We start from the raw sequence: 288358 nt of genomic DNA on the forward strand, positions 1-288358 counted from the left end.
TAGCCCCACACAGGCCCCTGATGCAATGTATGGGAAAAGGAGCAAGTATAGTAGGAACCAGTGGGGGAGACTGGCAAGGGGGAATATACACAGGATATGCCTACTGGCAAAGCAACCTGCAGTGTGCAGGCAGGTTCTCTACCAAAACTCTGCTACCCACTTCTTCCACAGGTTTCTTATTGCATTCTTATACTGAGTCACTTACTGGAGCTTTTAAACATACATACAAACAAACAAACAGACCAGGAACATCTCATTCTTGGAATTTACATTTCTGCATCATAAAAACTGATTTAAGACCAAAACAGCAAATAATGGGCCCTCTCAGAATTCATATTATGCTGTTCACAAAAATAAGGAGACTAAATATTTTCTCTGTTGGGAGTATGTGTGCTTTGAAGATTATGGTTTAATCCCTTCCCAATCCTCTTTGGAGCACTGTTGTAGATTTTGTTGTTATTTTTACACACAAGTTCTGATCATGAATCAGGATCATGCCTTATGGGAGAGAGAATAACTGCTATAAAAGAAGCAGCCAAGGATGTCATCTGACTGAGAAGCACTGGTACTTAATTAGGCTAAGCAAAGATAATATACACAGCTTTCCCAGCTCAGAAATTCCTTTTAATGTAAAAATAAGCCTATAATCATTTATGAACAGAGCGGGTCATCTGTGTGCTACCTGTTTTCCCCCTCTTCATGCAAACTTACCTTTTCATACCTAATATAGGCAAGATTGAATAGGATGGGGAGGGAGGAGGGGGAACAGGATGAACCCACAAACACAATAGCTTATGTAGACATACCCACAAGCAAATAACTAACTGTGACAAATGTCTGGCTTATACTAACAAAAGTCAGGAAATGGCTGGATAGCACTAAAGCTGTTTTTAATTTAGCCTAGCATGCCTATGTCTCAAGGCACATATGGTAGGAAAACAGTATCTTTCAGTATCATCTGGCTTGCCTGATAAGAGGCTAAGCTAGCAGCAAACCAGCTGGTGGTGCTTAGGAATTAATAGAAAGGGTTTTCAGCAAATTCCTACATACATAATTTTCTTTAATATGACCCAATGTTTATAAACATTTGAAATTTTAGAGCACTTCATAAATAAAGCATGCATAAGCTCACTGAACTGACCATAGTTCTCTTATTCTTTGGACAACCACCTTGAGGTGCACTCTAGATTTAAGAGCTTAGACATTACACCAGACACACAATCCGTATTTAGATTTCTGACCCAATTGATTTTCCTCAAGCACCTTCTGGGAACCTCGTATTTCCACTTTCATCCTCTACTTAAACGAAAAAGAAAAAAGGCATAGTGTTAGTAGGGCAACTCAGTTCTCTTGCAGATCATGACAGTGCTTTGGGCATGAAACCAGATGAATCCATGATATATTCAACTGAAGCAATGCTACCAAAACAAATCCCTGCAAAGAAAAAGAGAATACAGAAGAAAACAACACAATTGCTTGCCAATTTATAAAATGAATTTAAAAAACAACACAAAACCACCTGAATAAATAGAATTGTCTAGCAAATGTAGTATAGGACCACACTCAAGATTTGTACAGGATGTACCTCTAAATATACAATGTGTAAAGCAAGTTCTATAACACCTTGCACCTTCTATAACTGTGTATCTTCCTCCTTGCAGGCCTTCAAGCACTTTTCTGGAAATAGAAGTCTTGAAAGCCCATCCTGTTCACTCTTGTTGCTTGTGCAGGTTGGGTACTACCACAAAGCCAAATCATCTGAAATCAAACTGCAGCAAAAGCCATGTGTGTATGAAATGACTACCCTATGGGGTGTGGTGGTTTTAGCTGCAACAGTGCAGCCATTAGCCTCAGCTAGGATAGCCAGTGGCCACAGATGATGAAAACTAGCCTGCCCAGCATAGCAACTTCTGAAAGCCACTTGTGCCTGCCGCCTTCTTCTTCTTCTTCTTCTTCTTCTTCTTCTTCTTCTTCTTCTTCTTCTTCTTCTTCTTTATACAGCACCTTATACCCATAAGTCTTAGGGCAGTTCACAACATAAAGTACAAAATATGTAATAAAAAAATTGAAAGAATTAACAATACAAGCTAAAAAAGCCAAACATTCCCAACAAAAGCTCCTACACAATACCCCAGCCCTCAAATACAGATAAAAAACCAAATTAACATATAACGTTTAAAATCATTGTAAAACCACCTGACCCAAGTTAAAACCCCATCCCTTAGTGGGTGGGGCTAAAGAGGCAGCAAGGGACAGGTTTTTGTTTGCAATATTTTGAACTTGTTGGGGTGTGTGCATTCCATCTTTCAGATCATGGATGGGGAACTAATGACTCTCATCAACCTTGGCAACTAACCACGGTGACTGGGGTTGATGGGATTTGGAGTTGAGCATCTGGAAAGCCACAGATTGCCCACCCTTTTAGGTAGATAAAGTTTATTTTTATGTGCCATATTAAATACATTGTATCTTAAGCCTTTGAGATAGGGTGCAGTGAAACAACATAAAATTAATTCTGTAAAGAAATCGACTCCACTTTAACTGACACTACTAAGTTTATGTATACTATTTCCAGTGTTTTTCTTGGCTGTTATAATACAGGATCTGAGAATTGTTTCCATCAGGGAGCCCCTGCTTTAAAAAACAAGAGTTTGGGATTGTTGTCCTTTAGTGACCACTGTGGTTGGAAGTTCTCATATGTCTCACTGTGTGGGTCTTCCAAAAACATTCCAAGATGCACACAACCCCTCCATCAATGCGCATACAGAGCATGAGAACGACATTACTATTTCCCTTGGCATCCACTATTAAGAGGAGATTCATAGAGTTGGAAGGGACTTTAAGGGTCTTCTAGCCCAACCCTGTGCAATGCAGGAATCTCAACTAAAGCATCCATGTCAGATGGCCATCCAGCCTCTGCTTAAAGGCCTCCAAGGAAGGAGAGTTCACCCCGCTTCACTGTCAGAACAGCTCTTACTGTTAGTTAAGTGTTCTCATCAGTATCTAAAAGAATGAACTGGGTTGCAAGAGCTACAACTAAGCTAATGGGTAGGCCTCTCTTCCCACACCCAGCAGCTTGTAGATTGAAGATTGTATATATGTGCAAAGAGGAGAGATGCATGTTGTAAAGGAGCCAACCGGACAGGAGCCACTTACACTCGTGTAAGCGGCTCCTCTCCTCTCCCGCTTTGCTCCTTTAAAGCAAGCAGGCTCTCTGTCCCTCTCTCCTCCCCACTCAGCGGCTCTTCTCCCGCTTTGCTGTTTCAAAGCGAGCCACGGAGGAGGGAAGGAAGGGGAACCATTGATCCTCTGCTCACGACTGCAGCAGATCCCCCCGCCATCCAGAGGCGTTCACTCCATAACACGCACAGACATTTCCCCTTTCTAGGAGAAAAAAAAGTGAGTGTTATGGTGCAAAAAATACGGTACTTTGAATACTGCTAGGGAAGTTACTTTACTCTTCAAAGAATAGAAGGCAGAGATGTATGTGTTGAAAAATATTGGAATGTACTTTTAATGCCTAAGACAATCCAAAAGGAGTTTTCTGCATCTGCTGAGAGATGAGACTTTGGGGAGCTCTATGTTGTGGGGTCCGATTGCTGCTGCTGCTGCATGGCTGCTATTACGGTATTGCCATAATACCCATTCATCCTGTGCAATTTGACATTACAAGACTACAAATTACAAAAGCACCCATTCAGGGGCTTCTGCACTGTGCCATCTCAAAGAGCTGGGAAGCCACAGAGAAGAGACTTGCACTTTAAGCCTGCAGTATATTGTGAGACTGTGAAGAAAGAGCTTGAGGGGCAGGGCAAACAGTTTGGTGCATTGAAAGAACCTAAGATTAGCCAGCTGGATCAGGCCCATCTAGTCCAGCATCCTGTTTTCGTAGTGGCCAACCAAATGCCTGTGGGAAACCAGTAAACCGAAGTTGAACACAAGAGCATTCTCCCCTTCCATGGTTTCCGGCAACTGGTATCTGGAAGCATTTCTGCATCCAGCTGTGGAGGGAGAGCATAGCCATCATGGCTAGTAGCCATCAATAGCCCTCTCCTCCATGAATTTGTCTAATCCTCTTTTAAAGCCATCCAAGTTGGCAGCCATCACACCTCCTAGGGGAGCAAGTTCCGTAGTGTAACTATGCGCTATGTTAAGAAGTACTTTCTTCTAGCATTCAGCTTCGTATTTCATAGAATGTATGAAAACCTTTCTAATCTCCAAGGCAGCATACCCAATGGTTTATTCAGTGAGGAAGGTTGTTAGGGACAGGCAGCATGTATGATACAGGGTATCAGAAACCAGAACAGTGGGAAAGCAGTGGAACAAACACTTATTAGATCTGCCCATCTTTGCAGATCAATATTTTCCATGTGCAATTCTTCAGGTGTGCATATGAACCATAATTGCAAGTCTTAACAGTGCCATTGGGCACTGGGTTCTGCTTCCTGGGCAACACCCAACAGCTAGTTGAATGTATGCCACTTAGACTACCCATTTTTCCTTTCATGTATTCCATCCCTCTTATTGCTCTTTAACTTTCCCATGAGAGAATTGGTTACATCCAACAAGACAGCATAAAAAGATATCCATGTTGTTCAGAAATATAAAAATGGTGGCCTGTACATCCATCTTTCCAAGTGATCCTGCCCGCTCAGCAGTTCCACTAATCCACTTTCCTCTGTGCATTGACACCAAAATTCCAGTTTAGCCAAAAATTTATTCTATGTTATTTAATAAATTATAAGATAATTTAATAAAGTAGCCTAAACATCTTAAGTGAAAAAAGCAAAAACATTAGAACTCCCCACTGTCAAACATCTTTCTACTGTAAGGCAAGACACAAATCAACAGAATCCTAAGATGGACTTGTCTCTGACAAGATGCACAGACAATCTAATACAAAAGTTAAAAGCATTGCACATGAAGAATTCAGGGGGTGGAGTGAGCAGCCAACCCACTTAGTTGATTCCAAGACATTTCGTCTTCAGCAAAATTGCACGTTTCCCATCCCAGTGGAGGAAAGACGCTGGAAGGTCACATATAGCTCACTCACACAAGTGTTTCCAATCAAAAGCTCCTTCCCAAAATTATCAACAGTGCTGGCGTAAGCTTTTTTTTAAAATAAAAAACAACCACCATGGAAGTGAAAAATATGTCCAGAAGAAAAATAAAAACAATTGTTTTTATAAGAACGATGAAATCACATCCTTATATTTTAGTTTTGAAAGGAACGTGAGAATATTTTCTCAAGCTTGGCAAGACATGATCATTGCAACTCAAGAGGGCACGCCTGAGGATATTCTGGCTCAAAATAAATAGTAGCTTGCGCAGTTTACTCTCCCATAAAATGTAACCATTGCTACCATGTGCCACCATTACTAAAAATGACCCTACCACATTTAGACAGATGTTCGAGATTATGATCAGGATTTAAAACAACCATGAAACTATTTCAGCACAACTAAAGATGTTTCAGGCTATTTCTTGCTCAACCAGGAATTCACTCCCCCACCCCCCCCAACTGCATTTGAAAGTGAGATCGTTCAGCTTGGTATCAGATCACTTTTGGGATCTTTTCTGGAGAGGAGACAAAGGTTTTAGCTAGGCTAAAGGAGTCTTGGCCCTGCAAGCATCCATGGGATCAGAGCAGGTTTAAAGAGAGATGTGGAAGAATGACAATTTGCAATTGGTATGATTCCAACCATTTTAGATTTGAGGCAGCTCAGTACATTACTTCCTATGTTTTTATTTCCCTACAGATATCAAGCTGCATGGCATTTGAATGAGACAGGACAAAGACATTGAAAGTATTCATTTTATTAAGTTGCGTTTTTTTTAAAAAAATCTTTTCAAGAGCCATTGCATCTTCAAAAATAGCATATACATAGGTAAAGAAGTATCAGTACAAAATTCAGTACTACAAATATGTAAACAAGTTGACAGTCTGTTACAGATGGGAAAGTTAAAGCTTGCAGTCTTAAAGCTGCAATTAGTCAATATGTTGAAATTGCATTTGTAGGAGCTGGTAAGTAGAAGCAGTCCTTGAAAATAGTTTAATGTTTCTTTTGCAGAAAAACATACTTCATTCAACATTGATCTATCATCTTTCAACAAAATACCTTGTTTTTGACGTGGTAAAACCATTATATTTAATTTGCAGCAATTATTTTGCCATTCTTTGAATCCAAAAAGTTATTTGAATCCAAGAAGCTAAAAAATGGATTTTAAAAATGGGAGAAAGGAATTGCTTTTCATTCATTTCACTGAAGGACAACCTCACTGAGTGAGTGTCCAAGGAATGTGCCACTTGTAGTTTCCATGGGTGCACACGAAGCGGCCTTTAGTCTTTCGATATACTTGAACCAGGAAGATTCAGCCAACCAAGAGCTCCCTTTGTATCACACCCATACCATACAAGTACAATCACACCTGCACCATACACATGCAAGCACTACATGTAACTTTTGAGTATTCATGATACAAGTACACACCAAGAACATAACATACAAAGCAGCCCTTAAGCCTTACAAATTTTCAGGATGAGTCTGTTTGACAAAAGGCATGGATATATTAAAAAAAATAGCTGAAATAATGTATCATTTCGCAATCACTTCCTATACATTTCCTTTGAAATTATCTGGTTGGATCAGTTGAAGGAAGATACAAAACTATTTTGTCTGACCCAGTATGGTGTGTGCTTCTACATAACAAGCCACAAGTTATTTTAAAAGCAAAAGTGGAAGATACAAGGCTGGCTTATTTTAGAACTACGGTCCTCCAGCATGTAGGCTTCAAAAAAAAACCTAAGGCTGATTTAAATTTTGTTAACAGAGGGATTACACAACAGAAAGACTTTTGAAAGATAATGCTGGGAACACACCTCCAATTCAGATACTATACTCCTTTCTCCCTACACTCAGTGTAACCACGTTAGTAGCTACTCTGAGGGCCAAACTAGAGAAGATACCATTCAACAATTAGCAGCTACATAGGTGGCTTTTTAAAAAGAAATTGCAGCCACAGAGACATCAGTCTGAATTGGGAACTTTGTGTGGGAATAGCACCCCCCCCATTTTCAATTGGGGGGGTGCTCCATGCCAATCAGCCCCACCCCCAGCAGCTGTAATTTACCTTTTAAAAAATCAATCACGTATCTAATTTTGTGAACAGCATCTTAGCAAGTTGGGTACAAAAATGTAAAAGCAAACATTGTTTCTTATTAAAATCCTGTTTCCAAAGCTGAAGAGAAAACAGTTCTTTAGTTCCTTATTTGGAGCAAGCCATCAGTATTCAGAATAAATGGTAAATTCTTCTCTGGAGAAGAGACACTTCCACATGGCATGAATTAAAAATTGTGAAGCAGATACATATTTGGAACCACTTCCTTTGGAACCGCTTTACCAAGTTAAAACCCTAGTACCAACATATATAACAGCAGCAGTTTTTTTTCAAGTGTTCGGTTAAGTGTGCAGCACTCTAAGCTGTGAAGATCAGGCTTAAAATGTGAACCTCTTTTCATGATTTCTTAAATAACATTTAATGGCTGAGGGTCTGACATGGTTCTTGCATCCAGAAGCAATACTAAAACTCCTGGTTATTCTAATAGATTTGGAAGATTCACCTATCTAAAAAGGACAAGACATTCCTCAGGAATCTAGCCAAAAATAATAGTATTTTGTGAGCCAGCACTTAAGAATATCAGGATTTAGAACATTTCAAGTGCTACTCTTGAATGGCATAACGAACATCACAGAAAGTCTATCAAGCTAATGCAAACTCTACAGATTATGCTTGTTATACATAAGTAAGATATGTACATATATGTAAGCCCAACTATCCAGTTGCTCTGGATCGTATCCAACAAAGTATTTCAGTATCTGGCTGTGTAGCTCAACTTTCCATCCCTCTCCTTTCTTCTCCCATGAGAGCCCTAAATCTGTTCTGGGGTTTCACCAACCCTCTGCAGCAGATTTGGGGAAGACAGGCAGGGAAAGGGCAAATATGACACTGGAAATGAAAAATCGTGCAACTGCTTGGTTGCATACCACCCTTGTGTTCCTGAAATGGCCTTCAGTTCTCTGCAGTGCCCCAACATAAAACCTTCAATGTTTTACAAAAGAATAAAAAAAAACAAGAACAATAAAAAGCACACGCAAGATGATTCTTAAACACTAGAAACACAGGACTCTAAAATAATAGAACTAAATTTAGCGTGCGCAAGTTTTTCCTGTTTCTTGAGTTTGACATGTCTAGTACACGGTACACCATACGACTGCTGGTATCCAACAAAAAGGTTTGAAATCTTTTGGGTCTTCAACTAGTAGTTAAATTCCTTTATATACATTCCAAAAAGAAAAGGCACCTGGCCCTTTTTACTCAGCTGCGTGCTCTCACATGCAGCAGTGAACCCATAATAGAAAGTCTAAACGAAGATAAACTTGGTAAGAGTTGCATGCAGAAAGTGCTAAGTTCAATCCCTGATGGTCTCCAGGTGTTGCTTGGAGAAATGCCTGTCTGAAACACTGAGGAGGTGCTGCCAGTGTAGACTCTACTAAACTAGATAGACCAACGGTCTGACTGTGTTGCAGCTTTCTATGTTCCTTGGTCAACACTGCATTGAAAAAATCCAATTAGAACTGCAATACTACAGATCACAGCATGCAAGTGTCCAGATACAGATAACAAAGGGACTTGTGTAGCACATTTATTGTGGCATAAACTTCTGTGGACTACAGTGCACATCTACCTGTAACTCAGGGTAACGCTTCATGTATCTGTGAACTGTAGTTCATGGAATCTCATGCCTGTTGTTTTTGCTGCAAAAGACTAGCACAGGGGTTGCTCTAGAAAGATAATGTTCTGAGTGATCAACTCGGCTGTATGCACAGGCAACCCTCAAATTCCTGGTTACAGTAAAGCAATATACAGACCTCCAAACAATGAAGCAAATTATGTGAGCCTTCTGGGGTTGTTGTTATTTTAGTTGTATACTGCAAATTCATATAAAAATATATCTATGCAGCGTACAGAATTTCAACTAAAACCAACTTCAGACTGAATAAAGCAGTCTCCCCATGTCACATAGCAGTGAGGAAATTATCAAAAGCAGTTTGTCATGTTTTAAGAAAGTGAATTCCACTAGGTAGAAGAAACCCTTGAATGGCCGTAAGTTGTTCTTTGGATCCAAGCCATTAAGAAGATTAATTGTGAATGACTTTTTCTTTCACACTCAATACTCTTACATTGCATTTTAAGAATTTTTAAGGAATCTAGCACAATGATGCATTCAAGTATAAGCTTTCCAAGTATAAAAAGGAAATTCTGGAAGTGCTGAGATTTTCAGTATGTGTTGGCATTAACCAAGCACTTAATACTCATCCACAAAAGCCACAATTAAAAGTCTCTAAGAGTCAGCCGATAAATTATTTCGCTTATGAAGTACAAAAGCGTAATGTGCTAACCTAAACATATTAGCAATTAGTTTTAAGAAACTGAGATTAAACATAACTCCACTCTTTAAAGCAATATATTTTTACCACCATGACTGAATTATTGATACGGATAATCCCTAAACATAGTGGCCAGTTAAGTCAGGTATGCACGCAGAGCTCTGTGCATGCAAGGCTTTCCCCTTCCTCTTCAATGATCAAGAAAATGCTCTACACTGGCAATGGGAATCCACACGTATGCCAAGTGTTTCCCTTCAGAGAATGGGGAAGTCCTATGCAGGACAAGGCCCTATTGTGGGCCTGCAGGAAGCAACTAATATAGCAGTTTGACATGCTGAATTGTGAAGATCGTTTAGAAGTACACTTGTGGTCTTCTCTTCACTTTGTATTTTAATGAGCCATACCGCACCTGAAAGAAAAAAATGGCATGAAAGATTTAGATACACAGGGCAAAATCTGGTGCAACATTTGTAAAACTGGCTGTTTAGGAATAGAATCAAGCATAAGGACATGAATGAAAGTGTTAATCCAATTATGTGCAATAAAAACAGCTTCAGATCATTAGCAGCCTTTAAAAACTGCCAGTCCGTGCACAGGGGTAGCCAATATGGTGTCCTTCACATGTGGTTTGATTACAGCTCCCACCATCTCTGAACATGCAAGCTGATAGTAGGCCAAAACATCTGGATGGTTCTATGCTGGTTACCCCAAATGACCACTACAGAACACACAACAAGGTCAATGCAAACAGGACAGTCATCAAGAGCTGCTGCACCCCCTTCCCATTTTTAGTTCCCTTAGCATATGAATGATTTGACAAAATACTGAACAGAAAAACCTGGCAAAGCAGGACATGAAGAAGAAACAGATAAAAACAAATATATTTGAAGGCTGTAAAAGATTAATGCTGTATGAATGTCACTTAAACCACAATTCGAGAGATCCGGAGCCAACTGCTGGAACAGCAATCTCCCTCCCTCCTAGGGAAAACATGTTCCCCCTCCCAGCTTCAGCATAACTCAGAGGGATTTCAGCATCATTCCTTTAAGCAGGTGTTGAACCCAAATGTTCAGTCAGTTCCAACTTACCCTGACCTATGGTACAAGAGAAGGGGGAACGGAGTCCTGAGACGGAAAGGAGTAGAAAGAATGAGCAGGGGGCTCCCCATTGCTTAACCCAGCCTTCCTCAAGAAGAAGAAGAAGAAGAGTTTGGATTTGATATCCCGCCTTTCACTCCCTTTAAGGAGTCTCAAAGCGGCTAACATTCTCCTTTCCCTTCCTCCCCCACAACAAACACTCTGTGAGGTGAGCGGGGCTGAGAGACTTCAGAGAAGTGTGACTGGCCCAAGGCCACCCAGCAGCTGCATGTGGAGGAGCGGAGACACGAACCCGGTTCCCCAGATTACGTGACTACCGCTCTTAACCACTACACCATACTGGCTCTCAAGCTGGTGTCCTCCAGATTTTGTTGGGACTCCTATTCCCATGGGCATCATGCTGGGGAAGGCTGCTTAACTACTGTTAAAAGGCAACCAGTGCATCACTCAGAAAAAGTTCATAGCTGAAGACTGCCAGATGCACCCTTTGAATTATAACACTTTGAACATCCAACTATGGTAGCATGGTGAGCCAACAATTAATATTTAAAGGCCGTTTGTATTATGAAAAAGCTTTAATAAAACCTTATTTTGAAAAAAGAAAGGCTATGTTTCAAAATATTCCCCCAGAAAGGCATAAAACACCGGGGGGGGGGGGGTCTCTCTTCCAGGCAGCCTTAGAATCACCAAAAAAGTCAGCACAACAAAAAGATGTCAGTAACAACAGTGGAAAAAGCTGCATAAAACACACATTTCCCTTGATGTGGTTCTTGCTGCAGAGCAAGCTGGAAATATTCAGCTTATTAGGTGTTATGTCATGTGCCCATTGTCAGAGACATGGCCTGGAGCAGCTACCCCACTCTGCTGGGGGCAGAATGGTCTGGGAGGGTTTCTGGCTAACAGGGCTCTGAACTGCAGGACGCAAAGGGACGTCAACAAAATGGCTTCCAAGTGCCCTCACCAACATTGTGGAGCATGAAGGTTGTCTTGGTACTCTAGTGACCTTCATGTGATAAACAGGAAGATCAACTGCTCGAGCGCAGATAGCATAAATTCTTATCTGAATCTAACCAAACAGGAGTGAGAGTGCATTACTGCTGTCCATCAGGAGATCTGGAGTGAGGTGTTGCCAAGATGTAAATGACATACAGCTCTATTTCTTTGTACCATCTGGACACAGAACTTTATATTACTAAGTAGAAATGTACTTGCCTCCTTGCGGCCTTTGATAGTTTTTACCGATTTCATACTTTGTGTTCGCCGGAGACCTCTCTGAGTGAACGTCTCATCCTCTGAATACGTCCCTTCCCTCTCCTCATCTGTTTTATCATCTTCAGAATCTTTTTTTAATGGAATATTGTAACCTGATATTGCAAAGTTGAAAGTTTGTTAAATTATAAATCATTGGTATAAATTATCTTTAAATAAGGCGAAAACTGGGGACTAGAAAAAGCTGGGCTATTCTGATAAAATCTGCAGGAACAAGGCTTTCTCAATTTCCAGTAAAATAACATGGTTGTATTCATCCACTGCTTGCTTTATACAAAATTTAATGGGCAACGTCCAGTATCAGTTATCACCTGATCTAGCAAAAACAGAAACATCCCAGTTCTTTTAGTAATATACAAACCTAAAGTTTCATTGGTGGTGGAGCTTCTGCTTCTCTTTTTTGTATCAGGTAATGTTTGATAGTGTCTTTGTCCCACTGGTTCATCACCTTGTATAGCTGTTAAGTCGTGCATACTGAAACTCCGCAGCTTTTCAGTTATTGCCCCTTGACCCTGAAAAATTAAGGGGGGAGGGGGAAGAGAAATGTTTCAATAGGAAAAGGATCATTTCCCCCCAAAGTTTATTTGTAACAGTCAAAATACAAATTGTACTATTACAAGGCATCACATGCAGTGCTTCTATTTCCATCAAGCATATTGTGTTCTTTTGTGCAGCACCTTGCTTAAACATAAACTTAAAACTTGCATAATACAAAATTTACACTAGTAAACCAATTTATAAAATCACATTCTCTCTTTAAAAAGAATGTCAGATCTTGACTGTATGTTAAAAGTTATGTTCTGCACAAACGGAGGTTTCCCAGTTTTGTATTAGAGCTGAATTGTATTGTTACACTCCCAGCTGTAGATTAAGGGAGTGACAATGCAATTCTACATACATCTTCGACTGTATAATTCTCGTTGAAATCACTGGAGCTTATTCCTGATCGTGCTGTAACTATTGCAGTATAGCACATGTACAAGTGCCTCTACGGTAATGGAGCTGCAAAAAATACACCTGGAAAAGCTCTATCCCTTAAATAATTATAAGGGGCATGTAAAGTTCTGGGCAAGCTGACAGTTTTGAATGCAACAAATAAGATTTATTATCTAGCAATGCTTCCAAGTGTCAAGATGACACCTGTTGTTGTTTTTTTTAAAAAAGGATGGTGTGTGTGTGTGTGTGTGTGCGCGCGCGCGCACATGTGCAAGACAGGGCTGAAGCATGCAAGTGCATGTAGCACCTGCAATAGTTTCTATAGTCTGTGAACAAGCCTGTGCAAGCCTGAGGCTCTTGCATTTCTCTCTGCTTATTCCACTGGCATGGGTGTAAGAAGGTTTTTGGAAACTTCCACTTTAGATTAACTGCCACTTGTTGCGTTGCCCAAACCCAGCCATGGTTGGTTCGAAACAAAACAGCTTGTTTCAAATCGAGCCAGAGTTTTAGATTAATTATAGTTTAGGGTTCAGAGGAAATGCTAAACTGTGGTTAATCAGAACAAAAGTTTCTGATTTGCTCCTCACACAGCTGCACAAGAAGTGGTGGTGGTGGGAATGCACAAGTCTGGAGGCTCAGACAGCCTCATCCCTATAGTGATTAACAAGGTTTATCATGAGATCCATCCAAGTTGTAGAAGCCAAAGTGACAAAGTGTACTAGTAAGGCAATGCAGAAAACCAGCAGTTAAAATGTAAGTAGAAAGCTGGCAGAAGCACAGTATTCAGTGTTTTGCACTATGTACCACATGTATTTGCCCATATAGTCAGCACAGTGGTACCTCCGGTTGTGGACGGGATCCGTTCTGGAGCTCCGGTCGGATCCCGAGGTTTCCGCAACCAGAGGGACCGCTTTCGCGCATGCGGCAAAACCTGGAAAAATACTTATAGGTTTGCCACGTTCACATCCTGAAGGATATGCAACTGGAGGTGTGCTTATCCAGAGGTACCACTGTATTGGCTGTGCAAAGAGTCTCCTGTCATGTAACTACTTTGTAGATACAGAACACATGAAAGTACTTCATACACAACACTCAATTTATGGAATTGCTTGACATAATACGCAGTTATAGCTACTAGCTTAGATGACTTTAAAAGAGATTGAACAAAATCATGGAAAATTGGTCTATCAATGGATACTGGCTACCACAGCTAAACGGAGCCCCAGTGTTCAGAGGCATTATACTAAACATGAGGTGCTGGGATGTACAAGTTGCTGTTGCTTTCATGAATTGCTTGTGGACTTCCTGGAAGTATTTGGCTTGTTACTGTTAGAAACAGCATTCTCAACTAGTTAGTACTGTAGTAACATCCTTAGAGGTTGCATTTCCCTCCATCTTAAGTGTAAGTCGGACCATTTCAAATACCCAACCCAGATTACTCATTTTTGTGAAATTCTATTTAGCATCTGGGTCACAATTTCTGTATGAATGAGCCCCAATCTATTAAAAATTGTCTTATAATTATGTACTTACTCTGAGAATTTTTACAGCACTCCAGCTTTTATAGGCCTCCAGTTGTCAGGGAACAGCATCTTTGACCCAACTAGCTTCCTATCCTATATTGCCTTTAATTGTGTCCTCCTGTCATATAGGATCTTTAATGCAGCCAACCCAACTGTGCCTCATATATCCATTCCATCTGGTACAATCTCCTGGCCATAAAGCTCCAAATTTTATTAAAATATAATTACCGAGTTTACACTTAAGCATGCAAGCTCATACAAGTTACCTTTCCTTATTTATTTTAAGCATGCAGATGGTGAATTTCCTTGCTGTAAAACTTCCATGTGCTATATTAAGCAGTTCTGCCCATGTGAATTAATTCACTAACAGGACCAGCAATCCTTTCAAGCACATTTGGGAGAAATTTGGTTTAACAAAGGGCTGCAGTTATGGCTGACAAAGTAGCCTTATGCCATTCAATTTCTTGTTTTCAGCTGTCAACACATTAGTACTGTAGTAACATCCTTAGAGGTTGCATGATATATAATAACCTGTTTAAACATAGATCTGAAACATGGTATAAATGGTCAGAACTTCTCATACAAATCTTTGTCCTTGAGCAAAAAGCTACAAATTGTCAGTAACCAAAGGCTGTTATGAACCTCTGTAGATAAACCAGGAGGAATCATCTCAGAACAATAAATTATGTATTTGGAAATATAATGGTCTTCATTAAACAGCTAGTTCTCAGGATAAGAGTAAATAGACAAAGCATGGCCAAATATAAAATACTACGTATGAAAGCGAAGTGAGAAGCTACTTTGGCTGCATACCATCAGCAGTTTGCAGCATTTGATGTTGAGGAAATGAAACCTTGAGAATAGCAGGTACAGGAAAAATGGAAACCATAAACAAGCCAAACAGGACGAAAGCTGAACATTATGACCCTACATTATTGTTTTCTTTCAATAAATTGAGCTCCAACGTTCAGGAAAATCCTGCCTTGATCAAGACTGAAGAGAGGAAGGTTAGGTCTAATGTCTCAGCCTTAAGAAATCCTGGATGTGTGGTTTCTCTGCGTTTGTAAGAACACAGTGGTCACATCAAACAGGCTACTGCCAATTCAGAAAGAACTGATGAGGTAGACATAACACTAAGCCGTAGTTTAAAATAAAAAAGAGCCACAGCAAGTCATGCGCTCACATACTCCCTGGTACAGATGTGAGTGTGAGTGCACATATGCCAAAGACAGGCATGATTTGATCAACTGAGGCCTTAAGGAGTCAAGCAATTTCCCCTAAGAATGGCAAATTCTGCATACCCTTGCCAACTAGTAATTATTCCTCCTCAGAATCTCATCTAGTGTCAATTAAAGTAATAGCTATTTCCTGAATAAAATGGCCAGGTGCAGAATTTGAGTAGTTGTTTACCAAGAATATCTGACAACCAGTTCAAATGTTATCCTGCTGCCTAAACACAACACACAAGCTTTTCACTTGGCAGCACTCCATGAGGAGTGGCAACAATCTCAGTTATTCTTAGCACATCAAACCCAAAAGCATGGGCCACTGAACTGCTGTACAGACATTTCCACTCATATGCAAAGTTTTAGACTAGAAATGTGGTACCTGTAGCCTTCCAGATACTGCTGCACTACAACTCCCATCACTGGCTATGCTTGATCTAAGGATATGTCTAGTGTCCTGATGCCAGCTGAAGTTCATCAGGTATCTGCTACGAGTAAGGCCCTTGGGGCGGCAGTGTCAATTTTATAGAATACTCTCCTTAGGGTTTCAACAACTGATCCTTCTGGCATGAGGTTCATCTGGCTTTTTTTAGGAAGGATTTCAGCCTGACTGCTCTGACATATCCATGTCTTGCTGCAAGCTGGTTTTTCCTGCTCTACTGATTTGTTTTTGCTTCTCTTGTAGTATCTAATGTGGATCTGACTGTTTAAATGTTCACATTTCTTGTTCTGAGATTTCATTCACCTTGAGGAAAGTGAAACAGAAGGGCAGGGGCTTTGCTCTGAAGATACCTCTTTAAAGTTAGCCAGATCGGCAAGTTGACAAGCAGGGGCACTGTTAGCTTTAAGTACGGTATATTTTTAAGCATTTCCACTACCTTTTTCTTTCTGATCCACTGACTGCTGGTGAAACTTGTCTACAAAGCATTGCTACTAGTATTAGGAAGGTTACACTTCTACTAGTTGCAGTTATAATTTCCTAGAAATATGAAAGACAGGGAGAAAAGAGGAAGCTACCCTTCACTAATGCATGGCAATTTACTGCAGGCAATGTCCATCTTATTCAAACTATCGTGTCCCATTTATTCTAAGCACATCTTTGATTGGAGGTGTATAGATTCTCCTTTTATATTGCTATAGTTACAAATGTTGACTTCATTAGTGTCCATTAGCTACATGCCTGAATTACAGGAAGAGCTGAGAAGCTTATTACTTAAGACACGTCACAGAACATCAGGAGCACCTTTTGGGTCCAAGTGCAGCAGCCCAATTAAATTAATGTTTTCCAATACCACACAACTCTAAGCAAGAACAGTTATGGTTCAAGTTCATGTAGTGAATTAATATTTTATTCTAAAAAGGTAAAGAGAATTCAGTGGGGATTCATATTAATTTGCCAACTCATATGTACTGTAGCACTGCTTCATGCTTTAATTTCCATGAACAATTACCTCAACTTGATTGAAGGAAAACAGCAGAAAGAAGCCAGAAATCCTACGGAGTGTGATTACCAGCAAGAAAAGGCAACAAGAGAGAAAGAAAGGGTCATCTTCACTATTATTATTATTTAAATCATAATATAGCTAGTGTTTAAGAGAGGACATACTTTTAGAACATGCTGTTAGAAAAAAGTTATCCAACTTAATATGCAATGTATTTTTATAATGAACGGTTAAGTAATATTTACCTTTACAGCTGCTGTCACTGCGGCAGTAGCAGCTAAATTTAAGCCTTGTTTACCAAAGTTAACCATTGTTTCATAACCGCGTTCTTTGGCTTGCACAATATATTCATCAATCTCCTAAGGGGAAAAACAGGCAAACAGTGTGGACATTAATCTAATTTGACATAACATTCTCAGTGTTAAATACAAAGTACTAATGCAAGTTTCTCCTCCCCTCCCCACCCCACTTGCATTAATTTGTTTTATATTATGGAATAAATTATTTTAAAAACACAAAGAGAGGAATGTCTCACCCTTTCTCTTGAAGAAAGAAGAGGATGAAGAAACTTCCTATATATTAAACTTGCCCCTCTAGTATATGGAGAGAGCAACCAAATAACAAATGCAATCTTCAGCTCGTAGTACAATGGAAACCTGCAAAACAAATCAGAATTCAAAATTGGGTTCTGTTATTTTAGAAACAGGTACATTCCTTCTAGATCAGAAAGCTCTGGATGATATTGAATAATAACACGTTTTAAACAAAAGCTTTTTTTGGCTTTACTTTAATTATCTATAATTCTTAATCTAGTTTTACATATTATTGCTATTTTATAGTTCTACCTTTTTCAGAACTAGCATAGGATAATTCGGATAAAGGGTATGTGACACTATAAACTACAATATGTCAAAACACAACTATAATTGTAACATTATGCCCTGAACACAAACATATCTTACCAAGATATCATGAGGTCCGTTATTGTTTCAGTAACAGTATAAAGAGCAAACACAATCCAGTACATCATCCACCGCACCTGAAAAGGAAAGATGTGACAACCATTTTCATTTCCAATACATCAACGACAGGAACACAGGATACACATTTTGCAATGATTTAAACTATGCTTACTTGCTGCTTGTATTCATATGTTTTAGAAAGATGGGAACCATAGGTGGCAGACAGCAGCTGAAAGAGTCAGAACCTTTCTGATAAACAGCCCTTTTACTCTCGCTTAAATCAAAGCAGCTCTGATAGCCTGATTAACTTCTGCCGGAAAATGAACAAAACAACCTATTTGGAAGAAGAGGCTATTGTTTCACTACCATGAGTTAAATCATACAGCAAGGAGAAAATACCCTCCATTCCATCACTTTCCTTAAAATGGGGACTCGTGCTTGCAAACCACCCCACCCCTTTCTTCAAAAAAGAAAATCTAGCATTTTGTGCAGACAAAACAGAAAAGTAGCACCACTGAGAATCTTCTAAATATAATTCTCACCAGTTAAGCAAGCTGCAGAAAGTGATACATGTCCATTTAAGCTAGTATTGGCAGTAGCAGTAGACAGTACAGGATAGATGGACAGATAAATATCTCCACCAAAATAAAATTTTATATCAAATTAATTCGGCGTGAGTGCTGATAATTTTGTGTTAGTGTCAGATGGAACCCTACTCATTTTGTATCACAGGACTGTTGCTCACCCGAAAGCTATAATATAACCCATGGCAATCTATACAGTCCAACAGTTCCAGCCCTTAGCAAGCTACCAGATCACTGCAAAGATTACAGTGGTTTAGCTGGGTCCCATCGCCTGTGTTCAGTTTGAGACCTCCAGCATCCTAAGGTAAAAGTAAAGGTAAAGGTAAAGGGACCCCTGACCATTGGGTCCAGTCGTGATCGACTCTGGGGTTGCGGGGCTTTATTGGCCGAGGGAGCCGGCGTACAGCTTCTGGGTCATGTGGCCAGCATGACAAAGCTGCTTCTGACAAACCAGAGCAGCGCACGGAAACGCCGTTTACCTTCCCGCCGGAGCGGTACCTATTTATCTACTTGCACTTTGACGTGCTTTCGAACTGCTAGGTTGGCAGGAGCTGGGACCGAGCAACGGGAGCTCACCCCGTCACGGGGATTCGAACCACTGACCTGATCAGCAAGTCCTAGGCTCTGCGGTTTAACCCGCGGCGCCACCAGTGTCCCTTTCCAGCATCCTATACAGAGGCTAATCAGAGCTATCCCTCGCTCCAGTGGGCAGGCTTATACTTTATGAGCAAAATATCAACTTCTGCTGGCATGCTACACTCACTTAATGATACCGTGTTCCAATCCAGTTCTGAAGTTCATTATCTTGCTTTAATAAGACACAGAAACACACCAATCCAAATCACTGTTCCATCACTGACCCACTGACTCTATAGAGACTGGCAGTAGCTTTCCATAGTTTCAGGTGCAAGTCTTTCCTTTCTGCAAACAAAACATGCTCTCCTATAAAGCTGTAGCCCTTCTCCAAATAAGTCTGTGGCCTATGCATACAACCCCTTTGCATGAACTGTGATTGAACCACATTCTCTAACCAGTTTCCCATTTCACCCATTTACCGATTCTGGAACAAGGCAGACTCTTTAAAACAGTTTTGAACCACAGTTTCAAGATTTTGACTTGTTCTGAACTTGGTAGGCATGGTCTCCCTCTTCTAAAGAAAGGGGAAAGCGTGATTAGAGACTTCCTGATTTAAATCGCAGCTCATGAAAAGGGTGTGTGTATGGGTGTATCTTGTTCAAGTCTCAACCTAAGTGAATATATAGTCATCCAAACGTGATCAGTAAGTGGACCAGACAAAAGAATCTGAATGCAGAAGCACAGACTGGATGAAATGTCATGAAGAGTCTTCCTTAAAATGTGCTTTTAAAGAGAGCACAGATTCTCAAAGCATGCGATGGGCAAGAAAAGCGTCTGTAGTCACTATTTTTGCTCCTTGAAAAATGAACTGCAGTATTAAGTCCAAGGATTTATTCCCATAGGATATTTTAATCTGTCTCTTTTACATTTCCTACACACATTTATGTCATACTTGGTAATTTAGAGGGTTACCAGAAGGGATCTATTGCTAACTGCGCTATACAAACCACTACAAAAATAACCAGATGCCATTTCCCCGTTAAAACAAAGAAATATATAAGTACTGGGTTTCAATTTATAATAAAAGTTATGCTCTAGTTGTTTAAAAAGCAATTCTCAAAGTCAGGTTGTGAGAATATTCTACAAAGTTATCCTGCTTCCAAATGCATGAAGTACAATTTTTTGGAGCAAAACATTTTTCTCTAGCTTATTAGCCTGACACTTCTAATCCCAGTTCTCCACAAGACAGACCATATCAAAATGCCACCATACTAAAATACAAAAAATTGAAAGACACAGCACTACTGAATTGAAAAAAAGGAAAGAAACCAATTTTCAAAGCTAAACAAAAAAAAAGCTTTTGTAAAACTACAAGTTGTAATTTACATAGTAGATCATTTAATTACCATACTTTTCTGGGTATAAGACTAGGGTTTTTTTTACTAAAAAATAATGTTAAAAGGGGGGTTAGTCTTATACACGGAGGCAATCTCCCCCCATTTTCTTAATTTTAAGTCCCCAAAAATAGGGGGCGTCTTATACACAGTGGATACGGAATATCTTTAGCCGATTAACTAGTGTGTGTGGGGGGGGGTTAATCAGCAAGGACATGTTTTTATTTGTGATGTGTAAACTTACTTAATCACCCAGTTGAGCATTAAATGCATTTTATTAATCAACTAAAAGTTATTTAGATGGCTGACAGCCTTACGTAATCAATTTTAAAATTACACCATTGAACTCATAGATGTATTTTCCCTTGGGGCAAACTTCGCTCACTTTATTTTTTGAAATTCCTCAGGTTCAGACAGATTTCTTAGCATTTCAGACTGAACAGAGCACCAGTCATGTGATGATATCCTAAGCTTAATTCCCAAAGGAATTAGAGGGTATTTTAAGCACGAGTGAACAGAGTTAAATTAGTGTACATGCCAGCTGAAGTTACTACACTGATGGGCTGTCTTCATCTGAAAAAAAAAATGACCTTCATGTGAACTTCCATAGACTGAGCAGAATGCTTTAATGCAGAGGAAATGGGGAAGAATAGCAGAGGAAATAGGGGGAAATGCCTTAGCTCTAAAACTTAAGGGTAATTCACTGGCATGTTAATCATCCTAGTGCAGTGTTAGAAACTGAGGTATGAAAGCTAGGAGGTAAATGGCACCTTAAACCTAGGTTATGGGCACCGCAATCAAGTGTCTAGGTGCGCTTTTTTATAACAAGAATACAAAGCTGAAAATGAATGAACTGCAGCTAAAAACTTATGTTCATTTTTCACATGGTCTAGTACTCATCTGAAGACTGCAAAAAACAAAGCCATACTCCCCCTGCCCTCCCCTCTAATATTCTTATGAGGGTCCCTTCTCCAGTCTTCAGAGAGTGGCTGGAAGTAGGGAGGCAGAAAAGGGTCCTCCTTTCTTTCCAGCAGTAGCAGTTTTAATCTGAAATCTTAGGTGCAGTACTGCACCCAGAGCTCAGAAACTGCTTGCATTAATGAAATTCCCCATCGCAAAACGCGCCTAGTACAATGAGAGTTTTGAACACTGCCCTAGTGACTCCATGGAGCCATGTTTTGTGGGTTGCACAATTTTAAAAGAAAAATTATGTATTGGTAAAGTGTTCTTTGCAGGGCTAAAAAGAATGTTTCTGATCATTTGGGCAATGAAAAATAATTTAGTAATGCATACTAACATACTCCGCATAAAAAGACCATATCAACAAAGATTATCTCCTTAAAGGAATCAAATCCGATTTTTTAGAAATATTTAAACATGAAGATTTTTTTCTCAGGTATCAAGAATTTATATTCTGATGGAAGACATGCTTGATTATTAGCGCATGATTTCTGAATTTAAAAACTGAAATGTTGACATGCATGTGCTAGGGTGTGCTCTGAAGGCATGAGACCTCGATGAATGACCACCTAGGAACCACAGGTTCCATGACTGAAGAAAGGCGAGATGTACATTTAAGAAAATATATAAATATGAATGTTTATATTTAAATCATCAACATAGAGCAATGATAGATTAGATGTATTGCTGCAGGAGAGGATAATTTATGGCATTCCAGATGTTGCTGGGTTGTGACTCTTGCAAGAAAAGTAGCAATGCCAATTCTTTACCCAACTCAACTAAATTTACAAACTTAAAGTCTCATGAATTTCAGTCTCTGTACTCTGTACTTATATTATTCCATTTTATATATACTTAAGGGGGGGGGGGATTTAAGGGTAAAAAACTTTAAATGCCAGGTGTTGATAATTACATTTGAGAAGTTAACATTATTATGTTCACGTATTACCAATAATTATTTGAACTAAACTGCTAGTGGAAAGGAGATTTGTGGAAGAGAGTCTGTTTTAAACAAAGAGACATGCTTCCTTAGAGAACGCGTTTAATAATTCAGTATTTCAAGCAGTGCCTGCTTGGGGCAATTACCAACTCAACATCCTGGATGACAGGCTTGCTAATTCAGTCTCGAGGAACTAAAGTTCACCTGGCAAGTTAAAGCAATATTTCAGTTTCACATGCGGAAGGTTTAGCTGGCCCCATCTCATTAGCCATGCTCATACAATCATATACAGCAAGATGGGGAACCTCCGGATGTTGATGGCAACTAACTTCAATAAACTCCAATTAGCATGGCCAATGGCCAGAGGTGACTGGAGCTACAGTCAAACAACATCTGGATGGCTAAAGTTTCGCCATCCCCAATATACAGATACTAGTTCAAATAACGGCAATGTACAGTATTTACACAACGTTGAAACAGGGAACCATGGTGAAGTACTTCCAAATAAAATACCGGCTTATATTCCTGGCTTGTTTGGAAGCATTGTGCCGTAGTTTCCAGTTCAGACGTAACTGAAACTAATTTCTATACTGAATCCTGGGGTGTTTTTGCTACCCATGTAAAGGAAGACTATAGAAGCAGGAAAGGGGTTATATGTGGTTGAACTCCACTCATGCATAGCCACGATTATTAAGTGAGCAATGAAAACTTAGTAAGACATCCTAACAAGACCAAAGCATATGCTTGCCTTGTCTCCTAAATTCCTGCCTAATCTGTATATAGATTGTGTTGGTTGAAGTTCTACTAGTAATTAACAGTAATTAATTAATTAATTAGTTAGTAATTATCTTTGTTTTTTTAAAAATAGTTTGTGCTTGCCCTTTAAGAATTTGAACCACAGTAAAGCTGTAGGGAAAGTCTCAGGTGCAAAGCAGGGAAGCATTTTAATTAATTTTTCAAGCAAGAATATACAACTTGTACAAAATGTTGTTTTCAACTTTAAAAACCACTTGGTATAGGTCACAAGAATCAAAGACCTTTAATCTTCCTAGATTGGAGAAGATTTATCAGCTCTCTGCTATCTCGGATAAGGCTGTCAAAGTGTTTATTCCCTTGTAAGACAATATCCAAGGGATGGAAAGAGCACCTCCAGAATAGTTCCTGTGTAATCTCACCTTCAAGGACATACAATCTGCTCTAACTAAATTTGTCAAAGTTTAATGTTTTGTGAAGGCCGTGTGGAGAAAACTTGTTCTCAACATGATTCAACCAAGGTGATAACAATTCTGACTCCCTTGTTTTGAAGGAGAGCTTCAGGTCCCCATTTCTTAAACTGGAAGGGGCTTTGTTCCTGGAGAGGAATAGACAGCTGCATTGAAAAAGACATACAAACAAGCCCACCCCCCAAAAAACACAGAATCTAAAAAGAAAACACCACTAGAGGCAGAAGATCACAGATTCCAACTCATTTGACTACATAAAGACAGTCTCATAAAATTGGACATAATACAACTTAAGAAACTGCATATTTGCAGGCTTCCAATTTAAGTCAAGGCACACATTGCAAATAGTTACCTCACTGCCTTCCACTTCAAGTTTAACTGGTTGTAACAGAACAGATTCTAATCTTATTTTTTTCATAAGCAGGAGACATGAAAAAGTTTCTGCTTAAGTAGGTGAACAAAGATCTCTTTCAGTAAGTTCAACTAAGGCTGCAATCCTACACATTTTTCTCTAAGAGTAAGCCTGAATTCAGCGGTCCTTACTTTTCAACAGAAATGTAATGGATAGGTTTGCACTATAGAAGTTTGAGTCTTACTTCCACTGACTGTATAGTGCACCTATTCAAAAATCCAAATCTTGGCTTGGCTAGGCAGCGTCTTCCTCTCCCCGCAGATGGGAGAGTGAAAGCGGAGGACACACAACCCTCTAGGTCAGTGCACAATGTAATAATATGCAGCATGGCTCTCAGCCTTCTTAAGGTGGGTTGGCTTCACGGGAAAAGTATACCCTATACCACAATTAAGGTTGGCAGAGGGAAATGTGCATCAAATTAGGGAACAGCTGCAGCCAAATTTAAGAAGGGAGTCAGTGTTACATCAACACTGACGCACTCAGGTATGAATTAGGATCACAAGATGTTACAATAAATTATTATCTGCTGTTCACAAACTTGTGCAGTAGCAGTATATGAGACGGGATGGAACCACCCACTCAGCACCAGTGTTGCTGCTGATTACCTCAGTGGTGCTGGGATATGAAGGCAAAAAGATTGGGACCATGCAGTTGCCCTGGTGGGACTGCCATCATCAATCCAGCATTTCTGCTGGTGCAACTGTTCAGTCTTGGTCTCACAGCTGTCATGTCCCAGTCAGTGTTAGAAACTGAGGTATGAAAGCTAGGAGCTAAATGGAGCTTAAACCTAGGTTATGGGCACCGCAATCGAGTGTCTAGGCACACTTTTTTTACAACAAGAATGCAAAGCTAAAAATGAATGAACTGCAGCTAAAACCTTATGTTCATTTTTCACATGGTCTAGTCCTCATCTGAAGACTGCAATAAACAAAGCCCGGCCCTCTAATATTCTTTATGAGAGTCCCTTCTCCAGTCTTCAGAGTGTGGCTGGAAGTGGGGAGGCAGAAAAAGGTCCTCCTTTCCTTCCAGCAGTAGCAGCTTTAATCTGAAATCTTAGGTGCAGTACTGTGCTCTGAGCTTAGAAACGGCTCGCATTAATGAAATTCCCTGTGGCAAAACACGCCTAGAACAATGGGAGTTTTGATGCTGGTCCCAGCCCCATTCAAGTAAGCAGCAGCATCACCAAACATACTACTGAACTTGAGACCGTATGACTTTTGATGAAGCTGTGTTGTATCACACCACAAATGCAACTCAGTAATGCAAAAATAGCGCAATAAAACTTACGTATTCCTTCACGTTTTTTGTCTTCACAGCTTTGTATGAATAATATGCAGGATAGAGCATTCCAAAAACCAGCCTGTTGGGGAAAAAAAAAGTATTTAGGTTTGACAAGAAGGGCACAATAAATAAGCAATGAATCTGTAATATTGCATGAGAAAGAAAAAGAGATAAACTGGTTTTTCCAGTCACTTCAAAAGCAAACTTTGACAACACAAGATAACCTGATGAACAACGGCTTCAGTTAACAGGACTATCCCATCTGAAGTCTGTATGAAGTTTATTTCAGTGCTAACCTCTGAACCAATCTTAATAAAAGTTCCAACGTAATCCTGTCTCTGGTTTCTGTATATTGCATTGGATTGGTCTCTGTAATTCGTCCTTCTTAATTTCAATATGTAATGCTTCCCAAATATTATTTCTTTGGTCAAAAAATTAGTTGACTGGGGATTGTCTTTGATACATTTCTTTAAGGTTGGCTGCTTTGATTAAGAAGGAAGTATTTAAAATTCAGTCATATACACATTTCTTGTTCTGCATAGTGAGTTTATTTAAAAAAACCTGAAAATATTGGAAAACATGATTTAATCTATTAGACTTTTAATACAGAGTACCCCATTACACAATCTGCAGTAAGACTTGCATATTTGCCATTCCTACAGAAACACGCTTACATTTGGGTTTTCCCTAGTGGCTTTGGCATTGGGAGCTAAACCATTCAACTGGCTGTTGCCAGCAGTGCAAGTGATTTATATGACCTGCAGAGCTCTTAAGGTAGAATTTAATGGGTAGCACAACAAGAATATAAAAGTTTTACCTATTACACATAACACTTACAGATAGAAAACATAGAATAACTACTTTGAAGCTAGACAAAACACAAATCTTATTTGTTTAAGCCATGGCTTAGTTAAAAATCAGCTTCATTAACTACACCCCCAATCCGCTCCAAACTGGTGCCAAAGTTTTGCAATTGTTTTGCAACATTTTGCAGCACAAGCCCCACATTTTGCAGCACCCCCAAAACTAAGCAATTGATACTCAAACTAGGGGATCATAGGTATCACCCCCAAACCCAACATTCTCTGTTTTGCAGTGCAAACCCCATGTTTTGCAGCCCGCCCACCCCCCAAAGCACAGAAAGCAATATATCAAACTGAGGCTATTCCAAACTAATGCAAAAGTTATTGCAATAATTCTTTCCACAGCACCCTGAAAACTGTTTATGCTGGAAAATGATTGCAAAATTTTGGTACAGGTTTGGAGGGGACCCAAATTTCAGCATTTGTAGTTAAGGAAGCTTCATGAATGTGCTACAACTACAAATAATAGAAATGCATGAAGGTAAACAAATCTGTTCATCTATCACTTAACATATTTGGCAAAGGGAAAGATTTGGCTCAGGGAGCTTTCTTTTCTTTTCCTGCATGTCTTCACAAATATCACTAAAGGGCAGAGATTCTAGTACGTTACAGCTGTGTATGTACATACACACACACTTGCCGCAATTATTCACAGAGGTATCAGGTTTACTCTTTGCTAACTAGCGTATATAGCAAATGTAGCCCCATGAGAGAATATCATCTGTTTATCTGAAGACTTCGGTACTCCAAGCTAGTTGGATGAATGAAGTATTTCTGTAGGCATAAATACTCATATTTATATTAACTATTGTATGCACTGTAGCAAAGGCTCTGGGATTATTTTTGAAAAATACTAGGGGCAGCACTACTGTAAAATAACCTATATTACAGTTCGATTAACAAAACATTGTAGAAAGACAAAAAATGCTTGATTTTTATATTGAAGACACTACGCTGACTTTTAGCTGGCATTAAATAAAAAAACATTTTCAGTCAAACTGTTTCAGCTGATTCTAATTATATTACACACTGCTTTTTAATTAATAGACTTGTTTACAAATGTATGTAGAGTTCATGGTTGTTTCATTTCTCCAGCTTTATATAACATAGTGCTTTCTCTGGAATGGAGACAGAGATTTCTAAAAAGAATATACATTTATCAAATATAATAAATATTTATATTCAAATTGAAGTGTAAGGTTTTAAGTATCTAGTCATTCTACAGCATGCAGTCCTCTATATACTGAACATGTTAATGGGGGTGCATGAAAGCAGCTTGCAATGGAGATAACTCTGGCAGCAGACAAACCAATAACAAGGTAGGCACACAATCATGGCAAGAAACTCAACTGTAGATGTCAAAGGGTTATTATACCAGTATCACATTCATGTCTTTGTAAAGTTAGGTTAACTGAATTTATATACTGCTTTCCACAACAAAGGTCTCAAAGTGATTTAGAACCAAGGAAAAATGCAAGGTTGTATTAAATGTAGCAATAAGGAGATCATACTGTCAGTGTAAGTGTTTCTCGAGGAGAGTTTGGGAAGGGTGAAGGGTTGCTTGCGGGGAGGGAGAAAGACGTCCTATTGTGCTAGCATTAGGTTACTAGCATTATATTGTGCTAGCATTAGGTTACTTTTTTCAATGAATCCGGGGACACTTTTCAACTTCCTACTAAATAGATGGATTTTGTCAGGAGACTGATTTGTAAATCCGGGGACTGTCCCCGGGAAATGGGGGCGTCTGGTAACCTTATGCTAGCGGGCATAGTTGTGCTGGTTCAGCTAGTACAATGATTTGGTTGAATACAACCCACAGTAATAAAATCACAGCTTTAATATATTAGAAGCAGAATTAATAATACAATATCATATCATAGGTGTTGCCCCAAGACTTTGCCTGGTGCCAAACTAGAGAACAAGTCTGTTCTCTCGTTGCCATTCTCCAGACCTCCCTTAGAGGTGGCTCATAGAGAAGGGACTTAGATGATGACCTTGGTAACTGGGCGGGTTCATACAGGGAAAGGCGTCCCTTTACATATAGGGTCCCAAGCCTCATAAGGCTTTAAAAGTCAAAACCAGCACTTGAATTAGGCTCAGAAACAGAGAGTTATCCAGCACACTCAGGCCAGAATTTGTGCTATAGCTTCAAATTTGGAAAAAACAAAATGCCACATCCATCAGTCCAGACAGGAAGACGGTTGACCTGCAGGTTGGGTGACAGCCCATCAGAATTCCTAATATTTCCTGTCTGCCCAATGAACCAGCACTGAACCAGCACTAAGTCAAATAGGAAGCCTAGTGAAGAAAGATGACAGCAACTCTGAGCCAAACACTAATGTAACTAAGGGCATGTAGGGAAGACAAATGCCCATAAGGAAATGTGCCCTGTTATAATGTAATAGAAAAGAACATTCAGCATGCAATCTACTGTAGTCCATGTTGTGAGTCTCCAAAACAGGAGATCCATCTCCCTAGTAAGGTTATGTTAGCGTGTGCACTTCACCAGAATAGTCAGGCTTTAGGAGTCACTTTCTTTCAATGAGGAAGTGTTTTTCTAAACTCAAATAGCTAGATACTGTTTAATACTTGGTTGCCATGGCAGTCTGGCGAAACATGCTTTAAATCACCAGATGGCTGATCTTTATACAACGCAGGTACTGGCAGCACTCCAGTTCTTTCAAGTATTTCCTAAGGCATCCATGTCTGTAGAGAACAGGTCTACAGCAAATGTATGCAATAGTTCACCAGAGGTAGATTTCACATAATGAAATATATGCACTATCCATTTACATTCTTCCCAAACATGTTCTGACAACTGGCCCCACCCACACTAGACACTCAGGTAAGTTCAAGGATTCCATACACCTTACATCAATACAGCAGTTTTCCACATGAAGAGAATAAAATTCAACACAACAAGCTTTGCTTCTGGTAAAGCAGGACCAACTAGGACTTTTAAGATTAATACTGGGCTCCTTTAGAAGAAAATGCCATGTTCTTGATGCACTGGCTAGCATTCCCCCCCCCATATCACCTTTGTGATTATGGCAATTATAGGGGTGTATTCTCCCCACCCAACATGCATATCATGAGAGATGACTAATTCAGTAGGACTGGCAACACATTAAGATATGTTAACTACTCATCTTCTAATCAACAATTAAATATGCACTTTACCAAAGATCAAAATAGATGTCTTCCAAGATACTGAAAAGCATAAGTTAACATTCCAAGCAGGAAAATGGACTTTCATTCTTCAAAAGGATGAGAAACTTATGGCCCTCCAGATTTTTTGAATTCCAATCCCCATCAGCCCTAGGCAGCATGGCAAGGTGAGGGTTGGTGTGACTTTGAGTTCAACAACATTTGAGGGGCCACAAGTCCCCTACACCTGTTTTACAGGAACATTCCAGTTAAAAAATAATTTCAAAAATTAGACAAGAATAATCTTAGCTTGCAATCCTACCAAATAAAAATTACAATTGATTACTTTAATTTGCGGGGGCCAATTTATTAACACTAACACTAAATGCATAACCTACAGTGTCCACTGTTACATTGGAGGCAGTGATCAGACCTACTGACAGTGATCCTGGGATCTGAATCAGGAATCTCAGGAGCCAGGGCAGTGACCTAGCTTAGTGAACTACCTGGGATTGATTGAATGCAGGCCTCAGATGCTCTCCAAGCACAAAATGGAATGGTGTATAATGTCAGCCCTGGTCAAACACTCTGCCCTTCCCTAGTAAGAGCACATACTAGGCCTTGAATCAGATACAGCCTCTCAGCCCTGACCTGGCTCTGACATTTACTGCTGATTACTGGTTGAGATTTGTTTACCTGCATTAGTCATGTGCATTTCCTTCTTAGAAGCTAATTCAACAGAACAAAAGCACAGGGTCAATGCTTTAGGACTCAGCTGGGAATGATAAACAGAGAAGAGGATGCTACTTATTAACAAAGTGACCAAACCATCAGTGTGATTCAGCTATCCACATATAAACTTCAGTAGGACTAATGAACTACAGTGGTACCTCAGGATACATACACTTCAGGTTACAGACTCCGCTAACCCAGAAATAGTGCTTCAGGTTAAGAACTTTGCTTCAGATGAGAACAGAAATCATGCTCTGGCGGCGCGGCAGCAGCAGGAGGCCCCATTAACTAAAGTGGTGCTTCAGGTTAAGAACAGTTTCAGGTTAAGTACGGACCTCCGGAATGAATTAAGTACTAAACCTGAGGTACCACTGTATTAAAGCACAGAACTGATGAAATTTGATTTGGAACACTTTGCCCAGTTTCAGCAACTCATTTCTGAACATTTAGGATACTGCTATTTCTATTGTCATTTACATTGGAAATAGAATATAGCTTTCCCCAGGACCTAGAAACGGGACACTTAGGGCAAAGCCTATTAGTTTTCCAGGCTGAAACATTATTTGCTATTTTATTCTTTTTAAGTCTTCAGAGCTATTGTGGACTTCCAAAATGTTACCGATTACATCAGTTGGAGGAATTCATCATCATCATCAAGTGCTTGCCACATTGCTTCAATTGCACCACAACAGTTCATAATGGATAAATGATCCAATGTGGCAACACTGGCAAAACATCAACTTTTTACTGAGTCTATAAGCATTATAAGATACAGATGTTAAGACAAAAAGAATAGTGAGCAACTACCATAAGCAAAGTTGAAAATAGTTGTTTCCAGTCTTACTATTTCACAACATTCATCTCTATCCCACTACCTAGGGGGATAAGCAGAAGAATGAATAATGAGGTGACTGTGAATGGTTCAAGTACACCAAGCTATACTTCCCCAAAAAACCTGGGTCCATAAAAACTTTTTGCATAGTTTGGGTCATCCATAAAACTTAAAAGTTATTGCAAAAGTGGAACCACATATGTAAAGAACCGAACAAGTTATATCGTTCTCCCAAAGAAAATGTCTAGATCTGAAGTCAAGTTTTTCAGAAATAATTTTCACTGCTGGCTTTGGTACCAGCATCATCCTCCAAATCAGGAAATAACACTTCTGGTAGGTTGCATGAAGTTGCCAACTTCCTTTTAAGGATAAGGGTAGACTGTGAAGTAGCACTGAGCCTTCCTATTTTGACAGCTTCTCTAGGAGATGGACCTTAATTTACATATGCAGAGACCATCTCCAAATCATCTGGAAGAGAGGCAAGTTCTCAAAGAGTATGGAAATAGCCTCTGGTATAGAAAGGGCTAAGAACACAGTAAAAATCATAGGTAGCAACAGACTAGGAAAAATCTCTACAGCTAATTGTGAGAAAGGACACAGATCTCTCTCTTTAAAAAGCAGTGATCACATCAAAACCTTTATCAATCCATAATGCCACTTTGTTACAGCACAGCTTTGACTTGCGTTCAAACAAGATCACTGGATATTTTGCAGACCCCTATAGCAAAATAAAACACAAGGTTTTTTCTTGTGTCACAGCCTTTCCCCCAGCAGTTTAGAAAATACTATCTTGTGCATGTTTGCATTAAGGTTTTAAACAGCAACTCTTCTCCGAGTATTAGAAGAGCACATAAAAGACAGATTTGTGATTGTACATGCAATGTTCTCTGCCTGGCACTCTTGAACAATTGTCTGACAAGCAGCCAAAACTGTTATCTAAGGACACCACCAACAAAGTGCGATTGTGAACAACTTTCTAGCCAAAAAGATAAATATTGGGCTCCAAATATATAGAAAAACTATTGTTCCTGATTACTCTATGGCACTCTTTGCCACTCTAATAGTGATACTATCTCTTCCAATAATAGTTACACTTAAACATATTTAACTTATGTGCATTCAGCTTTATGTGCATAGCAAAATAAATAAAAAGAGGGCAGGGTTCTGGGGAAAATGACTTTGGCAATCCCATCTGCCATTAAACCCAGTGGGTTTTGACTATATGCAGTTTTGACTTTTGGCGCAATCTCCAGAAAGTAACCCCGTAACTGGGAAGGCACAGTTTTTCACCATTCCTTTGAGCCTTGTTTCAATTTACATAGTGAAGAATCAATTAATCATTACAACTCTTCCTCATGCTTAATGGAAGAGCATTCTATAGCTCAAGAAGCAGCAGTAGCATTTTTGTACAAATCTACTATCAAAGTGCTGTACTGTCGATCTCCATTTATCACATATATTAGATAAGGATGACTACCAATACTTGCTCTTCTTTTATAAATGTATGAAAGCAGGCATTGTCAGGACTATGTCCAAAGACTTCATAGCCCTTACAGCTTCAGAGCAAAAAAATAATAATCTTCCAAACATGGTTGACATGAGCCACAGCTCAGCAGCATGTTTAACAAAAAAAGAAAGCCTCCTTGAGATACAACACAGAATTCTAAGCAAGAGCCAAATGCCAACCACTTTCACTGGCTGGAACAGAATTAGCATCGCTCTGCACAGCAGAATCCTTCAGAAGCAATTCTGCAGATAACTGTGGGATGGATGTTACACTCATGTACAGTGATGCCCACTATCTATTCTATCAGAACAGAAGAAATGACAGGCATCTTACATCATAGGACAAGTATCCCATCAGCCCAGTGCTTCTACTTCTTTCTCTCAGTAGCAGTTTGCTAGCATGTCTTGTTGCCAAGAATTCTAGTCACAGCAACCCTTGAAATTCCTAGTCCACAGACATTGCCTATCTATAGCAAGTCATTCACCTACGAAGTCCTGGAATATTTTTCATGGTTCAGTGGCATGATTTGCCTTGGCAACAACAGATGGGTCTACTTTTAAAACATATATAAATACTGAAGACTGATTTTAAGGGACAACTTCCCTCTAAGGAATTACCTTCTTGGATTTCCTTTTTAAAAATCTAGCTGCTCTCTGAATGCTGCTTTTGTTTCATTTCTTAAGGCTACAGAATTCACATTATACAAACATGCTGGCAGTTCACATTAAACAGAGATGCAAAAAGATTTTTTTTAATGTTAGGGCTATTCTAAAACATTCATTCTTTAAACAGCATTTTAGAAAGCTGGATCCACATGAGTGCATTTTTGTACTGGAAATACCCTTTTGCTGCCAATGAAAACTTCTTTAAAACATTACACCATTTGAAATACAGAACTCATAGATGTGTATTTAATCCAACCCACCTGCAATTCTCTAAATGTCACCAACTCCACCACTTAAAATTAAAGAACATGCAAAGATCCTTCTGGTTATTAATTACACAGCCTCTCTGTTGCTAATTTTACTGGCTCCTCCTTTTACACCCCTTCATTACATACTTCTACCCACAAGCAGACTTCCAAAAAATCTACGCTGCCACATCCTCTGGTCAAGTTAAGAGTCAGCCAGTCTTCCTTCCAACTTTGAAGCTGCAAAGGTGGGTGGGGATTGCCTGGCTAGTTACACTATTCCTCATCATATCCCCAGTTTCCAAGTTGGGTAGAATCATAGAGTTGAAAGGGACCACCGAGGGTCATCTGGTCCAACCTGCTACTATGCAGGAATCCAAGCTGAAGCTTATTTGTCAACTATGTGGCCAAGGCACCTTAAGAACCTAGGCCATGAAAGTTAACTCTTTTTGGAGTATGTAGAGTGTACTCAGGGTTGACATTGTAGTACACTGAAGAATGAACACATAATGAATCACCTAGCTGGTGAGATCAACATGACTCCTAGAGTGGTGATCAAAACTATCTCATTCAGAAGCCTGCAGTAACACATATTGGATAAAGTTGCAGAAATGAGACAAGTCCACACACGCCTCTAAATATAAGCCAACAGGCACAACATGGGTGAAAATCCTGAGATTCTCCCAGACACTGCTAATATTTAGTTACTAAGATTTTTTTTTAAAGAAAGCTTTCTTCATTCTAAAAAATGCCTTTCATTGAAAGGCAAGGTTTTTGAATTTAAGGTTTCATAAACGTTAACTTTTACTGACTGAACACCTTACTCAAAACTTATATTTAGTAAATGGAAAGTCACGTACTATTTATTGTGTGTTACTGTACAGACCTGCTAAAGCCCTAGCTTTAGGGCTTGACTGCTACCTCCCAGCTGTAACCATTCACATTCAATAATATGCTCAAGGATAGACATATTTCCATGGGTTAATGTTCCCACTATTTGGCCATTGTCAGCCACAGAGCAAAAACAACAATTCTCTTTGACACTGCCACCCCAAGGACCCTCCTTCCTTCCTTCCTTCCTTTATTAACAACCATACCAGCAGCTACTGTTCTTTCCACTATCAAAACCCATTCAACTGGGCCAACTGTTGCCACAATAGATCAGATTTCTACTCTTCTAGTTTTTTTTTCTGAGGCTGTGAAAGCAGCAGAGAAACCTCCTGCAGAAAAACAGACACACTTTTGCTGTATCATCCTCAGAACTCTTGCTTCCATGGAAGCATCTTGGAAGAAGAAAACTGAAAGGTCCACAGTGTGTGCATGAACTAGCATGCAACTACCATTTAATTTCATGTGTAAGCTCTTTAAGAATTCTTGGGTGGATGCCACCTGGAAGCTGGTGATGTGTCGGTTTTTAATTCATTAGTAAGCCCTAGAACATTGTCTCTTCTCGCCAACATTAGCTTCACTTCCTCATTGGGTGGAATTCAACATCATGCTCATCTAATAATTCAATCTACCCCAAGATTTCAGCTTCCAGAGAGAATGACACCCCCCACCCCTGTGCTGTTCAGGGGGATCTCCTGACTCCTCCCCACAGTCAACTTGGGGAGGGGCACAGGGGAAGGAAAGGGGAAAGCCCTGTTGCTCAAGCAGACATCCTTGCACAGGACTTATGGTGAAACGACTGGTTTGGTGAACTCTGCCCATTTTGTTTACTTTTAGTGGAACGATGTTCTAATCTAATTAAATTAAGCATGCACTGTACATATATGGTATGCAACATTATTGGGTTTTTGCTTCTATTGTGCTAAAATTTAAGGAGTTACAGGAACCACACAGACTAATCAGCAAAAAGGAATGGTTGTTCACCTTGGGCAATGAATTGCTACTTCCATAATTAGTCACTACGGATGTGCAGTTGGGAGGATAATTTTTAATGTAGGCTTGCAAATTCGCTGTAACCTGCAAAGCTGTTGTACACATGCACCAACAGGAGACCAATATTAAAGTTGAAAGACTGATTTAAAAGAAAACGTTCACAAACTCTTGAATAATGCATACCTTCAAAGCTGCAACTGCTGCCACCTTCAGTCCATATATAATTTAGTGGATCTGATATAGTACTGCCTGCTCAGAAACGTTTCCATGAGATGACAGTTTCATGGTTGTCTGTGCAATTTCCACCTCATACCCATCATTACACAATTCCAAATATCTGAAACATGCCTATTGGTTGACTACATGCATTTAAGAAGATATATTTACCATTTAATTGCTTGCTCACATGGCAGACACTCTCAAAATGCCTGGTTTACATCACAATTTTATTCACTTCAAGTGTGGGCCTCATAAGGCCACATCACTTTGCCCTTTGAACTCAAAAAAAGAGTACTTAAAAGAAAAAGGGTTGCTTGGTGTTGTCGGGGCCAGAGTTCTCTGCAGCAAATCGTAGCATGTGTGTGCTAATTTATATGGCTGACATAAAACATTTGATTGTTTTTATACCACAATTTTAAAACAGTCCTCAGAATAATAGGCACTGTTTGTTTGTTTTTAAAATCACCCTGTATTTAGAAATAAATTATAAGGGTTGCCAAATTAGTATTTAAGCTACTACAAGATTGCCATTTGGGACTGGAACTACATTTACCAGATCACATTCTTATAGCCATGAGGACTACCAAAAATTCTTGTTAAACTAGGTTAAAATCACTACAGCATGCATTTAAAAGCCATTCTTTAATGATTTAAATGTTAAAATTAATGGATAATATATGGGATTTCTCAGGAAAATATACCTTATTTCAACACTTTGCCGAATGACCAAAAAATGCTAATCTTTCAATAGGAAAAGTACACTAACTTTTCAACTACAGCCCCCTCCCCCACGATGGCAAAGGTATTTCTGATAAAAACACAAAGTGGTGTATCCAAGGTCCAGCCAAACCCATCACTTAAAGTCTCTTTATAGGCAGTGGACATTCATCTATCTCCCAATTAGTTTCTAAATCATGAGGCAAACAGACAAGGATGAAGACCTGGCACTGTTGGATCATATTCATCAGTAGACCCATCAGTATTATACTAATAAAACCTTATTTTTTTTATAAAACAGGGGGAGATCTACAAAAATATAAGGAGCTTCTCATTTACAGAGTTTCACTGCACCATGTTTACAAATAAAACTTATGAGCCAGCAGTCACATAAAAGCTTGTTTAGAGTCACTGGCTAGGGCTCAGTCCCCAAACCGGTTTTCAATGACAGGGCGAAGCTCTAGACAACAAAGGTGGCTGTGGCCTCAAGCGCGCCTTTACTGTTTTTAGTGTGGTGTTTTAAATAGTTGTGACCAGCTCTGGATCCTAGAGAGAACAGGAATCATAATCAGATTTTTAAAAGGTGACCATTATATAATTTGAGTGCCACCCAATGACCACAATGATATACTGTACAGACATATCTAAAACTGAGGGGAAAGAGTCTCTAAAGCTAAACAGGCTGCGTGATCGCCCCCCCCCCCCAAATCTGAGAAATAAAAAACTGCCATGACTTTGCCTCGCTCCAGTGCATCTCCTCCTCTCCTTACACAACATGCCTTAGGGATAGGCTCAGTAGGTAGAGCACGATACTCTAAATCTCAGGGTCATGGGTTCGAGGTTCCTCCATTGCAGGGAGTTGGACTAGATGATCCTTGCCATCCTTTCTTACTCTACAACTCTGTGAATCTATGATCGCACGTAAGGTAAGGCGGCCTCTAAGCCAGGCATGGCCAAACTTGGCCCTCCATCTGTTTTGGGACTACAACTCCCATCATCCCTAGCTAACAGGACCAGTAGCCAGGGATGATAGGAACTGTAGTCCCAAAACAGCGACACGGAGAGCCAAGAGGGCGGCTCCCTGTGACTCGAACTCGCAAAATCCCCGCGTTTACCGCACCGAAGCCTGACGCTCTCAGGTAAGTTAGGGGCGCGCCTAAGAGCACGACGAGGCCCATAAGGATTGCTTTCCGTGCACCCTAAAACGGTCATGCGCTGGAAGGGGGAACCGGCGCTTTTGCGGAAAGGCCCACTTCGCTCCACCCCAAGTATCAAAGCAGCAGGAAGTCCCAGAGGGCACTTCTATCACCCCCGCTGTGTGCGCAAGCGCAGTAGCACCGCATTCTTCTCCTCCACCGGCCCCCACAAGCCTCAGCGGCGAGAGAGGCAGGAGCGAAGATGCCTCCCCTACCCCCCGCACAAGTCTGAGGGAAAAGTCCGTTGGTACCGGTCCCTCTTGAGGCCCCGCTTCCCTCACCCTCGCCACTTACACAACGACTCGGGAGATGATACACGACACCATGTTGCCGCCCCGGTTCCGTGGGCGCCGCTTGTACCTTTAACCGTCCGTCAGTCTGTCCGTCCCGCCAGCCGGAACCCTACCTCTCCTCCCCGCTCGCGACTTTCCGCCGAGCCGGGCACCGAATGGCCCCGGCCGCTTCGCCCGACAAACACAGCCTAAGCCCCGCCCTCCTCCCGCCTCGGGCATCACAATAGGCGCGGAGGCCGCGCCTCCCCATAAACGGATTGGCTCGCGCCGCCCAGCCTCATTCGCCCGCCGCCTGCCGTCGAGCTGGGCTGCAGCGCGCATGCGGCGCGCCTCTGGACGGCGAGGAGCGGATGGGTATGTAAGGAGCCGCAGCTATGCGCCGGCGCAGTCTTTTTCTCCCCCCCCCCCCCTTTGCTGGCTGTGTGGTGGCTTGTAATGTAGGCTGTGCTAAACCCCCTTCCCGTAGGGTCGCATGCGGAGTTATTTATTGCTTTTTGGAGAGGGGGGGGGAGCCGGTTAGTTTGCCGCAGCGTCTCGTGCACCTTAAAAAAAAGACTTCCCAAATGTTTATCTTGCCATTAAGCATCCGATGGATGTGCAGCAGCCTTTCAGGTGCCCCAACATAAGGCCCCGGATGGCTTCTGCTCGTGGTTCGTTGCTTTGCCCCGTTCGCGCCCCTTCTTCCTTGTCGCTGCTCTTGAAGCGGCCTCTGGGGATAATCTTTGCGCGATGGATCCGCGTCGCTAAGGCTGGAGAAAGCAGCGCCTTCGTTTCCGCACGAGGCTCCTTTCTCCTGGAGGTTGTTTTCTTCCCCCAGCCGCGTCAACGTTTCCACCCCACCAAACTGCGGGGAGGAGGCAGCCGATCTTCTTGGGTGCGGCTGGAGAGGTGAAATTGGAAAGCGAGGAAGTCTTGGGAAATGCCACTTTTGCACACATTAAGCTCTGCGCGGTGTTGGCCTTGTTTGCTCATCTTGCGCCCGAAGCCTTTTCCCCGCCGCAAAGGTGTCTCTGACGTCGCCCTCGTTAAACAATCGGAAAGCCTTGCTGATCTGCTGCAGATCGGCCAGAGATCTCCCAGTAGATCCTGATCCACCTTCTGCCCGCCCCTGGTAAATGAAAATGGTGACAGCATCCTGGAATGACTCGTAGTTTCCTTTCTACTGAACAGTTTCAAACGGTCAAATATAGGCAAGGATACATTTGTTTGACACTGGATTTGGGCATAATTTGCAATGGAAGTGTTAGGCATTAAACAGTAGAATGGGGCTGAAAGAGGGGGAAAGAGGAATCGTAAGCATTGGTACGCACAGAGGACAAGGAGCAGCACCAGATCTTTTTTTGATGTAGTTTTCTGAAATTAGTGAAGAAATATACTGAGACATAAAAATCCCACATGCTGGCAGTTCTTGCACTAGTGCTTTCTCCTCAAATATAACCTTGTGCTATGTTCCAAACTTGGCTTCCTTCCTCCTATTGTTCATTTTTGTAATCCTGCCAATAAATAATGTGTGTTGTAGTGTGGAAATAAATAACAACTACAGATCTGCCTGTCTGACAGGTAATGAAGATGAGTGTACTTCTTCTAAGCTTCTTCAGGACATGTGAAATCCTGCACTCTTTTTTGCAACTGTCCTTTTCTGATAAGATACCAGATAACCCAATTCCAAGTTTTGCCTGCTTTTTTTCTCTTCAAGGCCCATGCATAATGCCTTTATCTATCTTACTTTTAAGGAGGACTCTCTCATAAGGTTTCTGACTCTTAGATATCTTTTTTTACAATCCAGATTTGCAAAAATAGCAGGAAATGATGTAATGAAAGCTTGAAGCTGCAGCGTGCATGAACTGTGATTCATGGAGGTGAATTTTGCAAGCATGATTGCTATGGTGAATTGCCCACCCCTCCACCAATTTTAGCATAAGGGAGCAGAGGACCACTAGAACTCCCAGAGTGTGTGATTTGGCAGACTTTGTGCTGGAGTGTTGTGTCTAGAAGGTAAAAATGCATGAAAAGCAAACTTTTGAGGTTTCCACTGTTGACGTCAGTGTTTTTTCAAACAGTGGTCTGGTCTGCTGAGCAAAGGTGGCCGTGAGACAGAGAAGTCTGGGTGGGAGGAAGGAAATATGGTTTCCCTACTCTGAGGGCAAAGATGCAGAGGAGGAGGTGCTGAGGTAAATTAGGTTGTGAAATAAAAAGATAGTTGAATATTTACTATTAATAAGTAAATAAATAGACTGGGAATTGAATGGCAGGGGATAAAATAGTGTGTTATGGGAGGAATAAATGCATGTGAAAGGACCAGGGAAGTGTGTGTGTGTGTGTGTGAGAGAGAGAGAGAGAGAGCGCAGTTATGGGCAGGGGAGATAATGTGTAAGTTGAGTGTAGAAGGAGAATTGGGGAAGATACGGGCATGGCGATGTAAAGGGAAAAATATATTAAAAAATCATTTTCCAGCAAATACTTCCTCAAATTGGGAGGCTGAGTCAGTACCTCCACAGCTACAAGGAAAATATTGGCAAATAATTTAGCAATTTTTTATAAAAAAAATGTAATAAATATGTATAGGAAGTGATGCCAGCTGATTATACCAAACTGCCACCATTCTGTGACTGACTTAGTGAGCTGAGAGAGTCTGAGGCAGAGGGAAGTCCAGATCAGGCAAAAAAGCAGAGATGAATGAAGAAGCATGGGGGTCTCCCCCTCCTGCTGTGACAAACTCCTCTCCCCCTTGTCCCCTAGGACCAAGGAAGGCATGAAGTGGGAGGAGCAAAGGCAGGCGTGCAGTCACAGTCTCAGATTGCTTGGGGAAAACCCTGGAGAGGATGAGACTTGGATACCTGCGGGAAGGCGGGGACCTTTAGTCTCCACAGCTGCCTCATAGGAGCAAGACATTTGAAGAGAATTGCTGTGTTCATTAGGCATGGCACTCCTGTGCAGATCCTGTTTAAATAATTAACTTCACCTACTCGGTGTGATCCACTGCGAGCTTCCAGCAGATATATTGGGTAAATATTTCATTAAGACCATAATAAGTGTTCTGCTGGATCAGGCAAAAGGCCTATGTCTAAATCTCTTTCCAAGCCTTCCAGGATAGTTGCCATTGTTACATATTGTGGGAGTGAATGTGCCTTCTTTTGATCAACTAATCTCGATTGTATTTGCTTTGCTTCAGGCAGGGTGTATGTGAGTCCAGGCAGGATGTGTAGGAACAGTCAGAGAGATTTCTGGTTCTCTGTGCAATGCCTACAGAGGTTGCAATGTCACTAACAGTGCCATACTTGATTGTCTGCCTGAGGCAGCAAATTGCCTGCTGCTTGCCTTTGAGTTTGCCATCTTAAATTAATGTGAGAGGGTAGACGACAGGTGAGATAAGAAGTATTTGACTGCAAATGTTAAAGTCCCGACTGTAACAAGGTGGTGAGCTAAACCAGAGTCCATGGCACTCTAGAGATGCTTGCTTATTAGAAAGATACCTGTTATGTATTGGGTTTAAGCGCAAACAGGTCTTGACCCAAATGGATTGCACCGTGGGGTTGAGCCGTAGGGAATTCAGGGGTCCGTTATACAGGCCCAGGGTTCCATCGAAGACTGATGGAAACTCCTGGCAGATCGATTCGAAATCTGCCCCTGGGGAAATCAGATTAAGCCCTGAAATAGCTAAGCCTAACGGCCCGAATCATGCTAGGCCTAGAAGGCTAGTGAATGGGCCTTCAGTTTTGATGAGGTTCAAATTCTTGGTGTACTTCTTAAACTGGACCTTGAAGGTGCCCATCCCCTTTAGCTGGGTTCTTTTTCTCTGGAAGTCCCATAGCACTACGGGGGCCGGGCAGAGAGGAGGACCGCTGTTAGTGCAAAGCTCTTTCAGAGTCTATCTTGAGTTGTACCCTAAGCTTATTGGACCTGGGGAAGGAAGTTGAAGTACCTGGCTGGAGAGGTGGACTGTAAGTCCTCCTCTATGTAGGCCTCGTGGACATGTTGCTTGGGTCGTGCTCTGGAGGTCTTGGAGCGGCAGACTCGACCAATGTGCCCAGTCTTCTCACAGCGGCGACATGTGGCGTCCCAAAACCTGTGTGTCCGACGCTCGTGGTTTTCTCTGCAGCTGGCACAGGTCCCTTGAGGTGCATCAGATGATCGCTGGTTCGATGATGTGCTTGTAGCTTGGGAGCAGTGGTGTCGGTCGGATCAGTCCAAAGCTCAGTGGACATCCTCATTGTGGGAATCTACGGAAGAGGACCCCTCTCGCTGGATGCGGTGAGTTCTCCTTTCAGTACGGGGGCTGTGGGCTGCCTCGTGGTCATTATCCTTCTCAAAGGCCATGGCTGTATTCATTGCTTCCATCATCATGAAGTCATCTTTTGCCAGCAGTTTGCGGCGGAGATGGCTGTCTCGCACACCACTGATGAACCTTTCGAGAAGTCATTATACAATGTCAGCGAATTGGCAATACATGGCAATTGCCCAGAGTGCTGTGATGTATTCACTCGCTGACTCTTGCGCTTGTTGCTCTCTTTGTGCAAAGTCGTAGCGGCGGTGGTTCTTATTTGGCTGAGGCGTGAGGTGTCTTGTCATAGCCTGGGTCAGCTCATCGAAAGTGCATGCCTCTGTGTCCCTGGGTGCCATCAGACCTTCCAGTAGAGTGATGGCGGAATTTCCTAGCACCCTCAGTAGCACACCCACCTTGTCTGCCTCCCTAGTGAAGCCTTGTAGTCGGACCTAGCTCCTTATTCAGTGGAGCCACTGCAACCATTCTGCAGGATGGCTCATATCCGAGTCCGGTCGCAGCCGACTATGACTGGTGGCCATCCTTGGACCTGGAGCAGTCTCTTGTGCGATTGTGGGTGGTTACGAAGACATGGCAGGCGCGGTCTCGTTTCTGGGACTATTTGCTGAGTCCAGCGTGACAGTGAGGTCGCGCTTACTGCAAGGCGGCGGTGCTGCGGTGCAGTCTTGGGCCTCTGGCAGCCAGTGGGAGCTCATCAATCCCACCTTCGTTGCCAATGTTAAATGTTCGGAAAAAGTCAGAAGCCCAAGGCAGTATAAGTTCCTCGACTACGTTTGTTCAACATTTGTCAGTGACAACAGCTCACTCATAGGAAAACAAGAACTGAACTGATTGGACAACACAATAATAATGCTGAGCATGAACTGACTGTTGACAGTTGAAAGTGCATGCGCATACTTGCCATTAGAACGTTCGTCTACCAACGCTTCTACAATTGGTTAGAACGCGCTTTGTAACATAAGAAGTGTTAAACCCAATACATAACAATACCTTTGAGTGGCTATAACAGGGCATCAGATACAAGAAGCCAGGACAAGGCTTTGGGCCAGGAGAAGGTATCTGCAGCCATGGGAATGGGAGCTGAGAGGGTATGCTCATCAAAGAGGTAGGGAGGAAAGGAACAGCTTAAAATTGTTGGTTGTCAGAGCAGCTGAGAGGCTGTAAAAAGAGCCCTGCTGGATCAGGCCAAAGGCCTATCTAGTCCCTTGTTTTGTTCCCATGATGGCCAACCACATGCTTATGGGAAGCCCTCCGGCAAGACCTGTATACAATGGCTCTATTCATACTTGTGTTCCCCAGCAATTCTTCCTCAGTGGCATACAGTCTTCAATACACGAGCTAATATAGAGAGCCATCATGACTAGTAGCAAATGATAGTCTTAGTTGTTTTTTAAAGCTGCCCAGGTTGATGGCCATCATCGCTACATCAAGTACAGTGGACGCTTGGGTTGCGAACGTAATCCATGCGGGAGGCACGTTCGCAACCCGCATCTCTGTGTCTGCCCACATGCAGGTCGCGATTCGGGGCTCATGCACAAAGCGCGATTTAGCGGTTCTGCGCAAGCGCTGAAACCTGGAAGTAACCCATTCTGGTACTTCCAGGTTTTGGCGCATCAGTAACCCGAAAACGTGCAACCCGAAGTGTCTGCAACCTGAGGTTTGACTGTAGTAACTAATTCCACAGCTATGTGAAGAAGCACTTCCTTTTGCCAACCAAATATCCAACCCTTTGCCTTCACTGAATAGCCCTGGGTTCTAGTATTGGGAGAGAGGAAGAAAAACTTACCCCACCCACTTTCTCTCGATACCAGAAATAATTTTAAAGTGCTCTAACATGCCCTCCCTTATTCGCCTTTTTTCTAGGCTACAAAGCCCCAAACGTTTTAAGCTTTCCTCATTGGTGAGTTGCTCCATCCCCTTTATAAATTGGGTTGTCCTTATCTGCTGCACCTTTTCCAGCTCTGCCTTACTAGAGTTACAGAATAAAGGTTTCCAGGTGCCTGTGAGTGCTGGAGTTGCTGTGGGATTAATTCTGCTGTGAATCTTGCCTCGTCATGCTGCTGTGCCCCTGTAACCTAGGAAGCTGCCTTCTAGTCAGATCACTTGTCCATCTGGAATCAGCTCTCTGGGGATTCAGATCTCTCCCAGCCCTACTTGGAGATGCCAGGGATTGAACCTGGGATCATCTGGATTCAATCAACTCAACGCTACTTGCACGTTTAAAACCAGATTATTACAAAGACGATACATACAATACCCAGTACTCGCAGAAACCAATCCTCTAAAAGGGGTGGGGTTGCATTTTCTTCCGTTTAGGAAAAGAGGTGTGCAAAACGATTAAGCACTAGTCAAACAAGTTTTAAGTTGTTAAACTTATTTTGCAATGTAAGTACATTTACCAGTTCTATGGGTTACATACGCTGAAGCTTGCATGCAGTCAGTTTCTGCTAGAGAGCCATTCTTATACCAAAGAGCTGCCCTTTATTGGGGGGGGGGGGAAGGCCACAAGAAATAGCTTTTGCCTTCATTGCCATGGCAACAGAATCCTTAGTGGAAAGCTGCATTTACATTTAAAGAGACACTTATAAATGTAAACACAAATAGCAATTAGGTGTCAGTTTTGTTACTAAGAGTCTGTCATATCTCATCGAATTTGAGCTTCAGTATAAAGAGGTGCAGCAAAAGCTTGTTTATCAAACAGGAATGAAAACAGAAATGCAACTGCAATTATTATCAAGGAGAAAATCAAAGGCTACCTTTGGAATCTGAAAAATAGAAACTGAATTAATTACTTCTCCAGAATGAATTTGGCATTCGTTTCTTTAGGAATGAACTGTAACAGATTTTGACACCTATCTATTTTCAATCTGAAATTATTTTCCTATAAAATAGCAATTTTTAAGATTCCATTAGAAATGACAATATGTTAGTGTTTCTCAAGCTAGAGGGCAACTGTCCACACCCTGAAGGGAACATCAGCAGGGGCTGTGCAAACAGTTGTATATGCCTTACTGGTACTAGGCTTGTAAACAGTCAAGGCTTAGCATTTCTCAATCATCTCTGTGGCAGTCACACATTGTGTATTTAGCAGAAGTCTTCCTTTTAACACTTTTATACCTGGTTCCTGTGCCTGCAAGATGCTGTTCCTAATACTGAGCCTTTTTCCTGAGAGTAACTGTCCTTATTGCAAAGCTTTTCTGTTTTGAAATGTTGTTTGTTTCAAGTCTTTATATCTTTACCACACAATCTTTATATATGTACCCCACAGTGGTTTACAACACAGTTTAAAACAAAACAATAAAATGCACAGCAATCTAATGAAAGGTAATAGACAAATGGCATGATTTGCACGGGAAATCATTGTTAAACTAAGAGTGAAAGCAGCAAAATAAAAACTCCAGTTCCAGTGTTTTAAAATACAGCATCCTCCTAATACCATTTTAAAGTATACAGCGTTACAATTCCTGAAATTAGAATAAAAATGGCTTCACCCAGAACGTAAAACATATCAGTGGGTACCAGGTATTCCTCCGTTCGGAGGAAGACCCTCATCCTCCCATATCTGGGGTGGGGAGCCTGTGGTTGTTGCTGAACTACAACTCTCATCATTCCTGACCATTGTCCATGTTGCCAGAGGAAATGGGAGTTGGAGTCCAGCAATGTTTAGAGGGCCCCAGAGCTGTAGTTAATAAGTGACTTGACTGCAGAAAAAAACAGGCTGTAGAAATCCTCGGTGTTGAAAGACCTGGTGTTTCCGCCACCTCTCTAGTGCACTTTTCCTGCTTCTGTCTCATTTTCTCGTCCTTGGATCTGCCCATATGCTGCACTATTTGTTTTGTTTTGCTGCCTGCATGCCGCACAAAACAGACAGCCTACTTGAGAGGCGCTTAAAAACTGTGTGTGTTGGGACAGTGGAAGGAGCACAGGAATCACGTGTCATACATTTTGCTGCCTGCCAGCCACAATGAACAATCAGCAGGCAGCTGCTTGGCTTGAAAATCTGGAGTGAGGGGAGAAATGCGAGAATCTTCCCATTGTTGTGGTTTTTCTTCTGCTTACTGGCATGTGGAACAGGAAGCAGCTTGAGAGGAATCTGAGTTGAATATGGCAGTGGGATTGTTCCAGGGTTGAGTTGGGGGAGCCCAGGGCAGAGGCCAGTGGCATTGTCAGAATGATGGTGCGAATAAGGATCACCTTTTTCCTGGTTGTTCCCAAGTTGTTTTGGGGAAAGCATTTCAGTGGTATCATTATTATCAACTTTTCCTCTTCCTCTGCTCACAGCAGGGATTATTCATCGTCGTTTGAGGAGGGGGTCAGCGCAGTGCAAAGGCAGAAATAATATTATTCCCATGCTTCCCTAATTTTGAGAAGCTTGCAGATGTCATTCAGCTTCAAACATCAAACTTATCTGGGCCAGTATTGTTCAACGGCTACTCTAGTGAGTTCTTAAACGTGGGTGTTTTTTGTGCAATTGTATATTTTATTATTATTTGTGACTATGTATGTGTATGGCTGGCTGTAGTTACTAAACATTTCTGGATTCAGCTGATTTTTGTTTTCTAGCTTTAATCTGTAGCAGCATACCAAGACTTAACAATGTCTGGAAAAGAAAATGTCTTTTCAAACATTTTTTTAAAAAAACAAAAATAAATCTGAATAGATTTTTCATATTTGAACCATTCTAGGTTTTCGTCTCTTTTCTTTCTGCTCTTTTCTGAGGCAGCAGCCATTTTGTGTTAAGCCACACCCCGGCAGCACCAAAATTCCAAATCTGTCCCCAGATTTGAAAAGGTTTTCAACCACTGGTGTAGGCACTACTGACACTGGTCTGACTCAATAAAGGCAGCCTCCTGTGTTCCTATTCAGAGCTACGTTGCCTAGGAACATGGTTAGCACCTCATAATAAAAACTGGATTCAGCCCATGGCATCAGAAGAGTTAATGGGTTAGGAGAACCTGAAACAACTGGAAGCCAACATTAGCTGAAATGGTCTGTATGAATAATCTGCCATGGTATTTTCCTATTCAGATGCCCTCCACTTTTTAATCACTTCTTACGGGCTTTTCTCTTAACCAGACAGCTGAGAACACACCTATAGATTTATTTTATTTTGACTGACCAGCACCTAGTCTTGTCAAAACCCGCCTCCAGCATTTTGCAATAACAACTCTTCTCTCTGTGTGTTTTTTTATTTAATCATAACATTTTTGCTAAAAAGAACCTCAAAGCACGCACGGCCTAAAGCATTTGGAGTTGCAGTTTCAAACTGAAGATTTTTAATTAACCCCAGATTAAATTAGTTTGATGGCATCCCAGTGAAATGCAAGGTTTTCCCTTTTAGATGGAGCCTCACAAAATAGTGTGATCTTATTGTCTGGGGTGGGATGGAGTGGGGGAGATAATAAAATTTTTTTACAGGAAGCAACATAACGCATTACTACTCACCCCCATTAAAGTAGATGTTATTTGCATGGCTTAGAACCTGCCTAAATCTATATATCCTTATTTGTTTTATAAATTTGGTTTATAGAGAAAGTTTTTCTCTTTAGTAAGGTGGCGAGGGAGTCAAGTACCTTTTTCACTTAGAAGCAGAGCTAGAAGAAAAAGCTTCCCGAGTTCCTTTTTCTCAAGGAAACATGATCCAGAAAGGAAGGGGAGAGTTCAGCGTGGCTCAGTTTCAGGTCTGTAGCTATGGCAGCAGAGTCTTATGGCTATACTGGTTTATTGCTTCCATTTGGTGTTATTGGAGCCTGGAAAAAAAATGCAGCTCCTATGAATGGAGACTATAGAAAACGGAAACACTTCACTCCTTCCCTCTGTGTTGACAGCCTGTTAAGATTACTGCTTTGTTAGGAACTTTTTCTCGACTGAAAGCAGAGGTTTTATGACTTGGGGATGTTTTCAGCTCTCCATTTTCTCCCCTCCTCTTCCCCCAACCCCCGGCATAATACCAGGATCTCCTCGTGATGACCTGGCAAAGGCGGAAGGGGAAAGTTCCAGAAGAGGCAGATTTGGTGGCTGAAGAAAAGGAAATAAATAGTGCCAAAGCAGTTGTTAATGCAAGCAAAATTTCCCAAGCACGCACAGAAACTGCAGAAGTATCCATCAAGCTGGTCATGTTTTGCGTACGGAATGCCTCTGCCCGTGTTGCTTTCCAAGCGATGATGGATTGGCTAGCTTATTAGCTGTAGAGGACCAATCTGGTCCAACAGCTAGAAGGTTGGGCTCTAGTGGAGGAAATTCAGGCTACAATTCCCACTTATGAAGCGTGCTAGGTGGCCTTGGCAAACCAAAACCTTTCAGCCCACCCACTTTGCAAGGATGGTGTGAGGCAAAGTTCTATGCATAGTTAGGTGCCCGGTTCCATCAGGTTCGATGAGTTTAGGTGCACCAAACTGCATAGGATTGAGCGGTGCAATTTTGCTCTGAGCTCCTTTGAGGAAGGATGGAATGCAAATGTAAAAAGATAAAATAAAAGCAAGAGGGCTTGGCACTCAAATTATTTTTGTACATGCTGTATCTAGAAAAACATATCAAGCAACTCTTGACTCCTCCACCCCTGAATGATGGCTGTGTATCTCCTTACACAATGTTTGCTCAGATGCTTCAGTTTTGCTGTGAACGTAAGGACAGTCACATGGAAATAGATTATAATTAAATTGAGATTTAATTTCAGGTGAATGTACTGAGCACAGTGTTGGGTTGCAGCATTCGAAATTTGCCAGGCACGTTTTGCGCCTGGTTGTCTGCCACTTGAGACCAAGGGAAGATGCCTGGCTGCCAGGATAGCGGCTGACGTCTCCACCAACTGGAGGTTCATGCCTTACGATCCATAGATCTTGACTGTTTTCACACACTACCAAACACATCCTATAGAATTCTGTCCATTATATTTTATCTGCACAATCAGAATGAATTTCAGGAACCAATAAGTCACATTGAAAAATATTACTTTTGTGCCGTCTAGCCCCAAAATGGCAACTGGGCATTCCATTTTGGTGACTGTAACCCTGGTTTAAGGAGATATTTAGTGTCTAGCTTATATACCTGAGTATATTTCTAACATTGTAATATTCAGAAGTGAACTACATTGACATCAGGGAACCTTACTTTAGGTAAATTTCATGTGTGGAGCATGATACTAAGCATATTTGCTGTGTAAATTCTAGTTCACTGAAGAGAGCTTAATCCTAGGTGCCTTAATCCTGCAGGCTTTAGTGCAGTTGTGACCTCCAAGTTAGATTGGAAAATTAGAGGCAATGTTTGTTCCGTTGTACCTTTGAAACCACAAATTTGTTCTACATAGACTCCAGCCTTCCTTCTAAACCACTCTGCTTCTTACTCTATAGCTAAATCTTTTGAGCAGCATTGTACAAGTCATTTGACTTATGGACACTTAAGGAGGGGGTTACCTCAGTTTTGAAAGTATTGGTTTTCTAGGCACTTCGAAAGTAGAGTATTATACATACTAAAGTGAAGCATTCCTTATTCAGCTGATAGCATTCACCTATGCAGTGTCTGTTAATGTAGGGTTGCCATACGGTTGAGCTATTTTTTGAGCTATTTTAATGGACATGGGTTGCCACCCCAGTCATTTTTACCAATTTTTGGAAATTCCACCCGGACGCTGTTTCCGCCGGATGTATCCCGTATATGTATGGCAGCCTGAATTAATGAGCAGGGAGGGGCAGCAGTATTTTTCATACATAGAACACCCCATGCACCTTGTCCATGTTCTCGAATCTCAGCAGCTGAAATTGGACCAGGCTGTACCCTGAACCCATTAATTGATTGAACTGATGGATTTGTGGTATTCAAGTCATGGCAGATGCTAATAACTTTATCTCCAAAGAATGCTTAGCAAATGGGTCACAGCAGGCTACTGAGAGTTTTAAAACATTGTGATGTAAATCAGGCTGAAGGCCTCTAGTAGACAGCACTACATAAACAGGCTGTTGGCAGAGAGCTATTTCTTCACCAGTAGCAGCATAGTTGCTTGTTGAGACCTATTCTGATTCCTGTACCTACAGCTGAGCACAGCCAGAACTCTTTCCTGTGGTCCTCACTACTTCTCCAGAGCTTCAGGCCCAGATTCCTCAGGCTCCATCTATTTTGCATTATGCAGTAATAGGCTAGTGCACAAATGCATGTAAGTTATCACTGGATGTGTGACTAGCCTCCACTGAAAAGGATCATGGATGAGGTCCTGTCAAAAACCATCACTTAACATTATAATCACAAGATAAACATGCAGTATAATAATTCCATTTGATTTTATGACATAACTCCTATAAGGAGCAGTAGTATTTGAGATGCACAAAAATAAATAATGACAATCCATTAAATTTTGACATTAGACAGAGTATTGATGCCAGAACTTGACAGTCAGGCACCACAATATTTCACCTTGGAAATTAATGCACAGTGTTAAAGAAAGATTGAACAGTTTAACAACAGCAATGTAATTTTTTCCTCCTCTAGTAAAAACCTAATGCCCACTCACTATTTTCTCTACCGCAAGCTCGACTGCCATGAAGACTGATTCTTTCATTTGGAGCTATCTCTTCCTCCTTCTCACAGCAATCTTCATCAAGGGCAGTAGACCTCTCAAAAGTGAAGAATCTGGCTCCCTATAGCAAAGACTTGCCTGTCATTAATATAGGATCTAGCTGCAGGCCACCTTTGGGAAGTCACTGTTACCATAGGCTTAGCCACAACTCATCTGCAATCTAGAAATATTACTTCCCTTCCCACCTTGCAGGGTTGTAAACATCATTGAGGTCTTGGTCACTTTATCTGTATGTTGCTTTTCTGTATACATCCCATTCAAAGTGGTTCACAGCCAAGCATGACACTGACACAAGTGATTCACACGAAGGGCTCTGAACATTCTAAAGTCATGTACACATTTGATTGTTTAAGGGATGAGTAGTATTTTTAAATACTAAACCACTGAGCCTTCAGGAGAGGGCAGAGTATAATTATGAAGTAATTATGCTTCTTTACATGAACAATATCACACAACTAATCTGACCAGTCTATTCAACTCTAGACATACTCCATTCATGTAAATAGTAATACGGTAAAACCCTGTCCTCATGAATATTAACTCACTGGTAAAAATGTGAAGAGCAGTGAGTGATTGCATCTTTGGCGATAAAAGTTTATTACTGAGGTGTTTAATCTGATAGGTATTTTGAGCCTTCCAGAAATTAGGTCAAATTTGACATTGATCTAAATCTAAACCAAATGCATTTTCTTAATAGACTTGTTTTGTTCCACCTCATCTTGCTCCCCACCTCTGTAGCAGTACACCCTGCGTCTCCTTTGTGTTTTGCCCCTCAGTGGTTACCATTGATTGGTTTGAGGTAGGGGAAAGAAACATATGCAAGCAGAAAGCAAAGGGGGAGGGAGAAATGTTGCAAATAGATGTAAAAGATTATGGCCCTAATTCACCTAAAGTTAGCAGTTGCTAGTTGTTTTTTATTAGAGATTTTCTTGTTTTACAGAAGTATGTGTAATGTCTCTCGTATTTTTTCCCATGTAACATTTTTACAAATCAGTTTCATTTGTTGAGACATTGGGGGGGGAGATGGGGGGGTTAGATGGCAATGTTTCTATTTTGCTTAATGTATGTAGGGTTTGGTGTCAGCGTTAAAGTTAGCAATTGCTAAGACCATTTAAAGATATGGGACTCTGGTAGCCACAAATAACTTGTTTTGGTTTCAGTAAAACGTGTAGCGCAATCCTATGTATGTGTACTCCTAAATTTGTATAGGGTTATAGCCTGAATCATGACTGACTGTAGCTGGACTGGGGCATATAGTCAATGTAACATCAATACCATGAGCTATCCTGGTGTGTCTTCTCATTATCAGAATGAGATGGAGCTCCCTTTTGTGGGGTTCACTCAAGACACTCTGTTTTAGCTCACCACCAGCACATTAAAAGTATAAACAGTTTCCTTGCCCTTTTACATGACTTTATTGATGATGTGGGAATTCTAATCTGCTTTGGTGACTGAGAATATTTCAAGGACAAGGAGCAATCTTGTGTGCCACAGCTCAGGATGACTAATGTACAGCGTGCATATAGTTTAATGAAGGAAAGGGGCTGCTTTAGGATAACAAGTTATCTTCGATCCCTTCCAGCTCCTGTGATTCAGTGATTAATCTGCCTTAACCTGTTTGTTTGTTTGTTTGTTAACCTGACCAAGTTATGCCGTTGAAAAGTATTGAGTGATGTGACAGAAATGACCACACTGTGGTTTGATCAATTAATCAATTACAGGTCAAGAGTTATAAAACCATTTGGCACATAGAAGGCAAGAAGCATTTGAAAGTCTTGATCTCCTTATGGGCCAATAAAAAAGTCAGTTGCTTCACAAAGTGTAACAAATACTATGAGGATATAGGATCTCAACCATCTGTATTTGGAACATCCAGTTTTTAAAAAACCCTTAGGCTATCTGCTGCCTGGATGCTTCAGTACTGTAATTTCTTCCCGTTCCTTTCAGTGAGTTTTATAAGCTTGGCAGTGCTGCTGCTGATTGACAACAAATTGATGAGGTGGGAAGTGAGCCATAAGGGAACAAGGTGCTCTCCCATGGGCCGACTCATGTTGTGCAATGGTGTCTAGGGAAGTGGACCACTTGAAGGCATTCTTACAATCTGATGTTGCTCCTTTCTACTCATGTGGAGTAGTTGTTGTGTAGTTCTTGCAGTAAGTCAGAGGGACAGGCTTCTCACACTGTTAGAATATGAAACTTCCAGCTACCACCATGCCAGTTAATGGCAGCTGGGATACACTCCCTTTGCCCAGAGATAGTTTAAAGAATACTGTACGTTTACTTACGTTCTCCTTACTGAGGGATTCAGCCTAAAAGATAAGCATATAATGCTTGTAAGGCTTAATTAAGGTGGGCCCTAGATGTTGTCATTGTTTTATAATGGTTAGCACTTTGCTTTTTCACGAACTTAAGAAATAATAATTATGCTTTATCTATATAGAATTTTTATAGTATGCCAGTGTTGTTTTAATGTTAATTTAGAATTAAATGCTTGCTTCTACTTGGACTGAATCTAGAATTTGATTAGAATCATAGAATTGTAGAGTTGGAAGGAACCCTGAGGACGATTTAGTCCCAACCCCCTGCAATGCAGGAATATGCAGCTGTCCCACACAGGGATAGAACCTGCAACCTTGGCAATTATCAGCACCATGCTCTAACCAGCTGGAACTATTCAGGCTAGAAAAACAATTAAATGTCTAAATTATGAAATCTCCCTCATCCTTACAATAAACACATAAGGGAGTTTGTTATTGTCCCCATTTATATTATGGGCAACTGTGGCTTAGTGATTTGGCAAATGCCACCCAACTAGGTCCATGGCTGAAATGGAATTTGAATCTATGTATGACCTGGAAGTTGTAAGCAGGCTCCCTCAGCCAATAAAGCGAGATGAGCACCGCAACCCCAGAGTTGGTCACGACTGGACCTAATGGTCAGTGGTCCCTTTACGCAAAATATTAAATACCTTCTCCACAATTTCTCCCCACAATAAATTACTACCGTATTTTTCGCCCCATAGGACGCACTGGCCCATAAGGCGCACCTAGTTTTTTGGGGGGGAAATAAAGGGGGGAATTCATTTATTTTTCCCCAGGCGCGGGGCTGGGGTGGGGGAAGCCCGAACTTCCCCGGACCCCAGCCCCCAGAACAGGCAGCTCTCTTCAAGCCGTGGGAGCCTAGTGCCGGGCTCCCACCGCTTGCGGAGAGCTGTGCGAAGCTTGAAGCCTGGGTGTGTTGAGCTCAGTGCGCCCAGGCTTCGGCAGGCAGGCAACTCTCCACAAACCGACCCCTCTCACTCTCCAGGCTTCAGCGAAAGCCTGCATTCGCCCCATAGGATGCACACACATTTCCCCTTCATTTTTGGAGGGGGAAAAGTGTGTCCCATAGGGCGAAAAATACGGTAATTTTTAATACTTAGTTCACATCTTCTCTCAAGACTGCATTTCTGTTGTGGAGCTGTCACATTTTCTCTAACACTCAATTTGCAATACTTCGTATCAGGCAAAATCCAATGCTGTACCCATTGCTCTCATGGTTGTGACATAGGATTCAATTGCATGCCTCTTGGAAATTGTCTGCAGGACAGTAAGCTCACAGTTAACTTGTGTGCATTCAACTTTACGTGCTTGCCCAAAAAAAATTTTTTTAAGTAAAATAAATAAAAAGGGGGCAACATCCAGAAAAACCCCTGGCAATTCACCTCACCACCTTTGCACCTAATGTGTTTCGACTACTGTACACACAAATTTGGCTTTATGTGCAATCCCTGGAACGTAATCCCCCACCCATTAAATTGTGGGTTTACTGTATTAGCGACTAGTATACATTTCACCATCTGAAGCTTTGTGATTTTAAAAAAAGTCAACGGGAATTGGGTGTTGGTATGCAAAGGTAGAGAGTGCTCATAAGCTTGCCAGATCACACTCGGATTTGCTGTTTCTCTCAGTTGTGGCTTCTTCCTGTTCCGTCCTCAATCCCTTTGTCTGCCCCATTCTTCTCCCTGCTATGCACCACACCTGGAGTCCTGTTCACTACAGCAGGTGACAGGGGGTAGACAAAGGCACCTAGAAACAAATTGATGGGACTTGTAGCTGCTGCGATTTCTGCTTTAATCACTAGCTTTAAAGGGAGAGAGTAAATCTCCAGGATGCCACTGACAAACCTAACCTCCCTCTTTCATTAACCTTTTATAAAATAAAAAACGTTGAGCAGCAGCATGAAAACCTATCAAGCTACTTCCGCATTACAGAATAATATTGTACTCTATTGGCATTGAGTTGGGCTGGCTAGAGTATTGTGCTTACACACAAAGGATAAAATGCGGCACTCATTGTTTGCTTGTGTAGAAAGGCCGAGTCAAGCACTCTATCCACTAGCCCACAAAGACTGCTTAGCCAGAGCCGCATGTTAATCTGGTTTCCCTTTCTGACTGAACTGGAACTTAGAAGCATATGGTGTAATAGTACAATCTTCGCCCTGTGCTAATTGTGAAGCAGTTTGCTGACACACTGTGCTAGTAATGGCTGTGTCCCCTATCTATGCATGCCAAGCTCTAGCAGAAGGAGCTATGAAACGTCAGTGTACCTGGAACAGAAAATACAACCTGCCAGGGCAGGCTGAAATATTCATGCATTATAATTCCTTCCAAAACAATGTTAGCAAGCTCAATTCTTCATCGCCTTTTCCCTGGACTGATGCAGTCCTTCCTATTGCAGCAGAAGCAGCATCACTACAGCGCAGTAACCATGGCAAGACTATGTTCAGAGCAAAAACACTACGCTGGATAGGTAGAAATTTCCCTGGGTGGGTGTTTCATTCAGAGAGAGAGAGAAAGAGAGAGAGATTGGGTGACCTCAGCTGCTGTGAGTCATCCTGCAGAGATGAGAGGGAAAAGCAGTGAAGAAAAACAAAACAAAATCCAGACCAATCCCTGTATGGGTAATATAGGAACAGGCAGTGTCTGGAATAGAAACCAGGCGAGGGAAGGACAGAGAGTGGGAGAACGGAGGGTGTGGGGTGGGGTTCTGCTGTCTTTTTGGGAAGCCTAATTCGGATAAGGAGAGGGAAGCAGCCGAAAAAAGAGAAACAAAACACCTCGCTGGGAGTTGCAGATTCACAGCGTGCTGGCTGCAATCTCCCCAGCTCTGCTCGCTCTCCCGCCCGCTCCTGAAAACCCCAAAGTCGTCCCGTTCGCTTTTGATCTTTCCCCCCGCCCTTCCCCTCTCCACTGCGTGGAATTCCAGCTGCTCGCTTCCAGTGGCGCCAGAGGGGCTCAAGGCGCGCGGGGGTGGGTTGGTGGGGGGCGCGAGAGAAAACGGGAGCACCTCCTCGCTCGTATTGTCAGAAACGGCGGGTGCGGGAGGGGCCTCGTGGTCTGTGCGTGCCCCCACCCCCCTTCCCGCGCCAGCCAGCTGCCCAGCTTTGCTCTCTGAGGCGATCTATATCCCCTCGCTGCTCTCCTCCCTCTGGCGCGGCCCGGGTCCTTTGGCCGCCGCTGTTGCTGAGGCGGCGGGAGCCGAAGTTTTCCAGCCACGGAACGCCAGACAGTTGCCCGCTCTGTTCCTGGCTGGCTGCCTCCCTGCCGTGCCGCCTCCTCCTCCCCCCCCCTAGGGCACGGACGTCGCGCGCGACCGCGGGCGGACTCTTTCCCTTGCCGCGGTGTCTCCCCCGCGCCCTCCCCGCTCCTCCCTCTCCCGCCCGAGCCAACGCGTTTGTGTCTGGCGGAGGGAGACGGCGCGTTGTGCCGGTCTCCATGGCAGTGGGCTCGTGTGGGCGGAGTGGTCGGGGCCGCAGCGCGGCTCTGAGCGAACGGCTCCCCCGCCCCCTCCGCTCTGCCCTCCCTTCCGTGTGTTTGTGTCAGGCTGGTCGCGGCGGCGGCGGCTGAGCGGCTGCCCGGGGCGCCCGGCTCGGAGCGGCGGGCGAGAGGAGGCAGAGACCCCCCCCCGGTCCCCCGTCTCTCTCACACACGAAGCCCCGACGCGCGGACGCCCTCCCCCCGCCTCGGCTCCTCTAGGCATGGGCGACCCTTAGCGAGAGCGAGGGAGAGAGAAGGGGGGAGACGCGAGCGAGCGCGGCGGCTGGTGCGGTTGGCTGCTCGCTCTGCTCTTCGGCGGCGGCCGCCATGGCGGTGGCGGTGGAGTCGCGGCCGGAGCTGGTGGGGAAGCGGTTCTTGTGCGTCGGAGGAGACGAGCCGCCCGAGAACGGGCGTTGGAGAGCCGGCGTCATCCGCACCGTCTCGCACCGGGACTCGCGGAGCCCCGAGTTGTCGGTAAGAGGCTGCCATTCCCGTCTCCCTCCGTCCCTCCCTCAGGGGGGTCCCGGCCCAGCCCAGCCCCTCCCGCGAAGCGGACACCCCCCCCCCGACGCCGCCCCGTAGCCGAAAATTTGGGGAGCGGAAAGCAGCGAGGAGGACTCCCTGCCCTTTCCGAGGAGTGCAATGGCTTTCTCCCCTATAGAGAGCCCTTTTAAGGGCGAGAGCAGGGAGGGGGACGAAGTGTGGGGCTTCTCTTTTCTTCACACACACACACACACACACACACACGCATATATGGTGCCACATATATGGGGTGTGTATGTTGGGGCGAGTGAGAGGAGTGGAGGTAGTAACAGGACACTCCCCCCTCCCTGCTCGTGAAAGGGGGGGAGTCGACGAGGGAGTTTAAACATGACACATCCGCTCTCATTTCCCCTTTTCTAGGCCCCGAACAGAGAAGGGGCTTACAGTGGGTTAGCAGCAGCAGAAAATCTTTTCTCCCCCCACCTCTCTCTCTCTCTGCTTCCCACCCAGCCTCATCTTTAAGGAAGGGAAGCGCCAATTGCTCGTCCGTTCTCGGGGGTGGTGTGGGGTTTTTTTGCGCCCACTGTATGTGTGCGGGGTTTTGGGGGGGGTGAGGGGGGATGTCTGGTGTTGAACCAGGTTGATTCGGATCATTGAACGGGGGGCGGGGGATACCGTGATTACACAGCAGCCGCCGCCAACTGTTGGTGATTTGCAGATGGGAGTTCTTAGGAAAGAAGGGTTTGTCTTTCACACGCACAGGCAACACACACACACACACGTACATATATACTTTGCTGCCGCTGCTTCGCTTCGCAATATTAATGTGGAGTTGTGTATGTGCCCAGAATATGTGATGAGGAAAGCGGATAGAAGGCATTGGTTTTTGATTCACATTCTTGTGAGAAATGTAGCTCTTGGTTTGGCCCGTTCATTCCTTTAAATACCACCCTATAAAACAGGCGCTGGCTGTCCTCTGGCAAATCTGGTGGGTGGGTCTTTGTTTTTTAAATGCCATAGGTTGAGCAGTTGTAGTCAAACAGAAAACCTCCTCTTGTGGAATTTTTATAAACGTTTTAAGAAGCCATTGGTCTTTCGAACTAGTGTGTCTCCTGCCAGTGTTTTCCTAATGGGTGTAGGAATGTGAATGGAGGGAGGGAGGGAGCCAGGATATATTGTGGGGGAAGGGAAGGAAAAAGCAACCAGGATTTCCTTGCCCTGTGTAAGAAATACATACTACTCGAATTCCATTTACAGTTTTTCTAAAGATTTAACATTTATGTTCAATGCTATGTGATACATGTTACTACTACAGTTGTACAAGCTGCATTTTTTAAAAATGCTGCAGTGCTTATAAAAACTTGGTTTCTCTGTTTTCCCAGTGGTCTTTAAATTGGTTTCCCAATTACCTCCAAGTACCATTAATAACAAATTGTTCAAGGATTTTTCTTTAACAAATTAAATAGGAAAATAATGATACTTACTTTTAGACAGTAATATGTGCTTCACTGCTGACAATGTGCTGTTCTCGTTTTTGTGGGTCTGTTGTGTGACTGTTTTACAGAGGAAGGGTGCTTTTTAAAGATTGTAAATATGCCTTTTGGTGTTGCTTTAAAATCCTGAACTTTTTATTTTATACTTAATTGTAAATGTATGTAATGCATGCTTATAAAGAAGTAGCATATTTACTTTGATGTAAAATATTTGGAGAAATGACTTATACCCCTTCCTTTTTCTAGTCCACCACTTAGCAGTTAAAGTCTATGGAAAAACATAGAAAAAATAGAAAGGGGGGGGGGTCTTTGCTGAAAGAGCCGAATATAATTTCCCAAAAAATCCGTCCCTTTTTGGGTGTATATGCTTACAAACTTAATTCCTTCATAAATCCTGCAACCTTCTGCCCCCAGCAAATTGATGGGTGGAGCTTAGACTTGCTGCCAGGATATATCTGCTCACAGTTGTTTAAAATAAATAGAGGAGGTGTGTACTGGAAATTGTGAGCACAGCACCTTCAACGAATGAAAGAAAAACATTAAGAAGCAAATGGTTGGTAAAAATCATGCAATGCTGCTGTAGAAATGAAAAAGGGTGGCTTTGCTGTTGTTCATCACTTAAGTCTTGTTAAAATAGCTTGAGCATTCCCACGCTTAAGATGTGATGCGAAGTGCTCATCTTCTAAAGTATTGGGCAGGGTGGGGGGACTTGTAAGTCATAACAGTACAGGCATGGTTGGGGAGGCGTTGTAGCAGATACTGTTTACTAGGAGCCCATGAGTGTCACACACCTGATCTCATATTAGTTAAAACTGCAGTGGAGGTACTAGCTGGACAAATAATATTATTTTCCTAGCAACAAATACTGTAGTTTGTATATAGAAAATACAGTATCAATGTTGTAAAAGAGTGTTACCTTGAGTGTAGATATGCAGGTCCTTCGCAGCAAATTAATATCTGCATTACTTGAAAATTGGAATCATCCTATTCATGCTTACCAGTGAGTATACACCTGTTGTGCTGCTTGGGATGTATTTTCAAGAGAGCAAGTAGAGAACAAGCTGCCCCAATTGTTACTGTTCTCATAGCAGTGTGATAAGGTGCAAAGTAAAGAAAGACCCACAGTCCAAAGTTCTGCATCTTTTTAGAGGAAAGGTTAGATTTTATTGTACTAAGGTTTAGGAGTACAGATTACAATTGCAAATCTTCTATATAGGGTTAAGTTCTATTCTAATTACTGGAATGTAGAAGGAGTTCCTTGGCCATTGCTGGCTTCTCTAGTATTTGACTGCTGTTGTGGGTGGAGCATCTTTGTTAATCCTTCTAGGCTTCCATTCTTAGGTTGTTTCTATGAATAGTTCTAAAGTCTGTTGGTACTCAGAGTGAAATAGAAATCATTTATGTTTGGGGTAAGGGAGTGGTGGTTTAGTTCATCTATGCAGTATTCAGATAGCAATTTAGAAAACTGCCCAGTGTTGTAAATTTCACTGCACTAGACATAAGCTACCAGCAAATCAAAAGCATTTAAACCAGACTGTTTTCTAAAACTTTTTGTTGTAGACCACTCTTCTGGTCTGCTTTACAGGCCACAACATTTTTAATGTTACAGTCCTAAGAGGCCACTTGAAATATATTGTGGTGTACCATGTATTCAAAGTAGAGTAACTATGTTAGTTCCTCCACCTTCTTTTTGAGACTATATATGTATATACAGTGTGTGTGTGTGTGTGTGTGTGTGCATGTGCACTTCATTTTCGGGTGTTTGTCAATGGGACACTGAAGTGGTATAACAAGGAATATGGTCACACCAGCTGGCAGTGATTATTCTACTGTTGGCATACGCTGTCTGGAAAATGAGCATGTTGTCTTTGCGTTGCACACGGCATTCTCTGATCCAGAATTTGAAATCCTTCGTTAGCTCCAGTTGTATTTCTACTTGCATTATAAATGGTTCTGGAAACTTGATACAAGCATAGTATGCATGTATAATGCATAACTACCTAAATGCAGACGTACTCTGTGAATCTCAGGAGGGAATATTAAGCTTGTGCCAGAAATTCAGCTCAGAGAGCCTTTCAGACTAATTTAAGACTCCTCTGTGGTCCTCCCTATTCCTCTTGGAGTCTGGAAATTTGGGACTATGGAAAAAACCACAAGGATAAACCTTGAGTCTACCCTGGTGTAAAACCTAGCATATCATTTTGTAAAACAAACAAACCAGAAGTGGTCACCCAACCCAAATCCTGTCACCCAAGCCTTATACTATTCAGATATTTATTTCTCTTGTATTCAGAGCTAAGGTCCTCTGTATCTCTTTCTGCTCCATATCACAAGTAGGCAGGTGACTGCCTTTTAGCAAGCCTAGCCTAAAATGTCCTACATTGGGCATAGGTAATAAAATGGTTATAGAATTAGGACTGAGGACAGTGTGAAGACCCTATGGGGTTACCTGCTATAATTACTTCTGTGTTCAACATCTGTAATTAAGAAAGCTTTTTTCAAATAAAAGGTCATTTGTTAATGTTAGGCAGATGTTTGGTATTCCATTAGTAATATTAACTCAAGAAATCACATTTTTCTGCAGTCGAAAAGTGTTGCATAATATGCTGAACTAACAAGTCTACAGTTGAAACTCAAATCTCAGAAGTGTCAACAAATGAGATATTTCTGTTTATCTTCTCTGTTACTTATAAACAGACGTTTGAGCCAGTCTCCAGATAGCATGCTTTAGGGAAAGAGCATTTTGCTTAAAACATACACTAGAACTATCATTCCTTTCAAATAAAAACATAATGCTTTTAGTGATGAAATGTATAGTTTTGTGTTAGAAAAAAAATCAGTTCTTTATAAACACTCACAAATAGTTTGTGAAGGATTGGATATTAAGAAATTTTGAGTTTGAGGAACTACTTAATATACAGTGGTACCTCTGAATGAGGACGGGATCCGTTCCAGAGCCCCGTTCGCATTCTGAAGTGAACGCAACCTGCGTTCGCGGGTCACGATTTGCCGCTTCTGCGCATGTGCATGACGTCATTTTGAGTGCATGCGCGAGCAGTGAAACCCGGAAGTAACACGCTCCATTACTTCTCGGTTGCTGCAGAGCGCAACCCAAAAATGCTCAACCTAAAGCATATTCAACCCAAGGTATGACTGTACAGTAAATAAATGTGTAGAACATCCTTGTAAATTGGCTCCCGAAAGTTACAGTGGTACCTCTGGCTGTGAACGGGAGCCATTCCGGAGGCCCGTTCGCAACATGAAAAGCCCGAAACCTGAAGCACCGTATCTGCCACATATGCCAGCTGCCTGCAATCTGTCGCGTCCCTGGCAGCCCACTCGCTTGCCTGAGTGAAATTCTGTGACCAAAATTCTTATAGTGACCAAATGAGTGGTTAAGAACAAGGGTCCTATGTGAAGATTGTGCCAATTTTACTAGGTAAAGAGGTAAAGGACTCCTGGACGGTTAAGTCTAGTCAAAGGCGACTATGGGGTCGCAGTGCTCATCTCGCTTTCAGGACGAAGGTGCCGGTATTTGTCCACAGACAGCTTTCTGGATCATGTGGCCAGCATGACTAAACTGCTTCTGGCGCAACGGCACAGTGTGACGGAAACCAGAACGCACAGAAACACCGTTTAACTTCCTGCCACAGCAGTACCTATTTATCTACTTGTACTGCCGTGCTTTCGAACTGCTAGGTCGGCAGGAACTGGGACAGAGCAACAGGAGGTCACCCCGTTGTGCGGATTTGAACCACCAACTTTCTGATTGGCAAGCCCAAGAGGCTCAGTGGTTTAGACCACAGCACCTCTATGTATATCCACTTTGGGAGCCATCTTCCAGTTTCTTTTGAAAATGTGTATACTCAATAGAAGAGACAAATGTGCAGTTTTGTCTCCCATGATCTCTATCCAGATTTTTCCCCCAGTTTGAGTCTTCCTGTGCTTATGCTTACGCAGCCAAATTCACACCACCAGTGCACCAACAGATAGATGTGGGGTAACCTCAAGGTACAGGTACAGGTCTGGAGGAAAAAACGTAAGAGGGGCATCCACAAAACAGCCCAATAATAACTCAGTGGCACAGAATGTTTAAAGACTGGCAGAGGCGGGGAATCCCAAAACTGTCTGAAAACAGAAATCGAATGGAGTGTCCAGGATAACAGAGAAACAGATATAGGATAGAAATATAGCCCTCTAATTGGATAGGTCACTTTCTGATCAACGCTGAGAAGCTAAATGTCCCTGGAGAACTGCTCATTACAATCAATAACAAATTTAAAAATGGGCTCACACACGTTGTGTGTATCTGCTTGGGGGAGGGGATAATGAAGTGAATTGGGGTGATTCAGGGCAGTGTTAGAAACTCACATATATAAGCTGTTTTCCAAATGGCACCTTAAACCAGGCATAGGCAAACTCCGGCCCTCCAGAAGTTTGGGACTATGATTCCCATCATCGCTGATCACTGGTCCTGTTAGCTAGGGATGATGGGAATTGTGGTCCCAAACATCTGGAGGGCCGGAGTTTGCCTATGCCTGTCTTAAACCAAGGTTACGTTTGCCACATTGTAATGTCTAGTCGCTTTTTAAAAAACCCAGACATCATATTCAAATTAATCAGGAAACTGTTCTTTAACCAGGGAGAAGAAAGGCAAGAAATTGGCATTTTTTTTACAAGGCATTTCAAAGGATAGCAATTTTACTTTGAATTCAACCAAGGAAGGAATCTGTGGTAGCCAAAATCACAATAATTATTTAATTATGTTAAGACAAATGTGCTAAATATGTACCTGTGTTAAACATACACAGTAACTAATGGTTAAAAAAGGAATGTGGTCTTTTAAACTTAGTGCCACAGTGAACTTTAAAAGTGTGTGGGGGGGGTCTCCTTCACCTACAGACTTGTGCTATTTCTAAAATTATAAACACATCTAAGGCTAGACAGATCTGTAGGGGGATGACGACTGTCTTCAGTTCCCCGTAGTTCCCAAATACGCTCCTAGTTGCTACAGACCGCATCAGGATATTGCTGCATTTTTATTTTATTTTATATTTATTTAATTTCTTTTACTCCTTGCACTGTGGTGCTCCCAGGGTCAATCTTATTTTCACGCCGCAGAGCAAGCCAGCTGACTTGCACTTAGATGTCAGTTGCTGAGCCTGACAACAGGACATCTCAACTTGGTCACAAGTAGACCACCCCAAGTCGCAAAACGTGCCTGGCCCCCTGGGGATTTTGAACACTGATTTAAGGATACCACCCATTCATGTTGAAATGCGATGTCAGTACTCCCCAGGTTGGATCAGGGGCCCTCCAAAGCCATTTGTCTTTTACATTGTTGGGCTGAGGACTACAAATATACCAAGAAGGGATATAAAAATAGTAGTGCGTTTTTAAGGAAAGCAGGTGGTGGTTGGGTTGGCTGGCTTTCATCTAACAGATTCTAACTGCTTGAAAACCAGCCAGTTTGCTACCACCCTCCTTGACAGCTGAATGGATAATTCCAGCTTCTGCAGTACTATGAGCAAGTAATGGACAATGTAACAGTGTTGTCTACAAAAAGTGGTCATTTTTTAATGTAATTTACATAACAAAATATTAAGTTTTAGTTTAGCTGTGTTACAACTGCTTCTGGTAGCTAACCCCTGGAAGCCATTACAGTGGTACCTCGCAAGACGAATGCCTCAGAAGACGAAAAACTCGCAAGACGAAAGAGTTTTTCGTTTTCTGAGTTGCTTCGCAAGACGGGTTTCCCTATGGGCTTGCTTTGCAAGACGAAATGTCTTGCGCTTTTTTTTTAAAACTGCCAATGCATTCCTATGGGAAACCGTCAATACACATTGGTGCTTCGCAAGTCGAAAAAACTCGTAGAACGAAAAAACTCACAGAACGAATTAATTTCGTCTTGCGAGGCACCACTGTACAGTGGTACCTTGGTTTAAGAACAGTCCGGTTTAAGAAAGATTCGGTTTATAAGCTCTGCAAAACCGAAAATAGTGTCCCAGATTGAGAACTTGACCTCGATCTAAGAACAGAATCCGAACGGTGGAAGGGCACCGGCAGCGGGAAGCCTCATTAGGGAAAGCGTGCCTCGGTTTAAGAACGGTTTTGGTTTAAGAATGGACTTTCAGAATGGATTAAGTTTGTAAACCGAGGTACCACTGTATTAGTGTTAGCTAAGTGATTTACAAGATGCTCTCATAGTGTGTCACAGTCACACCCTAAATATGTGGAGCCTGTTCTTACATTTAGACTCCAGTTCAGATCAGACATGGTGGGTGGATAAAATTGATCCACCCAAACTGCAGGTAAACTTCCTTGTGAAGACTTGTTTAAAGATAAGGGCATCTTCCATCCGTTTATCATACTTCATTGGCAGAGATAGCAAACATGGTGCCTTCCAGATGTGGTTGGATTCCTGGATTCCAGCTTCCATCAGCTTCATGAGCCTGGCCAGATGTGAAGGATGAGGGGTGTTGTAGTCAAGGCAGATCTGGGGGAACCACATTTTCTAACTTGCTTTATGAATAATAACATTTTAGAATGCTATTGCGACACCCTAGGACTGATGTGTTTTGGTATGGTGTTTCTGAAGCAAAATACTTGTACATTGGTGTATAAGAGGGATTGAGATGGTGGTGGGTATACATAATCTGTTCTGATATTCCGATTCCATAAGTCACCTTGACAACTCTGTTAGCAAGGTGAATATTAAAATAATTTTAAAACTACACTGAAGGTTAAAGTATACTGGTGGAGGAGGATAAAATAAGTTGATGCAGCAAATGCCTGCTATTCTTGTAATATGCAAAGTAGTCACAATAAACAAAGGCCTGTTTCAAACAGATTCCTGTGGGAAGGCGGGATAGGATAGAGAAATCCATATTACTTAAGAGTAAGGAGGGCTAGGGAGAAAACTTCACAAAAGACTTTAAGAATGGTAAGGCTGTGCTACTTACTGGTAGGAAGTATATTGAGAGTTTAGAAAACTTTGGAAGCCAGCAAAGAACAGAAGTGTTAAGGAGGCAGTTTTTGCATTGACCTGCAAAGGTCAATGTGATTAAAAATATTTGTACCATCATGCTTTCTTTGTTGAGAAGTAAATATGCTCATGGCACTAGTCCATAGTCCTTTTGGTTTGAAGTGGTTTGTGGGCTCCTACAGATGACTTGTTTATTCTGCATTCATCCTGGTTTGCTTGTACAAAGCTTACTTACGCAATGGGTAGACTGTGCCCAGTCTTAAGCATTCATTCTGATCTGTTTACAGTGCAATGATATGACAATGACCATTCTTATTTGTTTGTGCAGTGTATCTAGGTCTTCCCACTAATCATTTGTTTATTCAACATTTTTCAATGCATTTCCCCATCACTTTCCAACCTCCAAAAAAATTGTTATTAGAAAAATATTGATTAGTTGTGCCAGAGTGACAGGGTACTATAATCCATTTTAAATGTGCAAAGCTAAAGTGCCAATACATGCTTGAATCCCTCCCATAAGATACTGACAATCTGGAGGCACCCTATATAGGATTGCTTTTCAGGGATGGGTAAGAATTGCATTTTTGCATGTTCTGCAAGATAGAAAGCATTGCCATATTGTCTGACAGCTGTTGACCAGATACCAGTCCAGCGTTTCTTTAAGACAAAAGATTTATGAGAGAAATATTTAATACTAGTAAATGAAGAATGCATTCTATCAGCATAGATCAACGTTCCCAACTGCCTGTGGGCAGAATTCCTTGCTTGCAGGAAGTTGGACTAGATGGCTCTTTGTGTCACTTCCAACTCTATGATACAAATACTTCTCACAGCTTGATCAAGCTGGCTTTCCCCTAGCATCATCTTTCCTGGAGGAAGATTCCAGGAGGCAGAGGGATGCAGGTGAAGATCACCTTGGCGCCTTCTGCAGCTTTAAACTTTCACTCCACACCCCACCATAGGGCCACTCTAAAAACCTGCAGGAAGAATGCTAATGACATTTTATATGTTGATATTGTTTGCAGTCTTTAAAAATCTTAAATTATAAGCCATCTTGGAAGGCTTTGTGTACTGAAAGGCAGGATATAAATAATAAATAAATCCAAGTTTGCCCTTGGAACTCATCATTCCACCATAGCTTGGTTTAGCTTTTCTTCTTTTTTCTTTTTTTGCTAGAACATCAGGGTTTTTTTTAATGAAATAAACATGCCCTAGGTTTTAACTGTTAAATTAAACCTGTTTAGTAGTTTCATATTGTGGGCTATGTGTATAACGCATTTCAGCTTTTGGTGTAGCCTGGATGTATTAATAACCATTTCAGGGTATACTTTTTGCTGTTCCTATTGAAAGCTTTATGAAATTTCCCTGTTCAGAATCTTCTAATAACCAGACTCTCTTGAGATACTTTGTGTGTGAAATTCTAGATCCATGGGTAATGCTGACATACCTTAAACATTTCAGGATGTCGTGCCTTCTATTTAAGGTAGAGATGTACAAACATCCTATTTTCAGCCTTTTCCAGTTCCAGATCTTAGTTATTTAACTAGTGTGTGAGTATCAAAACCTGCAAATTGAGCATTTAACATACTTGGGTCACCTGTTTTGAGGAGATGCTTGCAAACCTTTCCTCATCAGATTTCTCTGGTAATCTCATGTGCTTTGGACCAGGTGTGTAGCAAATTTAAATAACTTGTGAAGAAATAACAACATCAGTACTCCCATGAACAAGTCATTGAGGTTGACATATATATATAATGTTTCATAAAGTTATGCTTTTTGAGATTAACTGTTGGAACATACTGATAAGAGATCATTTGACCCTGACACTTGCAGTTATTTCTGTGGTGGTAAATGTAAGCCTATGGCAATAGCCCTCCAGATTTACCCTTCATATATTTTTCATCACAGAGCATTATTTGCATTTTACTATATACAATGTTGACTATAGTAGGAATGAGGGACTATAATGGAAAACATGAATAGAATTTTCAGTTGCAGTCCTCTGGATGGAATACCTTCCACTTATCTACTCTGAGCATTGTAGAAGATTCTACAATGAAGAACCACATTAGAGAAATCACTGTGCTAGAAAGTTTTGTAAAGTAGTTGATGAAATTATTGTTGTTGTCTTAATGAATTGTGGTTTGTTAAAACTATGTTTGTTATGTTTGGACTTTGCCATCTTGCTTTTATCATGGTTTGTTTGGTCAACCCACCCCAGGTGCTCACCAAGCTACAGAGGAGCCTCTGTTCAACAAATAAAGTGTTGAAAAAACAAGGAACATCTTGTGTGCTTGTCTATAAGACAATTCATGGTTAAAACAAACCATTACTTAGTTTGGGTGGCTAGCCTGTGTCTCTCAACTCCCATCAGCTGCAGCTTATGACTCTCCAGATGTTGATGTTCATCAACATCTGGAGAGTCATAAGTTAGCCACCCCTCATGTATGTTATGTGTGAACATTGGCATTATGTGGTAAGAGCAGGAAACCTTAATTCAAGTGGATACTGGTGTCAGTGTTAGAAACTCAGATATATAAGCTAATTGCCAAATGGCACCTTAAACCTAGGTTATGGTCACTACAACTGACTCTCTAGGCATCATATTTTATACAGTGAAATAATAAAACAACAGCAAAAACAGCTTCATTTCTATACAATTTTATACTTTAAAGAAAAAGATTGAAAGCAGTTTACAGCACATTAAAACCTCATTCTAGAATAAAACAAATTAGAGCTTCAAGGAAAATATTTCAGTTCTTTCTCTAAGTGACATTTTGCTTTCCCCATACTGTATTTATTTATCTACTTAATTTATATACCTTCCGCATAGCAGAAGTACTCTAGGAAGTCAGTGTGGTGTAGTGGTTAGAGTGTTGGACTAGGACCTGGGAGATCAGGGTTCAAATCCCCGCTCATTCATGAAGCTTACTGGACGACCTTGGGCTAGACACAGCCGCTGGACCGAGGAGCGGGGTGAACCGTGTACTCATTGGAGAAAAAGGTGGGCTCTAAATGCAGTGAGTAAGTTCTTGTGCTTACCTGCTTAAGAAAGCTGGAGGGGCCAGTCAGATGGAGATGTCAGTTGCCAACCTGGCACCCAGAGATCCCCGCATGGTTGCAATTGGACCAGTGCCAGTCACAAAACACACCTGGGGCTCAGGGAATTTGACAGATATACCCTATGACACACTCTTTTTAATTTAAGTGGGACTTGTGTGCAAACAGTACTTGATGGTTTGTGCCCTTCATCTGCTGCAGTTACTAATCACTTACCCTGGGATATGGCTCCCCCAATTCCTCCCCCTTTCAATTATCTTAATCAAATGAGTGGTGGTGCCTGGAGTGTGTCAATGATATATTAATATCACCCTGGAGAATTACACAAAGCAGATCCCTTGCCTGGAATTGCACAAGGGCAATGGTAGTGGAAGGAGTGTAGGCCCTACAGTGGATTCTAGCCTGTACTTTCCAAGTCTTTCTCAACTTGTATTCCAGCTGTTATATCTGCTGCTTCATTGCTCCATCTTCTTGGTGTACTACACTTGGTGTAGTCTGTGAGAGATCTGCCCAGGAATGATCGCTGGACCATTCCTATTCCAAAGATGCTCAACAGCCAGGTTTAGTCTTTGGTTTCAATCAATGTAATTGACTCCTTCCCTCTGTTCTTTTATTTGGCTGATTTGGTTTTTAAACATATTGCAGGCTACAGATATGTTGACGTGATAAGAAACGAATGCTTGCTGGTAGGTTAAATATGTGTCAGAGATTGACATTGCAGCAAACGAATACCTTCCATATTATATATAGTGCCTTTTAAAGTTTAGTTTTTCAGATATCCATTTTAAACTTTTGTGCAGTTTAAAATTATTAATTTTAAAATTATAGTGAAATAGAAAGTTGTGTTATTGTTTGTTCCTGTTTATGGACCAAACATAGTTTTTTATAGAACTTTAGGTTTATTAAGACTATCAGGTAGATGAGCTAACCACCAACGTGATTTTTTTGGCTTACTTTTGTTTCATTTCTTGTTTTAAAAGGTCTTGTCTGTGTGCATAAACTTATAGTACCGTATATACTTGAGTATAAGCCAACTTTTCCAGCAATTTTTTATGCTGAAAAAGCCCCCCATGGCTTATGCTTGAGTGAGGCGGGCGGTGGTGGAGGGACGAGCAGCCCAAAAGGAGCCCTTTCTTGCCACTGGTTCCACCACCGCCACCCCCCTCTCACAAGGGCAGGCACGGTAGTCACGGTTGGGAGAGGCGCTGCGCTGTGCGTCTCCCAAGCGCGGCTCCTATGCCTGCTCTTGCGAGCGGCAGAGGCGGCGGTTGAGGGAAATAAATGGCCACATTTAAGGTTTAGAGTAAATGCATGATGAGGGTTATTTGAATATGCATTATTGAAATATTAGTTATTTTAGGTAATAAATCATTGAATCAAAAACAAGAGGAAAATCTAAAAAAAATTTTTTTAAGTATTAAAAATTAATTGCTTCAGTGAGGTGTTAGGGCTTCCATGGATAACTCTCAGTTTGATCTGATGCCAACTCATTCCATGCAATTTTTGAGCAGGGGAAGAAATTACCATATAAAGAAAGGTCATGTTTTGAAACAACCCTCCTTCAGCCTCCTTTCTGCATAATCTTTTTTAAAAGTACCTCATATTGACAGGCTATTAACTTAGTAAAAATACGTCTCTTGTGCGTGTCATCTATATTTTTAGAAAAGCTAGCATTCAGGAATAAAAACTGCCTTGGGGTACTTAGTTGTATGTGCCTTGAGGAATTCAGTTTTGCATAGTGTTTTAGATTATCCTGAAAGATGGGAGGTAACTACCTGATTCAGTCAGGTTAAATTTCTGCAAGGTATTGTGAATTACAGTTTATCTTGCAGCATAATATGAGCAGGTGTTAAAAGTAGTTGCCTCCCAAGCAGTGATGGTAGGTTAACAAGACTTAAACACTGTGTTGTTTGAAGCACTGTTACATAAATATGAATGCCAGTGAGGCATTGAAACAGATTGTAGAGCAAAACTAAATAATGTCTGATGAGAAATCAAATAGTTTTTCTCCCAGCACTAAATTACATATCCACAATTTTTGTCCATTCTTTAAATATCTTTGTGACATTTTGCAGGGAAAACACAATGTTTTTGCATAGAAGAGGTCAGAGATGTAAGATGGAGTTTCTCTTTTCCAAATTGTTTTTCAAAACTTAATTTTACAGTGCTGGTCCTGAATAATGCAAGAATTCTTTTAATTATGCTTTAAGAATGGTGAAAGGAGCTGTTTCCAAGCTTTATGCCAATTCCAGGAGGATGAGTTTGTAGGAATGTTAAGCTCCTAAGTATAACTTTCTGTATTTGTTACAGATCTTACTGTGTGTATTTTGTAATGGGAGTTTTGATGATGGCCAGGGTTGATAGATGTTCTAATCCAAACATCAGTAGGACATCAGGTTGGGGAGGGCTGATTTAATACCTCACTGGATCCCTTTAGCTTCGAACTCCTCACAATCCTCAAGCAGTACTTTTTAAATGTCTGACATACTAGATCCTCATCTCTATTCCTGCCAGGATATATTTCTGCGCCCCAAGTCTTGGCTGTTTAACTACCAGTGTCCATTCCACAACTTTTTTCCTTGGCTTTTGATAAAGAAAAATAAAAGGGGTTCTGTGAAAATTCATGACCATCCCTGAGGATTCTCATAGGCTTAATTTCTGCAAAGTATTTTGCATTTACAGGGTCTTGTTGCTGTGTTGGCTGAGATGGAAAGGTGGTTCCAGCCCCTTTTTTTTGCAGGAGACCCTCTCATTCTCTCTACTCCCATTGAGCCAGTAGTGGAGAACTCTAGCCCGCAGGCCCAGTTAAGCTCCCTTAGCCGTCTCATTTGTGTTACAAAGCTGCCCTACTCTGCTGCCCTAACAAACTGTGTGGGCAGGTAAACAGAGACTTTGTCGGATTTGCCAGCAAAGCAAATAAAAAAAAAATTGTGCTATGCACAGTGCATTGTAAACCCTGGCATCAGCTGATGGTAGAGTCTTGCAAAGTGTGATAAAAAGTAGTTACCAAGACAGTACCTGATGATAAGGTGATCATCACTGCTTTTGTAGATGGTGCCTTTGCCCAAACATTTTGATTTCAAACCACACATGCAAAAGCAGGCCAGCATCCATTAATGTGATAGTGGATGGTTGACAGGTGGGCAGCCCTGCCAGCTTGTCAAACTTGGCACTCAAGGGGTGGGAAGATGGTACTCTCTGGCCTGCTGATCAGATTCAGTTCCCCACCTCACACATGAACAGATTATTTTAAAGGAATGGTGGTGAACAATTAATTCTATCTATGGGGGAAAGGAGCACCGGGGGAAACAATTTTAAGACCCAGGAAACATGCATGTGACAGTGCCATTAGCTGAATGCTAGCACTCTCTCACACAGCCCCTGCAGTTGTGAAGGAGTTTGTTGAACTGATGCCACAGGAGGCATCTTATGGTGTATCTTCCTGCCTCCCTCTCCTTGCTTCCTAGACCTGTGAATAATTCATTATTTTTGTGAGGAGTGTGGTATAGGTGATTCCAAAGGGGTTCTCCAGCTCTGGCTTAATTAAAAAGAAACTGGAAGTCTGTTCCTCTTATCTCTCTCTTCTGTGACATCCTTTCCCATCTTTTTCACTAAGTCAAGGCAATACAAGCCAGCCTAAAATAGAAGACAGTACCTTGGGAGCTTTCACAATAAAGTCACATAACCTTCCTGTGTACTCGTTTAGCATTTTATGGACATATGTTTGTTACATCACTTTGATTTAAGGGGGAATGAATGACTAAAGTTATACCTTGACCTAGAATGTAGAGCCAAAAGTTTAGAATAGTGTTTAATGCAGTAATGGAAAGAATTTTGTACAGCAGAACTGCACATGTCTTTATATGTATTCTTTCACTGGAATGTTTCTAGTATATAGAGACAGTAACTTTGAGCGGTTGGCTTTTTTAATAATTATAAAATTACTGTGAAAGTACAAGGGACAGCACAATGCCAGTAAGTGATGATGAAGAAGTATGTAGGATGTCGTTTTAAGTAGAAGCTAGAGTAATGTCTCAAGTCAAACCATTATTTCTGGGGAGAAGTTTTCATTGCATTTCATTGCATTTTTCATTAAATGTTTACAAAGAGATCTTTCCAAAGGCATCTCTTCACATAGATGATTCCAGCATTAATAAAGGAGGGCATTTTGTTTACACAGTAATCAGAGAGAGGCAGGCCTCTTCTGCTAACTTTTCCACTTCAGGAACGTGTAACCAATTTCTTAATCATCCTGTTATTATTGGCACACGTGCAGATTCCCAGTGTCTGGTTAAAACTATTTTTTGCAGCAACAAGCAAGTTTACTGCAAGCCTAGTGGTTTTGAGGAAGAAAGAACTGGATTTATTTTGTTAGTGTTCTTAATGGGGAGTGTTGGGAACAAATGAGATATAACCTGAAAAAAGGCATATGTGATTGTTTTGTCTCTGGAGTGCTTCTTCATCTTCATCTGCCCTTGGTTATGAAGAATACCTTAGAGCCTAAACTGTGAAACTGTATTGCAGTGAAATAGGCTACCTATAACTCCAGATTACATTGGGGACTTTTTAAGGGAGGAGTGCCATTTCAGCTGAAATTACTGCACATTCTGTGCAGGTACAGAAAAGAAAATCCATAATATTTAGAAGGTAGAGTATCCACTGCATACCAGCAGCATCAAATAAAGAGATTTATTTATGCAAAAAAACAAAAACCCACTAAGTAATATGTAGGTTATAAATCTTGAGGCATTTAAAACCAATTCTTAGCCTTTTGCTGCTTGAAAGTATTGTTGGAATCCAGATAACACCCTCAAGAATGCTTAATCTTAACTGCTTTCTTTTCTTTGTAGACACTCCTTGCTGCCTTTTTGGTATCAATTTGAGTGAGGTTTGCTGATGGTTTTACAGGTAACTGCTTTTAGAGTGCAAGGAAAAGGCAAGTGTGCCTGTAAATTCTGCAAGGCCCATTGAAAAAGTAGTATGCCAGTGAGTGAAACTTGAAATGTAGCTTATCCATAAAGAAAAACTTCTGCTAAGATAACATATATCAGCCTAGTTTGCATGCTATATTAAAACCGTAGTAAAAACAAACAATGGTGTAGTTTGAATGAGCATCATGCTTCTGCATGCTCCTGAAAACATCTTGCTCTGCTCTTTCTGTGGTCCTGCTGTGCTGCCTGAGTTAGGGTTGCGACTGCAAACCTGAGTTTGTGACCTGTTTCTCTCTAAACCATGAGTGGTAAGCCAAGAACAAAATTTGGAGGAAATAAACCATGACTACATGTTTTGATTTCTCAAGAAGCCAGGTTCTAGCTTGTTTCTTGGTGATGTGGCAGGAGTGGGAGAGGAGCAAAGCAAGAACAGTTCAGCAGTGTGTGCACTAGCACATTGTGTATTAACTGTGTTTTAAACAGTGATGTGTTTAATGTGATGTGTCAACCAGGCCAATATTTTACAGCTCTACACTGGTTTTTATTCTTTTTGTTTTTAATAGAGATGAGGGGGAGGAACTTAAAACATCTTACTTATGTTTAGAGGTACTCAGAAGTATTAGAACTGTAGCAGTGGAAATAACTCATAACATCCTGAAATAGCAATAACCAACTAAGAATAGAGGAAAAACTAATGTGATCCACTGTGGATCTTTACAATATCATGTAGATCTTTACAATATCCAGAGCTTTTGATTTTTCACTCTTAACACTATTTTAAAAATTCCATAGCTTTGTGGTTTCCAGTCTGTGGGCCACAGACTCTTGTGGAGCAACAGATTTCTCCCAAGGGGTCTGTTCAGATGGTCTTTGGGAATTTGCTTTCAACTTTATGTGGTGTGAAAGAGCTGCACACTTTGGTGCAGGATAAATAAGTAGAATTCTGCTAGGTACCTTTAAAAAAAATAAATCCTTTTTACCTGTGATAGACATATTTGTTCCTAATTAGTATTTAATGTATTCTTTTCTCCTTATATGTTTAAAGTGACCTCAGTATGTCATACAGAAGCTGCTTTCTGTGGGATTTAAGCTTGGGGAATAATTTTTTCCCAAACTTTTTTAAAGGAGAAAATGTTCACAGTTTTGCAATAACTGAAAGTTCTTTTAAATTGCTTTAGGAATAAGCCTACACGTTTTCAAGAAAATTACAACAAATTAGCATGTGGGGTCCACAAAATGTTTTGAGGTCAAAAAGGGTTTCTCATACTCATTAAGGTTGGAAGCCACCACCATAGCTTATATAAATTTGTGAAAATGAAAGCTGAGAATGCTTTACTGCAGATGCCTTGATGTAATTTAGTAGCGGAAAAATAAATAATTTTTAGTGTTTTGTATACTATTTTATGAATGCTAAAAGCATGCCACATACATTCCCATTAACACTTAAAATAATCATGCAAATCAGGCCTCCAGTTGTATTTGGGGTACCTTCATAGTTTAAGCATCTTTGCCCGTAACAGAATGATATTCTGAATAGTTTTTGATATTGTAAGGTTTAATCCTTATACTGTACTGTACAGATTTTAGCAGTTTGTTTCTATATGCAAGTTTTCACAGGATGTATCCTTGAGGTAATGTTTTCTATAGAAGTATCAGCTGGAATCCTATCGTTTGATTAAATGAAAGGCAGATGTCTCAAGAGGTTATCTGTATCACGTGAAGTTGACTGTTTTTGTTGTCTGTCTGAGGGTACAGCAGCATGCATAAACTTTTTTGTGTGATACCTACTTCAACATTCTGTTTATGTTTTAACTCTTTAATGATACAGTATTTCCACATATATTCAAATATGAGAATTTTTATTTCGATTGCTATTATAGTTGAAATATTTGCCTTCATTAATGATACTGTCGAAACACCAGTTTGTATAGCTCTCTTGCGTTAATAAGGCAGATTGAGGTTAAGAGTGTAGTTAGCTTCTTAATGTCTTCTGATGATGTTTGATCCAAACATCTGATGTCATCTGATGATGTTTGATCCAAGGAATTGACAGCTGATACTTATCTTCCTTGCATATTATACAGATGTGTTGGTATCATACCATGCTATAGATTCTTCCCCCCATCTAACTTCAGTAAAGAAGTAATTTAGTTTTTAAAGACTTGTTTGGAAGTACATGAAGCATCCTAACTATCCAACAGTGGGGATATCTTCTGTCAGAATGTTTTTCATTCTGCTACTGTAACTGTTTTACAATATATAGCCATGAACAGTGATTGCATAGGAAGTGTTTTAATATGACAATGATTGAGGCCACCTTCACATACAGTATTATGTATATTAGCAGGTGCACATTGCATATATTTCTAATGTTTCCATAACATACAGGAGACTTAAATTTTTAACAACATAGAAGTTATGTGCCTATACTATGAGGAGCCACAGTTGGTCTTGGTCCTCCACAATGTAGACCTGGAGTCAAAAAATAATCAGTATGACTCGCATATGATGAAAATGTCACATAGAGGAGGGAGAAAGGTTGTTTTCTGCTGCTCCAGAGAAGCGGACACGGAGCAATGGATCCAAACTACAAGAAAGAAGATTCCACCTAAACATTAGGAAGAACTTCCTGACAGTAAGAGCTGTTCGACAGTGGAATTTGCTGCCAAGGAGTGTGGTGGAGTCTCCTTCTTTGGAGGTCTTTAAGCAGAGGCTTGACAGCCATATGTCAGGAGTGCTCTGATGGTGTTTCCTGCTTGGCAGGGGGTTGGACTCGATGGCCCTTGTGGTCTCTTCCAACTCTATGATTCTATGATTCTATGAAAATCTTTGTGAAGCACATTCAATATGTAGGTAAATACCTAATTTCAATAGCACATTCCATAATCTTGATAGAAGACTCCTGTATTTTAGATGTGTATGGGGGAAGATGTTACACGAAAGTTGTTGGTTTATGCCTTTGGTTTTATGACTTCAAATTTGAAATTTCCTCCCACGTTTTGTAGTTTGTGTTTTAAGAGACTCATTAGTGTCATAAAAATCTGGTCATTTATCTAATTATGGCTAGTGTTTTTATAGGGCCACAGGGCCAGTTGTTTGTTTTTTATTGGATACCTCAAAGAATTTGTGCTCTTGTTATAACTGGGGTGGGACATGGTGGAGTGCTAATTAATAGGTGGGTGTTGGAGGGGGAAAGCTGTAAGATGGAGTCTTAATTTATTTTTAAGGGTGATGCTTTCTCAAAGTGAGGATAGAGTGGATTTAGGCTGACTGACAAGCATTTAAGTGGTTTGGGGGGTGTTGGGTTCCTCAACCTGTTTACAGTAGAGCTTTGTATATAAAGTGGCTTATTAAAGCAGAAATCTGAATGATAAGTCGTCTTCTGTAACCTTTTGTTTTGGAGCCAGCAGTTAGATCGCAGAGCACAATATCGGTTCAAGCTGTGACATACAATCAGGAAAATGAATGAAAGGGAGCTGGAACCACCAGGCTCTGAGATGAAAGACAATGCATAGTCCTATCTTTAGTCCTTTAAGATGGGAAAGATTGCCTTTTTAAATTTTCATTCTTATTGCATAATCCGGTCCCCAAGTTGATCTGGTGTGTAAAACACTTCAGAGGACTGGAGGAGAGGAGGACAACTCAGAATCTGATGCTTGCTGAGAAAACAGTCCATAAAATGTAACATAATACAGGTATCTGCAAATATGGTTAGATAAGCAACATATTCTGTTGGAGTTATTTCATATATAAAAACAATTTCAAATCCACTATCTATATAATTTTACTGCTAAATTTCTTTGAGATGTTTCTTAGGAAGCAATTCATAAATGAAATAAAAGAATAAATAAATATATTGGCGCAGAGTGAATGAATGAATGTTGCTTTAATGTCAACATGAGTTCACCCAACTAGTGTATCCCTGACTGTGGTACCTAGTGAGAGACTGGGGAGAATCGATGGGGCATGCAGAATTGAAAAACTTGGAGGTGAAGGCATCCTTTCCCAATGGACAGCCAGACACAGATAATTGCTTCATTTGGACACAATAAATCATTACCTAGCACCACAGGAATCAGCCTGAACAAAGCACAGGCTCCCATGTTTTTCCTTATGTGGAAGAGAACAGAAACATTAGCTTCCTGTTTGAAGCTAACTGGTTTACCATTATGACTGAATGGTGAACCGCAGCTAGCTTTATGTTGCTTTCAGGTGAAGCCATGATTGTAGGCTGAGTTTGAAGTTGATCCTGTTTTGTATTCAAATGAGAATGTTGTCTGTTGCAACTGCTATCCGTTATTCTGCATTCTCTCTGTATCTTTCCGTAGACAGCGATCCTCCAAACAGAGACAAGGATGTTCCCCAATACTGTGCCACACAGATCAAAAACAAGGCTAGCAGCAGTGACCAGTGGGAGTCCAGCTGTTTTTCATAAGTTGCCATCATTTCCACAGCTTGTACTGGGTATCTGCACCTTTTGGAAATTATTTGACAGATGGTGATGCAACAGGTGTATCTGTACTTGGCATAGAGACGTTATGTCTGATACTTTTCTGTCTCAGGTGGAGTTTAAAGGACCAAGTGTTCCACAAATAATAATAAAAATGGCAACCCCCATGTCTCTGTGATGCTATCAGAATTTGCTCCATAACTAATCTGGTGTGTCTATTCTGATATTGGCTGCCAGATAGTCCTCCCCATGTAACTCACCTCACCAGTCTTCATAATGGAGGGGGCAGTGAGTTCTCCCCCCTCCCCCCCACTACCTAGTTACTGCTGGTGTTAGAAACAAAGCAGTCGAGTGGGATATATGGGCAAGGCAATCCCACAAGTAAACTGTCCTAAAAGCTCTTTATATAACAACAATAACACATTGAACTTCGCTTGGTAACATGTTGGCAACCAGTGCAGATCTCTGAGTAGAGCAACCATGTCATGCTTCATCATTCTGCACTGATTTTTCCATGATGATTTCTTATATATTGTAAAGTAAGACTTGGTTTTATATAAATGAAAATATGAGTAATTAGAAATGTGTGCTTATATTAAAGAGAGTGTCTTCATTTTACAATTGAACCAATTTGACAATGATGCAATTTATACAACTGAAGCAGTGTCAGATATGAAGTACAATAAAAAAGAAGCTGAAATAATTCTAAAATTGCCAAGTATGAATATATCATAAGATTCGTACTTGGCAGTTTTAGAATTATTTCAGCTTCTTTTTTATTGTACTTCATATAAGTGGTGAGAGTTCATGTTAATATTTAATAATGTAGGTTGGTTGTTATGTAAAGAAATTGTCTTTCTTTTAGCTGAGTATAGTGCTAAGAGTTGTGTAGCTCCATTGATTGGTTCCATGCAGGCGAAACCTGACCTTTAGCAGATGTTTGAAAAACTGCCAGTACTCGGTGCGATCAGTAGGCTAGACAGTGTTTTTTTCCTCTCATGCTGGCAGAAAACCTACATTGTCTTAGTAACACAGCGTTGCAATTTTAGCAGTTTTTGTTTTGTTTTCTAAGTGTTTCTAATTCTTGAAAAGAGTTTCCAGACAGGTACTTCTAAAAGTTGTAAGATAGATATAACTGTTGCAATGTCTACAAGTTTGTGTGAACGTATTTTAAGTATTAAGCATCTAAAAACATTTTCAATTGCTATGCTAACATCTCTGTCATATGTACCTTCTTAGCACAAGTTGTGAAATAAGTACATTTTGCAGCAACAAAGAAGTGAACTTCTGTTGCTTGAATTTGTTATTGCCTTTGACAATTATGTAATTCTGGTGTCTCATACTTTTCTGGGGGCATGTGTGTATGAAATGCTTTTTTCCCTTACAAATCAAAACACAGCCCATCTGGAGCTATTGGCTAAGAACTGGATGTTGTATGACTCTCTGTGAAGGCAGATTTTCTAGCAGTATTTAAGAGGAAGATGCAGCTGCTTAGCTGTAGGAGTTTAAGGAAACAGAGCCTGTATTGTTCATTTTAAACTCTACTAGTTAGGCTTCAGGAAAATGTGAGTTATCTGATGAATACTTTGACAATACCACCAGCTCCAAGGCTGGATCTTTTCCTGCAGGTGCTAATATTCCTAAGAGCTTTATAAATGCTTTTGAGTGCACAGACTTTGGGGTTTTTGAAAAGATGGAATTACAATAATCTTGTTTCAGTCTGAGATGTACAGTGGGTGATATCCATGGTTAGTCATCCTCTGACTAGACCCATCAGAACCAATGGCCTTAAACAATTTACATGAGTCTACTCAGAGTATGACTAACATTGCAAATGGTCCAATATGTATAAAACCTTATACTGCTCTTTTCTCTCTCTTTTTTTTTTTTTACTATTGGAAACAAAGACCTCTTAAGTAAATCAGAATGAGGGGCAGATGGTAGGGAAAGTGTCTTGTAATTGTAGTGCTAATGTGAATTGTGGAACCTTTTCTTAAACTGACCGGCAAAGCCAGGATCTGCTCCTCATTACTGTTTCCTGACATTAAACTTCAAAGGAAAATCCATTTGGCCACTCTTCTTCTATCTGCATACACCTATCTGCATCTTGCTGCAACAAATCTGCCCTATATAGGGTTGCTGTGACACAATTCGTACGTTACCCTTAAATTTTAAGGTGCTCTAAGCATGGTTATATAAACCTTTATTTATAACCACAGGGGTAGCTTATCACTGAAGGAGCACAAAAACTTACTTCGCAGAAAAGGATGAGGAACATAATTCTTCAGAAATAAAGAACTTAATTTGAAACATATAGGAATTTCATTTTCCAGACATTGCTAAATTTTGTCGATTTTGTTGCCTTCAACTAGTGAGGTGTTGTAGATTAGAGCTAGAAAACAAATAAAGCATAATTCTGAATTGTTCCCAAACTTGGTTATTACTTAAATACTCTCACACAGGTACAAATTAGAATATGTATTTAAATAATTTTTATCCTGCTGTTCAGCCAAAAAAGGCTCCAAGCAGCCATACAGATCACTTAAAAAGACAGTTACTGCCCCCAGGATTATAACTTAAAAATACATGACATAAAAGGAAAATGAATTTGGAGGAAGAAGTAATCAAATTAATGTTGTTGTTATTTTTTAATGGAACACAGAATCAAAAACAAAAGCTCACCAGACAGAAGTCACCAGAATAGTGGTTGAAAAATACTGACCTAGGCTAGTATGGTGATGGACCCCTTCAGCAGCTCAGGACTTATAATTCTGATGATTTTGCTTAGGATCAGTCTAAAATCAAAGAAATAAAATATTATGGTCTTGCTGTTAAAGTATGTGTATCATTGCAATAATGTTTCTCCAACTACTTTATTTCCCCAGGTATATGTGGAATTTGATGACCTTGAATGGGAAAAACGAGAATGGGTTAAAGTTTATGAAGATTTTGCAGCCTTCTTGGTGGAGTACCAGCTGGTCTGGGCAAAGAGAAAGGATCCTAGCCAGACTCAGGGATCAAAGACCAAGCATATTCAGTGGCCTGCACTGGTAAGATATTGAAATTCCTTTTAACAGTGGTGCAAAGGATACAAACTGCTCTGGGCCCCACTTCTCTGCCTCCCTCAACCTATGGGTTCATATTGCCTTTACCAGCAGGGTTAGAGAAATGACATTAGCGTGCATATACAGTATTTCTCAGTTATTCCATTGAGGCCGATGGCTACCTTGTTATCATCATGGAGTCTCAATGTTTAGCCCTTGTGTTAGTTTAACAGAAAGCAATAGAAACATTTCAGAATATTGAAGTTCAGGGTTTAAAAAAATAATCAAAATATACGCCAATCAAGTTTTAGATAACAACATTGAGGCCTAGAAGTTCTTTGGCCGCTGCAAGTTCTGTTGTCGACTCCTTGCTAGCTAGCCAGAGGGAGGAGACCACTAGGGAGCAGCCCATACTCAGTACACAGAGGCTTGACTCTCTGGGCAAAGTCTGTTCCCTTCCCTGTTTTCTCTTTCCTGAAAGGAACACTTTTTAAAATCCATACTTTATCTGTTAGAGGGTGAGTGGATACTTAGAGGGTGAGGTGGAGGAATATTTTTGGGTTTTTTCTAGAAGTTTCTAGATATTGGAAGAGAGCTATATTAGCCAATTCCTGTCAGCCTCTTTTGGGGGCCTATTTTCTAGGTTGTTCTTCCTTAGGTGCTGGAAGGTTGGTTGAGGTTGGAAGGTTGGTTGGAGAGAGAATAAAAATAAGATTGAAAGGCCTGCATGGGAAAAGGCTTTGACTTTGCTTCCTTTGTTTGTGTGGATCTTCCTCATTAATTCCATAGTCACTTGTTTCCATTTGAAATCTCATGGCTGTGTTATTGTTACAGGAATATTGCAGTGTATAGTTCTAGTGTTTCTGAATGGAGGGTAGTTAAAATTAGTAGGTGATGCCTTAGTTATAATTTTGAGGCAATGAATTGAAAAACATTTGCGTATTCAGTAAGCTGTAAGCACCCCACCTCCAGATTTACATGCTTAATTCCTTTACCAAATACATAACTGTACAGTCTATGTTTGGCTTACGGCTTCTTGATTCAACATTTTATGATGTTAGGTATTCTCATGTTATTTATTTTGTGAGTTGTTGTGTAGGCTGTTATGATGTGCCTGAGTTGTTAACTCGGCACATATTTCTTGTTCTTGTTTTGTGCTTATAGAACATTGTACTAGTCTTGAAAGGGAGTCTCAACATTGTCTCTTGGGAGCAGGGTCTTCCTGTCCACCTCCTTGAGTTTCCACCCTGATTCCATTTTTGTTCCATACCATTTACAGAGCCCAACACAAATCTCAGGATTGCACTATTTCACACAGAGACCCCCTTGAACTACATCAGATTCTTTGTTTTTTAGATTTCAGATTTTTAGATCTTGACTTAGAAGCTATATGACTATACACTCCTTGTCTCTTTCCTTGTGCAGTTGGCTTCAGTGAAGCTTTTCTGTTTATTAAACCAGTCTCTTGTGGTGTCTAAACCAGTAGGATATGTTTTAAGGCTCCCAAAAAACAGGATATAAAACCAGGATCATCTTATGGCTTGTAGGGAGCTCTTACCAGTTTTGAAATGATGGGAAACAATGTTTTGGGAAACCAGGAAAGTTTTGCTTGATGCCATGCCCACAAGGGGAGGGTGGGTGCAGGCACACATTCATTTCTGTATGAGCTGGATCACCATAATATAATTTTAGCATGTTTCCGCCCAACTAGTGGGCCTACAGGTTCACCATTTTTAGTTAATGCAGAGGAATGACTTAATGTCTTGCAAATGTTTTACAGATTTCTTATTTTTGGTGGAATGCAGGAGCATTTCTATTTAAGCAATTTAATTTCTTCAGAAGAAAGATCACTTGTTACCTGCTTTACACACTGAAGTGGAATGGCAACTGAATTGTGCATTTGGAATCTCTAGTAAAGCTTAAAAGTCTTAAAGCTCTTAGAAGATCATTTCTGAGACTATAAGATCTTTATGGCTAGTACAACAAGCATAACCAATGCATATGGGATGACTGGCCAAGCTGCAGCCTTTTCAGGGCCTTTGGTTGATTTAATGTATTCCTGAATTTCTGTGCACTTTGTTTTGTGCTGCTTGGGACCTCCAGTTTGAGTTTTCTTGGGTATCATTGAACAGTTTGGGTAAGAAAGATAAGCAATATATCTGGGGTAGAATTAAGGTGTATATTAAGGGACAAAGAGTAGGAATTGCTGCTGTGAAGAGGCTTTCAGGGATGGGGGGTCAGTGAGGAAGTGGAAGAATGGTAGCCATGGTGAGGACAAGGGGACTGTGTCTTTCACACATTGAGATGTTTATTTGTGGTTTAGAAACTGTGTATTCCTAATACAGAATGTTAATTCTATCTTGCAATATTAAAATATTGTCTTCATAGCTGTAGATTGGAAGCATTCATATTCAGAATCAGAAAGGCAACAGGTGCCTGCAGGTTTGTGTTCTTAGTTTATTGCAGAAAATGTACTACCTGTTGGCAAGGCTAGCAGTTTAGCAGGCACATGTGATTTCTATAGCAAATGAAAAGACTGATTTTCATTTGAAGCTTGTAAGCTTCTGTACCGTTCTTGTGAAGAACTTTTAGTTGGTTGAATGACATTTTCAGGACACTGGTTTAATTTATACAGTATTGTGCTGCTAGCTGACATATGCGTACAGAAGGTTTGAGTCTATTGAAAACAATACAGTTCCATTTAAACATCATCTTATGATTGGACTATGTTTTCTCTGCTGCATCATTATGTTTACTAGAATGTATGTGTGCATGCACTGTTCTGCACTGTCTCCTCAAGTTTATTAACAAGGCAGATACTGTGTTCCCATTTTGCTGTCAGAGGAAGTATAAAATATTCCTATGACATTGTCAGAAGTGATGCAGTTGACCTATTTCCCCATTGTAAAGACAGGACGGATTTCACAAACTAAAATTTTTCTGTGAAATTCATTGCTACAAAGAAGTCTAAATGCTCACTGCCACATCGAAGAGTATTTATTGCAGTATCTGAAAGTTGCCTTGAAGCACATTGTCAAAAATATTCTTATGTTGTAAGTTATATTGAAAGCACACAATTTCCCAAACTGCGTGAAACACTGAAAACATTTTCACTTCTGTTGAACATAGTTACTGTATACAGAATGATTTGACCTTGGCATACAAGGCATAAGGCATGGGATCCCTTCTGGGTTTGTCTTCCATTTAGATTTTGACAGCTTATTGCAGTTGGCCTAGATGTAATGGTACAGAAGAAATGCTGTTTGTTTGAAATGGAAATGAGACTCAGCATGTGCTTGACTGAGCAGCCTGCGTGTTCTGTGGCATCTCTGTAGTGCCAGCAAAGACTAAAGGTCATATGAGGGTGCTGGGATGACTCACTGGCTTAATTTCCTCATCACATCTTAGTATATAAGATGGGGTATATAAATTGCCTTAGGGAAAATATAGTGAAAAGAAAAGAAAATGTTGCTGATTTTAGTTGATTAGTGCACTTGTGTTCATCCCTTTCAGACCCATGCTTAACCTCAGTCTACAACATGAGACCCACTTTTATTTTTTCACTACACAGGTTCATCTTTCACCTTGATTTTTAAGAGCTAGAATGACCATGTGTGAATCAGGCACAAGACCCTGTTACCATTAGAAGAAAAGTGGGAATTTGGGTCAGTGCAACTTGTAGAGGAGTGAGAACTAGCAGCTGCTGAATTTTCCTTCTCACTTCACAATTATTTAAACAGTAAATAAGCTCTGTCTTCTTTCTTTTTCTTTTCGCATTTAGAAGCTGTTTTTCTTTTTTGCTCTCATTACAAAAACCATTTCTAAAATTATTTTGTAAATTACTACAAAAATAATTGGGGGTGCCACTGCTGTGAACCCGCCTTAGTCTGGGGTGCAGTTTATTAATTGAAGACCAGTGGACTAGTAGAAGCTAAAAGTTAAACATTTGCAATTAATTTAGTGAGCAGGAATTATACCTGTTGTAATTCACCTTGATTTTGTGTGTGAACCCATGTTACATGTTGAAATTGTTGGGACTGATACATTGTTTGGAAGAAGTGATATATCATAAAGGCCTGGCTGGGTGCTCTTGAACAAATCAGATCTGGAACAAATTTTGAGGGTCCTGTTCCTGCAGTGTAGAGGAGAGGAAGATAAAGTTCTGTTGCATGAACAGAACTCCTTCTTTACAAGTTTGTGTGCTCTTTTTTTGTTCTTGGCAATGTGGAGTTGTCATAGGGGAGTCTTGAGAGCAAATTTGAAAATGTTGCTCCTGTTGTAGGAAAGTAAGATGCTCTGCCCTCAAAGTTATCACATCTGTAATTAGTACAATGTAAATTGTGATCTCGTGAATATCATAGTGCTAATGAATAGTACCTACAATATCAGTAGGTCCAGAATTGGCCTCCACAGTCACCTCTGGACACACTGTTAAGACCATAGTCACAGAAGACAATCTTACTCTGTTACGAGTGATCCCCAAAGAAGAAGATAATATCAGTAATGAAAAGCAACATGATTTCCTCTACTTCTAAAAAATTGCATATAGTTAATTCAGTGCTCTTTCTGGCAGGGAAAATACACTTTGCTAAATAACAGATTCAATGGGCAGTCTGCAGCTACAACAGAGAGCAAACTGTAGAACAACCACTCCAGAGTGGGGTTTCTCTCCTTTCCCTTGCTTTTATGCTAAGCAGTAGCAATAACAGCAGTGTCTCCAGCAGCTAGAATTACAGCCAACCCATGAGAGTAAAAGAATGGGTGAACTGTTACCTCTGGCTAGTGGTGCTGTGAGATCCCTCACCATAAATATGTCCAAAGCAGGAAGCCAGCTGGGTGTCCGAAAGCTCTTGGGGCTAAGGGGATGAGAGGTAGGAATAGCAGCACAGTCACACCCAGCTGGATGCCATCTGTTCTAGCCTTACTGGACTCAGCATCCAACGTACTGTGTGTCTACTCCTTCTTTCACTCTCCATACTACATTCTCACACTGCTGCCTTAAGCAAAAAGACCCATCTCTCCCCTGCCTTCCTTTGGAGAGGGTTGGTGTCTTCTTGCAAAATTAAATGTTTGGGGTGATCAAGCGGTTCCTAAATAAAAGAGGTGCATATTTTGAAGAGCAAAATGGATCTATAGTTAAGAAGTCAAGTTGCAATCACTTCCACAAAGCAATCAAAACAGAGTATGTGGGAAGGAGTGGGTAGCAGAACTGGTGAGACTGAGGTTAAAGAAAAGGATTAGCAGGGCTAAAGAGCACGGCCAGTCCAAGGCATAAAGTATAGAATCTGTGAGCTTAGCACATGGTAGTAGAGAACAGGGGGGAAAAACTGCAATAGAAAATAAAGAACCAGAAAAATTTCCAACCCACATTTCAACAAAACAGCAACTTCTTCCTCAAAGACTGGGGTCGGCAAGGTTTACCTTGCCTAGGCCACCTCACTCCAGCGGAGATCCTTCCACGGGCCGGATCGTGAGTGCGTGTGCCCGCAATTTCCAGCATCTGCAGACGCGATTTTCGGTGCCATGGAAGCGAGTCCCTGCGCTGCGCCGGTTTAGCGCAGTGTGCAGGGACTTGCCGAGCGGGTGGCTCGATTTGGGGGATTTTGTTTACTAAATGCAGGTCAAATATATGACATTAGGTCACTCTCTAGGGCATCAGAAAATTTTCCAATGCAAACTGATAATTTTCTGGTGAAAATAACTCTAATTTGCATAGGAATTTTCCCCCACCCCCAGAAAGCCCAAATGTCTATTTAGTAGAAACCAGCTCAGAAGCTTTCTAGTCTGCTGCAGTCAGCAGCCACGTGCCAGTAAACATTGCAGCAGGGTTTTTCTCCCCGTTAAAAGGGTTTGTCAGTGCATATCAATTGTTCAAGGATTATTGTGCTCCTATTACTGAATTAAGATTAGTGGTAGTATAGCATTTCCTTCACCACCACAACCTTGCTTCCCAACCCCCCCTCATATGGAAAGGCCTTTAATTTTATCAGTCTAGCCTGATAAGCTTTCTTAATCAAATCTTGTAAACAAAGTGACTGCTTTCACTTTGTAATCTCTTCACTGATATATTGCTAATTGTCTTAAACTAAACTAGACCATATTTTTCTTTGCCTTATATAAAACAAAAGATATATTCTAGTATAAATGTTGGAGACAGCACCAGTATGTGGTTTTAAATCTGTATTACGCAAATACAGTCATACCGCGGGGTTAAAGACGCTTCGGGTTAAATCTTTTCAGGTTGCGTCCCGCGGTGACCCGAAAGTACCGGAAAGGGTTACTTCCGGGTTTCGCCGCTTGCACATGCACAGACGCTCAAAATGATGTCATGCACAGAAGCGGCGAATCGCGACCCGCTCATGTTGCGAATGGGGCTCCGGAACGGATCCCGTTCGCAACCAGAGGTACCACTGTATTCCCTTTTACACAAGATTTGCCTGGTCCGAACAACACACTTAGCCAAACGTTGGGTTAGTATGAATAAGCAGGCTCCCTGAAAAGAGCTTATAGCTGCTTTGTTCCTCCTAATCCCCCCATCCCCCAGCTGCTGCACCACCAAGCTAAACCAAGGTTTGGTTTGGTTTAGCATTTCATCCCAACATGGACATTCACAAGAATAAAGTGGGTCCATATAGTCTCTCTCTCTCTTTCTCTTTCTCCCCCCGCTCCCCCGGCTTATAAGGCATCGTAGGCCAGGGTTCAGCACACAACAAAAACTGTACAATGAAGGTGCCACACATACTTCTGTAGGGAGGGCATTATACAACTTAAGCACTGCCACAGATAATGCCCTTCCCCCCAGCTTTTGCTTGGTGGGTGGTGCCAAAGCCTACTGATCTTTACTCCCAAGAAGGTCTCTAGGGCAGTCTTTCATATATTTGGGGTCTGTTTCAACAGCAGCATAATGATAATAATGATAATATAAGATTTCAACAAAGGTTTTATGTTTATAGCGCTCTCTCTCTCTGTGAACTTTTAAATAAGTAAAAGTAATGTTGAACTAGAATATGTCTTGGAAGGAAGTGTGCATTTTCAATTTTCCCTTTCTTCTGCTGTTCTCTGGGTCCGTTATGCTCTCAGCCTTCCAGAAGTGACTCACATTTTCAGTGCTGGCTGTCATCCAAGTTGCAGATAAAAGCCCTCCAGCTGGCTATCCATCTTGTTCTACACTTCAGCAAAGGAGTTGCAGTGAAGCGTTGCTGTTGGCAGTACAGAGCAGCTCCTCTAGCACAGTTATATATAAATATTTTTCACAATTTCTGTAGAGGTTAATGAACAAACGCTAGCACATGCAAGTAGCATTTCTTGATAAAAGTTCATAAGAGTTCTTTGAGACAGAAAGAAATCTATCTTAGTCTTTCTACAACCTTAGGAGCTATCAATGCTTATCAAACAAAAAATTCTTTTTTTATAATCTTGCTGTATAGTTTAAACACTCAAGGGAACTTTGACCACCATTCTGCATACTCAGATGCTGAATGTACATGTTTAGATCCTCACGACTACTAACATTTCTTTTATATGCTGAAGTCACAAATCATTAGGATCAGTTTTTCTTTCATAAAGGAAAACTGAGCTTGTGTTTGAGCCACATTGAATAACTTTTCTGTAAAGTAGGGCACGCTGTTAGCAGAAATACACTAGTACCGTGGCTGTAAGCCAAGACAGTAATTGAAGGTCATGGATTGTTTGCTAAGTGCAGTTCTGTGTGCTGTTTTGGTCCATAGGGGGACTGGCAATGCCAAGAAACAAAGAGAGCTCTGTTTGTTTGTTTTTTTTAAGGTTATGGTATGGATTGCTTGACAGTTAATGCCTGACTGTGAGATGAAGCAAATGGTGGCTTAATGAAATATTATAAATTCTATAACTTTAAATAAGGTTTGTCAAGTGTGAAAGTTTGTATACCTCAATACTTTGTAATGCTGGTTTCTGAAATAAATTGTGGTGTACGTTACGCAGTCACTCTCACTCTACATTTACATAGTTGCTCAGTTTTGCCTGCATTTTTTTACTTCAATCAATTTTCTTTTTTACAGCAAAACAGTTGCTGGTGAGGTATTAGAATGCAGCAGCCACAATTAAACTCTGTTCAAGTAGCAGACATTTACGAGTTTGAACTAGCCTTGCATTTATATTCATGCAGATACAGTATTTTCTTAGGTCTGGTTTACATAAGCATAGAATGAGATGACGAGATCCTGTTGTGGTAGAATATTCTGTATTAAGAAGGCTGAACGTAGGGGGCACCATGCTTTCTAGGTTTTGTTTCTTTAATCTTAGTTAAGCGAAAATTAGCACACCCCTTTTTTCAAGAACCCCTGTTAGCAGCAGTTTGCAACCTTTTAACCACTGTTAGGGCAGTAAGGAAATTTTGCACATTAGAAGTTAGCATCAAACAGCTGTTTGTCCCCATCCCTTAGTTGATAGTTAAGAAACAGGCAGTGTTACATCTGCACCAACCCTGTGTCATAGTTTTCTTGAAGAACATAGGTAAAATACTTAAACTATCCAAGTTCTGTTGCTTGTTTAGGTCATTCTAACACAATTTGTTGTGACGCCTTTAAATCACTGTAGTTTACACACCAAGTAGCTAGTGTTTGTAGTAAGGTAAAATGTTAAAAATCCTGTGGAGACTCAGAGGGTTCTTCATTTTCTTTCCTACTTTGGACATGCAGACTGTGATATGAATAGTCAATGGAATTTAGGGTTAACAGCAGCAAACTGCTGAAATGGTTTTGAGGTTGTAGGAAAGGGAGTAAGATGTCTAAGAATTCCCTGATGTGTAAAATTTAGATAGTTGATTCAGAGGAAAAATGACTCTAGCTTTGATCATGAAAACAAGTCCCTTGAGCTTTAAACAAGACCTATATTTTTAGTAGGACTACTAATGCAACAGATACTAATGTATTGCTTGTTGAATGCTATTAATACATGGATAACAAACTTTGCCTGTCAGTTTTGATTGCGTTTTAATACATGTTTGTCTTGTCATTATAGAGAAATGAAACATTTTGCACAGATATTTTGTGCACCAATGAATTGAAGCGTCAACATCAAGTTGTTGTTGCTGCTGTTGCCACTGCTTATTTATGGTTGTTTAAAATAACATCCCAGGTTAGAAGTGGAGGGAAAGAAATCAATAAAAATAATTTCTTGTGATAGTAATTTGTTTTAAACAGTTTTCAAGTTGTATTTTAAATTGTGGCACACCCGTGGTCCTTATGGTGAAATAATGTAAGTTAATTTGGAGATTTGTTCCATTATCGCTGGAGAAAATATCAATAGAACAAGTGGTTGGAATGTTTTGCATTTGCCCCACCATTGTAAGGTAGCCAAATGTGAGCTTAGGACATATGCTTTTTAACCACTGTGTCACATCAGCGCATGTTTTATGTGTTTTAAAGGCACATGAAATAATGTTTCTACCAAAATACAGTTAATGGAACCTTAAAACAAAGGATGAATGGAATAAGAATGATAAGTGACTGTGATGTGAGCAAGCTCAGCAGTGTTCACACTCTAAACATACTCCTTGTCTCTAAGCAGGTTTCTTTTGGCTTATATTGCCTTTCAGTTTACCGTAACAAAATTCAGTCTTCCCATCTCTGAAGTGTGTGGATGAATTGTGTGTAACAATTCCTTGTGTATGGTGCAGACAGGTGTATACTTGTGAACATGTATATTTCGTAACATTGGGAGTAGCCTGCTGACGTACTTGCACATTCAATAGAAAGATATATTTCAAAGCTGATCCATGCATTTGCTTACTGATGTTATCAGAATGGAAAAAAAACACCAGCCCTGTCATTCCCTTGATTACAAAATTCACACATTATTATACTTTGGTGCAGAATGATGGGTCCAAAAATGCAATAAGGACATCTGAAATGTCATCACTTCTTACAGGCTAAGACTGTTGAAAGTGTATTTTAAGCAAGAATCCTAGATACTGTTTTCAGCCCATTACTGCCTTGACTGCCATACTTCTTCCTTTTTTCTTTTGGTTTTGAACAAGAAATAATGTTTCAGTACAGATTTTGCTGGCTCCTTTATTCTGAGAAGAACATTCAGCCGCAGAAGGTTCTTGGAGGGATTAGTTTTGTACAGGTTCCATGTAGGGATTGCTAATGTGACTTCATTTAACATAGCTATACTTCAATGCAGCAATTCATCTCTGAGGTTGGGGACAGGGCAGTAGCTCAGTAGGACAGCATCTGCTTTGTGTGCAGAAGGTTGCAGGTTCAAACCCCAGCATCTCCAGGTAGGGCTGAGAGAGATCCTTTCCTGAAATCCTGGAGAGTTTATGCCAGTCACTGCAGACTGAGCTAGAGGAACCATTAGTCTGACTCCGTATAGGGCAACTTCCTATATTCCTGTGCCTTACTTTGTTCCACTGCAACTGGGGTGGGGAACCTTTTTGGCCAGGGAGGCCAAATCCTCACCTACTCCTACCCACACAGGCCAATTTTGATAGGTGGGCAGGACCACCCATCTGTCAATAATCTGACATTATGATGTCAGATGCTTGATGGATAGGTTGTCCCAACAACCAACTGATTTTCAGGCACTTGAGAACTACAGCACAAGGGGCTTTTACCAGCCCTGTGCTTGCCAATTGGGAAGCAAAGAACATAGGGCTGGAAAGCTGCTTCCTACACCGATCAGCTATATGAGTAAGTTTGCTACAGGGAAGTAAAATAATGCCGCTAATCCAGTTGAATCTCTCTACCTGTCCTGCACTTGATGACACAACATATCATCTGGTAGGGAGTAGGTTGGTGTGCTTTGGGGGGAAATGGCCTTGTGGGTCAAATTCAGTCCATGAGCTGGAGATTTCCCATTCTGAACTAAGAGTAAAATAGTCTTATTTTGACACAGGATTATCTAGGGTGTAGTGCATCACTCCCTAGCTACATTTTGTATGTGCTAGGTTTGAACATTTTTGCTTGATGTAAACTATTACGATTTCTTTTTAAAGCTGCTTGATTTTCATATTACTAATACTCCAGTGTGCCAAGTAGTCTCCTTAGAAAAAGGCAATTCTCCCTGGACCCTTTGTTTGAGGTTCTCTCTGGACTTTGCTTACTAGTTTCTGTGGCTTAAAAACATTTAGTCTATTGTTCTTCATTCTAGACTATCTTGACTTTAACATGATATGACTGCTTTCACCTTGGTGACATGCCATTTTTGTACCATCAATTTTTCATTATATCTTTGAGAAACAAGTCTTAAAATAACTTACTTATCTTTCCAGTTAGTTACTACCTCTTGATTTAACAAATTGACCTCCAAAATGTATGTGAGCGTAACTGCTAACTTTTCTTTAGCCTTATTGTTTCCTGGACAGATAACAGAAAAATCATCAGATCTTTCTCTTTGCATGTTTCCCTGGGTTGATAAATAAAGCAGCCTTCCCTAATGGTGCTTTTCGTATATTTTTGACTACATCTCCCATCTATCCAGCGTGGCCAGTGATCAGGGATGGTGGAAGTTGGAACCCAACAACATCTGAAGGGCATTAGCTTGGGAAAGGCTAAAATAATGCTTTGTCAGTATTTTTCTGCTCCCATTGTGAAGGCTTGTGGTAGACATATACCATTATATCCACTTGTATTTAGTTTGGTAAGCTCAACAGAAGTGCCCCACTAATATCTTCTGACTTGGAATTACTTGCATATACATTTGCTATGTACAGAGCAATGCTTCTTTCAGTTTTTACTTTCTTTCTTTCTTTCTTTCTTTCTTTTGAGTAGTCTGTATTTTCCCAGATGTGTTCTGTTTCTTACCATGTCTTATTCCATAATTCCATGTGCCAGAATAGCCATTGAACACTTTTTATTTCATATGGTATTTTAAATGTATGTATACCAATAGAAGTGTAATGTGCTGTGGTCTAATAATAGTCATGTGCAGCTGCATACTGCTCAAAATGTATGTCTGTATGACCCATAGTTATAAAAGGGAGACTTTTAATATAAAAGGGAGACTTTTAATGTATGACCCATAGTTATAAAAGGGAGACTTTTAATATTCCAGTATCCGTAAATGGATTTTTTGAAGGTTTAGTAGATAAAATGCTCACCATCACATGAGTCCCAAAATTTAGCAACATCCATATGCCCCTTAGATCACATGTATTTTAGAGCCATGAGGCATCACAGCATTTTACTTGCTTTGACAATCAGTTTGGCCAGCTACAGGGCTTACACTCTACCTTTTTATTTTAAAGACTTAGAGCATTGTACTTTTATTTAAGAATTCAGTTAAAAAAAATAAATCCCTCGCCCAGTGCAGCAATATTTTCCCTTTGTTTTAATGTATTTCAGAATGTGTTGAATTTAAAATTGGTTTTATAATTTAAGACGTGGCCCCAACACACAAACATACAGTGGAATAATTGACTTTGTCATCCTTGGCTCCCTGGTATCTGCTAGTTCCTCCAAAGCTACATTAATATAAACAAACCAATGCCAAGTTGTAGGTAGAACAGCTGCATAGGACTCCAGTCTCAATGTTTGTCAAAATTGCATCCTGCTTTTCCTCCAAGGAGCTCAAAGCACCAGTTGGCTGTTGTTGGCATCCGTCTGTCTCAAGAGACAATGGTGTGCACCTCTGGGAGTCAAACTGCTGCTGTAATGCAGCTTAAAATGGAGTTTGGTTGTCCCCAAATTACACTACTCTTTATAATGAGACAAAAAGAGTTGAGCAGATAACAACACAATTTAGAGACTTGCACTCTAGTAAAAGTTCAAAACTATGTTGCTAGATTATTTGGGCTATAGAACTTCCCCTGTGCGGGGAGGAATCCCTATATATGCACCATTTCTTGCTGGGCGTGCGATCCTACATGAACAAGTTTCACTAAAATCTGAGTAAACGTACGTTGAATAGTCTGTAAGTAATTCAGGAAAGTGGAAACCCGATACCTGCATTTTCTGTACAGGGATATTAAACTTGAGCTGCCAGTCTCTCCTTTAGTCTGGCTTTGTCTGTAGTTAAAATTATGACCCATGCTCCCTGGCCAGCCCAGCCAAATGAGTAATCAGTAATGTGACTCGTGCTGGAAGTGACTCCATCACCACCTGTGACGGGGGATTAGTTACAGTTCACAGAGCACCGCCTCTTCCCTTCTTTCAACATGTCGTAAGCAGAGGGATAGCTTCTCCTTTCCGTGTCTGCTCGGCTGTAAGGCAGTGTATGTGCAGGCGAAAAAGTATTGTTCCAGACATTTTCTCTCCTATGGACTGCTAGCTGACGGTTCCTTTGTATCTTTGAAGACTGCTTTGTTATGTAAGCGACCTTGGCAGAAATTATCATGACCCAGATCTGGGAACGCAGTAAGTGCTTCAGTTGCAGGATTTCTTAGTCGTTAACACACACATTGCTGATGACAAAGAGAGCTGTAATCTGCTCAGCCAAGCCTAGGTTCTTGGGGTGGGGGAGGTGGGGAGAGACTCTAATTTGTGTAATTGTAAGGTTAGATTTTGTTCCCTGTACGTATATTTGTGTTGAATTCTATATTGCGACGAGCACTAGAAATCGCTTACTTACTGGCTGGCATGTCTTGTGAAAATTTTAAATATTAATGAAAGGTACTTTGAAGTAAAATAAGGTTAGCGTTGTAGCTCTCCATATATTATGAATGATTTCTAAATCTTGACTTATATTAATAAAAGCTACTTAAAAGTTCTGTCAACAGTGTATGCCTTTGGATATTTAAAGAAGAATATAGCAAAAATGTGTCAAACCTCATTCCCTGCTTCCTCATTTTTTAAAAACTTGTAATTATTTTGTTTCCAGTGGTTTCAACATTTGATAGGATACAAATCTAGGATCTAAACCTTGTTTGCTAGCTTTCTCAAGTGCCTAAATTATTCTTTATTTGAATTCTAGCAAGTTTGAATAAGAAATGTATAAAAAAATCTGTAGTAAATATCTATTTGAATTACAAAACATCACAAAATAATTAAGAACAGTTCTAAGATTATTTCTGAAAGGACAGTTAGACGACGCAGAATGATACAATGCCTCCTGCTATTAAGTAAATATATTTCCTGCTGCAGACAGGAAATCGAAATGGTATTTTGTGTGTGTGTGTGTGTGTGTGTGTGTGTGGAGTTGGGAGTGGAGAGATTGAGCAGCTGAATTCTGTTAGGAACTCTTGCTTTTTTAAAGTCTTTCAGAGAAGGATCGGCTGGTCTGTTTTTTCTCATATGAATGGAATTTAGTTCTGCATGGAGACCCAAACAAGACTGTTGTTCTGAGTGTTAGTATAAAAAGGAGGTTGTAATAGTAATATAGATATCTTCATCCTACTAGCAGAAATTTCCTTTCTCTCGCTTCCCCTTTATTATTACTTTTGCAAAGATAGTTGGTTCTAAATTGTCCCTTGTTTTTAACATGGCATTTTGCAGTAGGGCTAAAAATAGTCTGTAGCCCAATCTGGTTCACAGTATCTTTGACAACAGCTTCCTAAGCCAATGAAAGTAACTTGTAGAATGATAGATGTGTGTTTTTATTAATATCATTTTATTGATTTAAAGAATCCAGAGACAGAAGAAGCAAAAATATAAATTTATTGTAGACCTGTATAGGTCATTATTTACTTGGGTTCACAGAGGTCTGGTTTTTTTTAATGCAGCATGCATCATAGGTGAAAAATGAGCATATGGGGTGCCACTTAAAACATGTGGCCTATTCCGATCCTGAATTGGAAAAGGAGGTACTGTATAGCTACTACATAAAATCCATGCTAACAGTATGCCATAAGCTTTACATATAAAGTGATACTTGTGTTTTGATTTATTTCTGTTTTTATAGTTAAGCCAGTTCATAAACGACCATGGTTTCCCCACATATACATTGAATGTATGAAAATGCACCCTAAAAACTAGGGCAATGAGGAGCAAGTTTGGGCATGATTGTTTTGGTAATTACACCTAAACATCCCATAAATTTAATTTCTACTTTAGCCAGCACTACTAGTTGCTTAACATTACTCTCAGAACCCTTTGACCTTTGCAAGGAAAGGAGGGTGAGGGAGGTCACGTTTTCTAAAGAATGTGTTTTTCACATTAGTAAATGACTTAAATCTCATGGGAAAGGCAAACCACCTGATTAGCTTGAGTAATATTCTCATATTATTAAAATGAACTGTCTGAGTTTCCTGTCAGTTTTATACCTTGTACACCTCCCATTTCTAAAAAATGCTACCTACAGATTTAATGGTTAAATATTATTAGATACTTGTTGCAGCTCACCTGGAATGTTTTAGAAGATAGAAGCAAATAATGAGGCTTTAAACATTTTTAAAATAATGAATTTTAAAACCATTGATGCTTACACATAGATAAATAAGCATCCCCTTCCTTAATTGGCTGAGCATTTTGATGTTACGGAATAACTGACTCTGGGGGAGGTCAGAATAGAATACAGGTAATACACATCTTCTGCTTACTTTATTTATACGATCGCAGCTTTGCACGGTTGGGAAGGAAAATAAATAAATAAATGGAGAGAGGAAGAAACCCACTCTCCATTTATTTACCCTACCCATGCACAGCTGTGATTGTGGGCCTTCATGGCTCTGGGTAGGCACCAGGAGGCAGCATGTCAAGAGTCCTCACATCACGTTTCCAAAACCAGGTAAGTAGCCTTGCACCTTGGGGGGGGGGATTCCGGGGGGCTGAATCTCTGTGTTTTTGGACCCCTGGGACCAAACTCGCTTAAGATAAGAGTTACCTGTATTGAAAAACAGTGCAGCTTTGTGAGGATCATGAAATATCAGTTTTTAGTGAGGGATATCTTACACAAGTTCTATAGACAGGAGTAACTGATGTTGGTGAAAAGGGAATGGAGGAACCTTGGAGGCTATGAGACAGTAGGACATGGAATCAATAGGAAAGGGAGACCAGAGTGGATGAGCAGATGGTACTTTAGGTGGCTTGAATTTTGCCTACTAATTTAGTTACTAGCAGATCTTTAGGGGGTTTTTTAATTGGCACACAAAGTTTCCATTAATAAGAAGCTTTAAGAAGATTGCCAAGTTATTCCAGGCAGTCGTATATATATGAATTAAACAACTACACCATATAAGGCAAATACCTTTGAAATGAAGTCAGCCTTGGGAGGCAGAGTTTGGTACTTAAGTACGATAAAATAGTAGTAGTTCAGATTTTATCAAGTGCAGCACACTAACCAAAATATTATTTATTGATCTGTATGTTGATATTGTTTCCAGTGACAATTAGCTTTAACTACCCACAAACCTAAAAGTTGTCAATTTCCCCATTTATCCAAGGAAAATTATGAAGTTTTGAAGTACGTAATTGAAAGGCCTTCAAAACCTTTTTTGTTTTTAACACAGCAAATGTGCTAGAATTAAAGAAAACAATGATTAATTTCCTCTTATCTTTTTCGCCTTTCATATCTGGACACCAGCTCAATTGAGCAATTAAAGAAAAAGTTGGAAGCAAACTGCTATTTAATACTGCTTGGAAGGGGTGTCCTTGTAATAGTGTTGCCTCAAGGACTACTGGTTGGAAATGTTTGTTTTTTCCTGCTTTTTTTTAATCAGGCTGAGCCATTCTACCTTTTATAGGGCCATCTACTGAGAACAGAATGCCTTCCCAAGAGCAGTGTAAGGAGTTTATTTGGCCCGCAGCCTGCAGATTTTGTGTCCTTGTGGGGGTTTCCATGGTAACATTTCAAAATTGTTACTGTTGTTTATCTTTGCATCCATTCTGTGTCTGGAAGCTGGATGTGAATTATTGTGGTGTATGAGGTGGGGAAAACAGCTGAGCACAAGGAACATTTTTAACTACTAGACTCATTTCTGACTATTAAGTTAGCAAACAGGAGTTCTGCTCTACCGTCTTAAATTGATTTTGTTTGTTTGTTTAAACAAATGTTTTAAACTGCTTGTGGAATTCTAAAATAGGTATACCTAGCCAGCTAAAGAATTGATACAAATGCCTATGACCCTCCTTTAATGTAAAAAAATATATATCTTAGTTCACATCTGCCAGGATTATGCTAACGCTATTCAGATTAGCAACTATGAAATTACTGTTCTATGGGAAAACACATTCATGTTGATAAAATGTATATGTAACATGATGGCATGTACATAAAGCCTTCCAAGATATGTTACTTGCGTCTTCTGTGATGCATGTGCACATTTTTATTTATAGATTCAGGTAGGTAGCCATTTTGGTCTGACGTGGTCAAAATATATAAAAAAATCAAAAAAGCTGAAGAAGTGTTCATGCACACGAAAGCTTATACCAAGAAAAAACTTAGTTGGTCTCTAAGGTGCTGCTGGCAATTTTTAATATATTTTAATATATTTTATTTTATTTTATAAATTTTTATATTGTCCTTCATCTGGACATCACAGGGCAATTCACAGCATCAAAATACAAAATGAAAACACAAAACACATAATAAAACAAAAGCAAATGCACAAAAGGCTAAGTTAATTGGGAGCTCCTCCTAGCTGCTTGAAAAGTATTTTTCCAACTCCTTGGCCCGCAAGAAATACTTGTACTTTTCAGGATATGTGGAGCCTGGTGTTATCTTACTGTATGCTCATTTTATCTTCTCATCAGTCAAACCAATTTCTGCTTGGGGCCATTTGTTGTCATGTAGTGATACGAAGCCTAGTTGTGACATAGTATTGTACTCCATGAGTGGTGTATATGGCTAAAGGATGCCAGAGTTCATGGAAAGCTATTGTTCATATACATAGTCAGGGCAAGTGATTCTACATAAGCTTACTCTGGTGGCCAGTGGCGTAAGAAGCCTAGAAAATAAACTGATGGAACAAAAAGGTTCCCTGAGTCTATCTTAGTTTGTCTCTTAACTAATGACAGATCTTCCATCTCTCTTCTGTGCCTCAAAATCAAGAAGTGTTTTCTTTCTGGAACAGAAATGCTGTTACATTAGCAAAGAAATGATAAATGATAACTGAAATGGGCAGCATTGAAGGCCATAGTATAAACCTAATACATGCTAGTTGTATATTCTAGTTGAATGTAATAAACATACCAGTAATTTGCCTGTCATTATCTTGAACACGATCTCTGATCCCCATGTTCTAGTCCATTTGTAAGTTCTACTTCCTTTGTTGCAACCCTATTGTGTAGTTGAACACCACATCTAAATATTACTGGGTATCTTTCACAGGTTTTTTAAAAAAACAACAGTTGGGAGCTGATGGGCTGTTCGTGTTCACTGCCATATCTAGCCTGTACTATTTGAAACCAAGGGAGGAAACCTAGGCAGCAATGGCATTTTTCATTCTCCCCCTCAGGCAGGAAAAACACAACAGAAAACAAGAAAGACCTTCTTTTGTTCCTTCTGTTTGCTTACCATCTTGTATCTGCGTCTGTATCTCCCTGTCGCTTGGTGAAATGGTACAGCTTGTAAAACTGAGCTCCAGGGCACCAGTCCAAACCACCAAGCTTTATATTCCACTCAGCAAAGGTGGCTTTACCTCTATAACCAAACTCTCTTCATCACCATGCTCCTTCCTAGGAAACCCCCTTGAGAGACACTGTTCATGTTTTCTATAGAAACCTGGCCTGTGCACACGTCCCCCCAACAGTGAGCCAAATCAAAATAAGGATGGAACCATTGAGATTCTGAGTGAATTGCAGAGGTCTGATGTGGTGCCCGTGCTCTACATTTCTCATCATCGTAGCTAAGGAAACTCCTTATATTGGGTTCTTTTATCATTTCACAAACTTTGGCCCAAAAGATTCCACAATGGTCAGTCTTGTTTCCTGTTTTGTAATTTAGAAGTTGCCACCTTCCTGCTCAGACTGCCCTAAAGTTGTTATTCAGTCTGTCCCATCTGTTGTGGGCAGATGAAGGAATTTTATGGTGGGTTAAGCCTATTTTTGTCACCTCTACAGCCTCTTGTGCATGTGTTCTCTTTTTATAGGCTTCTTTTTGCTGCTTGTATGTGCTGAAAACACAGAAACTATCAAATCTAGCAATTTGTTGATGACACAGTGCACTGTGGCAGAGTGGGCATGGTGATAGACTGCCAGAAGCACATATTGGGGAGAGGAAAAGAGATTATATGTTGGAAAATGCACAGATATGGGGAACAGAAGCTTGTCTTCCACCGTTTTCTATTAGCAATTTCATTCTGTGATGCTAGTCTGCCCTGTTTTTGGAATGAGATTGAAAATCTTCCCCAAAAAATAATGCATTAAGGATATTACTGTTTAAAAGGGGGGCATGTAATTATTGATCTAAATAATTATTCAGATACTATTATATATCCAAGTAGCTGATAAGTTTATTTTTATAGTTATTGAACAAAATTTAAAAATAGAATGCTTTGATCTTTAGAAAGCATAATGTTTAAATGCTTCTATTTTGTCCACAGACGTTCAAACCATTGGTTGGGAAAAGTTTGTACAATTCTATCACTGCAGTTGAATTTCTTGTGGACAAACAGCTGGATTTTGTAGCGGAAGATAGTGCCTTTCAGCCCTATCAGGTAAGGAAAACAGTTGTTACTAAAACTAACTTATCTGGCTAAATTGAATTGCATATAGTTGTTCTTCTGATTTGATGTTGAGCAGCTATCTGTGATACTTCTGCTCTCTGAATGGTCTTCTCTTAGGACCTGGTGGCACATCTGGGAAAGATTTTAATGATATACTGGGGAAAAAACAGCAGTTTAGTATTAGGAATAGTTCATTATCCTAAAGCTATTCTCTGGTCGCAGTCTTAGCTTTATGACAGGGATGTCCAAGAGGTCAATTGCAATCTACTGTCTATGGCTGGGTCCCTTTCCTTAGTGTTGGTAAAATAGAATCTGGCCCTGCCCCCTCGCCCCCACCCTCCATTGTTGCACAATCTGCAGAATGGAATACAGAGTTTACTCAGTGAGGCTGTTTGTTTCCCCAGTAATCCATTGATGAGTGGCTTTTCCCCTCTGTCCCTAGAGCTTAGGTTGAATTCTCAAAAATCGGGGCTTTCCTCCTCCCTAAAAAAAAAGCTCAATAACTTTGACCTGAAGGGGGTAGATCACTGCCAGATTTTAATTCTGTGAGTAGATCGCAGTCTCTTGGGAGTTGGCCACCCCTGCTTTATAAAATACATTTGACATTATTCTTGGTCATTCGTTGATAAAAATTAAACTTATTTCTCTGTGTGTTAATCACCATGGTGTCAGTTGATTGAGGCTGCAGTCTCAAAACTATTTTGGAATTGTCCCATTTTAGGACAGCAGGATGGTTGATTTGTGATTCTTTTGCTTCTGCAGTAATAGTATATTTTTCACTAATTGGTTGGAATATGTGTCTACTTGAAAGCAAAAGCAAGATTTTTGGCAACAGGTTTCTTAGGATTTTAATTTTAAGAGGAATTGTGACATGAACCTGCTTCAAGAAAGCCTATTGCTTTAAGATTTCAATATATTTGGCTATCATAACTAGAAGCCATGTATGGGAAAGTGCTTTTCAGCTCTTCTTAAATAAGGTTGCACTCTCCTGAAAGAGCAGACAGTTTGAAAATTTTATTGGACTCTGTGCTAACCAAAAGGGAGGCTCAGATGATGGCAGTCTCCAGGAGTGTGTTTTACCAGCATCAGCTGGTGTGCCAACTGTGGCTCTATCTGGTGAGCTTTGTGCTAACCACAGTATTTCCAGACTTGACTACTGTAACACACTCTTTCTGAGGCTGCCTTTTGATTGCTTTTCAGCTAGTTAAAAATTCAGCTACTCAAGACTTGAAGGGAGCAAGGCAGGCAAATTCCGACTAAGCATCCGGAATAACTTTCTGACCATTTCTGACCTTTCTGTTTGGCAGTGGAACAGAGACTCCCACGAGGGATGGTGGACTCTCCCTTCTTGGAAGTTTTTAAGCAGAGGTTGGGTGGTCATCTTCCATTGCCATGGGGGGGGGTTGGACTAGATGACCCTCAGGATACTTTCCAACTCTGCAGTTCTGTGATTCTATGGTTATTAGTGTGTTTCTGAGTCTAATTTAAAGTGCTGGTTCTAATTTTTAAAGCCTTGAATAGTTTGTCTCAGGATTATTTGAAGGACCACCTACACCAATATTAACCTGCCTTTATATTAAGATCAATGTGGGAGGCCCTCCTCATTTGCCCGCCACCACTATCAGTGAAATTAGTAAACATGAAGGGCAGGGACATTTCTGTGGTTGGCCCCACTACTCTGAAATCTGTGGCCAAAAGATGTCCAGAAAGCTGCAACACACTGGTCCTTCAGGATGGCTTTAAATACCTGTTTGTTTCAAGTGATATATGCTTGCACAACTTTTTTGTTAGTTATGGTTCTGCTTTTAGCTGATGGCTTTGCTGAAATTGTGTCTTATATTCTGGATTGCATGTGTTACTGTTAGCATTCCTAGCTTGTTGGTGTGGGTGTTTAGTAGAATGTAACTGGTGCTCTTGTTGAATCCTTGGCAGGTTTGTGGAATATGCAAAAAGCCCATAACATTGACATGATCGCCCTCTCCCACTTTATATAGTGCCTGTTTGGCTTCTTGGTATACCAAGAGAACTTCAGGAAAGTGTGTCACTGTTAATTCTGCTTGATCTCTCGAGTGGCTTTTACCATCAACCATGGTATCTTTTTGGAATGGCTGTATGAGCTGGTTGGGGGGGGGGGGTTGGCCCTGTTCTGATCCAATTTGGGTGGTCGTTTTCAGAGAATGGCACTTGGGGAGTATTGTATGGAACCTTCAGTGTGGGATTCTTCAGGGTTCAATTTTATCCCCTATTCTGTTTAATATCAGCATGAAACAGGAGCGGGGGGGTCATACAGAATTTCGGAGCAAGTTGTCAGCAATATGCTGATGACATACAGTACTTTTTCTCCTTTATATCTGCAGATGTGGCAGTACTGAAATGATGCCTTGCCACAGTAATAGACTGGGTTTTTTATATCTGTATTTTGCATTCTCATTTTGTATTTATATTCTGTGAGCCACCCTGTCTGTGATTTTCAGATGAGGGACAGTACAGTGGTACCTCGGGTTACATACGCTTCAGGTTACATACTCCGCTAACCCAGAAATAGTATCTCGGGTTAAGAACTTTGCTTCAGGATGAGAACAGAAATCGCGCAGCGGTGGCACAGCAGCAGCAGGAGGCCCCATTAGCTAAAGTGGTGCTTCAGGTTAAGAACAGTTTCAGGTTAAGAACGGACCTCCAGAACGAATTAAGTACGTAACCAGAGGTACCACTGTATACAGATTTAATAAACAGTCATTTGAGGCTCAAGTGGTCTCAGTGGTGCAGAGTCCCTTCCATGAGCTTTAGTTGGTGGCCCAGCTGCGCCCTATCTGGAGAGGGACAGCCTAAACCAATGGTGTCCAAACTTTTTTCAAGGAGGGCCAGATTTGATGACGTGCAGGGCCGTGAGGACCAAAGTTGTTAACCTTTTTTAGGGTTGAAGTTGTGGAGTTTTTTTTAGGATTCTACCCCAGGAAATAAACTGCCACAGGGGCCAGATTAAACAGACCAGCGGATTAAGCAGGCCCCTGAAACGGGCTTTGGACATGCCTGACCTAAACTCTGCTATCTACGCTCTGGTAACCTCTAAGCTAGATTACTGCAACATGTTATATGCAGGGCTGCCTTTGAAGATGGTTCAGAAACTACAGCTGCTGATGAATATGATTGCCAGATTGCTGACCAGTATGAGACATGAAAAAGCAGAACATATAAAATTCTGGCATAACCGTGCTGGCTACCAGTTAGCTTCTGGGCTCAACTGAAAGTGCTAGTTTTGACCTACAAAGCCTTGTGCATTTTTGTATTCCTCTACCTCAAGGACCACCTCTCTCTATTTGAACAAACCTGGACCCTGTGTTCATAATTTGGGGTCCTTCTCAGTGGTGACTCCCTGCGTATGTCATGCGCTCCCCAGGCTTTGCCTGACTCCCATCACTAGCTATTTTTAGGTGCCAGGCAAAAACACTTATTTTCAGCGAGGCTTTTGGCTTTTAATGGAGCATTTAGACATTGTGTGGCCTCTTTTAGTGGGTAAGGTATGTTAGTCTGCTTTTTCATGGCCTTGTTGGCATCCATTTGTCTTTAGGGACAATGCAGTGTGCCTTCAGGGGTGAAGTCAAACCGCTGCATTAGTAGCACCAAAGTGACCTCTCTGGGGCGCAAGCCTGAGCAGTGTGTATGGAGGTTCTGCATTGCCAAATTAAACAAAAAACCACTCTCAACCTCACTGATGAGCAATACATCTGGCACCAACCTGGTTGCAGGAGTTGCCAGAAGGAGGTGTACAAGGCGCCAACCAACCATCTTAGGGACTCCGCTTCAGATTTGTGTAGGGTTTACTGCTTAGCCCTTTCTTTTCCTGAAGATATTTTTAGCTTTATATTGATTTTAATTTTGAATTATACTGTAAGTCACTTTGAGATTGTATTTGCTTTTTTAAAAGCAACTAACAAGTCCAATTAAATAATAAAATATTGTAGTGTATTTTTATTCTATTATTGTTGAAGCTGTAATTTAAGTCGTTACGATGTAAGCTGCCATAAGAGAATTTTACTCAGAAAGGGGACCTATAAATATTTTTAAATAAATAAAAATAAATCATGTGAAGCATCTCATGACACATATTAAACAATCCTCTTTTAAATCCACGTGATTGTCTCACTGGGAAAGATTAACCATCTTTCCCCTTGTCAGGGTGATTCCTGGCTTTAATCAACTTTCTTGGTGTTTACTTGCCTACATACAGTATATACCAAGCCCCAGGCAGCCCTCCATTCTGCTGGTTTACTTCATCTGTTGTCACTTATCACCCTCCTAAAACATGGATTGTTTTCCCTGCATTCTTTGTTATTCTCCTACTATCCTTAGACTCCCTGGGCGCAAACTGTGTGACCCTGGGTTACCACAAAAATGCTTTTGCTATGTTAAATTGCTCAACATAGATTTAGGTAGACCATTAAACTGTTGCATCTTCTTTCCCTGGAAACACTCCTGTTCTTTTCTTCTCTCTCTCTCTCTCTCTCTCTCTCTCTCTCTCTCCCCCCCCCCCTTTCTAGTCTTCTTTAATAAAACTTAAGCAATTTGACACTTGGGTTTGATTGGATTCCTATATCATCCAGGAACTAGAATCTCTCTATGCAGCCTTAACTGTTTGGTTTATAGTCCAGGTTTTAAGACAATGGGAGACAAGGAGAGGGAGGCAGGTTGATGCTGGCAGCTTGGTTGGTGGTCACTGTATTCCAAGTTACATTGTAAGTGATAGCTGTTGTAATGAGACCAAAAACATGCTCCTGGCCATCTGCTCTGCAGGCTCAGTGCCAATCCCTTAATATCACAGGAATCTTAAAGCAAAAACCCAAACTTATGCCAATGTTTGTTGGGAACGGTAGGAGTTGCTTGCCCTAGGCTCCTTTGGAAAGAGGGGAAGGATGTGAATTGAATTGTTGCTGTTGTTGTATAATTTGAATTAATGTCATTATCAGGTGGTTTGATATAGCATGGGCATAGCCAGGGGTGGGGGTGGGGAGCTGCCTCTCTAAATCAAGTAAATTAATAATAATACCTAACTAACTGATGATTTGCATTGTAGATAACTTGATTCTACCCTCCCAAACATAAAGCCTGCCCCCCCAAAATAAATCATGCCTATGCCCATGGTTTAATAATAATGAATAATAATAATAATAATAATAATAATAATAATAATAATAAGGGATATAAATTAAATTATTATTATTATTAAATTGATAATAAGCTGCCCAAAACAGTTCTATAAAAGTTCTTGGAACTGCGAGTTGCAGGTTATTTGAAGATGATACATAGTTTCTGTGAGTGTTGTATCATTTCTATTCAAAAATATTTCTTTCAAATTTTGTATTGGACACTTCTTTACTTAAATAGTAGTTTTTACAAACTTCATATAGTTGGTATTTTAATCTAGGTTTTTAATTTTAGAGAACACATTTCTTCAACGCCTTATGACCCATTCACGTACAGCTTAATGGAGCATGTGGCTGGACAGCCAGGTTACAACTTCGTATACAATTCTAGATTTTTTTCATTATGCTACTTTAAACCCTCATTTAAAAAAAAAAGACTTTGTGGGGAGAAAATGTCTGGAATTGCTTAGGAAACTTCACAAACACTTTGCCACATGCAGCAACCTCCATATGGCTGTGTTGCATATTTAAATTGGGCTTGAAACTTCACATGAGGCATGTGTAATTTATCACCACCTGGATGTTTGTCTTTCTAGAAGAAAATAACTTTATTACAACTTGATTTGTTGAAAAACGTAAGCAAATGTCTCTGGAAAGTCAGAAGTGGATATATGAGAGAATTTGTTGCATTTTATGCAACAGTATGTAAGCATTTTGCTTGGCAGTCATTTTAGCCTGTGTTTGGTTATATCTATATTATGGATAGTTATCGAGGAAGCTCCTAACAAGAAAACCTTTAGAGTTTAGTTTGAGGAAGTAAATCAGCAGTGTGGTGGTGTATGAGCTATTTCTTGCCATACACATTGCAGGCTTTGTAGGCAGTGGCTGTGTTTGGATGAGATGAGATGGGATAAATAGGTTTCCTTTATGCCAATGAGTGATGGTCATGTGCACATGAGAGTCAGTACCATTGAACTCGAGGACTTTCTTCTGAGTAACAAGAGGAAGGAAAGATTGTGGTACGAATGAGAACACAACCTTGAGAGGGAAAGGGAGTAGGAAAGCAGTAAAGCAATGGGAACAGAGTAAAGAGATTTGATTTTCACTGTCCTCTGTTTTTCTTCAGTTATTTTGATACGTATGCTGCTTCTATGAACTTGCTGTTTTTGGCTTTCTGTTTTGTATTTTGCCGTGTGTTCAATATTTCATTGTAAGCTGCCCCAATAATGTGCTTGATAGGAAGAGTATAAATAATATTAAGTGAGGCAGTCAGGAATTAAAACAAAACAACAACCCACAGAAGCAATAGTAGGATGGCCGCTTCTAGATAGCAGCTGAGGGAGAAGAGACAAAGGCCACTAGACTCTCAGCAGAGCTGTTGGCCTGCTTCCCATTTTCTGCTGCAGCCATACTATTGCTTCCTTGCATTCTGATATTCACATTGACCTGCCCCTAACTGTGAACTTACTGGACTATTTTTATTTTGTGTAGTGTATTCCTCAGGAATCTCTTCCAGCAGGAATGTGAGAAAAAGAAAAATTGGGCTTAAATTGGATTTTGTGTAAGGGTTATTTTTTGGATTCATGTCCCCCCCCCCCTTTCACATCTGCTACAATCTTTGCTGATGTATTCTGTGAAGCTGATCTGCTTTCCTTAACATTTACTGAGGTAATACAGAAAAGAAAAAAAGCCTATTGAAAGCAATTTCAAAAATTCTTCCTTTTGGTCAGAGAGGGGAGTGTTCTGCTGGTGAAACTACTGTTTTAAGTAGGTTTGCACTACACAAACTAGAGAAACCTGTGTGTGCATGCTGGTAGCAATGTCACCACCCAGATTCATTGCCCCTGTGACCTGCATATATTCTGTTTCTGGAGGTCATGAGGCAAAGAGAGCTATGCAGGACACTCAAATTCCTACATATCATATTCACCTCTCCCCTAGCACTGTCCACATGTTTTCAGGCTGCTTTTCAGGCTACTGTCAGGTCTAGAAATTTAATGTTTTATACAAATACTATATCCTGAGTTTTTGTTTTACATTTGGAGTTTAAGGTAGTGTTCATGACAGGATTTTAAATGAAAAAACCTCAAGTCATATTTATTGTATGCTTTTTAATGGAATTCTGTTCTTTACCTTTGGGCTAACTAAGGGGAACATAGCATTATGTACATTCATTGGCATACCTACCGTTTGTTATGCAACATTTGAATGGCTGCAGTCACTACAGACTTTGACAGTTAAAGATTTTATTGTTATCGAACCTATCTCTTCTGTTTAACTGTGCTGATTTTGCTAGGAATTGTTTTTCTAACTGTACATAAACTGTTTTACTTGCTTTTAATTGTATGATAATATCGCTGTAACTCTTCCTGGGACCTTACAGTGAAGAGGCAGCAAGAGATCTTGTATAAATAAGCAAATAGGCTTGTTGGCCGGAGCTTCCCTACCACTGATATACATGAAAAGAGGGCGGGAAAACTATGCAAACTGAGGAGCAGAGGATTAATTTCTTTCCCCACAATAGCCATCACCTAACCATCACCTTGTCTTCTGGAGTTTAGTTTTCCTCCCTTTTCTCTTGTTTCTTCATTTCTTCATACATCGCCAGAACAGATATATCACTCTAAATTGCTTGATATGTAACTTTAGAGACACAGGATCATAGAATTGTAGAGTTGGAAGGGACCCCAAGGGTCATCCAATCCAACCCCCTGCAATGCAGGAATCTCAGCTAAAGTGTATCCAAGACAGATGGTCATCTGACTTCTGCTTAAAAACTTCCAATGAAGGAGAGTTCATCATGTGAGCTTCACACATGTCTTCTTCTTTGGCGATCACTCATAGCTGAGTACCCAGGGACGTGGGTGGCGCTGTGGGTAAAACCTCAGCGCCTAGGACTTGCCGATCGTCAGGTCGGCGGTTCGAATCCCCGCGGCGGGGTGCGCTCCCATCGTTCGGTCCCAGCGCCTGCCAACCTTAGCAGTTTGAAAGCACCCCCGGGTGCAAGTAGATAAATAGGGACCGCTTACTAGCGGGAAGGTAAACGGCGTTTCCGTGTGCTGCTCTGGTTCGTCAGATGCAGCTTGTCACACTGGCCACGTGACCCGGAAGTGTCTTCAGACAGCGCTGGCCCCCAGCCTCTTAAGTGAGATGGGCACACAACCCCAGAGTCGGACACAACTGGCCCGTACGGGCAGGGGTACCTTTACCTTTACATAGCTGAGTAAGATTGTCTTCCATAAACATGGTTTTAACAATGAGTCCATAAGTGACTGTGGAGGCCAATTCTGGATCCACACGTCCTTCCACAGTGGGGACATTGGTTTTCAGGTGGGAGTTGATAGTGGTGTGGATTTGCCAAGCATGTCTTCCTTCTAGCACGTTTCTCCCTTGCGTCCTGAGTTTGAGTGTCTTCAAAGCCCATGACACCTTTGGTAAAGGCTGTTCTCCAACTAGAGTGCTCGCAGGCCAGTGTTTCCCAGTTGTCAGTGTTTATACTACATTTTTTAAAGATTTGCCTTGAGACAGTCTTTAAACCTCTTTTGTTGACCACCAGCATTTCCATTTTTAAGTTTGGAATAGTTGCTTTAGAAGACGATAATCAGGCATCCGCACACAACATGACCAGTCCAACGAAGTTGATGTTTAAGAATCATTGCTTCAACACTGGTGAGCTTTGCTTCTTCCAGTACACTGGTGTTAGTTCGCCTCTCTTCCCAAGTGATGTGTACAATTTTTCGGAGACACTTGATGAAATCTTTTGAGGAGTTGGAGATGTTGTTTATAAGTGGTCCATGTTTCACAAGCATATAGTAAGGTTGGTAGTACAATAGCTTTGTAAACAAGCATTTTGGTTTCCCTGCGAATGTCCGGGTCCTCACACACTCAGCACTTCAATCGGGAGAAAGCCGCACCTGCAGAGCTCATGTAGGAGGGGAATAAAAGCTGGTCAATATGTCCTGCATCACAAACAGTATATTTGGGAGGGAGTTTCTTTCACTGTAAAGAACCTATTTCAGTAAACAATATAAAATACAGTACAAAAACCTCCAGTAAAATAACCAGGGATATACACAGTTGGTTATTTCTTCTGTTACCATGTAAACGCATTTCTGTGACACAGATACTATTTCTAGTGCTTAAATTACCATATTGGCCTGAATATAAGCCTCACTTTCCCCCCAAATTCCGACCTTTGAAAAGTTAAAGTGTGGCTTATATTTGTGACCTTACGGTATGCAGCCAGGAGCGGGGACAAACAGTGGCAGCTCAAGAGTGCTCCCCACCCGCACCCAGTATGCAGCCAGGAGCAGTGAGGAATATTCAAGTATTTTTTCTCCCCCCCCCCCTCCAATTCTAAAGGTGTGGCTTACATTAGGGTGCGGCTTATATTTGGGAAGTAGGCAAGCATAGTTGCTTTCTATTTTGTATGGTTTTAAACACTGTTGATTAATCTCTGAGAATTTTTCAACAGCACTAACTGTAGAACTGTGACCTCTCCACCATTGTTTTATGAATGTTTGCTAAATCTCTCCCCCCCCCCCCCAGCTAAACCATTATGGGACACATAATAGTGCTGTTAGCGCCTGGAGACGCATAAAAAAGTATTGAGGTGACTTAATTTCCCATGAAACAAAACCATGCCTTGGATCCATTGGATTACTATAATAAATTATGTGTAGGTCTGCCAGTGGTCAGATTAAGTGGGACCTGCTGGTTGATCATCTTTTACTGTTGAGAAATTTCCACTGGCTTTCCATTTCTTTCTGAATGGAATTCAAAGTGCTCATTTGTCCTGTAAAGCCCTAAACAACTTGGCACTGAAATATTTGAAGAACTGCCTTCTCTCAAATGAAGATATACTGAGAGATCCTCAGCTGAGGCCTTACTTTGAGTATTCCCACTTTCAAGGACCAATAGGTAATTATTGAAGGCGGATTATCTTCTGTAGCAGTACTCCAATTATGGAGCACCGTTCCTAACCATGTTTGCCTTGTGCCTATTCCACTGTCCTTTAGGCACCAGATGAAAACGGTTTTGTGACTTAAATTTTGCTTTGTGCTATGCTTGTAGTGTGATGTCTTTGTATTTAATCTGGCACAGAGGCCATTAGTGGTGCATTTTTGTATTTATAATGTTATATTTGGAATTCTGTCCTTGATAGTATGTCTTTGACAAGCTTTCCTTATGTTTGTTATTAATTTGTAAACTAGAGAAGAAAGAGCACAGGCGTATCCAAAGCTGACCACCTTCCAAGTTCAATTTATTTCAGTGAGTGAGAATGAAATAATGCTTAACTCCGTGTTGAAATGAAATAGGACTTAAAAGTGCTTAACATGGTTCATCCCTGTGAGAGAGAGACAGTGTGTGTACATATAGTCAGTAGCTAAATCTTAGTAATGAAAGTTCAAGATGTGAAAGTTGTAGATTAATTAAAAAAGTCAAAGTAGAATTTATTTTAGCCTAATGTGTGGAAATATGGTATACAGTAATTTTCAGGTAACTTTAATACTTCTGATGACAGACAGGAAGGGATTTAAAAATGAACAAACAATAAACATCAGGATGCAAATTCAGATCATTTAAATTATGGTGACTTTACTAGCCAACAATATAGTATTTGTTTTGATGATTATAAGCTACTGTTGTGTAGAAATTTGCCCCTTGATATATAAATACTTTTATAAATCAAGGGGCAAACTTCTGTACCTTGTAAACATCAAAACAGTAGCTTTACATCACCGTCTACAAGGTGGTAAGAGGTGGTATATAAATAACCACCTATTACAAGGTTATGTACAAGAAAAATACAACTGGATAATCCACAAAGCACTGTTAATTAATTCCTGGCATTGTGAAATGTGATAGTTCCTCTGACCAGTAAATATTCACAATCATATATTTCCTAATTAGAATTCTTTCAAATGGTAATAAAATGGCTGAGATTCTCCCCAGCCCCAGGTGTGCAGCTGCTAGTACCACTGAGAATGGATTTGCTATATAGCAGCAGCACATAATCTGTTTTATCTAGGTCAGGGAGAATATTAACATTTTGTTTCTATGAAATCACAAAAATAGACCACGAAAATGTTTGGAGATGAAAATAGTAATCAGCAAAGCTGAGATCTGACTTGTGCCTTCTGTCCCCCCGCCCCCAAGGTACAGAAAAGAGTAGTCTCTTTTCCAGTAAGTCCCTGGCTATGTAACAGAATGGCAGACTATGTGATTGATGCAAGATGTGTGTGTTTAAACAAGGGGGGGGGAAATCAAGTTTGTTTGAAGACCGGGCCTCAATTATGTTTCTACGTTGCCTGTTAAATCAGTTAGTCATGCTTACCAGCATTATGCAGGACGTGTCATAGTTGATTCTGGAGTTGCTAAAGCAGCTGAACATTTGACTCCTAACTGCTTTGAATGTTTTCAGATATACTTTGATCAAAGTAATGAAAAGTGTTAAAGTAGAATTTGGATGATGAAATTGAAACTTAAAATATTGAAGCTAATACATCTTAGTTTAAGGTAATGAGGTCAATGTGGGGAGAGACAAGTGCTTGGAGGAAGGGGAGTGAGCCATGCAAACATTTTGGCCAAACATCTGTGGCATCAGGAGTATCTCAAGATACATCCATGCCTTCTGTTGAGATTTATAAACATTGTGTGTTTTATGTGGCAAATAAGTTTGACTCCAGAATTGAATTATACACTTTCTCATAATCAAAGAGCTGGCGATAGTCAAGGACTGCATTTAGCAGTTCAAGTACTAGAAAGTGAAAGGTAGTTGACAGTGTGGAAAGAGGAGGAAGTGTGTCTTAATGGTCAGTGCAAGTATACTGGAATGAAAATGTCTGGAAGCAAGACTTCTTTGAAGAGGATTGGTTTAGGCAGGGGTTGGGAACCTCAGGTCCAGGGGTCAAATGCAGCACTCTGGGTCAAACTTGGGACTTTTCCTACTCCACATCCCTTTCCCTAGACCACACCCCTCACTAGTGCTGTTCCATGTCCTCCTGAAGTGCATTTGTCTGACTGGAATGTGTCCTTGGACTGGGATGATTTGACTTTCTTGTTTGGATGTGAGATGGAGAGATGTGTTTATATGCATATACCTCTGGTTTTTGCAAGGGTGAAATATAGCCTTCTGTACAAAGGTAAGAGTTGCATCCATTACACTTCTCATTTTTGCATCTGGCCCTGCCCACTACTGTCTGGCTGAAAAAGGTTCCCTTCTCCTGGTTTAAGGACTTGGGGTTTATGCAAAACAGTGGAGATTGCTTGGTAATAGCGACTGAGTAGAGTAGTCTGTAGTCTTTCTACAGAATGTCTGGGGGTTTGTTTGCAGCCCTAGGCACATTTCTCCCAGAACAGTTTACAGATCAAGTTGCACATATTCTTAAGTCACCTTAAAAACTTAAAACACCACAGTAGGCTCCGTATATTTTTCAGTATGGAACTATATGATGATTCAGCAGTTCTGGGCAGAAGGTGGTTGTGTAATTTGTGGCTAGCATGCAAGACTGAGTTAGCAACCTTTGTTCTACGGAAGCTTCCCCCTGATATCAGCAACCTTTAATAAGTTTAAAGGTCTTCGCCTTCATCCCACACATGCAGAAGTTCTCTGCATGCTGGCTTCCCTGGAACTAATAAAAGAAAAGAAGAAAGGGGTCCCCAAAAGTATCAGAATAACAGAAGAGGTCACAGGAACTCTTAACAAACAATGAAATTGGAAGGGACCCGGAAACGTAATAAAAGACGTCACTGAAAGGGTGGAACAGGGTGTTTCAAGTCCACACAATTTTACGCAAGTCTGCAATGACCCGGAACGTAACCCCTGTGCAAATTGGGGGTTGCACGTGAGCGAGCGAGCGCACATACACACAGGAGTTATAGCCGCTGCTGTGTGACAATCATAACAATTTCCCAAAACACCTCTACTTGTTAGACATGATTTCATGGTCAGCATCCCATGTCTTACTTTGCCAGAACAGAAATGGAGAAATTTTGTCTGTTCACAAATCACGTTTTATACCAATTTCATTCTTTGTTTAGAGTTCCTGTGACCTTTTTTGTTCTCTGGAAACAAGCCACTCAGTCTATACTATTAGAAACCCATATGCTTAGCTTAGCAGTTTGCATTTGTGAACATCCTGGATGGAGATACTAGTTTAAAAAAAAAGAAAAGAGTGAGTTTGTTTGTTTTGCATGGCTAAAATGTAGCCTATTGCTCAAGAGTCAACTCCATTATACTGCACCCACTTTTATCTCTGATCCCCACTCATTGCTGCCATTTTGCTCCTGAAGGTTTCACTGGTAATTCAGCATAAAGACAGTGGTGTCCAAACCTTTTTCAAAGAGGGCCAGATTTGATGAAGTGAAGGGCCGTGAGGGCCGACCAAAGGATTGAAGTTGTTGAGCTTTTTTTAGGGTTGAAGTTGTTGAGGTTTAGGATTTTACCCCAGGAAATAAACTGCCGCAGGGGCAGGATTAAACTGACCAGCAGGCTGCATTAGGCCCCAAAATGGACTTTGGACTGTGGCCATTGACCTGAAAAAGATTCCCCACTCCTGGTTTAAGTTGTGTATATTTGTGTGACATTATTGATCCAGATTCCTCTGGAATTGCTTCTTTGACTTGCTCCTCATGTGCATGGCTTACCTTCCATTAGGCTGTAAATCAGGAACTGATCTATTAATTCTAGTCTTTTGTTTGCAGAGTAGGGCTGCTTTCCATCCTTTCTTTCTTCCAAGAAAAGGACTGAGGCAGAGCTATTAACCTCATTGTTGCTTGAAAAGGACTAAGGGAACAAAAAGAAAAATATCAACACTTCCTTTTCTAAACAGTTTTCATTTCAGTAGATTTAAAGCAAGTGTTGAGAATTGCAGTAGATTATTTGAGCCCAATGTAAGATGATGATGATGAGGTAACCTGTAAGTTTTTTAAAAGAATGACATATAGAAAATAGTGCTTCTTTCTGAGAGATCTTTGCAGGACTTCACCATTGACTAAAATATCAAATGTCTCAAATAGTGCCACAAAACTGTATTTGATTTAAAATGTGTAATATATTGCAATTAAAATTATATCTTAGTTAGTGAATTTAGGTTGTTGAAAACAGTTTTTTATATTTATCTTCGCTGCTGCTGTATATTGAAAACACTTGTCTTGAAAGCGATGGTACATTTTAAGGAATCTCATCTGTAGTAGTCTTGATTCCATTTCTTGTTTTAAATTGTCCCTCTCTAAGTATCTAGTGGGAGCTATGGTTAATTAGACCACAGATGGCAAGGACATGTGCTGCTGACCTCCATGAGAGCTGCAAAATCTTCTTATCTTTATTTTTGAAAAAGAATGCAGCTAAAATTAATGCTTAAAATGTATACCCTGTATGCATTGAAACCAATAGTATGGCTACATCTAAGCAGGTACAGAGAAGATAGCAGTTTATGGAGTGTATAAAGAATTATATTGATAGCCTCTCTCTCTCTCGGTTTTGTTTGAATCCCAAATCCTGATTCTGTTTTATGTTAGTGAGTTTGCTAACATTTTAGCTGTATGCACAGTGCACAAAATTAACAATTCAAAATTCTGTTATAGAATAAATTCTGTCAATTGGTCTTTCATTTGTTTGTTGTATGTATATAAATACATCTCGGATTGAGATTATCAGTGAACTTGGAATGTACAAGGGAATAGGATGGAAACAAGAGGCTCTGTGAAGGTAAAAGGAAATGCTGTGAGAGTATGAGGTTTTATGACCATTGGCCAATATGTTTAAAAGAGGGCTATTTAGTTTTGCAAGCTAATGAAGCTTTATTTAGCTCCAAACTTCTATTGCAGCCTGCACTGGCTGTTCAACTGCGCTCATGTGAACAAGAGATTCTCAGGATATTTGCTTATTTGTTGCATTTGTATCCTATCTTTTGCTTCAAGGAGATGGTGTATGTGGTTCTCTTGTGTTGTGGGGATCCACAACAACCCTGGGAGGTAGGATAGACTGAGAGGCAGTGACTGACCCAAGGCCTCCCAGTGAGCATCATGACTGAGTGCAGATTTGAACCCTGGTCTCTCAGGCCCCAGTCTGATACTCTTATCACTATGCCACACTGGCTCACAACAGGATATTGAATTCTGGGCCAGAAACTAAATTCCATGTTTATGTACTGATATTGCAGACAACATGGCACAGTCTCTGTTGAATTGCTTCAAGCTGAGTTAAGAATTTATCAAATAATAATACTGTTGCTCTTAGTGGACTTCAGCTAATATACATGGGTTTCAATATACGATTCCTATGTTGTTATTCTGCAGAATTGCAGGAAGCAAGTTTTTTTTAAAAAGGACTATATACCGTGGGTAAAAATGTATTTAGCCACCATGTAAGGTGGTGAGTAACACCTATGGTAGTAGGAGTAGTGCTGTTGGGACTGGCCTTCTGGCAAGCCCTCTGATCCCTCACACTTTTCCTCACTCTCACTATTTTGGTACTTTTGCTGGTAGTTGCATGAAACACCTCTAGGCCATAGATAATGTTGGTACTGATTATGGTTAGCTGCATATTTACTACCTTCCACTAGAATGCCATCAGAACCTGTAACGTTGGCTGCGTCTGCATCCTTCTCTCTTTCAATACATCAGACTATTGGAATTTATTCACCTCAAGTACTAGGAGTCTTAATTGATGCAGTATTTTTCCTATTGGGAAGAGATAAGGCACTTGTAAAAAGAATACAAAATTCATTGGAGCCAAAGTAGGAGCCTAACCTTCCAGAGGGCTATGTAGAACTAACTGAGAAGCAATTTGTTTCGCATTCTCAAATTTGTGGAGCTCAGGAAACATAATGGTCTCATCTTTAATACTTGCCTTTTAGTAGGGTTCAGGTTTTAATTTGCCATCAAAGAAGATGTCATATGCCCATAGTGATCACCAATAAGTTTGCATCTTTATAATGAGTCTCACAGTCCTGGACAATATCTTTATGTTCCAAACTCTCATGTTCTGTACTGGCATAGCAGCTTCTCAGAGAGTAGAGACATTATATTCAAACTTTTTTTTTACAGTAATTGCAACAGTTGTAGTTTACAACTTGTGTTAAATTTATTACATGTGCCAATGGAAGGTTGGCTGACATCTAAAGACTTGTTGAGGTTCGTGCTTTGTGCTAGAGGAATTTATGACTACTTTATAAACAAATGACACCCCCCCCCCCAAGCCATAGCATAAGTGACTTTTGTCATTCTCCTTGGTTTCAAAAGCAATTTTTCGTGTGACCCGAGGAAATTCTGTTTAGGAAACACAACTCCCAAAGACCCATTGGACTAATAGAAACCAATTCACAGTTCTTTGGATTATGGTTGATGTAATTGGTAACCTATAGTTATAAACATAGCCTGGGACCCTCATTGTAGGACTACCTTTCCTACATGGATTCATTCACAAACTGAGGTCTAATTACAATAAGCACTAGATAAGATTGAAATACTGTTCTTAATGGATCACTTGATCCAATGATAGGTGTACAGCTTGTACCATGTGGGGTTGTAGTCTACCTAAAGATGGAGGCTCATCGCTTTGGGGTGCTCCTTGATGCCATTTATGGTGATTTACAAATTCATTTTACTAGTTTTGGCTGGTGTACAAGTCATGCTCTTTGCTCGAACATAAGGACCTCCCTGTAGCCATTTATGTTTTACTATCTTCCAGAGTGGATCACTGTAATGCATCCTACTTGGAGCTAGTTGGAAAGCAGTTGGGGTGGTGGATTAGTGACATAGAATATTATTTCACCAAAGCCAAAGACCTGGTTAAAGAGAATCATTTTTGCCTGGCGCCTAAATATATGTAATGAAGGCACCAAGTGAGAATGTTACATGCGACCCCAATTTCTGATCAGTGTAATCTTCCAGGGGTTCCTGGTGTACAGGGTCTATGTTTCCTATTGGACAATGAGCCACAGCTGAGACTGTGTTGTCTTTATGATATGTGGTTTATTTACACATATACAACCTGAGTCTAGGTGGAGAGAGTTCAGCACAATCACATTTCTAGAGGATCTCTTCTCTCATAGGCACAGCATCATTTGAGTCCCAAAGACATAAATCAGCCATTTTCTCTTTTACAGCCTGTCTCAGTTAACCCACATGGTGTTCTCTGTTCCCCTTCTTGCTATTTGCTGCTAACAAACTCCAAGGAATTTTCCTCCCACCCGTATCCAGCAAACTGAAATCCTAACCTAAACCCTTTTGTGTCTACACACTAACATGCAGCTGAAGGAGGGGCCCCACCCCTTATCACCTGGAAGATATTAACTATTTTGTTAATAACCCATTATCTTTCTTTTGTTCTACATGATGGCTCTTCTGCCAGGTGATTTCCTGATCAGAAAAATCTTGTTAAGCCAGGAGTTTAGGGGATCCTTGCCGACCCCCTCCAACTTAAAACACTACCCCTCTCAGGAAAGCACACATCTGATCCCAGATGTACAATAACAGAAAGAAGGGGGGACAACCCCCCAAAAAATGTTGATAAATGTATAGTTTCTGATAATTTGAAATGGTGAACTTATATACATATGTTCCGTAAAGCAATCATCTTCCTGCATCCTCCCAGATGTGCTTAGGGACTAGAGAAATTCTTATTGAATCATGTATTTAAGTGCTTACTTTGTCACTTACGGCTTCTTTCCACTTCCCTCATTTAAATGTCACCTTCAACAGTCACATAAACAGCCTAAAAAGCCCATTTGGTGAAATTAATAGTGCAGGTTTAAGCTTAAATTGTGTATGCATCACAGCTATCTCTTCAGTTTTTTGGTCACTTTCGTCTCTGTTTGATCCTTGACGTCACACAGCAATTTTGCTTTCTCGCTGCAAAGAGATTCTGCATGTTTCTTTCCATAGGAAAGCCATGGATATTTTGACTAGTCTTAACTAAGTAACTTGTCTGTTTTTGTGCATGTGTTAAAACATTTTTTAAAATGGAATATTGTTTTGTAATGTACGGTGAGTATATTTTCAAGTCTTGCATCCAGGTGGCTCATAGAATCTTAGAGCACCCAAATCTAATTGTCAGCTTAGTGCAGTAGGCTGTTTGCCTCTTCTAATCCTCAGTGAAGGCAGATGAGATATTATGGATCATCTGGATAAAAGCATTACAAAGCCCATAAATCCCTGGCACTACCTCCTTCCATAAGTTTTGTTGATGTCTGCCAGGAGGGTGAGCTTTCCACATTTTCAAAGCAGAGGATAGCCCCATAGGGAGAGGCTTATTTATTTATTAATTAAATGTATATTGTTTTATTCTCTCAGTATATAATTTTTTTAACCTTTTTTTTTTTTTTTTTGCATGCTCATTATATATTACTCCTTGATGTAGAAAATACTTCAGTAGCCTGTCACCAAAAGGCATGAGATAATCCTACTTGCTTTTTTATGATTGGCTCAAACAGACATACCATCCAAAGCAGTTTTGAGCTCCAGAGCTGAATAAAGAGCAGTAGGGAACAGTAGCCGGCAGACACATTGTTGTTTGAAGCTGAATAACTTCAGTCAAGTAAGCAGACTTGCTTTCCATCTGAGGGCCAAACAAGATGTGATGGGGCAACTGTCTTCATAGCTTCCCCACTCATATAAAACAAGAGGCAGGTCCCTAATCTTTACATGAAAACCCTCCCTGCCTTATTTTGTTACACTCCATTGCTTTAGGCTATTTTTCCTCCCAGGCTGGCTTATTTCCATTATTGAAGTAGAGCACAGAAAGGTAATGTGTTCTTCCCTCCCCTGCATGCTTTTGTTCCTTCAAATAATACACACATACCACTTTATGAGCAGCCAGCACAGCCAGGTTGTGTTAATGTATCTATAGTGGCCTTCTATGTTTAGTTTGGGCCTTATTTCACTAACTTGAAAATTAGTAAGTATTGTAGGATTGGATTTCTTTTCCTCTGATGTTTAAAAATGCCTTTAAAAGATGATGTGTTTTCAAGAAAAACAGGACTGAGTTAACAGACCTGACAAGTGTTTGACCACACAGGCAGCGATCATTTTAGGTGCGTCTGATATGTGTGCAACCACACACTCGTGCATTGCACCAAACCTGGAAGTGACACAAAAACGTCACAATAGGGGGTGGGGCAGGATGTTTGCAGGCTTTTTCAATGTATGATTTCACAGAAGCATGCAATGACCTAGAATGCAACCCCCTTGCCAACTGGGCATTGTCTGTACGGTGCTTGAATTTTGAGAGAGTGCTGTGGGCACCAGTCAGAAAATGGCTGCCATGGGGGAGCATGAATTGTACTTGACAAGATTGTCCCGTGTGTCTTCCACTGAAAAATGCCAGTGACAAGAGAAACTAGCAACCACTCCTTAGATCCCCAGTTCATGGGATCCAGAATTCTATTGCCTCTGGGGACAGGACAGGCAACGACTCCTTCTTTGAGAAACCTGAACCCCATTGACCCCAGTTCCATGCAGTAAGCCAACACAGCTCTTGGCCTGCCCTATGGCAACCAGTCCCAGCAGGCACCACTGCAGCCCCAAGTGCAAGGTCGGCCAGCCACCCAGCCTTAGGCTCATCTGCAAATGAGAACCATGAATGCACTGGGAACTAATAAAATGAATCTGACTCCTGAAGGAATAACAGACCAGCAACCTAGCACGATCCCAGAAATTGCTCTTCCAACTTCACTTGGGACAGCAAACTCCTTAATGAATGATGACACAAATTCGATGTCCACAGCTTTACCACCTTCAAGTACCAGGGTGAGGAAAGCCTGGCACGAGCATGTCATTCAGGATCTGTGCAATCATTTAGTGCACAAACTTGTGCAAGCCATCTTCCCAACTCCTGATGCAGTTGCACCGTAAGATCTCCGGATGGAGAATCTGGTGGCTTACGCTAGGAAAGTAGATTTGGGGGGGGGGGGGAGGTGGCCAACACAAAATTAAAGAGAGTGCTGTCATTGCTTCTTCCCTCCTACTTCTGCCATAGACAACCTTAGGCTTATTGGGAGGCAGCTATGTCCTACTGCTCCTGACTGTAGAGATCACACAGGATATATCTGTGTATATATCACATAAAAAGGTAAAGGACCCCTGACAGTTAAGTCCAGTCGCAAACAACTCTGGGGTTTCGGCGCTCATCTCACTTTACTGGCCGAGAGAGCCGACGTTTGTTTGCAGACAGTTTTTCCAGGTCATGTGGCCAGCATGACTAAGCCACTTCTGGCGAAACCAGAGCAGCGCATAGAAATGCCGTTTACCTTCCTGCTGGAGTGGTATCTATTTATCTACTTGCACTTTGAAGTGCTTTCAAACTGCTAGGTTGGCAGGAGCTGGGACCGAACAACGGGAGCTCACCCCCATCGCAGGGATTCAAACTGCCTACCTTCTGATCAGCAAGCCTTAGGCTCAGTGGTTTAGACCACAGCGCTACCCACGTCCCATATATCACATATGCACACACTATTGAGCGTTCCAGCAGTACTATGAAGAATATATAAGGTGGCTACACCACACTCACACTCTTGCATACATACACACAGTCACTGCTCACAGACCACAGACATACATGCACCTTTCTAACATTCATACATACACTACACCTATCCATCTCTCCCTCGCCACTCAAACCGCACATAACATGCAGACTAGATAGTTTATACCCCCCCTCTCTCTCTCTCACACACACACACACACACACACACACATGTGCATCTATCCCTCTCTTGCCTAAGTGCACCATCTTCCTCTCTCATACACTTGGGAGTCCACAGGATTATTTTCTGGTGGGGTGGGAGTTTTTTCCATGTGGTGGGCGCCAAAGTAAAACACTGAAATGGTGGAGCTGTATAATTTATCACAAAAAAAAAAAAAAAATTGAGAAGAACTGTTTCTGTATGTTCTGCCTCATATCTCGGGTTCAATAAATGCTAGAAACTTCTTTTTAAATTAAAACTGGAGATCAGGGAATTGCAGTTCATTTTGGGGCACCCAAGAAGGCCTTCACAGGCAACCCTGAGAAATGCAGTAATAGGTCCACCATTGTACTTCATGCTGTTGAAATACAATAGTTGGGGGGGGGGGATTCCTTCAGTAGAGAGTCCTCTTGTATGGAAATAAGCAGATGTCTTTTATATTCTTTTCTTGCATTTCGTGAATATATTTCAGCCTTTGTCTAATCATAGTCATTGACCACTCAGTATAGATTTTTACTTGTCTTTGAAATTCACAGATAAGAAAAGCATTATTTAACAGTGTTTTAAAATAATTAATCTTACTGTGATAATTTTTCAGAATCCACCCACACTGTATAAATTGTGTAACAAAAGAAGTGTATACAAATGCACTTGTTCAGATTCAGCAATGTCATCTCTTTGTTTCATTTTGTTGTATTAATGGAGGAGTGTCTGAATTTGGGGTTTTAGAGCATCCAAACTCCAGTTGGTGTGTAAATCAAAATGTATTTAAAGTTCAATATGCTAGTTTATAAGGCAGCATTAGTTTTATTAGTCACACAAAAGATGAAGGTATCTATGTTGACCCATACGATTTTGATTATCCATATTAGTACAATGCCTTTTATTAAGCCAACCAAAATATAGCAAAAGGGTGTGCAAGCTTTTGCGCGCTCCTAAAATTCTTGACCAGGCTAGAAAGTTAACAGAGCACTTGGCAGAAGTGAGATGACAACAATTATGACATTGAACCCATGGAATCTTCATCTGATCAGTCTTCAAGGTGGAATGGGAACTGGGTAGCCTATGTGCAAATGAAGCTCTTATATGGAGCTTTTCCTGCTGGGAATAAGAGGCATAGCAATGGTTGATTCACAATTTCTGAAAAACTTTCCATCCTTATGTGTGGAAGCCTATGTGTTTCATCTAAGGTTGGAGAGATTTTCAGAGATGGTAAATCAGCCATTGTTCTGCTTCTTGTTCCCAACAGACCTTGGTGCAACTCAATAGCTGCATAGATTCATTTGTATTTTTTTCTGTCTTCTCCGTTATTATGTTTCAAGACTGCCACCAGATGCAGACCCCATGGCTTCAACACCAACCACAAGCTGCCCTCTCTCCCCCATATTGCCCTGTTCACCATGTAGCTTGATGAAGCATTTTGGAAAACTTAAAAGCTTGCACTATTTTGTTACATTTTGGTTGGCCTAATAAAGAGATTGTCCAAGTACAGAATTTGACGGTAGCTTTATTGAGGTATTGTAGTCTTAACTTGCAGATTTTTTTGATCCAAGAATTTAAGTGGACTGATTTGGTGCTATTGAAAACATGCATGGAATAGAGAAGTATTTAAAGCCATTTATTTATTTGGCAACATATTGGATCTGGGTCCATAATGGAGGGGGGGATCGAGCATTTGGGACAACTTCTGTCACTTGTCTGCAGTTGTGTTCTTCAAATTGTTGGATTGAAGGAAATAAACTTCATAAAATACTAAATGTGTATAACATAGGGTTCTTCTTAATTTCTGCTTTAGGACGACGTAGACAGTTTAAACCCAGTTCTCAGGGACAACCCACAGCTTCAGGAGGAAGTAAAAATCTGGGTAAAGGAACAAAAGGTGCAAGAGATTTTTATGCAAGGTAATTTTGAGAAATATTTTTTTCTTCTAATTAGGTCCCATGAAAATTAATACTGAAACATGATTGGAGGAAAAATTATACTGTAAGTAGAAATGTGGATTTGTTTTCAAAATTTATTAAATGAAAGTATATTCATATTTCAGAAACTGTTGTTTAGTATATGGTAAATAGCTCAGTAGTTCAGTAATGCCATTAGCCATGATTTACTTGGTTTCTTGTGCTGAGGGGGGATGCTTTTAAAAATCAGGTGTAATCGCATGTATTATGAATTATTGTCGCTTGAACCATTTGTGAGTAGTGAATTTAAAAAACAGTTTGTGGTTAAGTCCTTGGAGCTGACATGAAAAAGGGACATGACTGACATCTTCTGAGTCTGTGACCCAAGTTTATGTATTAAATGTAAATACGTGTAATATTGTGCTACATTAATGGTACATTTTCCAGGCAAAGAAAGGGTGTCAGCAAGTAATATTCTGCAGGGACTGGAAATGCTTTTTCAGTGGATTTGATTCCCACAGTAAGAGTATAAGGAGTCCTGCTGGATCTGATCCAACGTCTGTCTAGCCCATCTTGTTTCTCACAATTCCAGATGCTTCTCGGAAGCCCACCAGCAAGACATGAAGGCAGTATCGTTTTAGCTGCAATTCACAATGCTCCCATACTTCTACTGGATCTGTAGTAATATTTTTTCATGCATAGATAAGAACATTCATAGGGCTAGGTAAAAGTAAAGGGACCCCTGACCATTAGGTCCAGTTGTGGCCGACTCTGGGGTTGCGGTGCTCATCTCGCTTTATTGGCCGAGGAAGCCGACGTACAGCTTCCGGGTCATGTGGCCAGCATGACTAAGCCGCTTCTGGCGAAACAGAGCAGCGCACGGAAATGCCGTTTACCTTCCTGCCGGAGCGGTACCTATTTATCTACTTGCACTTCGACATGCTTTCGAACTGCTAGGTTGGCAGGAGCAGGGACCGAGCAACGGGCGCTCACCCCATTGCGGGGATTCGAACCGCTTACCTTCTGATCGGCAAGTCCTAGGCTCTGTGGTTTAACCCACAGCGCCACCTGCGTCCCTTAGTTATTGTTTAGTTATTGACAATTTTGGTGCCACCTGAGGTGTAATGTCAGTATGATCTTTTTCACAGAACTTTTTCCACACTACACTACAGTTCAGTGCTAAAGCAACAAACAGGGAGCATAGGAACAAAACTTTAATGCAGAAATGTCTAAAATCTTAAAATAAGCAGACTAAAAATTTCCTTCTTAGACTATTTATGCATTATGACTTGTAGGTAATAGCCATGGTATTTCCCAACCAGTTTTCAGTATAACCAATATCCAATTTTAGGATATTTTGTTCACAAAGCCCCCCCCCTTTTTTTTAAAAAAAATTTGTAGTATTTTAAAATAGGAAGTTGTTTGTTGGTTACTATGTGCTCTGGTCCATGGGGTCACGAAGAGTCGGACACGACTGAACGACTAAACAACAACAACAAATGTGATTTAAATGCATGTTTCATCTGCTGGGTTTTATAAATTAATGCTTGTTATTGCACAGTAGCCTTGGGAAGGAGAAAAGGCAGCTGAATGATTTTGATATTTTTTTTTAACTACTGCAGAGGCTACAGAGTTCTGTGGTCACATTTGGGGAGCTGTTGGCAGCTGTGAAACCCAAAACTTCAAGAACTACATTGTTTCTACTCCAGAAGCATCTGGGCATGCAAACAGCTGCTGTGGAGGTTCTGTTCAAGAAGTTAGGCTTGCTTGATCATAAAAATGCCTCTGTATCCAAAGAGAAGTATGCAGTAGACTTAAAGGCATAATGGAAGTTCGGTTTTTGGGGGTGGGGTGGGTTACAATGTAAGATAACATCTGTGCTGCATGCGCTTTTAAAACCAAGCCATGGATTGGAAAATTATTGCAATAATCCTCAAAAACTATTTTTATTTTTATTTTTGAAGGACCATATTCCTTAAACGGCTATAGAGTGAGAGTATACAGACAGGACTCTGCCACCCAGTGGTTCACTGGTATAATAACTCATCATGATCTATTTACTCGCACTATGATTGTTATGAATGATCAGGTAACTATTTCTTCCGTGTTTGTCTTAAACATAAATAGGTTTGTCATGGCTTTGGAACTGTTGGCCTAAAATTGAATTGCATATATACATTGTTTTAAAATATTACTTAACACAATCATTTAAAACTCAAATCTGCTTATTCAGTTATTACCTGAACAGTAAGATAAATAAAATGTGGATGAAGGGAATCATGTCTGTAAGGATTCATTGTTGTTGTTTTTAAAAAGTGCTGTCAGGTGATAAAGTGGCTATAAATGCCTACATGGAACAAAGGAAACCAGAATGCATATTGCAGTAGTCTTTAATATTTTCAGGGCATAAATACAGAAATAAAATGGAGCTGGGGGGGGGGATGAAGGTCTATTTTCCTTAATTGAGCTCCCCAAGATAATGAAATGGTGGGATAGAAGTAACGGCCAATATAACCTTTTGTCCTATTTTCAGTTAGTGTTGGTTTATAGTTATCATTAATCACTCATACTACTTTCCCTCTGAAGCTGAAAAAAAATCTTCATCCTGTATGCTTTATTTTTGTTTGACCAGTTAAAAAAAATTTGAAGGATTTTCAGTTTGGGACCAAAGCTGGAACGTTGGCATTGTTCTTATAAAACATGTTAACATGTATCCCCCCCCCCCCTCAGTATGAAAGGATGCCACTTCTTCATTCCTTTTGAAGTTGTTTCAAGTTAGGACATAAATTTTGTATTTGCAGCTGGCATTCATATGGAATATATAAATAAGAATTGATTCCCTTTTTTTGTTTTTCAAAATTAACCAGGTTTTAGAACCACAAAATGTGGATCCCTCTATGGTTCAGATGACCTTTCTAGATGATGTTGTTCACTCTTTGTTGAAAGGTGAAAATATTGGCATTACATCACGACGCAGGTCTCGTTCCAACCAGAACAGCAACACAGCCCACGTAGATATATTTTTATTTTAAATTACATTGCCATTTACTTTGTTAACTATCTTGTATTAATGAATTATAAATGTATTGCTCTTTTTATTTAGGGCCACTATACCCGGGCACAGGCAAATAGTCCCAGGCCAGCAATGAATTCCCAGAGTGCAGCACCTAAGCAAAATTCACATCACCAGCAGCGGAATGCTCGACCACATAAAAGGAAAGGCTCTGATAGCAGTGTGCCTGATGAAGAAAAGACAAAAGAGGAAAAATACGACTATATCAGTCAAGGAGGTATGAACATTTTTCAAAGGGTTGGAACAATGCTTCTTCAACATAGTACTAAATAAAGGATTGATTATTTATTTATTTATTTCTACAGAAAATTCCAAAAATAAGAGCAAACACTTTATTTCCAAAAGAAGAAAACCAGAAGATGATGAAAAGAAACTCGGTATGAAGAGGCAGCGGATAGACAACACTTCAGACTATTCTGAGAGCAGTGACTCAGAAAATTCAAACAAAAGACTGACAGATTCTTCGTCGGAGCAGAATTCAGAGAACGAATTGAAAAGCAAGAACACTTCAAAGATAAATGGGAAAGAAGGAAAATCCCAGAGCAGTGATGGTATAGAGGAACAAACACTAATAGACAGCCAGTCACCCTGGCATGAGATACAGGAAGATAAAAAACATCAAGAAACAGATAGGCCAGAGTCAGCTGACTTGGAGCTGCAAGAAATTTCACTCCATCAAGCCGAGCAGCCAACAGTTTATGATAGGAATGCAAATGATGTATGCATTCAAGAGTGCAGTATAGAAAAGCAACAACCCAGGGAGCTCTTACCGAATGAGCAGTTTGTGCCCAGTTGCCCTACACCAAAAGGTTGTATTGATATAAATATTGAAAACAGTTCAACTATTGAGGCCCAGGAAAACATATCAAATACTTTTGGTTTGCAAACTCGTCAGAAAATGGAGCCTCCGGGTAGTGATACAAAACATCTGTTTACAAATTCAAGCTTTCTGGAAGTGAGAAAGCTGGAAACTGATGAAAACTGGATTAATAATGCCAACAAAATGGATTTGATACAACCAAAAGTTGTGAAAAGTACATCAGCAAATGAACATCATAATTCTGAAAAAGTTCCGTATGGCTCTGTTTCATCTTTAACTGTCATTTCCATAGCAGAAGAGGGCAGAGTACGTAAACAAAGTCCAGTCTCTGATGTAGTGAAGTCAAAAGCTGCCCCACTGATTGAAACCCCTAAAATCAAGTCAAATTCTTCACCTGAAGTTAAATATAAACACGCCCAATCTCCCGACACTGTGAAGTCTAAGGTTAATTACCAGAACAGCCATGTTACTGGAGTAACAAGGTCAGCAATTAAAACTGAACATGATTTGCCTAGGTCTAGCTTTCATCCAGTTCCAGCTAGAGTTAGTTCAATAGAAGCTACTAAAAGTCCTCTTATCATTGACAAGAATGAACATTTCACAGTTTACAGAGATCCCGCTCTTATTGGACAAGAAACGGGAACTAACCATATATCACCCTATTTACATCAACATAACTATCCTCCTCATTCCACTTCCCATAGAACTTGTTTAAATCCAAACACTCATCACCCCGCATTAACTGGTGCATCCCATTTGTTAGCTGGGTCCTCAAACCAAACTCCTTTGTCTGCTATTAATACACATCCTCTTAGTAGTACATCTCACCATTCTGTTCATCACCCGCATCTACTTCCTGCAGTGTTACCTGGAGTGCCTACAGCCTCTCTGTTGGGAGGCCATCCACGACTAGAGACTGCTCATGCTAGCAGCTTAAGCCATTTGGCATTAGCACACCAGCAACAGCAACAGATGCTACAGCACCAGTCACCACATCTTCTTGGGCAAGCTCACCCTTCTGCTACGTATAATCACCTGGGACTTTATCCAATTATTTGGCAGTATCCCAACGGAACTCATGCATACTCAGGACTTGGAATACCTTCATCTAAATGGGTCCATTCTGAAGCTTCTGTTAATACCGAGGCTCCTCTGAGAAGGGTAAGTCATGCTCAATCCCCAGTTTATTATACATTGGGATAATATCATATGATAACTTGATGTGGTGTGTAATCTGTTCATAGTGCTTTATAATTGCCTTAACAAATTTAAATAATTGCTGCTTTGTAATCAGGCTTTGATTCAAGAGGGGAGGGGGAAATGAAACATGTCATAGTATTGTATCATGTATATTATTAGAGTTGGGTGACTGAGTGCAACACTTATATTTGTGCTTAAATTCTGCTTTCTGGTGAGAGGTTGGGAGGCACTTTAGGGTTGTTTTAAAAAAGAGAAATCTGGATTTATAGGGTTTTCTCTTTCTTAAAAAAAAGAGTCATTGTAGAAGCTTACAGAATGTGGGGATACTTAAAACTGAAATTCAAAGACTCAAATGTCCTTAGCTTTGTAGAAAGATTTCTTTCACCCATTACTGTAGTATCTTAGCGGCAGAATGTAAGATGCTATAATAGGATGGAGGCCCGATACAGATGCAGTAATAGCAGTCTCCTAGCCATGATTAGGAGATTGGAAGCATGCCACAGGCTCATGTATTCTTTCTCCTTCTCTCCCTTTCTGTTGTTAACTAAGGTGCAACAGTACATTTGCAGCAGTGGTAACTAATTGATAGCTTTTAAACCGGGGCCAGTGGTTGGTTTTCAAACCTTTCTTAGTACCAGTGCAGACTTAATACTGCACCATACTAATTCTAACCAGAGAAAGGGGGCTGGGAAAGAACATGGCAAGCTTCCAGGCTCCTAATCATGATATCATTAGCATTGCATCTGCACGAGTCTGGTTTCACCTCAGATCGTATAAATCTTTCGCCTTTTCTAGCTAGTTAACTAACCCATTATTGAATCTATTGCTATTGAAGATGTTTCATACTGTATTTTGTAGTAAGTGTGGCATGGAAGATGGTATAACTTTGGCTGGGAATTGTGTTCCAAAAATGGGCCACAGGTGATATTTCAGTTTACTTTTAGAAGATGCTGACCACAGATTTTTCTCCTACTCATTTGGTATGCTTTTCTTTTTAGTTAAATTTAACATTTTACCTTGCTTCAGAATAAACTGCATATTTTTTCATCTATTTTGAATCCTTATTCAAAAATAGGATAGCCGCAATCATTTAATTGTGTCACTTATACCTTAAACAATGCTAGCGCAGAAAAACAGTTTGGCACCCTAGGGTTTTGATAAAATGGAGTTATGCTTATGTTTAGGTTCCAGTAGTAACTATAAAGTCTGGTTTTGTTGCTGTTAACAGAATACTCCTAGTCCTTGGTTACACCAGCCCACCCCTGTGACCTCAGCTGACGGTCTTGGGTTAATGAGCCACATACCTGTAAGACCATCCAGTGCAGAACCACATCGGCCACTTAAATTGACGACACACTCTAGTCCTCCATTGTCAAAAAGTATAGCGGATCATCATAAAGAGTAAGTTTGCTTTGTTTAAATTTCTAAACACAAGAGGTAAGATAATGCCAATGAAAGAGTGAGGATGGTTTACTTGTTTGCTTTTTGTATTTAGATTTAAGTCTCTGGAAACTTTGCATCACATATCACACTCAAAGGATGACCAACAGGAATGTGAAAAGTATATTAAGGATGAATATATTATTACTATCACCTTCACATTTGCATGGCATATTTCTTGTTTAGCGTATTAATGCGTTGATGTGAAACAGAATTATTTCAGTTCTGCTTTCTGTGTCTTTGTACAGAGAATTGGAAAGGAAAGGAATTTTTGAACCTTTACGTTCAGTTGCAGCTACTCCAGCAAAGTCAGATGTGGAGCATAACAGATCACAGACCGCAAAAGAGGGCCATTTGCAAAGACACTTTGTAGACCCACTGCAAAGGTCACTTCAAGAGACAGGCGAGAGGCTAAGCAAGTATAAAGAAGAGCACAGGAGGATACTTCAAGAAAGTATTGAGGTTGCTCCTTTTACTGCTAAAATCAAGGCACTTGAGGGTGAAAGGGAATCATATTCCAGAATATTGCCATTATCATCCTCTAGCCCCAAAAGCCATGGAGTGAAACATGAGAAAGATTCAGAACTCTACAAAATGAAGCATTCTGTACCTCAGAACTTGCCACAAAGCAACTATTTTACCACTTTGTCTAACAGCGTGGTCAACGAACCACCACGAACATACTCCTCCAAAGAGGTTTCAGGTATGTGTGCCGATAAACAGAGCAGTTGTCCTTCAACAGCTTCTGCTCAGTCACTCACTTCTTTCACTGCATCTCTTTCAAAACCACCACCTTTGATTAAGCACCCACCAGAGTCTGAAAGCTCAATAGGCAAGATAACAGAGCAGTTTTCACAGCAAGCGACCTCTAATTCAGCAAATTCTTTCAGAAATGACTCCAGAAGTCCTACTCAGTTGTCTGTTTCATCCTCAAGTACACTCCGAACAATGCCCGCTTTGCACAGGGCACCGGTGTTTCACCCTCCAGTCCATCACAGTTTGGAGAGGAAGGAAGGAAGTTACAATAGCCTTTCTCCTCCAACCTTAACTCCAGTGCAGCCAGTTAATGCTGGTAGCAAAATCCACGAATTACAGAAGCCACCAACTTTAGTACCTGAGCCGAAGGAAGCACAAAATGTTTACAAAAGTGCTTTGGAGCAAAAATTTACAGATATGTGGAAAAATAATAATATTCCAAATAATGACAAAATGGAATGGCACATAGAGAGGAAATTGCCTTCTGCCACAGCTTCTGTCATTGTACGTCCACCTTCACGTACAAAGTATGATACAGTATCTGTTGTGCAGACAGCTCCGAAAGAGCGAGTTGTTGAAAGATCGCTGATGGGGATAAACCAAACCGATTGTCCCAAACCAGCGGAAGCCAGAGAGACTGGAAGAATAGTTATGCCGACCGTGAACTCAGACACAATTCATGCCCAGTATGAAAAGAACTTGCCAGCTGCCTCCCAGGGCAGTGTTCCCAGTTCTGTCACGCCGACTACGACGACACTATGCAGCACCAAAACGGATGTAACAGCATCTGTGGCTACTACTGGCGTTCCAATCATGGGCAGTTCAGAAGTGACTTACTGTTTGTCCAATGCAGCTTTAGCTTGCACGTCAGTAGAGAGTACTGCCTCCACAGCCATAAACCAGGAAGTGGCACACATACAAGAATGTGGCCTGAGCACCGCAGCTCCAGTTACATTAGCCTGCAGCAAAACGGAAAGTGTTCTTCAGGCCAGCTCTGGATTCTCTGGGCCATCTGATTTTATTCACTTGAAAAAGCACAAGGCAGCATTGGCTGCTGCTCAGTTTAAAAGTAGCAGTGCCAGTGATACAGAGTTGACTGCTGCGAAAAATCCAATATATCCAGCCTCCGTTTCCCTAGACAGTACTGTCATCTCTGGTACAATAAACAAAGCAAATACTGTAGGCAATGGGCAAGTATCCCAGACGAGTCAAGGGAACTACCACACGAAGCTGAAAAAAGCTTGGCTCACAAGACATTCGGAAGAAGATAAAAATACTAATAAAAAAGAGAATTCGGGGAACAGTGTCTCAGAAATCATTAAGCCATGTACTGTTAACTTAATAGCTTCTACGTCAAATGATTTGCAAAATAATATAGATTGTAAAATGCTGGGGGAAAAGCTTGCGAAAGAAGAGAAACAGACAAGGCGAAAAACGAAAAGGACGTATGAATCTGGCTCTGAAAGTGGAGATTCTGATGAAAGTGAGAGCAAATCAGAGCAAAGGACTAAGCGGCAGCCTAAGCCAACTTACAAAAAGAAACAGAATGATTTGCAAAAGAAAAAAGGCGATGCAGAGGAAGAAATAAAGCCAAATGGTGTTCTTAGCAGAAGTGCCAAAGAAAAAAGCAAATTGAAGTTACAGAGCAGCAGCAGCAATTGTAAGTATATAGTTAGCATACAAATTGGAATGTAAGAACATTAGTTGTTGTTTTTATTGCAGTCAGGATTGTGTGTCTTTTATACTTTAAAAAAAACACCACCCAATACCAGGATAAGCTTGAATTTTGAAACCTATCTAAATTATGCATCTGTATATGTGTATTGTACAGTTCTGCTGTCCGCTATGCTTTCTTCAGACATTCATTCTGAACGTGTGGCGAGGCTGTGGGAATGCTTTAGTGTAGCTCCGTCCCTTCAGTATAACCCCACAACACTCCCAAACCGACACATGATGGACTGAGTCTGTAATGGTCACCGTCATGGTGTAGAGGGGTTTCCAGCACAGAGACAGAAACTCTCACCAGTTAGGGATCTTATCCCTGTATTCTACATGTGTTAAAAGACTCAGGCCATTGATCAGAACTGACTGATTTTGGCTGTACTGTAACACTGTTGTCAGTTTTACTATTTACAATGATACTATTTAGAATTACTATTCACAAGTAATTTTAGGACTGCAACAAAACAGTGCTGAAATTGTATAAATGCTATAAAAGGGACACTTCAGTTTACCTAATATTCCTAAGTGTTACAACTTAGAGGTTTATACAAATTGTTATTGTAAGCAGCTGTGTATTACCCCATTTTTGAACTGTTATTTTAAAATGTTATTTTTTACTGATCAGTACTTACTACTCAATTCCAATCCCTGAAGCTACTTTCTGACTCATGCCTGTTTACTTCTTCCAAAGCATACATCTCTCTCTCTCTCTCTCTCTCTCTCTCTCTCTCTCTCCCTATGCTTTTCCTGTCTCCCTGTTGCTACCAGCTGCTTCCCCTTCTAAAGATTCTTCATTTCCTGTTGCTGTGAAGAACTATTCCTTTTATGTATTTCTTTTCCACTCTGTGCACATGCACTTCAGTTGAATTGGTTATCATTTTCACACTCAATAATAATTTAGGATTGAGCATGTGATATGGACCACACTGTTTCTGTCTAGATTCTAAAATTAGTTTTTGCAATGCACAGTTCCTTTAGGAGTTAGCAGATGAACAGATGTGTCCTTCCTCTTTATGTCTCCGGGCTGGTTCAACAAAATAATCCTTAGCCATATATTCTGCATTTTCTTATTTCCCTCACATAATTGTACGGGGAAACTATACTACATGAACCAGTAGAAAACAAGCTATGTGCGCACTGCAGGAATTTATGATCACAGTAGCTCCATAAAGTACTACCTCAGCAACAGAAATCACTGCAGAGCGTAACTAGGTTGCATAGCACTTTCTACTCCCAAAGGCAGGCAACGATGCGTCAGACTAAAATAATGTGAAGAAAAATCAGTGGCACAAAGAACCATGTGACCTATAGCAATGTTAATGTAGCCGTTTGTGTTAGTGTTAAGGCAGTGTTTGGGAGCGTCTGGCCTGTGGGTCCTAAATTGGCTCACGAGGCTGTTTTCCCAAACCGTGTCAGCCTGCCCCACACCCAATGTCATATGAGGCAAAAAGTGACAACCACAAAGAAACAGTTGTGAATCTAAAGTGTGTTCTTCAGTGTTCCTTGGCAAGTGGCGCTCCTTGATCAGTGCTGACAGCAAGCCCTTAGAAGTAGTTCGCTTGCCGGTGCAGTTTGAATTCAAACCATGCCTGCAAATGAATATTTTTCCTCTACAAACTGGCTTTGTAGATAGCTTTGCTATCTGCTAGACTTGGATCAAATGTTCAAACAAGTCACCCTTTGAATGAACAAACCATGGCTTAGCATTAGTGCAAGTCAGACCTTAGACACTTGAAAAATGTAAAGTGTCACAAGATTCAAGAAAATGTGCTTGCTGCCAGGCTGCAGTTTTTTAAAATTTCCTATCATGATTGGCTGATAGTCTTTTGTGAGTACTGTTTTAAAGACTGAAATCATAGCCAGGATATAAGGGACATGAGACCACCACCTTGTTTGAAGCATAGCTGGTTCTGAGTCTAGTTAGTGCCTGAATAGATGTGCCACCTTGGGTTCTATGGTATAAAAAAGGAGGGATGTAAGTGTTTGAAAACAAACTAAATGTTTCATTTGTATTGTACATTACTGTCCATATACAATACATAGGAAATACTTTTGCACTGAGGCCAATAAATGTATTAAATGTTTGCAATCCCATTTTTCTGAATTTTTGGAAAGGAGATGTGTAAAAGATTTTACTTTGTTCTTTCGAAAATACTTTCCTTTTTTTATACTACTGGTCTTAACAAGAAAAATAAATAGGTAACCATAGTAGTTCACAGAAGCAGAGTCACAGATAAGATGTGTTTGAAATTATACTGCCTTAGTGGTTGTACTGACAAAATGAATGGGTTATCATCCATTCGCCTGTAAAATATGGGGCAAATTGATAATAAAATTGGTAATTGATAAAAAACAAAAATAGCTTGAATAAAAAAGTGTGAATTCTCCCATCCGCCCCCACCTATTTTCAAACACTTTTGTATATTTTAACATACATGGATTCATCCTTTTTATTGCAATATAAACACTTTTACTCAATTATTTTTTTAATGTATTTTAAATTTTGTATCACGTATATATTCTTTTATAATTGCAAGTTGCTTTGAAACATTTTTGTAGTAAGTGATTAATAAAGGCAATAAATAATAATACTAACTCCCACTACAGCTTCTGTTAAACTCTAAATATTAAGTCCTGATTACATTGTCTTTCCTTTTACTAAAGAAGTTGTCATTTTTGCAGCTGGCATACCTCGTTCAGTATTAAAAGACTGGCGTAAAGTAAAGAAGTTGAAACAGACGGGAGAATCCTTTTTGCAGGATGACTCTTGTTATGAAATCGGGCCCAATTTGCAAAAATGCAGAGAATGTAGACTTGTAAGAAGCAAGAAAGGAGAAGAATCAGCTCACTCACCAGTGTTTTGTAGATTCTACTACTTTCGTCGGTAAGTGAAAAACTTTTTTTCTTTTTGAGAAACCAAGTTTTATTTCTACACTCCTGTTGTAGCAATGCCATTACGCTTTGAAGAGGTGCAGTTTGAAACACGCTGGTGTAGTGATGCATACAAGCTAGAAATGCTTTTGAAATTGTGGGTAGTCACTTTTTTACCTCGCTCTTCAGTTAAAAAGCTCCCAGAGTGCCTTATGTAGGATCAGTTGCAAACAATGCAGTACCTACCAGCAGGTTTGCAACAAGTCGTGGGGAGGCAGCAATCTCAGGCACCAGTTCTTAAAGTTTTGATGTTCTTGTCATGGCCTACTTGAGTGGAAGCAGCTCAGGGAGAGGAGAAAGAAATGGATCTGATCTATCAACCAAGCTGATGAAGTGGACCCTGCTTCCTTTTTCTTACTTTGCTAAAGCCTGGTACTTATAGAACTCTTACATTATCAGAACACTGCCTCTGACACTATTGCACATTTCTGGGTCTAGATGTTGTTGGACTCCAACACCCATCAGCCCTGGCCAGGATAATCCATCCTTAGGGCTGATGGGAGTCCACAACATCTGGAATGCACCACTGGTGTAAATGGGCGGAATGGACTCCCTGATGAGGTTGTGGACTTTCCTTCCTTGGAGATCGGATGGCCATCTGTCATGGATGCTGTAGCTGAGATTCCTGCATTGCAGGAAGTTGGACTAGATGAACCTTGGAGTCTCTTCCAACTCTGTGATTCTACGAAATATTTTTCTTTGTGTAAACTCAATTGGAGCTTCTCTTGCAGCAGGTTTTGGTGGAGGTGATTTAACAAAATATTGAATCCTTTATTTTAAATCCAAGGTCTTTGGCTTAACAGGTTTGTGATTTTGAACTATAGGCCACTTCTCAGATCTTTGAATCTAATAATAATATATTCATGCATATTATGCAGCATGCTCTGTTCTTGGTGCAGGGTGGCCAAAGGCAAAAATGGGTGGAGCAGCTGAGGTGACTCTGCCTTTGTGTAGTAGGCTTCATTCCTGCCACACAAAAGTCATATGTATGGGACTGGTATGTATAAGGAGAAAGTGAGAGACTGTGGGAAATGCAGCTTTTCAACAGGAGAGAACCTGAAAAGGAACCTTTACATGGAGCTCCACAGAGGAAAAAGCAGGGCCTTTGTGACATCAGCAACCATTGAGCCAATCACCAGAACAGATGTACATGCCTACTAGTAACTGAAGGACAGAGGCAAAGAGATGACTAAGGATTGGAGTAACAGTTTCTGATGTCATAAAGGCAATACTTTTTTCCTGTTCACAACAAGAAGGATGAGCTAGGACTGAATAAGACTGAAGGGAAGAGAGGAAGGAGACAGTAGCCTGAGGTAAGAATGAATGTAAGGATGTAGCCAGCGACTATGTTCCCAAGTCATAAAGGGGGGGGGGAAACAAAATGGGGTGTGACCTGCAAATTAATCCCTGTGGTTTTGTGGTATTATTTTTGTTGCTGATATTGTATTTATGTCATTACATTCTATGCCAAACACATATTCAACTAATAGAAATGTTGAAAAGCTTTCTAGTAGTCACGTTATGTTGATAATGAGTAGATTGAATAGTGAAAAAATACCATTATGTAACAAACTTCTCATGTTTGGGTGCAGATTAATAATTAAATTCTATGAAATTATTGTTTTATATGTGGCATCAATGTATATAAGGTATATAAAGCAGAAACAGGTAATCTATATTTCAACTGTAGATTCTCCAATGATACACTGATACCACCATCTCCCTCTTAGCTTTCCAGCAGTACCTTGTCTGTCTCTGCCAACAAAATGGTTCAGGGAGAGAACCAAGACAGATATATACATTCTCATGCTGCCTTTCAGAAACATTGGACATTAGCCAACCATAACATGTTTGACACACAGTTAACATCGAAATACAGTTTAAATTGATCATGATTTTGATACTTATGTAATTTGTGTTTTTTTGTTTTGTAGGCTTTCTTTTAGTAAGAATGGAGTGGTTAGGATCGATGGCTTTTCTTCTCCTGATCAGTATGATGATGAAGCAATGAGTTTATGGACACATGATAATTATGATGATGATGAAATTGACCTAGAAACTTGCAAATACATCTTAGACCACATAGGTGACAAATTTTGTCAGTTAGTGACATCTGAGAAAACAGCCATGTCCTGGGTCAAAAAGGATGGTAAGTATCCAACTTTTTCTGAATAACTCTGTTCAAAAGTTAGTTGCTGCTTTTTAATGTGGCTCATCCATCGTGTTCTTCCTTGGGATTTTCCCTATTGCATCAAAATGTTATTTTATTGTACTGTTGAAGTGGTACAGGGGGATACAAAAATGTATTGGAATAAATGTCCAAGACATGAACAAGGTGGGCTACCCCAAACTTACTGTGGTTGGGAGGAAGGGTGGGATATAAATTTAGTAAATAAAATTAGCATGGGTTCCATTCCCAAAGCAACAACAGTCTTGCTAGCTTGATTTGTTCCATAACTTTTCTTTTCTTTTGCAAAAAAAAGGATTTAATATGATGTTTTGTAATTATGGGTTGTCTCAACTGTATCTTTACTGGCTCTTTGGAAATGAATGCACTTTTATTAAAAAGTGCAAAACTATACAAAAGAATCAAAGTGTGGGGCGGCAAATGCACTTTGCAAATCAGTCTTCCCTGAGCTAGTATCCTCCACAGGGTTTGTACTATGAGCCCCATCAGCCCCAGGAAGCCCCATGGTCAGTGGTCCTGGATGATGAGAGTTGCAGTCTGGAGGGCACCAAGTTGGGGAAGGACACCCTAAATCAAACAGGTTTTCAGCTGAAATTTCATTTATGTGCTATAATTTTGCAGTTGTTTGCCTTTAAATTTCAGTACTTGGTCTTCTGTTTACTCTGTATTCCAGCCAAAATAGCTTGGAAGAGAGCAGTCAGAGGAGTCCGTGAAATGTGTGATGCATGTGAAGCCACTCTGTTTAACATTCACTGGGTCTGCCAAAAATGTGGATTTGTGGTCTGCTTAGATTGCTATAAGGCTAAGGAAAGGAAGAGTTCTAGAGGTCAGTGCACTTTTTGTAAGAACTAAAGATAATAGTTAAACATTTTAGAACTGCTTGTTTGAAGTTTTAGGTTAGTTTCTATTTAATCACAAAAACTGGATACAAAGTAAAATCACCACAAGTGTATTCAGCTTTGTGCAAAACCACTGCTCTTATGACTGTAGGTTGTATGTTTGGAAGGCTGATCTAAAATTACTGTGTTTAATTGAAGTTAATAAAAAAAACGTAATTGATTCTATGATGTAAACCAGGAGTAGGCAACCTAAGGCCCAGGGGGCGGATGTGGCCCAATCGCCTTCGCAATCTGGCCCGTGGATGGTCCGGGAATCAGCGTGTTTTTACATGAGTAGAATGTGCCCTTTTATTTAAAATGTATCTCTGGGTTATTTGTGGGGCCTGCCTGTTGTTTTTACATGAGTAGAATGTGTGCTTTTATTTAAAATGCATCTCTAGGTTATTTGTGGGGCATGGGAATTCGTTCATTTCCCTCCCCACAAAAAAATATAGTCTGGCCCACCACAAGGTCCGAGGGACGGTAGACCGGCCCATGGCTGAAAAAGGTTGCTGACCCCTGATGTAAACTGTTAATGCCTTCACAGATAAAGAATTGTACGCCTGGATGAAATGTGTGAAAGGGCAGCCTCATGATCACAAACATTTAATGCCAACCCAGATCATTCCTGGAACAGGTAAGATCATAATGAAGGTCAAAGCTTTTGTATCAATGAATATTGGTACTGCATTTCAGGGTTCATAGCTAGTGCTGCAGACTCAGAGGTATTGCGTCTCTTTTCCTAAGATGGAAGGTATTTCACAATGTTCTTGAGCCTCAGAAGGAAATGTGCTTTCTGCACATTGTCAAGCCTTCATCTGAAAAGGCACTCTTTTGTAAACCAGGCCGTAGCTGAGATCAGAATTTTAAGTATAAAATTATAACTTATTTTGTTCCTGGTCATAGTTTATAAACTTTTATAGATCAGTGAAGGCTGAGGTCTGATTGGAATGATGGTTACATCAGTGTTCCACATAGCAGAAGTGTAAAGTATGGATTTGTTCAAAAGCTTTTTGCAGGATTTTAGGAAAGAGATCAAGACCTTTTACTTCATCAGAGTTCATGGGACAGACCAGGAGTAGCCAACCTGGTGCCCTCCAGATGTTGCTGGACTTCCCCTCCCGACAGCCCAAGCTAGCTTGGTCAGTTTTCAGAGAGAATGGAAGTTTTAGCCCAACAACATCTACATATACACTGGCTAACTTGGTATAGAACGAGCACCTAGGGTCCTCCTGGTTTTAATGAGTTTAACTGGAAATGCTTTTTTGTTTCTTTGATTAGCTAGTGATGGTTCTTGGTGCATTTTAAATACATTTTGATTTTATTGTGTGTTTAATTGGATTATTCATGTAAACCATCACGTACCTGCAGCAAGTGGCCATTGCTGTATAAAATGTGCTGCTGCCCTTTGTCTAGGGTGGGAAAGCAACACAGAAAAAACATGAAGTGGCAGGCCAGCATTGCTTTTAAAGGTTGCAGTGTGCAGGAAATGCTGTTTTAATGATGGTCGTGCTTTATGAGCTTTGTTTATTCATGCGTCAAGCCCTTCTCTGCCTTTCCCCATTAAGTATCCCTCTTGTTTGTGTCCCTCAAATTCGGCAGCTTACCCTATGTAATAAAAATGGTACTTAACCATGTTAACAAGATTTTTTTATTTAAAAAAATGACATCTTTTAAAAAATCATGTTGAAGATAGCTAGTGTCAGAATTTTGCTGTTTATTTTGGGGTAAAATTCTGAAATGTGTTGGCAAAGGTGGAACTGGTTCTAAGGGTTTGGTCTCTATTCTCTTTGGTGTGCGGATGCAGATGAAGTTTGAGGTGGTCAGCTTCAAAACTGTATAATTCATTGTTTTCTTAATATTTTATAGTATTAATGGAACTTCTTGAAGCAATGCATAATCTTAGAGAGAAACATGAGATTAGAGCCCATTGCCAGTGTGCCAGCAAACAGAATTTACAACTTGGCAAGTTCCCTTCAATGAATGGTGTATCTCAGGTAAGGCCACAGCTTAGTGATCAAATATAATTTTGTTAATATTTGTTATGACACTTTTAAGATGCACAGTTGCATATGCTATTGACTTTCAGTGCTGCTTAACTGTGCATCACTAAAGCATAGTTTACATATGCTGCATTAGGGTCTTAAAGTAATTACTGTTTTATCATATGCAAAGTGCTTAATTGAATTGTTGTGTCCTACAGATTTTGCAGAACGTCCTTAATCACAGTAATAAAATTTCTCTGTGCATACCTGAGTTGCAACAGCAGAAGGCATCTCAGAAATCTGAGACAAACGGTAATACAAGCCCAGGAAGTGACGTGAGCACAGACAGCAAGTTAACTCCTCCTGAATCCCAGTCACCACTGCACTGGTTGGCAGATCTAGCAGAACAAAAGGCCAGGGAAGAAAAGAAAGGTAAATAATGGGATATGTTGATTAGAAAGCAGATTGCGGGTGAGATCCAATATAACATTAGCACAGGAAGTTTGAGAATCTTAATTTTGTTCAAGAAATAGCACACAAGCTTAACTGTCACCAATAACAACAACAACTGGTTGTGTTAGGCAGTTGCACAACAGCTTTGAGAACAGCAACAGCAACAACAACTTATTTGTACCCCGCCCATCTGACTGGGTTGCCCCAGCCACTCTGGGTGGCTTCCAACATATAAAAACATAAAACATTAAACCTTGAAAAACGTCCCTATACTGGGCTGCCTTCAGGTGTCTTCTAAAGGTTATATAGTTACTCATCTCCTTGACATCTGATGGGAGGGTGTTCCACAGGGTGGGCACCACTACCTAGAAGGCCCTCTGATAAGAATAGGACTCCCATTGGATTCAGCTGTTGTGCTGCACAAGATTTCTCCTAGTACAGGAGTGGAGAACCAGTCACCCTCCAGATATCACTGGACTGCCATTTCCGCCAGACGCAGCAAGTGTGGCTAATGATCAGGAACAATGGGAGCAATAGCCCAACAACATCTGGGGGCAACAGGTTCTCGACTTCTATGCTAGTGGGATGGGTGGCTGTTGTGCAAGCAGGCTGCCACAGAATAGGCCTCCTTTACACGTTAGATTTCTGAAATGACAGGTGTTTTGCAAGATTACCCAGTTTATCGTTAATTATCATTACAGGGACCTACATTATCATTACGTTTTTTTGTTGTGTAAACTTTCCATGTTAAGAAAAATGTATGTTGCATGGGCAGGAATGAAGAGGATAGGAAGGAACAAATGGTCCTTCTAGAATAAAAAGAAAGCTAATTCAGACTTCCAATAATCTCGTGGAAGCAGGCAGTACTGGAGGGCTTTGCCTTGATTTCTGTAGACTGAATGACACATTACTCCAGAGGAGCTGTGAATGAGTCTGCAGCAAAAAGACCAACCAATATGGTTCGGCTGCTTGTTCATACATTCATGTTTACAACTTTTATATTGACAGTGTGGTTACAATATAAATACAGCAGAAGTAGAGTAACGCTTGGATATACTGCAAAAAGAGGAACTGGGGAGGGTGAGGAGTGAAGGAGTGAAGCTTTAGTGTTTCATTAAGACAAAGTATTTGTTTACTATGTAGCTCTGCAAATGCCTGAACAGGCTTTCAACTTCAGCCGCCTTATTTGGTCCCTCTCTCCTTTTACAGATTGTTTCTTAAAACCGCACAGAGGTTTTGTTTACTATCAAGCAATATATACATTTTGTTTAAATATTAGCAGTAGTAATACAATGCGACTTCTAATGAACAGCAGAGCTAGGTGGTGTTTTCTCAGGAGTCCTGGGAGAGGGTAGTGAATATCCCCTGTGCAATATTATCACAAAAAGCCTAGCCACATCATATGCCTCTTTTCTTCAGCCCTCGTTCAATGCCCTCCTTGTTCTGTTCTGTGAGCAAGAAATGCCATCTGTAACCAGAAAATGTTAAATACAGAAGGATGCCTAGGGGCATAGAAGAGGCTGTGGTGAATATGAATTCTTCCAGCACATTTATATATTTGAGCCACAATCCAGCACACAGGCACATTTATATTCACTGAAGTCAGTGGTTGGAAGAGTGTTGGATTATGGTCATGAACTTCAGTATCATTCAATATAACTATAAATTACTTTAGCATTTTGAGATTGGACGCAACAGCTAGCCAGAAAATAAAAGTAATTTATTTCTTTCATGAATTTTCAGACTCACCAGACTACTATTAGTGTTATTTTTTCACAAAAATGAGAAATTGGGGGCGGGGGGGGCGGGTTATATTTCTTACTGGATTCCCAAAACACTAGGGTCAGATTCATATGAAAACCTTGTTACCCCACAATGTGAATGGCCCCCAGACTTGCATACTTCTCCTCCTGCTCTTTCATACCTGTAAGGAGGAGACTAGAAATCTTTGCTTCCACTTTGAAACTATCTTTGGTTCCTTATGATATATGAACTCAAGGAACTACTAAGCTATGGTTAGGAAGAACAGACCAGGATCATATTGTGGTCTCATTCCAGCTTTTTCTCAAATTGTAGTTCTCAAATTGTTCTTCTGACACCTCCAGGGGACTTTGATTAGTTTTAAACAAAAGTGGGTGTATCTGGCCATCTGTTCTGACATGGAAAAGAGAAGGGGAGGAGAAAATTCCTAAGACCAAGGCTTGTCACAACTAATTCACATTGCAGAAAACTCTGGGTTCCCATTGTGTCTGAACTGGTCTTGTAAATGATTGATCTATGTCATCATTCACAGTTTGCTATTTTTTTATAATATAAAAAGCAATGGAAATTACATATTTTCCAGTCTTGTGTGTTGGCACCTTCTGGAGGCATCAAACTAAACAATTTTTTGTATATGATAGGAAAACCATATGCCGATGGCATGTGTTTCCAGCCTTTCTTTTAGTTACCATATTTGTCATTTATGACAGGACACTCAACAGTCACAAATGCCATTTACATAGTAAAATAGGGTCTAATTTGGAAGATTTAATTCATCCCCATGTGTTCAGGGAAATATTACTATTATTTATTAAATTTGTCCTCCACCCTATACCCACAAGCCTCAGGGCAGTTCACAGGATAAAGTCACAACATAAAAACATGAAATACACAATCAAAATAAAAACAAAAACAACCCAATAAACCCCCCCCCCCCAAAAAAAATAAGGCAATAAGCGCTACAAGTAGATCATGTTGTATCATGGCACAATTATGTACGATTAATCCTTTTTATTTTAGAAAACAAAGACTGCCCTCTTGGAAAGCATACAAAGGAAGAGCAGGACCAAGACAGTTCAGAATCTCTGAACTACAAGATGCCAACTCCTTTGTCTCAAAATAGCGAGCAGGGCTCAACGTTACGAGACTTGCTCACCACTACTGCTGGAAAACTGCGTCTCGGCTCTACAGATGCTGGCATTGCTTTTGCACCAGTTTATTCTACAGGAACTGCAGTGAGTTTGTTACCAAATGCCTTGCTCCAAATGTTCTTGAGTGAGAAGGGCTTAAATATAGCTTAGAGAGCAATGTCTAAATGGAACTGCTATCACTGTATGATATTCGTCATAGAATGAAATTGTATACCTAAGGGCCTGGGCATGTCCAGTGCTATTATTTGGAATTCTCATTAACTGCTCTTGAATTTTTTCTCACTGCAGAACAAGGGGGCTGTTTTTCATGAGTCCAAAGGTTCCTTGGGCATGTGGAGTTAGTTATGCAATTCTCTGGATCTCAGTCTGCGATGGTTTCCCTTAAAAAGTTTAGTTATGAACTAACTTAGTTAAAGTTCAAACTTATTAACAACATTTTAAGGCTCTGTCTATGCATGTAAATATTACACGAGCAATTCACTAAAGAGTTCAGCTCCTGCAATCTCATCGTCTTTTATTGTTTGTGTAAAAATCAGAGGGGTTTGTATCAGTTTGTTATCAGAATATCATTTTTTAATGAATGAGACTATAATATCATATATTATTGTAGTTTTCAGTTTGATTGCACTATTGGTTATTATTACTGTAGCACCTCTTCTATGGTCTGATAATGAAAGGTTTCCTCCTGACAAGTTCAATATTGCTTAAGTCCTCATTTTATTTTTCCAATAGAGTAGCAAAGGTGGAAGGACGATGCCAAACATTCTTGAGGACATAATTGCTTCAGTTGTAGAAAACAAGATTCCACCAAATAGAACACCAAAGATAAATGTAAAATCTGAAGTGAAGGATGAGCCAAAGGATGAGAGAAAAATTATTACAGATGATTGCAGCACATTGTTCAGTGATGTTCCACATTCATGGCTCTGTGATAAACACATTTTGTGGCTCAGTGATCATAAAAACAGCAACAACTGGAAACTTTTCAAGGATTGTTGGAAGCAAGGAAAGGTATGTTTAAAATGCCCTTCAGCACCTAGAAAGGGGCTTATGAGACAGCATGCTTGCACCTTAATTTTAGATCTGTTGTTGGATTTCATAGATTCATAGAATTGTAGAGTTGGAAGGGACCATGAGGGTTGTCGAGTTTAAATGAAGAGAATCCATTTGTCAGTGGATGCAGCCAAATGTGGCCTAAGGATTACCACTTCCTAACGCTTCAGCCAGAGTCCCTCACTAACTGCCACTTGCCTCATTATATATGGTTTGTAATACAGATGCCTCATTTTGCCTTGAAGACTATTCCAGACTAACTGGGGGAAAGTAAGATAAGGATTATGCAATATCACCAACATGGCACCTCATGTAAATTTTGCAATACTTCCTTGTCATGAAATAGTCTTCAGAACAGTATTTTAGCTATAACGGAAGGGGGAAGAACTATAACCCACAACAGTAGCAGGGATGTACTATCAGAGAGAGTTCTTGGTCTCTGCTGACAAAAGTGACCAGTCACATAGCTCAATGTATTATCATTTTAATGCCAGTCTTGAAGTTAAAACTTAATGCATTAACAAAATTTTAAGTGTGGGTTAAGGCCAAGAACAGTAAATACTGAGAATTATGGACCAGTTAAAGTGTTCCCTATTAATGTTTGTTGTGCAATATCACCTCAGTATATATGTGTAAAGTGTAGGGATATCGCGGAGTCTGCCTGCACGCGTGACCCTGGGGTGCAGGGCACAACCCCCCCCCCCCCGACAGGCCACAGCTGTCTGAGCATCATTTCCTCTGTCTGACCTTTTGCAGTCTCAGCAGTCTGCGGTGTCCTGTCTATAACCTTTGTCCCTGAGACTTTTTGTCTCCGTCATACACTGTGCAAGGGGAAAATGACGCGGTGGAAACAGGTGCCAAAATAACTTTGTACCACCCCACAATCTCGGGACCCGAAGATGTGTAAAGGTCACAGCCCCAAATGTATCTGCTTGGGTTTGCATATTTGTCTCAATAAAAGGAGGCTCCACAGGGCTAGCCAGCAGCTTGCATGCAGCTCACCTGTGCGCAGCTCACTGATGATCAACCCCCAGTCTTGTGCCTTCACTTCAGTAAAGATCAACCTAACAACTCCTTTTGCACTCTCAGTTAGGAAGAAAACTAACAGGGTCTTAGTTGTAGTCTAATTGTGTTGAGGTTCGTCAGTGGGCAACATCTGGTGATGTTTTTCCACTTGTGCAACAGAAACCCACTTACAAAACAAGACTTGTGTTTTCTCTTTTCTCCCCTACAGCCCCCGTCAAAAACCCCTGCTCTGGAGCATTCAGCAATTCTCCAGAGCAGATTTAGGGGGCTGCAGTGGGGAGGAGATGAAGAACCCCCATTGCATGAGCTGATTCACACTCACGCAATGTTGCATCTCACTATATATTTCCATTGCTGGCAAATTAATTGCTTCTAAGTATGAAGTCTCATTATGCAGTAAGTAGCAGGTAAATTGTTTTATCGGTTATTGTTTTGAGAGTAAATCTGAACTTAAGAATTCTTCATAGAGGATATTACTAATGTTTGGACTAATTTTCATCTCTTGGTGGTATAAACAGCAGTCTTGCAAATCAGCATTTAAGAAAACGAGTTGAGAAATAGTAGAAAGAACTTGAAATGTGAGACAAATGAAAAGAGTAGAAACTCTGAAAATCATGCTATGTTAAAGACACTTCACAGGCCTAAATGAAGGTGTCCCAATATTTATTGATGAACAGTTAATATTCTAAACTTCTGTGCAGTGAAGAAAAGATGTCCTTTCAAGACTGATGGAAATATGCATGAATCCATTTTTTAAGTGCTCTTGCTTATTTCCACTTTTCTGTTTTCCTTTTCAGCCCGTATTAGTGTCTGGAATGCAGAAGAAACTGAATGCTAGCTTATGGAAGGCAGATTTTATTAGTTCAGATTTTGGTGATCTCAAAGCTGATCTCTTGAATTGCAAAGACAGCATTACTTCCAGCGGCAGTGTCAAGGAATTTTGGGATGGCTTTGAAGAAGTTTCAAGTATGTTGTGCTTTGTATAGGACTATAACAGACCCAAATAAAATACCTATCTATAATCTGGAAAAAGAGGATATCAGAGAATTGTGGGGGTCCTTCCTTTTTCATTATTTGCCAGAGAATATTTAGTTTGGGACAGGATGCTGTTAATTGCCCAAGAGTTGATTGTGTGCTTAATTCTTTCCATTAAGTTCAGTTGAGAAGTATTTAGACTTGACAGGACCCTCCCTTTACAAAATATACTAATGCAAAATAAGCCTTAGTAATATTTCATAATTATATGTTCTGCTTATTTTATTTTAAAAAGAAAAACCTCAATGTGAACCTGTAGGCCGCTTCCTTGATAAAAAAAAAAATCAGATCAGAGACACCAATTACTTCCAGTGACAGGCATGAGCATGAATTGGAAAATATCTGTATTGCTATATAATAGTGTGCATTTTGCTTTAATGTTTGTTTGTTTTTGAAAACCCATTTTTGACATTTGACAGTATAGTATGTACATTCAATTATCTTCCATTCTGTATTTCAATCTCTAAAATGCCTAAATGTTTACAGTGTGTGTGTGTTTTATACATTCAAAATTTGAGTATACAGCCAAACAGAATTGCAATGTAGTATTAACTAGTAGAGCAGTTTTAATATCGGATATCAAAGCCAAAAAATTGGAATTTCAAGATTCCCCCCCCCCCCCCGATGTTGGTAAATGCCTTATCAACCCTGTTACTCCATGATCAAAAAGATGGGATATCTTCTAAGTTATTTTTAAAACAATTATTTAAAAAATCCTCTTTTCCCCCATCTGGTAGCACACTCACTGATCTCTTCACTGTTTGCAGAACGGCAAAAAATTAAAAATGGAGAAACAGTTATACTTAAGTTGAAAGACTTTCCTTCAGGAGACGATTTCAAGACCATGATGCCTGCAAGGTATTTAGTATTATTTAGCTCATCAATTGATGGGTTGGGCTTTTTGTTTACTGAAAAATTATTTATGTTTATTTTACTCTTTTTTTCCAGATATGAAGACTTATTAAAATGTTTGCCACTGCCTGAATATTGCAACCCAGAAGGAAAACTGAATTTAGCTTCATACTTGCCAGGTTTTTTTGTGCGCCCAGATCTAGGGCCCAGATTATGCAGTGCATATGGTAAGTAACTTACAATACTGCTTGTGTCAGGTCAGGGGATTGTGTCTCCTCATTATTAAACACCTTCTCGCCTTTGAGTGGTTGGAAGAGCCAGAGACACAAAAGTGGGGATGAGCATGAAGAAGGGATAAAGAGGTTGGGGGAATCTCAAAGAAGGAGCAACAGGTGGAAAGGTTAAGAAAGGCGAGTTTATAGGAAATGGAAGAATCAATAAATTTGAGAGGGTCAAAGCATGTGATAATGTGGTCATGGTAATATAAAGATGTTTGATAAAAGGGAGTTACAGATGTCAGTTAACTTGGCCACTTAACAGAATTCCCTGATGAATGAGGAGGGAGTATGCATGTACATATTCAGTGTACATTGAGATGAGAGAAAACACATTACTGCTCCTGATGTAAGTGAAATAATTGGGTGGTATTCAGATAAGTTTTACTCAGAGTAGGTTCATTGAAATTAATGGGCCTAACTTAGGCGTTTTCATTCATTTCCGTGGGTCTCATCTGAGTAAAACTTAGTTGAATAACACTCTCATGGCTATCTGATATAAGTGTGGGTTTATATCAGACTGCTAACTCCTTATACATTATACATTATCTTATACATTATAAAAGCAGCATTTGTTTAAGAAAACAATTTCGCAGGAAAACATTTTACAAGTCTATGATAATTTGTGAAGGCCTTAAAATGCCCTTCAGCATATTCTATATATTCTGTTTGAAAAAGGTGTAGCTGCTGCTAAAGATCATGATATAGGAACTACAAATCTTCATATTGAGGTATCTGACGTGGTGAACGTCCTTGTCAGCGTTGGCATAGCAAAAGGGAATGGCGTTCCTTCAAAATCAGGTAGAGTAAAAATAATACAATCTTTATTAAACAGAAAAATATGAGTTGGCACAACTTACTTAATAGCTGATCTACACCCTGTAAATGAAACCTAAATCAATCCACTTGATACTTTAACAATCCTTTGGTGCTCATTCGGATTAAAGGACACTCTCTCCCCACCCCACACCCCCCATTTTGCAAAGTATTATTGGATGTAATGACTTATATTCTAGGAAGTGCTCATGGAAGGGGTTTGGCAAAGAATAACCTTTCTGCCCCCCTCTTCTCACTTCACTTCCCAAGACCCTCAGGATTAGGGAACCCTTCTGAATAGGTTGAACTGTGGCACTGGGGGAGGGTGAATTGCTCCAAACTGGATTCTGGTATTTTCCATGGAGACACAGAAAGCCTTTGTGTAGCAAAGGTGTTTCTAAGCTTTCCCCTGGTACTCCTATTGTTTTAGATTTGCTCCATTATACTTTTTACTCAGTGAATGTGGATTTGCTCCACCCTGCCCCTTTTTGTTAAGGAGGGAGAGATTTATGGTAAAGTGTTGAATCTAAAGCAAGAATTTCTCCAGCTCTGGAAAGTAATTGCATTTCTGAATTCTCAGTGGTATTAAAGAAGTTTGAAGAGGAAGATTTGGATGATCTTCTAAGAAAAAGACTGAAGGATTCAAGTGAACTGCCTGGTGCTTTGTGGCACATTTATGCCAGCAAGGATGCTGACAAGATAAGGGAGTTTCTACAGAAGGTTAGATTTACAATGAATGTATATTGGTATTATTGTGTGTAAGATTTGTGATGGGCAAATGCTTGTGTCCTGGGTACCAGCCACTCTGTTCCATCATCCTTCCCCAGGTTTTCCTTCCTTTCCCCTAACAGTCAGCCAGAATTCCTTGCCCACTGAGCATGCTCAGTACTCATTGAATTGTTGATGGGATCCTTCATTTTTGGGGTGGGGAGTGTTGGATACACTTGTGCTCACTTGCAGGAAGTGACTATCCAAACAATGAGATGGTTTTCTTCCCTTCAGTTGCATCTGTGTTTCTCTGCTTTAAGACAGCCTCCCCCAACCTGGTGCCCTCAATGTTTTGGACTACAACTCCCATCAACCCAAGCCAGCATGGCTAATGTAAGGTATGGTTGGAGTTGGAATCCAAAATATCTGAAGAGCTCCACGTTGCGATAGGCTGCCTTAAGATTTTTCTTGGAAGCTTTGTTCTAGTTCCTCTACCAGGTGTAATCTGGTGGAGAACCGCTTGAGACAGAGCTTCTTTGTCCAAGAAGCAGCAAAGCTATGGAACGTGGTTTATTCAGTTATTTTTCTAGCTCTGTTTCGGAGGTTTTTGGTTTTTACTTTTCCTTTTCATATTTTTTTATGTCTTTAAGTAAAGTTATTTTAGATTACAAGCCAGTTGTAGGAGCCTCGACCAAAAGTCAGGATATAAATATTTTAAATAAGATCTCTGAGATACGGTCCAAGCAGTCTGTACGAGACATGGGGGGGAGGGAGCCGTTTTTCCCCCATTTCCCCCTGAGGTCTTCAAAGTTTCATAGGAGAGTTCTGAAACTGAAACTGTATTTATGTTAGAAATAAGATGTTAGAATGAAAGGATTTTGTGAACATAGATATTACTTAAAACCACACAGCATTCACTTTTGCTTATAACATATTACAGATGGCAAAAGAACAAGGTTTAGATGTTTTGCCAGAACATGATCCGATACGTGACCAGAGTTGGTATGTAAACAGAAAACTCCGTCAAAGACTTTTTGAAGAATATGGAGTAAAAACCTGCACTCTAATCCAGTTCCTTGGTGATGCCATTGTTTTACCAGCAGGAGCACTTCACCAGGTAAAAACATCAATTTATTCTTACTAGAGTCACTAAATACCTCAGACAAGCTGTTGTAATATTTGGTGTCCAAGAGTGGAGCAACCCAAGAGGATGTATGAAGGCGGTAATGGGGTGTGTGCGCACCCCCTCCTCATATGTATGTGAGAGAGAGAAATTGTGGGGTGGTCAGAGGGCTGACCCTACAGCGAATGCAATGCTCATGCTGATAAAAATTACACACACACACACACAATTTTCCTATCTAATCAGCTGGAAAATTTGCATGCAACTCTACGGGTATTTGAATGCATAGTAGGGTTTTTCGGTGATTTGGAAAACTGTGATCAATGCACACTGGCTTTAAAAAAAAACTTTTTCTCGTTTGCCCAAGAACAATTCAGAATGTTGTTGTTTTTTGTTTCTGTTTCTTGCTCAGGTACAGAATTTTCATAGCTGTATTCAAGTAACTGAAGACTTTGTGTCTCCAGAGCACCTTATACAGTCATTTCACTTAACACAAGAATTGAGGCTCTCGAAGGAAGAAATCAATTATGATGATAAGCTGCAGGTAACAAATGAGTGCTTGTCATAACTCCATTTCTGATGAAACATCAGTCCTTTCTCATGTTAACTTTGAATGTGTGCATTGAATATGAGACAGTAGTATCACTTTCATTTGTGATAGTTTCACATTGGCTTTTCTGAGCATTTCCATGTGTGTTATTTAGTTATTTAGTTAGTTAGTTATTAAATTTCTATATTGCCTTTCGTCCAAGGATCACAGGGCAGTTTACAATTGAAAAATGCATAAAATGAAAACCATGGCTAAATCTGCTTATGGCCGCTGTAACAATTAAATAAGCCTTTTTAAATAAGAGCGGGGAAACTATGTATTAGGTTCATAGTAAAGAAAAAAAATGGACTCTCCATTTCCCCCTTCCCTGTAGAATTAGGACCCAGATGTGTATGTATGTGTAAAATCCTATAGATGTATTTTGAAATACAATTTAAGTAGATCCTTAGCTTGTAGAACAGTATAGGGAATTTTTAAATGTTTGATGTTTTACTGTGTTTAATGTTTTGATTTGTTGGAAGCAGCCCAAAGTGGCTAGGACAACCCAGTCAGATGGGCAGCATGTAAATTATTATTATCATCCAGAATAATTCCTATACAGGAACAAGGTTATGGGCTCCAACAAGACCATATAATGGTATGACAGGTGCACATCTTCGGCTTGTACGTGCTCACTCTACTCCAGGAGTCCGCAACCTAAGCCCCATGGGCCACAAGCAGCCCACAGGGGTCGTTTTACTGGCCCCCGAGCCGCCCGCTCAGCGAGTCCCTGCACTAAACCAGCACGGCACAGGGACTCGCTTTTGCGGCGCCGGAAAGCACGCCCGCGATCCAGCCCATGGAGGTGGCTCCGTGGCAGTGAACCAGCCCAGGCAAGGTAAGCCTTGCTGAGCCCTGCCCTTCTCCCTCTCTCGTTTTCCCCAGGGAGAAACTACCATATAACAGGACAACCAATTGGGGTATACTGAATTTGCTCTGTGCCCCCACCCAGTATTGTCTTCTCTCCTTAAAAAGAACAGGCTTAGACCCTGTGTGAGCTCAGGGCTTTATACAAATTATAAAAGCGTTCTTAATCTTTTTACCACTTGATTGTAAACAAAGAACCTCCAAAAATGATGCAGTCTTTTTTCCCTTTCAGTGTTTTCCTCTCTTATGCCTTCCTTTACATTGTCTGGTACTCTGCTAATCACCAATCTCTCCGAATTTCTTTTTACAGATTAAAAATATTTTGTATCATACAGTTAAGGAAATGGTGAGAGCTTTGAAGATTCATGAACATGAACTAGAAGATATGGAGGAAAATTAAGTGTGCACGCTCTCTGTCCTTTTTGGGTCAGAAGAACGTATTTTATCTTTTTTCTTTATAATAAAAGAAATCTACTCACTAATCTAAGCTGCACGAACCATCAGTGCCAAGAAAATATATTTGTTGTATTTTACTTGCTACTGACGCTGCAACAAACTAGCTTCTCATCACAGCTGTTGTGATTTAAATGAGAGGTTTTTTTAAAAAAAAGAAATTGGAAATCCTAAGCAGTGCTCTGCTGCTCTGTATTATACTGTAAATGAAATTTTCAAAATGTCAAAGATTTAAGATGTATTTATTTTTTTGGGAAGAAAACACAGAATTCTATGCTCTATTGTTGATCAAATGTAAATGTGATTTGTACAGTTTGGTTAAAATAACTTGGATATTTTTCACTACATTGAGACAGTTACTGTGAGAGTAGGACACAAACACCAGCTATTGCCTGCATTTGGGATATTGCTGAAACCGCACAGCAGTCATGTCATGATCTGAAAATTACTGCCAAATAACTGTAAACTTTGTACAATATAAAGTATATAAAATAGATATTACAGACACTTCAGTATTTTATTGAAGCTATTCAGAGTACAATTAAAACATTTTCAAAAAGGTGTAATTTATTTAAAAATTGTCTCATTTTGGTAAAATTTATGTGAACTTTTAAAGCTAAATATTAAACTTAATATGCTATGTAAATATATACATATATACATTCAATGATGTATTTTTTTAAAACATTGGCTTGCTTTAATTTGTTAAAAGTGCAAGTGTTAAACATGCTTTGTACTTTGAAAGTTGAAAGGGGTTTTACATTTTCCATTAAAAGGACTTTATCAAATGTTGTCTCATTGTGTGTGTTTTTCATGTTTTGTGGCACATTTGTTAAAAATGCACATGTCTGAGTCATTCATTCATTCACAGTGGTTGCAGATGTCTGTAATGTTGACTATTGTAAATGACAGATTGTTGTGTGTTTAATTAGTGTGGATCTTTCTGCCCTCTCCAGGTTTCATATGAAACTGCTCACATGTGCTAGAGCACAGTTCAACTGGCTGAGCCAAAGAAAGTTTATCTAATGAAGAATAAAAAAAAATTAAATCCTTCCTTGTTATGTATTGTCGTTAATTACAGTTCAAATTACCATATTAAAAAACCTGGACTTTTATTATCAGTCAGGAAGATTGCATTTGGCAGACTCATAAAATATGACAAACTCCTTCACAAACTTTTGTGCTAGGAAATGATAGTTAAGTAGAATCTTACATTTACAAATAACTATTTAAGAGTTGAAGTCATCACATGCTTTTCCCGCACTGGTATATTTACAATATTTTGGTACTTCTGAAGCACAGTATCCCAATGACTGTATTTAGAGGTTGATAGGTAATAGTCTTATTCTAAGTTGCCAACAAAATGGGTACACAGCATAACTGAAGTTTGAATCCATGTTAAAATTTACTATCTAATCACTTGAAAATGTTCTACTTTAAATTCCATCTGTAAATTTGATGTGACAAAGTTTTGGCAAGGTTTCAGGCTTCTCTGATAATTGCATCAGTTAGGGGCTAATTATACATTGTTGTGGTACATACAGCATGTAGTTGGTCCTCTTAGTCAATAGCCAAAGGGATGAGAATCTTCGCTCTAGCCATATAGCTTTCATGGGGGGAAAGGCTGGAGACTGGAGAGAGATTGCAAACACCCTCTAGGTGGCTGATTAGAACCCTTGTGCCTTTTAGTTGGATCCGCTATTCCTTTGCAGGTAGCAAAACCTTACCTTGACATAACTGGCCTTGAAGGAAAAGAAGGTTACCATCTCTAGATGCATATGGAAGATTGGACACATCCTGAAGTTTATGTGAGAGATCCTTAATAGTACACATAAGATGTAGATGTGTCTTGGGTGGTTGAAGCTCCACCAAGTGGCTGTGGAGGACATCCCATCCTCCTCTTTAAAGGTAAAGGACCCCTGACAGTTAAGTCCAGTCGCGAACGACTCTGGGGTTGTGGCGCTTATCTCGCTTTACTGGCCAAGGGAGCCAACCTTTGTCCGCAGACATTTTTTCCAGGTCATGTGGCCAGCCTGACTAAGCCGCTTCTGGTGAAACCAGAGCAGCACACAAAAACACCATTTACCTTCCCGCCTATTTATCTACTTGCACTTTTGGGTGTGCTTTTGAATTGCTAGGTTGGCAAGAGCTGGGACCGGACAATGGGAGCTCAACCCGTCACGGGGATTCGAACCACCAACCTTCCAATTGGCAAGCTCAGTGGTTTAGACCACAGCCCCACCCGCGTCCCACATCCTCCTCTTTAGGCACTTCAATTAGAATGTAAAAGAGGTACCAGACAAACACGCTTGAATTTAGTGTGATTTCCTATTGTGTTTAATGAGCAGATGCCATCTGCCCTAGAATATTTGCTTGTTAATTCTCAGTATGTAGGGAGGGAGACCTGGAGGTGGGGCAGTACTCCTTCCCGCCTGCCATTTGGACAACCCAGTGTGTCTACACACTTTGCTAGGGGAAGGAGTAGACAGAATGAAATCCTGTTGCGATGCAGAAAATGAAACATTCTCTTTGTATGGAGATGCACTTCAGAGTGTTTTCAAATGGATACATTGGAGTATAGTGTTTGGATAATTGTGGTTAATACGTTTAGGTAGACCTACTGTGTTGATTTCATGCATTTTATTTATGAAATGATTTTATAATTAAATGCATCATTATGCTCACCCTGTGACAACTGCAATGTTTCCATAGTAACTAATACATTTTAACTAGGAAAGAGAGACCACAAGCAAACAGAATATGGCAAATATTACATGATGGAACCACATGATCAAAAATTTCCTGTTTAGTCTGTTGCATATGTGTTTTCAGCTACAACCTAGGCAATAGCAAAGGGAAAACACACAAATTCAAAAACATGCTGCAGACTTAAAAAAATTAGAATTCTAAGGCCCAGTTCAGACATTCATTTATGTGGAAACAATCTTGGTCTGGTGGAGTTGGCAGCTTAACAAGGCAGTCACTTGATATGCTTGATATCTGAAGGCAGCACTGTATAGGGAAGCTTTTTAATGTTTTATGTTTTATTATGTTTGTATATGTGTTGGACGCTGCCCAGAGTGACTGGGGCAACTCAGTCAGATGGGTGGGGTGGTATTGTTGTTGTTGTTGTTGTTGTTGTTGTTGTTGTTGTTGTTGTTATTATTATTATTATTGCTTTAAAATAGGAGGTTGCACAAATTGGACCTTCATATTCCACTCTACATGGTGAAATAATGTGTGCTGTTTTCTCCCCACCATATTTTGACTGTCACCACCCAGTTCTTGACTTTCTGAACTGGGCCCAGTATTGGTGTATGAAACTGCCTTGTGGCTACGCAACTGTAACTATTAACCTAGGTAAATGCTGAATCATTGAAGCAGCAGAGCTAGAGTTAAAAGAGGATGTTGGACTGTTACCATGTAAAGTAGGGATGGCTGATCTATGACACTCCAGTTGATAGACTCCCAGCTCCCAGCAGCCCCAGCCAGCGAGGCATCAATGGTTAAACTCCTAGGAGTTAACAACAATCTCTGATCCGTAGTAACTCAACTGCAGGTTTCCACTTCTTATGTAACTGGTTTAGCCCCCATTCCATATTTTATGCCAGGCTCCAGTTGGTGTTCCTTTGTTTCTAGTAGACAACAAATGCAGATCCAATGACCCTGATGTCAGCCCATGCCTGATATAAAGTATTGGTTAATCTGTGTCTCGGATGATTTAAAGACTGTTTCAAGCACACTACGGCACTCTGCTGTTGATTTAAAAGTACCCAGATTCTGCTCATACCTGAAAGCAGTTCAGTGTCTCCTAATCTTTTTAACAGTGAGCTGTGGGTAGCTGGTGCCGAAGAAACAACATTGTCCTTTCCAGTGTACTGAATAAACCGTTTCAAAATCTTCTTTTCTCTTTGTTTTTCTTAGTATTCTGGGATGCTTTATTAATTTCTCTGCTAGAGGTAAGTTAGAGGCTGTTTGCCAATATTGTGTTAATAGATTTCTAGCTGAAGACATGAGAAAGATTAGTAAGTCCTTAAACTCTACATGCTGATGGTCATCTATAAACGAATTCCATGAATTCTTGGCCCTCACCTGCATTTCATAAATTGTGCTGTGTTCTTCAGACCAGATGGTAATTGTATACACCTGAAAAATGCAGCTCATGCTGGAATGAACAGTAGTGCACTATGACAGTTGCTTCTGGTGATTTTAATGCATAAGAGGTACAGCCTGTTCAGTTCCGTGCCTTTCTTTACAGCTGGGATAAGACAGGTGTAGCGGCAGATAGCTGGTACATGAACTTAGTAAACTTTTGCCTTTAGCACTCTTCTCCTGTACTTTTTAAAGCAAAGCTGCTTCTCTCTCAACTATCTCTCCTAATCCTTTTATTTGCTGAAAGTCACATATTAAAATTACATGGATTGTTGCAGTTGTTGTGATTTAACACCAAATTTCTTCCCAGGAATATTTTGTGATGAAGTACAGGTGCCATCAATTTTGTTTCCTGTTTGCTTGGATAGCATGACTCATATTTTGGCAGAGTATGTGTCTGCTATACTCATAGACGCTATTTCTGTGGTCCAACTATGACAAGTGGTTGCTGTGGTGAGCAAACAGGCTGAGCAGAAATGAATGTCTGGTCCCCCCATTTAAGTTGGATAGGTGCAGTGATCTTAAAAATCACACAACTTCCAGGTTCAGTCTGTAGTGGGTCCAGCACAGCAGTGTCCTGATTGCCATCAAAAGATTCCCATCTAGAACTGCAACTCAGAAGCAGCAAAATTGCTTAGATAAGATCTAACTCTGAATGTACAGGGTTGATCATTTTCTAAAACCTTGAACCAACTCCCAGCCCTGGTCCCAGGGACCATGCATTTAAATTTTCACGTAGCCAGTTCTCTTATTTTTAGGGAAATGGTAAAAATAATATTGTTCCTGAGGATTTTTACCTTTTTAGAACTTGGCTATAGTAGTTGTTTATAGATTTAACAGGTGTTGTGACTATTTGTGTCCAGTCTGCTATAGACTGTAACACTGAATACATATTTCATGCCCTTTATTCTTGTGCTTAGCACTTTTTAACTAAAACTGATGTACAATATATGGGAGAAACAACTATGAAATAATGTCTGTAGCCATCTCTCACTCCTACTTCCCTTAAGGTTGAAATGAAGGTTTTGTTTGGTATGTGTGTATTTAATTTGTTGAAAGAGCTGGTGCAAATAATGCATTTGATTTATGTTTTATTTGTTTTTAAAAAGTAACTAAAGCACTTTTTAAAATTGTTCCAGGAGTCAGTGTGGTACCCTTAGGCACTTACCAAAGGTTTGACAGATGAGTGATAGCAGAACAACTTCCATGAAAAAAACTATTTCAGTATTCTGTGCATCTGTAGTATTAGAAAACACGTACGGTTCATACTGAGAGGCAACAGATCTGGCTTTATGAACTGAGCTTTGACCTATTATGTAACCCTGAATTTGCAACAGAGAGAATACCCTAGGCCTAGCAGATGTGCAGGGGTTTCCCAAGTTAGAGGGGGGGGGGGGACTCACTGAACTGAATATTAGTAAAGGTGCAGACCGCCTTTCACCATATGCAATCTTGCACCAAACTAGGTGTGTCCATGAATTCCAAGTTGCTATTGATATGTAGAAGCGAGAGCCACCCATCAGCCCCCCTAAAACCTGATTTTTGTATAGTTGTAACCAGGTACGTCCTTCACTGTCACACAAATACACCCTTAGGGAAAAAATGTAGCAGCAGTGATGGGTGTTCCAGTTTTCACCCTTCAACAGGAATATGGAAGTTCCCTCTCGAGATGAGTTACTCTTGCACAGGGATAGGGATCCTGTGGCTCTCTCCGTGTTGTAGGATTCTATCAGTCCTAGCCAAGAAGGCCAAGACCCAGGGATGATGGGTGTTGTAGTCCAACATCATCTGGAGGACCACTGAATCCCCATCCCCGCTCTTATCATTTTCTTTATGCTCTCAACATTCTGTCAGTCCTGGCTTTTGTTTTCTGCTTGTTCACAGACTTCTGCAACCTTTGGAAAACCTGTCTATAAAAGCCAATACATTATTTTTCATTAGCCTTTTTTAGTGGAAGGGACCATGAGAGTCATCTAGTCCAACCCCCTGAAATACAGGAATCTTGTGCCCAATATGGGGCTTGAACCCACAACCATGAGATTAAACTCTCATGTTATTCATTATCCATAGGGCAGAGATGGAATTATGATTGTAGCATCATGGATTTGGTTTCCATTTTGCACATATTACATTGCATACTGGGGATTGAATGCCCATAGAATACTAATATTCCTACAAAATAATAGTAAACCATTTTTATGTGATATGACATAACATTTTGATGTACAGCCAAAGGATGTAATGTTATGGGCCTGCAGTATGTTGAACTTCGTGATTTTAAGTTCAGAACCGCTGGAATACTGTGTAAAGAAAACAGCATTGTCCAGCAGATGGCACTCTTTGTATAAAATTTCTAAATTCTTATTCCTAGCTACTAGGAAGTAACATAATATTGCAGGACCAGAATTTATGTGCGGCTTTCTCTCATTTTTGAATAAACAGTTATTCCACCAGAGCTAAAAGATGTTTTTAAAAATGGCACAGAAAAGAGGCAAGACTCATTCTTGAACTGTGACCCAAAGGAAAGTGTTTAGATTCAGCTGGAAGCAGTAACCAAAGGAAGCAGTGTCAATCAAAAATGCTCAAGTGTGTGGCGAGAAAGCCTGTCATAATCCCCTATCTTGGGAGATAGCCAGTGAAATTTACTATTGCACTTCAGGAGCATAGCTAACAGGAGGCATTTGTTACTACTATTTTAAATGACTGCATCAGAACAGTAATGTAAGATTTAACAACAACCATTAGCTGAAATAGCCTAACCCAGCTCACAGGGTTGTTGTGAGGCTAAAATTGGGAGGGGAGAATCATGTACACCACCTTAAGCTCCTTGGAGAAAAGGGCAGTAGATAAATGTAATAATAATAATAAAATCTTCTGCATTCAAGGGGAACCCTCTAGCCACCAAAAATGGTGGGAGAGCTCTCAGCACTGTTTCCAGATGCAGGCTGGTCCCTCCTGAAGGCAGGATGCTGTGCTTTAGCTGGACCACATACAGAATTTTTATAGGTCTAGCAATGACTCAAACATAGTAAGCTGTTAACAGAAAGAGTGGATTCCTAGCTGGGGCCAAGCAGGGTGAGTTTTCTTCTCCATCGTGGTCTGCTTTTGGGCTTGCTTGCAATACCTGTATGGCTACCATCGCAAGTGGACCAGGTTGACATTTGCTTTGCTACAGCACAAATACTGCTACTGAGAATCCATGCATAGTTTCATTGTTAGAACTCTTGATTAGGTTCCATCACTTATCTGGGTAAGTCATGCAACTCAGAGGGTAGAAGAGCATGTACCCAGACATGGAACATTTGGACCTCCATGCAAAGTACCTGCTTCATAAATATCAGCCCACCTGAAGCCATTGCACATTTCTGCCCAATGTGCCCATGTCGTATTCCTTTTCATGGGTTAAAGGTAAAGGTAAATGACCCCTGGACAGTTAAGTCCAGTCAAAGGCAACTATAGGGTTGCAGCGCTCATCTCGCTTCAGGCCGAGGGTGCTGACGTTTGTCCACAGACAGCTTTCCGGGTCATGTGGCCAGCAAGATTAACCGCTTCTGGCGCAACAGAACGCCATGACAGAAGCCAGAGTACACGGAAATGCCGTTTGCCTTTTATAATGTGGTAGATGAGAATAGATAAAGGTAAAGGTATCCCTTCCCGTACGGGCCAGTCATGTCCGGCTCCAGGGTTGCGTGCTCATCTTGCTCTAGAGGCCGTGAGCCGGCGCCGTCCGAAGACACTTCTGGGTCACGTGGCCAGCGTGACGAAGCTGCAGCTGGCGAGCCAGCACCAGCGCAGCACACGGAAACGCCGTTTACCTTCCCGCTATAAAGCGGTACCTATTTATCTACTTGCACTTAAGAGTGCTTTCGAACTGCTAGGTGGACAGGAGCTGGGACCGAACAACGGGAGCTCACCCTGTTGCGGGGATTCGAACCGCCAACCTTCTGATCGGCAAGTCCTAGGCTCTGTGGTTTAATCCACAGCGCCACCCGTGTCCCTTGGTAGATGAGAATACAAATGCTTAAGTCCATCCCGCCTGCCCCCAAGCTATCACTAGAGTTATAGGAACTGAACCTTAGTACTGCAGCTTCCAAGATCTGAAAGAGGTGGTATTCAAGAAAAAGATGCACCCTTTACTTCCTTGGCAATACTTGGAACTGTAATAACTGGCTAGGCAGTATAGTCTCTGTATTGTTTCTAGGCCAGGCAGAAGTCCTTCACCTCAGCTTGCTTAAAGATGCAAATGGCTTCCTCAATGAGTTAGCAACTGCAACAGCGTCACCCCCTGCCTGCTCAGGGAACATATGGGGAACCCAAAGTCCACCAGGTATTACTGGACTACAATTCCCATCATCCCTGCTCACTGGTTATGCAGGTGGGACTCCACAGCTCCCTTTTATGAACTTATTTGCTTCCAATGCTTACTGCTTTGAAAGGAACTGTATCTCAATGAGCAAATACATCACCACAGGTTCCATGCCTGGCCTCTCTGATTAAAAGGAACTCAAATCATGGGATTGAGAGATTGCTGTTTAAAGGAAGATCTTGGAATTTTACTGCAAGTCAGAGGTGATTCTGGGCTAGATGGACCCGTGGTCTGACTCACTATTCATCAGCTTTATGTGTTCAAACGAACAAGTAAGATTCAAAACTGACCCAAAACTTTTTATTTTCAGTCAAGTTCTGGCAACTGCCGTTACTTCCATTCATGCATCAAGGATTCTTCTTCGTTGTATTTTGTTTAAAACGATGCCTACTAGTTTCATATACAGAACACGCACATTATTAAGCACCCTGATCATGTAAACAAATCAAAATTTCAATAGAACTAAAATTTGGTTCCTTGAAATAAAAAAAAGTAGTAGTAGTAAATTTAGCATCTCTCCTGATTGGCTGATAAAGCATTTTTAAGTCAGGAGTGCGAAGTGTGGCACGTAGATCCATACTGTGGAGGAACAGAAGCAACATCCAATCTATTGACCTGGTTTGCATAATTAAATTAATTTGAATGCATGATAGAAACTTTTTTTCCCCACTGTCAAAATGGTCACACTCTGGCCCACACCACTTAGGTTTTGCATTATTTTATGGCATTAAAGAGACATGTTACATATCGCATACTCAAGACCCCCGCAGGATCAAGTTGCTTGAAAGTCTCCCCTCAGTCATTTGGCTTGAAGGTGGGGAGGAAGAGAGAGCTTAGCTTTTACCAACGATGGTAAACAGTCAGCCCTGTTTAACCGATCCAATAGCATGCATATTTTTCACAGTGACAAAGTCACTAAGATATTCTCCCTCAGTAGGGTTGTAGTTGGTGTTTTGTACCTGTGAATCACAACTGTACTGGTGGGTTTCCCTTTTTTGGATTTTGCTGAGCTACAGGTGAACATACATTGTGGTCTCTACTTAGCTGTTCATCAGTCCTTTCAGTATATCCTCCGAGAGCTCCAACAGAGGAAGCTCGGGGGATGGAATGTCCAGAGGCGGAAGGCTGGGTATCGGAATGTCCTTGGCCTTACCGGCATTCGTTGTAAATTTCTGCCAAGTTGAGGCTGACGCGGCAGCAGTTTCCGAAGGCTGCTGCAGACCCCACAGCTCTGACTTCTCTACAAAGTCGGCATCGACATCTAGCTCCTTTTCTAGGGGGGATTTCAGGAGTCTGGCCCTCTCAGCTTTTAGCTGCTTGTTCTCTCGCTTCAATCTCTCGTTTTCAGCTAAGAGAAAGTCCACGTGCCGTTCTAGAACGGCGATTTTGGTGGCCTGCTCCTCAATTTTTGTCTTGTCGTCCTTGGGGGTTTTGCTTCCGACGCACACTTCCAGGGGCTCCTTTCTTTTCTGAAACAGGAACAGTAGTGTGTCGGGGTCCCTATCCAAGACACCGTGGATTGCCTGTGCATCCTTCTCTGGGGAGGGGCTGTACTTCAGGCTAGCGGGAGCTGCCACATTTTGGTCATCCAATTCCTCAGCTGACGGCTTCGACGAAGCACTATCCTTGTCCACAGCCTGCTGTGTCTTGAGCCTCTCTTCTCTTTTTGCTCTTTTCCATCGCTCTTGGATAAGTAGAATCTGTTTCAGGTGGCTCTCCCTTTGTAATTCCAATGATAACTGGGCCTGTGGAAAAGACAAAAACAAGGGATGAGTTTCTCACCATTAGAGCCACCCTTAATTAGCCTTGCATATAACAAGAGAAATAAGGTTGGTCAAATATCGTCCAATGGTGGTAAAGTGTTTTTAAAGCATTTACTTTATTAAAGAAACAGTATTAAGCATCATTTACAGCACTACATAGATTCTGGTCCTGGAAGGCAGATGCACAGTGCAATCAACTCCAATGAAGCTATTATAGCTTGACAGCAATTGTCAACTATTTTTTACAAACATTTCCTAACATTTTAAACAGAATAATATTAGTAATTCCACAAATGCCAACTATTTTCTAGAACCCTGGACAGTGAAGGATACAGAAGTAAAACAGCATCTGCATCCATTTCTGACCCAACCATTTCTTGCCTTTTCAGAATGTAAGCTGGGGGTAGGATGGGGTGTCCTAGTCAATTTTATGGTTATAGAGATAATGACTCAATACTAGGCTCGCTCACTGTATTTTGGAGTGTAATCTCACCTGATCTGATTGTGTCAGCTTCATGGCCTCCAAGAGATATGCTGAATAAACCACAAAATGAGAAATGTTTAGGTCAAAGAGAAGTCACATTGAGTTTAGATACAATGATTGCTTCACAGACATTATCCAGATATGTACACTGTGATCCCACTAAGTGTGCCTATGACCGTAAATCTACTGCAATATTGACGAAGACAATATTGACAAACACCCCCCCACACACACCTTAAAGGGGTTGTGTCAAGGAGCAAGTGATTGGAGAAACACTTTCTTGCAAACAGACCTCTTAAACCTAACATGAACTGCAGTTTGGCAGCCAATGCCCAGTTTTGGCAGTCACTTAGCCACCATGTAAGAGGCTCCCCTGCCCTAACGTGGGATATTCAAGAGAGATAATTGCATTATGTCCTTGACTACTGATTTTCTACAACCACCTTGATCTTTATGTATTTTAGTTCCCCGTGCACATGTAGGCAATTAACTTTTCTTCTGCATAAGACTTACACCAACTCCCAAGACAACAAACTTCTGCCCCAGTCAGGACAATCACGCCTGGCTTAACACACATTTGCGCTTGCTTTCGCGCTGAATAGATGATTGCTACTCAGGCGTGCTTCGAGGACAGTGTTTTCACACAAGCCATACAATGCTCTTTTTGTTAAATATGCACCTGCTGCCTTTTTGTGACAAGAAATTGCTTCTTCATACTTCCCCGCCGTCAGCAAACGGTCAGCTTTCCTGCTCTGCTGATGAGCCTTCAAAAGAAAAACAAACTTTTTAATTATTGGCATTTTTTACTATTATTTAAGCATCTCTAGTTACTTCAAGCTTTTGCATGAAACGGGCATGTAGATACACAAAAGGCAGGCGATGCAACAGAAACGTCAGCTGTCTCAGGTTCTGTGTAAGATAGCTTGGCCCCTCAGTACAGAATTATCATAAAGCTGATTGCTTAGGTCAAGTTTGCCTCTGTGATAGCCTTAGGTATTTTCACACCTGCATGCATAACAACAGTGCTCATGTACACACACACTGGATTGCAGTTCATGTATTTTAAAAAATGTTAGACAGTGAGCAAATGAAAATGGCGTGTCTGGCCTCATTTAGACATAGGGTGTGTGTATTGCATCTGACTGCCACATGCAGTTTGAGCCCTGAAGTGAATTATTAGCTGCAGCTTCCTCTTCCTTCATCTGATTCTTCCTCTTTCATATTTCTAAGCTAAGAATTAATAATCGCCTAGAGGGTAATAAAAAGGCACTAAGGTTCAGTGGAAAGGGCTGCACACTGAGCAACTCTGAGGAATGCAGCTCTGACCAATAGCACACCAGCTATTTCTCCAGGAACAATCAAATAGTGCAATTTAAACATACATTTCTGCTTGAAAATTACAAATAATAATAATAATAATAATAATATGTACAGTCAGTCACAGGCATGATTTAATTACAAAACACTTCAGTGCTACTACAGCCTGACCCTTTCTTTTTCTGAGGAAAGAGAAGTGCAAGACAAGTGAATGTATTTGTTGATGAGTGAATGCTAAAACCCTTTGTGAGATGCACATTCTAATGTCATGGTAGCTAGAGGAATCAATTTGAGTCTCAAGAAAGAGAGGCTGCTATGGGAACAAAAAACATCAGCATGTAACTTTGTCAGAAGAGAAACAGGAGATATTGAATTGAATTTATTATTTCGGTCATAGAACAGTTCCAGCAACAGGAGATATTATTCTTAGGTGGGTTTTTTGTGGGTTGATTTTTATTTATTTTTTAGAGGCAGGCCCTGAATACAGTTTGTGCAGCTGTTCTGTCCCTCTCCTTGCCACATACGGTGTTAGGGAATTTCTGGCAGCAAGCACAGAAGTTGATGTTGGCAGATTCCAGCAGCAGAAAGTACCTGGCTCTCCTTCACAACCAAGCAGACATCCCAGTCAAAGCACACTGAGACAGCTGCTCTGCAACAGGTACGAGAAGAACTAAAAAAACAGAGTAGGAAGAACAGTAACTGACACTTTGCAAGAAAAAAATTGATGATTTCCTTTGAAATCAAGCTACCAAGGACTACAAAGTTTGATGATGCGGTGAGACAAGCTAGCAGATTTACAACAGGGATAAAATGAATATGAGATAATGGATGCTGTTTAGTAGCAGCATGCTTTTGCTGACAAAAAATACATAGATCTGGAAGAGATCATGGATGTCCTTTAGTTAATAGATTGCACCTAGATTGTGAATATACTGAGTTTATGTGAGATATGCATTTACTGTTCTTGGCCTATTCTTACATAATATATAAACAGAAGAATTATTTTGGGTGGGATGCAACTAAGGTTTACTCAGAGTAGCCCACTGGCCTTGCTGGCTTGGGCTGATGGGATTTGGGAGCCAAACAACCTCTGGAAGGCCACAGGTTCCCCCTGGCTTAGTCCTTGTTGCCTTGTTCCTAGGCTCACTGTTCCTCCTCAAGAGCATGGTGTTTCCAAAATAATCCAGACCCATCCAGGACAACCCCAAGACTCTCAGTGCTCCAAAGATTGCCTGAAATGTGCTAGGCTGCTCGTAGTCTAGCACATCACATGCCAAGACTGCATTCTGCAAAGAAGTAGTGTTACTGAGCCACCTTGTACTTTCATGACATGCTGGAACCATTTACTCATGTAGAAGGATTTCCTTTTCAACACCCCTACAAATGGCTGCAGAAATAAAAAACGTGAATGGTAGTTTTACCACGTCAAAAATATGAAACAATGCCACATTTGGACTGCACATATGAGGGTTTACATGCCTGTAAAACCCCATGTCTTGGGATGGTCCAATCTATGCTGTGAACCACCCTGAGATCTGTGGATGAAGGGCAGCATACTACTACTACTACTAATAATAATAATAATAATACCAACCGAAAGAGGCTGGCTGGCTTAAAACTATGCCCTACCCACTGGCCCTCTAGCTGCCCAAGCAAACAATAAACTTTGCATTTGCCATTTTGGTCACCTGAGCTTCAGTTGAGCCACATATGCTTTGTGTTTGCCAAACTTGTTTTCTGTTTTGAAGGAACTTTGTTATTGCATGCCTCTTTCCATGAATCATGTGTTGCTGCCCTCATTGCGTCATCACATCCTGATTCTGTTTAGATAGCAAACTCTTCATGATTTGGACAATGGGTTGCACTTTAACCTGCCTCTTGACTTTGCCCTTAGATAGATCCCCTCTTTCTACATGATTCAAAAGTAACTTGTGGTCTTGTAGTTCTTTTGTGACTCTTTTGTGACTTATTCATACAAATTGTGGCTAAATATTTATGCTTCTTTAATCTCGCAAGCTTTTTAGATATGGTGCTAAAGCAAAGGAAAGAGAAATGCCACAACTTGTACTGATTACCATAGAACTGAATGGAGGAAAGCAATTCTATTGCTCCTTCATGTTATTACTACTTTTCCTTGACAAGCTACTACCTATTTTAGTCCACTTCTTAAACCTAAAAAGAGACACTGAACTCTACTGATTGCATATGGTTTTGCTGGTCTACAGCCAAAGTTGTAGTTGGACTGAAGCCCAAGTATTTTGTGAAGCTTCTGAAGCAAGCATACTTAAATCAGCACTAGATGGCAACTGGCTCCATCTATCACAGCAGGCTCACATATAAAGCAAATGTGTTTTGCATTCCTGGCCATGCTGTCAAATTTGCTGACAGTTTAATAACCCTTCCAAGCCAGCAACATTTTGTTGTAAGCCCAATAAAACTACTCAGTACTAGTGGGCATCCAGATGTAATCTATTACTTCTAACAGTCGGTTCTATTTATTTCCTCTAGGCACTGAACCTGAGGGCTGCATTGCACACAACTTTCATACTAATGTAGGAGAAACATATCTATGTACACTGTAATGTGTGAAGACTGTACTCATCTATTTAACAATAGACACTCATCTATTTAACAATAGACAATACACACCAGCCTGCTTAAGCCCAGTGAACTGATTTGTGGATTCTGTAAGATTTGAATGGGGGACTTTTAGCTTATAGCCACTATACTATACCAGTGCAGTAAGAATCACCCAGGACACGGGTGGCGCTGCTGTTTAAACCACTATGCCGCTTGGACTTGCCAATTGGAAGGTTGGCGGTTCGAGGTCCCGCAACAGGGTGAGATCCCGTTGCTCAGTCCCAGCTCCTGCCAACCTAGCAGTTCGAAAGCACGTCAAAGTGCAAGCAGATAAATAGGTACTGCTCCGGTGGGAAGGTAAATGGCGTTTCCGTGTGCTGCTCTGGTTTCGCCAGAAGCGGCTTAGTCATGCTGGCCGCATGACCCGGAAAAACAGTCTGTGGCAGCGGACAAATACCGGCTCCTGCGGCCTGTAAAGTGAGATGAGCGCCACAACCCCAGAGTCGTTCGCAACTGGACTTAACTGCCAGGGTCTCTTTACCTTTAATAATCATCCAAATTCTGAATTGCATGTGGTACAGATTTTCTAAACACAGTATTTTGACTTTTCAGAAATGCTGATCAAATACCAACCATGTAACAAAGCGAGAAGAGCTGCTTCACACCTAACTGTTTTTCATACAGAGATGTAGGAAAGGTATTAGGATACACTTCTGTAATGACAACTGCCCACACATTTTGCTGTGTGATACATGAAGTAGATTTCAATTCAATGGATTAAAGCAAACTGTTCTCTCTAGTGTTTTCTATTCAGTGTCCAGCACACAAAAAGATGGTTGATAAATAGTGGCAAAGGTGACCATCTCTTCACCTCTATAATGAGCAGATAACAAATCTGATCTCTTTTGACAGGGCTGCTGCAAAGGTAACACAGGTGACTCAGCTTATGCTGGGGTTACTTTCCGGAGGTGGCGCCTAAAGCAAAATTGTGTCTGGTCTAAACACAATGGGTTCAACGGCAGGTGGGAATTCTAAAGTTTTTTCCCCCAGTCCCTTTTCCATTATTTTTATTTTTATTTGCCAAGCACATAAAGCTGAATGTGAACTAGTTAAATTCACATTAGTTGTGAGTTACCTGTATATGTGGAGCATTTTAAATGCTCAAAAGCATCTTTTAAATATTTGTGTACACCTATATACATCCACAGATGGTGCGCAGTAAGATGCACCAGGACCAAACCTGGCCTTCTGAAAGCACTGCCTCCTTGCAGTTGCCAACCAAAAAGCAACTGTGTCTATGGAAAAGTTACCAGATGTCCCAGATCCCAGGGACAGTCTCCCGATTTACAAATCAGTCCCCATACAAAATCCATTGAAGTTGAAAAGTGTTCCCGAATTCATTGAAAAAAACTGGTAACCTTAGCTATGGCGGCTAAACTCAATGGCAGGGAACTTCAGGAGGTGGAAGGGTTGGGATTTTAGCCCATTGCAAATCCTTCTTAAAGTAGTCCTCTAGTAAAATCTGGTCCAACTGGATCAGCATTGCAAGGGTGCCTTTAACATAGCAGATGGTTCCCACAAGCCCTTGCCCATTATTTGCCCACAGCATCTAGTATTCAGTACTTCTGAACACATCTATTTAACTATGATGTCTAAATTAGCTTCTGACTGCAAAAAGATGTGTACATGAAACCTGGATTTCCTACAAATCAACCTGCAGGAACCTGATGCCCTTCAGATGCTGTGGGACTCCAACTGCATTAACCCCTTACCACTGGACAGGCTGGCTGGGGCTGAGAGGAGATACAATCTAACAACATATGGAGGGCCACAGGTTCCTCATCCCTTGTTTGGAAGAATAGACGTTTCATACAAACTGATAAAAATATAAGATTCATAGAAACACTGACCTGGAATAGCTCAGTCATAGAATCACAAAACTGTAGAGTTGGAAGGGACTCGAGGGTCATCCAACCCGACACCCTGCAATGCACGAATATCAACCCGTGCCCTCCCCCATCCATTTCAAAGCGATACTGGACCCTGGTTGGCTTTGCAAATGTGCTAGCAGTCTTACTGCTGTGCCGTCGGTAGAGTACCGCAATCTTAATCTCAGGGTCGTGGGTTCGAGTCCCACGTCAGGCAAACGATTCCTGCACTGCGGGGAGGGGGAAGGGCTGGACAAGACGACCTGCATGGTCCCTTCCCCCAATCCAATGAGGCTATTAGGAAGGCAGAAGTAGGCGAAGGCCCTCTTGGGAGTAATTCCCTGCACTCAGCGGCTAATAGAACCACCTAACAGGAAGTCCTCAGCGTCAGCTCTCGCTTGTCCAGAGAGGGCCAGGAATGCGCCTCCTTCGACCATTTCCACCCCCGAAATGGGGTGTGTGGGGTGTTGTAGTTATTGTTGTTATTATTATAATTACTAGGTGTTGACATTATTATTATTGCTGCTATTATTATTGTTGTTGTTATTATTATTAACAGCCTAACTTACAGGGTTGGTGGTGACTTTTACCACACGGTGACATCCATAAGGGGTCGGACACACTGCCTTCCCCCCCCCCCCCGGTTATCTATCCTTCGCCCATCCGGCCCGCCAGAAGGAAGCGCGAATCCGGCCGGCCACGTCAGCTGGCCAGCGCGGAGCCCACACTCGGCTCGGCGCCACTCACCAGGTTGAGCGGGCCCTCCATCACCTCCATGGGCGGCTGAGGGCACATGGGCGCTGAGGCGGCCTCTTCGCCGCTCCGGCCCGAGCGCCCTTAGCGCGGCCCCGACAGCAACCAGCCCGCTTGTAAACACCGCGACGCCGAGGCGCTTCCGCCCCGCGCGCCCGCAGTGACGTCAGCGCGCACCACGCCAGCAGGCGAGGCGGAGGCGAGGCCGCTTCACCACGCCCGCTCTCGCGCGCGGCCGCCAGTTCACGTCCGGACGCCCCGCGAGATGACCGGCCGTCTCCTTGGTAACCGGCGTCCAACGGTTTTCCCTCACAAAGGCGACTCGCCGGCCTTGAACCGCCGCCGGTCGGCAGCGGTAGCCGCTAAGGGTTGGGGCCGCTGACTCAGTGCTGCGACCTCCGCTTTCCCTGCAGCGCCTCAAAACACTCCGGCGGTTTCCACAGGCCGAAGGTTAGGCACGAAGCGAAGTTCGCCGATTCCGGGCCGCTCGTCCGTTGAGCTCGGTGTCGCCGCTCTGACTGGCAGCCGCTGCCCCGAGCTGCCCGGGGTTGAGCCTGGTCGCCAAAAACCCCTCAACACGCTAAAAACTCGAGAGAAGGAGAGAGCGCGCGCAGGCTGTACTTCTAGAGCACCTTCCCCTCCCCAAGAAGCCTGGGAAATGTAGTTTGTTAAAAGGTGCTGGGAACTGTAGCTCCGTGGGGAGTAAACGACAGTTTCCATGACTTGGGTGAGCGGGAAGAGTGCTTTGAATGCGCTTTATGTGCATCATTTATAGTAGCAGGTCATGTCAAGATGTGAACTGTGAAACCAATGCCACTGTAAATAGATAAAAGTAAAGGGACTCCTGACCCAGTCGTGACCAATTCTGGGGTTGTGGCCAGCATGACTGAGCCGCCATTTACCCTCCCACCGGAGCAGTACCTATTTATCTACTTGCACTTTGACGTGCTCTCGAACTGCTAGGTTGGCAGGAGCTGGAACCGAACAATGGGAGCTCACCCCGTCACGGGGATTCGAACCGCTGATCTTCTGATCGGCAAGTCCTTTAATTCCTGTGCTTCGGATGAGGCATGGATACCCGGGTGAGAGTTTAGTGAAGCCAGAGCCGTGGGATGCTTCAATGAGATTTTAAAGATATAGTAACATGCACAGTTGGGTGTGCAAATGTTCCTTTCTGCGACTTCTAGGATAATGATGCTTTGAATTAAAGTTTGAAAATTCAGTGAGGTAACAATCATTTTGCTTTCTGTCACATCTTACTGGACTGAAACACCCATCATCCCTGACTATTCACCATGCTGGCTGAGGCTGATGGCAGTTGGAGTCCAGCAACCTCCACAGGGCCAGTGGTTGCTTAGCTGATCAACTGATGATGACCGCAGCCATATTTATTTTGAGGCTGTTTTGTTTCTGGTGTATTAATGTGAAAGGGATTGTTTTTTTATTGTTGCATCATAAGTTAATTCAACAAAGAGCATAGAACCTCAAAGGTGAACACATTTATTATGGTTTAAAATTTTTATAGGCTAGATTCCACTTATCAGATGCATGAAATCCCAGGTGACAGGTGTACATATGTGAGATACACACCTCCACCATAAGAGCAATGTAGGTCAGCAGGGCTTCTCATCTGATTAGCCACAGGGAGAACAGGATAATGGACTATATGGACCACTGGTCTGATCCAGCAAGTTCTCATGTCACACAGAAAAACATGGAGGTAGAGTAATAAATATAAACAGTGAGGTCAGGTGGAAGCAAAATGGGGGGTGGGGAAAACTGCCTTTGACAATTATATTACCATAAAGGTAAAGGGACCCCTGACCATTAGGTCCAGTCGTGGCTGACTCTGGGGTTGCGGCGCTTATCTCGCTTTATTGGCCAAGGGAGCCAGCGTACAGCTTCCGGGTCATATGGTCAGCATGACTAAGCCGCTTCTGGCGAGCCAGAGCAGCGCACGGAAACACCGTTTACCTTCCCGCCAGAGCAGTACCTATTTATCTACTTGCACTTTGACGTGCTTTCGAACTGCTAGGTTGGCAGGAGCTGGGACTGAACAATGGGAGCTCACCCCATCACAGTGATTCGAACCACCGACCTTCTGATCAGTAAGCCCTAAGGTATGCTAAAATATTTTGGTTTTGCTGCAACAACCTTTCACAGTGACCCTCAGGTAATTGTCATATGTTACACTTCTTTCAATTTTTTAAAAGCATTTTTGTGGACAAATAAATGCAAATCATTGGTAAAAGGTAGGTAACTAATCAACAAAACATTCTTTACTTGGTTAACAGAGTTACTTTTAAAATAAAATAACAAACACTCTGGAACTGTATTCTATGCTTGCCACAAAGTACAGGAAACATCAGAGGCAGATATAATGTGAATAAACTGCATGTGTGGTTTTCCCCATGTTTTCTTTTGCCTTTTAGTCGAAACCAGCAGGAGGCTGCAGGTTTAAGTAGAGGACAGCAAATGGAAGGCCTACTTAAAACATTCCCGCCCCCACCCCAATATAAAACACAAACATCCTGAGCTGCTCTTCTCCAAATGGGCAGAAAAGGTATGAGCTCTATGACAACATCTTTCAGACAGGTTCATCCAATACATAATGGCTATTTGCCCTAACCATTTTGAAACAGTACTCATATCTTTCTGCTATCCTCTACAGAGTACACATGGGAGAGGCAGGAAGAAGATAGTATAAGTGTTTAGGAATTCCCAATTAAGCAATTTAGTACTTACATTACCATTGATATATTTGAACTTGTGTAGTTTGTAATCCTATCCTCTAGGTGTCTTCAGTGACCAGCATTCCTTAAAAGACAAAATGACTGTATGAAATAATGACTATTGTAACTTCAAGCTATATTCCAATTGGTATGAAAAAGTTTTCATTTGGATCCCTTCCAATCGGGATTCAGGCCTCACCATGGGACTGAAACTGCCTTGGTCGCTCTGGTTGATGATCTCCGGCAGGCTAGGGACAAAGGTGAGAACGGTTTCCTAGTTCTGCTGGATCTCTCAGCGGCCTGTGACACCATTTACCACAACATCCTTCTGGACAGTCTAGAGGGGCTGGGAGCTGGGGGCACTGTTATACTGTGGTTCTGCTCCTTTCTCCTGGGCCGTGTCCAGAAAGTGGTGTTGGGGGATGAGTGTTCAGACCCCTGGGCTCTCACTTGTGGGGTGCTTCAGGGTTCCATCCTCTCCCCCATGCTTTTTAATATCTATATGAAGCCGCTGGGAGAGATCATCGGGGGTTTGAGCTGGGTTTTCATCAGTATGCAGATGACACCCAGCTCTACCTCTCCTTTAAGTCGGAACCAGTGAAGGCGATGAAGATCCTGTGTGAATGCCTGGAGGCAGCTGGAGGATGAATGGCGGCTAACAGATTGAGGTTGAATCCTGACAAGACAGAAATACTATTTTGGGGGGACAGGGGGTGGGCGGGGGTGGGGGATTCCATGGTCCTGAATGGGGTAACTATGCCCCTGAAGGACCAGGTGCACAGCCTGGGAGTTATTTTGGACTCACAGGTGTTCATGGAGGCACAGGTTAATTCTGTGTCCAGGGCGGCTGTCTACCAGCTCCACCTGCCCACAGACTGTCTCTCCAGAGTGGTGGATGCTCTAGTTATCTCCCGCTTGGACTACTGCAATGCGCTCTACGTGGGGCTATCTTTGAAGGTGACCCGGAAACTGCAATTAATCCAGGATGCGGCAGCTAGACTAGTGACTGGGAGTGGCCGCCGAGACCACATAACACCGGTCCTGAGCGATCTGCATTGGCTCCCAGTACGTTTCCGAGCACAATTCAAAGTGTTGGTACTGATCTTTAAAGCCCTAAATGGCCTTGGTCCTGTATGCCTGAAGGAGCGTCTTCACCCCCATCGTTCAGCCCGGACACAGATCCAGCGCCGAGAGCCTTCTGGCGGTTCCCTCATTGCGAGAAGTGAGGTTACAGGGAACCAGACAGAGGACCTTCTCGGTAGTGGCGCCCGCCCACCCTGTGGTACACCCTCCCTTCAGATGTGAAGGAAATAAGCAGCTATCCTATCTTTAAAAGACATCTGAAGGCAGCCCTGTTTAGGGAAGTTTTTAAATATTTAATGCTATACTGTTTTTAACACTTGATTGGGAGCAGCCCAGAGTGGCTGGGGAAACTCAGCCAGATGGGCGGGGTATAAATTATTATTATTATTATTATTATTATTATTATTATTATTATTAAGTACAAATTAGAAAATATACATATTCACAACAAAAGAAAATACATCTAACCAAGGAAAAAGAATTAGAGAATATTTTGTCTCTTTTCATATTTACAGTTATTTATACCTCTATAAAATGCTATTCACAATAAAGCAGTGAAATGAAAGATAAGATATCAGAAAAAAGAACAAAGAAAGAATAAAGAAGTAAAAGAAAAAGATCATAAGTGAAAATTTTTAAAAGTAGATAAGTACTCACAATACATAGCCGTTTCCCATCTATATTTATATTCAATTGTATTATTTCATCTTGTCCTTATCTACCTTAAATAAATTGGTTTTTTTTAAAAAAAGACTTCCACTGTTTACCTCACACGTTTTTAATAATCCGTTAGTCAGAACCTCTGTTCTTCATATTTTCCCTTTGGATTTCCTTAATGTCTCACTTGGTATTTTTTATATTACGCACAAGATTATTTTAAACACAACCAGATTTTTGTAGTTGAGCCCTGGTTTTGTAAATAATCATTTAAGAACTCGCATTGCTTCATAACCATAGTTTTGGATTTTCTCCTTATTCTCAATTTTGCTAATTCCAGGTACTCGCAAAGTTTCCCCAACCATTCTCTTCTTTCCAATAGCTAGCAATCAAAATTTTTGCCGCTGTTGTTGCGTATAGAAATAAGTTAGTTTTATCTTTTGGAATATCTTTATCTAGAATTCCTAATAGATATGCCTCTTCCTTTTTTGTGTGTGATGTCCTTATCAATTTTTTTATTTCGTCATGGATCATGTCCCAAAAGGTTTTAATCTTTGGGCAAGTCCACCACATGTGGTATAACATACCTTTTGTTCTGTTACATTTCCAACATTTGTCGTTGTTCCTTTTATTTTTTGACAATCTGTCAGGGGTTAGGTACCATCTGTGGTGAATTTTTCTGAAATTCTCCCTTAATAAATCACATGCAGTAAAATTTATGTTTTCCTCCCAAAAAGTTTTCCATCTTTCCAGATCTATCTCATATCCCAAATCGTGCTCCCATTTTAACATGTTTTCCCCTTTCGTCTCTTGTTGTAAGGTGGTTTTCATTAATAATCTATACATTTTTGCAAGTATTTTTTGATAGCTTTGCAATATTTCCTTTTCTAATTTTGAGGTTTTATTTTCAAATCCCCCCCTTTTTATGTCTTTTTTCATATGTTGCTTTTAATTGATAATATTGTAACCAATTTATTCCAAATGTTTGTAATTGTTCGTAAGTTTTTTTTTTTAATATTTCCGTCTGCATCCTCTAATATTTCCCTATATGTTGGCCAAGTCTCTTTTACATTACTCTTTAATGTTGTAGTTGCTTCCACTGGTGAAACCCATTGGGGAGTTTTCTCAATAATTTTTCCTTTTGTTCTTTCCCAGACATCCAATAGAGCCTTTCTTACTATGTGATTTGAAAATTTTTTATGTTGATCTTTTTTGTCATAGAATAAATAGCCGTGCCAGCCGTACATTTTGTCCCAGCCCTCTAGTGTTAGGACTTCATTATCTTTTAATAATATCCATTTTTTTATCCAACACCAACACACTGCCTCAAAATACTTTCTTAAATCTGGCACTGCGAATCCTCCACTTTCCTTTGGGCCCGTCATTACTTATAATTTTATCCTTGCTCCCCCCCCCCCCCCCGCCATATAAAATTTGCAAGATCTCTTTGCCAGCTTATAAAATATTTAGTTCCTATTACAATTGGAATCGTTTGGAATAAAAATAGAATTTTGGGGAGTATCATCATTTTAATCATAAATATTCTTCCTCCTAATGATAGTTTTAGTTTTCCCCATTTATCCATACTTCCTTTAATTTCTTTCCTTTTTTTGATATAGTTATCCTTAAATAAATTTGTATTTTTATTTGTAATCCATATACCTAAGTAGTTCACTTTATTTTCTATTTTTAGTCCTGTTGTTTCCTCTAATTCCTTTTTCCCTTTCTCACCTATATTTTTTGTTATCAATTTCGATTTATCTTTGTTCAATTTGAATCCTGCTACTTCGCCAAATTCTTTCATTCTTTCTAATGCTTTTTTTATACTTTGTTTTGGTGTTTCGGTTGTAATGATCACATCATCTGCAAATGCTCTTACTTTGTAACACTGTGTACCAAGACATATGCTCTTTATTTCTTCATCCTTTCTCAGAGCTATTAATAGGGTTTCTAATATTGTTATAAATAGGAGTGGGGATAAAGGACACCCCTGTCGTGTCCCTCTCTCGATGTCGAATTCTTCTGTAATTTCGTTGTTTAGGATTAATTTGGCTCTTTGCTTCTTGTAGATTGCTTGAATTCCATTCATAAATCTTTTACCTAAATTTAAACTTTCACAGGTTTTGATCATAAATTTCCAAGAGACACTGTCAAATGCCTTTTCAGTGTCTACCAAAAGCATTGAAATTTCTTTACTTGGGTTCATTTCGGCATATTCTATTAAGTCTATAATTATTCTAGTGTTGTCCTTTATTTGTCTGGCTGGCAAAAATCCTGCCTGATCTTTTTTAATTACCCTTTTTAGCAGAGTTTTCATTCTATTTGCAAGAACTCCAGTAAATATTTTATAGTCTATATTCAGTAAAGATATTGGCCTGTAGTTTTTTATAAGTCTCATTTATTATTATGCTTAAATGGTCTAAAACAGTCCACAATCCTGCCTTAACTACACATAATGTTATATGGGTTACTTGGAATCACCACTCCTCTGTGGTTCCAATGAAAAAATGACCTTTGGCTTCATTATTATTTTTTAGTTGGAGGCTGAATAAATTTAGAGTGCATTATTTCCATGTCAGTTACTTATGTGAGTAGACATACAAATAATTGCACTGCATGTTTACCTTGTTTATAAAGCAAGTCCCTCTTGAATTCAGTGAGACTTACCGTATTTTTCGCCCTATAAGACGCACTTTTTCACCTCCAAAAATGAAGGGGAAATGTGTGTGCGTCCTATGGGGCGAATGCAGGCTTTCGCTGAAGCCTGGAGAGCGAGAGGAGTCGGTGCGCACCGACCCCTCTCGCTCTCCAGGCTTCAGGAGAGCCCCACCGCCAGCCCCACAAACTGGGGGGGAGAAGCCTGACTTGGATAGAAGGCTGGCGGGGGGAGAAGCCTGCTCCTCCCCGTCGCCAGCCCCGCAAACTCGGGGGACTCCCGCTGTCCTCCGAATTGGTTAGAAGGCTGGCGGGGGGGAGAAGCCTGCTCCTCCCCGTCGCCAGCCCCGCAAACTCGGGGGACAGCGGGAGAGGCGCGGCGCGCCTTTCCCGCTGTCCCCCGACTTGGTTAGAAGGCTGGCGGAGGGAGAAGCCTGAAGCCTGCTCCTCCCCGTCGCCAGCCCCGCAAACTCGGGGGACAGCGGGAGAGGCGCGGCGCGCCTTTCCCATTGTCCCCCGACTTGGTTAGAAGGCTGGCGGGGGGAGAAGCCTGCTCCTCCCCGTCGCCAGCCCCGCAAACTCGGGGGACAGCGGGAGAGGCGCGGGGCGCCTTTCCCACTGTCCCCTGACTTGGTTAGAAGGCTGGCGGAGGGAGAAGCCTGAAGCCTGCTCCTCCCCGTCGCCAGCCCCGCAAACTCGGGGGACAGCGGGAGAGGCGCGGGGCGCCTTTCCCACTGTCCCCCGACTTGGTTAGAAGGCTGGCGGGGGGAGAAGCCTGCTCCTCCCCGTCGCCAGCCCCGCAAACTCGGGGGACAGCGGGAGAGGCGCGGCGCGCCTTTCCCACTGTCCCCCGACTTGGTTAGAAGGCTGGCGGGGGGAGAAGCCTGCTACTCCCCGTCGCCAGCCCCGCAAACTCGGGGGACAGCGGGAGAGGCGCGGGGCGCCTTTCCCACTGTCCCCCGACTTGGTTAGAAGGCTGGCGGGGGCAGAAGCCTCCTCCTCCCCGTCGCCAGCCCCGCAAACTCGGGGGACAGCGGGAGAGGCGCGGCGCGCCTTTCCCACTGTCCCCCGACTTGGTTAGAAGGCTGGCGGGGGGAGAAGCCTGCTCCTCCCCGTCGCCAGCCCCGCAAACTCGGGGGACAGCGGGAGAGGCGCAGCGCGCCTTTCCCACTGTCCCCCGACTTGGTTAGAAGGCTGGCGGGGGGAGAAGCCTGCTTCTCCCCGTCGCCAGCCGCAAACTCGGGGGACAGCGGGAGAGGCGCGGCGCGCCTTTCCCACTATCCCCCGACTTGGTTAGAAGGCTGGCGGGGGGAGAAGCCTGCTCCTCCCCGTCGCCAGCCCCGCAAACTGCGCCTCTCCCGCTGTCCCCCGACTTGGTTAGAAGGCTGGCGGAGGGCTTCCCCCTCCTCCAGCCCCGCAAGCTCCCAGAGCGAGGCCAAAGCTGCACGCAGCTTCGGCATCGCTCTGGGTCCCGTTCCCCCCCGCGCCTGGGGGGAAAATTTTTTTTCCCTTTATTTCCCCCCCCCCCCCAAATCTAGGTGCATCCTATGGGCCGGTGCGTCCTATAGGGCGAAAAATACGGTATGCCCAGGTAAATGGGGACTGAAGCCATATTATTTATCCATTATTCCTTACATAAAATTAATTAGCTTCTTAATCGTATCCTGAATTATTTCCCTGTAGCTTGTCCTTTCTCAGCACTTGAATTATAACCTGTCTTGAACTGATTCAACATTTGTGGTGAGCATGTACATTAAGTAAGTGTATATCATTTTAACAGTTTTCCAAAACCAGTATTCTTATAAAATTATCTTAATCACTTAACATCTTTCTTTCTTTCTAATTCAGCATTAAATATATTAATTCATCACATTACATATTTAAGTCCTAAGCCTATCTGGTGTTTTCAAGCTTTTCCAATTAGTTTAACTTAACATATTTAACTAAATAGTCTTTAAATTTCTTCCATTCTTCCTGGTACTCCTCCTCCTCCTGGTCACGGACTCTTCCAGTCAGGTCAGCTAGCTCCAAAAAATCCATCATCTTCATCTGCCAGTCTTCCACTGTTGGTACTTCTTGTGTTTTCCAGTTCTTGGCTAATAAAATTCGAGCAGCAGTTGTGGCATACACAAATAGTTTAACATCTTTCTTGGGCAATTCCAAACCTGTTATTCCAAGAAGAAAGGCCTCTGGTTTATTTATAAATGTATATTTCAACATTTTTTCCAATTCATTATAAATCTTTTCCCACAAGTCTTTCACCTTGGGGCAGGTCCACCATATACAATAGAAGGTACCTTCTTTTTCATTACATTTCCAACATCGGTTGTCACTATTATGATAAATCTTTGCTAATTTCACAGGGGTCAGATACCATCTATACATCATTTTCATTAAGTTTTCCTTTAACACTGTACATGCAGTGAACTTGACCCTTTTCTTCCACAATCTTTCCTAATCCTCAAACGTTATGTTATGTCCTACATCTCTCGCCCAATCTATCATCACTGATTTAACTTGTTCATCCTTTGTATGCCACTCCAACAATAAGCTATATATTTTAGACAAATTTTTAACTTTAGAATCCAGCGGCTTTGTCTCCAACTTAGATTTTTCAGAAGCAAAACCATTTTTCTTATCTAATTTGTATAATTCATTAATCTGGTGATAATATAGCCAATTTAACTTATCTTTAACTTGATTAAATGGTTTTAGTTTGTATCCTTCTTTATCCTCCAATAATAAATCTGAATATATCAACCATTTGATATCCATGTTTAACTTTTGCTGGGCCTTCGCCTCCATTGGTGAGAGCCATCTGGGTGTCTTCCTTTCTAAAAAATCTTTATATTTTATCCATACATTGTAAAAAGATTTCCTAATTACATGATTTTTAAATGCATTATGGGCCTTTACTTTATCGTACCATAAATATGCATGCCATCCAAACACATTATCAAATCCCTCTAAATCTAAAACATCAGTATCTTCCAGTTGTACTTTGGTAGATTATTTTAGACAAGAGCCTAGGTTCAAATTTACAGCATGTTAGCATCCCACATTAATAGTTAAAGGTGTGTTTCCATCAGCTGTCTTGCATCATTTCTAACACTGAAGGGGTGGTTCGATTTTCTACTCTCTCTCTCTTGTGTACGAAAGGAAAGGAAAAGAAAAGAAAAGAAAAGAAGGAGTTAGATGGAGAGATACAAGCATTGCGAACTGTTCACATGCTTGGGTCTCTGGATGTTTGCTTTAATGTATCCTAGGGATTATAAAGAGGTTGTGCTTCCTTGTTATTAGCTCTTACACCAACAACATTTTGAAATAAACAGATGCCTCATCTTGCAAATACTTCAGTTTCCTCCTTTTTCTCATTCAACATAAAATAGATAATAGTAACACATCATACTCAAGTTTGAGTTTAGTAGAGAGGAAATCAGGCATGAGGGAACTTCGTTATGGCCCCTTGATTTTTTTTATTTTTAGGAAATCAGCAGAGCTCTATTCATGTAAAACATGTGAAATACACAAACAATTGAGTATATATTGCAGCCCATATAACTTCCCTGCTTGAAGCTGCCCTACATTTCCTTGACAAGCTTAGAAGTGATCCCAGTTTTCTCTTTGTCTCTTCAGTATGCAGCTTGAAGCATACATTTGGGCTTTGCACATTAAGTTTTTTTAACATGCTGACATGTTTGGTTGCTCGATTTTTCCTAAGGTGCATTGACTCAGGTGTTCTTTGAAAAAGGGCTGCATTTCACTACATACTTTACTGCCTGAGATCTGACCCACTACTAATTAAGCAGCATCTTTTGATTATCCATAACCATGATGCACTTAGCAATACAGCTGCAGACTGATGAATTCTAGTTAAATTCTACGTAGGTTGGGTTGTTAGATACAATGGCAGTCAAATTGCTACTATCAAGCAGCTTACATTTCTTACATTTCTTTCAGCTTTATTAGCTCCCTTCCGCTCTTCGCTGACTGAACTGCAGTCTTGAGATTGTTCTGGTATAAACAGATGACCTTGTTGCAAACCCAAAAGTGTATTGATTCATGGTTTGAAGTATCTGGGTTTGAAGCAGACAAAGCAGTCCATCTGAGAACAAATTACTATATTAAAAGGGGTAAATTTCTTAGAAATAACACAGATGTTCTTTGGGCTTTTCCCTTTCCTTGAACTCGTACAAAAAAATTCCAAACAGGTAGTCGTGAGACTTGAAGTTAACAGGGAACCAGGCAGAGGACCTTCTCAGTAGTGTCACCCATCCTGTGGAATGTCCTGCCATCAGATGTCAAGGAGGTAAATAACTACAACTTTTAGAAGACATCTGAAGGCAGCCCTATGTAGGGAAGTTTTTCATGTTTTATTATGCTTTTATATTTGTTGGAAGCCGCCCAGTGTGGTTGGGGCAACCCAGTCAGATGTGCTGGTTATTTATTATTATTATTATTATTATTATTATTATTATTATTATTAGTCTGGTATAGCAAGAACATTTTAAAAATGAAGGTTTGCTATGGCATTAATGATTGTGGACTAGAGCGCACTTAATCAGATTTGAAGTGATTTTGAGAACTTGTAACTTGGTCCATATGTATGTGGAGTTTTTGTAAAAGGCGAAAAATTTATACGATCTGAAGAGAAACCAAAGTATCAAGTTTTTGGATAAGTGACACAACACTGGCTGTTTAGCTGACCATTCAGTTCAATTTGTTTCTGGGCAGGTTCAATGATGCCTCAAAGCAAGTGTGATCCCACACTTTCCAGTCACTTTCTTAATTGCAAAAATCCTTTTGGGGAAATGGCTAGTTACGCAAGGCCTCTCAATCAACAATAATTGCACAGCCTGAATTTGCTGATATGTGACTGAATCCCACCCCAAAATAGCAGCAGTCTAGAAGCACCCCTCAGGATGGATTTTTCCTATGAGTTGATTGCAGAAGTCACCCTGGGGGGGGGGGGGTGGAGAGAAAGCAGTCATCTGAATGATGTTTTCATCCAGTTAAACGGTTTTTCTTCTGGTACACAGTGGTATTTGGGAAATTAAATATAAACCAGATGCCCATGTTTCATTTTGGGTTTGGGAAACTTTTTCAGTCCAAGGGCTGTGCTTCCTTTTGGGGGGCCTCCCAGCAGCCACGTGCCACTAGAGGGCAGGGCCAGAGGCTAAAGTGAGTGGAGCAATGACTAGAAATGTTTACCTTTGTACAGCAGACTACTTTTTAAATGTGTGTACTCACACCTCCTGGCAAACAAGGGTGGTTATCAGAGTTCAATTGAGCATTCTAGCCAGTGAGACTCAAGAAGGCCAGCAAGGAGCGTGCCAAGGACCAGATTGAGAAACCTGGATGGCCCCTCACTCCTGCTGCGTATCAAAATACAGATTCTTTCCAACAATAGCTTGCCTTGGGTTGCTAAATTGCCATGCTTGGCTCTGAGTAAAATGAAATCATAGGGTGGCACTGTGGTCTAAACCACTGAACCTCTTGGGCTTGCCGATCAGAATGTCAGTGGTTTGAATCCCCGCAACAGCAGTTCAAAAGCATGCCAGTGCAAGTAAATAAATAGGTACCGCTTCAGCAGGAAGGTAAACAGCGTTTCCATGTGTTCTGGTTTCTATCACGGTGTTCCATTGCGCCAGAAGTGGTTTAGTCATGCTGGCCACATGACCCAGAAAGCTTGTCTGTGGACTAATGCCGGCTCCCTCAGCCTGAAAGTATAATGAGCGCCACAACCACATAGTCGCCTCTGACTGGACTTAACCGTCCAGAGGTCCTTTACCTTTACCTAGCCAGTCTCCAGACCTTAATCCCATCAAAAATCTGTGGAGGGAGCTGAAGGTTCGAGTAGCTACACATCAGCCTCAAAATCTTACTGACTTGGAGAGGATCTGCAAAGAGCGAGTGGGACAAAAATACCTCCTGAGATGTGTGCAAACCTGGTGGCCACCTACAAGAAACGTCTGACCTCTGTAATTGCCAACAAGGGTTTTGCCACCAAGTACTAAATCATCTTTTGCAAAGGGATCAAATACTTATTTCACTCATTATAATGCAAATCAATCTCTGACTTTCATCTTCTGGGTTTCTGGGGGTTTTCCTGTTGTTTTTCTGTCTCTCACAGCTACAATAAACCTACCATTAAAATTATGGACTGGTCATTTCTTCGTCAGAGGGCAAACGGGCAAATTTAGCAGGGGATCAAATACTTTCCCCCCTCACTGTATAAAGATCTGGTTGACCCAAGAAGTTCCTTTTGTGAGATCAGTTGCAAATAATCGTTTACAGTTGAGTCAAGTAAATGCCTCTTGGAAGTGATTGCCATTTCTGGACCTCTTCTGGTATTTTGGAGTTGATTTAATACAGTGTGACACATTCCAAAGGAAAGCAGAAATAGATATGCATTCCATAGGGCATGAGAATATACTATACAGAATTGCAGAAGTTTCCCACTTGATAATTTGCACAAGAAGTTCTGAGATTAGGAAGTTTGGAGATTATCTTCACTTACCTGAGAGTAAACTATATTGAATTCAGTGCAACTTACTTCTTAGTAGACACACACAAGACTACTGTGAAGTTCTTTTTTGTTATATGGCAAATAATAGAAATAAGGCTGTAATTTAACCAGTATGCTAATTTTAGACTAGATAATTTTTAATTATTAGGGCTGCAAGCTAAAGGCAGACTTGCTACCCCCTCCCTCTGGCTATTTCCGTTTTGGTTTCCTTAAAAGAAAATGAAAAATAAAATGCTGAAAATGACCTATCTTAACAATGTATTAAAGCTTTTGTCTATTAAATTGCATGTTAATCTCACACTTTTTTCAATATCTCAAGAAGACACTTATATTAGATTTTGAGAAGATGCACAATTATTTAAATTCAATTGATCTATCAGTTCAAAGACAGATGATTAATCAACAAGTTTTTTTTTAATTTGTTGATAGCCTTTTTTTTTTAATTAAGGAAGTATTTGTTTGTTACTCTTCCAAAGAGTTCTATTGAAAGTTTCACAACAGTGTTAGGAGAAAGTGTCAGTTTGCCTCAAATTGGACTATTAAAGACCAATCATTGTCCTACAGTCCCTGTCATTTAGGAACTTCCTGCATCCCCAGTGTTGTCAGAGTGGAATTTTAGAGTAGGAGGAAAGTGTTTAGCTGCTCTTTTACCTGTTGAAAGCATCTTTTGACAGACACGATGAGGCAGCTCCATTTGACTGTTGCCTCCTTAAGAATCAGATTCTTCAGCCCACACTTTGCTTGGCGTTGACTACTCCTTTATTGACTCTTTGTGCCTTTGAATTTTGCCTGGACTGTGCATTTTCTGTTAAGCACCAGCTGAAGACAAGCTCCTCAGTTGTGGCATTATAGGAAAGCCCACATAACCTCCCACACAGTGACTTCCTCAAAGAGAAAAACGGGGATGCCTTTTTCTTTGAAGAAGCACTTTTCAAACAAAAGGGATTTCCCTATGTGCTGATGGGACTACCCATCTTTTTTTTTTGCCACACACGGGCAGCAATCATGCTGCTGTGTCCAGCTGAATTTGGAAAGCCTTCAGGGTGAGCAAATTTCAGGACTCTTCTCTATCTAAGCATCTATATATTTAAAAGCTTTTTTTGAGGAGGCAAATGCTACAAAGCTAATCTATGAAGCATATATTAATTATGCTCTTTGTTGTTGGGGAGAAAAGTAAAAAATGTACTGCAAGGGACCCTCCAGTTCACCTTTTCAGTGAGCATTCAACTTGATTTGCTTCCACCAAAATATCCCAGGAGTTGAGTATTCTTCGTTAAGGAATTCCCAAGTTATTACAATTTTCTGAGCGGAAAACAGGCTGTTAAGCCTATTTATAGCTGTGGTATAGAGATGCCCGTATCATTTTTGTTCAATCCCAAGGTGGGTATGTTTTGTCGCTTACTAACTCTTGGGCAAATTAGACGCAATAGGTCAGCCATTTGACATGGTGTAGGAGAGAGTTCTGTAATTTTTACTCAACAGGGAGGGAGAATTAAACCCTATGCCTGTCTCATCTTCCTTGGCTTGGCCCAATTACTTCAAGCAGTCCTGCACTACCATCCTTGCACAGTTCACTTCTAGTATCAGGGCTGGACTGGGAGAAAATTACTTGAAGCCACAGATTACAGTGAGGTAAGAGTCTATAGTCTTGTTTCTCCCTTACCCACATGTGTCACTGGCTGTAAACATGTAAAAACAACAGCGCAAATGTGATTTTGGCATGGTTTCTTGGCATATGTTTGGACACCTCTCAAGTTATCATTGTCAAACAGCACAATGGTTCCTGAGGTGAAGGAAACAGCCTTCATGGATGTTGGATGGTGGGCATCATTTTGACTCAAGATGGCGGACCAAAATATGACGGTATGATGGATCCAAACTCACAATTTAGAATATTAATTTTAAAATCTCAATTTTTCATTTCTAAAAATTCCCAGGCAGCACTCCCCACTTGTGCTTAATAAATGGTGGTGATTATCCCAGGGACATAGATTCTAAAATCTAGACAGAATAAAGAGTTAATCTGAACACTTTCTGCCCACCACAGAAACCCTTGTTATGACTTTTGCCCTAACTCCCCACTTCCTTCCTTCATTTGGAAACAGGGAATGACATGAATAAAACCCATCATAATTAGCACTGGCACGCATAACTGCTGAATCTCCAACTTGGCTTTGGGGTGGGAAGAAAACAAAACGGCTGAAGTTGTGAGAGTCCCTTTTCCTTGGAGTTGCTCTTCCTCCATCTGTAACTCTCCCTTGTGAGTTTTCTCCTCAAACCATCAATACAACAGCAGGGCAATATTACCTCATCAGTCATGATTTACTTAATGTTTTCTGAATTTAGTAATTTTTGATTAAAATTTAATGCGAACATATCATATCATACGCCACATATATTATTGCAGCCATTAATCAAGTAACCTTATTAATGAAATGTCGGAAGGCTGGGTGAAAAAGCAGCTGAAAGCTTGATATATGTTTGGCACAGTTCTGTGAGTGATTACTGGGGGCGGGGGGGGGGGGAGTGCATTGAAACCGATTGTACCAAGCTTCATTAATATACATTTACCATCTTCTGTGTATTGTATCATCAGATATTTTAACCTTAGTTAAGTCTGATCCTTAATTTGCTGAAAGACACTAAATATTAATAATATTGAAAAATACGAAGTATACGGTTAGCTCACATAATGCCAAAATGATTCATGCCACATCTTAATGCCTCTGTAGCAAAATACGTACCAGGAAGGTTGTCAGAGTTAATGGATCATTTTTTGTATATATATGTGTGTGTGTTTTGTTTTAGGTGGAATAACAAATGTTTTATGCATGCCTCTCTAAACCTCAAATTAAAACAAATGAACACGCTATTTTTACTTTCTTTTAAAAGGGGGCCAACACAGCACGACTGGATTCATCAAAACAAATGCACATTATAAGAAATGCAGAACCACCACCAACAAAGCAATCTCAGAGCCACCCCTCACCACCCTTCCTATATATGTAGTTTCAGGACAAGGTTGTGTCCTGTTGTCATTGTACTGCACATTTTCCTGTCCGTGGCTGTACATGGGCTGGCAAGGGTGGGTGGAGAAATGAAACTTAGTGACGTCAGGGCATGGGGTAGTTCGTCCTACATGTTATCAAGGTTTGGGGAAGGGGAGAACTCGGCACAGGGCTGCCATTTTCACTAGTGCTCTTACCATGTGTAGTTGCTGGAATATTGCTCAGGGTGGAACACAATACTCAGCTAGATGGACCATCCCCACCCCCACCCCACCCCCCAGAGCGAAGCTTCCATTTTGGTGAAAATAGTAGTCTTCCTCCTCAGATAATATCAAATTCACAGAGAGGGAGTCACATCAGAACTACAGTATGTGGTCTTGATCCTGACTGTTCCAATTCCGCACTCCCCCTTTTATAACTGCTGTTTTAAAATGTAAAAACAATTACATATGTTGGTGCAGGCTCAGTTTGTTGATATACTCTTGGGTGGTGGTGTAGCGTTCAATTTTATTGCACAAATTTGTGGTTTACTCTGTCAAAAAGTATCAAGAAACTTTGAATCCTGTAGGATTAGTCTTTTCAAGTGTCAGTGCAAAAAACATTAGCAATAGTATTTATTATTATTTTATTAAATTTATTAGTTGCTTGCAAGTCTCTGAATGACTTACATAAAGCACAATATAAAATCAGAAATAAAACCAATACATGCCTATCCAGTCAGACATAAAGTGCACCGCATTCAAAGGTTAGCTCATAATAACTATTACAGCTGTTACCATTCATAATTACTGTCCTTTTGGAATTACTGCATCTTTCTTTGACTTTGCAGCAATACTTGGAGCTAACTAACTCCTCAACACAGTTGCTTTTTGTAAATATAGGTGAGTTCATTTTGAAGGGAATATAATTAATGTTTTATTTCTTCTTGGCCGACATGTCTGTTCAGAAGTCAGCTCTGCTGAGTTCAACAGGAGTTGCTCTCAGGTGGATCTCAGACTGGCAGCTGAAAGTTAACGTGACCCATAAAAGAACAAAAATATTTGTGTTGTTTAATTCCCAAGGTTTATGTCTTAGTTCACCGCAAATTGCAAAAGAATGAAAGGCACGTTGTGCTTTGGATGCGTATCAAGTCTCATTATAATACCTGGAAATTTGTACGGCAAAGGAATCTTTCCTGCTAGACATATCTTTTGCCAGGCTGCTGTTACAAAGGTCTGTGGGAGGTGAGTAAGAACACCAAAGCCTCTTCAATTGTTATCAAATAGCTGTTCATAGAAATATCTTCCCCGAGTTTGCTGCACACAAAGCACATCCCACACATTATCATTATTCATTCTTTTGGCTGAAGAGGCTTGTTTATCCACAGATGGGCTCTTCCTGTTTGGCATTCGTAACCGTGGACTGCTGTTCAGTTGAAGAAAACACGTCATCTGTCTATGAACCGAGATTTTCAGCTGATTCATGAACGCCTTTTTTTAAGTGTAGCAGAAAGTGGTGGTGGTAGTAAGGGCTAGAACCACCATCAAGGCTGATATAGAAGTTCAGATGTCTTCCCTACCTGTGCCCCATACAGTGCATGCAAGGAAGACTCCAAATATGGTTTGATGCCTGCCCATCTGAGGTGGTTTCAGGGTAGAGCAACCGGTTCAGCCGCCCTGGGCACTGCACACGAGGGGGCACCACAGCAACGCTGTAGAACAGAGTATGAGAGTGGGGGTGTGTGAATTTAAATGTCACACAGGGCACTGCTGAAATTTGAGAGCCTGAATTCTGCCACTGCTGCCCATCCTTAAATAAAATTAATAGAACAAGCAGCCAGCAGCTATTCCTACATAAAGGAAGTGTGTGTATATGTATGTTTTATCTTGCTTTTTAATAGTTAACAAAAGTCTGCTGTGCCCAAGAGAACTCCACTAAATTTTCTCATAGTTAAAAGGGGAGCGGGGGGATAGAAAGAAGTGACTCAGGAAAGAAGTCATCAGTAAAACAGTCTTGTGGGATAGTTTATTTGTGGCATTGTCCTGAATTTTGAAGAATAGTAGCTAAAGCAGCTTTCATGTAGTCCCGTAGGAGCCAATTCGTAGGGGTTGAGGTCCCTTCGGGGCCTCCATAAAATATTTGAGGGGGCTGCCCCCCCCCCCGAGTTGATAGGCATTGCCATTCAAATGGTGTGCACACACCACATTTTGTGACTGATTATTCGGGGCAGAGCTTACCTGCCCCCCCCCAATATTTTATTCAAGTTGGCACTCCTGTGTATTCATAATAATGGAAGAATGTTCTGCATCAGAACACAGTTGGCCTTTTGTGAAATTCAATAGAATCTGTGCATTTCCTGCTGCTCTGTATCATGCTTTTTCTTCAGCCATCAGCTAGTCTGCAATGATATAAGAGCTTCATCATCTGTATGGACAAAGCCTTAAGTATGTGCTCTGAACGTTCAACGTGGGGCACAGATGATTGCATTAGTCAACGTAGATTTATTTTTAAACTTGCAATTACTACTCCAATTTCATGTCTTTGAGAAGCTCAGAGCTACTTGAACTCAGGGTGGAAAGCACAATGAATTAGTCAATAATTCACTGAGGGCTTTGGGGGGCGGCAGTGGAATTAAAGTTCTGGGAACTTTGGGATTTATTTATTTATTTGCAGGTGCAGGAGTCCCAGTCTGAAATGTGCTCACAGTAGAAGGTCAAAGGGCCTTCTAGGATCCTGACTGAAAGTACCCCTGCGGAGGTCCGTCACTCATTTCACATGCCGTTTGGCCCTTCGTTTCTCTTCTAACTTGGTGTGAAAATATACCTGAAAGCTTTGGTGAGCTGGATGTTACCTAGTAAATTGAAGTAGCATTTTTGTAAGATAGAGGTGTTGTTTGTTCTGAGTTCTCAGGTCCAAGAGGTGAGAAGACGGCCTGTTGTGGACCAGGTTACTCTCCCTTCGAAGGAGCAGGTCCTTAGCTTGGGGGTCTTGGGTCCAACACTACCTCATGAGGCTCAGGTGTCCTCAGCGGCCAGGAATGTCAGCTGGTTCTCCCATTTTGGCCCCTTTTGGAAAGAGGTGATGTGGCCACTGCGCTCCATGTCCAGTTTGGATTATTGCACTACACTGTCTACATGGGACTGCCCTTGAATACCATATCAACTCCTCAGCAGCTTCCTCATAGTTTTGGTCTCCCTTTACATGAAATACAAGGACAGTAAATAAATCATAGCCTCAACATTTGGAGAGTGACAAATTGGCTATCCTTATTGTAATACAATTGACCATATACATATGCTTATTGCTGTAGCTTTAGATCCTTTTCTTTAAAAGGCTAAATGGACAAATTTAATTCATGAATCGCTTCCTCTGAAGCATCTAAAAGTGATTTTGCAATACAATAGAAACTTACTTCTCATACTTTGCCAAACTTTTATTTGGCATTACGAGTATAGGCCATTATAAAACATCCATATATAAAAATTTGAAATATATACAAAAACAGCCATGTAAAACATGTAATACAGTGGTACCTTGGTTCTCAAACTTAATCTGTTCCGGAAGTCCATTCCAAAACCGAAGCGTTCCAAAACCAAGGTGCCCTTTCACATAGAAAGTAATGCAAAATGGATTAATCTGTTCCAGACGTTTAAAAAAAACACCTAAAACAGCAATTTAACATGAATTTTACTATCTAACGAGACCACTGATCCGTAAAACAAAAACAATAAACAATGTACTGTAGTCACAATCAATCAGTCAGTAGCTGAACTGGGTTCTACACAGTCACAAAAAAGCTACAAAAAAAACACAAAAAAAAAAAACAGACAGCCCTCAGCGTAACACTCAAAACGGAAGTGTGGCACTCAAATCAGAAGCATAACACTCAAAACAGAGCATGTTCAGCTTCTGAAAAAAGTTTGCAAACCGGAACACTTACTTCCAGTTTTGCAGTGTTTGGGTTCCAAGTTGTTTGAGTACCAAAGCATTTGAGAATCAAGGTATCAGTGTAAAGAGGATTTCCATGGGATTTCCTTCTTGCTAAATAGTGCCATTCACCACTGTAAGACATACTATTGACAAAAACTCAGCCACCCTTGCAGTGACTTCCAGGTTAATGTCAGACAGATAGAATCTGAAGAAGTGTGCACGCACACAAAAGCTCATACCAAGAACGAACTTAGTTGGTCTCTAAAGTGCTGCTAGACAATTTTTTTTATTTTTTAATATATTTCTACTGCATCAGGAGATAGCATGCGTTTGCATGGCTGGTTGTACAATGGACAGTAGAAAAGAATGTGTTCTAAAATAAAAACACACTCTCACATTTAAGGCCCCCAACTGCGCAACAGGTGGCTGTTGCCCATTGAGAAGTATTGAGTGGCAGGCAGAGAGGCCAGTCGTAGGTGGAGCCAGAGCCAATGACAGGCAGAGACAACTAATTCTAGTTTTGTCCCCATCCTCTTCCCTGCTGAGTTCTACCAGGGCAAAACTGACACTAAGGAGGAGGAGGCTGACAGCCAGTGCCACCCCCAGAAAGGATGCAAGTAAGAAGGCAGGCAGGTGGAAGCAGGCTGAGGGCAAGCTAAGGTTGATGGGGCAGTGACCCATTTCCCATAATGAGCCAGCCTCCTTTTGCAGTGATGCCCTGAACATCTTTACTCAAATCAAGTCCCGCTCTTCATCTGAAGTTGGAAAGGATAGATCCTAACGCTGTAATTTCTAGCAACGTTAGAATCTCTATATCCCCAGCTGCAATGCTTTTCCAGGGTAGCGGAGGGCAGCTGTTTGAAGAATACGGTACCTATAAATACCTTGAATGAATATCACATATTCAAAGTTATATTTATCCCTGAAATAGATTGTGGCCAGCTGTAAAGTTTGCAGAAATCTGTGAAATATATTTTAATATCCCTGCATTAGAAAGGTATTATTGCTTTTTAATATTACGGGTAGCCACCTATCCCCTCCTGTATAGATACATTTCTTGGGTGATTTCATTATATGCTTAATAATGCTACCAATAAGCTCGAATTTCCTTTGAATAAAAATGATTGGAAACAATATCTACCCCAAAGCATCTTTAATGTCGTTAGAGAAGGGTAGGAGTAAATTAAGCGGTATTTAGCCACCAAAGTCTTTAATTTCATTGCATCTGAGTGGGAGTGAGACATTATGAGGTCCAATTTAAAAAGTCACTAATGTTTTTACATCTGAGTAGGAGTAAATTAAACAAAATCAGTCCTGAACTGCTAATATCATTTTAATTGAATGTCATTCAGTTTCTAGCTGCCGCTACTTTACAGCGGACAGTGAGATGGCTATGGCACAACTGTTGCCAGCCAAGGTGTCACGGCTATGAGAAATGAAACTATGGTTATGTGATAGGCAGGGCAAGGGCTAGAATTTGGTATTGGTGTAGAAAACCCAGTGTCCTTGCATTGAAGCCTGCATGCAACCATTTAAAATATTGCGCAAATAAGATCTAAACTGCCAAGCCCGGTCATTATTACCAATGTACATTTTACAGCAGAAACCATATAGAAGATGGGTTTTTATGGAGGCTGAGAAGTCGAATGAATAAATGAAATTAGTTTGGCCATGTATAATTCATGGTTTGGCTCAGTGCTGAGATCTTGATAGCGGGAGGAATTAGAGGTTGTGCTGTTGCAAGTGTTCTGCAAGCTCAAGCATTTCTGCTTCCCAGTGGAATGATTGCCCTCCTCTGCGTGCAAATTTGGGGGCACCGGGGGGGGGGGGCAAAAGGAGGAAAAGCCCCATTGTGCTAACAGAAGTCCTGGCACAGGCTTTCACTAGTTGAATCCAACCAGCTAGTTGAATCCAATCTTGTAAGGCAAACCATGCACACACTTTGAATTTATTTATTTTTAATATATATTTTTGCAAAAGTGTACCACACGAGCAAACAAAACTGAATCACAGGCCGGGGGGTGGGATTTGGAATATACCTTTTGTCTGACAAACAGCAGACCCTTAAATGCTGAAAGCCAAATTGAGATACCCCTCCACTGGTGATGAGAGTGCCTGGCAGCCTGGAAACATTGGGCCAAAGTCCTATTAATTTGTATGGATATTCTATGTTGCCTCGTTGTTGAATGCATTGAACCAAATTCAAGGGTTCCTGCTAGCTAGCACAGTGGAGTTCCACCCATTTTTACCTCTGGCACTGTCTGCCAGTGGTATGTGACACCACCACCCCAAAGGGATACTTCCCCTTTGGTTTGATAAAAGTTCCCCATTTTTGGTTTAATACTCAGGGAGAGAAATAAAACACTCTCCAGGCAGCTGTTGGATCACTTCATAAATGCAAGTAGGTAACTAAAACATAGTAGGGTAAATGCAAGTAGGTAAATAAAACATTTAGGGAAGTGTGAAATCCAGAGAAATAGTGTTCCATATTAGCCTGGGAGTTGCTGCCGGATCCGATTACTTTGCTTTAAAATGTGGAGTGAGTGAATTCCTTGAGCATCCCTGCCCATCATGTGTATTTGTGTGTGTTTTGAAGTTTTGATTTCTATTCAGTTCAGTATGGCTTATGCAGCAAAAGATTGTGGTGCATTATGTCCATGAACAGTAACTTAGTTTGATATAAATTGAATATCCTTCTTCATTCATCTAGGTGAATGACAAGATTCCCTTGGCTAATGACATTTGGATATACATTTATTCGATTTCGCCGAGTGCTGTGGTTTAATATATATCTATCACATCTAATTCTAGCAGCTCTTCTCTAACATTGCTTTATAATTTTGGAGAGAGTTTTCGGGTCTTGAAGTAGGGCAGTGTTATGTACTGAGTTGAATAGGATCGAAACTGCAGCAGTCTGATTGGTCCTAGAACAATAGGATCCAAATCACAGCAGTCTGATTGGTCCTAGAACAATAGGATTCAGAATACATCAGTCTGATTGGTCCTAGAACAATGCAGCAGTCTGATTGGTTGGCAGGAACCACCCAATCATGCTCCAGATATAAGTGAATCCACAACCTGATTGGCTTACAGTAGAATTCCAGAATTAGCCAATCATGTGCAGCCCATTGTGTAAATAATGTATATAAGCAGATACTTTGAGGGGACTTTCATTCATTCCTCCTCACCACTATGAGCTGAATAAAGAGCATGAAATCACTTTGCGACTCTGAGTATATTTCAGGCAGGCATCTTTATGAAACTTTGAAGGCAAAGCTACATTCATAGCTACATTCACCTGACCTTCCCTCTGCCCACAGACCCCAGGGAACTATAAGAAGAACTCACCACACCTCTTGCCTTCTTGTGGGGGGAAATCATCAAGGCAGTTGAACTGTTATAAAATGGACACAAGTTTGTAGTATAGCTCCACCATGGATGTCTCCTATGGGCAAGGTGAATGTCTTAACCATCAGCTGACATCACACCCTGTGCAGGATGAAACACTGATACAGTGGTACCTCGGGTTACATATGCTTCAGGTTACATACGCTTCTGGTTACAGACTCCGATAACCCAGAAATAGTGCTTCAGGTGAAGAACTTTGCTTCAGGGTGAGAACAGAAATCGTGCTCTGGCAGCAGCAGGAAGCCCCATTAGCTAAAGTGGTGTTTCAGGTTAAGAACAGTTTCAGGTTAAGTACAGACCACCGGAACGAGTACTTAACCCGAGGTACCACTGTAATAATTTTTGAGCAAAGGTTTGCTAATCCCGCTGCACTCCCATACTAAAGCGAGGCTCTGGTTTACTTGGCTATTGAGCATTCTGGAGCAAGTTCAGAATCCTGACCAAGCACATTCGTTCATGCACCTGCTCTTTCCCTGAGGCATAAAAGAGGGCCACAGCTGGCTGCCTATATGCTATCAAGCCAAGTTCAAGGGTGTGAACAACCTGGGTCCAGAACACCTGAAGTGTCCCCCGATTCCTTATAGCCCTGCTTGATCAGCGAGGTCTTCAGGGGAACCACTGAGGCTGTACCTTTAAAGCACATTTCTTTGAAGTACACTCAAAGCACACACCTTTCCTTGAAGAATTCTGGACACTGTGGTTTTGTTAAGGTTTGCTGGGAATCAAAGCTCCATGAAAGATAAACTACAGTGCCCAGAATTCTTTGAGGGAAAGAATGGACTTCTAATGTGTTTTCCTGTTTTAGGCGCTAACCCAGGGAGGGGGGTCCTGTCTGGGTCCTGTGCCCAAGCCATGGGGGACCCGGGGTTTTGTACACCACTTCAGATGCCGCTCTTATTTGAGAAAGAGCAAAGAAACTTAAGCATGGACTTAAGCACAGGTTAGCCACTGACTTCAGTGTTTGCAGAAACCGAAAGCTCTTTCATTCAACTTGCAGAGCTCCTACATCATTTATCCCTTGATACTGTTGGACTGCAGCTTTGCACTACTGCATTGCACTACTCTATCTATCTATCTATCTATCTATCTATTTGTATATTGTGTTTATGTATATGGTTATTATGTATTTTGTTTTTATGCAAATCGAGAGTTTTTATTGTACTTTATTGTATTTATTTTGTTTATATATAGATATTCTTCTGTATCTATCTCTTGTAAACTGTGGTGAGAGCTTTCAGATAGTTATCAGTTTTTGAAGGAATAATAATAATAATAATATGTTGAGTAGCAATAGCCAACACTGTGCCCTCCAGATGTTGCTGTCTGTTGACCACGATGTCTGTGGCTGATGGAAGTTGGGAGTCCAACTGCAGCTGGAGGGCACCACGTTGGGTACCCCTAGCATAGAAAGCCAGAATTTTCCATAAAAGTGGCAGAGTTGCAGGCTTATGTCAGCCAGACCTAAAAGCCCACTATATCCTTGGTATGCTGCAAAAGAGGCAGGAAGACATAGATCTTTTCCAAACATTTGTCAGAGCGGCAGCTAAAATATAAGCTTGGGCATTCTAATATAGAGCAACCTTAGTTGTGCCTTAACATTATCTCGACAGGCAAGATGAACAAAAGCTAAATGGAAGGAGGCTATGATGCATCAACGCTGGTCAATACGACCCATAAGCAACTGCAGTTCCTCGTTTCTCCATCTCATTTACTACACAGCTATCTCTCATTGTGTGAGACCGTGTGCCTCTTAAGTCGACCGAGTCCGGAAACAAAATCAATACCGAGGAAATCCTTTTGTCGTTTTTGAAGGCATAACATGTAAAGAAAGCTAAGTCAATATGCCTTTTAATAATGTTTCATGGAAATGCCTAGATTTCCCCTGTTGTGATATAATTAATTGAGCTGCCTGCCACCCACAAGGTATAGCCTTTCCCTTATATAATTCTCCTTTTGCTTAATTGCCGCTCACTTCTCGGTTCTATTTGTCGTGAGCTATTTCTTTCCCTCGCTCCGTTTTTTATGGTTCTGGACGTGCTTTGTACTTAGTTTTATCTTTCAGAGCTTTGGCTTCTAAATGTCAGCATAATTTTTCTGCCTTATAATATTGGCGATGTTATAACCATCCATCAGTCCCAAGGAAGAGCAGAAGAGATTAGATACCATTTGTCTGTATTGGTTGCTCATTGTAATGACCTGGTGGACAACATGAACAGATAATCTGTTGCTTTGATGGAAACTAATTAGTCTTAGGACTGACAGCATCGGAATAGCTTTTGTGACATTGTTTTTTAAAATGATGACTACCTCACCATTACCACTGTTGATCTGCAGCTCAGGCGTGTTCTTCAATGATTTCCCTACACAAGTGGCAAGGAGGGTAGCTCTTCTTTTCATTGCCAAGATGGAGCCATTTTGATCAGAGTCTGGCTCCTTGTCCCCTAGTTCTGGACCTCATTCTTCATCCTCTACCTACAAGCCAATTCTTCTCCCTTGTACCCATTCACTTTCTCTCCAAGTACCCCCTCTTTGCAACTCAGTAACCATCACTGTTCTCCTCTGTATCCATGGCCCCCAAACCAGCAAGAAAAGTCACACCAAAAACTCAGGTGCTGGACACAGAGGACTGCCTAGGTTCCCTTGTTCAGGGACAGATTTAGACCTCTGGAGATTTAGATGCACTGGGAGATGAGATGAAGGGGTACCTTCTCAAAGCCCAGTAAGCAAAGCACTGGTCTTGGGGAAGGAGGCATAAAGTGCTGACAGGACCCTAGAGTCTTCCTGCCTACTTCCCAAAACCTAGTTAGAGCTTTTTCAGTTTGGGGAAGGAGGTGAGAGGGCTCTAGGACTCTGTTAGAGCCTCACACCTACTTGCTAAAGCCACCTGCCTCCTTACCTAACATATGAGGGCTGGTGGGGGCGCCACATTTTGGCATTTCGCAAAACGCCATAGTACCCGAATCTGCCACTGCTGAACTGTATTGGATCGGTGCTCCCTTGCACCTTTGTCAAGGAGCTGTACCAGCATCTCAGAAGCCAGGAGAGACCATGGACCAGAAGCTCATGTTTGCTTTTTTGCTCCACCAATGACTTCCTCCACGGTCATTGAGGTTGGGTCCGCTCTGCCTCCCCCCCCCCATCGGTTCGCCTGCCTCCCTGCCTTCTGCCCCGCCTCTGCTCGTTGCTTTCCCTTCTTCCGTCTTCCTCCCTCCCTTCCCTTTTCCTTCTCCCACAACTCTTGCCCGCTCTCTCAGTCTTTCTTCTGTCTGACATATATATATATATGTGTGTGTGTGTGTGTGTATACATACATATATATATATATATATATATATATATATATATAATTTTTATTATTACCATTTCCAAAATCACATTCACGTTCAAATATACCTTTCCACTGTTAATATCTTTCTTTATATTAAAACATTCAACAACTTCCCTTCTTCCCCTTACCTGGTTCCTTTGATTTTCCCACCATGCCTGCATATTCTTATATATCCATTTGGTTGACTTTCTCCCCTTATTCTTCCTTTATTATATATTATACTGTTGAATCTACCTTAATCCTGCTAGTATTTTCACTTCTTTACAGTTATTTTCCATATACACAAAAAAATCCCATTCCTCTTTGTATACTCAATCTTCTTGCTCTCTCTTTTTACTTGTTAGACCTGCTGACTCTGCAAATTCTATCATTTTTAATGGCCATTCCTCCTTATTAGGGATCTCACTCACCTGCCATTTTTGGGCCAACAAGATCTGAGCTGCTTTAGTGGCATACATAAATACATATATCCTGAGTACTTCCATCTGTACCATTCCCAAAAGGAATACCTCTGGTTTTGGGGGAAATGTTTTTGAAAACATTTTTTTCATCTCATATCATTTCCCAAAGTCTTTCTTCTGTCTGAGCCTCACTGGGCACTCCACTCACACTTCTAATAGTGCTGCTGGCTGGCTGGGGAGGGCCCCCTGCAGGGCGGCAGCAACAGCTCATACCAGCAACTGGATTCCTTCACTGAAGCACCCAGAGAAGTCTGAGCTCCTCACCCAACTGCCCAGAGCAGTGGGGGAGCAGCCTAGGGAGTGGGCAGGTGGGCTCCTAGCCACTCTGAACCAGAGTGGAAAGGCGAAATTTTTGCACACTCCCTGGGTCTGCACCCTTGGCATGGGCCAACCTAGCAAATCCCCAGGAACACAACTCATTGGATGCCACAAAGGGAGCAACTATAGTGATGGTGTGAGAAAATCAATCTGAAATTGTAGGCAACAGTAAAAGTTGTGTTTAAATCTGATTGCCATATACTTTCTTAGGATTTTTCTGGTGGCAGCATCTATGTTTGTTTTAAGGGTTTAAATGCCAAGCTATTTCTCACACAACCCAAACCTTTTTAAAAATATTATCTATCATCTCTCTCTCTCTCTCTCTCTCTCTCTCTCTCTCTCTCTCTCATCTATCTGCTATCATGTTTTAAATTTGCTCAAAATCACTGCGGCGTTTTATTGTTCCAGGGATGTTTACTTATCTGTATTGGTTTAAATTGCTTCCTTTGCTTATTTTTGTGTGCTCTGCCTCGGGATGGCAGATGAAAGGCGGTGTTAAAATATGTTGTTTCCCAGCTCCCACAATCCACCCCCCCCAATTAATTGCTGTTAATAGGACTGGAAAAGTTGATGATTAGTCGAAAGTGTCTGGACTTCATCTGCAGGACATCATGTAGCAGCATCAACCGGTGCTTTGTCACAATCTGCAGCAGGGCCCTCATCCACTTTCCCTAATCGCAGCCGAGGCATCCAATGAAGACAGAATGCCTCAGCGGCTAATTAGACATGGCAGCTTACAAGGAGCTTACATGCATAGCTAAAAAGGCCGGAGTGCTGGAAATGTCAAGCCGATCTTTCTCCTTTCCTGAGTGATTTGCAGCCAGCGCTGTACCTGGTTGAACATTAACACCACAGTTTGCTGATTTCCACCAATATCCTGCCACATGCAGGGATTGGGCTAAAAAGGAGCTGTTCTTTATTTTTATTTTTTTGCAATGGTGGTTGCTCAGTGCATTATCCTAAAAGGCATCAATCTCCAACCCATAGATTTCTTTTTAAAAAGAAAAAGAACAAAGCACAAGATGATCTTCATTATTTGGAGTGGGAAGGCTCTATCCATGCCTTTCCAGACTGATGCCACTATTCCTTTTCTTTTTGGAATATTGGTTTCCATTGGGGTCTTGAAAAAAGGATGTAGAGGAAATGAAGGGTCTAATAATATACTGAAAGAACCACTACAGCTCTTCCCTGTTTTTAAAACAAAATAGCTTATTGGTAATGCAAAAACAACAACAACAACAACAACAAAAATAACAACACTTGCCATCTTAACCATCTATTTAGTAACAAAGGTCCAAATACATAAGTAAGGAGAGATTGGTTAGTACTGTATTTCAGTCAATCAAATGGATGAACTGTGCTCACATGTTAGAAGTGGTGTGATTTCCCCACTTCTGTTCCATTTAACACCTTCTGGGTACAGAATTACATGGAAAAACCTCAATATGAACCAAGCGACATAGGTGTAGATAGCCTCCAGCTATTTCCAATATAATGGAAATCCCACATATTTGTGCACAGTCCAGTTCTCTTCCCATTGTCCTGCACTGAGAGGGATGGGGGGGGGGGGGGAGAGAGAGAGAGAGAGAGAGAGAACTAGCTTCCTCACATATGTGAAGTGCTCCAAATCAGTTTGCAAATCCTATTAAAAAGAACTAGCAAGGGAGCTGAAAGAATAGGACACCCATTAAGACTTGACTCCTATAATTTAGCTGGGAGTAAATCGTATTGAACTTAATGGTGCCTCCTTCTGGGTAGATATGCATAGAATAGTACTTTAGAGGAACAGAAGTTATCGTTTTTGTCTGAAAGTTAGTAAGTCACAGGTGACCATTCTCCTGACTTCTCAGTCCTGAGGAAATTTACGGGCTTCAAAGTCAGCAAAGCTGCCAGGTAGAAGAAACATGTGGATGGATTTGCTGGTCTCCCACTTCTCTCTTGTTACCAGCCCTCACAAACAGCATGTAGGGTCCTCTAGGCTTCTAAATTACTCCACAATGCCTTACATGGAACAATGCTATCCAGAGGCATTGTGGGAGAAAAAACTGGCCCTCCACTGGCCAGGGAGGCTGCCATCTTCCCAGTCCTGCCAACAATGAGTCTGAAGCAATGTTACATCATAAAGCAGCAGTGTTCCATAGGCAAGGCATTGTTTATGTGTGTGTAAGCTTCCCCCTTTAGCTTCGCTTTTGACCTTTGATGTGTATATTTTTACCACCTTATTTCTGTAAGCTGTTTTAAACTTTTTAATATTGTGTTGTAGTGTTGAGTTTTGTTGGAGTGTCCTGCCCCGGGACCTTGGGGTGAAGGGTGCAGTAAGAATAAGAATAAGAATATGAGTGCTTTTTTCTGGGGGGATGGGACGGGGGGATGCATACCCCTAAACATTTTGTGAATCTAAGTTTGGCCTCATTGAGGGGCAGTATTTCAATATGAGTTGGCAAATGAGAGAACCCCTAAACATTTTTTTAGATAATAAAAGATCTAAAAAAATGATAATAATGCATCAGTTTTCACCATTTCATTATATTTATTTTGGAATCACCTGGCGGTGCTGCTAAGAAGAAAACAAGTTTCTCCCTTTTCCTTGTCACCAAAAGACAGTGTGAAAGGAAAACTAGAGAGCTGCTTCTGCAAGTCTTTCATTTGATCCTTAATATCAGGCAAACAAGTGTGTGCAAGCTTATGGTGAAAGGAAATGGATGATAAAGCTGGCCATTCCATTAGGCAGAGTGAGGCATGCTAATAATAATATTAGTATGATTTTTAATACTGCCTATAAATAGACCAGCACATTATGGCACCTTCCTGGGTATGTGCTTGTCATAGATCATGGACCTCCAAAAAGCAATCGCCATGCAGTCTGTGGCTGCATTGCCCCAGGCATGCTTACTAGGAAGCAAGTCCCATTAAGAACAGACAAAGAGCCCTACTAGATCAAACCAATGTTATTTCCACATTTGCCCTTTTCTCTGCAATTGCCATCCTTTCTTTCTTTTTATGGAGAATCCACACAACTGGCTGTTGTGAACTGCCCTATGATCTTTCAATGAAGAGTGGTATACAAATTTGATCAATTAAAATAATAAGTAAACAGGAAGCCTTTAATTGCCATTGGAAAGGACCTTTGTTGAGTGAGGCTTACTTATATATTAACATTACAGGAGAACCTGGACCACGGGAAAGGGTGCTGTGCTATACTATAGCACTATATTAAGTGGTGTGTGGACCTCTGGTTTTTTAATTCATCCAATCATAGAAAAGCAATTCCTCAGCAGGGCTGATGGACTTTTATGTGGAGTAACCCAAGGGTCCATCTGGTGCAGGCAGATGGTAATATTTTGTAGTGTGGCGCCTTGTGCACGGCCAAAATTTGATATCCCCAAATGAATCTTCTCTGTTGTGGATCTTCTGAATTTTGTGGATCTTCTCAAAATCACCGTGCAGCCCTAAATCTGAAACTGGTGTGGCATACGATGTCTAATCCAATACCTTTGGGGAGTCCTCAGACCATTGAGCTTAGTGAGACATGCTTCTGCATAAACTTAGTTAGGACTGAGTTGTAAAGCCAAATCTTTCACACACCCTAAACTGCCAGTAACTTAAGTGATAGTTTGGGAAGTGAACACCCACCCACCCATGAGAAAAGGAAAGATTAATGCATTGTGCATATGCCCCAGTTCCAAGTGTTGGAGAATTATAAGGAAATGTGCTTAGTTGTGTCAGAGTTTCCTTCTTTCTTTCAAAGTGACAAAATAAAAAAATACTTGCAGTAACTCAGCAACAAGTAACCAAAGACCGGTTTCCAGCCGACAGCAGTAAGCTTGTTTTCCTTCAAATGTTTTTCAAGTTAATAAATCCTTGCCAGAAGGGATTCCATGGGGGCAAGAAGATACTGAACATACTGAAAAATTAGCAAAAGCTTCTTCCGTGTTGCTAATGACTTGGTCAATTGAGGATGTGCAATAAAGCTCATTTTGGCTCATTGTTGAACATCACTTGCTTGATTCCTTGGTGTAGAAAATATGAGCTTTTGATATCGCTGTTTAGAATAATTGACTCATCTGAGCCCCGTTTGAACCCCATGATTCATCGCTTCTCAAATTAGTAGGGACATAGTTAGGCTAATCTGCGAATATAATCAACAAAGCCTTTGCGGTGCCTTTTGCGATAATGGATTAAGCTGTCATTTACAGTATCTCTTATTTCAGTTATGATCAGGCATAGAAGTCCAATTAAAAACTCTCATTAGCAGATTTTCTTTCCAAGCTGCCCCTCTATTAGATTCTTTTTCCAAAAAAAAAATGAAAAGAAAAAGTTTTGGACAATTGAAGTGTGTCAACCTGAATGGGTGTTATTTCCTTGACGGTGTGAGTAGCTTTACCTTCCCATTTAAGATACTCAAGTGTCATGCATTTTGAGGGCCATCCATCTTCTCTGGCTGCTCCACCCACCCGGGCAAGGACCACATGGCGCCTGTTGCTCTGTCCCCATCTCTGCTTTCTCTTGGGCATTATTTTGTTGTCAGTTCTTCGGTTTATTCGGTGATTAATCATCATTCGGACGCTCCTGTTGGGAGGAAACAGAAAAGCGGCTATTCCTGCAGGTGGTTTCTCTCTTGATTAGTCAAAGTCATAATGGGCTCACTGCTGAGGCTTTGTTTGCTGTTCTTCTGAAGACTGCGAGGCTTGTTTCTTCTCCCCAGCTTAACTAAGGCTGCAAACCTATGGATATTTTCTTGAGAGAGAGAACTCAGCGAGACATTCTTCTGATTAAATGTGCACAGGATCAAGGGTGCCCCATGCTAGAAAGGGAACATGGTGCTACCAAGCCCATGTTTCACTCATGGTGGGGTAGGGAGTCAATTGCAGGGGGAAATTCCCTGGCCACTGATTCTCTTCTGCAAGCTCATGCACAAATGCTCAGTTTTTATATACAGTTGTATCTCAGAAGTTGAACAGAATCCGTTCTGGAAGTCCGTTCGACTTCTGAAACGTTTGACTTCCAAAGCATGGCTTCTGATTAGCTCCTGCAGCCATTCGGAAGCCACAGAAGCCCTGTCGGACATTCGGCTTCTGAAATAATGTTCAAAAACTGGAACACACTCACTTCCAGTTTTCAGTCATTCGGGAGCCAAAACGTTCAACACCCAAGGCGTTCTGGAGCTGAGGTACGACTGTACATAAAAAAGGTTCTACTCTTACAATTACGTTCCAAACCTGGAAATGATCCCAGCTGGGGAGAAACACTTCCTTAGAGTGGATGTCCTGTTAAGGAGATAATGCTTGGGAGGGAAACCCCCTTCTGCCCGTTGACCCTCCCCTGTAAGTCCACTTTGCCCAAATACCCCATGCTATCGAAGCAAATGTGTGGCTGGGACCTTCCTGTTGCTGAGATAGTATCTTGTTTGGTTCAAAGAGTCTTCTTCATTAACATATTGTCATCCGTGTCAGCGAGTGAAGGACACTGCAGGGCCCGTCTTCATTGTGGTCCAAGTTCTTTAGAACTCTTTCCCTAAGGAGGTCCACCTCAGCCCCAGCCTGACCTTTCCTTCAGAAAGAGTATCTAACTGGGTTTGCTTTGGAACCTATCAAGAAGCATTTATTTAAGAGCTCTGCCGCCCTCCCTATATCTTGTCCCCTTGCGGTCAGTTTTTGTACTTCGTGATGCTTAAAATGTTTTGCCGGTATGGGATTTGCTCTTGAGGATTTCATGGTAGAGTTTGAATGTATGGAAGCTTCTATTGAGGGGGGATATCAATCTAATTAAAGGGGAGAAAAAAGATAACGTACTTGCATTTCGACTACTATTTCGACATAATCGGGCACATTGTGATCCTTAAAGGAGTCATAGAAATACAAAGGAATCGCTGGGGGAATAAATGCTTTCGCCTCTTGCTTGACTTTGAATCTGCTTCAAAATAAAAAAAATGCTTTTAGAGACTCTTCTTTCAATGGGACTCTTCTTTCAATGGGACAGAAGACTTTGGTGCTATCAAAAGAGGAGGCACAATCAGGATATGTCTGTGGGAGGGGGATGCCGCAGTAGCTGGAGGGGTCCTGCTGGGCCCTAGGACTGTTTGCTGTCATCATGACTGTACTGACCCATCACAGGACAACTGTTCCCATGCCTTGGCATTTCGACGGCGACTTGGGGTATTTGCAATTCACAACCTCAGCAGTCCTGAAAACGGCAAGCTCAAGACATTCAGATGCCCTGGGAGCTGCTCTAGCCTGGTAGGAAGAAAATGCTGAAGTAACACGCCAGTCCTGACGGATGAGGGACACCGAGCACAATGCAGCCAGAGTCAGGCACATCCAAGTGCTATTGATTTCAGTGGAAGTCTCTGAAGCTTTTAAAATATGGACAGATGACCTCCAACAGTACGTAAGCCACACTGAGCTCCTTTTGCGGGAGCAACCACCACCACCACCACAATTAATAATAATGAAAAGAGGATTTTTCACGCAGGTTCTCAGGGGGGATAATTTCAGATATTATAGCTGCTCCAACAGAGATCCAGCAGAGGAGAGGGACTTATAATTTGTAGCTAGTGCTGCAAGCGTCAATCAATGAATTGGTGTGAATAATAGATTACAGTCTTTTTGTGCAGTTAAAATGTCCTTGCGAATGGATACTTGGGGAGCACAAAATGGCTTTTTCCTCCACCATCTCTGTGCCAATTTAGTTAGTGGGCTGGAGGAGCTGTCCATCCTCCCAGCATCCCTTTACTTCCTTGGAACTCCTCTTAGGTGCCATCTCCACGATTCCCAAACATTGTTCCTCCATTTGTAATGCTTTCTCCAGCTAGCTTCTCTGCCACCCATGTCATCTTTGAAAGATCACCCTGTGATTATCAAAAGAGAGCTGCATGTATTGAATTATTAAATCGTATATATTAAAACAATTACATATTAGCAATGGCAATTAAAACTGACCAGGGAATCCCCTGCCCCTCCTCTTTCTCTGAGCTGTACACACTTCCTGCCCCTGCTTCCGCTTGTCATTGTTCTTCTGGAGCACTTCTCCCTTTCCTCTCCCATCCAGTCTCTCCGCTCTCTGCCTGGCTCAGATGCCACTCCCCATTCAGGTGCAGACCTGGGCCACCCAACTGCTGGCAGCGATGCAGGACCCTCAAGGGGAGGAGTGAGAGGCGGCCCCTAGCCAGACACAGAGGTGGCTTTGGCCCCACTCTGCACCCAGCCATCTCGTAGGAGGTCACCCTGGGCAAGAGTGGCAAGGCTGTCTGGCTAGGAATGGAGGGCAGCTGGCTACTTCCAGAGGCACACCGGGGAAGCAGTCTGCCTTGGAGCCCAGGGCCTCTGGAACGCAGTGAAAGGCACCAAGCAAGAGATTTCATTTATATATGTTATATATTTATGTATTACTATTTTTTGTTGGATTATCTTGGCCAAGGCAACCTAAAGTGACTTAAAAACAAGCAAACAAAACCCCACGTAGATACATTAAAAGCAGGACGGAGGGAATACAGAAAAACAACCCACCAACTTCTGAAAGGACACAGATAGTTAGAAGCCCAAGGACTGGTTATACAGGAAAGTTGTTGCCCGGCGTCTAAAGATGACACCAGACAAGCTTCCCTGAGGAAAGCATCCCACAAGCGGGGAATGGGCAGGAATCAGGCCCCCAGCCTGGCCATGGCAACAGTCTGCTTGCAGGGAATGGCAATGTGGTTTGCAGGCGGTCCAGAAGGAGACGGGGGTCTCCCAGCCATGCTCCCCAAAGGGGCATCTTAACCAGGGCGATGAACTTAAGTCGCAAGGGGTCCAAGGGAGGTTCCTGGCCTTGCAGAGACAGAGCTGGCTCTCAGCCTGTCACACACACACTGCACATCAAGTGCTATAATGTGGGTTGTGGCCTGCCGCTGCCCCCAAGGCGGCTTTTTGTCTCACAGTTCATCCCAGGGAGGTGTGCTGTGCCAAGACAACAAATATGACCAAGGGTCTGAAAACTAAGTCTTACGAGGAGCGCTTGAAGGAGCTGGGTATGTTTAGCCTGGAAAAGAGGAGACTGAGAGGAGATGTGATAGCCATCTTCAAATATCTAAAGGACTGTCAAACGGAGGAGGAAGCATGCTTATTTTCTCTGGAGGGTAGGACTTGAACCAATGTCTTCAAGCTGCAAGAAAGGAGATTCCGACTAAACATTCGGAAAAAAATTCTGACAGTAAGAGCTGTTCAGCAGTGGAACAGACTCCCACAAGAGGTGGTGGACTCTCCTTCCTTGGAGGTTTGGATGGCCATCTGTCATGGATGCTTTAATTGAGTTTCCTGCACTGCAGGGGGTTGGACTAGATGACCCTTGGGGTCCCTTCCAACTCTATGATTCTATGAATTACAATTAAACAGGTCATCACCATGATGTCCTCGAGCAGCGGGGTTTTTGTTTTTTACAATAATTTTTATTCGTTTTTAATAACAACAACCCAATGATAGCCTCATTACAACAATGCCAAATTATAATACAATTACTAATCCCAACCATTCAAAAGCCAAATTATATAATTTAATTTAGGTGGCCTCCTGCATGTTAGAATTGATGGTTTGATTATTTATTTCTGCGTTCCAAAATCTTACTCAATTACACTCCAGTCAAAATAACAATCCCTTATACAACAACTGCAATATTAATGACATCCATTCGTATGAACACATTAAACAATTTATAAACCTATAGGTGAAGCATTCAAACTATGTCCTTATTTCTCCTGTGTCAGTTATTCTGTCTGTGGTGTTCCTTCCTGTCCTTGTAAAAGATTATGTCTATCTTTTCCCAGCCATTGCTATTCTCCAACATGCCTTGGGCGGAGCTAATATCCCATTGTTGTTTGAGAAGTTCTCCATGCGATTTTCAAGCTTTCCGCCTTCATGGAAGGCCGCTTTGTCAGCCACAGAACCATTGATCACTCGGCACTTGCTCTTGCCCTGCATGATCTGGGAGTGCTCTCAATGCTCCTCTGTAGCTGCACATGGCAGGGAGCATGATAGCATCGGTGACTCAGCTCTCTTTCAGGGAAGCTTGTCCACAATGACTGATCTGCTCATTAAGGAATTCGCCAAAAGTTCAAAAGCCACTGTCCTAATGGACTTGTAGAATGGACCGGGTTTGGTACTGAACAGCGTTTTGTGACTTCTACAATTGCCTCCAAAGTCCTTAAAATGTACAAATGGTTTGTTCACAGACATCTAATATCTATGATTATGTCAAAAAAGTCACTTCAGTGTTTCTTTATCATCAATTTGCTAGCGAGAGACAACCTGCTGTAATTATTCTGTGCTGCGTGTTTTTTACAGAGGGGTGGAGAGTTACCAGATTTCATTCTGGGCACATTAATTCATAACTAAAGCCATATAGGTCCTGCATTCACTGTGTATCTTTTTTTGTAAAGGAGCCTGTGTCCTTGAATGAAGCTTTATTGAAACACACAGATAGTTCCAAACAGATTCCTCTTGCCTATGATCAAGAAACCCAAATGCCATCATGGCCAAAATTTGCTCTTAGACTAAATTAATTTTTTTGCATAAGTCTGCTTCATTGTCGTTTGATTTGATTTCACTATATTCTATATTTAGTCAGTTTGCTATATTTAGCCAATGAATCATTTGGAATATTGCAAGATGGCGACAGAGTAACCAAATGTGCTTCATTTGGCTCCTACATTTTTTGCCTTTTACTGCTATCTTTGCTGTGTTTCCATCCCTATTTTGCTGAATTTCTTGCACCCAGATCCCACACTTAAATTTAAAAGGCAGCAATATGGAAAGAATCCTTGGTTTGGTGAGTGTGGCCATCACACAGGGTCCCCGGATGTTTGACAGTCTATTGATCCCTGTGCCACCACTGTGATTGCTTCCCCGCTGCCACCAACCCGTTTCTCTCAGGTACACACAGAGTCCAGACAGTTGTTAACATTAAATCAAATAAGCAAGTTTATTTTATAAGCATTAACAAGTTTATGGTTTTAGATTTTTCTTGTCAGTTTCTTAATATTAGTTTCTTTACCGGCCTATACCTTCCTAATAACTTCTAACTGATTATCCCGTCTATCTGACTCCTCCTAACAGTTTCTCTCACTCTCTCACATCAAAACTAGACCAACCCACAGACTTATCCTCCCTCTTCCTTCTCCAATCCCAACTGACTTACCAACAACTTCAACTCTAACTCTAACTCCTCCCCTTGGGTTCCCACTGGCCAATCACTTCACACTCATTTAACCCTTTCGTTATGACCCACCTAGGAGGGCAAACTCCACAGCGAGCACTAGGGGAAAAATGAAGCAGGGGAATCCCCACTTATGCGTGATCAGCACGCGTGTTCCTGCTTACATGTGCACCAAAAATGGTGCCCAAACTGGGCAGGGGCAGAATAGAGGTATCCCCACTTACACCCATCCTAGTGGCGTGTGTGGTGGCCCAGAATGGAACCCCGGTCCCAGCCAGCATGCCCAGTGGTCAGGGATCACAGGTTCCATTGCCCAACAACATCTGAAGGACAACAGATATTCCATCTATCCTCTAAAGTGGTACCTTCTATTTTGTGAAGTTCAACCTAAAGTGACTAGTTGGCTCTTAATAAATGTTAAATATTGGTACGCAGGAAATGGACACTTTGATTGCTCTTTAAAACCTGACGAGGGAGTAAGAACGTCCAAATGATTTGGCAATTATGTAAGGAAATATTTATTTTATGGAAAAACAGAGGACAGTGCTCCTTGATGTGAGCAATCTGCATAACCTTGTGATTTTTAGACTTGGTCCTGTGGGAACTTTCTCAGCTATAACTTGCCCTTTGCTGTCCATACCATTTAAACCTACTGTGTTTTAATGGAATTTATTTATCAATATTTTAGTTACTCTCATCCGTTTTTATTTCGGGCAGCTCTCTACTTGCTTTTTAACAACACCTTTTATGAGCATATAAAGTAAACGGCCCAAGTTCTCGAGTGGGCTCATTAATTTATCCTAGGATTCATCAACAGAAAAACAGTACTTCTCTGGACGCAACAGAGTCTAACATAGTTATAGGGCAAGGGGCTATCCAGCATCTGAGCAAAGGAAACCATCAGTTGATTTGAGTTGGAGAGCTTTTATAACTGACCAGTTTAGCTGCCACTATTGTTTGTATGCAGTCCCTTAGGATACATTACTTCTTAAAGGAAAACTTAGCTGGCAAATAAGCCTAGGCCTGTCAGAGATAGGCATGTGGTCATTCAGAACGACAGTTTTGAGAATGTGAGGCAGGGAAGGGAGTCTTTGGACTCAGACCTACAGCTGCAAATACAACATTTTAAATGTGTTGTTAAATTGCAATATACGAATGTGACACTAGATGGTGGCAGTGAGCTATGCAAAATTCAATGTATTTTTCAAAACACATTTTCACAGTGTTTTTTTAATTTGTGTGTAGATTCCACCTTTGTGTCCTTAACAATGAAAGAAATATTGTTCACTGGGTGACTTTATACCGGGGCCTACAAATTAATAAGGGGCAAATCCATCTAGGGACACAAGGAAAGGCAGTCCTAATGCTTTATTTATTTATTTAGCAATGTTTTTTTATATTGCTTGATGGTTAGGAAACCTCTAAGTCAACGATTCCTAATTAGTTAAGTACTGCAGACCCCCTGTTTTTCAAAAGCCATGCCAGGGACCCCCTCCTTTTGAAAATGTTGATACCTCTATGGTAGCTTTTGTTAGGTTATGTTGAGTAAATTAAGATCATGGACAATCCAAATGCTGGGATTTCTCATAGGTATAAATAACTATATATAAAGAAGGGGAAAGAGGCCTGCAGTATATCTGCAGCTACTAGCCGATTTGCGACATGATATTTTGTAATTTCTTTGATGTGTGTGAGATGTTGAATTATTGGCCACCATCACTATTGCTTGTGATCTTTTCATTTCAAAGGTGTTCATATCCTGCCTTCTGCTTCCTTAACTTTTTTCCCCCTTCTGAAAAGAAAACAAGAGGAAAAAGTTAAACTAAAGAACAGGTTGGAAAAGATGCAGTATGAAATATGAAGAATCGTGGGACCAACTGACCACTTCAGTGATTATGAAAATTGTAAACTATTTAAAGGCGAGAATCCATCGCTGTTCTTCATTAGGATCTGATTACCTGAACCATTAACATTTGGCTTTTATTATGATGATTGTGAAATGCCGTCCACATTAATGGACAAAAGAAGTTGACATGGTTTTCTTGATTAACCCATCAATAATCATTTGGAATAATTTTTCTTCATACACTGTATGAAACATTTGCATGTCCTGTAATAATGGGCATTGCGGTCTCAGTAAATGAGCATTCAGATAATCTACCTCTGGGAGAAAGGTTCTGCTTCAAAGCTTTGCTAAAAGAGAGTGAAAGAACCTAAATATGAAATTTCCTTTTAAAAAAAGAATTGGTGTTATATTGCAGAAAACTTTTCTTAGTAGCAGAGCATTAGGGACTGCATAATGGTGCATAGCCACCACTTTCAGGGTTTGTGCAAAGACCCCTCAGAATCTGCTTCCCATATTTACCTCATGAGGCAAACTTCTTCAAACAGTAAGAAGTGCTCCAGACCAACAACAGCTATCTTTTTTTTTGCAGTTTTTGTAATTGTTAGTTTTAACCTGTTTTTAAAGTTGTTGTAAATTTTAAATTGTTGTAACCTGCATTATTACAGAGGTACCTTGGTTTAAGAACAGTTTGGCTTAAGAACAATTTGTTTTACAAGCTCTGCAAAACCGGAAATAGTGTCTTGGTTTGAGAACTTTACCTCGGTCTAAGAATGGAATCCGAACGGTGGAAGGGCACCGGTGGCAGGAGGCCTCATTAGGGAAAGCACACCTTGGTTTAAGAACGGACTTCCGGAACAGATTAAGTCCATAAGCTGAGGTACCACTGCATTATTATTAATAATAATACCCATAAGCAGGAGCTGACTTCTGCACAGGGATGTGGGATAAACATCCCTGCATAGGGATGTGGGTTTGGTTAATACTTTAATGTGAATTACCTTCATTCACACTTTCTGAAAAAATACAAAAACCAAAACATAGCTACCCTTCAAAGTTCACACTTCTATGCATTCATAACACAATTAGGAAAGAAAGAAAGAAAGAAAGAAAGAAAGAAAGAAAGAAAGAAAGAAAGAAAGTTAGTTTTAGGAGAAAGTGTGCATGAAAATGTAGATATTAGTGAAAAGAATATTCAAGAATGCACTATATTAGGAGAAATTGCTTGCAAACTTGTATATCAGGGAAAACCACATCTGCAGATGTATAGATTCACACCCTGACGCTGATAAACACTTCTGAGGTGTCATTTTTTGAAAGCATTGCAAACCGATGCAGAAATGAACTTAAAAATAGAAACAATGAGAAACTGAAAGCAACAGATTCATCTGTCCCTTTGTGGATGCAGATACATGTTCCAAATAGTGCACTGTATGTTGCCATTTCTTCTCCCCCTTGAAAACAGGCACAGGGAGTTGGACTGGTAGTCAAACATAAAACAAATAATTGCATCCTGAACATGTGTACCACCATTCATTTTAAAATCTCATTGTTCAAGGAAGAAAGTGGCATTACAGGCACACCAACCAACCAACCAAGGATGCCAGCAGGTGGAGGATGACAAAGGCCTCACAGCTCAGACAAAAATTAAATACCGTGAAGTAGTCTGATTAGATCAGGCTTCCTCAACCTCGGCCCTCCAGGTGTTTTGAGACTACAGTTCCCAGCATCCCTGACCACTGGTCCTGATCATGGGAGTTGTAGGCCAAAAACATCTGGAGGGTCGAGGTTGAGGAAGCCTGCATTAGATTGAACTGGGGTGGGAAGTCCTTTTCTTATGTGTTTGTTGTTTCGACTTCTCATCACCCTTCCCTGTAAGGTCCCAGGGCGGGTTATAGCAATCTAAAAATACAGTATTAAAATCAGTTCCAAGCAAATTACAGCCACAAGAATAGGGTGGGTCTTAAAAATCTTTCTGCTCTCTCTCTCTCTGGTGTCAGAGGCCAGGGTAAAGAGGCTTACCTTCAGCATCTTCTGACTTGGTGGTATGTTCAGCTTTTTCATTAACGTCAGTTGCCTGCCTTCCTCTCAAAATTGCTTCAAAAGACTGTTGATAATCTCTTTTTGTTCTGTATATGGTTTGGTTTTATCCGGTTTTAATTTGCATTACTTCTGTTGTTGTAACTCAACATTGTCTGAGTTCAAGGACACATACCAGCAGGCAAAAATATTTGGGGTGAGAAGCAGGTCCATTGATGGGTGTGGCCTGCGGAAAGTGGGTGTGGCCTGGGGAGAATTCTAAGGGCCAGATAGAGAAGCATGAAGGGCCACTTTCAGCCCTTAGCATCATGAGGCTTCCCACCTCTGAATCAACTGAAAATACCCCTTGTGGCAAGGGGGTTTCCTCCCTGTCTTTAATTTATCCTGTTACACTTTTTCTCTTGAAGCTGCTTCTTTACATGGGGGTGGGGAAATGGTTTGTGTTTTCGTGCATCTTTCTTCCAACTTTAATTTTTGCTTCTTGTATACATTTCTCAACATCTTTCCCCCCTTGATTTCAGGGTTGCTAATTTCTCCCAGTCCGTGGTGTTCTTCCTGAGGAGAAACAGCCAGATGTTCTAAATACAGAGTGTGCTTACTAACTGGATAGCGGTTTCTCAAGCAGCAATAACCATAATAAAGCTGTCAGAACTTCCTTCTTTCTCCTCATATGGCATTTGAAACGTCCCTAGGATCTGTGCTTTGCTGTCATGGGAAGGGCAGAGCTACGATGAACAGCTACTGCAATTATCAGCAACTTCATGCATCACCAAGTACACTTATCCCTTAAACTTCCAAAAATATTCTCTTTCAGAAGGCTTTAAAGAAATAAATGCCAGACCTGCCACACTGGCTTTTTGTAACTCTGAGAAAAGCCAATCTTCAAAATTGGGGTTCAGTTGCAACTTCCAGAGACCCAACCAGTACCTGAGTTAAAAAGGAAGAAAGAAAAATATATGTCTTTATGATGCTGCCTCTTTTAAATAGTTCGTGGTTTTGACTGATCCTACCAAGTGCGTCACTCAAGGCCCCAAAGTCTTCCTGACTTCAAGTCAAGGAATTATGGCACTTGACAAAAATAAAAACCACTTTCACAACCAAGGCCAAATTTAGGTAACTAGCAAAGGCTGTGAGCCAAACCAGACACCACGTTAAATGTGAGTATACACTTAACATGCCTGCTTTTTGTTAGCAAATACTGAGGGCCAGGATCAAGACCACACTGTGCAGCGAGGGTGTGGGGTTAGTCTTACGATGTGATCCCAGTGGGAACCCAGCAATTGCTGGTATTTTCCGGGAGTGAACCTGCTTTGGACACCAATGAAAGCTGACCTCCTGGGGCTTAAAGAAGGCATTTTCATTGGGATTGTGGCACAAGAGGAAATGAATAAACTCTACCCTGCCATGTGAACATTGTCCTAATCCTGATCACACCCTTTGTAGCTGCTGTTTAATTAACAAAGATCACATACATGAAATGCATATACATAGACTATATTCTTGGTCCTCTGCTAACAGATTACACTGGGTGAAATATCCAGAGAACTCTAACAAAGATACATGGATACTGATGGATTTTTCATGTATTTCGTGTTTTTTCCAGGATTGCACCCAGGATGTTTTAACTGCAAACGAAAAAGAAAAGCGTTTGGGACAGGGCCTTCTCGGTGACTGCTCCCAGGCTTTGGAACTCCCTCCCTAGAGAAGATAGTCAGGCTCCTTCCTGTGGAAGATTTTCTTGTTCCAAGAGGCTTTGGGGATCTGACTGCTTTTAATGAAACAGCTGGTGCTGTGCTGTTTTCATTATAATAATTCATATGGTTTTAATAACTTTTATATATGTATATAGTTTCAATTCTGGTAATGTTTAATTGTTTGCTCTGTGTTTAGCGGTTCTTGTTTTTATGTGTATGCTACCTTGAGGAAAAGTTGGGGGCATAAACAAACAAATAATAATATAATAACATCTTCAAATTATAGCGGAGGCTCCACTTTAGATGTAGCCCAAATCTTTAGGATGTGTTGTTTTATTTATTAATCAAAACATGGAACTGCACGCAGAATCTATTATCTGATGTCATATCTGATCTGATACCTTGGATTTTTTTCATTTTTTCTTTCATTTTTTCATTTATTTATTGAATTTATATACCGCTCTATGCCCGCAGGTCTCAGAGTGGTTTGGATGCATTTCTGAGAGCCATAACATTTACTTACTTACTTACGTACGTGTCAGGGGTTCAGGAGCAGAGGCACAGGAAAGGGAGGAAATAGAGAGCGAGGGGGAGGAGTCCGAAGGAAATGTTAGCGATGACAGCGGTCCGAGGTCTCTGAGTCTTTCCAGCGAATCGGAAGATTCACAGAAAGGGGCTCCCATGGTCAGGGCAAGGGGGGTGCCTAGGGGGACACCCCAGGAAGAAGGGGCCAGAGGGGACTCAGAGAGCAGCAGTTGGAAATCAGGACCAGCGTCCACACCAGAGTGCAGTAGGGGGGAGGAGTCCCAGGCATCGGGATCTGGCGGCGCACTGCCAGCGGGAGGACATGAGTCAGGATTGGCCACGCCTCCATCGGGGAGCGAGGAAACGGTCGAGAGGAAGGTTGAAGGCTGGGCGCGCGCGCCAAGTTCAAATGTACAGGAGGGCGGCGCAGTTGGCAGCCCGGATAGGGAGCCAGGTCCCAAAGCCCGCCGAAAAGAGCGGGAGGAGTCAGGGGGGTCAACGTCAGCGTCAGAAGAATCCAGGAAGGAAGGGACCCCGGGGGGTAGCAGGACCCAGAGGAGAAAGGAGAGACGGAAGAGGTGGAGTAAGGCTAGAATCTTAAACTGGTGTACAGGGGGCGGAGATTCAGATGGAGCTTCGCCGATCTAACCCTAGACGTAGAGCTGGGGCGCTGCGGCTTGAAAATGGAAACTGTACTTCAATAAAGACTTTTGTACATTACTACCGGCTAGCGTTGGTCCTCTGTGAGCTGGGACCTGGAGCCAGCTCTGACAGTACGTATGTACTTTTTCTTGGTTCTGGAAAAGTTTGTAAAAATGTTTTGGCATTTGCCCTGATCTGGAATCCTCTTCAATGCATGGTAGAGATATACTTGTAGAAGGGTGCATAAATACACACACACACACACACACACACACACACACACTTCTTTTATGCACAGAGGGCAAGATGCCATCTATACCCAACAAAGGAGTTCCATGTGGATTTGGCAGAACCGATTTGTGGATTTGTTTCCACATGTGTGAGGTTTAGCATAAACAGAATATAGTGTCCCCAGTATTGGTGGTAAAGGATGGAAAATAGTATTGGGGAATGGGGGGCGGGGAGAGAGAGTGAGAGATAGAGAGAGAGAGAGCATACCAAACTGATCGAAAGGCAAAATAAGCTCATTTGCAGGACTTTATTTTTCCCACTCCAATAGGCGGAACACTGTCCTTTAATCAAATGACATGAAAAGCCCTGGGAATATGTACCTTTGAAAAGACTGCTATATCACGCTGGAGCTATGGGCCTCTTTCTTTCACCTCCCCCCCCCCCCATCCACTTTCCTTTGCATTGTCTGACCTTTAGAAAAATGCCATTAAAATACATACTGTGGTATATGTAGCTGGTCTGTTTACTAAAGATATACGACATTTACATATAGCATGGGGTTACTTGATGCATGTGCAAAAAGAGATTAAGAGAGCTCTTTCACATTGGCTGTGGGTTTCTCACATTTCCCTCTGGTCTCTAGAAGCAGGCCAGTGACTTTGCTAGACCCTAGCAATATGCAACATGCTCTCTCTTTACATATTACTTGCAGGTTTTCTGCAGAGCAGCAACACTTTCCATGATGCACCATTTAATCTCATTTACTTTATATGTTTGTGTGTGTATTTAAAAAAATGCTTATAAATCACATTTCCACTTTTCCAAATCCTCAAAAATTTAAGAGCACACTGTTTTTTAAAAAACCCAACTCCAGCACCATAAATGTAGTTGAACTGATTTTAAAACAATGGGATATCTAATCTAGTGTTGAACCGGTCAGTCAATAATTTGCCTTTTGCCAAAGTCTTAATATAGGTGACTTCAGGTTTGTGATATCCAGCCATGATCTGGAAAGAGAGTCCAAGGCTGCAGGGGCATCAGATGGGGAGCTGTGTCTGGGTCAGGGGTGAGCTGGCTGCAGAAGGCAGTGAGACCAGTGTGCCTGAGGCAGTTGGACCAGAACTCCCAGAGGAACCACCAAGGTCTGCAAAGCCAGAGCCAGAACCCTGATGGACACCTGAGTGTGGAGAACCAGACCAGAAGCACACCGGGGATGAAGGAGTGTCCATCTTCAGGGCAGAGGGTTAGCCCTGTAAGTCTCCAATCTTGCACCAAGGGGATGGAGCACGAAAAAGGTGGTCTGGAGACATAAAAGACCTCAGCCTGCTCCTAACCTTTGCTGGAGCAAGTTGCTCACTCAGAGCTCCCCACGGTCCGGTAACCTTCAAACACCCTCACCACTTCCTCCATGGGTTCTGGTACTGGACCAGAACATGACAAAGCTGTTGAGGTTGCTTACAGCTTTCACAGAAGCTTCAACTTATTTAAAATAAAAAGGCCCTTCTTCAATTGTTTTTCTCATCCCCATGACACCCAAAACAAAAACATTCTCAGACTCTAAACAAGTGCACACAACTTGTGCCTCCGCTGATTAAAATCTGTCCTTGCTAATTAGCGGAAGCTTGAGCAGATTAATCTGTCAATTTAAAACTGGCTACAGATTGCAGCCCCTGTTGAAATGGATCAACAAACCAGATGAAGCTACCTTCTTACAAACTAGCCAGCTAAATATTACCCGTCCAGATCTTATAGCCAGGTCATTTCAAGAGAGACTTGTCCCCCACAGCCTTGGAGTCCAAGGCATCTCTCCCAGCCAGCCTTCTCAAGATGGATCCCAGTCTTTCTTCTTCTTCCTTCTTCCCAGCACCTCTTGCTCAAAAACTCTCTTTTGCTGTCACCTCAAACACACAGTCCCATCTGTCTCCCCAGGCCAAAGGATTCCTCTTGGATGGCCTATCAACAACCCCTTTTGTCATGTTAACAGATCTCCTCTGTTAACAGGCCAGCCAGGTGCCATGCAGTTCCATGTAAAAAAGCTGACAGGACCAGCCCTACCATTTGTGAGAGAGAGACGGCCGCCTCAAGTTGCGAATGCTGGGAGTGGGGCAGTGGGAGCAGCCCCCTGGCCAGTCTTCTTGCGCAGAGGAGGAAGCTCTTCCATAGCCAGTGTTGAAGTAAGATTCAGCTGCCCTTCTGGGTTAGCTTTGGAATGTGGAGAGAGGAGGCTGCCATATTGTCTATTGTATCACAGTCCAATTCTAGAAGCCAACTGAATGGCTGAATCTCATTTCAACACAGGCAAAAGGACAACATTCTCCACCCTACCTGAAGACAGCAGGTTATCTTGGGGGACATGACAAGTTGGGCCAATACCCTCCTTCTACTCTTGCAGAGCCATTTGTCCCCCACAAAAAGGGGAGATATCTGGCAACCTTTGGACGATGGGTGAATTATATGAAAATTTGTGACTTGCCTTTAAATATGAGGTGGCTGAGTGTTTCTCTTCCCCTCCTTCCTTTTAACAAAAGAAAAAGGTGTTGTTTCCAGGGATGTTCTGTCCCACAACTTGAACATATATAGACAATAACAGGGAAAATCTTGAAGACTAGGGGAGACTGACCAGAGCTTGGAAAGATTGCTGCAGAGAGAGTTTATCCATTCTCAATTACCACATAAGATGAATTTGCTTGTTTATTATTTATTTATTTGCAGAATTCTAGCCAACACTTTAGTGAATCTTTTTCAATCACAGAGTGGGGAGCAAAGTAATAAAAGTAAACAAAATTTACAAAACCGTACAAGTAGGTCTAACCAAACACAGCTTAAAAATTCTGTCTTAAGGTAAACAAGCTAAATAAGTTTAGCAGAAACATTTTGTCCATGCCACTTTTCTTAATGTATGTGATGCACTTGAAAAGTATGCCAGTGATCTTTGACTGACTGACTGATTAATTAATTAATTAATTAATTAATTAAAATGTATCTCGTCTGCCTTTCTCTCCCAGAGGGGTACTTGAAGCAGCTATCAACTATAATAAAAAACATAACAATAAAACTCACTAAGAGTTGAGCAGCCATCAATAAAACAATAAAATTAAATGAGCGTAATCAAAACTAATTGGTAAAACAGCAGCATCACCAGTCAGCAAAGACAAGTATGCATGAAGAAAACTCAAAACATTTTGGGTGACATCCGTTGTTCACTTCTCAGAGAAAGCCTTTTGATTTCCATGGGCCTTGTGGTATATCTATGAGCAAGGGTATCAACTATAGGGTGCCCTGGGTGCCTGAGCACCCACAACATTTTTGTTGTGAGTGCTCAGCATCCACATCACAGGGGCCCCAACAGACTTCCTGTGCTTCAGAAAGCACCAGAAGTCACATCCAAGGCCTGTGAGACCTTGGAGATACTGGCCGAGGCCTTGCGAGACCTCGGAACCTGACTTCCGGTGGTCCCACTGGAAGTCAGGTTCCAAGGCTGGGGTGCACGCATGACGTCATGACATCACGTCACAACATGATGTCATGATGTCACATGCATGGGCACCCATAATCTGGGGCCTAAGTCAGCTCCCCTGTTTTTGGGAGAAGAAAGGGCTAAGGAATAAACCCTACACAAATCTGGAGTGGAGTCTCTAAGATGGTTGGATGGCACCTTGTATGCTTCCTTCCTGTAACTCCTGCAGCTGAACTGGTGCCAAACTCACTGCTCTGCTTTCCTTTGGACCACATCAGTGGGGCCAAGAGAAGGGTCCTGTCATCTAGGCAGCCCAGGACCTCAATACACACACTGCCCAGGCTTGCACCCCAGGAAGGGCACTTTGGTGCTGCTAACACAGCAGATTGACTTAACCCCTGGAGGTGTTAACCCATTGTCTCTTGCAACAGGCAGATGCCAACCACTATTGACAGCGATAGTGAACTTGCATGAATAAAATCTATTTTAAAATGTAACTACTCTAAATTATGCTTTTTTGAACTGGGGGACCTGTTTCAACTGAAGGGCCACCCTTCCTTATGGCGAATGTTCTGGGGACCGCAAGAAGAAGAAGAGTTTGGATTTGATATCCCGCTTTATCACTCCCCTTCGGGAGTCTCAAAGCGGCTAACATTCTCCTTTGCCTTCCTCCCCCACAACAAACACTCTGTGAGGTGAGTGAGGCTGAGAGACTTCAGAGAAGTGTGACTGGCCCAAGGTCACCCAGCAGCTGCATGTGGAGGAGCGGAGACGCGAACCCGGTTCCCCAGATTACGAGACTACCGCTCTTAACCACTACACCACACTGGCTCTCACACACCAGGGTTGAGGGGAGGGACACAGAGACCAAACTAGGCAAAACGACGACTGTGTCTCTTACCTTCGTGCAGCTGGCTACATTCCAGCCACAGACAACACAAGCCTCTGACACGCCAATCTCCATCCTCTCACCAGGCAAGCAAGAGACATTTTCACAGTACAAGGACACATTCCAGCCAGACACACAAGGAAATTGGAAGCAGGGCAATTAAGGGGTGCAACCTGGAAAGAAGGGGTGTGGTCTGTATCCCAAGGGCCAGATAAAGAGGTCTGGAGCACTGATGTTATGGACTAGTTGAACGCAGAGGAATGGCAGGAGGAACCATCTGGGGAACCCCCAAGGGAAGAAGGCTCAGAGCCCCGGGAGTGGTGGTGGGACAACTGTGAATGGTCAGAGGGAGAAGACCAGGAAGAGGAGGTGTCGGAAGCTGAGGAGGTAGCAGGGGTTAGTGAGCAGGGAGAGTCTGTGGCAGAGGAAAGTCCAGTGTCAGAGGCAAGGGAGGAGGGAGGCCAAGAGGCAGAGAGGAGTCCGGCTGGTGAAGAGTCACAGGTGTCTTCCCCTCCTGCTGTGACAAGCTCCTCTCCCCCCTGGTCTCCCAGAACCAGAAGAGGCATGAAAAGGGTTGGCTGTAGGCAGGCGCAGTCTGTGATTGCTTGGGGAAAGCCTTGAGGAGGCGGGGACTGGTTTTCAGTCTCGGCAACTGATTTTCATGGAGGAAGACCACTGGGAATGAGCTACTCTGTTCATTAGGCCTGACATTCAATTGAGTCAGTGGAGATCATGCTTTTGCTAATAAAGAGTTAGCTCCATCTTTGAACTGTGTGCTTTGAGTGCAGCTCTGGGACCTGAGGTTCATACCCCAACCTCCTCATGAAAAGGATCTACTTTCCATCTTTGGCATTTCCATTTAAAATATTTCAGGAAGCAGAGCTCAGACAGACCTATGCCAGAGATCTTGGAGAGCTCAGGCCAGGCAGAGTAGAGAATGTTGTACTGCATGGACCTCCCAAAGTAACATAAGAAAAGGTTGTCAATAAGGAAATTCATTATCATCAATCTTTATTACGGTCCAGAGACCCAACAAATCATTACAAAACAATACACAATTCTGTCGTGGTAGGTAACTCCTCTCAACCTGCCATCCAACACTGCAGAAGGAAAGACATTTAGTCTGGCTTTGGTGAAAGCCTTCGGTAGTTTGGTACTGGGCAGCCCACCACGCGTTAGTTGAAATTGGGCATTCACCAGCTTCGAACAGAAGTACGGAGTTGGGGACGCGGTTGGGTACCTGCAGCAGAGATCATAGAAATTTTGCCTAAAAGCCATCTAGCTTTGGCAGGTCCCCATTATGCCAGAGATTTGCTGCGTACAGGAGTTGGAAAACGGGTTTTGCCTTGAAAACCCTTAAGGCTGCTGGAACATATTTGCTGCCCTTTGTGAAATTCTGTAGGCCATAGTGGTGTCTTCCTTCTGCAAGGTGAAAATCTCGTTCTACTTTACAGAAATGGGACTAATAAAATGTAATTGAGAAAATAATTGTTTGAGGTTAGTTTCATTAGAGGAGTATTTGTTTATTATTTTGTCGATGAATATTCAGAGGTAATGAGGCTGAAGATAGATGTGGCTTTCAAAACTCACCCTTCAAGCAAACACTGATGGAACAAATGGTTTCTACTTTGCCACGTTTGCCAGAGTGGATCAAGCTTTGTCATAAAATTTGAAGCTTTAAATAGGTATTTTGGGGCTCACAAAACCTGAATAAATACAGATACGAAGTCTTCAATTATGGATGGCTTGTGACCATTAATAATGAAAGACTTTTAATCCATGTTATGAAAGTTGTCTCCAATTCCCACTTAAATCCTGTTAGTTGAAAACAAAACCCTTAATACTGCTCGTTTATGGCTTAATTTACATTCCCTCCCCACCTTTTCTCTTGTCTTTTTAAAGAAGGTTTCAGCTCCTGCACCAAACTAAGAAAATGTTTCCGTTTCCCAGTTAAGATGGCACTGGAGTGGACTAAAAACACTTAAATTTTCAGCTATGGAAGTGGCTTTATTAAAACTTCTGTTCTTGGAGGCTACTGGCGCATGCGTCTTGCAACCCAGTAACAAAGACGAGAACAGGTACTTCCATTTTCTAAAAATGTGGGCATGAAGAGAAGAAGAGTCATACTAGATGTTATAGAGACTGGGCTGTCAAAAGCAGCCACTCCATGTACCCTCACATTAACATCTAGTACTTTAATGAAATGGCGGTGTGACATTGCGCTACACTTTACTCCACCTGCACTGGCACAGCCAAGCACATACAACAGGGAAAGAAAGATGTTCATTATGGCAAAAATTAAGAAATTACCTCAAGGGACTGCAGTTTTGAGCAGAGATGGACCCCCCCCCCCGGACACCATTTTTCTGCTTGCAGTTGCCTCTCCAAAGCTGCTTCCTTCCCTCACAATTCAGGTGTATATTTACTCTATGTGTTTGTGGAGCTGAGGCTGCCATTTTGAATGGAGAAGCAGTACAGTGGTACCTCAGGTTAAGAACTTAATTCGTTCTGGAGGTCCGTTCTTAACCTGAAACTGTTCTTAACCTGAAGCACCACTTTAGCTGATGGGGCCTCCTGCTGCCGCTGCGCCGCCGCTGCACGATTTCTGTTCTCATCCTGAAGCAAAGTTCTTAACCCGAGGTAATATTTCTGGGTTAGCGGAGTCTGTAACCTGAAGTGTATGTAACCCGAGGTACCACTGTACAGGGAAGAGGAGCTGAACAAATTTCTTGTTTTTCCATCCAAACCCTTGCTCTCTCCTGTCCTGCCTCACACACTGGGTAAATAACATACACCTAAATAACATACACCTAAATCCTAAAGTGAAGAAGCAGTTTGGGAGAGGCAATTATGACTGTGTGTGTGTGTGTGTGTGTGTGTGTGTGTGTGTGTGTGTGTAAGAGAGGGAGGGGAATCCCTTGTGGAGGATATCATTCTCTCTTAAACATTTGGGGGGAAAGATAGTGATTTAAAACGTGGGTGAACAACAGCTATGAGAATCTAAAAGTTTTTTGGTTTTTTTAGTGAGTAGCTGCCTTGCTAAGCTGCCAAGCAGGAGAAAGCAACAGTCTACTCTACACCTCCACAGCAAGGAGTGAAACTTGTGGGTGGACATCTGATAGGGCTGCATTATGTTTCCTTGCCATAGCTGACACGAGGTTTCAATGGACAGGGCAAGCCATTGTAGTTTTGCAATGGCCCATTACGGATCCATGCTTTTGATCAATGTGGAATGGCAGCAGCTGTTTAGGAAGTGGCGTCCCAGTGGCCTTCCCCACCTCCTTAGGGCAGGGTGCAAACTTGCCACCTCATTTTGGTGCCGTGCATCCCAAAGACGTTTGATTATCAAGCGCCTGAGCTTCATCCTAGCGAGTGCCTTCATGCGATGGTGATACACTATCAATTCAGAGAGACGGCAGGCATATTCAGAGACCTTCTTCCCTCCCCTCTCCATCTGATTAACAACGCCTGGAGGAAGCCCAGGCCCCACCCTTCCCATAGCATCACCATCACTGCCTGCCAAATGTTGTGGGTTGCACTTCGTCATGGATTGTAGTTCAGAAACTATTTCTGGAGGGGGGAAGCCACATGCACTGCCTCTGCTTTATCCTGTTTGCATGGAGGAGATGCTCTTGAGCACCTTGATTGCCCCTTTCTGTACCTTCTCTGCTTCTCCAGTGCCCTCACAGAGATGGGAGGACCAGAACTGCCTCTTGTATTACAGATGTGGCTGTACCCAGCTATTGTTATTCTGGCTGTTTTGCTTTCCAATTCTTTCCTAGTAAACCCCAGCATGGCATTTACCTTCTTCATCACTGCAGTACACCATCAGAATTTTCCGTGAGCTATGAGGTAGATGATCTCCAGTAAGCTAGACCTTCCTGCTGGTACAAGCCAACTTATAGATGAACCTCCCTAGAGAGGCTCCCCTGGGTGCATCCTTATGGGTAAAACCTTTTTTCATTCACCCAGGCTGTTTTTTAATTTGTACACCACCCTTAAAATACAATATAAAAGCACAAAATACATAATGAAAACCAAAACAACAAAAACAAAACAAAACAATAACACCCCCCCTCTGGGTTTTCTTTTTTAAAAACAAGCTGGGCTTCTCAAATTTATAATTTGTGTCTTATAATAGATCTGCCAGGAAGAACTTTTTTCTTTTTTTAATGCTGCTTTTATTGCTTTGTATTGCATGTTTAATATTGCGTTTTGAGTGTGTAAGAAAGCTGCCCGGGGAAAACGTGTTTTACTTAGCTGTACAAAGATAGTTAGTAAACAAACAAATAAATAAATACCCAATGGCTTAAAAGAATCACCGGTCTAAAGGTTTCTTCTTCAGAATAAGGATTTTGGCATGTTCTTTTGGTGTGCCGTGTTTGTTCTTTGGCAGTTTTTTAAAAAAATAAAATCAGGATTTTAACTGACTCTTCTGGGTGCAGAGCTGTGAATCCAGACTGCCATGCTGATGTCACATGTAGAGTGCAGAAACGGCACATTCAGAGTTCTCTTTCATTGAAGGCTACCAAACAGAGAACTCGCTTGCGGAGAGGGGAGCGTTTTTCTTTCCCCCTTACCCTGCCCAGTGTTTCGTACAGATCAAAGCTAGAAGCAAGTCATTTGATTAATTGCCATGCAGCAGAATCCTTTGCTAGTATGTGTGATACAAGTCACTAAAGACAAAAGGATCCTTTGGAGGATGGTAGCTGTGTGGGAGCAGGGCAGGGCACTCCAAAAAGCGCGCGGGGGGGGGGGGTGTTCCCTCCCCGCAGGGCTAGTAACCAAAACTTGCCATGGAGTATAAGCACAAGGAGGAAAAAAAACCAGTGGTTCGGGCCAACATACATAATATATAGCAAGCAAAGTACAGTGGTGCCTCGGGTTAAGAACTTAATTCGTTCTAGAGGCCCAGTCTGAAACTGTTCTTAACCTGAGGTATCACTTTAGCTAATGGGGCCTCCCACTGTCACCGCCCAATTTCTGTTCACATCCTGAAGCAAAGTTCTTAACCCGAGGTACGATTTTTGGGTTAGCGGAGTCTATAACCTGAAGCGTCTGTAACCTGAGGTACCACTGCACATTTAGGGGGTTCATGGGGAGAAGGAGGAAGGTCCCATTATGTGAGAAGACTTTGTTCTGGGCCTGCTATAAATTAGTTGAACCCCATCCAGAGTTTGCACACACCAAAATGGCTACAGAATACTGGCCAAGCAACACAACTCTTTGAACTTTAATATCACCAAGGTGTTAAATGCCACCACCAGCTATCTCTGGATTCCTCCCCTCCCCCAATCATTTGTGAAGATATTTTTGCTCAAATTGAAATTGGAGAAGCGCTAAACATTTAATAGGGATCTCAGCCCATAGTGGTGCATTCAGGCAAGTACTAGAGAAGCTGGCCAACCAACCCCTCCATCCTGACACAAACCAATCTCATCAAAATGGGGAAAGGTTGGAAAGTTGGAGATAAAACCTTGCCTGAAATGCTTTTGGTGCAGATTGCATTACGACAACTCCCATGGTTCTTCAAGCATTGCAAACACGCGCTCTCTCACTTGGATCTTGAGCAAACAGATTCATGATCCTGCAAACAAATGGGTAACGGGGCAGAAAGAGGGAGGGATGGAGCAAAGTATAATTCCCTATGTTTTACTTAGTTTATGGGAAACTGTGCCTTATGTGACAAGGCTGCAATTAATATCGCTCGTAAAGCAGGAGGCTCGTTCAATTGATCTCATTATGGTAGTTCTGGCCGTGTTATTGTTGAAAGGGATTCCCCTATTATCTGTGTCTGACACGTATTCCTAATCAACCCAGCCAATGCTGCTTTGTCAAAGGCCGGCCACACAAATGGATGCAATATTTATTCTGGCTGGGACTATTAGTGTAAAAAATGTGGCATGCGCTCAGAGACAGGCAAGCTTCGGTCCCCTCAGAGCCATTAATCGAGGCATTTCCTCTTTGGAAAGGTTCTAAATCTAGGTTAAACTGTCAGTCACTACTTAGGAACCATGTGGGCTGTTTCATTTTCTCTTGAGGTCGCCTCCCAAAGTTGCTCCCACGAGTGTTGCCCCGAAGCAGGAAGTGCCGTATAAGAGATCCCTCCTCCTGCAGGGGTTTGAACTACTGACATTGTTTAGGCATGACTGACAATAGCCCTTTCCCTCACGCCATGATGACTCCTGCATCATCCCTGTGGGAGCAAACAGAACAAGGACTGCTGTCCCACAGCATGTGATTTGAGAAAAACCAGCTCCTGATTTTGAGGGCCACAGACAAGATGTCCATGGTGGGCTCCTCTTCCTCACTGCTGCCATCACTGCCCACATGCATACTTCAGAAGTAAGTCCCAATAATTTCGTGGGACTTACTCCCTAAAAGTGGGCATAGGATGTCAGCTTTCATAAATCAATTGATTAAAACTAAGCCCCCAGATTATTGACTACATCCATTTTATTTAAACAGGTGACACTCCTACCTACCTGACAGAAAATGTTTTTCTTGTTTGCAACAGTAAAATACCTTACAAAGAGGTGAGAGGCTCCACTGACCTGTCAAAATGGCCCATCGATGGCGGGGGTGGGGTGTTGCTTGGGATCTGATCCGTCAGCTCGATTCTGTTCACCATCGCTGACATAAAGAGTAAATCCAGTATGGATTCAATTCCTGCCATAGCCAACCTAACTTCCTGGTAAGGTCATGGTCCTCTAAATATGGGCCAATAGTTAGAGATAGCTTTATGACTATTGCTTCAGTCAATTTCCTGCTTTAAAGGGTTATGCATGTGATAAATAGGTTCATTATTTTATCTAGCAGTCACTCACCAGCAAAAGAGAGAGTTTTTACTTTATTCTTCTGAGTGACGAGCCTCACTGCTTTCATACTGGCTTCAAGCCTGAACTTCAGCATGATCAAAAATACTAGAAAACTTTTTTGTCAATGGCCAAACCTTATGAAACCACAGATCAAAAGGAATCTGCTATCTTCTAGGGACTGTGGTTCTATTCATGAGAGTAAAATAGGCTGTCAAAGCAATCAAACAACTGCTTGTTGTTACTGAGCAAAGCGGCAGCTGTTTCCCTACAAAGCCAGCTTAGAAGATCTTCCTCTAAAGAAGGTATACATGTGTTGTGCACCCAGCACCTAAATTGGAGGGTTTTCCCTCCTGGGGTGCGTGTGTTCACATTGGTCATAATGTCCTTGCAATGACAGCACAAATTCTGCTTCACCTTGTCCTGCTGCCCCATATCCCTATGAGTTTCTGCCTTTAGTTTAGCCATCTGCCACTGTCCAAAGCACTTCTTCACACGAGACATAATTAAACTAAAGCATTCACCCCCACCAGATGTAGTAGTGGCCATCGCTTTGGGCGACTTTACAAGAGGATTAGACAAATTCATGTAGGATAAAGGCTATCAATGACTACTAGAACTGATAGTTATGTTCTAATTCCCCTGTTGGAGGCAGGATGCCTCTGAATTAAAGTCTCTTGCTGGGAATTACAAGTAGAGAGAGCTCTGTTACACCAGTGGTGTAGCGTGGGTTGCCAGTGCCCGGGGCCATCAGGTGGGGTGGGTGGAAGCGAGGGAAAGAAACAGACCAAGTATGCATGCACATTCAACTTGCTAATGGCATCTGCATCACCCAGGAGATCACAGCCACAGAGATAAGAGAAGAAGAGTTGTTCCATTGTCTAGAGAGGTCACTTCCTGGTTCACATGGAGAAGCCACAGAAGCACGCAGCTGCACTGAGGCAGCACCAGGTTGAAATTTTGTGCCCCTAAGAATTTTGCACCCAGGGCAACTACCCAACTACCCCTGTATGCCCCCCCCCCCCCGGAGGATTCCTGAATTTTCTGAGGATTTGATAGCCAGAAATGGTTGAGGCCTTGGTGTCACTGTGGAATGGCAAGTCATACTGGGCCACTGAAGCAATGACTCCTGAGCACCTTCTCCAGCACTATGGAGCCCAGGCTGTTCCATGGTTCTCCATGGAGCTCCAGGCAGTGAGGCAGACTGGATGATGGCTGGAACGCAGATGGCAGAACACTCACTGTGAAGATGACTGAATTTATGCTAGAACACATTATAGTGCTTTGTATCAGTGAAGGCAACAAGGAAGGCTGGCTTGGCTGCCTCTGTTGCATCAACGTGGAGCTGTCTGACTGAGCTCATCTGAGTAGGAAGGGGTCTGTTGACACAGAAGCCTGCTGTGACAAGGCACTTGGAGGGAAGAATCGCTTATCTCTACAGATCTTGGGTTCTGGTTAAAAAATACTGTGGATCTTGTAATTCTGAAGTTTTCCTACCCTGATTTAATAGTCCTTAGGCGCTTCCAGATGACTTTTTTGAGTACTCATCCTGATATGTTTGCAGGGAGATTAGACAAAGCTATTCAACGAACAATCCTTCTGATTTGCTCGTGGGGAGCTCAGATGACGTGGCATCAAAGGAAGTGTTACCTTACACTTCCCCACTGCCTTTCGCCCTCACATTCCTTACTGCAAAAAGTTCGATCTTTGGGGGAAGCAGGTTCAGTGCACATGGCCTCCCATTCAGCTCTAACTGTGCAACTTGAATTTCCCAGGTTGCAATTGGATCTCACCTGAAAGGAAACTGCAGTCTGAAAGTGCCCCCTGTGCACAAGGAAAGCAGCACAGCATGACAAACTTTAGAAGTGTGTGTGCAAGGCGAAGGAGGATCCGGTTGAGAGGTAAGGCCTAATGGTGCAAGGTGCTCTGCCAAAACACAGAACTGCCAGCTACGGGTTCCCTGCACAGATGCTACAGCCCACTGAAGAACAAGTTGCCAATATGGCCTTTGAAGCTGATCAGTGCGTTCCACTCCTAATGTTATCAGGTACCATCACTGTTCCATCTAGTGTACTTCATGTTTTCTTGCTTTGTAATCAGAAACAGAGGCCCTCCCTGGCTTGCCAAGCTGGTTTCGCTCTGCTTACTATAAAACTGTAGCAGTCAGTGAGACAAAGTAATATTATTTAAAGCAAATTAAAACATGGCACTACTCAAGGAGAGAAGCGGCTGGGCAGAATTGTTTGCATGCGCGAGAATAGTGTGTAGTGATAAGACTTAGGCTGCATACACTTACCTGGGTAAAAAGTTCTGTTTAACCCAGTGATGCGTACCTCTGAGTAGACATGTATAGGACTGCACTGTTGATCAATTCTTTGTTGCCTTGACTGTAAGTCTTAACGGAGATAAAAGTGTGGTTGTATCTGGCAGTAGGTTGGTACTTGTGATAAACATTTATGCTTGTGTGAGGCAAGGCACACAATTACGGCCCCAGACACAGCGCCCCTGTGCAGTGTCTTTAGCTAAGGTGTAATGAATAAACTCAAGCAGACAACAATCTGGGTTTAAAATGGCCACAACTTTATTGATTCCAGATGTAGGTGAATTTTAACTCAGGCACTGGGTGTATCTCCGATTTCAACCTCCTGGCAGAGGGCTGCAACTTTTTTCAGGGTCTTGGCCAGCATTATGGCTTCCCGAAGATGCCAACCTAATAAGGTAGTCATCCTCAGGCCACCACTGGAAGTTCTATGGCCTGTCTGCCCCCCGCTTGGCTTCTGGACAGAGACTTGCACTGAGACCCCTCTAAAAGGGTACCCTGAATACATCGCTGGTTTGGTCCGGGTGATGCACTGCTTCATCCCAAAGCTTGTCGACTAGGATTCCACCCAAAACCTTAACTGCCAACAGTTGTGGCATTTGCTATGAGGAAGGCAAAACGTCCAGACAGGCCAATCTGTCTGCAGGCAAATTCCTTCCCAGCTCCGAATATGGCAACCATCAGCCACCATAGCAAGGTCAGATAGTACAAAGGAAGAAAACCTGGTTAAGAAGCTACCTGGAGAACGAAGCAAAACATGGTCAAACACACAACCCTGGTTAAATTTCATAAGAAGCGAGTGGCTTAAAATGCAACAAAATGTCAAACCAAACAATTATAAGAGTATGAAGGGAGGGAGGGTTTGTTCTTCTGACAACCGCGCCGAAGGTGCCCAGAGCAACTGGCTTTTCTCCGTTGCTGACAGACCAGAGTGGAAACTTCTAGCTCACGGTCTGCCAGCCAGGCTTTACTCACCAATGGGTTCAAATTTGATGTTTTGGTGGCTTGGGGTTTACTTCCAAGCTAGTATGATTGAGCTACACATCTTTATAAAATTTCTCTGGATCGGGGCCATAGATGTTAAGACCTAATTACATCACCAGCATTAATTTCCCTTTGTGTGGCAGAAGCTGCCTACCATACAAAAACTTCAGTCATGTTTATTGCTGGCAGTGGAGCCTTTTTTAAAGAAAAATAAAAAGAAAGAAAAAGAAAGAAAGAAAAGAAAAAGTGTGAGAATGAATTCCCATTTGTTTCCAGTCTTTACAGAGGAGAAAAAAAGAGAGCCAGAACAAAGTTCTTTGTGGCAGATTTGTTCATGGTATACTTGAAAGGCAATGGCTAAGAATCTTAGCATCCTTCCTTTGTAGAGGAAATGTGTGGGCCGGTGGCAGTTGCCCAAGAGCTGCTGACATCACAGATACATTGGAATGCCTCCGAACGAAGTGGGTGTGAATCCCGAAGGGATCGTGAAGAGCAACCTGGATGGCCAGGGAAGTCAACCAGGGGAAACGGAGCATGAAGATGAGCAATTCTAGATTAGCTTGCACCTGGAGGACGATGTGAATGAACGGCAGCTTCTAACAGCGCTTTCCGATCGCTTATCAAACCCTATCCTTATTATTAGTATTAGTGTTTTTTAACAGGGGAATTCTCTGGGGGTGTGGAGGGCAATGAAATACTGGCCTCAAATACCTACAATCTTTTTCCTTTTTCCACTTTATAAAAATTACAAATTTTGCATCTCATTAGTACATATTTGGGGATGCAGGTGGCGCTGTGGTCTAAACCACTGAGCTTGCTGATCAGAAGGTCAGCAGTTCAAATCCCCATGACAGGGTGAGTTCCCGTTGCTCAGTCCCTGCTCCTGCCCACCTAGCAGTTCGAAAGCACATCAAAGTGCAAGTAGATAAATAGGTACCGCCCCGGCGGGAAGGTAAACAGTATTTCCGTGTGCTGCTCTGGTTCGTCAGAAGCGGCTTAGTCATGCTGGCCACATGACCCGGAAGCTGTACGCCGGCTCCCTCGGCCAATAAAGAGAGATGAGCGCCGCAACCCCAGAGTCGGTCACGACTGGACCTAATGGTCCGGGGTCCCTTTACCTTTCCCTAGTACATATTTAAGGTACAGTAGCCAATTATTGGTTGAGATGGCTGTTGCACGTATGGCTGTAAATTCACCAGGGCAGTGGAGATTTCTCCAGCTTGTTCCTCCCCTCTGGTCCTGACAAGTCTCCCAGCAACTCTTGGCTGGCTGGAAGGAACCCTTACCAGGAGCACTCCATTGGCCCTGGAGAATTCCTGTGCAGGTCGCACTTGTATTGCCGACTTTATAAAAAATTCAGTATGTTTCCATATGAAGCACCATTGAGCTTTCCCCCCGATGCCCTAGCCTTAGGTACTAGAGCATGAGCCCATTGAACACCTTGGTCATCTGATGATTTGGAAGGCCAACAGTGCAATCCAGTACATGGGGGTTGGACTCGATGACCCTTGTGATCCCTTCTAGCTCTATGGTTTTGATTCTATGAAATCCCACTGATTTCGGTGAAGTTTACGCCAAGGTATGTGAGTACAGGACCTCACACAGCTGAATGCCAAGGAACATCACCCTATCATTTAGCAAAATGGGGAGGTACAGAACATCTACCTTGTACATAGAAGCTCCCAGATGCAACTCTGGAGAGCCACTGCCAGTCAGTGTAGACCTGGGTTTCCCAAACTTGGGTCTCCAGCTGTCTTTGGACTACAATACCTATCATCCCCAACCACTGGTCCTGCTAGCTAGGGATGATGGGAGTTGTAGTCCAAAAACAGCTGGAGACCCAAGTTTGTGAAAGTCTGCTGTAGACAATACTGAGCTAGACAGACCAATGTTCTGACTCAATATAAGGCAGCTTCATAGGTTCCTAAGTCTTGGGAATTTAGGATGGGATGGGGAATCTGTGGATCCCCATATGCTATTGGACTATATCTCCCATCATCCCTGCCATCCTGGCTGGGGCTTGATGGGACTTAGACAACATCTGGTGAGTCACAACTTTCCTATCCCTGTGAAAGGCTAGCAATATACAGTGGTACCTCGGGTTACAGACGCTTCAGGTTACAGACGCTTCAGGTTACAGACTCCACTAACCCAGAAATAGTACCTTGGGTTAAGAACTTTGCTTCAGGATGAGAACAGAAATCGTGCTCCAGTGGAGCAGCAGCAGCGGGAGGCCCCATTAGCTAAAGTGGTGCTTCAGGTTAAGAATGGTTTCAGGTTAAGAACGGACCTCCAGAACGAATTAAGTTCTTAACCTGAGGTGCCACTGTACTGTAGCAAGGGGTCTCCTTAGGAGGCAACAGCTTGCTTCCTCTTTGCCATTTTTGCCACCAACAGATTCAGTGGAAACAGTTCTAGTGTTTATCACCATTCGAATAAAATGCCTAAAAGCAGACTTTGATGTAAAAAGCAGGAGGTTGAGAATTTCAGGGGGACATGTAAGACGCAATGGCTTTGAAACCGCATTTTCTAATGAAAATGCCGAGATTATTAACTATTGGAAATAGCTTCAACAATAATTCCTCTACAGTAGACAATTAAAGTCGAATTACTATGTAACTAAAGATTCTGTGACAGTTATTATTATATAAGTTGATTCTACTAGTCAGACGCTGACTTTCCATAATACATTCTCCAAATATTATACCCAGCGTGGCATCATATATAACAGTTACCTTGTCAAAATGCTGTTTGGTGCAAATTAAATTATTGACAGCAATATAATTTTCTGTTCACTTTATTATTTTGATTCATTCCGTCTGTCAACAAGCACAATGGCTTATCACCAGATTTAGAACTGGAGATGTGGAGGGAGGAATACTTGTTAGATACTGAAATATTTATTCTCTATTCTTTCTTTCTTTCTCCCTCTATAGTCATACTTCTGCTAAGTTAAGGTTCTTACAGTAGGGGTTGTCCATGCTTTAGCATTGCATTTGGAAGCTCGTGTTCATTAAAGCATGCGTCCGAAGTTGACATTTTCTAACACTCACCTAATTGGGGAGGGCATTCCAGATCTACAAGTTTATGGGTATAACTTTCTGAGAAAACTGCAATGATCCCTAATAACCAGCAGGAGGTCTAGTAGACCTTTTTCTGCTTTAATATTGCTAGCTTCAGTGGAATGTCTCAACTTTTAACAATGATTCCTAAACCTCGAAGTGCTGGGGACAACTGATTGGGCTTGCTTCTTTTGTTCTCAACTACCAAAGTTTTGAACATTACAGCTCCTTTGCATGTCACAGCCACAAGTATTGGCCAGGACACTTGGCACACCACAACAGACCAGCCAGGAGGACCAGGTGGCAGAAGCCAGCACCAGTGGTGCTGGACCCAGTCCTCGCCACCAAGCCCAACAGCCAGGTGTGCTTCAGTCCAGAGGCAGCATCCCTGAGCCAAATTCCCCTGAAGGTTTGGCACCCTCAATACCAAGTTATCCCATGCTCCTTGGTGTCCCATGCTCTCCAGTATAGGCAACGCATCAAATGGGAAACAGGCAGGAGAAGTGATGGAATGATAGACTGTAGGTCAGAAGACTATCCTTTTATCCACCACTTCCTCTACTCTTCATGAAGGGGGTGGAGCCTGGGTGAGGATAGTCAGGCTAGGAGGGTTGTAAGGGCTCTTTTGGAGCTATGATGCCATCGGAACAAGTGAACTGTCCAGGGTACTGAAGGACCTTGATACACAGTCATATACAGTCAGGCACCAGGTCTGTGTTGCAAACTTGATATGAGGCTGACAACATCAGCCTGGAGACAGACAGACAGGTTGCTTAACCACAGCAATGACCAGAGGAGAAATGACTGTTGAGAGGAGTGCAGAGGGAAGCAGCACCATGGCGCATCTGCAGCAGCGCAACCAGATGCCTTCATCTGCCCCAGCTGCAATAAAACATGTCTCTTCCATACCAATCTCTACACCCACAGCAGGCGCTGTGACTCTCCCAACAGTTTGACTTCACCCTCAAAGGCGCACTCCTCCATTGTCTCCCGAGATGGAAGGATGCCAATAGCAGTCATATACAGATAGGGGCTGTATATGTTCATATAGTACTGTCCCTGTCTATCCCTTCTGTTTTTGCCTTCAGATTAAGGCTTCTGTGGGTTCAGCCTCCTCAGAAGCAGGCAATACAGAAAAGTTCCCTTGAAGCATTTCTAAGTTAAAAATACAGCGGAGCTGTGTTTGCGAATCAAAAAGACGAATGTTTTGTGGGAGTTGGTGGGTGGGTGGGAGGCAGTCTTGCTTGGTAGGCAACGTTACACATACTGTGAGTCACTGAGATTTTTTATCAGCTGAGATGCTACTATGCAAGGCTGATCATCACTATTTGCTCTGGGGGGAAAGAAGACATTTAGAATTTCCCTGTATTGGTTTTTGTCAGAATGCAACCAGTGCCGGATTTACGTATAAGCCAAACAAGCTATAGCTAAGGGCCCCACTCTCTTGGGGCCCCCCCCCAAAATTAAAGGAAAATAAACCCTGGATGTACATTTCCAAAATATAAAAAACAAATAAAATAAAACCTACATACAGCAAAAGTGTTAACATAGGCTCCTATGGTATAAGTAAAGGGCCCCGCTTGCTAGCCTGCTCCCTAAAATATCACTGTTCAACAATTACTTTGATAAAATACATATTTTGTGATGTGCAAATGGCTTTAGATACCTATTAGGTCCATAAATTACCATATAGCATATATTCAACACAAAGAACAGCAACAATTTGTTGTTGACAAAGGACAGCTGGACATATAAAGGGCCCCATTACCTTCAGTAGCTTAGGGCCTCACCAAACCTAAATCCGGCCCTGAATGCAACAGACCACCAGAAAGTGCATCATGGACCACTTGTGATCCACAGATCACAATTTATATGAGAAACAAGAACTCTGAGAAGCAGGTGATGCATGCAAGACAAGGAAATTGTGTTTCAGTTCTAGCAGATTCTCTGTTGGTTGGAAAACCCTTTCCCAAAAATGTTGCTATGGTCCTTTGATACAAGAACATGAGAAGCCTGACAGGATCAGACCAAAGGCTCATCGAGTCCAGCATCCTGTTCTCACACTGGCCAGGTCAGGAGCCGATGGGAAGCTTGCAAGCAGGACCTTAGTGCGAACTTGGGATTCTCAGCGACAGATATTCAGAAGATGAGAACTGCTTCCTTCCTATCTTTAATGTTCAGAGCAGCCAGATGGGCAAGAGAGAAGCAGCGATGGAACAAAGGGGAAAGAAGTATGGTCCTCAAACCATCTATACTATTGCTCACCCACCAATTCAGATGGCTGGCTTTGGGGTGGGGTATGAGAGCACCCTTAGAACACAGGGCCCATCGTGAACTGCTGGATCCATCTGCAGTTCCCCCATGTGGTGAACTGTTGAACGGCAAAGAACCTTCAGCCCTTGGACAGTCTCTGCCCATGATGTTGGCTTCATTGAATGGGAAGGAGTCCAGGGGAGATGCAGGCAGAGAGAAACAGATCAGCCCATGGTGTGCCCAGCAAGTAAAAAAATGTGGCTTGGAAAGCAGCTGGAGAAAACAACCTCACTGTGCTTTAAGCTGCTAATGTGCACACTGTAGCCTTAGTGATTGATTATGTTATTATTGTATCTTGATTTTCTGTTCCCCGCTCTTTTCTTCTATTAGCAACCTTGTAGTTTGTTTGTTTTTAACAGAAAAGCAGGCTACCCATGTTTAAATAATATTTTTTTAAAAAATAATGATGAATTGTGGCCTAAATTAATTTGGTGATGTCTTGGGAATCTGCCTCCTTTGAGCGTCAGTTGGATGAGGCAGGATTCACAGAGGTACAAATGGGACCACTCCTCTCTCTTTTGAAGGGGGCTGGGGTTACAGTTTATTAAGAGCTGGAGCAGGCATGGGAAAACTCGGCCCTCTGGATGTTTTGGGCCTACAACTCCCATGATCCCTAGCTAACAGGACCAGTGGTCAGGGGTGATGGGAACTGTAGTCCCAAAACATCTGGAGGGCCGAGTTTGCCTATGCCTGAGCTGGAGAAAGACAGGGAGAGAGAGCAGGAGAAGCAGAGAAGGGGAAGAGACCTGTATGACAAAATAGGGTCCTACATTGCTGATTGGGATGAAAGGGTTTTGGAGACTAATCCAGGGCAGTGGTTCACGAGCTTCATTCAGGTGGTTTGCAGAAGTGATGGGGAGGGAGGAGATTCTGCCATCCTCAGAGGTCATGGCTGGAGGCAAGATGGGGGAATGTCCCAAGCGGGGGAAAGAGGCTGACAAGGCACCTGAAAGGGGTGGAGAATCAGTACATGAGAATGAAGGAAGCAGCAAAAGAGGAGAAGGAGCTCGGAGGGAAAGTACGCAGCACATTATAACCCTAAACAGGCAGAAAAATCATTTGTTGTCCAGTAGGCCCCACAACAATTGTCAAGGGGTTTGGTGGGTGGGTGGGAGTTTGAGAACCACGACTCTAGTTTCAAAAAGCATGGGGGAAATGCAGAGAATACTTCACAAAACAGCGCCCTCAAATACATACCTGGACTTGTTTCGATTAATGTCTGCAGGAGACTCTGTGGATATTTAAGTTATAATTAGAAAAATCTTAATAATTATTCATAAAGGAAACGGCTTATAAGAAGTAAATAAGGAGGCCAGATACAGGATAAAGGAAGTCTTTTCTTTGGTTGTTTGAATTGTTGTATGTTATGCTTATTGTATGTTATGTTCACGTTTAATGAGGGTGGATTTCTGTATTGGGGGGTGAGGGGTTTATGTTATGTTGTAAATAAAATTTCCAATAAAAATTAAAAATTAGAGAACCATGACTCTAATCTGCTTAGGAAATGGAGGCATTATAGGTTGTATCCAACTGCATTTTACTCCATGTGAACTCGCTGACATGCATGGACCTAAGTTAACCATGTTAATTCATTTTAGTAGGCCTGCTCTAAGAATGACTAACAGTAACATGGTCATAAGTGAGACTCGTGGGAGAGAATGAGGCAGGATCGTGCCACACCTCTTGAAAGGAAATTGTGGTAGCGCATAGCAATCCAGGGCCTCCTCCCTCCCTTGCCTGAGTGATACTACTGGGAGAGGTGGCTCGGTCTACCCGTTTTGTGAATGCTTGGACTAAAAGGGAGAAGTTGACGCCGCTGTGAAGACGGAGCTCTTTTGTGAATTCTCCCATCTGGTGTTACAGGCAAACAGTCTCCTCCTCAGTGTGTATCGGCTGGAGAAACAAAGTGGGAGTGCGGCTGTTCTTGCTGTGTTGTCGAAGAAAGGAACAGCTTGTTCCAATACTATTCCAAATATATAATTAGATAGAAGGAAAAGTGATTAGTGAGGGGGAGACAACTGAACAAATTAAAAACCAAAGATGGGAGTGCATTTAACTGAGCTATAAGGTAGTTTTTTGTTGTTTTTTTAAGGCAAAAAGAGAGAGTTCTCAAGTGTTGGGAAAGGCAATAAGAGATCATTGCAGTGGCTTGAACGCGTACAAAGTGTGAGTTCTGTGTTGTTATGTCAGAGGATGCGTGGATGTTGTTTGCCACTGGTCGCCTTAAGGAGACATATGTCCACCTTAAGCACAGTAGTGCTTCTCACAATCAAGGGCCATATCCATTTTGTTAAATAAAATAAAATAAAATATTTAAAACTTTTTTGTTTTTTACTCAGAGTAATCATAATCTTTCTCTGAGGGTTAAATAAAGCTGCCGTGGTGCCAGAGCTGTAATAATTTGTCGCAGATCACAACCACACTATATTAGATGCTGATTCATGAATTGAGCCCAATGATCACTGGGGTGAAAAACTTGTATTTCAGAATGCTGGGAAGGGCTTGCCGGCTTCACAAAACACCCCTCAATGTGTGACATGGCCTGCTCCAACTGGAGTAACCCTTCCCCTTAGGGCCATCTACCAAGGACTCAGCTATACAGTTGCTATTAAAACGATTTAAGTGTGTTTAAATATACAATGAGACACTAGATGGCAATGGTGAGCCTTATGGAAAATTCAATGTATTTTTTAAAAATGCTTTTAAGAATTTTCAGAACGTTTCTTAATATGTGTGTAGTTTCCACCCAACAGCTGCCTTGTGGGAAGGATTCTGGTGTTTTTTTAATGTATATATTTATTGTTATGTTTATTTCTTGAAAATGCATTTTAATGTTACCTGTGAGCTGTTTTGGAAGGATCCGTATGCTGAAATGTGAGCTACAAATTGCTGTAATAAATAATAATTTTATTTATTTAATAAATTCCCTGCACATAGAAAACTAGTGTGGCAAATACGGGTAGAATTCTTCTCTCTGCAACCTGGTGTCCTAGGTGTAGTGACAGGGTTTGAATGGTTTTTTGGGGGGTTGGATGGAGGAGTGTTCAGGTGAGTTTTCACCTATAGTCTGAAGCAGTAGAGGTGAAACTATTTCCGTGAGAACTGAGCCTTAGCTTTTAGACTGGATGTCTTTAATTACCGCCTTCATTTTACCAAGAAGCTTTCCTCATTATGCCTCTTTGTATTTCAAGTTCAGATTTAAGACAGAAACAGTTCTACCTTGATTACACAAGAGGTTCTTTAATTTCTGTTCTAGCCTGAATTACAAAATAAAGAGATATAGATCTTGACATTTAAAGAACTCAGTGGGGTACCACTGAGATAGATGCTCCTGAAGCAAGCCATTTTGGTAAAAGCATTATTTCAATTTTAAAGGCATTCATACTGAAAGAACACAGAGCCAAAACTGGCAACAGTGAAAACCATTCAGCTGTTAAAAACCTGGCCTGTCTTCTCTTCTTTTTCCTCTGTGTAAATAATTTTTGGGTTAGTTAGAGGCCAGAGAGGTGTGCTATTATAATTGCCTGAACAAATCTTTCCCAACTTGGTGCTCTTCAACACAAAAGAAAACCTTGCTGTACGGACAAAACGTGTATTTGTATTTGTAGTGTGATGCTCGGAGCACACCGCATCACAAGGACACGTGTTGTGAAAGTTGTGCAAAAATGGTGTCGCTGCAGAAGGCCGCAACTTTTATCGTGTCAGAGGTGTGACATGAGAGCATTGGGCGTGTCAAAGGGCAGTGGCTTTTGCCTAGTGATTTACAACATTTATATCCCATCTTTCTTCTAAGGAGCTCACAAATGGCACGCGCGGTTCTCCCCCTCCTCACTTAATCCCCACAACAACCCTGTGAGGTAGGTTAGGCCAAGAGGAGCTGACTGGACCGAGTGAGCTTCACGACTGAATGGCAATTTGGACCCTGGTCTCCCAGGTTCTAGTCAAGACACTCTAACCACTGACTTGGGGCAAGGCCTATTTTAGTCATAGGTTTGTTTTAAAAATAAAATGTGTAGGGTGCGTGGCTAGTTAAAGGAAAACTACAGTGGTACCTCGGGTTACATACACTTCAGGTTACATACGCTTCAGGTTACAGACTCTGCTAACCTAGAAATAGTACCTTGGGTTAAGAACTTTGCTTCAGGATGAGAACAGAAATTGGACTCCGGCGGTGCAGCAGCAGCAGGAGGCCCCATTAGCTACAGTGATGCTTCAGGTTAAGAACAGTTTCAGGTTAAGAACGGACCTCCGGAACGAATTAAGTACTTAACCCAAGGTACCACTGTAAAGAGATTCTGACGCTTTGGCCTTATTCAAAATAAACCGAGCTTTCACAAAGCTGGTGAATTTCAGGCTTTGTAAATTGGCATTCTGACCTGAGCAGGTAGCAAACGTTAACTCTGTTGTGCTTTGTCGCTTAGCTATTACCATCCCTGTTCAGTGGGAATTACACATTTGACCTTACGAGCGTCGTCAAATGATTGCTTTGGTTTCCACTCCGTTTTCGAAATTTAGATCGCTGGCGTTCTTACTCCCTCCCAACCCCCGCCATGGATTTTCATTTGCACCGAAATCTCGCTCCTTTTAGTTTTGTTTCCTCGGCCCCTCCTTCCTAGCCTGTGCCTATATTGTTATATGTGACCCCAGAAAGGGGAGGGTGGGGAATGATGCAGCAAAATGCACAAGGCAAAGACTGGGGTGTGGGTGGGAACGGATAAATGCGATCGCATAGAATTTGGGGGATCATCTGGTGTGTGGTTGCGGCAAGAGGAGCCCAACATCATTACGGGGTGGCGGCATAATTGTAGGTTTCCTAACAAGGATGGAATGGTGTGGGCCATCATTCTGCTATCAGAATTTGTGCTGACTACTTGGGTTCGTGAGAGCAGTAGGGCTTCTCTGATGCTGTTTACTATATACCTGCCATTCTGAAGCTACTCCAGCTTGGTAAGCTATTTACTACTAATAATACTTTTTTTTGGGGGGGGAGGACTTTGTAAAGAGCGAAAGAGCAATGAGTGTTTAAATGAATTTAAATAGGAAGAGTGTTAAACTGGAGAACTAGATAACAGAATGCTGGTTAATACTACACGCCCTATTTAACATCCACTATTAAATCTACTTTCAAATGCATTTTTTTTTAAAAAAAGTGTGCACTTGAACAAACCCACTGTGGCACAGTGTTCTTTCTAGAATAAAAACGATACTTGCAAGCCCACAGAGAAACAGACCCAACCTGTCTAAGTTTAATCTACATCTACCTTTTAAGCATTGACACAAAGCATTTTGAGGGCTTAGGGAAAGTGCTGTGCAGATATTAATATAATGCCAAAGCAAACTTCTCCTGATTTCACAGAAAATACCTAATTGCCTATTTATTTATTTTTTTAAAAAAAAAATAGCAGAGATTTTTCACTCTACCTCCCTTCAAAAGTATTAGGCAGCTGAGGGCACTAACAACGCCCTCTCAACAAGAAACAATTTATACATAGTGTTTAACATATAAATCTCTCGTTTTCTTCTGCTATTGCAAAAATGTGTGTCTTTTAGCTGAATTAAAACGAGTTTCTTTTTTTAAGAATATGCAAACTGTTCTGCCTGCAATTAACATTTTTGCCACAGGATGGCGCGTGATCAAGCGAGGGCGGGGAGCAGTTTTAGATGCAAGCGGAATACAGTACTTGCACGAGGGATGAAAGATCAGGTTTCCTTCGGGTTTTTCTTTTTAACCGAGAGGAATAAAAATTTAACCCGCATTACTCCCCTCCCCTAAGCAATATAATACAATACAAATTCAAAAACTGTCAAGGCAGCACTGGGTTTGTTGCAAAAGAGGCAAATGAGCTACATCGTCATCACCATTATTACTATTTATTTGCTTGAGAGTCGCGTCTGAGATACCTCTATTATAAGAAATACATCGGAATAGGGAAAATGCAGCCAATTGCACTTGTGAGATGCTCCAAGGTTCAGATTTCAGAGCCCAGATGAGCTGTGAATGGAAAGGAACCGACTAAAAGGGTGATCAGCCATGGAGGCGACCCGGTTGTGGTCCCCCCCCCCCAGCTCTATATGCTAGACCATGGGTAGGCAAACTAAGGCCCGGGGGCCGGATCCAGCCCAATCGCCTTCTAAATCCCTCCCGCGGACGGTCCGGGAATCAGCATGCATTTTTACATGAGTAGAATGTGTCCTTTTCTTTAACATGCATCTCTGGGTTACTTGTGGGGCCTGCCTGGTGTTGCTACATGAGCGGAATGTGTGCTTTTATTTAAAACTCATCTCTGGGTTGTTTGTGGGGCATAGGAATTCGTTCATCCCCCCCCCCCCCAATATAGTCCAGCCCCCCACAAGGTCTGAGGGACAGTGGACCGGCCCCCTGCTGAACAGGTTTGCTGACCCCTGTGCTAGAGGTAGCCCAGCAACCTTCACCCCCGTTCAGCACGACCAATGGTCCGCGATGATGATGGGCGATGACGGGAGGCCCAGGACCATCTAGAAAGCGGCCCCACACCGCCTACCCCCCATCCCTGAGCTTAGGGCCTAAGGAAAACCCGCGCGAGAGGTTTGCAAGGAGTTGCTATCAGTTCGCTCCTTTAATAAAAGGCTTTTCAACCGAGAAATGCCACCTTCCCGCTTCGAAAACAACAAACGTGTCTCCGCGTGGCGCCTGCGCGTTGACTGCGGGGCCACAGGCCTCTTTTCTAAAAGGCGAGACTGAGGCAGCCGTGACTTTCCAGCGTTTGCTGGCCTCCAACTCCCAACAGTCCCGACCAGCATGATCAATAGACGGAGGGAATGGGAGCTGTAGTCCGGAAGCATTTGGAAGGCCCCATGTTCCATTACTTAGAGAGTATAGTACAGTACTTTGCCTGGGTTGTTTTTTTTTTGGGGGGGGGGGGTGTTTACTTCTATATGGGGCTTGGTTTGCTAACCGACATTGACATATCGCTATCAGGGCGACCCCCAAAACCAGATTTTGGGATAAAATGGGCTGGGGGAATAGACAGTGGCGTTTTGCATGCCAAGGGTGTCGTGTGCTCGCTTGCATCTATATGCGGATCACCCAGCCCATCATCAACACCTGTCACTCTGGAAGCACTCGTTTAGTGCTCCCGCCGGCGACTATTGCTAATTCTAGGGGCACTACGTGGCGATCATGCAAACGGTTTGTGGCTGCGTAGCCCTTCCGTGGGCAGAACACAGTTGGGTGGCTTTTGGCCTGTACAAAAAGCGGTTCCCTTTTACAGCTTTGCTGCCGAGATCAGCCATAAAAAGGGGAGATGGTGTGGGTTTGCTTTGAAAGGCCCGTTGCAAAAGAAGTGCTGGAAATTTTGAGAGCGGTCTCCAAACCCCTCACGGCGCAATCCCGCGCGCGTCTTTTCAGAAGCCGGCCTCACTGGGCTCAAATGGCTTCCTAGGACACAAGCGCATAGGATCGCTCGCAGCCTTAATCTGCTGTGATCCCGCCACGGAAGCGTTGTAATCCGGTGTTTTATGAGGACGGGTTCTCAAAACTCAAGCGCTGCAACAGGGTGGCGTCCCCCTCCACTTCCTTTAAATGAGGAGGATTGAAGGTTGAAATCCGAGGCAGCTCCATGGGAGATAAGAGGTGACTAATCTGCATTAGCAGACCTTGATTTAAGCTGCGAGTCAGCGCCTGCTGGGTCTGCTCTGAATGCCAAGGTTCAGCCTGCAACATGTGCGCGCGGGAGCGCGAGGATATGGCTCCTGAGCATATGCAGAGCGCCTGCCCCTTACTCGTGGGCAATTAGCACCACCAGAACCTACACGCCCACAAAAGACTACGGGAAGAAGCTGCGGGACAAAGAGAACAAAGTCCAAACAACAAGAAGTCGGTGGGAGCATCTGAAATACTGCAAACCAGCCGGATCTATAGGAGGGAGTGTGTGCGTAAGAGAGGGGCCTCTCCTAGGAGCCCACGGCGGCCTGCCCCCATTTATGGAACTCATCGTGGCTTTTGTCATTGTCATCTAAAGTGCACCCACACCCCATGAATTGCTTCGCGGGTGTTCTGTGTGGATTTGACTCCGACTCCAGATGGAACCGGACGGTGTTTTACGAAGCCCGAATCGCCCACATGAAGTTTCCCAGCGGGCGGGTCGCGGAGAGGATATAAACAGTGGCGGCGGCGGCGGCAGCGTCGAGACGCGCACTCGCCTCTGGCACAAAACCGGCAGCCGCTCGCTCTGTCCCGTTTGGCAAATCTCCCCCTTCCTGCAGACCTCTCACTCTCTATTTCCGCGGCGGAGCAACTTTCCACTTGCGCAGCGGAGAGCGCGCGCGCGCGCGCAAGTTTTCCATCCAAGTAGCTGCCGCCTAACTCATTCATTCTTATCGGCGCATCTTTCCGCCACTAATTCAGAAAAATTAAGTTGGGAGTGTATGTGAGTGCGGGGGGTGGGAAGTGGGATAGAATCCGGCTTGGTGAATGCAGCTCTTTTCCGATTGGCCCGTTAGGAGCTGCCCAGAAGAGAGAGCGGGGGGAGGGGGCGCTTAGACGGCTATCTGATCTGCTCCCCGTGTGTGTGCGCTTGTGTGTTTTCTTTTTTCCGAAGTTGAAGTTTCCGGAAGGACTCCCAAAAAGGCAGTCGGGGAGGAGCCCCGCCGTTGCCGGATGCTCGCCTTTTTAGGAATGGGGCTCAGCAACCGGAATATCCCTCTCCCGGGGGCTGCAGAAAGCGATCTCTGGTGGTCCCCCACGCCGCAGCCCCTTCCCCACGCCGATGGCCACGTGCGCCGGAGATCCGGCTCGAAATTGGCAGCCACGCCGCGGCTCCGCTGCCCCTGCCATGCTATGCCCAAGTTTGCCGCTTCTTCTGCACGGAATAGAAAGAAAGCAGGGGCGGGGATGCAGCCACTCCAGGCGCGCCATGCTAATTTCCCATGTGACGAGCCTCCCCGGCCGCCCTTCCCCGTTCCTCAGTCCTTATATGGGCAGTGACGTAGCGGGCATTCACGGCCTCCCAATAAATACTTAGAGCAAGACTTTCCATCTAGCGAGAGCTGCAATTGATTAAAACGGGCTCTGCAAGGGACACCGACTGTTACAACAACATTTACAGCAACTCCCGGGGCTTTGAAACAGAGCAGTTATCAGAGGGAGGCAGAGCAAGAGCCTCTCTTTAGACATAGGATTTAAACAAAACCAAAACCAAACCAAATCTATCTACTGGAGGAGAATCGACCCTTTCCCCTTTCCCTGCACAATAATTACACCACGGGCAAGGCAGGGCAGTTTCCATTGTCTGTGGACCAAATGATGACCGCCAAGACGGTAGACAAAATCCCAGTCAGTCTGAGTGGGCTTGTGCACCACCTCCCTGAAAGCATTTACTCAGTGGAGGACATCGCCACTACCCTGCCAGGATCAGTGATCAACTTTCCTAATGGTGACTTGGGAGGACCCTTTGACCAGCTGAGCGGTGTGACAGGAGGTAAGGCACCCCCCCCCCCGCGAGCCCCTTCCCAAAACGACCTTTTTGGATCCGGATCTTTGGGCTTTTGTTGGTGGGCAAGAGTATTTTTTGTGGGAGGGGTGGGAGCAGGAGGGGCAGCACTTTGAGTTTGGGGCTGATGATGTTTCAGTGGAAGGAAAACTGGGTCTCTGTGCATGTGCAAACAGGTGTCAAGGGGCAGGGGGATGCTGGAAGCTGCAAACCTCTCTTGCCCTGGAGAAATCCCACTGACTTAACTGGAGTTTTAAAGAGTGGAAAAGGACGGGTTTTTAGGGGGGGTTGTTAGTGTGTTAAATTGGAACTAGTATCCTGAAACTGGAAGAGATTCCCTAACCTTGAGAAGAGCTACACTAAATAAACTGCCCACAGTTAGTAACAGACATTTATATAGGGCCGACAGAACTGTATTTAATCGGGGGTAACCTAACTGTGTGACTAACTGCACAAGACGCCCACTGAGAGCGCTGGAGTCGGTTTTACTGTCAAGAGCGAAAAGGATAATTTGGGGATTCCCGTTCATATCAGTGGGATTAAGGTTGTGTGTTTTGGGGTAACTCACCCCCCCCCCCAAAAAAAGTGCAAATGGGATTTGTGGGTTGCAGTGAAAGTGAATGTAGTGTGGGAAAGTGAAATGTGTCTTATTTGGGATTTCGGTCGATAAAAAACCCCTTCCGCCCCACTCCTACCCCTTGCGCGGGAATTTCTGCTCAATCCAAGCCACCAAAGTTAGGGCTGACGAACTTTCAAACGTGGCGCAGACTGCGCCGCTTGAAAGGCGCTCTCCCCTCGGGGAAATCGACGCCCCCAGTCTCCCACCCCCACCGATCCGTGAGCAAGAGGCCCCCGTGTTGTGTCTGCGTGGGCATGGAACGGATACTGATGCTCACTTGCCCTGGCAGGGAGAAGACGCTGCCCGGGCGCTGCTTGGCCCGCGGGCCCTCGAGGAGAGCCGCGGGGCCCCCGGTGCTGACCCGCCTTTCTCTCCCCTCCACCCTCCAGATCATGGCCTGATCGACATGAGCGACAAACGGTCCCTGGAGCTGCCGTACCCCTGCAGCGGCTTCGCGCCGCCTTCGCGCGGCCAGCCCTTCACCTACATGGGCAAGTTCTCCATCGACCCGGCGCAGTACCCCGGCGCAGGCTGCTATCCGGCCGACGGCATCCTCAACTTGGTCAGCGCCGGCATCCTGCAGGGGGTAGCTGCCCCCTCGTCGTCGTCGTCCGCCGTCGCCTCGTCCTCCTCCGCCCCCTCGTCGTCTTCGGTCACTTCGTCGTCCGCCGCCTCGTCGGGATCTCCCAACCCGCTGGGCTGCGCCATGGCGCCCACCGCCGGAGACTTGGAGCACATGTACTCGCCGCCCCCGCCGCCCTACTCCGCCTGCGGGGAGCTTTTCCAGCCGCAACAGCACCACCACCACTCCCAGCAGCAGCAGCAGCAGGCGCATCCGGACGGCTCTTCGGCTTTCCTGGCCGCCTCCTCGGGGCCCTACCCTCCGCCCCCTTCGTACCACCACTCCCCCAAGGCGGGGACGCCATCCGGCGCCGACGGCGGCGGCCTCTTCTCCATGATCCAGGACTACCCGAGCTTCTTCCCGCCGCCGCCGCCGCCCCCGCCGTGCAGCCAGCGCGACCTCCACGGCGCCGCCGTCGAGCGGAAGCCGTTCTCGTGCCCGCTGGACTCGGTGCGCGTCCCGCCTCCGCTCACGCCCCTCTCCACCATCCGCAGCTTCAGCCTGGGCGCGCCCCCTGGCGGCTTGGGCGACGGCCCGGCGTCGGGGCCCGCGGCCCGCTTCGCGCCCGGCGCCTACGGCAGCCCGGCCCACTTGCCCTTGCGCCCCATCCTGCGCCCGCGCAAGTACCCGAACCGTCCCAGCAAGACGCCCGTGCACGAGCGGCCTTACCCGTGCCCGGCCGAGGGCTGCGACCGGCGCTTCTCGCGCTCCGACGAGCTGACGCGCCACATCCGCATCCACACGGGCCACAAGCCCTTCCAGTGCCGCATCTGCATGCGCAACTTCAGCCGCAGCGACCACCTCACCACGCACATCCGCACGCACACGGGAGAAAAGCCCTTCGCCTGCGACTTCTGCGGGAGGAAGTTCGCCCGCAGCGACGAGAGGAAGCGCCACACCAAGATCCACCTGCGCCAGAAGGAGCGCAAAGGCGCCAACGCGGCCTCCGGCCCGGGATCGGCCTCCGCCTCGGGCCCCGGTGCGCCTCCGCCCGGCTCCATGTGCTCCGGCGGCGGCAGCGGCGCCACTCTAACCTCGTGTGCCTCTCGGACCCGGACGCCCTGATCCTGAAGCCTCTGGGCCCTCTTTTGGCCACGGACTCGCGTTGCGCGTGAGGGGGCCTCGCCGCCTCCTGCGATCCGCCCGTCCCGCCGTCGGTGGGCAGCGTCCGGCAGGTAACCGGTAAAGGATCGCCCGCTCTCCACGCCTCATGCTTGTTGGAGCGGGTTGCTGGACAAACCGCAGGAAGCGATCGGGTCAGGCTGGACTTGGAGAAGCGCCCCTTCTTAGCACAGACCGGTACCTTTCCCGTGGGGAGAGTTGGGGAGGGGAGGACTCTCACGTGCACTTTATAGCCCCCCAAGAGTCCAGCAGCAAGAATCCCTTGTTATTTGCCAAAGCCGCTCAACCCCTGCCCTCCTCACCCCTTCCGGCACGCACGCACCACGGCGTTGTTAAAGATGGAAACCTTTCTTGTTTCGTTTCGTTTTAACAGTCTAAATGCAACTAATTAAGCAGCGGCCCCCAAGCACTGTTTACTTGGAAAAGCATGCAAAACCAATGCGTCCCTGGATAAAACGGAAATGCAATGGGGACAGGGCAGGGGGACAGGAGGCAGGGGGCAATATCTGGCCTTAATAGTGGGGGTAGGGGAGGTACTTTCCAGATTTAAAATAACTATTTCCTCCCCCTCCACTGTATATTTCCACCTTTTGTGGTCTGTATTCTTTTGAAAAGCAATGTGCACTGTTCTCCCAGGGTGAGGAGGGTTAGAAGCGAGAGGACTGAATGGAGACTTATTTAACTTATTTCAAGGGGGACTGTACATACCTTCTCTGGTGTCTGGCTGCATGCAATCGTGTTGAACTGTCCTTGGTGCCTTGTTCTGGGGATGTAGGCAATGGTTCCGTGGCTGCATGGCGAATCGGTTGCCTTACTAATCACGGCACAGTGGGGTGGGATGGGAGGGAGAGAGATTTATCATCAGCTCCCTGGGTTTTAGTATAGCTGTATATTTCTGCCTATTAATATTTGGATTTTTTCATAGAAAGTCTATTTTTGTATGCACTGGGTTTTCCTTTGTGACTTATTATTAAGTGTTGCTTTTGTAGAAAATAATATTTTGGTTCGTTGGTTCGTTGATTTGTTTTTATAAAAACAGAAGGATCACAGGATGTGTATAATCTTTCTAGACGGCTGACAGAGAAGCTGTTGGCTTCTGCACAATGGGTGAAATAGAAGCGATCCGCCTTAAAAAGGCACAACCACTAACTGGAGCCATCCCCCCAAGAAAGGTGGTTTTGTCATGAACGTTGTGTAAATAAATGTTTTGTGCAAAGAAAAAACCTGTCCTGTTATTACTATGAAGTATCCCACACACTGAACTACTTGTATATTACAGTCATGGGTACTGGAGAAGGGATGGAGGCAGGAAGAGATTTCCAGCCCTACATTTGAGAATTCCCCTTCATAGACAAAAATTAAGCGACTGCCAGAAAAGTAGCTTGGTTCTTTAATGTTTCTATCCATTACCTCCTGGTTCTGCTTATACATTTTCTCTGTCAAACACGTCAAACATGAATGTCTTTGCCTTCATGTTAACCTGAATTTAAAGCTGGCTATGTTGATAATAGGATTCCCACTGTCTTCGGGTAGAATCTTGAATTCCCCATTCTAGGCTTGCTACCCAAGATCCCATGGAATCTATTGATCCACCTGTTAAAAAACGTTTATCACATCGTTCTAGTGTACATACGCAGGACTGCTTGCAATGCCTAAAACTGCAATTCCTAAAAAGCGCTGTGGGACAACTGGAAAAGAAACAGGGTCAGCCGTTAAAGCATCATGAAAACATTGTGTGGAAAACCTGCTGGAAGAAAAATATGTTTACCCAGTGAAAGTAAACAGTGAGGGAGGGTGGCCAACTGTGCCTCATGGGGCAAGGTATTCCTTCATTTTTCTGTCTTGTCCTGCTATATCGTCACTAGATCAAAAAACGAAATGATGAGATAGGCCTGAATTAGGGCTGTTATTTTCACAAGACGATCCTTTTAAATCAGTGTCTAATGTTTTCAAATCTGCTCCCTTCAACTCCTGTGTATCAAGCAGACCTAATGTACTACCCAGCCAAAGTGATGCATTTTGTCCCATCAGCCTCAGTGGGAAAAGTGCAGGCCTGATTCTGTATATGTCTACTCATTGTATCCAGTGGGCCTTACAGGTAAGTGCAGTCACTATATGCAAATAGAAGAATTTCCCAGTGCCTATGGAATTCCTTTACGCTTGTTCCCCCTAGCAAGTTTTCACCAGGGGTGGTGGTGGTGGTGGTGATGATGATGATGATGATAGAAAGGGCATTGCTTTGAAATGGTGAGACTGAATAGTGCCACAGCCAAGTTTGTGCCATTGCACTTTCACACTTTCAGCTGTGTCACCCTCCTAGCAATTTCGCCTGCTTGCAGCAAAGGTATTTGGTAGCAACATCCACACGGCTTGAAATAGTGTTGATACCCCACACAGTATGGCCTGGATCTAAAGAACCATGAAACTTAATTTAGTGAGCCTGGAGATACGGTAGATATGGAAGCCATTCCTATGCATGTTTACTCAGAAGTAAGCCCTATTGAGTGCAGTCAGGCTGTAGTGCAAACCTAACCATGTGTCCTCAGAAGTATGTCCCACTGATTTCAATGGCTCTCACTCTCAGGTAAATACACAGAAGAATGCAGCCTTCTAAGTCACTTGAGAATGTTTTGAAGTAGCAGGTTTGGCACAAGCCCATTCAAAGAAAAACGATCTGGTCCATTGGAAGCACTTTGTGAAAGCTCATGTTGTTCTTTGGAACGCAGCCTTTGAAAGTTGGGTGTTCATTTCAGATCTTGCAGGTTAGGTGCGCACAACAGGTCTTTCCTGACTCGTGCAAAATTCGACCCGAGGTTCCGGAAGTGCACGAAATGGCAACATGCGTAAAGCTTCCTTGTCCTTTTTGCAAAGGAGCATGTGTAAACCAAATCCTCAAGCCGAGTAGCACTTGAGCACTGAGGACTTCCCCACAAAGCAATAAATAGAAATGTTAATGCATTTTTGACTCATTACTGTTCCGTGATTTGAGGCGTGCTAATTTAAGCAAGCTCAGGAAATAAATACCGCACCGACCAAGCATGGCCCACTTGGAGAAAGCTGCTTTGATGGGCAAGGAAAGGTGTCTGCAGCTTTGCAGAGAGGGCGCTTAAAGAGCATCATGCTTCACAGGAAAATGCCACTTTAAATAGGTCACGGGCTTAAATGCCTTTTTGCCAGATCCCTCTGTAAAGAATCTTGTCGTGGTGGAAACTCCTGATAACTCTGTGACCCATTCTGTGTCTTGGAAATAAATCCACAGACATTAGTTTCGTGCTAACCTTTTTATTTGGCTGCCTGCCCACACTTATCTACTGTATGTGGGGCATTAGGCCAGCATTGGGTTGGGGTTGTCAGTCAACTGCAAGGAGACATTGCCGGTTCTTGAAACCCCCTGGTTCTGCTGCTCCTCCGTAGTTGAAGGGGAGATGGGCCCAGGGAGAGCACTCAGGGAGGATCCCAAATGTGGTATAAAGAAAAAGCACTCACTTTGGCCAAGCCAGAGGGAGAGAGAGAGAGAGAGAGGCAAGTGGCTATTAGTACACTGGTTGAACATGGGAATTTCAGAGTTTTGGTGCCACCCCTGAGTCCTATTACTGGGTTTTTGCTTTATCGGCAATGAAATTGTAGGAACTTTGCAAAACGCACAGTGATATGAGAATGGCCAACACGTGGCATTTATATCACTTGACTTCTTCAACACTTGGTGGCTGGCCCCCAAATACATGAGCTGACCCCATTGAAAAGCCCTGCCTTTGAGGCAAAGTGCAGAGATATGGAAGCTCTCTCTGTGGTCTTGGCTCTATGATGGCTCCTTTGCAAGTGCAAGCCTTCACTTGATCCTGCAGTCGTCGTGTGATTCGTATGTATGTATGTATGTATGTGTGTGTGAGCCAGCCTTTTGGTCTTTCAAGAGCGCTTAGAGCAAAAAGAAAGATGACGGGGACTAAGATAAAGGGAAAGAACAGGGCACGATAAACATTAGCAACTGTAGGGAACAGTTGTTTCCACAAAGTACATAGTGGGCACCTGTTGCATCTAGGCAGGAATGCTATTCTACAGAACAGCGGAAGACACACTAAACGTCCTGCTCTGAGTTACTGTGGAGGGGGCTTCTGTGATCTTTGGCAGTTGCAGGAGAGATTCCACCACAGACCACAGCAATCTACTCAGTGTATAAGGGATAAGAAGCGGGGGGGGGGGGGGGGGGCGTAGCTGAACCAAGGGGAGTGGGAAAAGGGTTTGCATAGCCTTCTTGCAGGGAGACTTTTTTTAAGCAGGGCCACATTCAAAACAGTCCACACCTGCTGTCACAGATTGTGTATGCCTTACTATTTAAATAGCTCTACAGGTTGTGTGGCTTGTGGATTACGCCTTCAAAGTTTCTTTTGAAAACCTCTACCCCAGCTTGCAAAAACTTTGGATTCCACAGGCAGGAGGAAGAAACCGTCACATGCTTTCCTGTTTCATGTGTGTTAAATCCATTTGTTATGAAACACATTTACTCAAACTTAGCTGGTAACGTGTGGTGTCCACTTTCTTGGTTAATGTAAAAGTTAGGCCAACTTAAGAATGGAGTTTTTAATAGTAACAACACTGGTTTAACACAGCAGCAGGTTTTTCCATTAGCAGCAGTAATTTGCCAACCTGTACTTGTCTATGAACTATAGAAATCCTCCTAAGGTACAAACCATGGCATCGCTGCCGATTTTATAGAGAGATCCTCTTCTGTCTATACAAGTATTAGCCCAGGGGGTTTCTATTGCCCCACTTCACCCCCGCTGCTTCTAGGGGTCAGGGGACCCTCCAGAGCAGTTTTCAGTAAAGCTCAAATGGGACTACAGTCAGACAGGTAAAATCGGCATACAGGGGCAGAACACTATGGATGAGTAGCAGCTCAGTCACAAGGCTAATTCTTTAGGCCACCCTCCAGATGCTGCTAGATTAGATTCCAACTCCCATCCATCCCAGCACATCATTATTTCAGCAATACTCACTTTTGCGCTCCTCCTCTCTCAGTACATCATGGGACAAATCAGCCTTGGTTTAACGTGGCCAAAGTGGCCATAGCTGCTCCCTATGCTGCAACATTAAAGACCACCACTGTTTCAAAAGATTTAACACCTGATCACAATGGATGGAGGAAAAGAACCACAAAGGTGATACTGATAGGCAGGAGTTTGGAGATTGCCATAAGAATAGGAAATCCACCATCAATGAAGGGTTGCTTCTAAGATATTTGATACTGCACTTTCTCTTATGATCTTTGTGGAGGTTATGATCAAAACTCACAAGCATTAGTAAATTATATTTGAAATCCTTGTGTAATACACACCTTGACCTTGAAAACACCAAACTACTACCACCTTGTACATTGAAACAAATTATCCAAACATGAAAAGAGTTGCACAGAGGTTGAATGGCACTTGATGAACCAAATAGACCAGTGGTTCACCAATAATTTTTTGTCATTTTTGCATGGTAATATCACAAATTTTATGGTCTGTTTTAGCGCTGTGCAATCTTCAGTATATTGGCCTAAATCGGTTTTGAAATCACATTGCGATACACAGCAATATATTACTCCTCGCACAAGGGAGAACAGGGCAGCTGATTGCAAGGCACCACTGAAATCACACAATGATCTCAGCCGATAATGCTGCTGATCTGAGCTGCCTTCCCTCATGCTGACTGAAGAAAAGGGCAGCTGATCACCCTCACATCATGCACTGTGGCACTACCTTCCCCTGGCACTGAGGCAGAGCAGCTTTTCTCAGTCAGCAGGAAAGCAGCACCGCCACAGTAGACATGCATCTTGTGCATTTTGGCTAGCTACCACCGCAGGCTGCCCCACTGAGGGCAGCCTGATGTACCCCCCCCATCCCCCTCAACCATGACTGTGACTGCTCCTTCCCTCATCCCCACACCTGATCTCCGTTTTCAGACATTGGAATATTGTGATGTTTAGCTGCTGATATATCACAACATTGAAAGCCAGATATCGCTCAGCCCTAGTCTTAATAGGAGCTACTCCACATTTTGTTCAAAAAATTGCTTTGCGGAGGTAACTACCACAGAGTTATCAATTTTTTTAAAGGGTTCATGGCTGGGCTGTTGAAAAATAGGGGGTCCTCAGTAATTAGCTTATTGGGAATCACTGAAATAGACTGATAGCCAAGATACCAGTATAACCTAGATCTTGTTGGACAACTGATACTAAATTCAACAGGATTATATAGTTTTCCAGAAGTATAGACAATATGCATCCAGAAAAGAAGCCCCCTCCCACCCTGTAATGACACTCATGCTATGGGGAGGAAAAGCCACAACACCTGTTTCCTCCTCTTTTAATAAAAGTTCTGTAAAATAACTCTAGAAATATTAAATGGGGCAAGTACCGTATATTACTTCACTACATGTCTATCCACAGGTATAGATCATTATTTTTTCCATAAAAGCAGAGTGGTCAAGCCAAAAGTTGCCTGCAACTCACCCCCCCCCCCCCCCATTCTATTCTATACAAGACATGTGCCAGAAACTAAGACTATTACCACCAATTGCGAAAAACACCATCTGTTGTTCTGTTACATAATGCTATCCTTCCAGATACATAGGAATGAATCTTCCAGCAAAATCCACTAGGAAAAAAAGTGTCACCTTATGTTAAAGAATTGCACAACAGATAATCAGGAATTCTCAGTTTTTAATATCTAAAAATCATGTTTCTTAATACAATATTTCTCCCCCACAGGATAATCTCTAACCTGGCAGCATCCTTGAACAGGATGCAACCTGAATTTCAGTTATATACCGAACTGCTCTCTGCTCCAGCCAATTTAGTATCATTATTGGCTTTCCAGCACATTTTTTTCTCCCAAATCCACCCAGGAGAGAAGGAGCAGGACAACATCCTCATCAGTCTGAATTGACATGGGAACTGAAAAGTACTGGACCATTCATAGGGAAAGTTAACTAGCAAGCTTCAGGGAAGAATTCTTATTGCCTTAATTTTTTTCAGCTGTAGCAAAAGGAAAAAAAGAGGGGGGGTTTTGCAGCCCAAAGTTTATTTTTAAATTAAGCCAAGTAGTGTAGTTGTTGTTGTTTTTAACCAAACCTATTCTTCCATATCTTCACAGCAACCAGTAGGAATAAATACAATGGCACCTGACTGCTTTGCACGCACAGAATGGAGAGGAAGGCTCCGGATTTTGTAGTAGCTTCCTTGCAGGAAGAGCTGTGGAATACAGTATGTGTCCTGAGTGGATGATGGTTCCCGTCTCCGCTCCAAGCAGCTGAGACACACACACAACAAAGCAGCTCAGGCCACGTTCTTGGCCAGAAAAGAGGCAGTGCCCACCTTAAGTGTTCTCAGTTTGTATGCCAAGTAGGAGTTGGCTGTTGTGCTACTGGGAATTTGCCTGCAGGTGGGGAGAGCAACATCCACCCTTAAAAAATACCCTACTTCTATGTGTACCATTTGAAATGCGGGTTTGGAGTAGGTGCGGGACCTGTTTTCCTTCCTTAACTCTTCATTTAATGTCGCCTGCAGATCTGCCCCTCCACCTTAAGCCAGTGGAGTTGAGTTCTTCATGCTCTCTGAAATAACTGAACCAGAAGTAGCAGCAGATGCTGACTTATCTCCCTAAAACAAATCAAGATACCTCCCAATAAATGCCCTCGTGGAAGTAGGGGATTTTGTTGGTGCAGCAGTAGGAAGGAAGCTTAAAGTTCAGAAGGGGGTGGGGAGCCTCTGGCCAGGGAATGGACAGGACTCTTCCTATGGCTTTGCTCTCCCCAACTGCAGCATCAGCACCTCCGGAAGCGAGTGTGTCGAGGGGCCTGGGGCGAGCTGGACACTCCCTTCCCGGCGGGCCTTGGGGACGAGAAAAGGACTCGCATCTTCCCTCCGTCTAAACCGGATGGCGGGCAGCTCAGGCCAGGAGCACGGCGGGTCTGGGGATGGTCCTTCAAGGGGACACCTGGGGCCCCGGGTAGGGCTCTCCGCCGCACCAGAAATCCGCCGCCTGGGCCGTCTCGAGCAGCCACACCTCTTTGGGCAGCCCCGGAGGGTCGGCGGCGGGCGGAGGCAGGCTCTGCCCGTCCAGCAGGCGGAAGTAGTGGCAGTCCCGCCCGTGCTCCGGGTCGTAGGGCGGCGCGAGGATGTCGAGGAAGGCGGCGGGCCCGCCCACGGCGTCGATCTGGTGCAGGTTGTCGGTGTGCGGCGACAGCAGGCACGGCGCCGAGGCGGGCGTGTAGAGCTGGTGCGAGCGGAGCAGGGCGCGCCGGCGGGAGCGAGCAGGAGGGGGCTGCCCCGACGACGACGCCCCCGCGGAGGTGGCGCTTCCCGCCCCGGCTCCCCCGGCTCCGCCGTCGGGGGCGTCGAAGCAGGCGATGCGCAGCGTGCCGTAGAGCACCTTGAGCAGCCCGTCCATGCCCGGGTGGTCGTGCAGAGGGATGCAGGCGCCGGCGCGCAGCACGAAGACGCCCATGCTGAAGCTCTCCGTCTCGCAGATGTGCATGTAGCTGACGGGAGGCTGCGCCAGGCCCGGCACCGCCGACGGGCCCCGCGGGGACAGGCGCAGGTCCTCGGCCCGGACCTCGTTCAGCAGCTGCTGCAGGCGGTGCAGGTTCTCCGCGAAGCGAGGCCCGCTCCCGTCACCGCCGCCGCTGTTGTTGTTACCGCCCGGCGGGCGGAACGTGAGGCGGGCCTGCCGGGCCACCCGCTGGATCAGGGAGGCCATGTTGTCGCGGGGCATCGTGCCGCCGCCGCCGCCGCTGCCTCCGCCTCCCCACAGCGGATGGTGCGAGGCTCTGCGCACGCGCCGCCTCGTCCGCTTTCCGCCTCCCGCTTCCCTTTCCCCCCTTTGGTCCCGCTAGGCATTATGGGGAGTGTAGTTCTCTTCCTCGACCGTTTCTCCCTGCGGAGTTTCTTTTTTTCTTCTGCTTGAAACGCACCTACACGGGGATCCCTTTTTTTTTTTTTTTAAAAAAGGAAAGCTGAAGGGGACGGAGGGTTTTAATGGGGCAAAACTTGCCGGCCTTCTCCTTTGCATTAGTTTATTTGAGGAGATAATTAAGTTCCTAAGACTCCAAGCTGCATATCAAAACTAATATACTCACAGTTTTCTTCTTTGCCAGCACTCTCTGCCCTTCCTGCAGATTCAAATATTGTGTCATCCAACAGCTTCCTTATTTCTCCCTCTAAGCCCAGCCAGTCTCTTATATAACATCCACACCATATATTTATTTATTCACAGTATTTATAGCCCACTCTTCATTGAATGTTTTCAGTACCAGAGTGAGGAACTAAGTAATAAAAATAAACAAAAACAATATGCAAAAATTACAAAATCAAACAAACAGGTCCAAAAAAAACAACTTAACAATGTTGCCATAAGGTAAACAAGCAAAACCACAGCAGCAAAATTAATATTTCCAATTTAACAAAATTCCTAGGTAAAAACAAACAAAACATTCATATAGATTAAATAACCAATGACTTTAGCAACAGTTCCCACCCCATCTTTCACCTATAGCAGCCCACTCTGTGTCAACAGACTCTTTCTTGCTTTTGAGTAATTTAACATCTTTCACCTCCATATATTCAAAGTACATGGCTCCCCCCGCAAAGAATTCTGGGAACTATATTTTGTTAAGAGGGCTGGGAATTGTAGCTCTGGGGCAAACTACAGTTTCCATTATTCTGGGGAAGCTATGTGCTTTAAATGATGCAGGTGTTATCCTAATTCTTTCATTCCCTCAATTCATCTTTGAATTAATGAAGAGCCTCTACCTTGGGGTCCACAGATCACACATCGAATCACAGAACTGTAGAGTTGGAAGGGATCGTGAGGGTCATCTAATCCAACGCCCTGCAATGCACAAATCTCAACCAGATCAAACATGACAGATGGCCATCCAACCTCTGCTTTAAAACCTCCAAGGAAGGAGAGTCCAGCACCTCCTGAGAGATACCGTTCCACTGTCAAACAGCCCTTACCATCAGAAAGTTCTTCCTGATGTTTAGTCAGAATCTCTTTGTAACATGAATCCACAGTTTCGGGTCCTACCCTCCAGAGCAGGAGAAAACAAGCTTGCTCTACCCTCCATGATATTTGAAGAGAGCCAGTGTGGTGTAGTGGTTAAGAGCGGTAGTCTCGTAATCTGGGGAACTGGGTTTGCCTCTCCGCTCCTCCACCTGCAGCTGCTGGGTGACCTTGGGCTAGTCACACTTCTTTGAAGTCTCTCAGCCCCACTCACCTCACAGAGTGTTTGTTGTGGGGGAGGAAGGGAAAGGAGAATGTTAGCCGCTTTGAGACTCCTGAAGGGGAGTGAAAGGCGGGATATCAAATCCAAACTACTACTACTACTACTCTTCTTCTTCTTCTTCTTCTTCTTCTTCTTCTTCTTCTTCTTCTTTCATATCTCTACTCAATCTCCTCTTTATCAGGCTCAACATAACCAATTGCCTCAACTGTTATTCATAATGTTTGGTTCCCAGACCCTTTATCTTGGTCATTATTTCTGCCAGTTTTTCTATGCTGCCTCCCCTCCCCAGCCTTACACAACAATAATGTTTAGAGGATTTCCCCCTGAGCTTAATTGTCACATGTGTTTTGTGGGGGGTGATGGTTTTTGTTGGGATGGCAGCTGGGAAGCAAAGGGTTAACCCCACTTCCTGTGCGCCACTATCCTGATGAAAACCAGCTCCCCCCCTCCAAATGTGGAAATCAGGCTTCTAAAAAGAGCTCCCATTGACACTACTAGATTGAGTCTAGAAACAAGAGTATTTTTTCTGTGGTTTGTTTGGCCTCTCTGTCAATAAATAACAGAGAAGAGGGAAGTAGGGGAGAAATAAAATAAAGAGTCAGTTAATCATAGAAGAATGCATAGTGTGGAGATTTTGTGAGGGCTGAATGTATCCTTGGTGCAATATCTGTAAATTAAAAGAGTATATCTGGGAGATGTACCACAACTTCAAAGATAACTCAGTCAACTTGGAAACTCCCACACATGCATGTTATTATCTTACTTGTGACATACAGTACTTCCCGTATATCACAAGCATGCAATCCACGCTTTGTTATCCTCTTCATTCATTGAGGATTTTAAACTGAAGTCACAATGAGTTGGCTATATTAAAACCATTCGCAATACGTACTGCTCTGGCAACCTGAGCAGGAAAGTGAGCTGACACAGAGAATCACAGGAGAACATCGTGATCAGGAGATCTTGGACTCTTTGTCTTTGCCTTTAGTTTCAAAAGCTCTATAAGATAATCATGTCCACCTCTAATAATTTAAAAGCTTTCCTGGATTAAAATTAAAACAGGAATAATTGATCAGGGGGTGGGAGGAGAGAGATTTTGATGGGGGGGGGGGTTGAGCACGCAAGGTTCAAAGCTCTTGGACACATTCAAAATTAAACTGTCAAAAAGGGATTCTGGTGGGAGACGGACGCTGACATTGTATAATTATACAAGTTGTATAAAAGTGCTTTAAATTTATAATGAGAATAAAATAAGCCCTTAATTAGCAGCACATGTCAGTTATAAATGCTTCACCCTTTAAAAACAAAACAGATGCCTGGCGTGTTTACCTAATATATAGACCCACTTAAATATTTACAAAAAGTAATCAGAAACATGGCAGTGGGGGGGGGGGGCGCAGAGGCTAAAGTGGACAGAGCAATAAATGTGACTCTTACCTTTGTCTGGTAAGCTAGTTCCTTCAGACTCACATATCCCTCTCTATCCTCCCGGCGAGCATGAAGTATTGGCAGAGTTCAAGAACTCCTTCAAGCCAGGCAAAAGCACTCAACGATGGTGTGGCTCAGGGCTGGAGAGCGGTGCTGGCTCAAGAGGGGTTGTGACCTGAGGAGAATACCCAGAAACAGATAGAGAGGGCCACATTTGGGCCCTGGGACTGAGATTTCCCATGCATGCCTTTGTGGCACTCCTGCAGTTGTTCAGTGAGGGCTACTCGTCTCTTGACCAACTGATTGCATATATTGGAAAACTGTAAAGAAGAGAAGCTATTCCTCTCATGACCCTGCGCAATTGTTTAGGTCATTTGAGGAGGCCCTGCTACATGTCCTCCCACCAGTTGTCAGGATCATGTAGCAGGAATTTCTCTGTTGCCTGTGCCTAGGTTGTGGAATACCCTGCCTTGGGAAAGTCATCTTTTTTTACTCCCTGATGGAAGTTCTGCATGAAGCTAAAGGCTCTGTTGTTCTGGGTAGGTGATTTCGATCTGGTTTTTGCCTGATTCCCCACTGCAAAACACAATCTTCTTTTGCTATTGCTGGGCTGATAACTGACACCACTACTGGACTTTATTTCAGACCTTCAGCTGCATGACGTAGCCTAGAGTCATAAAGGCTAATCTGACCAATCAAATGACTCTCAATGATGACACAGTGGAGCATCAGGCGTTGCCACGGAAATGCTGCCCGGTTACAATCAGACAGGGCATCACCCTTAAGGCAGCTTTGAGGTGGGGCAGTGCTATTAGGACTCAGCCATAAAGCCAGGCTAGTGGCTGAACATCTTCCCTTCATCTTCAACTCAAGAGTGACCCCTAGATAAGGAGGGCTGTCCATCTTCGAATTCTGCATTATCCTTGAGGGAACGAAATAACATATCCAAAAAGTCTACCTCAGACAGGAACTGAAGAACTGTCCCAGATCAATCAATTTAGAAATGTGAGTAAGCCTACAGTTATTTCTTTCTTGCTTTAGAAATGGAGTGCTGGTTCTTTTAGAAATACTTTGAGTACTACCAGCAGAGTGGTTTCTTTTGTGTAAATATTACATGTAACTTAGCAAATTAAGAATTAAAAATAAGTAACTCTTAAAGGGAAACCAGGGAATATCAAGACAGTTTTGAGGATTTATATGAAAACCAATGCTGCAATCCTATACACAGTAACATGGGTGCAAGACCCACTGAACTCAGTAGGGCTTCCTCTGTGTGGAGATGAGTGAACATTTAAAGACAAACTTAACTAAGCCACATTTTCTGAAAGAAGTTGTGAACCAAAACACAGCCATCCTTCATAATTCACTTTTCTCCTAATTTTGCAATGCTGTTGTCCAGCCACTTAATGTGTACAGAAATTCTTCTACGATATGAGTTGGATTCCCATCAGCCTCCACGAGCATGGCCAACAGTCAATAATATGAATTTTCAAAAAAGACAATTTCCCTTCGAACCAGATATTAGAAACAAAGAAAAGTGAATAGATGCATCTGTGCTAGAGCATTGCATTTTTACTGAGTTATTATCCCACATCTGTAGACTTTTCTTTTTTCCATTCCCAAGGTAGAAGGCGGAGTTGGACCAGATACTTATTTGGATTGCCAAAAAAACATGGTGGTAACTAAAGCTTTCACCATACACCAAGTCCCTTTGGGATATAGCGTTAAATGAAAAAATATGTGTACATTTTGGAAATCTAAAAACTGAGTAGGAGGAAATGTTTGCTGTTCTAGCTTTATTGGGATCTTAAAAGTCAGTTGGAAGGCAGTGGACAGGAAGTGGGGAAGCCTTTCTATCAACAAAGCTGGATATTAATTTGAAAGTGTGCTAGATAGCTAGTCAATTGAAGCCAAATAAGCTGATGCTTAGTGTTGTCCCTTTCTTACAATAATGTCTCATTGTGCCCTCTCCCTTAATTATGTCTCATGATAATTCAAAGCTGAGAGGAATTTTGCCAATAGGTGTGCTTTTAGAAAGCTAGCGGTGTAATAGCTAAAGTTGCAAACGTAACCTCACTTAACTTGTAGTAAGCCCCATTGAATCCAATAGGACTTACTTCTGAATAGACATTGTTAGGATGGTGCCATAAGAGCGTGAGGTGGACACCCTCTGGCTGAAGGTCTAGATCAATGTTTCCCATACTTGGGTCTCCAGCTGTTTTTGAACTACAATTCCCTTCATCCCTGACCACTAGTCCTGCTAGCTTGGTATGATGGAAGTTGTTGTCCAAAAACAGCTGGAGACCCAAGTTTGGGAAACACTGGCCTGGATTCTATGCTATGTTAATTCAGCATTCAGTCCATCCAACAACATCAGTTTACAGAAGGAGAGTCTCTTGTCTTCTCCTGCACCCACTTGTGCCCTTGGAAGGCTTCTATGGAAGCTAAGGTGTGGGGAGAGTCCTGAACAATGCAGGATGGAGCTCATGAGAGGTGGATGAGGAAGGAGGGTACAGGCAGTTTTCCTTCTGGGAGCTTCCTTTGCTTAACTTATTTAAGATGCAAGCGAATCTCACAAACCACTTCCTGGAAAGTCACTATTTCCTTAGTTCCTTAGGCTTCTGTATGGATACTCAGCAAGTAATTATGGAGGGCTGTCTCAGAGGGATGAGATTTAAAATGTTTGTGAAGTACTAAGAACAGAAGAAGCGTCCTCCTGGTGGTGAGTCTCTTGAGTCCAGTCTCCAGTCTCCACCAATGGTCAGGCGGGTCATTTCCAGGCAACCTCTTTACTGAGCATTCATCCTGGTTCAGTTGCATAAAGTTGGTGGGAAAGATTAGACAGTGTTGGCTATTGACTAAGCATTCATTGTGATTTGTTTTGGGGGAGGTCATACAATGTTGCATCAAGCAAATATTATTCCACAATAAGCCCTTTCCTTATTGTCAGAAATCTGACGGTGGGGCAGGTTAGGTTTGTTGCACAAGAGAACCAAATCAAGTTTTAATTGCACAACCTGAATTTGCTGGCATATATTTGAATCCCACCCCAAAACAGCGATAGTCTGGAAGCTCCCCCAGATGCCCCCAGGAAACCCAGAAGCAACCACCAAAACTCTCTTTTGCCCCACCATCTATGATTCAGAAATATACTGGAGTTTATTGTCAACCATGCTTGGAAATGCATTGTATACATGTTAAGTGTTCTGCGAAAAAGATTAGTTTCTGTTGCAAGCCTGGGGAACCTTGGCACCCCAACTCAGTGTCTGGAGAACCACAAGTTCCACATCCCTGTTCTGTTGCCCCAATAATCTCTACACATCTTCATGCGTGGCTGAAGAAATAAAGATATCCAAGGAAGCAATAAGGAATTCCACAGAAAGAAAAGGCCAGTTGCTCTGGACATTGTCGGCTTGTCATCATCAGCTCAGAAGTGAGCGCATCACTGCCTGCTTTTCAGAGGGATGGTTGGTAACTGCAAGGCCTGCCAAACAGCGAGATACTTAAGCACCAAGTGTGGTGGTGACAAGCTGACATTCCCCAGAGTAAGTGTGAAGGCTCATGGTGGTGCCCACGGCTAAAAGACAGGCTGTAGTTCTACCAAAATAATGGTTATCCTAAATGTCAGTCATAAAGACAGCTCAGGGTACACATGCAAAAATAAAGGTTGCTGGGTGTTGCTCTCTTAAATGGGGACACACGCTCTATCTATCATCTTTTGTTTGATTGTAATAAGTGGTTTACAAAAAATCAACATAAGCCAGTTAATTTCCATTCCTCTCACCAAACCTTTCTTTGGCAGGTCTGCTATAATCCTGAAGTCTCTATGTCCAAGCCATTTGTGCTACAGATGAACACAGGTTGCACTTGAATTCTTCTTGACCATATTTACTCTTTCTTGACCTGTATGTAGCACAAAGACTCCATTATTTTCAAATCTATCTATCTATATCTATCTATCATCTATCTATCTATCTATCTATCTATCTATCTATCTATCTATCATCTATCTATCTATCTCTATCATTCATCTTTTGCTTGATTGTAATAAGTGGTTTTGAGTGCTCACTGGAAGGACAGATCCTGAAGCTTAGGCTCCAATATTTTGGCCACCTCATGAGAAGAGAAGACTCCCTGGAAAAGACCCTGATGTTGGGAAAGATTGAGGGCACAAGGAGAAGGGGACAACAGAGGACGAGATGGTTGGACAGTGTTCTTGAAGCTAAACTGTGGTAGGCAGTGGAAGACAGGAGTGCCTGGCATGCTCTGGTTCATGGGGTCACAAAGAGTCGGACATGACTAAACGACTAAACAACAACAACAATAAGTGGTTTACAAAAGAATCAACATAAAACAGTTAAAAACAGATATATAAAACATTCAAAAGATTGCTAAAATCAACCGTAGGCTTCAAGTTTTCAGTAAGCTTCAATAGGACAATATGCTACCTGGATAACACATGGTCCCAAACCTGCATTTGCCAAGGTAATGTGAATACTTGGGTAGGGCAACTTTTGAAGGAGAAAATTGGAAGATGGGGGGGGGGAGGGGAGTGCTTAATTCATCCTTTGTGTATTGAATAACTCCTGAAAATCCTTTCCAACGTTGGTTTTCACAGTCCCAGAGGCTGACTTGCAGGTAGGTGGGCAGGTTAAAAAAGAAAAAAAGTGGTGGTAGTGCAGGGAAGAACTAGCATGTTTATAGTCCTAGACTCACTCTCCCAAGACTCATTCCCAGCACCCCCTCTCTACTGGAAATATCACCTCACAATTCCTGCATTAGTGCTGCAAGAGAAATACAGAAACCGGAACTCTGTGTTCATCTTATAAAATGGCAGTTCTGCCCTTAGCTTCCCTTAAATGTGATTTTTTTTCATTTAAATGCAGGATTCTGTACATTTCCCATGCTGGTTGGATTAAACATATTCTTAAACTTTTCAGATCTGGGGAAGTCCTAGAGCATACAAACTATGATTAGAATTCCAGTTTATGGAAGATCATTGACTGCCAGGCTTTATTGAAAACCTGATGACTCACAATGAGCTGGAAAGGCTGTGGGCTGGTTTTCGTTTTCTTCTTCTTCCTTTTTAGTTGGGCATAGCATACAACAGTTTGGGAAGAAGAGAGGGAGCAATAAGGGGAAATAAAGTACCTGTTTATATAGTAACTTGTAGTAATGGAGTATTATTGAATAATCACCCATGTCAAAAACTCCCTGCTGGGAACGCTAGTCTGCCAGAAAAAAGTATAGCCTTCTCTCTATTATGCTAGTATACTATGTTCAAGTTTAAAAGCAGCAACAACAAAAACCCTTATGGGAATATTTGATCATGCAACACATACCTTTTTCACCTCTTTGGCTATGCCTGAATTTTCTCACCCTGACCTGGCTTTGTGACATCACCATGTTGTCGAGTTTGATTGACTGCATGGTGTTATTGCAAAGCCAAGTCAGAGCAAGGGCAATGCTTTCAGAATCTGCATACCTGCTTCTAAGTTCTAAGCAAAAGCGAGGGTGGGAGGGTTTTAACAGGAATTTCAAAGGAAGCAGAAAGGGTTTCAACACACAAAGTAGTTCAGTCATCCAAGGGTAATACTGCAAAAAACTTCTGAATGTGTAGTTGCTGAAAAAATTGAATATAAGTTGAAGAGAATCAGATTAGACAGACGCATATTTTATAAGCACCTTTCAGGCAATATGGAGATGACTGTGATCTACCCTAATAAAACATCTGGAGTTCTTTCACCTCAACCTTTAAGAAGTGGTTTGTAGCTTCTCAGCTCCTATTATCCTAGAACAAAGAGATCTTGATGAACTACCATTGTTGTGAACAAATTCTCTTTTCGCTTGTAATGGCATCCTGTGTAAATGCCACTTTCTTTTGGAAATAATTGCTAGCGAATGACTGAAAACAATGGCTTCCTTTTGCAGTTCTTATGGAGATGTGAAACGGTGATATCACTTCATAACTAGGAACATGATGAATTGTTTCCTTGAGGTTTATGAATCACTTCTTTGGTTGTGACCTCCATAATAGACTACAAACCAAATGCCAACTTCAGAAATAACCGTTTTGGTTGTTACCATTACTCAGAAACAAACACCATAGCTTACTTTTATTGGCTAATAATGTGGAAAACCCAAACGTTTAACAGAAAATAAATAAATAGGTTAGGTAGGAGATTCTGCCAGTCTAAGACACAGAGATTTTCAGAGACCCATTTGAATGTTTGTGTCAGACCAGTGACTTCCTGAGTAGCTTCCTCCTGAGTTTTCCTGGTGTAATGGGAGTATTGCAGGACAGGGGGGAACTGCACACATTGCAGAGGAATGCACAAATTTGTCACTGAGTGTGTGCTCTACAGGGATATGTAGCTCATCGTGAATCCCTGATGAATGTACCTTGATTAAATACTGTACACAGGTAAGTTTGCACTTTGCTATTGTAGGAGTACATTTGCAGCATCTAGGGTGCATGGCTTGCATTGCAAACTTGGCCTGCTTGGGGTTCCCCCTTCTGGACCTTCAGTGCACATTAGCATCTCCAAGCAAGATGCAGTTAGATGGCAGATGAATCCTTGTGTGCCTTCATGCAACTTAGCAGCTCAAACAAGCTGTGGATAATTTAGCGTACTTCTGAAATGATCTGCTGTAGGAAACTCTGCAGCCTTGAAGGCAGAGCCACAGGCTCAGCTCCTGTTTGGAGCAGGTTTGTTTGTTTGTTTTGTTTCCTGACTTAACTTCAAGGATCCATATGTAGATAGTCTCTTATAGTGCTGCAAAGCCATGTGCCCATCCCTGGGCAAAGAACACCGGTCACACATTTTCCAGCAAGGTGGTAGCTGAGACCACTGTTTTTGTGTGGGTGGGTGTGGGTTAGGACTGAGCTGAATTGTTCTAAAACAATCATTTTTGATGCAAAAGGGGGAGTTTTGGAGATGTGGCTTAAAAATTTCAAAGAGAATTTCCCCTTCTTCATCTAAGTGGCTTTTTAGCTTTTATGTTTCCCTCTGTCTTTAGCTGTGCTAGAATGATGGTGAAAAGTATTGGTCTTACTCTGATTTGGCTCTGTGACATCAGGTAGTCTAGGCATAGTCAACGTGGTGTCCTGTAGATGTTGTTGGACTACAACTCCCATCATCCCTGACCCTTGGCCATGTTGGCTGGGGCTGATGGAAGTTGGAGTTCAACAATATCAGGATGGCATCATGTTGGCTACCTCTGACTAGTCAGACCTTATTTACTATGTAGGGTCACCATCACAAAGTCAAGTCAGAGAGAGGGTAGTGCTTGCTGCCCTCGCTCTACTGCTGTGCAGACACAGGAAAATAATTTCCCTGAGCAATAATATGGTATATTGACACTGTCACTACCAAGGCTAAAATGGATGGCCATTTCATCCCTGTTTCCACCCCCCCCCCCAAATCACCGAAACTTTCTTCAGCTTAGATGTAGTATATGTAAAGGCTGGCAGAAGAAGCAAAATATAGAGCAATGTGATTATAGCCACAAAAGAAAAACAAATCTGAGAAACAAGCAATGCCAAGGGCTGGCGATGTTGTGCTGTGGTATTTGGAGAAATGAAGCTATCAGTCCAGTCAGGAAAATCCACTTGTCTTGAACTGCTAGCATTGTGGTTGGTTGAGGGACTGAAATAAAACACACACTTTCACAATTGTCTGCATGTGCTATCTGGTCTTTACTCAATGTGTATTTTGAGATTAGGGTGCTCAAAATTCTCTTGGAAATGTAAGGGGTTTGTTTGTCAGACTTGCCCAGTGTCAAACAATGAAACTGCAGTTCAATTGATATTAAAACAAATGTGGTTACTTTCCTTTCAAATATTGGTGGGCATGACTCAGACCGTGGAGGAGAAGCTGAGGTCAGGCCAGTAGCAGGATGTGGCCACGTGTACACACACTCACACACACACACACACACACATATATACACACATGCACACATACAGTATATATATATATAGATCTCACTGGGCCAGATAGGAAAGAAGCCTTATCTGGAGAAGCTTCTAGCCACAGTTCACAAATTTTAATTTTTTTTTTAAAAAAATATTAAAAGAACTGTCTCACACTGTTAGCTGTGCTTTAGAATTGTTTTTATACCAAACCACAACATATAAGGTTTATTCACCAGAATTACCAGTACTCTCAGTACTCATTTATCATTTACAAAAGAAAAACTCAAACTGAAATCATTTTGGTAATTCAGGTATCCAAATTGCTTGCAGCAATTGTAGGATGACAGCAGTTCTGTCTGAAGTTTGGTTGATCCTCCCCTGTGCTGAGGGGGTGGGGGAACAGGAAAATTCATGGTAGAAAAATACATGCTTCTAGCAAATCTCAGTGGATGAAAGAATCTAGATTTTCCTTAGCATACAGCAAGGATGAAGAATGTGTTGTAAACCACACTGTGATCCTTGGATGAGGGGTCGCATAGAAATTCAATAACTAATTAACTAACCAACTAACTAACCAACTAACTAACTAACTAACTAACTAACTAACTAACTAACTAATAGTCATATCTCATCATCCCTGACCATTGCCCATCCCTTTGCCAGGGATGCTGGTCTCCAATAACACCTGAAGGTCCACAGCTTTCTCATCCCTGGAAGAAGACCTCAGTTTGTGATGTCGCTGACTGCTGCAGCCCTTGTTTCTTTTCTCTCACCCCTTTCTCTTTTTCAGTCTCTTCTCTGCCCCCCCCCCTTCTGCCCACTTAAGTTTTTATAAAATTGGTGGATCATTTCCTAACTATGCAGTGGATTTGAGGGCTCAAATGGCTGGTTGAAAGCTCTGTGTTGTTTGTTCGTTGTTGTTTTCCCAGCAACTATCATCAGTCAAACATTGTGTTGTTCCAGCAGCACTTCTCATTTAGCCGGGAGGAATAGCTTTAGGATTGCTAAGTGTCTGGAGGGTGTTGGCTACTAAGACATGTTTTTTAAGCAGGCCATAATAGTTTCTACAGCTGTTAACAGTTCCTAGAAGAAAGGCCGCATTATTCATCTGTGTTTAAAATGTGCATGACTGGCATTGCACAGAAGTCAGATTGGGAGAATGTCATACCCCCCCCCCTTTTCTAATTTATGTTTTGTGAAACTTGGCCAGGAAAGACTTCAATAACTAGAGAAATTCTTTTCAATCAACATGTGGTACATTGTATTGTTATAATTGCTCAGACTTCACCATGAAAGTTGTCTTTGTATGTGTAGATGTACAATCTGTACTGTTTTGTTTTTTATTTATTCTGCATTCTTTATTCTAATGTGTGTTCTTCTTCTTTTTTTTCCTTCCAGGCCAGAAAGATTGTTATTGAGCTCTGCACAAAGCTGAAATAATGCTGTGTGTTAAAAAATGTGAAGAATTTGAAAAAGTTATAAAAATTTATAAGTTGGCTCGACGCTGAGGAAATTTCTGCATATTTTAATATAAATAGGTAATGCAAATATTTGTTCTGTGCGTTCAGAGATGCTCTCTGTTTTCCAAAAGTACTGGTATTTAGTTCTGATTCCGATAAAGCAGTTGCAGTTCATTTTCGCTGTTGATTAATGACCAAAATGAATGTCATTCCAAAAGGCATAGCACTGATATGGTTAATTGCATAAAGTACAGCAGCGAAGTGCAAAACAGGGAATAGTATCAATGTGCAAACAGATTCGCTGTGTACAATTGACATCTACCAATGTTAGGGCCGGCACTATGAAGGCTTAAGAGGCAGCAGCCTGAAGGCAGTACACTTAAAAGGACACCTGCGGTGCTACATGAACCCTACATGAATCAGCAGAGCAACCCAGAGTCCTCAGTGACATCAAAGAGAGACCCAGAATGCACTTGCAGATTTCACAGAGATGCCCTGGCCTCATTTAGTAACGGTGGTAAAAGTTCTTGAGCTGGCCCTGACTTAAATGAATGGAAACCGTCCCATAGAATTTGTGACAATTTGCGCTCATGATGGTATTGAGACTGTTATACTGTTTGCATCTGTCAATGTTTCAGGGCGGACTTCCTGCTCATTGCAGGGCCCTTTGCTTTCTTCTGAAATCTTGTAATTTTTTATACCGCATATGTTCCAGGCATGGTTTCCCCTCCACTTTGGTTGCAGTATAGTGCGGGGAGTAAAAGCTCCAGATGGCAGTAATGCAGTAACACTGGAGAAGCATAAGTACCATATTGGCCTGGATATAAGCCTCACTGTCCCCCCAAATTCCAACCGGTGAAAAGTTAAAGTGCTGCTTATATTCGCGAGTGTACAGTATACAGCCAGGAGCATGGGGCAAACAGCGCCAGGAGCATGGCAAAGGGGCACCCACCCTGTGTGTATTCCCCGTCCTCTCCCCCAAGGAAAGGGAAAGGCAGCCGGCAACGCAGTGCTCTTCCCCCCCCCCCCCCAGTATTCAGCCAGGAGCACTGAGGAATGGAGCGGCTTATATTCAGGTACTTTTTCTTTTTTCCCCTCCCCCCCCCCATTTTAAAGGTGCAGCTTATGTTCAGGTGTGGCTTATATTCAGGCCAATACGGTAATACAGTGGAATGGTGTGTGGATAGTCTGGTATAAATCCACCATGACTGTGCTATTATTGCATCAATCATAGAAACAGAATTGTAGAGCTGCACCCCTTGCCGGTGCATTTTCATTATAGATATATCAGTAGACAAGCAGGACATTGGTGATGCACATTGACACAGCAGCTATAAAAATGGAGAGCCATTAAGCAGAAATCATAGCTGATTTAAGAGGTACACAAGTAAAAACGTAATGGGAGCTAGATCTGGAATGAGGAAGTAGGAGTTGTGAGTAAACACGACAAGAGACAGTATAGATCTGGGCCACAATTTCTCAGGAAATAGTGTTCTGATAACTTTTCTGGGAATTTTCTTAGTCACCTCTTGAATGTTTTTGAATATTCTAGGACAGGGGTCTGCAACCTTTAAGACAAAAAGAGCCACTTGGACCCATTTCCGAAGGAAAAAAAACTGGGAGCTGCAAAACTCGTCATTATAAAAATAACTTTTTTGTCACTTTTTTATTATTTCTTTGTTTGACCCCTCAGACTTACTCCTCCTCATAGAAATAAACGTTAAATTAACAAGTTATCTTTTTTTGTGTGTGTGTTCTTCACTCCCCTTCAAAACAGTGACCAGCGTACATGCCCCCTTTCAATGCAGTGACCAGCGTACATGCCACTTACAATGTAGCGGGCAGGCGGGTGGACTAACGCACGCACCGCCCCCATGCGACGTCCCAGCCAGTACAGCTCCCACCACAGTGGGGAGTGTCGGGGCACACAATGCGCCTCCTCCCCTCGCTAGTATCTGCCCCGGAGCCGCGACAAAGGTGTAAAAGAGCCACATGCAGCTCCGGAGCCGCGGGTTGCTGACCCCTGTTCTAGGACAATAATACCACCACCACCTTTTGCTGTCCATAAATGTGGTGAAGTATTTTGAGAATTTGTTTTGTGCAAATCGGAGGGATCAAAAGAATCTCCCTCTCTCCCTGTCTGATTGAAGAGTGCCAAGAATAGTTACATACACAGCTGGAAAAGAAATGGAAGCTTTGAGGAAGCAATGGGCAAGGAAATGGGAGTAGCAGAAAGTGACAACTGATCCACTCTTCTAAAAACAATGAAACAAATCTCTCCTTTGAAGGGTAACACTGTGACCTCAAGTGGGGTACTCTGGAGCTCAACTTGTCCAAAGAGGGACAGGCCACCCATGTGGCAAGGTGATGTGAGTGCCTCAGGCAGCAGGATCCACAGGGGCAGCAGATCTGAGATATGAAGAACTACAGAAGGGAGAAAGGGGAAGTCCTGTTGTGCAAGCAGAAGTCTGTTCCACTGGTAGACAGACACAGATATCACCCAGTATCACCTAGTTTGTTCGTGCTAAGCCACAGTTTAATAAGCAATTGCTTCTTAAACCATGACTTAGTGTAACTCTGGTTTGTTTATTGCCACCAAATCCATGGCTTACAAACTTTGGTTTGATTTAGGTTTTTAACTATGGCTTGGCATTATGTGTGAACACAAGCAGCCTTCCTTAACCATGGTTTGGCCACTCTATTGCAGATGCTTGCCAAGCTACAAAGGCAAGAACAGATGGAAAACAAACATAATTTGGAGAAGCAAGCTATGGTTTGTTGATCATCCATTAGACAACTCATGGTTAACCGCAAACCATAGCTTAGAATAATGTGAGAGCCAGGCTAAAGTCTCAGGAGTGGGAGATCAGACAACCTAGAATCCTAGAACTGTGGAGCTGGAAGGGACCCAAAGGATCATGGGAACTTGTGCCATTAAACAACTGTTTTGTTCTGTTCCTAATACATATTCCGCACCCTTTTTTCCTGGCTTCGTAATTAAGTGTGCACATTTCCTTCCACCTCATTTGATTCTTTTTTCATTTGTTGGGGTTTTAGTCCTTTGTAATTTCCTAGTAGTGAGTTAGCGATTGAGTGGGCTGGTTGTTGGTCTTGTGGCTGGAGAAGTTCATCACATTCTTGAAATGGAAAAAAAGTTCTGTTAACAGTAACATAAAAGAGAACTTCTCTCCAGCAGTGAAAAAGGAGAAGGAAACGGTTACTAGGACTAGAGTGATTTTCTTTTCTAAATTTGTCTCTTCCTCGGAAATGTCCCTACAATTCTTTCAATATAATACACCCCACCCCAAGCTAAGCTTATTTCTGTTCTTAGAGTCTGACAGCTGACGTGGGGTAGGGATTGAAGCAAAGGACATTCCATTGCAGATTTCCCTGCCCCCCTAAATAGCAGGCAGTGAAGTGGGGGGAATGTGCAATGAGATAAGATCACATCACTGCTTTGGCTTACTAAATGTTACAAAATAGAGCAGAAGAATAGAAATGGGGACACAGGTTGCAGTAGTCACATATCAGCCACCATGTGTTGTTCCAGCATTAGGCTTCAGGTTGAGATCCAATGCTTCTAGATCATGAGGCACGTACGTCTTCCAAAAAACTACAAGATGCCTAGAACTGCCACCAGCTTGTGATCGGATCCTGTCCTGCTATAAATGCTAACACAGTGTTTCCCACAGTGGGTGATACTGCCCCTTGGGAGGTGCTGGAACAATTTGGTGGGTGGTAGTAGCAGCCTCTGGTGAAATTGGGGAATACTGAATAAAAATAAGGAGGCAGTGGAAGCAAAAAGAAATAAGAGAAGATAATTTTGAAAAACCGTTTGTACATGTTTCATCTGTTGTATAATGACACTTACCTATGTAACGTGGAGTTAAAGTCGTAGTGATTACTTTATTTTCCAAATAAACACACAAAGTGCAAGTTAAAACCAATCAGTGGTCAAGTCCGCTGACACAAATTTGTCACTGCATCTTTTCTGTTTGCTCACTTTGAGAAGGTAGATTTCCGGGGGGGGGGGGGGGGGCTGAGTCCTTTTTTTTCCTGAAAAGGGGACAGTACAGTAGGCCAACTAAGTTTAGGAACCTCTGTGCTAACACATCACAATGAGAAGCAACAGTCAACCTTAGCTAAGCTGCAGCAGTTGTAAAACTGCAGTTGAAGTGGGTGCTGAGAAGCACCGTGCATTTTCAAAACTGAATGATGTAAGTTTGATTTTGTACAAAATACAAAATTAGGCACGTCCCTCTGATACAGGTCTGGCCTTCTTTTAAGCATCTCATGTACCATGCATCCTTGTTTTGTACAGTGTCAGTTAAGCATCATTCGCTGTAATGCGTAAATGATGAAACCCCAGAGAGAGTTTAATAGTGAAATGCAGAGTCGACACTGAATTGCAGTCATGGAAAATGGCATCGCTGATTCAGTAACGAGCAACAAAAAATACCTACATTGTGTCTTCCGCATGAGCTACTGAAATAGGTGGGGTGATTGGAAAACACCAACAGAGTAATCAGCTGTCTCTTTCTATTTTGATGACAATGGGATGCAGGGGCTGTCCCTTTCTTGAGTTTCTGACTTGGTTGGGTAGCCAGCCATATTTAACTAACTGTAATAGTCACCCCATTTCTCCAACTGGCAAAAAGTTCCAGGCATGCAGCACTTACCCAAGTTAGATTTCCTTTGGTACGAAGTCGCTGGAGACTTATTATTGTTTTGTAATTGAGTATTCTTTGAGCACAGGTGGAGACACAGCTTAAACAATCCAACAGGCAGCCAAAGACAGCCAGCAACACCCTCAGGTGCTTCCACAGAGCCCAAACTTAGTTTTCTGTTTCTCTGCCTCACTCAGAATTGTGATATTTCTTCCCATGCAGGTACTTAGATATCATCCGTAGCTGGGAGCAAGGAAAGTCTTCCTCCTGCCCCTTTTGAAGCATTTCTTTTCCATTCAGGGTGAAAACTACCTAACCATCAATTCATATGGGAACACATGGCAGGGCTTTGAACATTTTTGTCAAGCCCAGAGAAGAGATGGAAAGCCTGTGGCCGACTCCATATATTGTTGGACACACACACATGCACACCATCATCAGCCTAAGACAGCGTGGCCATTGATCAGGGATGATAGGAGTTTGTCGTCCACCAATACTTGGAGACTCAAAGGTTTCTACCTCTCTGCCTTAGTCTGGATAGCTCAGCTGGTAGAACCTCTCAGGGTTGTGTGTTCAAGCCCCATGTTGGGCAAAAGATTGCTGCGTTGCAGAGGGTTGACATAGATGGCCCTCGGGGTCCCTTCCAACTCTACAATCCTGTGATTCTGTCAACACACACTGATAATACTGCTTACAAAAAGCCTGATAGGAAACCCATAGCGGTACAAAATAAACATGGGTTATATGTTATACACTGGTGAGAGGCCTGTCACTAGGATGGATGAACCTGTCTGGAAACAGTGTTTCTATATTGGAAGAACCCTTGGGTCTGTAGGTGTGCAATGTGCAGGATGCGCGCTCTCTCTCTCTGTCACACACACACACACACACACACACACACCTGACCTACACACTCCAAGCCATTGCGTCAGCATTGGAACACAACACTATTCCCAAGTGCTGCAGTTTAATTTTCCTTATAGGGCTGAAGGGCAACAATTCACATAAAGGGTGAATGTAAGAGGCCAGAGTGGAACTGTACTTGGGGAAGCCATTAGCTTGGAGCTAAATCTGCACTCTTCCCCTGGTAACCCCAGCTACAGAAGATCAAACTTGCTCCCCAGTAGCAACTGGTAGGGCACCACCAGCACTCAGCTGACCTCCTGTCACCTATGTCACTGCAGCTCAATGGGAGGCGGGCAGGGGAAGGCAAGGGGGCAGTGAGGTGGGTGCTGTGCAAATGCCCTGGTGAGAGCACCTCTGGGCAACTCACCCCCCACTACTGCTGCTCCCATCTCATGACCAAGGAGGATCAGAGGCTTTGTGGGGCCCAGTAGAAGACCTATGGGGCACCATTGCACCTGTGGGTGCCATGCTGGTGACCCCTAATTTAAGGCCCACACCAGAACTAGGATGCCTGCAAAGTTCTAAACATGAGATGACGGCACCACACCAAATATCTGGGTTGTGGAGAGTGGGGTGAGGTGTGTGAGAGAGGCTGGGGGGCACACGGGGTCTGAGTGGACTGTATCACTGCAGCTGTGTAAGCCTGTGAGATGCTGACCACTACTGTCAAATTTCTGCTGCTGGTGACTAATCAGGTAATATCTACTGTGGGTCAACAGCTAGAAGTTCCAGAAAATAATTTATCCCTCCCCAATCTGGGTCAAGCCTTAGAGCCATTTGTCTGAATCTGGGCTAGCTTGCTTTGCCATGGTCATGCTGTTTCAATCTGATGGTATTTTGATCTCAGGGAGAGATCAATTGCATTTTTATGCCTTTAAAATACCATCTTTTTTTGGAAATTTTACTTTTTCTGCAGCATTGCCCCCAGGACTTTGAGACAGAAGTCTATGACCCTTCACAGAAAAGTGAGCAGGGGGCTTTCCAAAACTAGCTTACCACCTCGCTAAAGCCCCCAACTGCCCCTCCCCTTATAAGACCCTTACATTGAGTGGTTAAAATGATCAGCTGCACCACAGCCTCCATCCCAGTCCACACAAGGGCACTTATAGCAGCCTGGGAACCATATCAAAATAAAGAAATATAACTATAAAAGAATTTTTAAAAAATCATAAAATAACCTGAGTTCTGAAAAATAGCATCAGCTAACATCTGCCAGTGCAAGAACTTTGTTTGCCAGTATCATAAAGATCCCTGATGTGCTAGGAAGAGGCTGGCCAATTAGGGAGCTGGTGTCCCTGAATGCTGAGGCCAAACCATCTGCTTCCTTCTTTCTCCCTTGTCCCCTTTGGTTGCCCCCTCGTCTCTTGAGTCATCCTGAGTGAGAAAGTTGCTCATTCCTCTTACAACACCAAGGATCGACACACCATCGCCTCGGTTCCTTCTCCTCCCGCCCCATAGCGAATGACTAATGCCTGTGTGATTGAGTAGCAGTCAACCAGTTGGCCTGGCAAAAATGTCTGAAAATTCTCAGAATCAGAATCACTTTCCATCATGTGCCAAACAAGCCAAGAACAAGGCTTGTGATTGTGTTACAGCGATGCTACTGCTCTCTGGGCCATGCAGGGGTGGATTTAGGGCTGAGTGTGTGGTGTGCATGAACTGGCACACCGGGATGCATCTCAGCCCAGTAAGTGAGGTGCTGGGCTTTGGGAAGGAGGCATGAGACTCTGGCAGGGTCCTAGAGTCCTCCCATCTCCTTCCCAAAGCCTAGTTAGTACTTTCCTAGCTTTGAGATAGTTCTAGGAGCCTGGGGCCTCCTTCCCAACGCATAGGCCAGGGGTCAGCAAACTTTTTCAGCCAGTCCACTGTCCCTCAGACCTTGTGGGGGGCCAGACTATATTTTTTTTGGGGGGGGGAATGAATGAATTCCTATGCCCCACAAATAACCCAGTCGTGTATTTTAAATAAACGGACACATTTTATTCACGTAAAAACACACTGATTCCTGGACCGTCCACAGGCTGGATTTAGAAGGCAATTGGGCCAGATCCAGCCCCCGGGCCTTAGTTTGCCTACCCATGGCATAGGGCCTCCTTACCCTCCTTTGGGAAGGCAGTGCAAGGGCTGGAGGAGGGTGCCAAATTTTGGTTTTGCACAGGATTCCATAGCACCTATTGGCCCATGCATTCTGGGTGAGGATGGTTGAAGTAATGTGAAAGCAGGTTACAGTACTGTATAGGGTCCTGCTTAAGCAGGACACAACATTGCTGGGCCAGACAGTCTTCAGGCTGCCAAGATTATGATCTTCGAAAAGATCAGAATTACCGGTATGCTACGGTGATTCTAATCCCTGTTAGCAAGTGTGGCTATCTCAGGACAAGCATGCATTATGTACTAGTGGCAATGGCATAGCCATTTCCGATTTGAAAATAAGGGATCAGCAGCTTCGAAAATAAGGGATCAGCAGCCTCACCTGTCCTGGGGACCGTCTACAGGATATCGAACAATACGGGATAGCAGCGGGAAGCAGCGGGAAACGGTGCTGAAATAAGGGAATTTCCCACAAAAAAAGGGAAGGTTGACAGTTATGGGCAATGGCATCTGGCTAGGCGAAGGTGAGACAAAAACCTGCCGTTTAAAGAATTCTGGGAGGTGCTTGTTTGAGTAGCACACAGAATATACCAGCCCCTTAATTTTAGCTCAGTCTTGCTTGAGTCATCTTTGCTGCGTGGGAGAGGTGTGAAGATTCGCTCTAATAGGGGGGAAACATTGCAGTCAATGGTTTCACTGCCTAATGCAATTAATTTCAAAATAGGAGTCAGGGAGGTGGGCGTTGCTTAATGCTACTACAGCAGCACAGTTACTTGGGAGCAAGTGCCACTGGAATCCGTGAGATCTACTCCCAAGTCAAGGGAGACCGGATCTGCGACACTGTACAGATTCGTATGGTGCTCTTTTAAGTGGCTATGCCTCATGGTTGGGGCAGGATGTGGAATGAGGCCTCTTCTCTTCCAGAGCTCATAGGAAACTGGGTGGAGATGATCACACTATCTTGGGCCTGCTGGTCCCAGATGTTCAGAAACCATGAGTCAGGCCTCAAAACTGTGAGATGAAACATTTGTTGTCAAGAATAGGACTGTTGCCTCTGCATTGTCTAATTGATTGTGTGGTGGGCTTGCACTAGGGGGATCTGGGTTCAAAAACTCACTCTGACATAATGTTGCCAAATAATGAGATTTATTTTTTGTAGGTGGAGTCAGGGGCAGCTTTGATTGGTCAGGGATAGACCATGTCAGGCTTGGGCAGCATAGGGGTTTTGTGATGATATTGTTTCTTCTCTAGATGGTGATGGACTGAGGGCCCAATTCGACATTTGCTTAAATCAGGATAGGAACTGTAGCCCTCCAGATGTTGTTGGACTGCAACTCCCATCATCCCTGACATTGGCCATGCTTTATGGGGCTGATGGGAGTTGGAGTCCATCAACAAGAGACCTATCTGCATGCGACATAACAGTAAACCGCAGCTAGGCCAGTTGTTGATGGACTCCAACTCCCATCAGCCCCAAGCAGCACAGCACAGTCCACCAACAATTGGGCAGTCACAGGTTGCCTAACTGTGGTTTACTGTTACTTGGCATGCAGATAGGTCTTTCCCCCATTAATTCAGGGATGCAGTAGCCAGATTCTTTCAAGAGAAGGCAGTGCACGGGGCAAGGGAGACTTGTCTTTTTATTCCTCCACTGCAATTCACCCTCACCCCCAGCATGGCTGGAAGTCTTAGAGAGACTCACCACCCCACCTTGTTGGGGGATAGGACTTCTGTTCTGCTGATCAACTCAATCAGGGGTTCGAGCAACAACTTCTTATCAAAACAGAGTGTAGCCACTTTTTAAAGTGTGGAGTGCAGCCACTTTTTAAACATCCTAACATTTGTGAATGGAATGTAAACACTTCAAAATGCTTGTGAGTCTTGGCTAGGCTACACAGGGGCTAAACTGAGGGGAGAATAAAATTCAGGATACTATTTCAGAATAAGTGTTTGGCTAAAACCTGATGAGAGAGAGAAACCCATTTTCACAGACCCGAGGTAGATATACTGCAAATATGCTAAAATGAAAACCTGTGGATCTATACACATGGTGCATTTGTCCAGGCTTCTCTGTACTGTTCAAGGGCTGATGAGCAGCTGTGGAGCGAAAATAAAACCAAGCCATCTAAAAACAGAACAGAACCTTCTTCCTCTAGATCACTCATATATTTTTTGTTTTTAAGAGTATATATATATATATTTAATATATATTTTAAATTTTCTTTACGGCATTATCTCCTGCCAAAGCAACATAACAGCAGCAACAGCAGCAACAACAACAACCAGGACAAATGACGAGAAAGCAACCTTGGTGTTATCAGCACAACACTCTAACCAGCTGAGCCAACCAGGAAAGTCCTTGTACACAAGCCTCAAAGATTTGCTTTTGTTTCTGCACTTTTTTGCCTCTTCCCTTTCCCAGTGCACCATTGTCCTCCATTGCAAAAACAGCGACTCTCAGGTTGACCGGAAAAGAACTGGAAATGGTACCTCTCAGGTGAATGTAGGATTAATATACACCTGTAATTTCCTGGACATACACGGAATACCGCAGTTGGATGCAGTGTCGGGGCAAAAACCGGCCAAATGTCCGTGAAAATTTGGGGGTATGGCAATGTATGCCGATTTCCTTTAAAAGTACTGTAGCTTAAAAAAGTCAATCTTTGTTGTGATTTTGGGCAAAACAATATTGGGCAAAAGCTCAACAACTTTCTTTTCTGTCTGAATTTTCACATTTTGATAACCCTATGGGCGTGGAAATGAGAGGGAGTGGCACAGCATCACAATTGTCAGAAGGTCTGCCTTGCACCCTCTGCATCCACATGGAGACAGCAAGCGCTTGAGATGTGTGTTCATGGCGCAAAAGAAATTACAACTATTCCAGCAGAATGTATTTCAAATCAATGAATAGTGTGGGAAAGGGAAGACCTTGGGATCATCATCATCATTTTATTACTTATACCTCTCCCATCTGGCCGGGCCTCCCCAGCCACTCTGGGTGGCTCCCAACAGAATATTAAAAACACGAGAAAACATCAAACATTAAAAACTTCCCTAAACAGGGCTGCCTTCAGATGTCTTCTAAAAGTCGGATAGTTGTTTATTTCCTTGACATCTGATGGGAGGGCGTTCCACAGGGTGGGCGCCACCAGCAAGAAGGCCCTCTGCCTGGTTCCCTGTAACCTCACTTCTTGTATAGAGGGAACTGCCAGAAGGCCCTCAGAGTGGACCTCAGTGTCTAGGCAGAACGATGGGGGTGGAGACGTTCCTTCAGATATAATAGGCCAAGGCTGTTTAGGGCTTTAAAGGTCAGCACTAACACTTTGAATTGTGCTTGGAAACATACTGGGAGCCAATGTAGGTCTTTCAGGACCGGTGTTATGTGATCTCAGCGGCTGCTCCAAGTTACCAGTCTAGCTGCCGCATTCTGGATTAGTTGTAGTTTCCGGGTCACCTTCAAAGGTAGCCCCACGTAGAGCGCATTGCAGGGATGGTGTTGTATGCACAGCACTTCAAAAAGATGCCTGCATCCAGCACTGCATTCAACATTATCAAGCAGTGTGTACACAACCAAGGAAATATATGGCACGACATCTTATCATGGATCTCCCACATTATATCCAGTTTAGCCTGAGGTGTGTCTTTACTGGGGCAAAAACATTTTAAAAGCAGTTCTATTTGGGAGCCTGAATTCACAACTAATATCACATACATAAAATCAAGTAAATTGGCTCAGCTGCTACTCTCTTGACCCTTTCATGCTTCAGGTAGGCTGTTTGACATGTGTGTGTGTGTGTTTTTTAAAAAAATGTTGCAGATTTACATTTAGATGTCTGCCTTGCAAAATGAAATCAAAATCACAACAATTGAAATGTAACCCTTGTAACCCTTGTAAGACTACTGGGTAGTTGAGGGTAGAAGTGTTCATGACATCATTGGCGCTGGTCAATACATTTCCTTTGCAGTTGGGTTTTCCCCAGTTCACACTATTAACACTGGAAACTTTCTTTTTTTAAGAATTAGGACAGAAAAATATATGTTTGCACTGAACACAGGGAAGGCATTTTCAAACCTTGCCAACTGCTCCAAAAGTTACACCAGAGTTCATATTTCTGGGTTATGTGTTAACTGTACAGTAGTACAGAATTTAGCTGAATTTGTAACCATTTGGGTGCCAAAATGTTTCTGTTTGTCTGAGCATTTTAGTGGTGCAGTCTACCCTACTGGGTTTTATCACCTCTTAAAGTTGTTTTGACCATTGTTTTTATTTCATGGTTGTATTTATGGTTATAAGATAATTTTGTTCTTATTTTGTGCACTGCCGTGCTATCTAAATTTTGAAGGGTGGTTTTAAAATATTGTCATTAAATAAATAGACAAACATTTCCCCACCCCCCTGCTATGATCAACAACAGTGGTGGGTGGCTGCTGAAACTATCAACTGCAACTTTTGAAGTGACCTTTAGACTGTTTTTTGGAACATGTTAACTTCTCAGCCTCCGGTTTCCTGATAAGGCTGTCACTTAAGTAAGAATGAAAGGAGCAAATTTCTTGATATGGAAATCGATGTGGGAGGGAGGACACTAAACACTATCAGGGAGGAAGTAGCGATGAACTTGGAGCTTTCCACATTTAACATCACGCTGCAAAGCTAGACTTCACACTTCAGGCTGCAAACCTGTACACACTTCCTGAGGAGAAAGCCCCAATAAACTCAGGTGGGCTTCCTCATGAGTTGACAGGCATAGGGTCAGCTTTAATGGAAGATCAAAGTTTGCCCCAGACTGTCAGCAGGGATGGGAACAAAAAAAGAAACAAACTTGGCTTCTTGAACAGTCCATGGTGGTTGCTGACTGACAGATCCTATGAATTCCTGCAGGCATCTGGTTGGCCACTAGATAAGATGGGCCTTTGGCCTGGTCACAGGAAGACTCTTCTGAGCACACACATATGCTGATTCTATCACCATTGCACCAAACCTTTTCTCTATGACCTGTATCCAAAGTCATGAGGTAAGGTGTTGGTTTGTTTTTTTAATTAAAAATTCTAAATAAGGTGAGAACACATAATCAAAGAACAAGTGTACAGTGGTACCTCGGGTTACATATGCTTCAGGTTACATATGCTTCAGGTTACAGACTCCGCTAACCCAGTAATAGTACCTCAGGTTAAGAACTTTGCTTCAGGATGAGAACAGAAATCGTGCTCCGGCAGCGCGGCAGCAGCGGGAGGCCCCATTAGCTAAAGTGGTGCTTCAGGTTAAGAACAGTTTCAGGTTAAGAACAGACCTCCAGAATGAATTAAGTACTTAACCTGAGATACCACTGTATGTTATTTCGGTTTATCTTCAGTGGTACAAAGGCATTGTATGGCCCTGAGTCAAATCAGTATTATGTCTCGAAGGCCTTGCTACACAAGGCCTTCAAGAACAAGTCTCTCAAAAAGGGTTTTTTAGGTCTCCGGTGACCTGCCGTTCTGTGTGTTACTGTGCAGGTTTATATACAGTACAAAAGGGAAGCAAACATCTACAAAGTCGTTGTGTTGTCTTATGCCCTATAAAGCTCTCTTTTGATGGGTGAGCTTCTCAGGTCATGCCAGCTGCCACCCTTCTTAATTTTATGAAAGAGGGTTGAGCCTTGCAACAGCACACAATCTCATGATGCCCACCTACAAGCGATAAGGGATAAATTAGTTTCATTAGTTTGCATTCAAATACAAGCTTGCCTAATTTGCACTTTCTGAATCAGTATGTGAACTCAGTCACTGCCATCCTTTGAAATTCACACCTCTCTGAATTTTGCAATGCACTTCTCCAGCACAGCAAGGTGTAGAAAAAAGCACACAGAGGGGTAAAGTCTGCATGAAAAATGTGCATATTTGGGAAGATAACATACATGAAGACTATACCCTCCAACATTTCTTTGATGAAAATAGGGGCATCCCATTGCATAATGATAATTTTACTGTTTATACCCCACACATCTTATTGGGTTGCCCCAGCCTCTCTGGGTGGCTTCCAACATATACAAAACATAATAAAACATTAAACATTTAAAACAACTACTCTATACAGGGCTGCCTTCAGATATGTTCTAAAGGTTGTATAGTTACTCATCTCCTTGGCTTGGGGGGGGGGGTTTGCATAACTCTATATCCTCCAACATTTATCCAATGAAAATAGCATCAAATCAGAAACTGGAATGGCTTCTGTAAAACCGAGACTATCCCTGTATAAGGAAGTCATTTTAATGTTTTATTATGTTTTCATATATGTTGGAAACTGCCCAGAGTGGCTGGGGCAACTCAGTCATATGGGTGGAGTATAAACAATAAAATCATTATTATCATGGAATATGACATCCGTTTTCATTGGAGAAATGTTGGAGAGTATGTACTAAGTACTGAAGGCAACTAAGAATAATAATACACAAATGCTGGAGGCTGGTCTCTGCTCGTGTTGCTCACCAACCCCTGCCGAACCTCCAACCCCTTGCCTGTCCCCTTGATTTATGTCTTCTACCCCTGATTGGGACAATTTAATGGTATTAAAACAACTCACAATTGACAAGGGGGGGGCCTTTGGGAGCCACCAATAAGCTTTGGATTAGCTCCCATTTTAAAGGTTATAACCAACACTTTGAATTGTGCAGGGAACAATGTATGGGTGTACGACTTTGCTGCTACAAAGCCATATTTAGGGTTGCTGCTGCCCTTCAAATCTCCCACTACAGAAGGAGACAAAGGAACTGTAGCCTCTTCTCCTACCTATCCCCTTTGCAGTCCTGCCATCTGTCAGCTCCTTCACCCGCAAGGAGACCACCCTGTGACATTTAAGTTGGCTTGTGGTGGTGCATCAGACATCCTGAGGCATCCCAAAAACCAAATTCAAAGCGTCTATGTTGGCCTTAAAAAGAGCGTTCAAAATTAACTCCGACCTGAGAACTTTGGCCCCCATGGAGACTTCCCATACTTTTCCTGTGGTTTCATCCAAAGCCAATGCCAAGTTTTAGAAAATGAAGCATGGTGTTTTAATTGAACCACCACAACCTTTGTTAATGCATTCTGGGAGTTCTGTGTAGTTTGATCATCGTTTCATCTCTTCCAACTGAAAATGAAACAAGTGGAAACTTGTGAATAATGAAACGTGTGAATAATGTACGTATTCCAAAGGGGTGCTCTGCTTCCTGAAAAGCACTGAGCACAATCCATTGGCCCGTCTGCCGCATATACTCCACCGTCTGCTGCACATAGGATTGTGTAGTTTTTTTTCCGTTTTGGTTTTTTTTGGTAGAAAAGTTTCCTTCCAGATCACATCTATTCTTTCCCAGGCCTGCCATACCTTTGTGGTTTTAAACGAAGGTCCCATGAAGAGCAGCCTATATGTCACGCTAGATGTAAAGGTTTAAGTTTACGACGCGCCACTCGTCAAATTCTGACTTTGAATTGACCCTTTTGACTTGCTGCTGTTTGATGTTCAGAAGTGATTCTCTGCCACTTTTCCTGCGCGGGGCAGTTAATTCTGAGTGTTAGATAGAGATCAATAGTCATAGCTTGAAATTGACATCTTTGGAGGAAAAATATGTTGTGTGGCAGTAACACAGACATGATAGTGCTTCAGTTAAGAAAATGGTGTACTCTTTCATTATTGTTTTTCAATGACAGTATCCAGAGTGTTATTTCATTCTCTGAGCGAGAGTCTGACAGTCTCTTGCAATATCTTATCTATCAGAGTGTTTTCATTCCTATCCTTTCATGCTTGGCTTCTCGGGTGGAACTTTATTTACAAGGCCCGGGGAATTAGAAAGGATGGCTTACGCTATCAGCCTTGGTCACTAAGAAATAAGACCCATCACTTCAAAAACTCAACTTTGCTTCTCCAGGAACCAAAAGTTGAAAGCTCTGGGCCAAACTACACGTTTGGTGGAGACTCAGAACCCATGTCCTCAAAATGATAGGAGGAGGCCTCACTCTGAAGCAGAGAAATGGTGTGTGGCTTTACTCCCCCCCCCCTTCTCCCACTACTTTTTAACCTGTACGCACACATATCCTCTAGCTGCTATAACCATGTAGCTGGTTTCTGAATGTGTATACCGTACTTTTCTGTCTATTAGACACTCCCCCCCCCCATTTTGGGGGACTCAATTTTAAGAAAGTGATGCAGCAGCATTGAGGGAAGTTGCGCTCCCGCCAGCCAGCTTGTTGGCTGGAGGGTAACTTCCGCCATGCCTCTGTGTGTGGGAAACGATCCAGGAAGTGCTTCTGGTGCGCAGCGGCATTGGGGGAATCTGTGCACTGGCAGCCAGCGCCCCCAGATGGCCCCCCATGCCACTATCCGTGTATTGGATGACCCCAGTTTTTTGACATGAGTTTTGTGTAAAAAAAAAAACTTGTACAATACACGGAAAAATACAGTATGTTGTATTGCATTAAAAAAGTGGATGGGATGGAGGGGGGTGATGCAAGAGGAAGGGTTAAGCACCCTTCACCTGCTGTTTCTCACCTTCAAAACACGCCCTCCCAGATTACTTCGCAGCAGCTTAGCAGAGCTCTGGGTCACCACTGTAGATGGAGTATGGCTCTTCGCTACCTCAGAGCTTAGTATCACACATAATACTCCTGCCAACACTGTGCTAGATACTGCACCCAACACACACTATATTAGGTGGAAGTGGGACAGCCTTCAGCCTAAAATCTATACGTCCAACATTTCCTACTCTTCCTGTTCCGCCAGTTTTTGCAGATTGCTCATCCTCTCTGCTTCCTCTGTAGTCTACGCTTCACTTTTCCCCACTAACCTCATTCATAGGCAAGAATAAAGGAAGAGATATTTGGTCGTTTCCTGACCCCCCGCCCGCTGCTATTACAGGGTTTCCCAGTAGAAGGGGACCTTCTAAGTGTGTTCATTTGAACACAGTTAGGATCTTCACACCGAACGCACAACTCTGAGTCGGCGCGTACAGGGATGTTGCGTGTGGGACTTGCGTGCATGTTCTTCCTTACTTAAATGCCACATGCTGCTTTTACCTAAACACACAAATAAGTTTGAGTCCTGGGTTCAAAGATTTATATTCATCGCTCACTGACTGCAGCGGCATCTGACAACAAGCACCATGGATGGATGGACCATTGCTGAGGAATCACCAGACAGAACTTCCACATGATTTCTCCTGCCAATTCATAAAGATGCTTTTCTGTGCAGCCAATTCATGCTTTCATAACAGGTTCAGGGCCTCTGGTGATCAAGTCACAGGGCAGTCACAGTACTGGCTGAGGTGATGAAGCCAGGGGAGAGCATAGAAGTCCAGGAGGGTGGTACCGTTGAGAAACCAATCTGAGGTTAGTTCCAAGAAAACTATCAGAGAGGGCAGAGCAGGCAGAGAGGAGGGGGGAAGAGGGAAGACAGAAGTAAGGGTCAAGGATGAGAGAGAGAGAGAGAGAGAGAGAGAGAGAGAGAGAGCGCCAAGCTTGTATGTCTGAAATGCACACAGGAAGCTGTCCTGTGCTTCACTGAACAGACCAAGATCTGCTGCCACAACAGGAAAAGGAAGTTTCAAGTTAATGTTTGTTGTTTGTTTGTAAGTTTTTTGTTTTTTGGGGGGGAAAGCATCCTCAAAGCAGTTGACAAAATTAGTGGCAGAAAGGCACAGTACGTCAGTGACCGATCCTGTAGAGGAGGGGCAATATAGGCAAATTCATGGGGTATAGGCGGGTAGAAAAACCTACCTCACAGGGTTGTTGTGAGGGGTAAAATGAAGTGCGGTCAGAGAACCAAATACACCACCTTGAGCTCCTTAGAGGATAGGTGGGATAGAAATGCAACTAATAAATAAATAAAACCACCCACTTCCTGGAAGAACCTGCTGGGTAGGGTTGGGAATATAATGCTGAACTAGGTGAGACCCTTGGTTTGATCCTGTATCTCTCCTAGTGAAGCAGCAGTCTTGGTGGTTTTTCGAGGGAGGAGCCATGACTTAGGCAGAGCGTGTGCAGTCTGCAATAATAGTATTGCTGCCATTATTTAGACTTCCTACCTGTGCTTCGCTATGAGGTCCCAGGACAGGTTAAAACCATTTAAGAAGACAATATCAAAATCAGTTAAGACAAAGTACAGTGCGGAGAATAGGACAGGCCCTAGAATCTCTCTCATGTGCCAGAGGTCAGGGCAAAGAGGCACCAGTTCACCATATGATGAAACTTACATAATGAAAGTGCTGGACGCACCTCTAGGGAGGAATCTCCACAGATATGGGGCTGCCACAGGGACTCCCAGAGCACCACCACCCTGACCTTCTGAGGGCAGTGGAGGGTCTGCAGGGAGGGGAGAGAGTCTTTCAGATATTTTGAGAAATCACACAAGATCCATCATGGGAACTGGCCCTGCCTATGACACCGACCTTTTGCAGGCAGTGACTTAGCATCCCCGTCACTGTCCTCCGCCCCTTCCCTTGCTGCAGTCACTCAGTTCTCCAATCTGTTCCCAGAAGCTAAATTAATATTGTGACGGGTAAAGAGATCCATGTAAGGCACTTTTACTACCTTTAAAAATAATAAAAATCCTGGCAGTGGAATCAAACCTTAATCTGTCACAGAAGTAGTCAGCTGGGTGACAAATGCTCATTTCTGGAAGCTGAGCCAATCGGATTGGCTTGCCGCTTATGGGGATGTGCTCAGGGGAGGCGTTGTGTAATGAGTTCCGCTAGAAATTCCTGCTGGTTATATAAAATTGGCTATTAATAGCACATTATTTTAGTTAGGAAAGTGACATACTGTTCGCTGTGACAATGATAATGACATGGCGGTGATGGTTGACTTGCATAACGCTCCTTTGCCGCTTGAAATGGTTTCTTTGAAAGTCTGGTTATGCACTCAGATTCTCAGGTATTGACCTATACAGCCTATTTTCCGAGTGACTTTAAAGATTTAACCCAGACTGTTTTCACACAGACTGCCATTGCAAGCAAAACTGCAAAAGGGCAAGTCCCACTGAACTCAGTGAAGCTTATTTGCTTCTGAGAATAAACATGCTTTGGAGTGCAGTAAACAAAAACGTTTTTGAAGACTGCAGTGAGTGAGTTATATACTAAGTCTGACCATTAGGCCATCTGGCTCCCTGCAGTGGGCAGTATGGGAAGCGGTGGCACACACCTGACCACCCAACAGCTGAGTCGCTGAAGCTCACTAGGAGGGGCAAGGTGGTGGACAGGTTGGCACTGTGTAAACACGCTGGCAGAGCCAATACAGCATCTGCAGCAAGTGAGAAGTTTGTTCTAACAAAAGCTGGAGGTTGCCTGAGGCCTTACGCCCCCCTCAGTCCAAATGACTGCTCCTAGATTCCATCCCCTCTGCCTAAGGCATGTGGCCTCTTAAAAGGACAGCATTTTTTATTTTTATTATTCCAAATTGGACTGATGAAATGAAGAGAGCTTAGAAGGAAACTCTCCTGGGGGCGGGGTATATCAAAGTAGGTGGGGTCAAAGGGTAGAAGTTGGTGTCACCAGTTTGGTTTTTTATAAGAGACAAATTTTGGGAGGTGTGGCGGCTGGGGAGAGCCTCACAAAAACATTTGGCACCACAGAGTCACCTCAGAGGACCATCAGGAATGGCCAGTAATTTCTTTTAGCATTCTGGGATTTATGGGTTGTTAGTCAAAACTCTTTTTTTTAAAGTTAGCGTGGTACCTCAGGTTAAGTACTTAATTCGTTCCGGAGGTCCGTTCTTAAACTGAAACTGTTCTTAACCTGAAGCACCACTTTGGCTAATGGGGCCTCCCGCTGCCACCGCACCGCGGGAGCACGATTTCTGTTCTCATCCTGAAGCAAAGTTCTTAACCCGAGGTACTATTTCTGGGTTAACGGAGTCTGTAACCTGAAGCGTATGTAACCCGAGGTACCACTGTACTAAGAATTGAAAAATTAAATTAATAAAATAAAATATTTTAAAAAACTTTGGGGGTGCAATAAACCGGTTTCATTATTGTGGCATCTCAATGTGGGAGTCAGGGAAGCACTTGATTTTTTAAATGAAAATTTTGGGGGCCTGGTGGGGCTAAACAAACATTTCGAGGGACAGATACCCTCCCAGTGGCCTGGGGTAGCCCACCCTAACTTACGTCAAGGGCTGATCCATGACTGCCTCAAGTGAAGGACCCTTTCCATATAAAAGAACCAGCCAGCCTGGCAGCTGGATATGACGTCAATGTGGGCAGCAGGATAGTGCCCTCCAGTGCAGCTGAAGGCAGCAGGCTACCTAAGGGGTGAATGACAGGCCATGTGGCACACACCTCTCTGTTCTCCAGCACAAGGGTACGGCCAGGGAACTCAGGATGAACAGCTGGAGGGGCTGCTGCTGCCCCTCACATTTGCCAGCCGAGACAGGTCACTTCATTCTGCCTAATGTAGGACAGGCCTTGCCTGCACCCACAAGAAGGCATTCCCGTGTGGTTTGGTGTGGCATGTAGAGATCAGCTCGGAGACATACTTCCCTAACTACCACCCGTGTCTCCTTAAGGAGTCTAGTAGCAACTCCACTCAGAGAACCTCGCAGACCCTGGAGAATATTCTTATTTCAAAGGTGTATCATACCTAAACCTCGAGAGGACAAAATATCTACATCTGTCACTCCCATAACTAACTTGGATCAGAGTATTGATCAGCCTCAGTATATATTGTTTTCCAGGGAGAAGATGAGGTGGACAGGCTAATCCATTACTCGCAGCCATTTCTCAGTGGAAAGCAATAGTGCTAATGATACAGATTTCCAATAGCTGATTTATAGGATCTGGAAGCAAATAAAAGCTGGTGGCATTGTCACTGCATCATTTAAAGGCAATGTGATTTGGGACGACAGGCCCCAATTCAGATCATCTCAAGCATAGTTAACTTATTTTTCAAGAAAAATCTACCCCCAAAAAGTATCAGCAGCACTTGCCATCTATACATACCTGGGGATCAATCCAAAACCTGAAATTTGTTGTGCGATTGCCAGTCAGTAAGAGGAGGTAGGGGGTCAGTTTCTACAGTCTACAATCTAGAATACAAACGTTGCAGTTTGAATATACAGATGAATCCGACCCCTTCCATGTATATCACTGTCAGTTTGTAACTGTTGAAATCTTGTTTGTGGGCCCATTTGTGAATCTGTCTTCTTTTAATTTAAATGTTGAGGCCAAAGGAATGAAGCTGAGAATCAGGGAGAGAAGATAAGAGAGAGGGCGAGAACACAGAATATTGGGGTGGAGGGGAAAGAATGTTGATACATAAATCTTCTCACAAGACATTCATCTACAAGC

At 42.2% G+C, this 288358-nt stretch overlaps 5 protein-coding genes and 3 long non-coding RNA genes across 15 annotated transcripts; 4 read left to right on the plus strand and 4 right to left on the minus strand.

Annotated features, from left to right (window-relative positions):
- Positions 1–2071: 2071 nt before the first annotated feature.
- On the plus strand, positions 2072–6195 carry LOC310677366. The gene is made up of 2 exons (XR_014511131.1): positions 2072–2434; positions 5768–6195. It is a non-coding gene; the product is annotated as an uncharacterized lncRNA (long non-coding RNA).
- REEP3 (receptor accessory protein 3) lies at positions 5802–37712 on the minus strand. 2 transcript variants are annotated; one of them, XR_014511031.1, is made up of 8 exons: positions 37573–37712; positions 25281–25353; positions 17905–17981; positions 17478–17598; positions 17188–17301; positions 12177–12327; positions 10887–11910; positions 5802–10634 (listed from the first exon to the last, which is right to left on the minus strand). XR_014511031.1 is itself a non-coding variant. In XM_083440117.1 (8 exons), exons 1-8 carry the CDS (start codon positions 37602–37604, stop codon positions 9802–9804), a joined length of 777 nt encoding a protein of 258 aa, XP_083296243.1. In that variant the 5' UTR covers positions 37605–37712; the 3' UTR covers positions 5802–9801. The 2 variants fall into 2 exon arrangements, 1 of the variants encoding a protein (XP_083296243.1); XM_083440117.1 differs by having other exon boundaries at positions 5802–9858; positions 11759–11910.
- A 139-nt stretch (positions 37713–37851) lies between these two features.
- Positions 37852–153123, plus strand: JMJD1C (jumonji domain containing 1C). 7 transcript variants are annotated; one of them, XM_083439892.1, is made up of 26 exons: positions 37852–37925; positions 80507–80671; positions 100065–100178; positions 122813–122918; positions 124880–125004; positions 125783–125926; positions 126019–126205; positions 126294–127969; positions 129237–129409; positions 129697–131864; positions 134609–134810; positions 136792–137006; positions 137719–137871; positions 138471–138560; positions 139793–139920; positions 140127–140340; positions 143143–143357; positions 144006–144284; positions 146150–146318; positions 147155–147245; positions 147336–147466; positions 148193–148315; positions 148911–149050; positions 149979–150155; positions 150574–150705; positions 151928–153123. In XM_083439892.1, the coding sequence occupies exons 4-26, from the start codon at positions 122912–122914 to the stop codon at positions 152015–152017; spliced, it is 7029 nt and encodes a 2342-aa protein (XP_083296018.1). In that variant the 5' UTR covers positions 37852–37925; positions 80507–80671; positions 100065–100178; positions 122813–122911; the 3' UTR covers positions 152018–153123. The 7 variants fall into 7 exon arrangements, with proteins under 7 accessions (XP_083296018.1, XP_083296019.1, XP_083296016.1 ...); XM_083439893.1 differs by lacking the exon at positions 37852–37925 and adding an exon at positions 41676–41822; XM_083439890.1 differs by lacking the exon at positions 37852–37925 and adding an exon at positions 56222–56693.
- A 7751-nt stretch (positions 153124–160874) lies between these two features.
- Positions 160875–169591, minus strand: NRBF2 (nuclear receptor binding factor 2). Its single transcript, XM_083440116.1, has 4 exons — positions 169408–169591; positions 163515–163599; positions 162845–162885; positions 160875–162333 (listed from the first exon to the last, which is right to left on the minus strand). Exons 1-4 carry the CDS (start codon positions 169453–169455, stop codon positions 161629–161631), a joined length of 879 nt encoding a protein of 292 aa, XP_083296242.1. The 5' UTR covers positions 169456–169591; the 3' UTR covers positions 160875–161628.
- A 39056-nt stretch (positions 169592–208647) lies between these two features.
- On the minus strand, positions 208648–217852 carry LOC310678055. The gene is made up of 3 exons (XR_014511588.1): positions 216717–217852; positions 212411–212496; positions 208648–209478 (listed from the first exon to the last, which is right to left on the minus strand). It is a non-coding gene; the product is annotated as an uncharacterized lncRNA (long non-coding RNA).
- Positions 217853–241424: 23572 nt separating this feature from the next.
- EGR2 (early growth response 2) lies at positions 241425–247557 on the plus strand. The gene is made up of 2 exons (XM_083441208.1): positions 241425–243959; positions 244980–247557. Exons 1-2 carry the CDS (start codon positions 243782–243784, stop codon positions 246275–246277), a joined length of 1476 nt encoding a protein of 491 aa, XP_083297334.1. The 5' UTR covers positions 241425–243781; the 3' UTR covers positions 246278–247557.
- A 5457-nt stretch (positions 247558–253014) lies between these two features.
- On the minus strand, positions 253015–255379 carry ADO (2-aminoethanethiol dioxygenase). Its single transcript, XM_083441304.1, has one exon. It carries the CDS (start codon positions 255085–255087, stop codon positions 254299–254301), a length of 789 nt encoding a protein of 262 aa, XP_083297430.1. The 5' UTR covers positions 255088–255379; the 3' UTR covers positions 253015–254298.
- Positions 255380–258737: 3358 nt separating this feature from the next.
- On the plus strand, positions 258738–271353 carry LOC310678004. Its single transcript, XR_014511555.1, has 3 exons — positions 258738–259033; positions 267345–267484; positions 269439–271353. It is a non-coding gene; the product is annotated as an uncharacterized lncRNA (long non-coding RNA).
- Positions 271354–288358: the final 17005 nt, after the last annotated feature.

This window comes from Podarcis tiliguerta (assembly GCF_965153285.1).
Source record: "Podarcis tiliguerta genome assembly, chromosome: 5".
Lineage (NCBI taxonomy): Eukaryota > Metazoa > Chordata > Lepidosauria > Squamata > Lacertidae > Podarcis > Podarcis tiliguerta.

Bases quoted from the DNA above. Each gene is read 5' to 3' on its own strand.
- REEP3 (XM_083440117.1), bottom strand. From the start codon at position 37,604: ATGGTGTCGTGTATCATCTCCCGAGTCGTTGT. The intron at 17,982-25,280 runs GTAAGTTTTATT...TTTCCTTTTCAG, and splicing joins CAAAAAACGTGAAGGAATAC to GTGCGGTGGATGATGTACTG. The intron at 9,859-11,758 runs GCAAGTACATTT...TTTTTCTTTCAG, and splicing joins CTATCAAAGGCCGCAAGGAG to GTGCGGTATGGCTCATTAAA.
- JMJD1C (XM_083439890.1), top strand. From the start codon at position 56,547: ATGGCGGTGGCGGTGGAGTCGCGGCCGGAGCTGGTGGGGAAGCGGTTC. The intron at 150,156-150,573 runs GTAAAAACATCA...TTTCTTGCTCAG, and splicing joins CAGCAGGAGCACTTCACCAG to GTACAGAATTTTCATAGCTG. The intron at 150,706-151,927 runs GTAACAAATGAG...TTCTTTTTACAG, and splicing joins ATTATGATGATAAGCTGCAG to ATTAAAAATATTTTGTATCA.
- NRBF2 (XM_083440116.1), bottom strand. From the start codon at position 169,455: ATGTGCCCTCAGCCGCCCATGGAGGTGATGGAGGGCCCGCTCAACCTG. The intron at 163,600-169,407 runs GTGAGTGGCGCC...TTTCTTTTGAAG, and splicing joins TGGAGGGCCCGCTCAACCTG to GCTCATCAGCAGAGCAGGAA. The intron at 162,334-162,844 runs GTGAGATTACAC...TCTTTTCCACAG, and splicing joins AGCTGACACAATCAGATCAG to GCCCAGTTATCATTGGAATT.
- EGR2 (XM_083441208.1), top strand. From the start codon at position 243,782: ATGATGACCGCCAAGACGGTAGACAAAATCCCAGTCAGTCTGAGTGGG. The intron at 243,960-244,979 runs GTAAGGCACCCC...TCCACCCTCCAG, and splicing joins GCTGAGCGGTGTGACAGGAG to ATCATGGCCTGATCGACATG.
- ADO (XM_083441304.1), bottom strand. From the start codon at position 255,087: ATGCCCCGCGACAACATGGCCTCCCTGATCCAGCGGGTGGCCCGGCAG.